This window comes from Mytilus californianus, unplaced genomic scaffold (assembly GCF_021869535.1).
Source record: "Mytilus californianus isolate M0D057914Y unplaced genomic scaffold, xbMytCali1.0.p SCAF_4, whole genome shotgun sequence".
NCBI classification, from domain to species: domain Eukaryota; kingdom Metazoa; phylum Mollusca; class Bivalvia; order Mytilida; family Mytilidae; genus Mytilus; species Mytilus californianus.
This window is the reverse complement of record NW_026262690.1, coordinates 41,888,540-42,176,897: the sequence shown is the minus strand read 5'-3', so window position 1 is coordinate 42,176,897 and position 288,358 is coordinate 41,888,540. Positions and strand designations below refer to the sequence as shown.

The 288,358-nt window shown below is 33.1% G+C and overlaps 2 long non-coding RNA genes across 7 annotated transcripts; both read right to left on the bottom strand.

The window, feature by feature from the left end:
• Positions 1 to 86,318: 86,318 nt before the first annotated feature.
• LOC127698369 (uncharacterized) lies at positions 86,319 to 262,195 on the bottom strand. Of its 6 annotated transcripts, XR_007980805.1 has the most exons (4): positions 178,339 to 178,955; positions 173,653 to 173,813; positions 170,458 to 171,091; positions 103,287 to 103,893 (listed from the first exon to the last, which is right to left on the bottom strand). It is a non-coding gene; the product is annotated as an uncharacterized LOC127698369 (long non-coding RNA). The 6 variants fall into 6 exon arrangements; XR_007980803.1 differs by lacking the exons at positions 103,287 to 103,893; positions 170,458 to 171,091 and adding an exon at positions 86,319 to 86,711 and having other exon boundaries at positions 173,167 to 173,813; XR_007980800.1 differs by lacking the exon at positions 170,458 to 171,091 and having other exon boundaries at positions 103,284 to 103,893; positions 173,167 to 173,813.
• LOC127698368 (uncharacterized) lies at positions 151,174 to 152,212 on the bottom strand. Its single transcript, XR_007980799.1, has 2 exons — positions 152,036 to 152,212; positions 151,174 to 151,314 (listed from the first exon to the last, which is right to left on the bottom strand). It is a non-coding gene; the product is annotated as an uncharacterized LOC127698368 (long non-coding RNA).
• Positions 262,196 to 288,358: the final 26,163 nt, after the last annotated feature.

Here is a 288,358-nt window from a genome sequence, read left to right as displayed (position 1 = left end):
GTACTTATCGCATGAACTACTTTCCTAAGACATACAGGCTTTGTCTATATAGGTTGTATTTTAAACAATTTCAATCACTTTGATGCAATTTACAATAAAAAAAAAATCAGTATTATGGCTGTCAGCTATGTTGATTTGGTTACATGTATTTATATAGACAGACCCCTGTACTAGTCCCTGGTTTTAAAACTTTTTCATATTCAGAGAATGATTGTACTTATTACATGAATTAATTTCCTAAGATATACAGGCTCTGTCTATACAGGTTGAATTTTTCAATATTTCACACGCTTTGATGTAATTAAAAATAAAAAAAGGCAGAATTATAGCTGGCAGCCATGTTATTTTGGTCATACAAATAAACAGAGCCCTGTTCTAATGTGTCTGCTAAAAATTTTTAGTTTCATAGATTTATTCTACTTACATCTATTGAAACATCAGAAAATAATGTTCCTCATGAATTATTGTTCTGACAACATTTCATTGAAAATATTGTTCGCATACAATATTTAATATTGATATTCTGTCACAATATTTCATTAGAAAAAACTCACAATTAGAATTTTCTTTTTTGTCAAAGTTGCAAATCAAAATAATATAAAGGTAAAAACCATAGCCCTCTCTCAGAGTTAAATAGTTGTTCCCTTAAATCAAAATGTCACCATTTTAGGCCAAATAAAAATATATAATTGTATTCTGTCTCCTGGCAGAAAAATATAGGGTACATTGTAGGTTACTTGTAGTTTATATATATTTACATTCAGTATCTGACAGCATTTTTTTCTTTTTGAACAGGATCCTGTTATAAGAAAGACCAAACAGTGCAGCATGCAAGAGATGTAATAACATGTGCTGAATGCAGGACTCCCAATTCTTTCTGTTTGAAAATAAGACTCCCTGGCAGACATGAACTACTATTAGTGATTACTTTTTTCAGAATATGACAACACAGTAATGTAGTGGACCGATTGCTACTCCTATCAGTATGATACTAGCAAACATGTTTTTGTGAGAGAAAAACTAACATGAGCTTATCCTGTGAAAACACCATATTATTGTAGTTCCTTTGCCAAACTGGATGTATGCGCTTTTTGTGCAAGCGATGGTGGCATCATTGAACTAAAGAAATACAAGACTCTGCTTCCAATCTATTGTATTTGAAGCAGAAGTGGTACAGTGGCAGTTGTGCAGAGACCATATGGAAAGAAATACAAATAAATATCTTGTGTTCAACTTCATTTGTCTTCTTTATAAAAAGTTTACAAAGTATACATGCATGTATAACAATATGGTGATGTAGTATGATTGCCAATGAAACAATGATGTACATGTATGACTATCATTGGAACGCCAGATTATAATATATTTGTACATTATGAAAACAGATAATGCTACCTTTGTAGCATAATGTAAATAAAGAAAATGTTATATTAATTCATGCCACGTCATCCATATGAATATGAAACTTGACAGTACTAAAAAGCAAAATATTTCGATTCACAAAGTCCTTCCTCTACATGTATATGGAAAGTTACATATTTAATTGACTTTTACATGAAATGACAAAAGATGTTGAATAAGAAGCAAGAAATGTTCACTCTACTGGTACACTTAGTCTTTACGGGATCATATTGGTCATCATGTATGTTTGTTTCAGTCCTTTTACAATGATGCTTGTTTGTACTTATCTGTTGTGTTGATTCAGTTTTACATGTCTTCATTCTGTGCTCACTAGATCACCTCTCGTGTTTTGAAAAATGTGAATGCAAATATTTTCTGCAATAAATTGAAAAGGTACAGATGCTATGAGTAAAAGGAGATGTGGTGTGTATGTCAATGAGACAACAACCAAACAACAAAATTATTATTAAAACATCTATGTATGTTTAAGAATTCTTGTGTAGTACAATAGCACATAATGTATATTTATATATCAGTGATTTGATACATGTATGTACACATTGATGCAGTTCGTCCTAAAACTTAGTTGTGTGAAGAGCCCAAGCAGTTTATTTGCATATAAAAACTGATATTAAAATGAATTCCTGTATTACAAATTCAGAGAATGAGACACTATCCTATTAAAACAAACCACAAGAGAAATTAGTGGTTAAGGTTTATTTTAATTCTTTAGAATGACCAAAGTAGCTTAAAATAAGCCAACAGGGGCAGAAGATGTCAAGGGGCAATACAAAAATGACATGGTCGTGTAACACAGTGGAAAAAATAACAAAAGAAAAGAAAATAACAGCCCACATAGCACTTCTACTTCTACTTCTACCACTAACTGACCACCGTCATTAGGTTGACTATCCTGTCACTGTTTGGTGTGCGTTTGCACAAGTCCAAAAATAATTTTAACAGAATGAAAAATTTGTGCTATACATAACATTTATACATGGTGCAAATAAAAACATGGGACTTGAAATCTAATGTGCATGCAGTCACGGGTGTCATTCGGTTTATCGAGAGAACTGATCGTGAAAGAATAACTAACGGTGGTCAAGCATTGCGATCAGATCGTCAAAGGTCTGGTATCGGATCGTGAATGCAATTAAGTGTAATTCTACTTTAAAATCTATGAAACAATCTGCTGTTGTTTCAACAGGTGGAACAAAAAAAAAAACTATAGATTAGTGTTAATGTTATAAAGTTTTATTAAATTTTGTTGCTTTTTCGTGTCAAATTGACCATGTTGTCAATTTTGTAAATTTGGGATTTTTCTTGATTTTTTCTTTTAGAATAAAAAGCATATTAATTCAACTTCTTTGTTATAAATGATTGAAAAATACATATCTTATAATTTTGAAAAGAAAATATTGATATGGGATGTACATATTTTTGGTAAAATCATTTCTTTGTACACCTCACCCATTTTCTCAACATTTTGGTTGAAAATTTTATTATTCAAAAACTTTTTTTTTTAACGTGACTTATATATTTTATTGCACACTATTGCTGTTAACAATTTACCTAGTGTACAGCATTGCACTAAGTATCCCTGATATATTATTTAGTTATAAGGTATCCAGGGAAAATATCTAATAAGAGTAAATTGATATTAATTAGTTAATATACAGCGTGTTTGCCATCATCAGCTTTGGTTTTTAATGTTCTGGATAATTTGAATATCTATACGGAATATAATATAGAGACAAATTGTCATTTATTAACAGGTAAGTTAACCATAATCTTCTTGATTTTTGTAGCATAAGCTAAGTTTGCACAGAGACATATATACACAGAGATTGGCAACTTCGACAGTGGTCAGCGAAATCCAAGTAAAATCGCGCGGCCCCGCGTGACTTTAACGAGAAGAGATTATCGCCATTTTGTAACAACTAACAGAGAAAATCGCAACTGACTTACGATTGTTATTTTACCTCAAGCATTTCAAAACAGCATAATGTAAGTTTATATTTCAATTTCTTATATTATTTACTTTCTCTTATTCAGTTTGTAGCAATTCTTAGGTGAAAATATTGTGACGATTAACGTTTTATGCCAGTCATTAATAAGGGGAAAGCTGGGTCAACATAGACGTTACGAAAATTTAGAACACGGTCTTATTTCTAGGTTAAAACTTTTTCACTCTAAAAGAAAGAAAAATATTTGTCATATGAAATAGCTTCTTAAGACATTCAGGCTTTGTCTATATCAGTTGATTTTGAAAATATTCACCCATTTGGATGCAATTTACACAAAAAAAACCAGTATTATGGCTGTCGGCCATGTCTTGTCTTGTGTGAAGATCCTGCCTTTCAAAGGCACACCTCTGGTTTCAGAGTAAAATAAATGGTGTATTTAACACCCACTAAAAGTTTATTACACTTTTAAAATCTAAAACAAAAGATAATTTAGATTTTAAATATTCACGCCTTTGACTGAGTGGTTGCAAGCAACCGTTTCTTTTTATTCACCGGTAATGTTAATAATATCATATTACGTCTAATGTGCAGAGCAAAGCAGAGTTTTCTACTGATGTATTCTACAAGATGAAGAAAGTATGTACATCCACATTTACATTGACAGTTGCAGAGCAAGGCACTAGCATCCAATATTAGTTGTGTACTAATTTCTAATTTTTCTAATATTCTACATTTCGCACAGAGCTCACTGTTATTGATAATTTGTGAAAGTTCAAGCAAGTGATAGTTTCTAGCAGAGGTTAGAGCAGGACATAAATGAATGAAATGGTCTAATGTTTCAAAGTCCTCTTCGCATAAGAGACATGTTGGGTTGAATTCAACTTGGTTGAAAGCTGCCCTATATGTACCAGTAAGGAGTCGAATTTTGATGGGGAGACGCTGGATGTCTTAAGTAGAAGTCTGGACACTTGCCAGAGCATTGTGTAGGTGACCAGTTTTGTAATTAAATGTTGAAATAAATGAAATACTCTTGAAGTAGACAGACATGGTAACAACATGTTCGACCCAGAAGGTGTCAATCGCTTTCCTGATAGAATTTTTTCATTTTAATTTCGAGGGTGGTTCATCTAATATGTTAAAAATTGATGGTAAGCTGTATTTATTTAATAAAGATCTGATTTTTGTGAACCAATTGTCTTTTACGGCTGTTGAAATAAGGATTTGTCTTTCGGCAACTTGTCTTTCTATAGAGTTCTCTTGTCTTGAAATGTTAGCAAAAGTTCCTAAAGCTAATTTATGGATTTTACTGATTACTGGAATTGTACCTGATAGTATATATACGGCCATGTCTGTTGTGTTATTAGGAATAGATAGAATTTGTTTGATGCTTTTTCGATACAATACTTTAATTGGTTCCATTTGTATAGAATTTGGTAATAGTATTTCTAAGCCATAAATGAGGACTGGTAACACATAAACTTGGAATAATTGCAAGCATGCACGGTATTAAGGCCGTTCTTGCCATGCAAGCCTGTCCCCATCAAGCTGTACATTGTTCTCCTTGCTTTATTCATGTTTTCCTGGATATGTATTGGGATGGTTTGTCGAGGGTTTCTGCTGTGAGTAATTCCTTAATGTACAGCGGTTTCAACATTTTGAATAGATGTATCATTTAATGTGAAATTGAAGTTATCCTCTAATTTTGGTTTTCCAGTTTTGATGATTTTACATTTTGTAGGCTGTAAGGAATATTTTTCCTGTCGACTGTAATTCTCCACTGTTGTTAATAGGGTTTGCATATTGGTAGGGTCATTCACAACCAGTGTGACGTCATCTGCGCAAGTTGGTATAGCACAGTGGATGTGTCCAATATAGGATCCAAGTGATTTGGTTATCAATATAAACAGACCCCTGTACTATTGTCTGGTTTTAAAACTTGTTCGTCTTCAGAGAATGGTTGTACTTATCGCATGAACTACTTTCCTAAGACATACAGGCTTTGTCTATATAGGTTGTATTTTAAACAATTTCAATCACTTTGATGCAATTTACAATAAAAAAAAAATCAGTATAATGGCTGTCAGCTATATTGATTTGGTTACATGTATTTATATAGACAGACCCCTGTATTAGTCCCTGGTTTTAAAACTTTTTCATATTCAGAGAATGATTGTACTTATTACATGAATTACTTTCCTAAGATATACAGGCTCTGTCTATACAGGTTGAATTTTTCAATATTTCACACGCTTTGATGTAATTAAAAAAAAAAAGGCAGAATTATAGCTGGCAGCCATGATATTTTGGTCATACAAATAAACAGAGCCCTGTTCTAATGTGTCTGCTAAAAATTTATTTAGTTTCATAGATTTATTCTACTTACATCTATTGAAACATCAGAAAATAATGTTCCTCATGAATTATTGTTCTGACAACATTTCATTGAAAATATTGTTCGCATACAATATTTAATATTGATATACTGTCACAATATTTTATTAGAAAAAACACACAATTAGAATTTTCTTTTTTGTAAAAGTTGCAAATCAAAATAATCTAAAGTTAAAAACCATAACCCTCTCTCAGAGTTAAATAGTTGTTCCCTTAAATCAAAATGTCACCATTTTAGGCCAAATAAAAATATATAATTGTATTCTGTCTCCTGGCAGAAAAATATAGGGTACATTGTAGGTTACTTGTAGTTTATATATATTTACATTCAGTATCTGACAGCATTTTTTTCTTTTTGAACAGGATCCTGTTATAAGAAAGATCAAAAAGTGCAGCATGCAAGAGATGTAATAAAATGTGCTGAATGCAGGACTCCCAATTCTTTCTGTTTGAAAATAAGACTCCCTGGCAGACAGGAACTACTATTAGTGATTACTTTTTTCAGAATATGACAACACAGTAATGTAGTGGACCGATTGCTACTCCTATCAGTATGATACTAGCAAACATTTTTTTGTGAGAGAAAAACTAACATGTGCTTATCCTGTGAAAACACCATATTATTGTAGTTCATATGCCAAACTTGATGTATGCGCTTTTTGTGCAAGTGATGGTGGCATCATTGAACTAAAGAAATACAAGACTCTGCTTCCAATCTATTGTATTTGAAGCAGAAGTGGTACAGTGGCAGTTGTGCAGAGACCATATGGAAAGAAATACAAATAAATATCTTGTGTTCAACTTCATTTGTCTTCTTTACAAAAAGTTTACAAAGTATACATGCATGTATAACAACATGGTGATGTAGTATGATTGCCAATGAAACAATGATGTACATGTGTATGACTATCATTGGAACGCCAGTTTATAATATATTTGTACATTATGAAAACGGATAATGCTACCTTTGTAGCATAATGTAAATAAAGAAAATGTTATATTAATTCATGCCACAACACCCATATGAATATGAAACTTGACAGTACTAAAAAGCAAAATATTTCGATTCACAAAGTCCTTCCTCTACATGTATATGGAAAGTTACATATTTAATTGACTTTACATGAAATGACAAAAGATGTTGAATAAGAAGCAAGAAATGTTCACTCTACTGGTACACTTAGTCTTTACGGGTTCATATTGGTCATCATCTATGTTTGTTTCAGTACTTTTACAATGATGCTTGTTTGTACTTATCTGTTGTGTTGATTCAGTTTTACATGTCCTCATTCTGTGCTCACTAGATCACCTCTCGTGTTTTGAAAAATGTGAATGCAAATATTTTCTGCAATAAATTGAAAAAGTACAGATGCTATGAGTAAAAGGAGATGTGGTGTGTATGTCAATGAGACAACAACCAAACAACAAAATTATTATTAAAACATCTATGTATGTTTAAGAATTCTTGTGTAGTACAATAGCACATAATGTATATTTATATATCAGTGATTTGATACATGTATTTACACATTGATGCAGTTCGTCCTAAAAATTAGTTGTGTGAAGAGCCCAAGCAGTTTATTTGCATATAAAAAACTGATATTAAAATGAATTCCTGTATTACAAATTCAGAGAATGAGACACTAACCTATTAAAACAAACCACAAGAGATATTAGTGGTTAAGGTTTATTCTAATTCTTTAGAATGACCAAAGTAGCTTAAAATAAGCCAACAGGGGCAGAAGATGTCAAGGGGCAATACAAAAATGACATGGTCGTGTAACAGTGGAAAAAATAACAAAAGAAAAGAAAATAACAGCCCACATAGCACTTCTACTTCTACTTCTACCACTAACTGACCACCGTCATTAGGTTGACTATCCTGTCACTGTTTGGTGTGCGTTTGCACAAGTCCAAAAATAATTTTAACAGAATGAAAAATTTGTGCTATACATAACATTTATACATGGTGCAAATAAAAACATGGGACTTGAAATCTAATGTGCATGCAGTCACGGGTGTCATTCGGTTTATCGAGAGAATTGATCGTGAAAGAATAACTAACGGTGGTCAAGCATTGCGATCAGATCGTGAAAGGTCTGGTATCGGATCGTGAATGCAATTAAGTGTAATTCTACTTTAAAATCTATGAAACCATCTGCTGTTGTTTCAAAAGGTGGAACAAATTAGAAAAAAAAATTATGTCTGTCAAAATGATTCAACTTCCTTAATAAAACTGTGCACTTAATAAATGAAAAAATGCAGTACTTTTTAAGAAAACACAAAAGGCGACACACAATCCGACGAAAATCATTAAGAAAAAATCACGTTTTGTAACTATAATAGTCACATTCCAATATATCATGATATATTTAAAACTTAATCTTTCTATGTCAGATAGTCCAGTAAAATATATTTATGTTATTTACTTGAAAAAGTTCATATTATTTTTGAAAAAGTCTATTTTTTTGATTTTATCAAAATTGATCGTGAAAGATCATTCAACGCATTATTTGGATCGTGAAAGACAAGGCGTGACCAGACTTAATGATCAGAAAACAGCATTTGTTTACCAATTGATATACTTGTTATTGGTTGAAGTGTGTAATCACTTTCTAAGACATATTTAGACCTGTTTTCATTTATGAGGCAATGCTACGCGTAACTAGGCATCCAAGATAATAAGACCTACAGCAGCGTAAATGGTCGAAAGGTAAATATTGTGTATACATAATGCGTAATGCATCCACAAACGAGGGAAGCGAGAGGGGGTCTGGTTGTTTTCCCCTGGAAATATCTTAATGTGTGCGTTTTTGTTTTCGAAAGGGTAATGGAGATGTATAAGTCCACTCGGTGTTTTTGTTACTTGTTTTTGCTTTGTATCCATCTGATGAGTTAAGCCCTTTTCAACTGAATTTTATAGTTTGTTCAATTGTTGATCTGTTACACCACTGTCCCAGGTTAGAAAGAGAGTCGCTAACAAGTTTAACCCCGCCACATTATGTAGGTGCCTGTCCCAATTCAGGAGTCTGTAACTCAGTGGTTGTCGTTTGTTGCTGTATAACATATTTGTTTTTCGTTCATTGTACATAAATCAGGCCGTTAGTTTTCTCGTTTGAATTGTTTTACATATGTCATTTCGTGACCTTTTATAGCTGTATGGGTTTTACTCATTGTTGAAGGCCGTACGATGATCTATAGTTGTTAAATTCTGTGTCATTTGGTCTCTTGTGCAGAGTTGTCTTATTGGAAATCATACCACATCTTCTTAATTTTATATTAGATCAAATAAGCTTTATCATCTAATTTTACACACAACAATACGAACTTTTCTCATTTGGTCCCATTAATAGTCATGAACTATATATTATAGACACCACATATACAGCTTCCTCTGCATCATTTTCAATCATATACCCCGAATTTGACTACAGCGGTCATCTTTTAATACCAGAGTCTATGACAAACGAGATGATTTCAATTTTGAAATTATAAAATTTCCTCACCTTAGCAGCGATTTACCAACTTCATCCCCCTATGAAGTATACATTTCTGAACTCATACAAATTTCAAGAGATTGCAGCTGATACTCAGATCTAGTTTGTAAAACGTTATCAGTGCCTGCGCAAACAATTAATGAAACAGGGTTTAAGGTGTTGACTCTGTGTAGCATTTTATCTACTTTACAGTTTTGTCTTTGTACTACTATAGTATTATGTTCCGTTTGATCGTATGCCCTCTTGTGGTGGTTCGGTATATGTGCATCCAGCTTTCAGATTTTTGACTTTTATCGTTCTTTATGTGGGTTGGTCCAGAGATGCGATAAGGACATATGAGGATTTTCATAGCGTAGTTTCATTTTGTATACCCTTGTACTTATATTTTAATTTTTATGAATTTTATCGGGTTAGTGTATATGTCATTATGAGAGGATACCCTTACGGAGCCCCTTAAGTGCCAAGTAAATAGAAATATTTTCGTTTGCCGGACATTTAAGCTGGTACGCACTAGTTTGAAAAGTCGTGCACACGACATCTAAAAACTGTTGCGCATAACTTTCAAAATCTGGTGCGCTCGACTTTTAAACTGGTGCACACGAGTTTGAAAGTCGTGTGAACCAATTTGAAAGTTGTGCGCGACAGTTTGAAAGTCATGTGAACCAGTTTGAAAGTCATGCGGACCAGTTTGAAAGTCATGCACACAAGTTTGAAAGTCATGCACACAAGTTTGAAAGTCATGCGAACAAGTTTGAAAGTCGTGTGCGCCAGTTCTTGAAAGTCTTGCACACCATCTTTGAAAGTCGTGCGCGCAAGTTTGAAAGTCGTGCACACCATTTTGATAGTCATGCGCAACAGTTTAAAAGTCGTGCGCTCCAGTTTGAAAGTCATGCGCACCAGATCTTGAAGGTCGTGAACACTATTTTTGACAGTCGTGAGCACGTGTTTGAAAGTCATGCTCGCCAGTTTGAAAGTCATGCACACAAGTTCGAAAGGAATCATCCAAATGCGGTACCCGATCTTTCACGATCCGTAATATCAATATTTTACAAATATTACCGTTTTTTCAAAGTTTCTGAATAAACTAAATCAAAATAACTTTAAGAACTATTTCAAACAGTAATATTGAACGATATTTCTAGGGGAAAAGTAGTTTATGCATTAAAAATTTGAAAAAAAATCATGTTTGTTTACATTTTTATTTCTCTGAAATTTCGAAGAGCAATCTGCCTTTTTTGTAGTTTTGTAAAAACGGTGTATATTTAAGTCTTGATTTTTTTCGGATACTAATCAGAATGTTGAACCATTTTGACAGACAGTTTTGTTTTTCCAATATTTTTTCCTAATAATTGATTAAATAAGATTATTTACTGACGGAGCATGTGTCTTCTCAATAATATTTTATTCACGATCCTATACCAGATCTTTCACGATCTGATCGCAATGCTTGACCACCGTTAGTTATTCTTTCACGATCATTTCTCTCGATAAACCGAATGACACCCGTGGCAGTAGTCTCTTGAACGAGTCAAGACTTTCTGCAGCGGTCACCGATGCAGGTAAGCGCTACACCGAAAATTACCTTGTTAACACTGAGCAACACGAACCCACAAAAAGATCAGATAGAACTTATGAACAATTTCAAATCTGTCTAATTTTAAACTCGAGGTTCACTCCCCGACAGCAAAGAGTAAAGATAAGAATGTTGTAGTACTCCGGTAGTCTATGAAACAAAAACTTAAAAGTCTACAGTTCAGCAGAGAATTTTGCTATACTTATGATAAAAATTGTTTTCAATCAGAGTCCGTGATATTAAGTCTTAAAAAAACAATGCGAAAAAAACAACAACAAATAATGACAGATTCAGATTCATATTCAATATTTGATGGCCGCAACAAGTGAACCCAACAACACTAATAATGTACGTTCATTCGGGAAATTCGTGCAAAGGTTCCATAAATGATCCTTTAATTCTAGGTAAATAAAAACAAAAATTAAACGTTTTAATTATATTAAAACAGATATAATTACATGGAATAATTTAGATAGAATAAAGATGTGAAGTACACGCCAGTGCAACAGCAACAAGTGTTCAGCCCCATTTTTCATTGCTCTTAATATGAGAAGACCCAACCAATAATGCAATTTTGTCATAATGTTTTCCTTATTTCCATGGAATTTGAATACCGAATCAAATTACTGTGATTGGAGACGTGATAGTTATTAATCTATAATATAAGAGTCCGAACAAATACTTCTTAAATGTGTATCATGCTAAGGCTATTTAGACCGAAAACAAAATGTAAGTGCTTGTTCTTTCCTGCTATTTGAAAATATTTTTAATCAACTCTTTAGCGAAAATGTACTGGATTTTAACGGTGCAAAAAGTCTCGCTGTCGGTTGAAACACCAAGCAAATATTAAAGTTGAAAGTCACGGTAATCAGTTTCCCACGAGACAAAATCGGACATTTGACAAAAATTCCACTAGTAATATTTTTTATTTATGAAAAAGTTGTTTTATTTCTTTTCTAAACATGTTAATTGACTATTTTGTTTTCCTGATTGAATACTATTGCCTAGTGCTTCTGTTTAAATAAAGTTCTGGTCAGCATTTGTGTCTAGGTTAGTCTATGAAAAGGTATATACTATGAAATTTAGAGCGAGGGGCTTGCCCCGAGCACTTAATTTCATAGTATATACCTGTTCATAGACTATCCAATTTAGCACATATTTACAACTCGAGTAATCTTTTAATTGGTCCATTGGCAGATTATTTTGGCTTACTTCTTGTTTCACAGGTGTTTGTAAACCGGAGCTCATTAACGAAGTTTTATGTTTTGTAAATCAACTCACTAGTATCATTGTAAAATATGTGATTTCAAAAGGCCCTTGACTCAAGAATGAAAAGATGGTAGCTGCTGGTGTAAGTATGTATATTGATATAAAGCGGTGTTTTACTATACATGTACTTCTTCACATAGTAAGATGATAAAATAAATTGACCAAAAGCAGGCAATAATTAAATTGCAGTGGAAGCTTACATGTTTTGAAAACATTTTTTTCAATTTCACAGTAAAACTAAAGCTATAATAAATTTGAAACATATAGATAGTTTGTCCTCATAGATAGTCTAGCGGATAGGCCTAAAAAGCAACTACCAACTAAGTTCAAAGATTATTGGTTTCGTGTTTTTTTTTACTTCAAAGTAAAAACTTAAAGATTTATCAGAATATGTGTATATATATATGTTTATATACAAGTCTAAATTGAAAACAACGTTCAAACCTATGATTGCGTTGGATAAAAACCGCAATTTTTATACGTGTGCATGCAAAACAAATTTCTTTGTAGAGGGGTCAAAATACAGCACAAACAACATTTTCCAAGAGACCAAAAAAGTGAAAAAGTATATTTTAACAAAACGCATTTGACTAGCAGGTCGAACAACAGATGTTCTTAAACCCTGCTGACTGCCATGGCGATTGCCAAATAAACGGATCACAGATGTAACACAATGGATCTTAATTATATTAATTTAATACCAAACAGAAAACAATAAACTTGCGAAAAAGACGGTATACCGCAAACATGAGGTGCAAAAATTTGTACACCATATCCGGATTTCGACAATTAATGTCTCTTCAGTGATGTTAGGAATCGAAACGAAATTTGGAAGGCCATATAATTTACCTCAATTTGGGATTGACTCTTGAATTTTGAAGAGTCGAAATAGGATGAACGGATCATATAAACCCGAAGGCAAATATAATACAAGCCCAAACGAAAAAATATAAACAAGTCTAAATTGAAAACAACGTTCAAACCTATGATTGCGTTGGATAAAAACCGCAATTTTTATACGTGTGCATGCAAAACAAATTTCTTTGTAGAGGGGTCTAAATACAGCACAAACAACATTTTCCAAAAGACCACAAAAGTGAAAAAGTATATTTTAACAAAACGCATTTGACTAGCAGGTCGAACAAGTTTATATTTTTTCGTTTGGGCTTGTATTATATTTGCCTTCGGGTTTATATGATCCGTTCATCCTATTTCGACTCTTCAAAATTCAAGAGTCAATCCCAAATTGAGGTAAATTATATGGCCTTCCAAATTTCGTTTCGATTCCTAACATCACTGAAGAGACATTAATTGTCGAAATCCGGATATGGTGTACAAATTTTTGCACTCATGTTTGCGGTATACCATCTTTTCCGCAAGTTTACTGTTTTCTGTTTGGTATTAAATTAATATAATTAAGATCCATTGTGTTGCATCTGTGATCCGTTTATTTGGCAATCGCCATGGCAGTCAGCAGGGTTTAAGAACATCTGTTGTTCGACCTGCTAGTCAAATGCGTTTTGTTAAAATATACTTTTTCACTTTTTTGGTCTTTTGGAAAATGTTGTTTGTGCTGTATATATATATACACAAGTCTAAATTGAAAACAACGTTCAAACCTATGATTGCGTTGGATAAAAACCGCAACTTTTATACGTGTGCATGCAAAACAAATTTCTTGGTAGAGGGGTCTAAATACAGCACAAACAACATTTTCCAAAAGGCCAAAATCAGTGAAAAAGTATATTTTAACAAAACGCATTTGACTAGCAGGTCGAACAACTGATGTTCTTAAACCCTGCTGACTGCCATTGGCGCTTGCCAAAAAACGGATCACAAGATGTAATAAAATAGATCTTATTATTAAATTATTACCAAACAGAAAACAATAAACTTGCGGAAAAGATGGTATACCGCAAACATGAGGTGCAAAAATTTGTACACCATATCCGGATTTCGACAATTAATGTCTCTTCAGTGATGTTAGGAATCGAAACGGTATTTGGAAGGCCATATAATTTACCTCAATTTAGGATAGACTCTTGAATTTTGAAAGAGTCAAAATAGGATGAACGGATCATATTAACCCAAAGGCAAATATAATACAAGCCCAAACGAAAAAATATAAACAAGTCTAAATTGAAAACAACGTTCAAACCCATGATTGCGTTGGATAAAAACCGTAATTTTTATACGTGTGCATGCAAAACAAATTTCTTGGTAGAGGGGTCTAAATACAGCACAAACAACATTTTCCAATAGACCAAAATCAGTGAAAAGGTATATTTTAACAAAACGCATTTGACTAGCAGGTCGAACAACTGATGTTCTTAAATCCTGCTGACTGCCATTGGCGATTGCCAAATAAACGGATCACAAGATGTAATAAAATAGATCTTATTATTAAATTATTACCAAACAGAAAACAATAAACTTGCGGAAAAGATGGTATACCGCAAACATATAGGTGGCACATTCTCTTCAGACATTATCACGGTTTTTCAATTCATGACATCGTCCTGAACATGCATGAAATATTTGCCACTGGACATTAAGCAACCAATAATCAATCAATTAATGACGAAATAGATTAGTTTCCTTAAGAAAGTTTAAAAAATCATCACAAAGTTGCCTTAATTTCCCTTCACAAGGCTTCAAAGTACACACTTTTTTTGTGTACAAAGTAATTGCATGGATGATAAATTATCACAATTTTAAGAACTAAGTAAAAACGGTTTACTCCTGGTTTGCCCACTTTTAATTATACCAATTATCTATTAGTAAAGAAAACAAAAAAGACAAAAGGTTTAATGAGCATACAATTGTATAGTCTGTTCCAACTTAGGTATATAGTTTATTAGTGTTTTCTATATATTCAGGTATTTTTTTTATTTTGTACTTCCATTTTCATTCGTATAGAAAAATAATAATTAAATTAAATATTTTTTCTCAATAATTTAATATCATTTCAATGGATTCATTTAACTGACATGTACAACTATTGACAAAACAATGACATTCAGTAATAAAAGTGTCTTCATAATTCATTAGTTTCTGAATGATTTCCATGATATAAATACACCAATATATATAATATATATGAATCAAGTTTATAAATGCATTGCATATTAAGGAAATAAATAAAGCGCTATGTCAAAATAAGTAATATGGGGCACTATATGTATAATGATGGAAAATACAATCTTTTATATATATATATATCAAAAGTCACAAAACATTAAATTTACAAAGTCACAAATTACAATATTCCACTAAGTTATTTAGTTCAAATGGAGAAGGTGGGATGTTGCGTCAGAGTAGTCTATCACGTTGATGAGTCCTTGTTGGTATCTGTCTTTCAGTAGTTGGAGTCTGGTGTCTATTATTCTGTATCTTCGTCTTTTTGGTGGGTGGGCTCCTCCTGCTGCATACTGGATAATATTACCTTCTGTTAGTGCATGGGTCTTCTTCAGTAACTCAATAATCTCATAGATGTAAGGGTGGGCATGTTGGAGTCTCTTCTTAATTTTGTTGTGCCATCCTTACAGGTCATGGTCCTTCTGTGTAGTAGTGGTTCCATAGAAAGTGGTATCCTTCAACCCAGAACTCTGTCACGTAATCAGTAAATGATGTTGTAGCGGGTATGTTGTCAGCTTCACCTATGTATTCTAAAGTTGTTAGCCAAACATCCATATGTAAAACTTGGCTACTGAACAGTTGCATTTATGTTCTATTTGTTAGAATCTTTTCTTAGTTTCATTATTTAGCAGAATATAATATCTTTCATAAAATTTTACAGGTAAAATAATAGGTAAAAAAAAATTGACCATAATTCAGAAATAAACTATAATTGTTAAAACAACAATCCCCCCTATGTTTACATATGCATGTAATTAAAAGTGGGCAAACCAGGATGACACCAGTAAAAACCAAGCGATAATCCCTTTAAAACTTCACCTCCAGCAAATTTCAGGTGATCGGAGGGCAATAAATTACGTAATCGCACACCTGTGAATCCACAATCACAACTCTAAGGATTTAATTACAGGAGAATCGGACTTAGACATAATTTCACTGTGTAATTAAGGAGAAAATTTTAGCATATATATGTCTCTGGTTTGCACTTATTTGAACTTTGAGGTAAGAATTTGTTTGTGAAGTTCTCACTAAAATTTACAAAATACTCAGGTAGACATGATTATACACAACATCAGAATATACAACACAAAGTTGCAAAAAAAGAAAATAAGTGTATGTGTAATACAATAAAGAATATACAATAATATATCTTTTAAACATGTGTTAGGTGTGGGAAAGTACATATGAAAGTCACCTGACATGCTCGAGTCATGTGACATCATATTGGTTTGGTCAAGGATTGCCGGGTTAGGTAATATACAAATATATTTTAATATGTTTAAAGTTAAAACTTGAATTAATTTCCACCTAAACATTTTAAGTTTATTGTCAGGTAAGTAGTGAAAAATAAAGTTAAAACAATTTTCTAGTCTAAAATATAAGTTTTTGGCAAACAATTTTTCCCAAGTTATAACTCCTATTGGTTTATCTGGTTTGTTGTCATTTATAATAATGTTATAAATTTGTTTTGTACTCATTTTAGAATTGATTTCTGTGTTAAGCATGATTTTTAGACTATTTATAGTTTTATGGATATTAACTTTGGTTTTAATTGAATTATCTTAACTTATTGTGGTAAGCCAATGTTTTGGTATTGCCTTGTTAATGCAAGATATCTGCCTGATCCAATCCTGTTTTTCTTTTAGTTTAGAAAGTATAAATGTTTCTGAAATTCGACCTCTTTCATCTAGGATATCATTTATGAAAAACTAGTTGCTTTTTACCCATTCTTCAAAGAATAAACATTTTCCATTTAGGCTGATAAAATTATTTCCCCATATAAACTGTTTTCTTATTTGCAAAAAGTCTTGTGGATGTGTTGATGCACCCCCTTTAACACAAAGCCAAGTTTTAATTAATTCTGGGTAAAATTCCGGTAGACTTTTGAGAATTGATTTATCTAGATCATTTATATTTTTTAGATTCATTTTAGAAAATATCAAATTATTACCCATTTTATTTAAATAAAATTTTGGGATAACTGTCCAGTTGTCCTTTTCATTATCAAATAATTTTATTATCCAACCTATGTGTATGGATTTGATAAACATATCAATGTCTATCATTTTTAGTCACCCTTTTTTGTAATCTGTTGTAAGTGTTGATCTTTTAATTTTATCTCTTTTATCATTCCATATAAAATTGTATATGAGGGTTTTGAATTTTTGTAGCAAATCTTTTGGTATGACAGTATTTGATACTATGTATGTTAAGTTTGGTAGAATTAAAGATTTAGTGACTACTATTCTTCCTAATTTACTTAGTTTTCTTTTCCTCCAGTTTGCTATTATTTTTTCAAAATTCAGTATTTGTTTTTCAACATTTAGTTTTTAACATTCTGATTTATTATGCCCAAAATAAATTCCCAAACTTTTGATTGGATTATTACACCAGTTAATATTTTCATATTTTTCTTTACAGTGTTTTAATTTGCCGAGCCATATTCCTTCAGTTTTAGTTCTAATGAGTTTAAGACCAGAAAAGTTGCCAAATGTTTCAATTAAATTTAACGCTACTGTGATGTCTTGTAAGAACAGAGTGGTATCATCTGCTAGTTGACATATTTTCAGGGTATTAGTGCTGCTATCTAGCTTTATTTCTAATCCTTTTGTATTTTCATTTTCTCTAATTTTAATTGCCATTATTTCTACAGCAAGAACAAAAAGTAACGAAGATAACGGACAGCCTTGTTTTATTCCACGAAATGCTTTAAAACGACTTGAAACCCAGTCGTTATTAGTTATACATCCTTTAATGTCTGAATACATTAGTTGAATCCATTTTAGAAAACTTTCTTTAAAACCAAATTTTTGAAGTGTTTCAAACATAAAGTTCCACTCAAGAGAGTCAAAAGCTTTGCTAAAATCTAAAAATAAAACAGCTCCATCTATTTTAAAATTTTCTGAGTAGTCAATAGCATCCTGTATCTGTCTAATATTGAAATCAATGTACCTATTTTTTATATATCCTTTTTGATCAGAGTGTACAAGTTTATGAAGTAATGGTTTGAGTCTTTGCGCCAATGCATATGCCAGAAGTTTAACATCATAATTCAAAAGTGTTATAGGTCGATAGTTGTCAAGCGACAAAGGGTCATTTTTTTTATAAATTAAGGATATAACACCTATTTTTTTGGTGTATTTGACAATTGTCCTCTAGTATAGCAATAATTAAATGTAGAAACTATTAAAGTTTTTAATTCCTCCAAAAACTTTCTGTAAAATTCTACATTTAGCCCATCTAATCCTGGGGCACGGTTTAGTTTCATTTTAAAGATAGCTTTTGTGCATTCTTCTTCATTTATTCCTCCTTCGCAAGAGTCACTTTCACTCTCATTTAATTTTTTATGTTTTTTAATATCATTTAAATATTTTTATGTTTCTTCTAGGTTTGGATTTCTTGATGTGTATAAATGTTTATAATATTTTACTTCAAGGTTTAATGTTTTTTCTTGATCTCTAGTTATTTCCCCTTTTTCATCATGTAATTGTGTTATAGTTTTTTTTGCTTTGCCTTGATTTCTCAAGACCTAGAAAATATGCTGATTTTTTTTCACCCTCTTCCATCCATTTTGCTCTAGCTCTAATTTGGTTACCCTTTATTTTTTCAAAGTAAAACTTTCCTAATTCTTCTTCTGTATTTTCTATTGTTTGTAATAATGTTTTTTTTAGTTATATCATTGTTTATAGTGTCAGCTAGAATATTAAGTCTTTGTAAGTCTTTTTCTAAAATGTCTATTTTATCTCTTTTCTCTCTAGCTTTGGATTTGCAATAGTAAATTGAAATATCTCTCACCTCGGTTTTAAAATTGTTTTCACATAGTCCTCATTTTCTAGTATACTACTGTTCAATTTCCAGTACCCCCCTTCCCTTAGAACCTCTATTTATATTTATATTTAATGAAACAAAATTATGGTCAGTATATTGCAGAACTATAGGCCTTATATCGCATGAAGTGGAGTTTTTATAAACTTCAGGTCCTATAAGAAAATAGTCAATTCTTGTTGCTTCAGATCTATCTTTTCTACACCAAGTGAACTGCATTTTATGTTTGTTTTTCTCTCTCCAAACATCTATAACTTTTAATGATTTTATTAATTTGTTAAGGTTGCAAACTGGTTTTTTGATTTTTGTTGTTGTTTAGTTTTATTTTTTGAATCTATTTGAACTAAAATGTCGTTGAAATCACCTCCCATGATCAGTTGGTCAATGCTATGTTTATCGATTAATAATTTAACGTTTTTGAAGAAGTTATTTCTAGTGTGTGGGTTATTAGGCGCATATAAATTTACTATAGTTAATATGCTGTCATTTACTTCAATGTTTACAAGTAAAAATCTACCTTTTTCGTCTTTATAACTGTCAACTTTTCAAAAACTACTTATTGTAAGTACACAATTTTTCACAGTTTGATTATAATATTTTTTGAATTCATTGTTATTTTCAACTTTTATCACATGTTTTGGAAATAATTCCCGAACGAGATTTCAACGAAACTGAAACATCAGAAGAATACATCCTTAAAATAAAGTGGATATAAGCAAGTATAGGCAACCGTACGGCCTTCAACAATGAAAAAATCCACACCATATAGTCGGCTATAAAAGATCCCGACATGAAAAATTTGAAACAATTCAATTGAGAAAACTAACGGCCTAATTTATAACAAAATAATTTACAAAAAACAGATATGACAGAGAAGAACCAACGACAATCACTGAAATACAGGCTCCTGACTTGGGACAGGCACTTAAAGAATTTGGCGGGTTAAACATGTTTAAAGGCGCCACCTCCCCCCCCCCCCCCCACCCCTTTTTAACCTTGGACAGTCTATTCACTATTCCTTATCCTTACAGCATTTGACGGCATTTTAACAATTTCAGCAGATTCCAATAATAAAGTCTCTAGAAATGTTCCATTTTCTCGTCCCCAGTACTCGTGCAATAATTTTATCGGGGTTTGCAGTGATGACTATTTCATTAGTGTATTATATGATCTAAAAACTTTTTCATTTAAAATTCCGGATTCCACTGTTTCAGTAATCTTTGTTGGTTAAAATTCAAACTGATTCTGTTACGTGAAACATTTACCTTATCATCAAGAAATACCGATTTAAAAAAAAAACAAAAAAACAAAGAGTTTAACTATTGATCAGTTACTGTGGATATCAAATCTGTATTATCCCTCAATATTCCAGTAATGGGATACAATAAAATACGATTTTTACACTCCTTAAAGAAATATTTAGCAAAAATATTTTAAGTATGTGGTGAAAGAGAAAATATCAAAGATTGGAAACCTTACTTTACACCGATTACAAAATCACAGCAAAAATGCTTGCTATGAGATTGAAAAAAGTCTTACCAAAAATAATACACCCAGATTAAAAGGTTTTGTCAAAGGAAGAAACATAAGTGATGCTAACAGATTGATTCAGGATATAATTGCCTATATAGACAACGAAGATGGAATAATAGTATTTGTTGAACAACAAAAAGACCCAATAAGGTTGAATGGGATTAGGTGGATTTTGTGTAAGAAAAGTTTAATTTTGGAGAAAAGTTTAGGCAATGGATCAAAATGCTACTTCATGATGCTGTAACATGCATAAATAATTTTGGTTCATTTATATGTTACGGAGTTTAGTGCGGCGTCCATTTCGCTGAACTAGTATACATTATTGTTTAGGGGCCACCTGAAGCCCGCCTCTTGGTGCGGGATTTTCTCGCTGCGTTGAAGGCCCTTTGGCTGCTTTCTGCTCTTTAGTCGGGTTGTTGTCTCTTTGACAACATTCACTGTTTCCATTCTCAATTTTATAAAACGAATGAACATGTTTCAAAACATTTTTCAATAACTAATTCGGCCAGACAGGGCTGTCCAATATCATCCCTTATATACATTCTGCAAGCAGAACCAATGGCATGTGAAAAACGAGATAACAAGGAAATGGTAGGTATTCAGATACCTGGTGAAGGAGTAGAAGTTTTGAAAATGAATTAGACATGTTTGCTGATGACACACAACTTCTTAAAAAAAAAATGAAAAATCCGTTTCTATGAAAAAGCTTTGGGATCAAAAATAAATTGCGATAAAACAACAAAGTTTCCTTATAGGGTCTCTGAAAAGGAAAAGGCTATAATTTAAGAAACTTGAATGAATTACAGGCAATGCAAATACCTTCGAAGTAAATCACGGTTATGAAATAAATGATGATGCTATATGGCAGAGCATTATAGAAAAGATAAAAATATCTTTGTCCACGTGTGTAAAAGCAGGAAACTTTCATACATTGGTAAAACTTTAAAAGTAAAAAATCATATTGCCTATTTGCTCTTATGAGATTGAAATGCGGGGAATTCTTGGAAACATTCAAAAGAAATAAACAATATTATTTGGAATTTAGTATGGGATGGGAAAGTTCATCAAATAGAAAGTATCCGTTTCATGTCCATTCAGCGTCCGTTTTATCCGTCGACGTCCGTTCTGTCTGGTGGAAAATTTTGAGCATGTTCAAAACTTTGAACGGACGTCCAACGGATGAAGTGCCCGTTGAACGTCCGGTAGGCGTCCGTTTTTTACGGTACTCATCCATTCCGTTTCCGTTTTGTATCTGTTACTTGTCCGTTATACATCCGTTGGAGGTCCGGGAGACCAACTCACCAACGGACTTCTACCGGACGTATAACGGATAAAACGAATGATGAACGGATGTGAAAAGGACATGAACGGAAGGATAACGGATAAAACGGATACGTACCGAATTTAAAACGGATAAGTGCCAATTAAAAATTTCGCGTCAGAAATGCCAATTATTGGATGTCTTGAGTGTCATGAATGTTTATTATTCATGATGGATCTTGGAGTAAGAGCACGTCTTCACTATCAAGCAACTCTTATTCAGGCCAGACTGGACTTAAATGTTGCAAATATAAACCTACTAGCTGTCGAAAGGAGAAGAAGGAGAAGACAAAGGAGATGGTGGACAAGATCATGGCTTAGTCCTAAAAGACGACGCAGTTTTGGTCTATATGACCGTTATTTTACGGTACTCGTCCGCCTTTAATTTTCCGCTTATCTTGTTCATCCATTTATCCGGTACGCTTCCGTTAGGTGTCTGTTTTATGCGGTACTCGTCCGTTGGATGTACGTTCGACGTCCGTTATGTCCGGTACGTTTCCGTTTCTCGTACGTTGCATATCCTGTGTGTGTCCGTTAGGCATTCGTTACGCGTCCGTTTTATTTGGTTAGTACACCAACGGACTCCCAACGGAAATCTTTTTTTCATCCGTTCGGCGTCCGTTCGAGCTATCCGGTAAGGTGTGACCACAGCTTAAGAAGATCGCCTAATCACGAAAACTTATCATTAACTAATAAACCATTAAAATGAGGTCAAGGTCAGATTTACCTGCCAAAGAGACATGTACACCTTACCATCATCCCATACACCAAATATAGTTGACCTATTGTTGTAGTATACGGAAAACAATCTAAATCAAGATAACTGAACACTGACTAACAAGCCATGCAAATGAGGTAAAGGTCAAACGAACCTGCCAAAGGAAAATGCACACCTTAGTAGTAATAAAATCATTCAATACACCATATATAGTTGATTAAATACTTATAGTATCTGAGAAACAGACCTTACCACGAAAAACATGTATATCTTGCATAGCTCCTATATACCTGATTAAGTTTTCTTGATTTCATGATAAATTAATAAATCACTTGACAAAACAAGTGTGTACATGCTGAAATGTCTCGCCTGCTTTGCAGATCTTGATTGAATTTATGTTGAAACTCTAATAACATTTGATAAATGATTTTTTAATATTAATAAATAGGGAATAAATTCCACAACGGCTTGCCATAATAGACAGGTTTTCTTCTACCTTCTGATATATGAAGCTCTTTACAACTAGTTTACGCCTTCGTTACCGCTGCTGGATAAGCATCCCTCTGTCTCGTGTTCTAGGTATTTTCTCCCAGATGAGACGAAAAAATATAGATTAAAACAGTTGCTGAACCATGAAAATTAGGTGACGGACAATGGACATATGCCAGATGGAAATTTTGTAACACAAGATATGTGTATACAAGACATGGAGTATCATAGTCTTTAGCCTTCTGAAAGAAAAAAAAAAACTTGATACAAAGACCTAATGCACCCGCAGGTTTAAAATACATGTGTCTTGCTTTCTGCAACAGGAAAGACAAAAAGTCACTGAATCATGATTGATAGGGTGCATACTGATATTCTGCATAATTAAACCATTGTGGTGACGTCAGCCTATTCATTTACCGTGGATTATTTTTCTAGAATCAACGCTTCCTCAAATCTGCCGCTGAAATGGACTCACCAAATTATATTCAATTGTTTCCTTTGTGTGTCTAATTTCATTAAGTTTGAATTGGCTAATTTACTGATTTCTGTTCACTAATGGAATTAATTTAAAAACTTACCTTTAATTTTTGTAATTTGTATATGCCTTCACTGGGAATCGAACCCTTCATTGAAATCTGTTATGAATGACTGACATCAACACATCGACCATACCTCTCGGCTACCAATGGGTTACAACTTAGATGTCTATTTTAAATATATAAATGAAAATCGATCACACAGGGGTTGTACCTTTATATATACACAATGGGCAGTCGTATAGTATAAGTTGGTAGCCGCGAGGTTAGCATGCTTAAAATCAACGAGTTAAAAGATAGGGATTTGTAGGTTTAGGTTCGAATCCCTGTATTATCTCTGTTTTCCCAATTCTGTTTTTTTCTAATTTTGCATGTTATAGTGGACATTTTTTTAATAATAGCGAGTTTACCGTTTATGTTTTGGATTATTATTGGCTATTTCACATGTTTGAAACAAAAATGATTACATTCTATTTGTCAATTTTTGTTGTATGAATATAGTATGATTCCATCTGTTTTACTACATAATTTTATAAATGTTTGTTCGCAATTCCTATGCGAGAAAATCGTGATGTGCCTAGAGTTCTAGAAATTTCGGTAACATACTTATTATATATACTTTATATATGCTCTTTGGTCGGGTTGTTGTCTTTTTGACACATTCCCCATTTCCATTCTCAATTTTAATAGAAATAAGTTCGAATATGTCTTATTTTGTAAAAACAGATAATATTCAGATGCCTGATAATATAAAGATATTTAAAGGTAGAAGTGTTATATTTGTATTTTGTTAACCAATTAATTGTGATCTGAGATTTATCAATGCATCGTTGGACACGATAACATGGTTATTTAAACTCACTTACAATACCTCCTAATTAAAAAAAGGCTTTAATTTTGAAAAGAAATTAACACAATAGTTTAAGTTATAGATACAATGGATAAGCGTAGATTCATGAAAAACAAACCATTCGCCCTCCGGGCTCATGGTTTCTTTTTCAAGAATCCACGCGTATCCATTGTATCTATATGACAGATGAAATACACGGATGTTACTATGTATGTCACAACATACCATTGTTTATATTAAAAAACCTTTGTCAGCACACTTACATATCCCACGCCCCCACATTGTCGCTGGGCAAACAAAATCTCACCAGATTCCTTAGTTCAAAGACTCAAACAAATGTCAACTGATACAAATTTCTTGTGGATATGCACATCTAAATATTATTTCCTCATTAACTACAAAGTTTCATGAAATTCTAATGTGTGGTTTCAGAGGAGTTATAATGACAAACTGTTGCAGAATATTATTTCCAAAATTCTAAATTCAAAGGGGCATAACTCCTTGAAACATTGAATCATAATTTCCTGTTGAATTATACATCTACATAGTATGTCCTTATTATCTACAAAGCTTCATGAAATTCTGTTTTGCGATGACAAACTGTTGCAGTAGTATATTTAGGCCAAAATTCTAAGTTCAAAGGCGCATATAGTATGTCCTTATTATCTACCAAATTTGATGAAATTCTGTCGCGTGGTTTCAGAGGAGATGCGATGACGAGAACAGGACTGACAAACTAACGGAGACGGATGAACAGGTCAAAGACAATATACCCTATGCAACGCAACGAAGGTATTATAGATTAAAGTAACTTTTTGAGCACGCTAGCATACCACACGCCCCCCCCCCCCCCTTGTCACTGGGCAAACAAAATCTCACCAGATTCATAAGTTAAAAGACTAATAACACCTACAAAAGTCAACTGATAAAAATTTCTTGTGGATATGCACATCAACATATTACGTCCTTATAATCTACAAAGTTTCATAAAATTCTGTTATGTGGTTTCAGAGGAGTTGCGATGACAAAAAATCAAACTGTTGCAGTAGTATATTTAAGGCAAAATTCTAAGTTCAAAGTGTCTTAACTCCTAGAAAAATAATTGAATCATAATTTCCTGTCGATATGCACATCTACATAGTATGTCCTTATTATCTACAAAGTTTCATGAAATCAGTTCAATGGTTTCAGAGAAGTTGAGATGAAAACTGTTGAAGTAGTATATTTAGGCCAAAATTCTAAGTTCAAAGGGGCATAACTTCTAGAAAAAACATTGAATCATAATTTCCTATCGAAAGCACATCAACATAGAATGTCCTTATTATCTACAAAGTTTCATGAAATTCTGTCGTTTCGTTTCAGAGGAGTTGCGATGACAAGAACAGGACTGACCGACTGATGGACGGACAGACGGACGAACTTGCCAAAAACATTATATTATTATTTTCTATCATTAGAATTTATCAATAAACAAAATCAGAAAACTTATCAACAGAACATTTAAAAAATGGACCTAGTTGGAGGACTAAATATTCCTTGCATTTTTTGTCATATAGTATCAAAGTTAAAGTTCTTACTGAATCAGACAGCTGAACCCATTGTCATGACCCTGGGGTCAATTTTTTTAATAGCGGGAAATTGAACCCCTCCCCATGGAAAAATAAACCCCCTTTGTATGAAAAATTGACCCCCCCCCCCATTTATTCATTCAAGACACTAATTGGAATATAACATAATGGTATAAGTAGTTTTAAAATGCTGTTATCAATTGAAATCCTGATATCTAATGGGGTGGAGGTGGGGTAAAATTTCCATGGTAGGGGGTTCAATTTTCCATGGCTAAGTAAATATGTTTCAACATCATTTCTAATGATATAAATATCTATAAAAAAAAAATACTCAGCTATGGAAAATTGAACCCCCTACCATGGAAAACTGAACCCCCATATAGACCTCAGATTTTCAAATTGTCATAGCTATTCCAGCTATGTCATATATTAATAATGCATTAATAAGTATTTGGTTGGAATAAAACTTGTTAGAAAACATTTTTACTAAGCAAATGAAAATTGAACCCCCTTTATAGACCTATGATTTTCAAATTGTCATAGCTATTCTAGCTTTGTCCGTCAAATAGTAATAGTGCATTAATAAGTACTTGGTAGGAATAAAACATGTAAAAAAATATTGATTTTTATTTTCTTGGTCATGGATTGAACTCCTACCATGGAAAACAGAATCCTCCTATACACCTCAGATTTTGAAATTGTCATAGCTATTTCAGCTGTGTTATATAGTAATAATGAATTAATAAGTACTTAGTAGGAATAAAACATGTTAGAAAATATTTTTAAACATTTTTGTAATTTTTTTACATTAATAAGTACTTGGTAGGAATAAAGCTTGTTGGAAAATATTTTAAACATTTTTTTGTTCTACAAAGGAATTGTCCATTAGATTGACAAAAATTCTTTCCTCAGTGAAAGAAGGTCTTTAGAAATATTGTGAAACTGTTTACTTGCGTAGTGGTATTAAACATATGTGGATTCTAAAAAAAACTAAAGAACTTCTGGATAATCTTAAATCTCGATGTTTCTCTGAAATTAATTATATCAAAACCTTTGATTTTTCAACCCTTTATACCAACATTCCCCATGCCAAATTAAAAAAATCATCTACAAGTAATAATCCACAATGCTAAAAGTGGTAGCATACGCTATAATTTTATTGCTTTGGGATACCATACAACATTTTTGTTAATAGTGAACAAAAAGGTAAAACATGCTACACTGACGAACAAGTGAGCAGTATGCTGGAGTTCCTTATTGAGAACATATTTGTTGAATTTGGAGGAAGACTTTTTCAACAAATTTTCTGCATTCCTATGGGAACGAACTCTGCGCCTCTCCTTGCCGACCTCTTTATTTTCATATGAGTCGGAGTTCCTTCAGACACTTGTCAAAAACAAGAATATCAAAGAAGCCAGATCATTTAATTTCCCATTCAGAAATATTGATGATGTTCTTTCCATTAACAACCCAAACTTTTCTGATTGGGTTCCATTAATATATCCTCCAGAACTAGAATTTAAAGAAACAGACAGGGATTCCTCCGACTCATTTGTAGACTTATACCTCAAATTTGACATAAGCGATCATCTCAGTACCAGAATCTATGACAAACGAGACGATTTTAAGTTTGAAGATATAATTTTCCCCCACCTTTGCAGCAATTTACCAACTTCACCTGCATATGGGATATACATTTCCCAACTCATTCGGTATTCCAAGAGCTTGCAGCTGCTACTCAGACTTTGTAAAACGTCACCAGTGTCTGAGCAGAAAGTTGATGAACCAGGGTTATGTCAAAGAACGTCTCATCCTTTAAAATAGTTCATCGGAAGATACCAAGTCCTTGTCAGTGATAAATATTCCTTATAAACTTCACAAATAATAAATGATTGTCTTGAAGTATAGATTCTAGGTACTGACGTTGTTTGTCATCTTAATTGCGTGTTATAGTGTTCTTTTTATTTGTCTTTGTATATTTTTAACCGTTACTGTTTAGTCCGTTTTTGGTAATATCTTTTTGGCACGGCTCAGTATTTATACATCCCGCCATTTTGTTATTGTGCTATGCTATGGAAATTTTTTTGTATTCTTGTTTTTCATTTTTGCTTATGTGCTTTGTCTATAGAGTGTCTTCGTTCCATTTTGTTTTTCTTTCTTGATATAGTTGTTTTTATAGTGACTAAGATTATAACACAATGTTGACTGCTGTACCCCAATTTTTGACATTTTTACATATTATGTCGTTTGTTTTGCTCACACATTGTTGTCAATATAACGGAATTTTATGCAACTGTCATACAAGTGAGAGGTTTAGCTAGCTATAAAACCAGGTTTAAAAAAAAACCCACCATTTTCTACATAAAGGTAATGCCTGTACTAAATCAGGAATTCGTTTGATGTGTTTTGAGCTTCTGATTTTGTCATTTGTTAAGGGACTTTCCGTTTTGAATTTTCCTTCGGTATTTTTGTTATTTTACTTTTTACACATCCATGGAGAATTATATAGTAATAATGCTTTAATAAGTATTTGGTAGGAATAAATCATGTTAGAAAACATTTAAAAAAAAAATTACTATGTCATGGAAAATTGAACCCTCTACAATAGAAAACTGAACCCTCCTCCCCTATAGACCTCAGATTTGCAAATTGTCACAGCTATTCCAGCTATGTTATATAGAAATAATGTATTAATAAGTACCACTGTGTCTAAACTACCCCGGCAAAAAATGTTTGGACTCGATGGTATCTAATATCCGGCACGGTGACGGAACATCAATAGACAGAGAAAAGGTAGTTTTCTGTTTATTTATTTGTTATTGTTATGATATCGAAGAATATTTATACATATATAACTGTTTTCTATTGTGAAATGTAATATTTTCTACAACCGTTCTAGATTAACAGAGAAATAAGTAAAAATGCACGTCAAAATGACGAATTGAGTGAACCTTGCCTCGAATTTGTTTAATTTCTCCTTAAATTGTTCACATGGTACGGAAAGAAAGATATTGACATAGAGATTGCAAAACTAGTCAAATTGAGCACCTCAATATTTGTTTTTCTGCGTATGGAACGAAAGAAATGGGTCATGTCAAAATGGAAGCACCCGGTTTTGTCAATGTTTACAACCCGGTTTTGTCCTAGATTTCACAAGGCAGAACCCGGTTTTGTCAAAGAAAAAAAATGCATAATTGCATAATATAATTGAACTTCAGTAATTAAAAGGAGTTTGGTGGCTGGTTGGAAAACGATTTCTTACAGAGGACAACCTGTTATTTATTTGAATCCGTAAACACTTGAATTCCTACTTTATTGGAACAAAAATAATTATAATTTTGCTTTGCATTAAAAAAAAAATACTCTAACTGCGAAATAGATAGAAATGAAGGTTAAACCGCAAATTGAGTTTTAAGCTCTCTATACGTTTTTTTTTATATGAATTATGTAAATTTGAGTGTTTAAACTTAAAATTAGAGTTTATGGTCTTAAAAATTGAAGGACGCACATTTGATATGTGATTTTCTTGCACAACAGGATGGTTATCCTAATAAGTAATCCAATCTACCTAGGGGTGTAATATTTCATATAACCGTTTAAAATAAATCTTCTTATGGGTAAATGTTCATTATAAGGCATGATAATCAAATAAATGTATATATGCTTGCAGAAAATGAATGTTTATGGTGAGAAAAGGATTACAATAATCATGCATTAAAAATCAAATCTATCTATCCCTAAATGTAACTTTAATACTATCAAATTAGTATTATAATAGTCTCAGGCCATCGAGAAAATGCAATAATGATTACTTTATTAATAGTTGTATAAATAAACGGTTCTGTTATCTCTCCATTGTGTTATGATTATCGTACATTGACGTTGGTCAATATATTATTGACAATATATAGGGACGGATTCATGTTTTTTTCAAAGTGGGCGTAATTCAAACAGCTTACATACCGCAGAGCGTAGCGAACCGAACAATGTTTTGGACGAATTATGCTAAAAAAAATCGTAAAAATAATATTTATTTTTTTTGGGCCATCAAAGGTGGGGTGGGGGCGTGTGACCTATACGCCGCCTGGATTCGCCACTGATGTTATATAACTAAATCGTATACCAACTTAAAATTTTATAAGAAATAAGAAAGCAGGGACACCCGCGAAATTGTATGTATGTTAGTAGGATTATCATGTTTATTCTAAAAATTCACATTGATATTTTTGATTTGTCGGAATGCGAGACCAAGGGATGCAAATTCGTGGCGGCTTGAACTATTTGTATGAAGCTTAATATGTCAGACGTTAGAAGGCCTGACTGCAACATACCTCGCACACAGATCTTTTATGTAACGATGTTTCTATCTTTCATATGTCCATTGCCCTTGACCTCATTTTCATGGTTCAGCGATTTCCTAACAAAATGAATAGCTGATAATGGTTGATATCTATGATTAAGGTTAACATTTCGTGTTCAAGTCCGTATCTCTAATACCATAAGTAATAGGTCAACTATATTTGCTCGTATGGCGCACATGACTATTTAAGTGACTTTGAACTTATTTTTTTGATTAATTGGTAATATTAAGTTTTATTTTGGTTGGTTTTAATGATTGTAATGTGTTCATATCCGTCTGGCAGGTTTCATCAGACCTTGAATTTTTTTATGATTCCATGAACAATGTTAATTTTATGAGATACTTTTATTAAATTATTTATCATACAGATCTTCAAAATAATATCGATAACGATCATTCCAGCAGTCGCGACATATCAGTGCGTACAGTCACTCCTGTATAAATAATACGTAGTATTTATTTTTGTTAAAACAAAAACGCAATTGAAGTTGATTTGCCATGTCTGATTAGTTTATCTCGTTCGTGTAAGCCTTAATTATGAAATGTTAGTCTTTTTTTTTAATTCAAGAACGGTGCAATCTTGTTTGGAATTCTTGGTTGGTTTTAGCTCACCTGACCCCAAGGGAAAAGTGAGGTTTTTTCATCACTTGGCCCCCGTCGTCCGTCGTCTTCCGTTAATTTTTTTACATAATCGTCTCCTCTGAAATTACTGGGCTACAATACATTTAACAAACCTTATCCACAATCTTATGTCGGTTTTAAAAGGTCTAACGAACTTATGTTTACCTGTTTTTCATCATCATTGGGGTATCTAGTTTAAAAAGTTTTTGATGACCCCCGCTTGTCAACAAAGATGGCCGACATGGCTTTAAATAGAACATAGCCCCGGGGATGCAAGTTTTGTCTATTATTTGAAAACAGCTATAGATAGAGAAAATTTAACAGAGGCTGATATGTTCATAATGTTGAGCTCTACCTTTTGTCCATACACATCAAAACTCTCACACGAATTCTTATAGAAGTTAATTCTTGAATGACAAATTTCTCCTTTTTTTCCATTTCTGTCTATTATCTTGAAATATATAAAAGTTATATAGCAAAAATGATCAGCAAGACAATATATACAAATAAGTCGACTTGGTCGGTATCCTTGTAAGAATTATTGACCTTTTAATTACGATTTTTACCATTTCTTTGCGTTTTTTCCAATTATCTTACAAAAATCTTCTCCTCTTTAACAATTTAATTTAACTTGGCCACACGCTTTATTGAGGTATCTGGTTTGAAAACCCACATGCTCAGCCATTTGTTAATTTATTATTTTGTTTCAGGGTACCAGTGTTAACGTTGTTTTTTATAAAATAAACAAAACCGGGTTCTATACATAGACAAAACCGGGTCATTGTGTAGTAAACAACATTGACAAAACCGGGTGCTTCCATTTTGACATGACCTATTTCTTTCGTTCCATACGCAGAAATACAAGGATTGAGGTGCTCAAAGTGACTAGTTTTGCAATCTCTATGTCAATATCTTTCTTTCCGTACCTTTCTTTCCATACCATGTGAATAATTTAAGGAGAAATTAAACAAATTCGAGGCAAGGTTCACTCAATTCGTCATTTTGACGTGCATTTTTACTTATTTCTCTGTTAATCTAGAACGGTTGTAGAAAATATTAAACACTGGACACTTTTAATTTGCAAAACACTCATTTGCAAATCCGCCGCCGCCTCTCCTTACAGCTACAGTGTCGTGTATATAACCAAAATGTGCAGAATTACATGGGATTCAATAAATTCATTGCTTTTTTGCTGTTACTATTATATATATTTTGTAATTTGATTTAGAAAAACATGGGATTTTCAATATCCCATGGGATAAGGCAAATCCCATGGGATTGACCATTATCCCATGGGATTTTGGTTAAATCCCATAGGATTTTTTGGGGTCCGATGGGATAATTGTAGTCCCATGGGATATTTGTTGTCCCATGGGACAAACAAAATCCCATGGGACTATAATTATCCCATGGGATTTTTAATATCCCATGGGACAAAATAAAATCCTATGAGATTTAAATTATAAATATACAGTAATGTGTATGTTACAATGAATTCTGTTTGGTAGTAAATTGTTTTAAGATGAATCTTTTTAGTTGTATATCTTTTTTCCTTGGAAATGTTAATGCAATTATATTGTTCTATAACTGTTCAAAACTAAACTTTTAAACAACAAAGCAGATAATGTAAGTATCAATATATGTTTATTTATGAATTCTAGAATACTTTTTTGAAACACATTTTTTTCCCATTTGAAATCAATGAAAACTCTTTTATTAGGCTTAACATACTAGTAGCTTTTTACATAAATCTATTTTTTTTCAGGATATCCCTCCACCCAAAAAATTAATAGTTTCTTATCATCAAGCATCACACACTGATCGTAATGTATAGTCCACTTTTTGGCCATTCAGCACAGAACATTGTCATTATTGTGGTTTTAATATCTTTTGACTTTAGATACTTAATAGAACTTCAATTCATTGACTGAGTGATGAAAATAATAACTGATCTGACTTTTGTCTTTGAATATATTCTGGTCTTGTTTCTGTGTTTTCTCCTTTTATTCTAATTGATGAATTTCAATCCTTCTGAAAAAGAACCAATAAAATCCGAAGTTATGGATAATAAAAAATTGTTTGCATACATGTAGCAATAACATATGATTTTCAATAAAAATAGCTATGCTACTGATTGTTGAAGGTTGTCCAGTGTCATCAGTTGCTAACCTCCTACATCCGTTGGTCTCTGGTGGAGAGTTGTCAAATTAGCAATATACCACATCTTCCTATTTTAATATTATATAACAATCAATTAATGTATTCTTCTTTATAACATTTGGGTATTTTCCCCAGTTATATATATATATATATATATATAGATCAATGTTAAAACTTTAGGCAATTACAATAACATTCCATTTTTCACAAGAATTTGCAATATATTATACAAAACGCCAACAAACGAAACATATTTAAGCTTCTGAAGTTCTGAAAGAGTTCCACTTGTGTTTTATTTCAATGAGAAAATACCTTGAATTCTTTGGACATGTTGGAAATTATAACATTGATACAAAAAATTATATTGGTTTTTTTTTCTTATTTTTGTGTTGTTCGGTTGCTGTCTCATTTTTATATATGGTTATACATATATCCTAAATCTTCTTTTTTTAATACTTAATTATTAATAGTAAAAATGGGATATTTTTTATTTTGATAATCTCAAAACATTATTATTCTATCAAATAACTTATTTTCAAGTTCACAAAACACCAATGTGTCAGATATTAATTTTAAGACATGTATAAACATGATCAACAAGAGTTGACAGGATGTCATGCAAAAATCTCACTAATATTAAACTTTCACAAAAACTCCATACTCAGTGAGTACTATTAAAGTTCTTAGTACAGGACAAATTCCTAGTACAGGACACCATGCCTGGCAAACACTAGCATGTGTCAATGTCTAGTCAATCATGTAATCAGGCTCAAAATCTTAGTTTGGCACTGAATTTAAAAGTTCACCACATAATGAACATGTGTATGAAATTCAACTTCATGGTAAGCTATGTACCTTAACCTAAGAATGTACTATAATTTCACATTATGACATTTCTATGTTCAGTGATCCATAAAATCAGGGTAAAAACAGTAAATGTGGTGTATAATGTATAAACAAGAGTGCACACGCTGAAATGTTGCACCTTCTTTACTAATCATTGATATCATGTTGATAGTCCTAAATATAAAGCTTTACTATAACTATCACATAAACTCAACATGATCCAAGAAAATGAATTCAAGGTCATATAAACCCGACAAGAAATACATGTACACCTTACAACCATTCAATATACTAAATACAGTTGACCTATTGCTTATAGTTTCTAAGAAGCAGACTTAACCAAGAAAACTAAACATTGACCAATGAACCATGGAAATGAGGTGAAGGTCAGATGAACCATGCCAGGCAGACATGTACAGCTTACAATCCTTCCATACAACACATATAGTTGACCTATTGCTTATAGATTAAGAAAAACAGACCAAAACACAAAAACTTAACACTGAGCAATGAACCGTGAAAATGAGGTCAAGGTCAGATGACACCTGCCAGCTAGACATGTACACCTTACAATCATTCCATACACCAAATATAGTAGACCTATTGCATACAGTATAAGAAAAACAGACCAAAACACAAAAACTTTACTATAACCACTGAACCATGAAAATGAGGTCAAGGTCAGATGACACCTGCCAGTTGGTCATGTACACCTTACAGTCCTTCCATACACCGAATATAATAGACCTATTGCTTATAGTATCTAAGATATGGACTTGACCACCAAAACTTAACCTTAAATATAAAAAAGAAGATGTGGTATGATTGCCAATGAGACAACTCTCCACAAGAGACCAAATGAAACAGAAATTAACAACTATAGGTCACCGTAAGGCCTTCAACAATGAGCAAAGCCTATACCGCACAGTCAGCTATAAATTGCCCCGTAATGACAATGTAAAACAATTCAAACGAGAAAACTAACGGCCTAATTTATGTACAAATAAACTGCTTCGCTGAGCGCAGCTGGATACGCCTGCAGAAGTCCAACCCTGAACAGTTGGGGCAAAAATGGACACAATATTCAAGCTTGATACAGGTCTGAATTTGGAATGTAATTAAATATTTGACATATTATAGGTTTCTGAATAAATGTAGTCAAAGAACTTGAAATTGGTTATATGAATTGAATTTATATTCAATTAAAGATTTCTTGCTATTGTGCAATACACTGTGCTGTTGCGCAATAATTAGTAAATCTGTTGTCAGACTATAAACAAATAAAATCTTATAACTTGGAAACGTAAAATCGAAAATTTATAAAAATCAAAAGGGAGCTTACAAAAATAGATATAAACAATTTACCAAAGTTTCATAAAGAAAGCTGAAAGCATTTTTGAGTTATTGTACGAAAACTGGAAAATCACCCTTTTTGTAATGAATAAAACCCCATAAAATCGGAAATGTATAGTCTCAAATTTATAAAAATCAAAAGGGAGCTCATGTCAATAAAAATAAACAATTCACAAAAGTTTCTTGCAAATTGGTGAAAATGTTTTTGAGTTATTGTCCGAAAACTGGAAAATCCCCCCTTTTTTAATGAATAAAACCTCAAAACTCGGTAATGGTAAATCCGAAATTTATAAAAAAACGAAAGGGAGCTCACGTCATATATAAACAATTCACCAAAGTTTCATGCATATTGGTTAAAGCGCTTTTGAATTAATGTCTGACATGTTGACGACGGACGGACGGATGGACAACGGTATACCATAATACGTCCCGTAAATGGGTGTATAAAAATGAACGAAAAACAAATATGTTACACATAAACAAACGACAACCACTGAATTACAGGCTCCTGACTTGGGAGTCGGGACAGGCACATACATACAGAATGTGGCGGGGTTAAACATGTTAGAGGGATCCCAACCCTCCCCCTAACCTGGGACAGTGGTGTAACAGTACAACATAAGAACAAACTATAACAAGAGTGCACACGCTGAAATGTCTCGCCTTCTTTACTAATCATTGATATTATGTTGATAGTCCTAAATATAAAGCTTTATTACAACTGTCACATAAACTTAACATTAACCAAGTAAACTAAACATTGACCAATGAACCATGAAAATGAGGTCAAGGTCAGATGAACCATGCTAGGCAGGCATGTACAGCTAACAATTCTTCCATACAACAAATATAGTTGACCTATTGCTTATAGTTTAAGAAAAACAGACGAAAACACAAAAACTTAACACTGAGCAATGAACCTTGAAAATGAGGTCAAGGTCAAATAAAACCTGCGTGACTGACATTTAGATCATAAAATATTTCCATACACCAAATATAGTTGAACTATTGCATATAGTATTAGAAAAAAAGACCAAAACTCAAAAACTTAACTTTGACCACTGAACCATGAAAATGAGGTCAAGGTAAGATGACACCTGCCAGCTAGACATGTACACCTTACAATCATTCCATACACCGAATATAGCTGACCTATTGCATGCAGTATTAGAAAAAAAGACCAAAACTCAAAAACTTAACTTTGACCACTGAACCATGAAAATGAGGTCAAGGTCAGATGACACCTGCCAGCTAGACATGTACACCTTACAATCATTCCATACACCAAATATAGTAGTCCTATTGCATACAGTATAAGAAAAACAGACCAAAACACAAAAACTTAACTATAACCACTGAACCATGAAAATGAGGTCAAGGTCAGATGACAACTGCCAGTTGGACATGTACACCTTACAGTCCTTCCATACACCGAATATACTAGACCTATTGCTTATAGTATCTGAGATATGGACTTGACCACGAAAACTTAACCTTGTTCACTGATCCATGAAATGAGGTCGAGGTCAAGTGAAAACTGTCTGACGGGCATGAGGACCTTGCAAGGTACGCACATACCAAATATAGTTATCCTATTACTTATAATAAGAGAGAATTTAACATTACAAAAAATCTGAACTTTTTTTTCAAGTAGTCACTGAACCATGAAAATGAGGTCAAGGACATTGGACATGTGACTGACGGAAACTTCGTAACATGAGGCATCCATATACAAAGTATGAAGCATCCAGGTCTTCCATCTTCTAAAATATAAAGCTTTTAAGAAGTTAGCTAACGCCGCCGCCGCCACCGCCGTAGCCGCCGCCGCCGGATCGCTATCCCTATGTCGAGCTTTCTGCGACAAAAGTTGCAGGCTCGACAAAAATCAGTTGAAAGAGGCTTAACACATCAGATGGATAAAAATACAAATACTACAAATACAAGTGGTACTTGTACATCCAAACAACAAAAAGACACTAAGTACAGATCTGAGAGTACTCGCAGTTACTGACAGCTAGTTCAATAAAGTAGTAATAAAAAAAATCATGCATCAAAGACTAAGTTCTTGTTCACTGATCCATGAAATGAGGTCTAGGTCATATGAAAACTCTCTGACAAGCATGAGGACCTTGCAAGGTACGCACACACCAAATATAGTTATCCTATTACTCATAATAAGAGAGAAATTAACATTACAAAAAATCTGAACTTTTTTTTTCAAGTAGTCACTGAACCATGAAAATGAGGTCAAGGATAATGGACATGTGACAGACAGAATTGGTATCATGAGGCATCTATATACAAAGTATGAAGCATCCAGGTCTTCCACCTTCTAAAATATAAAGCTTTTAGGAAGTTAGATAATGCCACCACTATCCCTATGTTGAGCTTTCTGCGACAAAAGTTGCAGGCTCGACAAAAATACATGAACATTTTAAAGTACTAAATTTTGAGTATATACATGTAAAACCACAAGTTACTAACTGAAGTTCATGGTGAACTGTAACCAAAATCTTTTAAGTGAATATAATTTAGAGAAAGACATATGGATGCACAAACAGTATCAAAACAGAGCATAAAACTTACTGAACAAGATGTTTTACATTTATCCTTCAGAAGCAGGAAAATTGAAGTGTTTCTTTTCTTTCTCTGCCCTCCATGATATAAACTTCAAATTCATTCAGGCAAAATATGAAAATCTGCAAAAGTAGGACCTTGTACATCAGCTTATCCACATTTTAACTTTTGAATTGCATTGTTCTTTTCATCTTGCTGGCAACCTAAACATAAAAAAAATGATAAACACATAATTCTGAAATAACTTCGTGTATTTATTTTTGTTGGTACAAACAATTTTTCCAAATTTAAACGAAAACATCATCACTAAAAAGGACGTCATAGTCATACTAACCTCCGAAATATTTAAACAAACCAAAATTAATACTTGATTAAGATCTTGTCATAAATGTATAGCATGGATACCTCTTATTTTTGAAGACCATATGTCTATTGCATACTTATATTCCTTTGTACAAGAGTATTCATATTAATATTTACGATTGATTCTGAGGACTTTAAAATCAAAGAGGTAGTGCCATTATCCACTGAATTCATTACACTATAGTATACAATGCCATAAGGCTACTCCAAGTTGTATGCCAATCTTTAACATATTAAATTAGCATGATTAATTTAAGTTTCATAACTCCATGTGTACACTTTGAGAATCTTACAATACTGTTCATTCTGATTTTCAGAACTTATTGTGAGGTTTTTATTATTTAATGCGACTGAGAGCTGTATTGAATTCTTATATCTGATAATGAGATAATGAACATTTATGAGCTGAAGACCACCTCCGGTGCGGGATTTTCTTGACGTGTTGAAGACCCATTGGTGGCCTTCGGCTGTTGTCTTCGCTTTGGTTGGGTTGTTGTCTCTTTGACATATTCCCCATTTCCATTTTCAATTTTATGTATGCAGGTTTTTCTTAAATCACAATAATCAATCTCACATGTTTGTCCATTATTCAAAATAAGCAACAATAAATGCACACAAAAATTAACATTGTTAAAGCTTTTTTTTAAATTCAAAACAGTTGCCCAAAACCATTAAATTCCTTGTTTGATTTATTTTATATTTATTATTATTATTCAAAGCCTTTTATAGCTAGCTAGATGATATGGCTTTTGCTCATTGTAGCATTCATATCGTTACCGATACCTAACTTGTGCATCGTTTGGTCTCTGGTGGGGATAGGCCTGCTGAAGAAGTTTCAATTTGGAATTTGCCGGATAATTGAGTATTTATCCAAAAATGTAGAAGAAAGATATTTATAACCTAAATCATGTAACTTATGTTGAAATTAAAGATGTAAATTGTCTGTAACATGTTGTTTCATTTTGATTAGTGAGATACTGGTGACCTGACGAAATTTATAAGGGAGGGCTTCAGTGATTCCCTATATAATCAACCAAATTTTTCCCAAGAAAGGAGGGGCCCAGGCCCCAAGCCTCCCCCTCCCTTGGATCAGCCTATGATATATCTCTCTGATATGCCATTTCAAATCAAATGTGTATTTAATAAAACTTTACAGTAGAAAAGTAATGGATTGTTATAGTGGCGGATCCAGAAATTTTCATAAGTGGGGGCCCACTGACTGCCTAAGAGGGGGCCCCGCTCCAGTCATGCTTCAGTGATTCCCTATATAATTAACCAAATTTTTCCCACAAAAGGGGGGGGGGGGCCGGGCCCCATGCCCCAACCCCCTAAATCCGCCTCTGAGTTATTCATTTGGGAATTTTTCAAATTCACAGCATGCCGGTGCCTATGTTCAAAGTGGTGGATTTTCAGATTTTTTTCATCACCCTCGTTGTATTGCGGAATAACGATTTAGGCCAATTGAGAAAAACATCATGTCTGTGGTTGATAATAGTGTGTGTGCATTAATTTTCTATACCTTCTTATTTAATATTTTTCCAATTTTGAGTACTGACGGCAAGAGTTGTAACGTATAGTGTACCAATGTCTTGAGGCCAATGTGCTATTTACAAGTGCGATCGAGGAATGCAGGGGAAAGAAACTTATCAATTATGTTTATTCTTAAGACAAAAATTAGCCGCCGTAAAATGAGCCGAGTCGAGGAGGTTACTGACACGTAATAGGGCACATATGTGTATATATGTCTCTGTAATAGGGTCATCCCTCGAAAACATTATAACTAGTACATTGATAATTTACTATGCAGTCAGTATCCCGAAAAAAAAAACAACGTATGGATGTAAAACGCTTAGTGGTTTCGGCTGACTACTAATACGTGCACTTTGTCTCAAAATATCCCGGATGGTTGTTTCATTACCAATCATACCACATCTCCTTATTTTTATATATACGAAAGCTTTATTCATATTTTTTGGTGTATTGATGAATACATGTGTAAAGATACATTTTAAAATACAGCACAAGCAATGCAGATTATATAAAACTTATAAGTCGAAGACATACTGACAACGCCATGGCAAAAACTTAAAAACGACCAAATGACGTACAACAGTCTATAAAACTTAACTATAGCATACAAAACGCAAACATTTAAAACACATAAGAAGCACCCAGACAGTCAAATAGAAATTAAAAGAATAAATAATTTGTAAACAAGGCCTACAGCTATATTTTCTTATCATCTAACAGTAAACATAGGTTCTGGTATTATGTGATAAGTCATTTTTTTCATGCAGACCCAGTTTCATTGATACTTTGAACTTAAAGTGGTTTTATGCATATCAGCCTTGATTATCATATGTGTGTAATTTTATTAAACAATTCAACAATACACATTCTAAACAGGTTAAATTCAATTTACAAATTCAGATCTACTGGCATTCAACACCCAATTACTTACTTGCTGTATATTGCTAACTTTGATTGTATATTGTCAATCCCTCAACATCGTGAATACGCCATGCGAGGTGTTGGCTATGTTTGATACAAGGTGGCGGCTTCGAAGCGTAGAACAAAATCCAGGTAAATGAAAGTATAAAATTTTGTTGTTGAAAATTTTAAGTACTAAATTCCTAAATTTGTACTTAACTCCGTTCTACGGGTAACATGGTTGTTTGATATGAAAATAATAAAAAGGTTCCGAAAATTATCACATTATAAGTATTCGTAAATGGATATGAAAAAAACTAACAAGGAATAAGTATTGGTAAACGGACAGAAAGTCGCAGTACAAAAGTTTAAATTAATTATTTTACAATTGTTTAAATATATGAGAGAAAGTTCTTGACTTTATTTATAGATAGTTGAGGAAATGATTAATTCGCCTTCAAATAGTTTTTTTTTTATCAAAAACTTATAAAAAGGAGACATTTTTGACAGCATGAAGCCAGTTAATTACCAAACCACTTTGGCAGATTGTTTTCTTAACAATCATTGTTCAATATTAATATTCAAAAATAAATTTTGTTTACAAGTCCGTTTCCTTTTAAAAATATTTCAGAAAAATACTGAAACGTTTTTAAAATTAAGTCTATTCAAAGAAAAAAATATCCCAAAACTGAATCGTGACTTTTGACTTGTTACTTTATGTTGTACGTTCTAAATGTCAATCCTAGCAAACACAAATTTTTAAATAAAATCGATTACAATGTAATTTTATAGAAGGAAAAAGGCGGGTTAGTGAACAAATTATTACTACACACTCATATATTTCTAAAAATATTTAAATGTGTAAGCTGTCTATAGATAATGTTAAATTATTTCAAGAGTTTCAATTAATTTAGGAGAAAAAAATGATTATAAACAGTTTAGTTTTCGACGCCTACAACAATAAAAAAATAGTGATTCTTTTTGTAGATTTGGTACATAACTTCAGTTTCGACTCAAAATTTCCTATTGAAATTGTTAGATGCCAAATATTTAGGAGAAGATTGTATTTGTAATTTATGTAATTGTGGTGATATTGGCGACGCGATTCATTATATTATAGCAAGGATTTGTAGAAATCCTTGATTATAGAATGTTCGGCAATAGATGAAAGTAGACAAACCCTATTTAAACGGGGTTTTGATCTCCAAGGACGCCACATTTTACATCGAAAAAGATCTATATTTTTTAACGTTTTCAAATGAAATAACTTGAATTGAAAATTTCCCGACTATGTGAAGATTTCTTATATTTCTAAATGGCTTCAATTATTACATACAAAACGAAAAATGTATTAAACTTCAATATTCATGTATTTTTATAATTTTTCGAAGGACACGTTTTTTTTTTGTTTGTTTGCAAAGTTTACTCTATGTGTTTATAACCATCACCAATCAGTCCTAATTATTAAAGATCAAACGACCTAATCAAAATGATGATTGGTATTGAATATGATCATCGGTCATGCATGACGTTTCCCAAATAACTTCTTTAATGTTGGGTTGATTTTATCAAAACCAAAATTATAAGATCAAAAATTAAATTATCTTTCGAATGTATACCCTCAACGCTCACTAAAACATATATACATGTCCTGAGTGACTTGTTATGTCTTGTCTGCACTCAGGAGGTCCTGAGCGATTTTTAGACGTACCGTTAATTCATAGGCATATATATTTGAAGCTGTTCTTAAATATGTACATTATCTATAGGTATACATGTATCAGACAAAAAGACTTTCCAATGAACTTAGTTCTAGTTATCTTATGTCCTAGTCACAGGCACTTGTCTCAGAAAAAAAATTTCCTATATACTTTTAATGTTATATTAAGGTATATAGGAATCAAAATTCTGAGAAAAGTGCCAGTGGTCCTTGTGTGAAATAAATCCACTGAGAATTGACCTTTTTAAACACATCTATATATACGTTTTCTCAAGGGTTTGTACATGCATGGAAGTAGTATATAATACTTCCATGGTACATGTAAAGTGAAATTATGTTTACTCAATGCGTAGTTACAATAGACAATAGACAATATTTATAAGCACAAACACATTTACATTTAATGGTTATGGCATACAGTATTGAGACAAGAAACTGACAATAGTTAAATTGTCTATAATTATATTAGAGTGGCAGTGGTATTCACAGGGGAAAAAAAAAAGACTATAAATATGTGTGTATCGACAATTAACACATTATTAATGTTCATGAACAAAAAAAAACAAAAATAAAAATTAGGATACATATTAAAAGAAACATAAGTTATACAGATGTTCTCAATAAAAAACAATCATTAATATACTTTATGGTGATTTTTATAATGACTGGCAGACTGCTATTTAAAAGTGCGGTCATATGCCTCAGTTTTATAGGTGACTGCAATTTAATAAAATTGAAATTAAGATTTTTATTAATATTTTGTATATAGGTATCCCTCAATGATGTATAGCATGGACAGACTGAGAAGAAATGGTATTCATCCTCAATTTCTTGTCTACTGCAGGATAGGCAAATAAAGTTCATTTGCTACTTTTTTTCTTCTTTATTTTATATAAATTATTTTTTTTCTTCAAATTTTAACATTTTTTTCTTCGAAAAATTTGTAGTGTTGCAACAGGGAATGGACACAGATACTTAACTACATTTAACGAAAGAAATTTTGTGTAATGTCATCAATCTGTATTACACATCGACAGGATGTTCTCTAGAAAACTATAGTATTTCTAAAACGTTATACACACCCCAGGGTAAACGCACTGTCGTAATGGAAAATTACTGCATGCTTTAATTAACTGTAATCAGCCATGCAACAAATCAGTTGACTGACCATGTCAATTCAGTTTAAAAAGTTTTTCCTTAGATCAAAACGGAATATTTATTTTAACTTTAAAAAAGTATACTTTGACATAATTATGAAGTAAAAGAATTTAACAATTTAATAATTGGATTTTTCCAAAGATTATGATACAATTATATTTATTATTCTGGGACTGACAGATATATCACAGGCACTTGTCTCAGATTTTTTCCCCCCTATATATATATACCTTAATTAAAGTATATAGATTTTTTTTCTGAGACAAGTGCCTGTGAGATATATACATGCATAAGTCCCAGACATATATACTTGTAAATCAAAATGATTTACATAATTACTGGGAAATAATATAATGTTTCAGTTATATTGATGTCACAAATACACATGCATTATTTGATGATGCATGCTGGAATTTCTTATCTAAATGCATGACGGTGACCACAGACATATATATATATATATATCCATTTACTGATTCTATAATTTCATGAGAAAAAAAAATCAGGAGGGAAGTCAGAGGGAAGTGAAACAAACATTTTAAGCTTTTATTAAACATTGTTGGGAAAACAATAAAATACTACACTGAGTTTTAAAAAAAAAGTTTATGATTGGAAAATTTTTTTGTCCCAAGAAAAAAAAAACAATGCCCCCTTTTTAGCCACACCGACACACGCCGATGAATGGAGAATTCCAAGTAGGGTCACAAGGTCACATTTTAAAACTTTTTCAGTCGCCCAGTCTCAAAAAGCAATTTTGACTGGCATTGTTTTTAGGTAAACGGACAGAAAGTCACAGGACAGAAAGTCACAGGACATAAAGTCACAAATTTGATAGGACGAAAAGTCACAAATAATTTCTCGGCAATTGTTTGAATATATAAGAGAAAGAACTTGAAATATTTTCTTTTTATTACATATATTCATTTTTAAGTTTAGGAAATTGTTCATAAGCCTTGATAAATGAAAATTTATTAAATTTTAATCATGCAAAGGATATATTTCTTGGCACAATGAAGCCATTTAAGTACCAAGCCACTTTGACATTTTGTTTTCATAACAATTATTTGATCATTATTGATATTTATTGAATAAATTTTTATTACAAAGTTGCTTCATATATAATAGTTCAAGAAAAAACAAAAAAAATATTTTTTAAATTAGTGTTTTCTTGTTTAAAGAAAAGTATTCTCAAAACTGAATTGTGACTTTTTGTCCTGTGACTTTTTGTCCGTGACTTTTTGTCTGTGACTTTTTGTCCTGTGACTTTCTGTCCTACATTCTGTTTTTAGTCGAATTATATTTTTGCATGTCAGGTTGCTAAGTGGCAGGTCGGATTTGACCATGTTGACAACGGTCCTAAAAAATATCCGAAAAAGCGTTGAATCAAACGATATGAACCTACACAGTTTTATATTATAAGACTGAAACACACCAGTGTGCTAACTGTGCTGGGAGAGGTGCTGTAACTTGAGATACATGTAGATCATTAAGTTACAGTACTGTTAGGATTTGCCTGCCTGGTGTGTTGGAAAAGTGGAATATTTAAGGCTAAGATTCTGTGTGTAATGTTTACTTACGGCGAGACTTTCGGCTGTGAAAAAATGACAGGGCTTTGCATATACAAGTAATTGGAACTTTATCGACCTTATCATATATTTCTGATAGTTTTCTCCACCTATTCCCATATTTTCAAGCTGGAAAAAGTGACCTATTCCAGCGGCACGTCCTATCACCTTGTATATAGGAAGTGCCCCCCCCCCGATTAATATACGCAAATGTATAAGTTAATACCTTAATTCAGGAGCACAGTCTGTCTTTACCGTAAATAACTTCGAGATTAATATGTAAGTTTACTTTGCTTATCGATGTTCCTGTAATTCAGATTTATATTTATTTGTGAGACCCCCGTCACTATTTATATTCACTCAAGAGTCACTCAAAGAAAGGGGTTCTCCGTTACTGGGAAAATCTTATCTGATTTAGGATCAATTTATTGGTTACACTCCCCTATCACCAGTCATTCTTTGTTGTAAGCTGACATTCTGAAAAAGGTATACTGTTGACTACCAATTTGCATGATTCAGGGGCGGATCCAGGATTTTGGAAAGGGGGGGCGTAGTATTTAAAGTTCAAAAAATTTTTTTTATACCTTATTTGGGGCTAAAAAACATAAAATAAGTGTAAAATGCACATTTTTAACGGTTCCTGACGTGGGCATGTATATTTTATAGTTAAAGTGTAAGCTAGGGTTGGACATTTTTGATGCCGCAGTCTCCCCATTAATTGTCTATTATAAAATGACTGAATGGATCCAAAGCTATGTACAACTAATATATTTGATGTGGGATTTGTCAGTAAAAAATGGACATGGAAAATTCCCGTTTGTCATGTTTGTTGTATGGTTAGTTATAAGTTAGCATAACCTCACAGATTTCTTTTTGTAAACATGTATGATGATATGTGGCTATTCAATGAAGTTTATAATACGACCGACAACGAACAAAGACAAGCATTTTTTATCCAAATGTTTGGTTGAAATGTTTCACCCAACAAGGGAAGTGAGGGGTCCCAAATCAACCAAAGGCTACGAATGAGTCTGAAAATCAAATGACAACGAAGTTGTGAATGACAGTCGACAAATGGAGACAGGCCACACCCAGCAGGCAGGTTGCAGTTGGGCCTTGAAAAAAGTATTCAGTATATCAGTTCGGCGAAACAGACATTTCAGTCTGATATGGGATTTACATGCAAACCCCCAAAAAAATTTACGCCCGTTTTTTTATTCACCATGTTCATTTAATGCTGAATAATTCTGTTGGATTTTTTTTTCTGATAGCAAAAAGGGGACACGAGAATTGTTTTCAATACAGATACGGCCAGAATTTTTGTTTAAGGCAAAAATCAGGGTCAGAATTTTTTCTCTAAAATATCTCAGACTGCCCTATCAAATCAAATGGGCCGTACCTTAGACTTTAAATCTATCTAGAGCTTACTGACTGGGGATCACTATTCAGCAATGTTATTAATTGGCTGGGGCGTCTGGGGTTAAACATATTTTTGTAGGTAAATAATATTGCTGTGGAACTTTTTTTTCATGAGAGTGTAATAGAGTATTACTTTCTGTTGAGTGGAATTGTGAAATAGAAGTCAATACGTGGTTCTTGTTCAATCCTTTGTCGCTTTGAAAGAGTCATGCTTGTCATCCTCCGCCGAAAGCAATGTGTTACTGTAATTTAAATTTCAAAATGACTGAGTGACGTTTTCTTCGACGTACTGATCAACTCCACCGTAGCGAATCACATGACTTTGACATAATCAATAATATATTACAGTAAATACGAGCGAAAAATTTCTTTATAAGTAAAGAATTGTCGCATAAAAATTAAATACACGACCGGGTAATGGCAAAGTTCACGAAGTCTAGTCTGATTAATCATTTTACAAAAAAAAAAAAAAAAAAAGGTCATGCAAAGGGGGGGGCGTACGCCCTCTATGCCCCCCTCTGGATCCGCCACTGTGATTAGTTACAGATGTCGACTGGGGTGGGGGGGGGGGGGGCTAGGATGAAATTTGAAAAAAAAAGGCAGGACAGGAGTTATTAGTAAAAAAAAAGGCAGGATGGGCAACATGGCAAAAAAAAAAGGCAGGATGACATTTTATGTAAATAAAGTCAGGATAAACTAATAAAAAAAAGGCAGGAACGAATAGAGTGAAAAATATAAAGGCAGGACAGAGATTACAACTTAAAAAAAAAGCAGGACAACATTTTTCATCCTAGCCCCCCCCCCACCCATAAAAATCAAATGGTAACTCCCTTACACCTACATGACAAAAACATATACAAATATGGTATCATTGGACATTGCCAATGTGACGGCTCTTCAATAGAAACTAAAGACGTAGAAGTTAACAACTATATAGGTCACCGTACAGATTTCAACAATGGGCTTAAAAGCCAAACTGCGTAATAAGCTACAAAAGGCCAAAATAGATAGACAATATCTGACAAGGGTAGAAATGTTCAGAATGTTGAAAAAAAAATCTACTGTCCATTTAAATGGCATCAAAACTGGCAGCTGACTCATAGGAGTTGTTGCCTTAAATACAGATTTTTACCCTTTTTTTTTTCTTCATATTTCTTGAATTTGCCTTTTTATCTCTAAAACTGTAATATTTAAAGAGAAAGTTAAATCTTATTAATTAGTTATTGCTTTTCAATGATGATTTTGATCCAGTTTTTGCAAAAACTTGGAAACTTTAAATCTTGGGTAAACTCCTTATATTTATACTGCCTGGTCTCGTGGTAGCGTGTTCACCTCAAGTGCAGAAGGTTGTTTATTTTGAACCCAACGGGGTAAAACCAAAGACTTTAAAGTTGGTATTTGCTGCTTCTCCCCTAAGCACGCAGTATTATTAAGGAGTTTGAGCAAATACTGGTTTGTTCAGAGTCAGAATTATGTGTCAAGGTAAGGTGGGGTGCAACACTGAGAACAAGTGTAAGAGATAAATTAGTCCTTGTAAAAATTGTCTGGTCAGACAAATATAACTAGTATAAAAAGTCCATGGATACAGAATTTACTAGTATATTTAGTCCGATGTCAGTAATTTATGTCCCCAGACTAATTTTCCTAGTCCAAGACATCACTATTCCTAGGTAAAAATGTCCAGTTTTCAACGGCTGCAAAAAATTTTTGCGGTCGTATATTGGTATGACATTGGCGTCTTTGTCCGAAGACACATTGGTTTTTCGCAAAATAACTTTAGTTTAAGTGAATGGATCTCTATGAAATTTTACCATAAGGTTCAATACCACAAAAGGAAGGTTTGGAATGATTTTGGGGGTTATGGTACCAACAGTTAAGGAATTAGGGGCCAAAAAGGGGCAAAAAATAAGCATTTTTGTAACTTCCAGACAATAACTTGTGTGTTAGAGTATGGATCTCTCTGACATTGTACCACAAGGTTCCATATCACAAAGGGAATGCTGGGATTGATTTTGGGGGTAATTGCCTCAAAATTTTAGGAATTAGGGGCCAAAAAGGGGGCAAAAAACAAGCCTTTTTCTAGTTTCATGACAATAACGTGTTCAAGTGTATGGATCTTTCTGAAATTGTACTACAAGGTTCCATATCATAAAGGGAAAGCTTGAATTTAGATTGGGGTTAATTGCCCAAAACGTTTAGGAATAAGGGGCCAAAAAAGGGCTAAAAATAAGCATTTTTCTAGTTTCCAGACAATAACTTGTGTTCAAGTGTATGGATCTCTCTGAAATTGTACTACAAGGTTCCATATCACAAAGGGAAAGCTGGGTTTGAGTTTGGGGGTAATTGCCCTAAAGGTTTAGGAATTTGGGGCCAAAAAGGGGCCAAAAAACAAGCATTTTTCTAGTTTCCAGACAATAACTTGTGTTCAAGTGTATGGATCTCTCTGAAATTGTACTGCAAGGTACCATACTACAAAGGGAAGGCTGGGATTGAGTTTGGGGGTGATTAATCATAAGGGGGTTGATTTTGGGGGTAATTGCCTTAAAATATTAGGAATTAGGGGCCAAAAAGGGGCAAAAAACAAGCATTTTTCTAGTTTCAGGACAATAACTTGTGTGTAAGTGTATGAATCTTTATGAAATTGTACTACAAGGTTCCATATCACAAAGGGAAAGCTGGGTTTGAGTTTGGGGGTAATTGCCCTAAACGTTTAGGAATTTGGGGCCAAAAAGGGGCCAATAAACAAGCATTTTTCTAGTTTCCAGACAATAACTTGTGTTCAAGTGTATGGATCTCTCTGAAATTGTACTGCAAGGTACCATACTACAAAGGGAAGGCTGGGATTGAGTTTGGGGGTGATTAATCATAAGGGGGTTAAAAAAATTGGGGGGGGGGGTTTCCTTTTTTTTTTTCTTTAAAATTTTCCATTTTAAGTTGGTTATTTTTTATTTATGTATAAAAGCAAATAATAATGATATGGTTTGATTTCATCAAAAATTGAAATATTTGGGTTCTTTGATATGCTGAATTTAACCGTGTATTTAGATTCTTAATTTTTGGTCCCGTTTTCAAATTGGTCTACATTAAGGTTCAAAGGGTCCAAAATTAAACTTAGTTTGATTTTAACAAAAATTGAATTCTTGGGGTTCTTTGATATGCTGAATCTAACCGTGTATGTATTTAGATTTTGGATATTGGACCATAATAGGTAAATTAAAATTTTTTAAGTTCTTAGACCACATTCATTCTGTGTCAGAAACCTATGCTGTGTCAAATATTTAATCGCAATCCAAATTCAGAGCTGTATCAAGCTTGAATGTTGTGTCCATACTTGCCCCAACTGTTCAGCATGTTCAGGGTTCTAACTCTGCAGTCGTATCAAGCTGCAACCAGCGGAGCATTTTATTCTAATACTGTATGCAACATGTCAAGTATATTTGGTGTATGAAAATTTTTAAGGATGTACATGTTAGTCTGGCATTTTTTATTCGACCTTGACCTCATTTTTATGGTTCATTGCTCAATGTTATTTTTTTGTTTTTTGGTCAGTTTTTCTATTTTCTTATTTTCAAATTAGCAATAGGTCAACTATATTTGGTGTATGGAATGATAGAAAGGTGCATATCATGATATGTTTGACTGAGAAGTTTCGTCTTACCTTGACTTTATTTTCATAGTACATTGGACAATGTTTAGTTTTTGTGGTTTGGTCTATTTTTCAGATACTGTAAGCAATAATGCCCCTATATTTGGTGAATGGAATGATTGTAAGATGCACGTGTCTGTCTGGCATGTTTTATATTACCATGACCTCATTTTCATGGTTCATTGGTCAATGAAAAGTTTGCATTGTTTTGTCAGTTTATCATATGTTTTAAGCAACAGCTAAATTATATTTGGCGGATGTAACGATTGTAAGGTGTGCATGTCTGTCTGGCAGATTCATATAACCATGACCGCATTTTATGGTTCTTTGGTCAATGCTAAGTTTTCTTGGTTTTTTCTTTTTATCAGATATTATAAGCATATGTCTACTTGTAAGTGTATGGAATGACTGCAAGGTGTCATATAAAAATAAGAAGTTGTCTGTCTGCCAAGGTTATTACTGTGACCTCATTTTCATAGAATATTGATAATATTAAACAAAAAAAATGATGAGCATGACAAGATACACAAATGATCCAAAATTGTCAGTTGCCTACTAATTATGTAATAGTAGTTATTGTCATTAAATGATAATGTTTACCCTTTTATGTGTAGGGCAAGAACATTAAAGATAAAGGGAAACTATAAACAAAAGAAATTATCAACAAAAATAGATTTACAGACATCAACAAAGCCTAAATGGTAAGTCCACTTCTATAAAAGTTATTGCACTTGAATAATGATTATTATGAAAATAAGATGTGGTATGATAAATGAGAAAACTATCCACCAGAGTTCAATTAAGTGGATGAAAGCAATGCAATTACTTATTAGAGGCCAATGATGACCTGTAAATAATGAGAAAACCCATAACCTATACATGATATAGTCATCTATAAAAGACACCACAAACAAAATTTGGAACAAAACATCAATTCAAACTTCAAATATACCAGACTTATTCATAAAAAAGAACAAGTTATGAAAAAACAAATATGATGGACGTGAACCAACATCAACCACTGAACTATGTACAGGCTCCTGATTTCGGACAGGCAAAATATGGCAGGGTTATGAAAAAAGAAGCAGTATGATTGTCAATGAGACTTTTCTCAAATAAGGATCAAATGACATGAAATTTAACAAAATTAGTTCACTGTACAGCCTTCGACAATGAGCAAACCCTATACTGCATAGTAATCTATAAAAGGCCATGAAATTCAAAAAACAAATGTAAAACAATTCAAAAAGGGCATGGCGTCATTTAAAAAGGGCATAATGTCTATCCATGCTAAACATGCTTGGGGAAACACCACAAAGGCGAAAGCTAAGTGCCTGATTTTTGCACAAAACAAACAAAAAACAAATAAGATATATAGCAACAATTGACAACCACTGAATAACAGGCCCCTGACTTGGGACAGACACTTACAAAATGTGGTATGGTTTAACATGTTTGCTGTCACCAAATCCTCCTCTAATTAAGGACAGTGGTGTAAGTGTCAGTTCAATAAAAAAACTATAAAATCAGTTGAAAAGGGCTTTTTTCTGCTCTTTGGTCAGGTTATTTTTATACATTCCCGTTTTCATTCTCAATTTTATTAACTCATTAGAATGCAACAAAGCAGAAAAACAGCTACCAAAAACACAGACCGGATGTGGCTGGAAATTTATTCTTTCCCTGTACATAACAAAAAAGACTCAACAGACAGATCTATTTGTACTCACAGTTACTGACAGCTAATTCATTGCAAATATCAACTAATAAAATAAACATTTTGTGAGCATCCAACCCACCCCTAACCTAGGACAGTGGTTTTAATAACAGCACAACCTTTGGACAAACTGTAAACATTTGTTGCAATTGGCTTAACTCAAAAGACTGCAACAAGGCACAAAAACAACTAATATAAAACCATAGACACAAAGCACTGAAATAAGAGTTCTTACAATTTTAAATATTCAAATGAAAGTTTTATCAAAATGTACATAAACATGATAAAGTAGCCATTTTATTGCTGTATTTCTCTTCATTTATAATTTTTGAGTTTTGTGTATTTGTAGGTCAGACATCTTGGTTTTCAGGATCATCATTCAACCGGTCAATACTGAACAGAAAACTTAAAGTTGATATTTTTCTACATAGTGTGACTTTTTTATTAATTTGAAATGGAATGTGTTTTTTTCCTACATAAGAAAGAGGAAATTTCAACATAATGACTATAAACAAAAAGGAGTCATATTATCAGGATCATAGATGCACAAGAACTAAATCATGTAAATGCAACAACGTAATTATCAATTGAAAGAAGGGAGGAATGAAAAAATATATAAGTATTTTGTTGTCCAAATGAACTTGCTTTGTCCACTGAGGCTCCACTCATTTAAATCGCTCCATCAAATAAAGATGTACGGAGGAAGATTTTTGAAGAACAGATTGCAAAAATGTTTTGTCTTAGAATTGTAGGAATATTCTAGTGGATGAAATAATTTATTTACTTGACTCTTATATAGTGGACTGAATAATTGTACATAGCAAGCTGAAACAAGAAAACTAAAACTTAACAGGAAAAGTGTTTATTTTATAAATTTGCAAGTATAAACGTAATATTATGAACACCACAAAGGTATAAGATTCAAATCGTTTGCATATTCATGTATTGCAATGGACCTATAACACAGAAAACTTTACCTCATTAAAAGAGTAAACTATTAACTGTGCTTTGTCAATTTATTCAGTCAGAATATGAAATATTTTTTTCAGTTCTATTTTTCATAATAAAACAAACAAGACAAAGATTTCAAATCAATATTTTTTTCTTTTATTAAGACATGTCATCATTTTATTTCAGTTAAAGGATTTTATTTTTTGACTTTAAATATTATTATACTTTCCAAAATAATAATAATCTTTATTGTCATATAAACAAGTTAAAAACATGTTTGTGACAAAATGAAAAAACCCAAAATACACTCATATTTATATTATAAACTTTTTACTACCAAACAGAATTCATTGTAACATACACATTACTGTATATTTATAACTTGAATTCCATAGGATTTTATTTTGTCCCATGGGATATTAAAAATCCCATGGGATAATTATAGTCCCATGGGATTTTTTTGGTCCCATGGGACAACAAATATCCCATGGGACTACAATTATCCCATGGGACCCTAAAAAATCCTATGGGATTTAACCAAAATCCCATGGGATAATGGTCAATCCCATGGGATTTGCCTTATCCCATGGGATATTGAAAATCCCATGTTTTTCTAAATCAAATTACAAAATATATATAATAATAACAGCAGAAAAGCAATGAAATTATTGAATCCCATGTAATTCCGCACATTTTGGTTATATACACGACACTGTAGGTCTAAGGAGAGGCGGCGGCGGATTTGCAAATGAGTGTTTTGCAAATTAAAAGTGTCCAGTGTTATTACATCTCACAATAGAAAACAGTTATATATGTATAAATATTCTTCGATATCATAACAATAACAAATAAATAAACAGAAAACTACCTTTTCTCTGTCTATTGATGTTCCGTCACCGTGCCGGATATTATATACCATCGAGTCCAAACATTTTTTGCCGGGGTAGTTTAGACACAGTGAATACCAGGTAGGAATAAAACATGTTTGAAAATATTTTCAAAAGTTTTTACTCAGCCATGGAAAACTCCCCTCTGTAGACCTCAGATTTTCAAATTTTCATAGCTATTCAAACTACTTTATATAGTTATAAAATTGAGAATGGAAATGTGGAATGTGTCAAAGAGACAACAACCCGACCAAAGAGCAGAAAACAGCCCAAGGCCACCAATTGGTCTTCAACACAGCGAGAAAATCCCGCACCCGGAGGCGGGCTTCAGCTGGCCTCTAAACACAAATGTGTACTAGATCAGTGAAAATGGACGTCACACTAAAATCTGAAACACATGAACTAAAATTAAAAAAAAAAAACATACAAGACTCACAAAGGCCAGAGGCTCCTGACTTGGGACAGGCGCAAAAATGCGGCGGGGTTAAACATGTTTAGTGAGATCTCAACCCTATACCTAGTGAGATTTAACCCTATACCTCTAGCCAATGTAGAATAAACAAACACAGCAATACGCACAGTAAAACTCAGTTTAAAAGAAGTCAGAGTCCGATGTCAGAATAGGTATAACAGAAGAAACTAAGCAAAATGACAATGATACATAAATTAACAAAGGACTACTAGCAGTTACTGACATGCCAGCTCCAGACATCAATTAAACTGATTGAAAGATTATGTTTAAGAGTATGTTTAACCTAATGTATATTTGACATTAATTTAAAAAGAAATACAGGGGGTACAATTTTCCAGGGGGTTCAATCTCCTGCTATGGAAAATTGACCCCAAGTTCAATTTTCCATATTGGATTTTGACCCTAGATTCAATTTTTCATGACACCGTTCTCAAATTAAAGCTTCATAAAATATTTTAGCCGTCGCCGCCAGATTATCATTCCTAAGGTTGAATGCTGGAACATTTGTCCCAGGCGAAACAAATCAAAGTGCTGGATAGCACTTGTGGAAAGTTTGCACAGTAGATGTGTATTATTTCAAATAGGTTGTAGATGTGTATTATTCCAAATAGGTTGTAGATGTGTATTATTTCAACTATGTATTTAATCACATGTTTTTTCCGAAACCATTGTCTAATCAGCAATTATCAAAAATCACTTTTTTTCATATGTTTGTCATGTAAAATTTTTATAATTTCTATTGCAACCTTAAACTGTAGATTTAAAATAATCAAATATACAGAAAGCTCTGTTAATTTCTTTCTGTGCCCATCCCATGTAAACGGCCTGTGATTTCAGTATTTTTTATTGATTTAGGTCCTTCATATTTGTTTTTAGTAGATTGTATTATTACTAATTAAGCAGTTAGTTTTCTTGTTTGAATTGTTCCACATTTTTTATATCAGGGCCTTTTATAGCTTACTATATGGTATGAGTTTTTCTCATTGTTGACGACCGTATGGTGACCTATAATTGTTTATATATCTTCCTCCTTTGAACTCTTTTGAATAGCTGGTTCATTCGCAAAAATTACCACATCTCTTAATTTAAATAAGACAGCAAACTTAAATCAATACAACTGTAATGAAAGAGAATTTATATGAAAGGGGGTGGGGTGACCACAAGGACTCCCCCAATATTTCATTTGATTTGTTTTATTGTCCCATACAAGAATATATACGGTTTAGGGGTGGGATCTCGACCGTTTACAAGATAAAAGCACATTCTCAAATTGAAGGGGGGTAAGGGTGACCCCCAGGGACTCACCCTATATATTATTTGATTTGTTTTATTGTCCTGTGATCATTAGTGAAGACCGTGTGTGTCTATCACTTACTATTTTCAAGTTATAGTCATTTGAAAATAAAAAAAAATTAAATCCTATAGAGTTCTATAGTAATTATAGTCCGATTTTGTGAGGCCGATTATGTTATAGGCCGAGTTTGTTATGGGCCGAGATATGAGGATACTTTCGATACACTCGGGCTTTGACGTCTTTAATAAACATTTGTAAATATCGTAAATGACGCCGGAAAATGTTCATTCATGAAAAATTTTAAACACGGTATTTATTTTCTCTTCAATCGGAGGACGGGAGGAGACCCCTGACACCGGGATTATTGTACTCCCGTCGGGAGGTTCACATATATGGATTAAACGCATGTCTGGGGAATCCCGTAGGAAAACATAGAGGTAACATAAATATACAAAATGGCGACAGTTCAAAGATACCATTTACAAACGTAAAAATTGAAAAGATTACGATATTCTTAACAATAAGAATTCTTTAATTTCATGAATAAATGTAAAAAAAAAACCCCAACACACACCTCGAAATAAATGTCAGGCCCTCTTAATTTTCAATGAATTAAACGTAGAAACTGCTGCCTCGTGTTGATGTGTATTGATTTTATCTTCCGCGCAGGGCAGATCCGCGAAGTAGTGTTTGTGATACCCATTTTCAAAATGAAGTTGGATTCATTTGAATTGTCGGTGAACATTCAGTTCATTTTTATTCAAGCTGTAAGCTTATCAAAATAGAAGTAACTCAAAATTTCAAAAGCATCTTCCTATAATTAGTATTCAAACACTAGTACTACATTATCTAGGAGTAGAACACAAATCCTATAGTAAGATAGTCTGTCCAACTTCCGGTTTGAGGCCGATGCCATAGGAAACTTTATTGCTATAGCAAACTTTCCAAAAACAAATAAGTCAAAGTTAACAATTTGAGTTTCTTTAATACTAGAAAAAGAAACAATAAAAGGAAAATGCAGATATTTGCACAATAAGCTGATTCTCACAATACTTCAAGCATCAATTGTTTGGTTTTGATCAAAAATATTTAAAGCTGAAAAACGTTGTGTACTTAATAAACCAACAATATTTCAAATAGTTATTATTGAATCAACATGCTATTCTTATCTTGGTAGGTCTTAAATTATATTTACAGATGATGCCTTTACGTATTAAAAAGAGATTCAGATTCATTTCATAAAATAAACATGTAGCACCTCTAAGTAAATGGTAGTGACAATAAAACTAGTTTTATAAAATGTCCTTCAGATCCAAATGTCTCGTCTTTTCTCCAACTTGTTTCCGCCATTTCATTATAATTCTACGGTTTGTGGGGATTTGCCTTACATTTGTGAAAAATATATTCTTCCACACAAATTAACATGTGTTTTAAAATTACGAAAATATTACTTAAACTGCACAATTTTAATTCCTGATCGTTATCAATTTGATTTTAAACATTTTTTTCAAAGTACATTTTGTAAAACAAGAGTGCACACGCTGAAATGTCTCACTTATTTTACTGACCTTTGATTTTATGTTGAAAGTCTTAAAGATAAAGGTTTTACTACAAGTATCACATAAACTTAACATTTTAAAGATCCATGACAATGAGGTCAAGGTCAGATAATACACCTTACAATTATTCCATACACCAATTATAGTTGGCATATTGCTCATGGCAATTGAAAAAAAGAACCAAAACACATAAACTTAACATTAACCAACGAACCATGAAAATTAGGTCAAGGTCAGATTATACCTGCCAAAACAGACATTTTCACCTAACAATCATTCCATGCACCTAATATAGTTGACTTACTGCTGATAGAATTTGAAAAACAGACCAAAATACAATAAACTGCTTCGCCGAGCGCAGCTGGATACGACCACAGAGGTCCAACCCTGAACAGTTGGGACAAAAATGGACACAATATTCAAGCTTGATACAGGTCTGAATTTGGATTGTAATTAAATATTTGACACATTATAGGTTTCTGACACAGAATAAATGTAGTCTAAGAACTTGAAATTGGTTATATGATTTGAATTTATATTCAATTGAAGATTTCTTGCTGTTGTGCAATACACTGTGCTGTTGCGCAATACTTAGTAAATCTGTTTTCAGAATATATACAAAGAATTAGCAAAATTGTGACCCCCAATTTTTCTTTGGAAAATTGACAATTTCTTAAATCTTGAGGGAAAAAAATGACCCCCCCCACAAATTTTTTTTTACCCCACCCCCCCCCCCCCCCCCCCCCTCTAAAAAAAATAATATTTGAAGAAATTTTCTTTTTAATTTCTTAAATCTTGAGGAAAATAAATGGGGAATGTTTCCATGGGACACAGATGATGCCCCCGCTTGCATATAACATTATAAAGGGACAAACTCAAGAAAGGTAAAAGTGACACTACCCAAATTCAAGATTGATCTGTGTTTTGTGGTAATAAGCATTGTGTATACGTTTCATAACATTTAGTTGAGGCAAACTAAAGTTAGAGAACAGAAACGAAAAATTCAGCAATTTTTCCATTTGTAAAGGGGCATAACTCTAGAACGGTAAAAGTGACGCCACCAAAATTCAAATTTGATCTGTTTTTTGTGGTAATAACCATTGTGTATAAGTTTCATACATTTGGTTGAGGCAAACTAAAGTTAGAGAACAGAAACGAAAAATTCAGCAATTTTTCCATTTGTAAAGGGGCATAACTCTAGAACGGTAAAAGTGACGTGACGCCACCAAAATTCAAATTTGATCTGTGTTTTGTGGTAATAACCATTGTGTATAAGTTTCATAACATTTGGTTGAGGCAAACTAAAGTTAGAGAACAGAAACGAAAAATTCAGCAATTTTTCCGTTTGTAAAGGGGCATAACTCTAGAACGGTAAAAGTGACGCCACCAAAATTCAAATTTGATCTGTGTTTTGTGGTAATAACCATTGTGTATAAGTTTCATAACATTTGGTTGAGGCAAACTAAAGTTAGAGAACAGAAACGAAAAATTCAGCAATTTTTCCATTTGTAAAGGGGCATAACTCTAGAACGGTAAAAGTGACGCCACCAAAATTCAAACCTGATCTGTCTTTTGTGGTAATTAGCATTGAGTTTAAGTTTCATACCATTTGGTTGAGGCAAACTAATGTTAGAGAACGGAAACATGTACAGACGGACAAGGGTAAAACTTAATGCCCCCTCCGCTACGGCGGCAGCATAAAATTTTTTTTTTTACCCCCCCCCCCCCAAAAAAAAATAATATTTGAAGAAATTTTCTTTTTGTAAAATGTGGTACAATTTAAGAGACATCCATACACTTAAACACAAGTTATTGTCTGAAAACTAGAAAAATGCTTGTTTTATACCCTTTTTAGCCCCTAATTCCTGAACAGTTAGGGCAATTACCCCCAAATTGAATCCCAACCTTCTAATTGTGGTATTGAACCTTGTGGTACAATTTCAGAGCAATCAAAATACTTATACACAAGTTATTGTCCTGAAACTAGAAAAATGCTTGTTTTGGGCCCCTTTTTGGTCCCTAATTCCTAAACGGTTGGGACCATCACCCCCAAAAACAATCCCAACCTTCCTTTTGTGGTATTGAACCTTTTGTTTAAATTTCATAGAGATCCATACACTTAAACTAAAGTTATTGTCCGGAAACCAGATGTCTTCGGACGACGACGACGCCGCCGACGTGATCGCAATATACGACCGCAAAATTTTTTTGCCGTCGTATAAAAACTTAACATTGACCAATGAACCACGAAAAAGAGGTCAAGGTCAGATGATACCTGACAGACAGACATCCATACCTTACAATCATTTCATACACATAATATAGTTGACCTATTGCTTATAGTACTTGAAAAACAGACCAAAACACAAAAACTTAACGTTGACCAATGAACCAAGAAAATGAGGTTAAGGTCGGATGAAATCTGCCAGACTGACATGTACCCTTTACAATCATTCCATACACTACATATAGTTGACATACTGCTTATAGTATCTGAGAAATAGACCTTAGCATTTAATTTTACCTTGATCACTGATCTATACAATGAGGTCAAGGTCAAGTGAACTCTGTCTAACGGACATGTAGACATTGCAAGGAACCCTTATACCAAATATACTTATCCTATTTCTCATAAGTGAGAAATTTACATGACAGAAAAAAGTATAATTTTTATGCCCCCGCCGTAGCGGAGGGGGCATTAAGTTTTACCCTTGTCCGTCTGTACGTACGTACGTCCCAAATAAAATTGAGAATGGAAATGGGGAATGTGTCAAAGAGACAACAACCCGACCATAGAACAGACAACAGCAGAAGGTCACCAACAGGTCTTCAATGCAGCGAGAAATTCCCGCACCCGGAGGCGTCCTTCAGCTGGCCCCTAAACAAATATATATACTAGTTCAGTGATAATGAACGCCATACTAAACTCCAAATTGTACACAAGAAACTAAAATTAAAAATAATACAAGACTAACAAAGGCTAGAGGCTCCTGACTTGGGACAGGCGCAAAAATGCGGCGGGGTTAAACATGTTTATGAGATCTCAACCCTCCCCCTATACCTCTAGCCAATGTAGAAAAGTAAACGCATAACAATACGCACATTAAAATTCAGTTCAAGAGAAGTCCGAGTCAAAGTTGGTTTCAGTTCTCTAACTTTAGTTTGCCTCAACCAAATGTTATGAAACTTATACACAATGCTTATTATCACAAAACACAGATCAAGTTTGAATTTTGTCGGCATTACTTTAACCGTTCTAGAGTTATGCCCCTTTACAAATAGAAAATTGCTGAATTTTTCGTTTCCGTTCTCTAACTTTAGTTTGCCTCAACCAAATGTTATGAAACTTATACACAATGCTTATTACCACAAAATACAGATCAAGTTTGAATTTTGGTGGCGTCACTTTAACCGTTCTAGAGTTATGCCCGTTTACAAACGGAAAAATTGCTGAATGTTTCGTTTCCGTTCTCTAACTTAAGTTTGCCTAAACCAAATGTTATGAAACTTATACACAATACTTATTACCACAAAACTCAGATCAAGTACAAAATTGGGTAGCGTCACTTTTACCGTTCTTCAGTTATGTCCCTTTATAACTTGATATGATATGCAAGCGGGGGCATCATCTGTGTCCCATGGACACATTCCCCATTTATTTTTCAAGCTGTCACTGAACCATGAAAATAAGGTCAAGGACAATGGACATATGACAGACGGAAACTTCGTAACATAAGGTATCTGTATACAAAGTATGAAACCTCCAGGTCTTCCTTCTGAAATATAAAGCTTTATAAAAATAGTTTACACCGTTGACGCTGCAGGATAGTAATCCCTATGTCTCGCATACTGCAAGGAAAGTCGCAGTTGAGACAGTAAAACTATGGGTATGACTGAAAGGTAACCTAAACTAATTACATCATTGTCGTTAAATCACTGGTGGATAGTTGTCTGGTTTCCAATAATATCACGTCATGTTTCCTTAAAAAAGAGTTGTTTCACTATTTTGTTATATATCGACTTTAATATTGTTACATGAAATATTAATTTTGGTTCATTCCTCTTGAATATTTATCCAGTCGCTTGTTATTTTACATATCTATCAAGTGAACTTTAATTACCTGTTTGTTTAAAATATTTCACAGCTAAGATATTGACATTGAATTATTATTATTTATCATTATTATATAATTATTTTGTAAGGAAGAATAATTCACAATAAATATAATAATCAATATCAAATGAAACTGGAGATAAATAGTTTCAGTTCTGTATAAACTAAGATATTACACAACTACCTTTTACCTTCCTGAAGGAATAATAGAATATCTTACTTAAAACTATATTAATACTTCAGACTAAGTTTTTATGTTGAACTTCATTGGATGTTAAAGGTTTTTTATTTTTTTATTTTATTTTTAAACAAATCTTCAATATCAAACATTCAAAGTCCAATGTGTTCTGAAAAAGGACTTTCTTCCATCAGCTTCAGAATTGATTTCATAGTAAATGCTTTTTTACCCTTTCAAATAAAATGGAGGTAAAACATGAAAATAACAGAAGCATATGGGTGCATAAGCTGACTTGTGATCTCTATGGATATAATGTAGAAGAATGATTTTTACCAGAAGAGAAAAACTAGAGGCTCTCAAGAGCCTGTGTCGCTCACCTGATTCTACTTTGGTTTTGGAAATCATGTAAAAATAGATTAAAATCATAACAGATACCCTAATAATGAGTGAGGCCAAATTTGGTTTAATATTGGTCCTGTAATTTAATAAAAAATCCTGGTGGCCATCTTGAACAGTAAATCGGCAACAAAGTAGCAACACTTAATCAGCACCTCATAAGAAACATTTATGCCATGTTTTGGTTTCATTCCATTCAGTGCACCTCTAGAAGAAGCATTTGTATGTATTTCCCATAGGGTCTTATGTTAAAGGAAGTCCCCCCATTGGTGGCCATCATGGATGAAGGATCAGCTTCAAAGTAACAAAACTTAGTCAGCACCTCATAAGGAACATTCATGCCATGTTTGGTTTCAATCCATTCAGTATGTGGTTCTCTAAAAGAAGACATTTGTATGTATTGTCCATAGGGTCCTTTGTTAAACATTGTCCCCATCTGGCAGCCATCATGGATGAAGGATCAGCTTCAAAGTAACAACACTTGGTCAGCACCTCAAAAGGAACATGCATGCCATGTTTGGTTTCATTACATTCAATGGTTCTCTAAAAGAAAACATTTGTACGTATTTCTCATAGGGTTCTATGTTAAACTAAGTCCTCCGCTGGCGGCCATCTTAGATTATGGATCGGCTTCATAGTAACAACACTTGGTCAGCACCTCATAAGGAACATTCATGCCATGTTTGGTTTCATTGCAATCAGTGGTTCTCTAAAAGAAGACATTTGTATGTATTTCCCATAGGGTCCTATGTTAAACTAAGTCCCCCGCTGGCAGGCATCTTGGATGATGGATCAGCTTCAAAGTAACAACACTTGGTCAGCACCTCATAAGGAACATTCATGCCATGTTTGGTTTCATTGCATTCAGTGGTTCTCTAAAAGAAGACATTTGTATGTATTTCCCATAGGGTCCTATGTTAAACTAAGTCCCTAACTGGCGGCCATCTTTGATGATGGATCGGCTTCAAAGTAACAACACTTAGTCAGGACCTCATAAGGAACATTCATGCCATGTTTGGTTTCATTCCATTCAGTGGTTCTCTAAAAGAAGACATTTGTATGTATTTCCCATAGGGTTCCATGTTAAACTAAGTCCCCCGCTGGCGGGCATCTTGGATTATGGATCGGCTTCTAAGTAACAACACTCAGTCAGCACCTCATAAGGAACATTCATACCATGTTTGGTTTCATTCCATTCAGTGGTTCTCTAAAAGAAGACAATTGTATGTATTTCCCATAGGGTCCTATGTTAAACTAAGTCCCCTGCTGGCGGCCATCTTGGATTATGGATCGGCTTCAAAGTAACAACACTCGGTGAGCACCTCATAAGGAACATTCATACCATGTTTGGTTTCATTCCATTCAGTGGTTCTCTAAAAGAAGACATTTGTATGTATTTCCCATAGGGTCCCATGTTAAACTAAGTCCCCCGCTGGCGGCCATCTTGGATTATGGATCGGCTTCAAAGTAACAACACTCGGTCAGCACCTCATAAGGAACATTCATACCATGTTTGGTTTCATTCCATTCAGTGGTTCTCTAAAAGAAGACATTTGTATGTATTTCCCATAGGGTCCTATGTTAAACTAAGTCCCCCGCTGGCGGCCATCTTGGATTATGGATCGGCTTCAAAGTAACAACACTCGGTCAGCACCTCATAAGAAACATTCATGCCATGTTTGGTTTCATTCCATTCAGTGGTTCTCTAAAAGAAGACATTTGTATGTATTTCATATAGGGTCCTATGTTAAACTAAGTCCCCCGCTGGCGGCCATCTTGGATGATGGATCCGCTACAAAGTAACAACACTTGGTCAGCACCTCATAAGGAACATTCATGCCATGTTTGGTTTCATTCCATTCAGTGGTTCTCTAGAAGAAGTTCAAAATGTAAAAAGTTAACACCGACGACGGACGACGCTGGATGACGCTGGACGACGACAGACGACACCAGACGACGGACGCCAAGTGATGAGAAAAGCTCACTTGGCCCTTCGGGCCAGGTGAGCTAAAAAGGGGGAAGGAGGCAAAACAAAAATCTATGAATGATGCAATTTGTTTACCCTCATCTTCAAATAGGACTCCATATATTTAGATATATACCATTTATCAAAGTATCATTTGTAAATGTTATTTACATTGGTGAAATAATACCAAAAAATAAATAATAAATGATTCTTTTACAATAATGAATAAAGTTTTATATGTTTATCATGATTAGTGTATATCCTTAATATAATATCATTTTAATGCTTTAAATATAAAAAGTTAAGAAATATAAATATATTTTCCAGAAACTTTAAAAAGACTAAAAGACTGCTGACACACACCTGGGATCCTTTATAATATTTAACACATTATATTCTTGTTACAGAGGGTATGTATATAAATAAAACTTAAATATCTAAAAATTCGTAAGGGTTCTGCAGAACCCAGTGTCTCGCCTACTTTTGCTGTTAATCGCAGGCTCAACAAAAATGAGGAAAAAAAATCAATAAAAATATTCCTTTAGATACTATCTTTTGATTGTAAGAAGCTTCTGTCAAAGTTTGGTATAAATCCAGGATAGTTTATGAATCTAATAAATGCTTTAAAAGACTGTATTTAATGTTAACTGGAAGAAAAACTAAGTCCATTTATAAGTAAAATACGGATAAACAGGTACAAATTTTAACAAAATTTACTTCTAGGTACTAGCTTTTGATCATAAATAAGCTTCTGTCCAAATTTGGTACAAATCCAGGATAGTTTAAGAAAGTTATTAAAATTTTAAAAACTTTAACCAGAGTGAAAATATTGTTTCCTGGCAGAAAAACTAGGTCCATTTATAAGTAAAATACGGAAAAAATGAAATTTTTTTTTTAACAAATTTACTTCTGGATACTATCTTATGATCATAAACAAGCTTCTGTCCAAGTTTAGTACAAATCCAGTATAGTTTAAGAAAGTTATTAAAATTTTAAAAACTTTAACCACAGAGTGAATGTATTGTTTCCTGGCAGAAAAACTAAGTCCATTTATAAGTAAAATACAGAAAAAATGAAATTTTTTTTTTAACAAATTTACTTCTGGATACTATCTTATGATCATAAACAAGCTTCTGTCCAAGTTTGGTACAAATCCAGGATAGTTTAAGAAAGTTATTAAAATTTTAAAAACTTTAACCACAGAGTGAATGTAATGTTTCCTGGCAGAAAAACTAAGTCCATTTACAAGTAAAATACGGAAAAACAGGAATTTTATTTTTACAAAATTTACTTCTGGATACTATCTTATGATCATAAACAATCTTCTGTCCAAGTTTGGTAGAAATCCAGGATAGTTTAAGAAAATTATTAAAATTTCAAAAACTTTAACCACAGAGTGAATATTTGTGGACGCCGCCGCCGACGTAGGATCGCTATGTCTCGCTTTTTCGACTAAAGTCGAAGGCTCGACAAAAATCAACATATACTGCCACTTTATAAAAAATATATTGGACTTCAAAAAACAAACCTATTCAACATCTATATGAGCAGATGAGAATTAACAAGCAGCATTTGTGATGTTTGATTCTAATATTAATGAACATGTGTGGATATTGCATAGCTTGATAGATAAATGACAAGATTTACTCAGCTAATTATTCATGTTGTTTGTGGAATAAGCTGAAATGTCTCCTGTTTTACTGATCATGATTGAATTAATGATTGTTTAAAGTGTTAAAAAAAAAGGTCATACAACAAGTATTACATGAAATTAATATTATCAATGATCCATGTTTATGAGGTCAGGTCAGATGAACCCTTTCAGACAGACATGCACACCTTACAATCATTCCTTACACCACATATGGTTAACCAAATGCTTATAGTTTCTGAGAAATGGACCTATTTTGGCATTGCACAAGGTCATGTTTTTCTCTGTTTATGACATCTTTACACTAAATCCATTGGATGTTGGATGTCTACTGATTGATATTTTAGTCTTAGATAAATTATTTTTTTATTAGTTGATATTGGCTTTGAACTAGCTGTCAGTAACTGTGAGTACTCTCAGATCTGTACTTTTGTCTATTTTGTTGTGGTAATGTATAAATACCCTACCACGTCAGGTCTGGGTTTTTGTTACTTATTTTTCTGATTTGTATTGATCTAATGAGTTAATCCCTTTTCAACTAGTTTTTATAGTTTGTTCATATACCGGGTATTGTGCTGTTACACCTCTGTCCCAAGGTTAGGGGAAGGGTTGGGTGCCAGCAAACACGTTTTACCCCGCCACATTCTGTACGTGCCTGTCCCAAGTCAGAAGCCTGTAATTCAGTGGTGGTTGTTTGTTGCTGTATATCATATTTGTTTTTCTTTCATTGTTTAGTGCATAAATCAGGCCGTTAGTTTTCTTGTTTGAATTGTTTTACATTTGTCATTTCAGGGCCTTTTATAGCTGACTATGTCATTTGGTCTCTGGTGGAAAGTTTTCTCATTGGAACTTTTATTGTTTTTATGTTAGGTGTGTTGTGTGCTTCATACTGATCTACTGAGTTAAGCCTTTTGCAACTGATGTGTTCTTATGTTGTGCTGATACATCACTGTCCCAGGTTAAGTTGTGTGCTTACAAACATGTTTAAATCCCAACATTCCTTATGTGCCTGTCTTAATTCAGGTGCCTGTAACTCAGTGGTTGTTTTTGGTTCATGTCTGTCATATTTTTTTATGTTTTTTGTTAATTATATTGTTATAAATTATGCCATTAGTTTTCCGGTTGGAATTGTTTCACATTTGTAAAGTTGGGGACTTTTATAGCCGACTATGCTGTATGGGTTTTTCTCATTGTTGAAGACTGTACGGTGACCTATAATTGCTTATATCCACATCATTTGAACTCTGGTGAATAATTGTCTCATGGGCATTCATACCACATCTCATTTTTTTATTTAGGTCAGATGAACTCTGCTAGACAGCCATGTACACCTTACAATCATTCTATACACCAAACAAAGTTAACCTATTGCTTACAGTATCTGAGAAAGAGAATAAACCATGAAAACATTGCATTGGCCCATGAATAATGAAAATAAGGTCTAGGTCATATGAACCCTGCCAGACAGACATGTACACTTCACAATCATTCCCTACACAAAATAAATTTGACATATTGCTTATAGTATCTGAAAAATGAACTAAATTGCAAAAACATTGCATTGAACAATGAAACATGAAAATGAGGTCAAGATAAGATAAAAGCTTTATACAATTAAGTGCTTTTTATATAACAGAAGGATGGTTGTGTATGTATAAGCACTTTTGCACCTTCTACTAATATGGTAAATGTTCTTTTCTTCCGATTTGAAAGAGTCTTTGTAGCATCCTAATATACACTTTGTCTTCTTGTCCTTTTTGCATTGTCTGTTTAAAGCTGTAATAATTGATTGGGATCAATGATACAAACTCGAAAGGAATACATTGGGGTCCATCTACAGATATGGGAATAACACGGAAAAATTTGTCTGAATCACGTAATGATTTCACTAAAAGGGTCTCATTTTTAAAACGTTCGGAAACTTTTGAACTGGATTTTTCAGTACAAAAAATAAATATATATCTTGCAATATCAAAAAGCTTCTCAGAACTGCTGATTTTACCACCTTTATGTATTATTACACAACTTAATTCAATCTTTAGATCTAACTGCCACTCTTTATCTAACTCATAAATATGCTGCAAAAATTCTTCTGCTTCTTCTTCATCTTCTGTTTCACATACTATAACAGCATCATAAATTTCTTTGTCTACTAAAAATAATATAAAGATCATTTAATTTTAGATGTATTTGTTTTTTATTATTGATTACTGATTTATTTAACAGCATTTTTGTTGATAAACAGCTTTGTCCATCAGATGTGGTTATTAGAAAATATACAATTATTGAAAGGTTAAGATTTTTAGATAATAAATGCATAACAGGACTTGATAATTGGACTGGAAATCTGACAGTGTACAGTTTTTATGAGTGATTTTTACAAAGGAAATAAAACATATGATTGTCTGTCCCTAAGGTTCTTATTGCAAAAAAAAACTCTGTGAGCCACTTAACCTTACAAATGCTAATATATTCATTTATTTAAAGGTACATTTTGTATTTAAATGAGAGACAAAAATTGACTAAATATTAACAAGAGCTTGAGGCTCCTATGAGCCTGAATTGTTTACCTGTCAAAATTACTTGATTTTTTAGGTTTAGTTTCTTCTTATCTGTTATAGTTTTCAAGATAATTTTTTTGTAGGTCTTGTATTGCTGACCATTGTTTGCTGTTAAGGATTTGTATCTATCATAATCTTTAGATAAAAGATGTAAATTTGAAAACCAGTCAAAAATTTCATTAAAGGGCATTTATTCCTATAGTTTGCACTCCAAATGTAAATATGGCTAATTCACAAACCAAGCTCTATTGAGGAGATATCTACTATTCATAGATATTTTGTTTTGTAAACCTACTGGTTCCCAGATATGGTCTCCAAGTTTCATCTCATGGAGACACAACTTTACCAGTATAATCAAAGCCTTAAAGGCTGTTAAAGCAATTGCTGCCAAGTTAATGTTTTTGTGTATTTTTTCATCCACATGTATAAGATTTAAACCTGACAGGAGTCTTGTCTAGTGAGAAGTAAGGATGTTTTAACTTTATATCAATAAAAGACTTATCCAGCAGAAAGTCATTTTTACCATTTTTACATTTCAGAGGGGGAACCACATTTACCAGGCTAACGGTGGAGGCAAATATATTTGCAGAAACATATAACTCACAAAGAAATCATAATAGATTATCCCCTGGTCAAGGATTCACTATACAAATCCTTGCCCTGGTAGAGTGTTTATAACTGGGCAATAATTTCCAGGGTTCATTATCTTTATTGATTTAATTTTAATTATATCATCATTGGTTTAAATTTAACCATTCAGTGGAAGATTTCAACTTTCGTGACGCGAATGTTTTACCGAACTGTAGTTTTTTTTATGATAAGAATCATTCATTCATACATAAGATTAAAGATTTTGAAGATGGGACCAGCTTCTGAAATTTTCATGAAAAGCATGTTAACTGTCGATTAACTTACGAACTGGCTTACGCTTTACCAATTTCATCACCAAGGCCAGAGGTTTTTTTTTGGTTTACGGATTTTTCACATGAAAGAGTCCGCTCGGTCAACAGCAGTTAAAATAGCAGGGCCCTTTATTTCACAGAAGTATTAAAAACATGGTAAGAGTAATTAGAACGCATAAACTATGCTACTTTTAATTAAAAACAAATAATGCGAGATAAGATTACATTACTATAACGTGCGTAGTGATTTTACGATAATTTTATGAATGAACAAGAGCAACTTGACCTCTTTAAAAAATAAACATGAATTAAAACAACATAAAGGTGTATAAGAGATAATTCAGTCAAATTTTCAATATTAAAACAACAACTGAAATGATTCAATATTTTGTTGAAACATCTCAAGAACGAAATCGCAGGTATGAAAATGCACTTTTTTTCACTCGAACTTCTATGTTATTTGATAATCAAACGGTTGTCCTCTTAAATACAAAAATACATCTACAAGAACATATGTTGAAACTTCTCAAACTTACTAATGTTTTTCAACAGTTTCAATCAATGTATTGCATTAGAAAACATACATAGGTGTTTAAGAATAACAGACCAGGAATCTGCTAAAAACAAATTTGGCTTGATCTGGGTAGTCTCTGATCTGGGTCACAAAGATGGCCATACGCCATGGCATGAACGCAATTGCTTTAAAAACTGTTGGATAGTGGACAAATTGAATTATCAGGAAGACTCAATGTAAAGGGAGTGGTAGAACAGAATTTTAGTATAAGTTTAAACTCCTTGAAGGAAGTTCAAGGCATATAAATATTGAAAATATGGCCCACAACCCTATATTTTGACCTTTGAAATATTTGTTCTGTGAAACAGAACATAACAGACCAACAGACAGAAGGACGAACAAGGTGATTGCTCTTAAGTTCCTACTCCTAGAGCTCTGTTAATATAAAATCACTATAAAACTCATGATGTGCTATCCTGTTAGTAATAAGATTTCTATAGATACATCCAATTTTGTAAACAAATTTTTTGAATCTATTTAAACATTTTGTATTGGTTTTAAGTAACTTTGTTAAAGAAATCCCTAAAAATGTTATGGGCAAACCCCATTACTATTTTTTATGTAAAAATGTTGATTTCTTTTAATATTTCAATTTGTAGTTTAATTAACTGCCATTACCTTCACATCTCCGGTACTTGGCTAGTCACAAATAAATAAAGAACGGGTTTACAAAACAAAAATAAAAAACAGAGCTGTAGCTTCTGGGAGGGGAATCCCTTCAAAGTATTAAAAAAAAATATACAAATTATTGTATATTTTGCATTTTTTAACACAACCGAGTTATCACTTACAAATGATTAGTTATTTCTGCAGTTTTAGTCAAGACCATTCCTAAACATTTTACCAGCAAACATAACATGTAGTTGTTATCACAAAAATACACTTCTGTGTTTAAAATTTTTTTTCTAACTTTTTTACCTGTTTTTTTCAATGAAGGGCTTTCTTTCTGACTTGTTCCAATTTTTTCTTCAGAAACAAATGTGTTGATTTTCGCAGTACATGTATTTGTATCTGTGATTTCTGTCTTTTCTGAAATATAGAACTTGTATTTATGTGAGTATGGCTTAACTGTGCAAGATAATGAAATAAAACCAAATCTTCTACACACACTTTTTTAAAATTACCTCTCCTGGAGTCCATTTCTATTCTGCAAAAGATTGAAACATATCATTCCTATAATACTTTATAGTTTTCATCATCCATTGTTATACAATTAATCTATAGCAAATCAGCTGCTTATCATTTACCTCTTTTTATCTCTGTGATGTTGAAATTTAAAGATTTTATCTGAAAGTATAACAGAACCTTCAGATAAGATAAAAGGACTTCATAATTACTTTCATTGTTCTCAACACTTTTAGTGTTCTATTTTGGTCATGGTGGCCAAATTGGTTGATTGGTAGAAATAATAAACTGTTTCGCTGAGCGCAGCTGGATACGCCTGCAGAGGTCCAACCCTGAACAGTTGGGGCAAAAATGGACACAATATTCAAGCTTGATACAGGTCTGAATTTGGATTATAATTAAATATTTGACATATTATAGGTTTCTGCATAAATGTAGTCAAAGAACTCGAAATTGGTTATATGAATTGAATTTATATTCAATTAAAGATTTCTTGCTGTTGTGCAATACACTGTGCTGTTGGGCAATACTTAGTAAATCTGTTGTCAGACTATAAACAAATAAATTTCAATTTCTTCTCAATGTCATATTTGAAATTTATGAAAAACAATAAGGAGATTACATCAATAGCTTTAAAAAATTCACCAAAGTTTCATGCGAACTGCTTAAAGCATTTTTGAGTCATTGTCCAAAAACTGGAAAATCCCCCCTTTTTTAATGAATAAAACCCCATAACTCAGAAATGTAAAATCTAAAATTTATAAAATTCTAAACTGCTTCGCTGAACGCAGCAAGATACGCCCGCAGAGGTCCAACCCTGAACAGTTGGGGCAAAAATGGACACAATATTGATGCTTGATACAGGTCTAAATTTGGATTGTAATTAAATATTTGACATATTATAGGTCCTGAATAAATGTAGTCAAAGAACTTGAAATTGGTTATATGAGTTGAATTTACATTCAATTAAAGATTTCTTGCTGTTGTGCAATACTAAGTAAATCTGTTGTCTGACTATAAACAAATAAAGTTCAATTAATTCTCAATGTCATATTAGAAATTTATGAAAATAAAAAGGGAGCTTACATCAATAGATATAAACAATTCACCAAAGTTTCATGAGAATTGGTGACAGCATTTTTGAGTTATTGTCTGAAAACTGGAAAATCACCCCTTTTTTTAATGAATAAAACCCAATAACTCAGAAATGTACAATGTAACATTTATAAAATTCTAAAGGGAGCTTACATCAATACATACAAACAATTCACCAAAGTTTCATAAGAATTGCTGAAAGCATTTTTGAGTTTTTGTCCGAAAACTGGAAAATCCCCCCTTTTTTTATGAATAAAACCCTGTAACTCGGAAACGTAAAATCTAAATTTGATAAAAAACGATAGATATAAACAATTCACCAAAGTTTCATGCAAATTGGTTGAAACATTTTTGAGTTAATGTCCGACATGTTGACGAAGGACAGACAGACGGACAGAGGTATACCATAATACGTCCTGTAAACTGGCGTAGAAGAAAATTAAGATGTGATGTGACCTGTTATTCACTTATGATGCCCCCTATAAGTATTGGGTTTACAGGAAGTTGATGAGCATGCTATATCAAAATAAGGAGATGTGGTATGATTGCCAATGAGACAACTATCCACCAGAGTTCAAATGACGAGGATTAAAGCAATTATAGGTCACTATACAGCTTTCAACAATGAGAAAAACCCATACCATATAGTCAGCTATAAAAGGTCTCGACATAAAATGTGAAACAATTCAAACCAGAAAGCTAAAGGCCTAATTCATATAATACAATTAAAGAAAAACCAATATGACAGACATGAACCAATAACAACCTCTGAATTACAGGCATTTGACTAGAAACAGGCATATAAAGAATGTGGTGGGGAATAACATGTTTGTGAGCATTCAATCCTTCCCTAACCTGGGACAGTGGTGTTGCAGGACCACATAAGAACAAACTGTAATACACATCTGAGCCAAGAGCACATGAAACACACTTATTATGCATATTGAAATTGTTGGAAGAATAAAATGAGATATTTTGAAGGCATTTAATCATAAGCCAATGAAATGGTTCTGTACAAAAACATACCTGTGGATACTGTCTTTTTTTATAATCAAACAGGTTGCTATGTTCCCCAATTCCAACAATTATGTAAAGTTTCCACTCAATCAATCCAAGCAAACTCAAGTTATGGTACAGTTATATGTGAATAAATTAACTAAAATCTGACAATTAAAGTCCCATAACACTGGAGCAACAAACCAGAAAATCCCAAAAAATCAAAGGGGGAGCTTTCTTTTATCTTGCATAAGTATAACAAGAGGCTGTCAGAGTGACAGCAAACCGGATTTTCCTGCAGAGGTCGAACCCTGAACAGTTGAGCAAGTATGGACACTACATTTAAGCTTAAAACAGCTCTGAATTTGGATTGTGATTGAATATTTGACACAGCATAGGTTTGTGACACAAAATGAATGTGGTTTAAGAACTGAAATACTTGAAATTGGACATTTAAATACCTATTATGGTCCAATATCAAAAATCTAAGTACATATTAGAATCAGCATATCAAAGAACCCCAAGAATTCAACTTTTGATGAAATCAGACAAAAGTTTAATTTAAGACCCTTTGGACCTCAATGTGGACCAATTTGATAAAGGAGCCCACAATCCAAAATCTCTCAATACATGGATAGATTCAGCATTTCAAAGAACCCCATAAATAATTTTTTTGTTGAATCAAACAAAGTTTAATTTTGGACCCTGATTTGGACCAACTTGAAAACTGGGCCCAAAAATCTAATATTTAAATACAGGGTTATATTCAGCATTTGAAAGAACCCTATATATATTTAATTTATGTTGAAATGAAACACAGGTTAATTTTATCCATAATATTTTCTGTGCAAAGGGAAATAACACAAACTGGATAAATAGTTCTCTAAAATAAGATATGATGCAATTTTTCAAATTATAATCAATAATATAATAGCAACAACCAGTGATGACTAAGTTCTCTAAAATTAGATATGATTTAACACTCAAACATTGCTAGAATCAGCATATCAAAGAACCAAAGAATTCCAATTTTGATGAAATTAATCAAAAGTGTAATTAAGGACCCTTTGGACCTCAATGTGGTATTATCTTATTAATAATGAAAAGAAATACAGGTTTAGATTAAGCATTTCAAAGAACCCTATATATATTCAATTTATGTTGAAATCAAACACAGTTTAATTTTGGACCCCAATTTGGACCAACTTAATAGACAAGTTCTCAAACAGAAGGGGGTGGGGTGACCCCAGGGGACTCGCCTTTTATTTCATTTGATTTGTTTTGTTGTCACATACAAGAATATATATGGTTTCAGGATTGGGATCTTGACCGTTTACTAGTTTTCAAAAAGTAGGGGGGTGGGGGTGAACCGGGGGACTCCCCAAATATTTCATTTGATTTGTTTTATTGTCCCATACAAGAATATATATGGTTTAGGGGTGGGGATCTCAACCGTTTACATGATAAAAGCACATTCTCAAATTGAAAGGGGGTGGGGGTAAGAATATATATGGTTTAGGGAGACTTATTTATCTACAAAATGTCTAATAATGAACAGTAAATTTCATTTATACAGTCCTACTAGTAAATTTCAAACTTTATATATACAGTCCTACAGATCTTATCAGGAAACAGAAAATTTTCAAATAAATCTGTCACTCCAATGATATTATATGCTAAGATATAACCCAGATCTAATTAATAATTAATAATGTAATTAACTTCAAAATGTCTAATAATATAGCTTATAATCATTACCACTTAGGAAATAGATAATTTTCAAATAAATCTGTCACTCCAATTTTTATTGTGAGATAAGACATTACGCTTAGTTATAAAAAAGATAACAAGAGTAAAATATTTAAAAATTCCACTTTTGGATATTAAAAATGGCGATAACTCACAAAGGAGATATACTAATATCTTGAAAATTGAACTAGACCTTCATTAAGTCCAAGGAAACAACAAATTTAAATTTGAAAAAAATTTGTTAAAGCGTTTTCATGTTATTGTGCTGACACTGTTTGGCAGCGGCCCGTAGGTCCGCCCAGCTGCCCGCCGTACATCACTATTTTAATAACCGATATTTCCTTCGAAAATCTGGTTAAAACATTTGACTTTTCTACAAAAATTACACATTACACAAGTATTCCTCTTTTCCAAACTAAAAGACAAATTGAGAGAGTAAAAATTGCTTTGTTTCATAACAAAGAATGGCTAACAAAGATGCAAGTATCTTGTCTTAGAGAGGGATAAATCATACTTTGTAAACTAGAGGCTATGTGTCGCTCACCTGCATCTTCAATGGCCACTCTTTTAGTAAAAATCATCATTAAAGGGGATTTCTCTATTAAGAGTTAACTGACAATTTCAGTCAGGTTGACATATTTTTGGATCTAATCCTTTAGTTAATTTTTCCTAAGATAATAATCAAATAAATGGGGAATGTGTCCATGGGACATAGACGATGCCCCAGCTTGCATATCATATAAAGTTATAAAGGAACATAACTGAAGAACGGTATAAGGGACGCTACCCAAATTTGTACTTGATCTGAGTTTTGTGGTAATAAGTATTGCGTATAAGTTTCATAACATTTGGTCGAGGCAAACTTAAGTCAGAGAACAGAAACGCAAAATTCAGCAATTTTTTCATTTGTAAATAGGCATAGCCTAGTCAATTTAGCTCTAAAATCACTCAACCTGCAACTAATTGCAACACAAGCTTTTTTTAGTGCAAATTATAGTATAAACTTGTACTAACAACATATCAAAAATATACATTGATATAATTTGAGAAAAAGGTTATTTTGGGGTGAAATATGTGGTTTTTAGAGAAATAAATTGCTTTGCCGAGCGCAGCTGGATACAACCGCAGAGGTCCAACCCTGAACAGTTGGGACAAAAATGGACACAATATTCGCGCTTGATACAGGTCTGAATTTGGATTGTAATTAAATATTTGACACATAATAGGTTTAACTATAACTGTAGTCAAAGAACTTAGAATTGGTTATATGCCTTTTGTGCAATACACTATGCTGTTGTCCCCCCCCCCCCCCCTCCCCTCCTTTTTTTTGCAAAAAAAAAAAATATTTGAAGAAATTTTCTTTTTAATTTCTGAAATATGAAATGGGTAAAAATTGTCCCCTTCTCACCATTTCTTTTTTTTACCCCCACCCCCCTTTTTCCAAAAAAAAAAAATCTTTCCCTCAAGATATGGTCATAATCTCAATTCAAATTTCCAATGGAGTTTGCAACCATAACTACCCATTTAAATACATCATAAAAGTCTTAAAATAGAAAATGACATACATAATCATGGCTAAAATTAATATTCCTTAATCAGCATTTTTAAATAGTAACTTCAAAAAATAAATTGACAGCTAATCACCTCAAGACAATACAACATTTCTTTATACATAATTTAAAAGCAGTGTAAGGGAGGTAATCCAAAAATAACATTGTACTTTTTTTTTTGTCCATTAACCAGGAAACCCTTGGTTTCCCCCTTTTTTGCCCCTAATTCCTAAAAGGTTTGAGCCATAACCCCCAAAGCCAATCCTATCCATCCCTTTGTGGTATGGAAACTTGTGGTATAATTTCAGAGAGATCCATACACCTTTCCACAAGTTATTGTCTGGAAACTAGAAAAATGCTTATTTGGGCCACTTTTGGCCCCTAATTCCTAAACTGTTAGGACTATAACCCCCACATCAATCCCAACCTTCCTTTTGTGGTTAAACCTTGTGTTTAAATTTCATAGATTTCTATTTACATTTACTAAAGTTATTGTCTGGAAACCAAATGTCTTCGGATGAAGCTGATGACGACAACGTGATACCAATATGCGACCGCAAAATTTTTTGCGGTTGTACAAAAATACTGAAAACTGGAAAAGAAGAAAAATTGTTATTTTTGGTTGCATTTTTTTACTTAAAGCTTGTTGAAGTCAGGAAACCTTATCTTATTAGTGTATTATGTAGTCCTTTAGTTATAAGTATTCAAATCAAAGTAATTTTGAGGTGAAATATGTGATTTTTAGAGAAATGGATATTAATAAAATCTCTTTTATTTATGGTTAAAACTTTTGAAATGTGATCTTTATAGAAATAAACTGTTAACACAGAGATATGTCTCGTCTATTTGTTATTTTGACAATGCAAATGTTGAAATTAAAATAGCAATACTTTAACATGTAAGTACTGGTATGCAAATATTCAAAGTCAATGAACCATGACTGTGGGTACAGGGCTAAACAATCTCCATGGAAATGAGATGTGCCAATGCTAATACAACTGCAAACCAAATACCATTGACTTTTCATAAGTCGTTCCCTTTAAACAAACCTAAACACAAACATTAACTTGTTAACTATGTAAAAGTTTCAAAGTCAATGAACCATAATTAGGGGGTGGGGTTATATAATCTCCACGGAAATAAAACTTGCAAATCCCAATACATTTGCATACCGAATATCATTGACTTAACATTAGTGGTTTATCTTAAACTGACCTAATCACAAACTTATACATGTAAACTAAGCAAAAGTTTCAGTCAATAGACCATGACTGAGGGGTAAGGACCAAATATTCTCCATGGAAATGAGATGTGATAATGCTTATACAACTGCATACCAATTATCATTGACCTACCACTAACAGTTCCCCTTAAACTGACCTAATCACAAACTAATACATGAAAACTAAGCAAAAGTTTCAAAGGCAATAGACCATGAATGAGGGGGCGGGGCCAAATAATCTCCATGAAAATAAGATATACCAATGCTTATACAACTGCATACAAAATATCATTGACCTACCACTAGTGGTTCCCCTTAAACTGACCTAATCACAAACTAATACATGAAAACTAAGCAAAGTTTCAAAGTCAATAGACCTTGACTGAGGGGGCAGGGCCAAATAATCTCCAAGGTAATGAGATGTGCCAATGCTAATACAACTGCATACCAAATATCATTGACCTACCACTAGTGGTTCCCCATAAACTGACCTAATCACAAACTAATACATGTAAATTAAGCAAAGTTTCAAAGTCAATAGACCTTGACTGAGGGGCCGGGGCCAAATAATCTCCATGGTAATGAGATGTGCCAATGCTAATACAACTGCATACCAAATATCATTGACCTACCACTAGTGGTTCACCATGAACTAGACCTAATCACAAACTAATACATTGTTGCTGCCGCCGCCGGAAAAAGCATACCTATGTCTTGATTTTTGACTCCGTTAAGGCGAGACAAAAAGGACATACTTTTTTATGTTTATTTTGTGAAGTCCTATAGTTATTGATATTAATATTTGGGTAATTTTGGTTGAATATATGTTTTTAGAGAGAAAAACTCGGAAAAATGGAAATGAAAAGAGCTTGGTTATTGATGGTTAAAACTTTTGAAGTGGGATTTTAATAGAAAATAGAAAATACTAACTGATGTTTATTTTAAGAAGTCATATAGTTATAAGTATTTAAAAAATGGTAATTCCTGGGTAAAAATGTGATTTTTGAGAAAAATTGTGAAAAACGGAAATAAAATATTTGGGTTAATCATGGTTAAAACTTTAAGAATATGATCTGTATAGGAGATAGATCATATCATCTTATGTTTATATATATATGTATTCCTCTTGTTATCGATATCAATAGACATCTAATGTTTGTGTGAAATATTTGGTTTTAGGAACTAATTACAAAAAAAAATGAAAATTTAAAATCTTGGTTATTTCTAGTTTGATTTTCTAAAAAAGTAAAATGGAGAAAGGAAACAGGGAATGTGTCAAAGAGAAAACAAGGCCACTAATTGGTCTTCAACATAGCGATAAAATCCGGCCCCTTAATAATAATGTATACTAGTTCAGTGAAATTGACACCACCCTTAAGGATGTACTTAGGTGAGGTTTTGGAATTTGTGTTAGATGTTTGGAATTCTTGTTTTTTTTTCCATCAATACAGGGTTAAATATTTTGCCCCATAACCCCATTTTTTTCTTTTCATATAAGACTTCAATAGCTCATAAAAGGTCATTTACCAAAATTTTAGCAGATTCTTGATTTCTTTTCTCTCGATTTGAGACCAAAATAATACCAATGCAAATATAAGGTAAAAGTCCAAGTCAGCCTTTTCCCACCATTTTTTAAAAATCAAATATCTCGAAAAGGAGCTCCATAACCTATCAATATTTTTAGCTTTAAAATTTTGTTCCTTAACTAATGCACTTCTGACTTATAGTATCAATTTTAAATTCTTGATTTTCTTAATTTCATGTAAGTACATCCTTAACTCCAAAACATACAAATGAACAAAATTAAAAAAAAAAAAACGTGAAGGTATAATAAACAAAAATGTTTAATTGTGGTTCAAAAACAACTTTAAATCAGTTTGGTCACTGACATTGACTTTGTCATTTAATTGTCGAAAGATTTATTTTTCTAGTGTCCTTGCATTGTCATTGACTGTAGTCCTCTTTTTTTGTATTTTTTCATTAGCTACTTTTACAACATTTGAATTGCATAAAGTCACAGTTAAACACAGACGACGTGATTGTAGATTTCTCTTAATTTGTTGCTAATTTTATTTAGCAAGCTCTATCAATATCCACGTTTAATTTCAGATATAAGCTTTTCAAATTTGGGAACATATAGTAGATTACGGATTTTACATGAAATGTAGACCTTATATTTGTTCAAAGCAAATTGAAGGGCAGCTTTGTCAATACGATTATAAGTTTACCCCAAGAGCTTGAATTTAATAAGTAATTGTACCAAAGTGGTCTAATTAGGATGTTGAAAATAAGATAAGCAAGGAAAATGTTATGTTACGAAATTTGAATACAAAAATATATGCATTCAGTTGTCAGTTTATAAAAAACATCCACACCATTTTGACTCTGGTTGATAGTTGCCACAATGGAAAGCATACCATACCTTATTTTATAGTGTGGTTTTTTTCTGACAAGAAAACAATAGGCAGTTTTGATGAACCCTTGGTGGAAAATGTCAAAGAGTGGTACAATGAATTTTCTAGATATTTAATGTCAGATGTTTCAGTAGTCTCAGTCTGAATATATCACTTTTAAATGAATTGATGGGGTCACTTCCTAGTGGAAGTGTTTATAGCAACTTACACCGCCTTATGTGTGTACCCTGTAAACCTGTATGTGATGGTCTGAAACATTAACCAAATGATAATGACAAAGACCTAACATGGGGTGTCTGTTCTGTGAAAATATCATGGCCAAAGATATATATGTAGGACTCAGAACAGCGATGGTACTCCGAACCGCAATGGTCACGCTGAAGTGCTATGTTCCACTCTGAAGTGCGATGGTGACATTGTGAAGCTAACTTGTTGATAACTACGATGAAGTGCGATGGTCTGCCTGTGACATTGAGTAAAAAGCATATGTACATAAGCTGTTCAAATGAAATAACATCATTAAGATTTGACCAAAGTAGCAGCTAGCCTCGCATTTGAAAGATCTTTTAATTTCTGTTCAGTTCAAACCAAAGATTTTAAAAGCTTAATTAGAAATTTATAAAAAACTAAAGGGAGGTTATTTTAATAAATATAAACCAGTCAATAAAGTTTCATGAAAACTGCTCAAAGCATTTTTGACTTATTGACCAAAAACTGGAAAATCCCCTTTTTTAATGAATAAAACCCCATAATTCGGAAACGTAAAAATCTAAAATTTATATAAATTGAAAGGGAGCTCACTTCAATAGATATAAATAATTCATCAAAGTTTCATGAAAACAGATGAAAGCATTTTTCAGTTATTGTACGAAAACTGGAAAATCCCCCTTTTTAAATGAATAAAACCCCATAACTCGGAAACATAAAATCTAAAATTTATAAAAATCAAAAGGGAGCTTATGTCAATAGATATAAACAATTCACCAAAGTTTCATGAAAACTGCTAAAAGCATTTTTGAGTTATTGTACGAAAACTGGAAAATCCCCCTTTTTTAATGAATAAAAAACGTAATATCCAAAATTTCTAAAAAATCGAAAGGGAGCTCACGTCAATAGATATAAACAATTCACCAAAGTTTCTTGCAAATTGGTTAAAGCGTTTTTGAGTAAGTGTACGACATGTTGATGACGGATGGACAGACAGACGGACGAACAACAGTATACCTTAATACATTCCGTAAACGGGCGTATAAAAATGGCCTTAAATCTAAGGGTCAAAGTCTGGAATGACAAAACAAAACTTTCTTCTGTCAATGTCAATTCAAATGTTGTGTTAGAGTTGCATGAGAATTGGTTTAAACGAGTTTGAGTTATTGTACGAAGTGTGGACAGACGAACATTGGTATACCATATTACATCCCATCTTTAACAGGCTTACAAAAATGAGTTGCAAATGGCTCAACTCAATAATTCTGTTGAAAGCACAAATAAACCAACTAACATAACAACAAAAGACACAAAGCAATGATAAACGAGTACTCAATTCCTGAAAGCTAGTTCAAAGCCAATTACAAGTAATAAATAAATCATGTTTTCCCTGACAAAAGTATATATCCATACACATCCAAAGGATTTAGTTTAAAGATGTATAAGAGACAATATCTAAAAAAGTCTATTTTTGGGCAATGGGAAAAAAAAAAAATGTCTTTGGAACCTGTATTTTATAGCACAAAACAAAGAACAAACATTGAGGATTCTGGAACAGTTGTCTGTAATTCAAAAAATGTAAATAAACAGCTGCGCCATGAGCGCATGATACGCTCGCCGCTTTTTCAATAGATATAAACCAGTCACCAAAGTTTCTTGAAACTGCTCAAGGCATTTTTGAGTAATTATCCGAAAACTGGAAAATCCCCCTTTTTAATGAATAAAACCCCATAACTCGGAAACATAAAATCTAAAATTTATTGAATTCGAAAGGGAGCTCACATCAATAGACATAAACAATTCACCAAAGTTTCATGAAAACTGCTCAAGGCATTTTTGAGTAATTGTCCGAAAACTGGAAAATCTCCCTTTTTTAATAAATAAAACCCCATAACTCGGAAACGTAAATAAAATTTATGAAAATCGAAAGGGAGCTCACATCAATAGATATAAATAATTCACCAAAGCTTCATGAAAACTGTTCAAAGCATTTTTGAGTCATTGTACGAAAAATGGAAAATCCCCCTTTTTTAATAAATAAAACCCCATAACTTGGAAACGTAAAATCTAAAATTATAAAAATCGAAAGGGAGCTCACATCAATAGATATAAACAATTCACCAAAGTTTCATGCAAATTGGTTAAAGCATTTTTGAGTTATTGTCCGACATGTTGACGACGGACAGACGGACCTACAGACGGACAACGGTATACCATAATATGTCCCGTAAACGGGTGTATAAAATTGGTACCAAAAAATTCCAGTTCTTACTGTTTTGGTACCAAAGTGAATCAATTTTAAAAAGTTTCTAATGTGAATGAGGAATAAATTAAAGATACTATTTGTGGTTTACTAGTACATCCTGCAATATTTTATCAATTGCCAATTAATTCTTTAAGCAATACAACACATAAGGTTAAGAAATATAGTAAATTATAGTCCGATTTGTAGGTAACATGAAAGAATCTTCAGTAACAGGACAGAGTTGGCAACAGGAAAGAACTTTATTTCAAAACAATTCCTTTGTTTTCATAGTTTAAGAAAAATACATCATTATAAATTGGTCAAAATTGGAAGATAACAGCAAACAAAGTCATTTTTCCTTTGAAACATTCATTTGCTAGATGAAAAATCTATCTGTAATGAAAAATTCAAAAATAAATTCCTTTCTGTTACCATCTACTAATACTAGAATTGCACAATGTTCTCTGCTGTTATCAAAAGTCAATAAAATGCTTCGCTGGGCACAGCCTGATACGACCGCAGAGGTCGAACCCTGAACAGTTGGGGCAAGTATGGACACAACATTCAAGCTTGATACAGCTCTGAATTTGGATTGTGATTAAATATTTGACACAGCATAGGTTTCTGACACAGAAAGAATGTGGTCTAAGAACTTGGATTTTTTTTATTTACCTATTATGGTCCAATCACCAAAATCAAAATACATGGTTAGATTCAGCATATCAAAGAACCCCATATATTCAATTTTTGTTGAAATCAAACAAAGTTTAATTTTGGACCCCAACTTGGACAAACTTGAAAACTGGGCCCATAATCAAAAATCTAAACACATGGTCCGAGTACAGTTATCGTCCTTTGATTTTCGTTGTCCACGAATAAAGTCCCTAGTGTGGACAGTGTGTTGCTTGCCAATTTTTTTAGTACCCCTTCCAAATGTATTCCTTCATGTTTTATGCCTCAAATGGCAAGTAGGGGGATGAAATTACACTATAAAAAAATTTGGGTCATGAATTGTAAAGTAAAGTAGTGATTTGGTCCAGCTGAAAAAGGTTAAAAATTAGCACTTCGGAAGCTGTCAAAAGATTTCAAGACCCCCTTAACATAGAATTGTCCATATTTTGAGTTAGAGCCGATGAAGTTTTCTATAATTTTGATATAATTTGTCCCAAAAGTAGTACAACACACTGTAAAAATATTATTGAGAAAGCGCAGGTGGGATTTTTTTTATTTTCATTTATTGTCTAAAAGAAATGCACTACGAAATAACTGTGTACTCGGACCTAAGAGGCGAAATCAGTAAATATAGAATCTGTACTTTGGCAACTTCCCTGAATGATATAATGGTGTCAATTTGTCAGATAGCATGAAACTAAAGGATTTAAACTTTTATTTGATAGAAATTCTGCAAAAATTACCCATTTTGGCATTATATGGTCAAAATAAGCATTTCAAAGCTTTTTCAATTTTGATGCATAAGTGGCATTCTGACTTTCTATGTGACAGGTTTTCCTGTGTCAATATTTGTGTTTCTATGCTTTAACCCAGTTGTATTACTCATTTGTGAACTCTGAATCTACAGAAAATAAGATTATCTCAGACAATATGTGCAAAATGTGTTGTATAAATGACCCTCGTGTAACGGCCTGTTTGGATCAAGTTAAATGTGAGGACCTAGGTAAATAAAAGTTGAAGTCCATAATAAAGATTTCACTAAATTTGTATTAAAAGCACTTCACAATGTCTTTTGTACCTGTTTCATTTCACATAGTATCTTTCTTTTCTTATGTTAAATAGCAAGTGGTTCAAATATAAGCCTGCTGAGGCTAAAATTGCATGCAAGTTTTTCACTAAAAAGTGAAAAATCTTTGTATCAGACCATACTGTCTGCAAAAAAAGTTGAATGCAAGAGTCCTTTTATGCTCAGATTTATTGTATCATGTAACCTGAGTATAGAAATTATAAAAAAGACACAAATTTTTATTTCCTATAGCTTCAGTATGCATTTTTAAATGTAAATATGTGCTACGGCCTAAATTGACCCTAAATTATTTTCAGTCTTACTTGGCTAAAGACCCTTTTATACTAATATGGTATGCTATTTGTAATTTTTCTTTCCATTTAAAGTACATTTAATACATATGTAAGGATTATTTATAACCAAAAAACTCCACAAATTTAAAATTGCTGGAAAATAATACATCTTCATGTAAGGCCCCCCTTCATTGGAAAACTTCCATTTTTTGGCACAGGCTCATATAAATTTGACTTTTAAATAATTGTGATAAGTCTGATAAATCAAATGAGTATTCTATTGCTTTAAATACATAATATGTCATATATTAAGGGACTTTAAAATGTAATTTTTTGCAATATTTTAATTTTTATAGCCCCAAATGTTGATGGTTGAAATTTTTCAATTTAAACGTCATAATTTAACACGCGAAGTTGAATATAGAATTTATCATATTGTCTATAATATATATCCTATTGCCATGAAACTTTGTCAGCAGTCTCATAATTTATTAAGCTTTAGTCATACTAAGTTTTATTAAGATTGGCCAAATTTTTCTATCCTATTAGGTCCGAGTACACAGTTATCGTCCTTTGATTTTCGTTTTCCACGAATAAAGTCCCTAGTGTGGACAGTGTGTTGCTTGCCAATTTTTTTAGTACCCCTTCCAAATGTATTCCTTCATGTTTTATGCCTCAAATAGCAAGTAGGGGGATGAAATTACACTGTAAAAAAATTTGGGTCATGAATTGTAAAGTAAAGTAGTGATTTGGTCCAGCTGAAAAAGGTTAAAAATTAGCACTTCGGAAGCTGTCAAAAGATTTCAAGACCCCCTTAACATAGAATTGTCCATATTTTGAGTTAGAGCCGATGAAGTTTTCTATAATTTTGATATAATTTGTCCCAAAAGTAGTACAACACACTGTAAAAATATTATTGAGAAAGCGCAGGTGGGATTTTTTTTTATTTTCATTTATTGTCTAAAAGAAATGCACTACGAAATAACTGTGTACTCGGACCTAAGGTTTAGATTCAGCATATCAAAGAACCCCAAGAATTCAATTTTTGTTAAAATCAAACTAAGTTTAATTTTGGACCCTTTGGACCTTAATGTAGACCAATTTAAAAAACGGGACCCAAAATTAAAAATCTAAATACATGGTTAAATTTGGAATATCAAAGAACCCCAATAATTCAATTTTTGATGAAATCAAACAAAGTTTAATTTTGGACCCTTTTGACCTCAATACGAACCAATTTGATAGCTGGGCCCACAAATAAAAAATAAAATCTAAATACATGGTTAGATTCAGCATATCAAAGAACCCCATATATTCAATTTTTGTTGAAATCAAACAAAGTTTAATTTTGGACCCCAACTTGGACCAACTTCAAAACTGGGCCCATAATCAAAAATCTAAACACATGTTTAGATTCAGCATGTCAAAGAACCCCAAGAATTCAATTTTTGTTAAAATCAAACTAAGTTTAATTTTGGACCCTTTGGACCTTAATGTAGACCAATTTAAAAAACGGGACCCAAAATTAAAAATCTAAATACACATTTAGATTTGGCATATCAAAGAACCCCAATAATTCAATTTTTGATGAAATCAAACAAAGTTTAATTTTGGACCCTTTGGACCTCAATGTGGACCAATTTAAAAACGGGGCCCAAAATCCAAAAACTAAATACACGGTTAGATTCAGTATATTAAAGAACCCCAAGAATTCAAGAATAAAACCCCATTGAAATTGGTCAAGAAATAAGCAATTTATACGAAGTATCTTCTTTTGCACAATACTGTGCAATTAAATATTTCTTGCTATTGCCCAATACTGTACAATTGACAATTTCTTGCTATTGCGCAATATTGTGCTATTGGATATTTCTTGCTATTGCGCAATACTGTGCAATTGAAGATTTCTTGCTATTGCGCAATACTGTGCAATTGAAGATTTCTTGCTATTGTGCAATACTGTGCAATTGAAAATTTCTTGCTATTGCACAATACTTATTATATAATAATTTACACATCCTGTTTGGTGTGTATCTCCTACCATATCATTATTATTTGCTTTTAAATATAAATCAGAAATAACCAACTTAAAATGGAAAATTTTAAAAGAAAAAAAAAAAGGAAAAAAAGAAAAAAAAGAAAAAAAAGGAAAAAAAAAGAAAATCCCCCCCCAAATTTTTTGAACCCCCTTATGATTCATCACCCCCAAACTCAATCCCAGCCTTCCCTTTGTGGTATGGTACCTTGCAGTACAATTTCAGAGAGATCCATACACTTGAACACAAGTTATTGTCCTGAAACTAGAAAAATGCTTGTTTTTTGCCCCTTTTTGGCCCCTAATTCCTAAAATATTGAGGCAATTACCCCCAAAATCAATCCCAGCCTTCCCTTTGTGATATGGTACCTTGCAGTACAATTTCAGGAGAGATCCATACACTTGAACACAAGTTATTGTCTGGAAACTAGAAAAATGCTTATTTTTGGCCCCTTTTTGGCCCCCAATTCCTAAACGTTTCGGCAATTACCCCCAAACTCAATTCCAGCTTTCCCTTTGTGATATGGAACCTTGTAGTACAATTTCAGAAAGATCCATACACTTACACACAAGTTATTGTCATGAAACTAGAAAAATGCTTGTTTTTTGCCCCTTTTTTGGCCCCTAATTCCTAAAACTTTGAGGCAATTACCCCCAAAATCAATCCCAGCATTCCTTTTGTGATATGGAACCTTGTGGTACAATGTCAGAGAGATCCATACCCTTACACACAAGTTATGTCTGGAAGTTACAAAAATGCTTATTTTTGGCCCCTAATTCCTTTACTGTTGGTACCATAACCCCCAAAATCAATCCCAACCTTCCTATTGTGGTATTGAACCTTATGGTAAAATTTCATAGAGATCCATTCACTTAAACTAAAGTTAGAGTGCGAAAACCAATGTGTCTTCGGACGACGCCGGACGACGACGACGACGACGACGACGACGACGACGACGACGACGCCAACGTCATACCAATATACGTCCACAAAAATTTTTTTGCGGTCGTATAAAAACCTGTCTTGTCATTCAATAGACAGTATATTATGATGATGATTAATACGATGATAATAACTTATAGTACATAAACTGTTTGGCATATAGTAGGTTAACTTTGTGTTTCATCAGTAAAAGTGTCTTTATCATCTTTCCTGTTACAAATTATGGCTATGCTGTTACTTTTTATCAGGTAACATGACAGAATGTAACTGAAAGGAATTACACAGTACTTTTTCTCTCTGAAATTGTACTGCAAGGTACCATACCACAAAGGGAAGGCTGGGATTGAGTTTGGGGGTGATGAATCATAAGGGGGTTCAAAAAATTTGGGGGGGATTTTCTTTTTTTTTCCTTTTTTTTCTTTTTTTCCTTTTTTTTTTTCTTTTAAAATTTTCCATTATAAGTTACATATCAATTTCAGGGGCTTAGCTACCCGGAGGCACAACAGCAAGTGCATCCACGTCATTTTCACAAAAAAAAAAAAAAACAGAGAGAGAGGGACAAAGTTAACATATAGGAATTGGTCTTTCTATGTATGCATTGTTAGAAACTACCCGTACGAAATATTTAGCAGGATTCCTACCAGACTATAGCAGGAATTCACACGGAATTAGCAGGAAATTTTAAATTCCTGTTACTTTTTAGACGTACTAGGAAAAACTTCAGTTTTTCTGACAGGATTTTTCATTTTCCTACAACAACATTCCTGGTTTGGGTAACAGGAATATTTTTTCCTGCCAGAAAATCTTTCTACCAGGAATGTTTTCTTATTTAAGCAGGATTATTATCTTGACTGCTATTGGTTTGTATTCAATTATCTTTAACTGGATTCCGGTTTGCTTATAACATTTATTTTGCTGTGTAATAAGAGACCAGGTTCCAGTTAACAAATTCAAAAGTTGGAGGGTAAAAGATTCAGATTGTGTATAAACAATACTGCAAAGATTGAATAATTACCATGAGGGAAATATTTGAATGTAAGACAGGATTGCTTATGAAGGTATTTAAATTTAAGCTACACTTTTTCATGTGTAAGAGGAAGTTTTTAATTTCTAATTTGCATGATAGTCAAATTAATTCAACTTATCAAAAAATGGAAAACCTAAGTCTTCAATCATATTTTGTCTAATATATATTATAAGTTCATCTGATCTACATTTTTGTTGTAAACATATATACCAATATTTAAAAAAAAAATAATTAGAGAGTGAACAAAAAAACTGATACATCTATTTCCATCATAATTAAATTCAAAAAACACATTACAAACCTGGTTTATAACACAACTTTCATATGTGGTATATAGCTACTTCAAAAATTTAAGTGTCAAATTTTGTAACAAGAATTTTTAACATGTGTTTTCTTTGTTCTTTGTGGCTAAGATTCAAACTAATGAATAACCCAGTTGTGTATATGTGTATACACCTAAGTTTGTAATGTATATTTTTAGATTCCTGCTAGAAAATCAATTTTCCTGGTAGGAATTTATGAAAAAAATCCTACCAGGAATATTCAAATTAGCAGGAAATTTTGTAGGAATTTTACTTTCCTACCAAATTATTCCTGCTAATTTGAATATTCCTGGTAGGAATCACATTATTCCTACTAAGAAAATCCTGCTAATTTAAATTTTTCGGCTGTTTTTCCTGGCGGATTCCTGCTACTATCAAGCAGGAATATGCACACTTTCCTGGTAGAAATTCTTAACAAATTCCTACTAGATTCCTTTTACATTCCTGTAGGACCAGTTCGTACAGGTACACAAAGAATAAAAGCAAGAACAGTGAAATTTTTAATCCTGTAAGACATGCATGTGTACGATAAATACATACAACTGGTGTAAACTTAGAGGAACTTTTTATATTACAGGCATTGTTTAGAAAATACCAGCTACATAGTTGTTGGTACCACCACCATAATGTATACTCGCCTTGAGTGCAAAAAAAAAAACATAATCTCTTTAGGATTAACAAAAAAACTTGAAAATTATTATTTTCCGGTTCGCCCCAAAGCACACAACTTACTAGAACTCGTATCGATCTGGGAATAATGACTGTTACCTTGTGAACTAGTTCAAAATTGACTAAGTATGTAGGTCTGGACAAAACAATAGTTCATTTTCACATCACGTCAACGTATTCTCGTCCTGGTGTGCATGTAATATTTGCTACCGGACATTAATAACCATTCAATCAATGAATAGTTTTCGTATACTAGTAGATGAGAAGTTGGAACTGCTGTTATTATAAAAAGGACACATTTTCCAGTACATGTATTACGTTTTTATTTTATTCCAAAACATCTTATATATAGATTTGATAATTCGAAGTCATTTCTATATGGGCCGGCTATACGAATGGTTGATTGTAAAAGCATTTAAATAAATTGTTAATTCTAACTCCTTTTACTGGACTGTTTGGTCATTCAATTTTATAATGAATTTTCTGTCCGAGTCGCACTAAACTGCTGATTCTTGTTCGAATGATACACCAAACTTTTAATACACATATCTTCACTGTTATCATCTAGATATTGCCATACAACTGGTCGAATGCATATGTAATTGTTAATTAATTAGATATTTAACATACGCAGATCATGAAAAAGATCATTATCAAAGTACCATTCCCTCAGAAAAAGTTCATTAATTTCAACCTCGAGAATTCCTAACTGCGTAAAATTAGAAATTCCTATCTCTCTCTTTCCCCCAAAAAAAATTCTTTCCCTCAAGATATGGTCATAATCTCAATTCAAATTTCCAATGGAGTTTGCAACCATAATTACCAATTTAAATACATCATAAAAGTCTTAAATAAATAATTTAAAAGCAGTGTAAGGGAGGTAATCCAACATTGTACAACATTGTACAATTTTGTTTTTGGATTACCTCCCTTACACTGCTTTTAAATTGTCCATTAACCAGGAAACCCTTTTTTGCCCCTAATTCCTAAACGGTTTGAGCCATAACCCCCCCAAAGCCAATCCTAACCATCCCTTTGTGATATGGAAACTTGTGGTATAATTTCATAGAGATCCATACACTTAAACACAAGCTATTGTCTGGAAGTTACAAAAATGCTTATTTTTGGCCCCTTTTTGCTTAACTGTTGGTACCATAACCCCCAAAATCAATCCCAACCTTCCTTTTGTGGTACTGAACCTTATGGTAAAATTTCATAGAGATCCATTCACTTAAACTAAAGTTATTGTGCGAAAACCAATGTGTCTTCGGACGACAACGACGACGACTACGCCAACGTCATACCAATATACGACTGTAAAAAAATTTTTGCGGTTGTATAAAAAACAGTGGTAACAGCAAGGAAATTACCCCATGGGACAAAGTTTTAAACTATAATAAAGTGCAAATTTTTTAGATATGCTTTAGTTATAAAAAAAACCAGATCAATAGGGGACAACTTTCTTATATAATCTGTCATATTTGTGACAATTGGAAACTTATTTATTTGATTTGGATATTCTTTGAATGATTTGATTATCAGTTATCAGAAAACAGCAGTGGACAACATGATTTTTTTGGGGGGGGGGGGGGGTTGAACATTTAAATTATAATATTTTATTGGAAAAAATATAAGAAGGAGTGTTAAATTGGCAATAGTTGGTGCATTATATACTCTAGTTAATACTGAAAAATAAAATTTTCCAAAAACATAATTGAATTAAAAAATAATTGCCGGTGAACCATGGAACAAGGAAGTTAGACATTTTTAGATATTGTCTCATACACAGTCTGAGAATAGCATGACCTTGTGCAATGCCAAAATATAAGTAAACTGTATCGACAGGATATGGGATCACGAGTACTCATAACTTTACATATATAGGAATATATATTATTCAAAGGATCAATGAGCTTTATACATGGATCATATATAAATTTGTGTACTATTCTATATTGTTTATAGACATAAAATATCTAAATTAAAGAAGTAGGGCAAAATAGTGGCAGGATCTGTATATTTTTTTAAGGAATACTATGGATTCATGTTTATTCATCTGACATAAATTTTAATGGATTTCATGTGTATAGATGAATCACAAATTTAAGTACTCAATGAAATTTTTTAGAGGCTCATATGCAGATTCTGGCAAAACCACAAAAGGCAATATCAAGGACATTACAGTATCAATTTTCTGTAATAACTCTCAAAAGATTGCAATGTGGTAGTAAAAGGTATAATAGCTATTTGCAAGACATTTACTTAAAACTAGCAATGAAAACAGCATTATAATAGATAACCCAAAATACCTTGCCCTTCAGTAAAAACAAGCATTCTGAGAGTATTGCATGGCAATACATAGTCCCCTACCGGGTAAAAATTCATTTTACTGGAACAAAATGCTAACTTGTTCTATAACTTGTCATGGTGTAAACAAAAAGTAAATATCATGTCAATATCTTCAAGCATGACTAAAAACAGTGTGGAAAACTGATTATATGAGTGAAAAAAACATTAGATATGATAAATAGTTCTCTAAAATTAGATATGATGTAATACGGTGTATATCTATTTTCCAATTATAATCAAATATAATTAATAGTTCCAAATATTTTTTCTTTCATTTGTCACAAACTAATATAGATTTGTAACTTATCTATAAAATGTCAACAACTTTTATCTACACAATGTAATGTATTGAAATATATACATTAATAAAAATAGATTATTATCTAATTAAAGGATTTCTCTTCATAATTTTTTTTTATATATATATATAGCATTCAGAAAATTAGTTTATACTAAATTACAAACAAACCTGCCAAAAAATTCTTCAAATAATTTCACAAAGAATGTCTTTTAAAAAATGAGTTATCTCCCTTTGTACAGAAATATGGTTTAACATTGTACTCTAACATTAGATATGGTCCAGAGTTATGGTCCATAACTCTGGACTAAATCATCAGACCGGAACAAAATTCGACCTTGATCTATAGCTTGTCATGAAAAAACTATATATCAAATATCAAATCAATATCTTCAAGAACGAAGAAAAAAAGTGTGGAAAGCTGATTTGCCGGACTGACAGACAGACAGATTGACAGACGGACAGAGTGCAAACCTAAAGTCCCCTTCGACTTTGTCGGTAAGGGACTAATAAATATTTTACCATGTTGCAAAATGACAGAATGTAGCATAGCTGTCTTGCTTTTGCTCACATCCCTCACAACTCTACCACTGGCAAAGGATTACAAGAATTTGATTTATAAATAAAGCATGAGAATAACAGGATCGTGGAACAGTGTGGTATACATGAATGAGGAGCGTTACAAAGTACATTTAAAGTTACCATACTTTAAGATAGTTTTTGCTTAATGTCTTAATTCTAACATATTCATATATAGTTTTTTTAATATGCAAATGAAAAATACTATTAGTATCTACTTCATGCAATGTGCAAATTAGGAAGTGATGTAAATAGAACAACATGCTTGTAAGCTCAGTTTGTATGATTTGATGAGAATATATATGATAGTAGTAATGAGTGAAATTTCTTCACACTGTACAAATAATTTGTGTAATAGGAGTCAACCTTTGACTGGCAGTCAAACCCTAGTGGTACCAAAAACATGACATATCTACTGACTATATATGCTATGTATATTTCCAATTATTCACGTTTACTTTGAACTTTGAGGGATTTCAAGCAGTAGCATTTGAAAAGGCAAACATTTCAATTGGCATGTTATGCCAGTATGAGATTATTATTATGATACAACCATAGACTAAACAGGATTTGACCATATCTACAGGTAATGACTCCAATTATACTGACCAGCTGTACAGCTATTTTAGGTTTCTGATTATGCTGAATAGGATTAAGTTTTATATACCTGATTTCTATCGGTTGAAAACATCCATATATATTTGTGGACTGTATAGATATTTTAAGACTATTAGCTTTTTATTTGATTGTAGCACTGTTTTTCTAAGTATTCACATAACTTCTGTTTTTCTAATTGCATGTAAGATGTTTCACAGTATATTTCACCTTCTGTTAAATTTTTTTTATCTTTGTTATTTGATCTTGATATGCAATTATCTGAACCATTGTTAGAAGCCTCGATAAAGACTGTATTTTCTGAAAAGAAATGTTTTACATGAAAAAATTTCAATTTAATTTTGTTTCAATTACCTTTAGTTAGAATAAATTAATCAACATTGATTATTAGAAATTAAAACATGAATCTAGAGTTGTTAGATTATTCTAAATAGCTAATTGGCTTGTTCTTTCTAATATCTATGTATGAGGTTTTGAGTATTTCTGATGCCAAATCATTTGGTTTCATCTATTTTAAATGTGAGCCATTTTTACCTTAGATTTTTTCGAGTATGTGTGGAAAGAGGTAGTGATTGATAGATCATATACTAATGACTATAATTATTGCCATAAATTTCCAAATAAATTATTCAAAAAAAGTAAAACAGGAGATGTACAATGCCATAACACACAAAAGGTTTTCTGAAAGTATCATTGACATCAACTTCATGAATCATAAGGAGTTACCAAGGCAAGAGGCTACAACGGACCACGTAGGGCTAGACAGAGTATAAAAACTACATGTATTACATTTCTAAATCTAATCAAACTCTATTTAAAAATGAGTCTATTCTTCAAATGAAAAAGAAAATAAATCAAAATATGTGTTAAAGTGTCATTGATAACTATCATTCTTCCTTATATGAATGATCTAATCTTGCAAGAGAAAACGTGCAGTTTCTATAAGGCTATACATACATGCAATTGGCTAATGTTGCAAAAAAAAAACTAGAGGCTCTCAAGAGCCTGTGTCGCTCACCTGACTCTACTTTGGTTTTAGAAATCATGTAAAGATAGATAAAAATCATAACAGATACCCAAATAAAGATTGAGGCCAAATTTGGTTTAATATTGGTCCCATTATTTAATAAAATATCCTGGTGGCCATCTTGAACAGTAAATCGGCAACAAAGTAGCAACACTTGGTCAACACCTCATAAGGAACATTCATGCCATGTTTGGTTTCATTCCATACAGTGGTACTCTAAAAGAAGACATTTGTATGTATTTCCCATAGGGTCCTATGTTAAACTAAGTCCCCCCCCTGGCGGCCATCTTGGATGATGGATCGGCTGCAAAGTAACAACACTTGGTCAGCACCTCATAAGGAACATTCATGCCATGTTTGGTTCCATTCCATTCAGTGGTTTTCTAAAAGAAGGCATTTGTATGTATTTCCCGTAGGGTCCTATGTTAAACTAAGTCCCCCGCTGGTGGCCATCTTGGATGATGGATCAGCTGCAAAGAAACAACACTTAGTCAACACCTCATAAGGAACATTCATGCCGTGTTTGGTTTCATTCCATTCAGTGGTTCTCTAAAAGAAGACATTTGTATGTATTTCCCGTAGGGTCCTATGTTAAACTAAGTCCCCCGCTGGTGGCCATCTTGGATGATGGATCGGCTGCAAAGTAACAACACTTGGTCAGCACCTCATAAGGAACATTCATGCCATGTTTGGTTCCATTCCATTCAGTGGTTTTCTAAAAGAAGGCATTTGTATGTATTTCCCGTAGGGTCCTATGTTAAACTAAGTCCCTCGCTGGTGGCCATCTTGGATGATGGATCAGCTGCAAAGAAACAACACTTAGTCAACACCTCATAAGGAACATTCATGCCGTGTTTGGTTTCATTCCATTCAGTGGTTCTCTAAAAGAAGACATTTGTATGTATTTCTAGTAGGGTCCTATGTTAAACTAAGTCCCCCACTGGGGGACATCTTGGATGATGGATCGGCTACAAAATAACAACACTTGGTCAGCACCTCACCAGGAACATTCATGCCATGTTTTGTTTTATTCCATTCAGTGGTTCTCTAGAAGAAGTTCAAAATGTAAAAAGTTAACGATGACGCCGGACGCCGGACGCCAAGTGATGAGAAAAGCTCACTTGGCCCTTTGGGCCAGGTGAGCTAAAAATAAAGGAAATATCTGACAATAATAATTAGAAAAGGCTGGATGTCTTAATGCAGATTGTAACAGCCAATTAATAACAATGATCATTGTTGCAATAGTAAAATAATTCTCAAGATAAATACATATTCATAGCTGAAAATTACACCCTCACCATGCTGACTTTTAAAAATTCATTGATAACTTTAGACTTCAAAAAATCATTGTTTTTTATGGTGCAGTATATGTTATTGGGTATCATTTTGAATTTTTAGGAAGTTTGTACGTAATATAGACAAATTTCTAACTTTCCTGAACATTTCCTTTTTCACAATGCTTATGTTAGTGTGTCACAGTAAGAACCAATTGTTCAAGGACGTTATTTATGCATATTGGTCTTGGGTCAAAATGTGTAACTGATTCATAAAAAACAACAAGGGATTGGTCTATGCATTTAGGGCATGTTGAACTGCATCTGAATGTAATAAAAATTCTAAAGGGTTTCATGGATTCATTCCTATGTCTGGCCTAGGAATGCTACTGTCAATTCGACTAGAGCTTCTCAAGAGCCTGTCTTGCTCACCTGTATTTACTGACGCTTTGGAAATCATGTAAAATAAGGTTAAAATCATAATTAATAGTATTAGATATTAGATATTATAATGATATCTAAGATAATAACAAAAAACTCCAAAATTTCTGTAAAATTACAAACTCAGGGGCAGCAACCCAACAACGGGTTGTCCGATTCGTTGAAAAATTTCAGGGCAGATAAATCTAAATCTGATGAACATTTTTGCCACCTGTCAGATTTGCTCTAAATGCTTTAGTTTCAGAGATATAAACCAAAAACTGCATTTTACCCCTATGTTCTATTTTTAACCATGTCCGCCATGATGGTTGGAAGGCGGGGTCATTGGACACATTTTTTAAACTAGATACCCTAATAATGATTATGGCCAAGTATGGTTAAATTTGTCTCAGTAGTTTCAGAGAAGAAGATTTTTGTAAAAGATTACAATAAAAATTTACAAAAAATTGTTATAAATTAACTATAAAGGGCAATAACTCCTAAAGGGGTCGACTGACAATTTTGGTCGTGACGACTTATTTGTAGATCTTACTTTGCTGAACATTATTGCTATTTACAGTTTATCTCTATCTATAATAATATTCAAGATAATAACCAAAAACTGCAAAATTTCCTTAAAATTACCAATTCAGGGGCAGCAACCCAACAACAGGTTGTCAGATTTGTCTGAATATTTCAGGGCAGATAGATCTTGACCTGATAATCAGTTTTACACAGTGTCAGATTTACTCTAAATGCTTTGGTTTCAGAGATATAAGCCAAAATCTACATTTTATCCCTATGTTCTATTTTTGGCCATGACCGCCATCTTGGTTGGTTGGAGGGGTCATCGGACACATTTTTAAATTAGATACCCTAATGATGATTGTGGCCAAGTTTGGTTAAATTTGGCCCAGTGGTTTCAGAGGAGAAGATTTTTGTAAAAGCTAACAAAGACGGACGACGACAATGGATGCCAAGTGATGAGAAAAGCTCACATGGCCCTTCGGGCCAGGTGAGCTAAAAATGTAATGTTGACTGCCAAGACCCCTTTTAAAACCCCATCAATAAAAACAACAAACAAATAAATGTAGAATGGGTAAACATCAATTTCATGAGGGATCAATGTGAAAATGCATCACATGGTAAATCGTGCAAATATGAAGCTCAATTCTAAGTTCCTGAAAAAAACTAACAAAATTTCACACACTGTAAAACCAGTAACAACATATAAGGTATTAAGTTAACAGGAAGCTGATGAGCCGAGCATGTGAAAAATCATCACACCATGTAGCAAGGGTCACAAGAAACTTGCTACCAGATTTGCAGTGTCTGAGAAAAAGGCAATAAAGATTTTCATGGAATAGATGGAATAAAGTTCTAAGATCTAAACCAGGATTCTCCCCTCCTTTCAAGCAGGACTATGAAATAAAATTTATGACTGTATGTAAATGTAAATACAAATAAACAACTGCACCATGAGCGCATGATACGCCCGTCGCTTTTTCAAACAATAAAGTTCAATAACTTCTCAATGTCATATCAGAAATTTATGAAAAACTAAAGGGAGGTTATCTTAATAGATATAAACCAGTCACCAAAGTTTCATGAAAACTGCTCAAAGCCCTTTAAAGATATTGTCAGAAAACTGGAAAATCACCCCTTTTTTATGAATAAAACCCCATAACTTGGAAACTCAAAATCTAAAATTTATAAAAATCATGTCAATAGATATAAACAATTCACCAAAGTTTCTTGCAAATTGGTGAAAGTGTTTTTGAGTTATTGTCCGAAAACTGGAAGATCCCCCTTTTTTTTAATGAATAAAACCCCATAACTCGGAAACTCAAAATCTTAAATTTATAAAAAGCGAAAGGGAGCTCATGTCAATAGATACAAACAATTCACCAAAGTTTCATGCAAATTTGTTAAAGCGTTTTTGAGTAATTGTTTGACATGTTGACGACGGAAAGACAAAGGTATACCATAATACGTCCCGTAAACGGGTGTATAAACACTAAGTCCGCCAATCTGCAAAATATGAAAATATGAAATATATTTTCAAAAATTTGCTTCACGTTTTCTCATGAATATAAAAGTTTGACAACAGTTACCTATCTCTCCTGGGATTGCAGCTGTCAGTGTCAAAATGTTATGACGCCGACGACATGATACCAATATACGACCGTTTGCGTCGTATAAAAACCCTTCAGGTGCCTTCCACATTACACAAGGTTGTCAATTTCATTCACACCTGTTAGCACATTTTGAGTCATTCTGTGAGCTGATAAAGGTTATGACCCGTAAACTCATCCAATCATCTTCTAAGATCATCGGCAACCACACATTGATTAAATTTTTTTATACAATGGGTCCGGAAAGAGTTAGATTGTCACAGAATAAGAGAAAGAGATTTTATCCAATTTGAAAACTCTGATGAGGTTTAACAAATTTATTGATGTCTTAAAATTATCCACCCCACAATGTTCCTTAATGTGAAATGCAAAAATAAAACTAAGTGGATATATCAGTAAAATACAGAACAAGAGGCTGTCAAAATGAAGGCAAACCAGGTTTTTATTTTATTTATTAGTGTAATTGTTAAAGCAATTTAGAGCCATAACTCATGAACAACAGGGCTTCCAAAACGGTCATATATTCCGGACATTTCTATAACGTCCGGTAAAAGTCCGGCTGGGAAAAGCATTAAACGGTCATCTACTTTTTAGTTTTCAAGGCTTTCTTAAGAGACGGTCATTTTAATATAATTCGCGATCTTTTTGACCCAACCTTTTGCCTTTAACAGCCACACATTTCCGGTCATAAAAGTGACATGATCATTAAGTACTATCAAAACAACCCCTACTTTAATACCTTCTCATTTTAATCAAGGCTAATTAGTTGTCGAACAGCTGAAATTTACCTGTTCAGGTGACAGGTAAACTATTTTGAACCGGACATTGATCGGTCTATTCAAAGTTATTTTCTTACATTTCAGCGGTTTGCATCTAATTAATTTAGTCAAAAAGATTTAAATTATCAGAAATACGTTTACAAATATGATTTGATGAAAAAATTAAAAAGGTGAAAATGAAAAATCGACATAACCACGTTGTTTGAACCAGAGACATGTCTCTGTTTGAACTAGTACACGTGTGCGCAGGTGTGAAATTTAATTATGCATCCTAATTTCTTAAAAAAAAAAAATTAAATTGTCATTGATACCTTTATCTCACGTTTATTTTGAATATTTTCTTGAAGAAATCATGTAGAAAGAGCTACTTGCTCCACTCACGCATGCTTTGCAAACGTACACGGAATTTACGTATCCGTCTCTGGTCCATGTTTTACCATTGTCAAGATAACATCCGGTTAGATTTAAAAACGAAAGTAAAGTTTTTGACAACGTTATTTTGCACAAATAAAGAGTCTAAGGCAGGTATAAGTACGCTGATGTTGCACACTTTGAATGATGCACTGCCAATTTAACAGTTTACGTCAGAACTTCGAATTTGAATCAAAGAAAGTTTAATATCGTTTTTTTTTTAATGTCAATCATTGGGATGGCCAACTGGGCAACTGATTACCATAATTGCCTTTTGTTTACTTAGTCTTAAGGGATTAAAATCGGGATAATATATAAAATGTCCGGCTGGCTAAAAATAATTTTGGAAGCCCTGCTGAACAGAAGTGAAATTTGTCAATATCAAACGTCATCAGAAACATGTTAAAATTTGAAAAGCATGGATTGAAGGGTTTTTAAGTTATTCCATGGAAATTGCATGAAAATGTGATTTTTCAATCAATCAAGGACCACACCCTGAACAGCACATAGGGTGAAAATCATCAATATCCAACTTGACCTGAATTTTGTAATCAATAATAACATAATTATAAAAATTGAAAAATTCAGCAATTTTTATGTTTATAAAGGGACACAACTCAAGAATGGTAAAAGTGTCGCCACCAAATTTCGTACTTAATCTGTATTATGTAGTAATAAGCATTGTGTAACATTTGGTTGAGGCAAACTAAAGTTAGAAAACGGAAACAAAAAATTTGTACTTAATCTTAGTTTTGTGGTAATGAATATTGTGTATAGGTTTCATAATGTTTGGTCGGGGCAAACTTAAGTTACAGAATGAAAACTAAAAATTTTGCAATCTTTCGATTTATAATGGGGCATAACTCAATAATGGTTAAAGTGACACTACCCAAATTCAACTTGATCTGTGTTTTATCAGTGGAAGTCAAAATTAAACATTGCATTGTATAAAGCATAGATTGTAGTTGATTCAACTAGACAAAGGAAAATAACTCCAATTTAAAAATAAAATGCTCCGCTGGGCGCAGCTTGATACGACCGCAGAGGTCGAACCCTGAACAGTTGGGGCAAGTATGGACACAACATTCAAGCTTGATACAGCACTGAATCTGGATTGTAATTAAATATTTGACACAGCATAGGTTTCTGACACAGAATGAATGTGGTCTAAGACCTTAAAAATTTTTTTAATTTACCTATTCAAACCATATCATTATTATTTGCTTTTATATATAAATCAGAAATAACCAATTTAAAATGGAAAATTTTAAAGAAAAAAAAGGAAAAAAAAATCCCCCCCCCCAAATTTTTTGAACCCCCTTATGATTCATCACCCCCAAACTCAATCCCAGCCTTCCCTTTGTGGTATGGTACCTTGCAGTACAATTTCAGAGAGATCCATACACTTGAACACAAGTTATTGCCTGGAAACTAGAAAAATGCTTGTTTTTTGGCCCCTTTTTTGGCTCCTAATTCTAAAAATTTGGAGGCAATTACCCCCAAAATCAATCCCAGCATTCCCTTTGTGATATGGAACCTTGTGGTACAATGTCAGAGAGATCCATACACTTACACACAAGTTATGTCTGGAAGTTACAAAAATGCTTATTTTTGGCCCCTTTTTCCTTAACTGTTGGTACCATAACCCCCAAAATCAATCCCAACCTTCCTTTTGTGGTAATGAACCTTATGGTAAAATTTTATAGAGATCCATTCACTTAAACTAAAGTTAGAGTGCGAAAACCAATTTGTCTTCAGACGACGCCAACGTCATACCAATATACGACCGCAAAATTTTTTGCGGTCGTATAATTACTTGATATTTAGAAGAAAATAAAAATTTGGAAATTTTTCCATTTATAAAGGGGCATAACTCTAGAACGGTCAAAGTGACGCCACCAAAATTCAAACTTGATCTGTGTTTTGTGGTAATGAGCATTGTGTATAAGTTTCATAACATTTGGTTGAAGCAAACTAAAGTTAGAGAATGGAAACCAATTTTGGGACGTACGTACAGACGGACAAGGGTTAAACTTAATGCCCCCTCTGCTACTTAGGGGGGGTGGCGGGGAGAGGGCATAAAAAACATTAAACTAGAGACAGAAAATGACAATCTGATTGATAGCAACATTGCTTAATCAATTTAAAGTTGCTGGACCATGATCTAGGTGGCATGGCCTCGAAATGGTAGACAAACTGAGATGCATTGATAGTAACGCAACTTTATAGAAAATATCATTGATCTTCCACAAGTAGTTCCTACCAAACTATTTTCAGCAGAAAACTTAACATTGAAAATTGCTTATTAATTGAAAGTGTCAGGACCATGACCTAGGGCAGGGATCTATCACCAGTAAATCCTATCAAACTGACATAAGCAGAAAACTTAACATTGAAAATTGCTAATTAATTCAGAGTAACTGGACTATGACCTAAGGGGCAGGGCCTCAAAATAGTCGTCAAACTGATATGTACTGATAGTAATGCAACTTTATAGAAAATGTCATTGATCTATCACAAGTAGTGCCTTTCAAATTAACTACCTACCAATTTTGATGCCAGCGACAAAACACTGATGTTGTCATCATAACAGCAACATTGATATTTGCCTTATGCATATATTTCGTGGCAGGCGAGACAAAAAATAGGAAAAATTGTCACTAAAGGGCAATAACATCAATAAGGTGTTGACTGATGATTTTGGTCATGTTGCCTTATTTGTAGTTCTTGTCTTGCTGATAATTTTCAAAGCTTCTGTCTATCTATTATAATTTTTCAGACAAAAGGCAGAAATAAAATAAATTGGTTAAATTCGTTGTTTAACATGTTTAAGGGCAATAAGTCCTATAAGAAGTTGTCTGACAGTTTAAATTTCAATAGACAGAAGGTAGATCTATTAGATTTTCTCTATCTATAGCAATTTTCAAGATAATAGACAAAAATTGCTCTTTACCCAAGATCTATTTTAAGCCATGTTAGCCATGTTTGTCTCATGCGGGGTCTTCAAACATATTTTTATAAAATGCTCCGCAGGGCGCAGCTTGATACGACCGCAGAGGTCGAACCCTGAACAGTTGGGGCAAGTATGGACACAACATTCAAGCTTGATACAGCTCTGAATTTGGATTGTGATTAAATATTTGACACAGCATAGGTTTCTGACACAGAATGAATGTGGTCTAAGAACTTAAAAATTTTAAATTGGACATTCACCTATTATGGTCCAATATCCAAAATCTAAATACATGGTTAGATTCAGCATATCAAAGAACCCCAAGAATTCAATTTTTGATGAAATCAAACAAAGTTTAATTTTGGACCCTTTTGACCTCAATGTGGACAAAGTTGATAACGGGGCCCAAAAATCAAAAATCTAAATACATGGTTAAATTCAGCATATCAAAGAACCCCATATATTCAATTTTTGTTGAAATCAAACAAAGTTTAATTTTGGACCCCGATTTGGACCAACTTGAAAACTGGGCCCATAATCAAAAATCTAAATACATTTTTAGATTCAGCATATCAAAGAACCCTAAGAATTCAATTTTTGTTAAAATCAAACTTAGTTTAATTTTGGACCCTTTGGACCTTAATGTAGACCAATTTGAAAACGGAACCAAAAATTTAAAATCTAAATACACGGTAAGATTCGGCATATCAAAGAACCCCAATAATTCAATTTTTGATGAAATCAAAAAAAGTTTAATTTTGGACCCCAACTTGGACCAACTTCAAAACTGGGCCCATAATCAAAAATCTAAACACATGTTTTGGACCTCAATGTGGACCAATTTAAAAACGGGGCCCAAAATCCAAAAACTTAATACACGGTTAGATTCAGCATATTAAAGAACCCCAAGAATTCAAGAATAAAACCCCATTGAAATTGGTCAAGAAATAAGCAATTTATACGAAGTATCTTCTTTTACACAATACTGTGCAATTAAATATTTCTTGCTATTGCGCAATACTGCACAATTGACAATTTCTTGCTATTGCGCAATATTGTGCTATTGGATATTTCTTGCTATTGCGCAATACTGTGCAATTGAAGATTTCTTGCTATTGCGCAATACTGTGCAATTGAAGATTTCTTGCTATTGTGCAATGCTGTGCAATTGAAAATTTCTTGCTATTGCACAATACTTATTATATAATAATTTACACATCCTGTTTGGTGTGTATCTCCTGCCATATCATTATTATTTGCTTTTAAATTTAAATCAGAAAAAACCAACTTAAAATGATAAATTTTAAAAGAAAAAAAAAGGAAAAAAAGAAAAAAAAGGAAAAAAAAAAAAAAAATCCCCCCCCCCCCAAATTTTTTGAACCCCCTTATGATTCATCACCCCCAAACTCAATCCCAGCCTTCCCTTTGTGGTATGGTACCTTGCAGTACAATTTCAGAGAGATCCATATACTTGAACACAAGTTATTGTCTGGAAACTAGAAAAATGTGTTTTTTGGCCCCTTTTTGGCCCCCAATTCCTAAACGTTTCGGGCAATTACCCCCAAACTCAATTCCAGCTTTCCCTTTGTGATATGGAACCTTGTAGTACAATTTCAGAAATATCCAAACACTAACACACAAGTTATTGTCATGAAACTAGAAAAATGCTTGTTTTTTGCCCTTTTTTGGCCCCTAATTCCTAAATTTTTGAGGCAATTACCCCCAAAATCAATCCCAGCATTCCCTGTGTGATATGGTACATTGTGGTACAATTTCAGAGAGATCCATACACTTGAACACAAGTTATTGTCTGGAAACTAGAAAAATGCTTATTTTTGGCCCCTTATTCCTAAATGTTTCAGGCAATTACCCCCAAACTCAATTCCAGCTTCCCCTTTGTGATATGGAACCTTGTAGTACAATTTCAGAAAGATCCATACACTTTCACACAAGTTATTGTCATGAAACTAGAAAAATGCCTGTTTTTTGCCCCTTTTTTGGCCCCTAATTCCTAATGTTTTGAGGCAATTACCCCCAAAATCAATCCCAGCATTCCCTTTGTGATATGGAACCTTGTGGTACAATGTCAGAGAGATCCATACACTAACACACAAGTTATGTCTGGAAGTTACAAAAATGCTTATTTTTGGCCCCTTTTTGGCCCCTAATTCCTTAACTGTTGGTACCATAACCCCCAAAATCAATCCCAACCTTCCTTTTGTGGTATTGAACCTTATGGTAAAATTTCATAGAGATCCATTCACTTAAACTAAAGTTAGAGTGCGAAAACCAATGTGTCTTCGGACGACGACGACAACGACAACAACGACGACGCCAACGTCATACCAATATACAACCGCAAAAATTTTTGCGGTCGTATAAAAACTAGATACCCAATTGATGATTTGTTCTAGTAGTTTCAGATGCAATGGTCTTTGTAAAACTTTTATGGACAGATCTGGGTTGAAAAACACAGTTAATTTCACATAATAGGCTACAACTTTATTTGTCCACCCACGCAACATCTCAGAAGGTTTGCACTTTGTGGAACTCTGCAAAAATTATCAGAAAAGGGCAATTTTACTTTACTTTGCTTAACTTCACAAAGACATTTTAAATGAAATTTCAAAAGTTCTGTATGGGGCCTCAAGGACACAACACCCTTCTTGATAAGGCTAACAAAATAACTTGTTTATGCATGGTTTCTTTATTTTTGACCTTAACATTTGCTTAATATATAATTTATTTGCTTGACAAGGAATTAAGGAATTTTGAAATATTGTTACTTCAGTGATTACCTTCTTGTTCATTTGGTAAAGGCTTGGTATTTCCCATTGTAACTTTAACAGTAGACAAATGTTCAACATCATCTGAAAAAGTCTAAACTATTAAATTATTATAAAGTAAAGTGATATTTGCATCAGCTGTAATTCCATTTCATAAAGGGTAAACTTTGATTTGATTTGTTAAATTTTAGCTGTGTACTAGACTACTACCTAATCACCAAAGAGGACAGAGGAACAGGAGTGACAGACATTTAAGGTGATTGCAGTATACCACTCACTCCTATGGTATATCAAAATATTTTCTTCAGTACCATATGTATAACCATGCACTTTTATATAAATGATATATAAATAAACTGTTGACACAGAGATATGTCTCGCCTGTCTGCATAAAATTCAGAAAAAGCCAATCTGATGGACAGCAACATTGCTTATTAATTCAAAGTCACTGCACCATGACCTAGGGGACAGGGCCTCAAAATAGTCATCAAACTGATATGTACTGTTAGTAATGCAACTTTATATTAAATATCATTTATTTATTGCAAGTAGTCCCCATCAAACTAACTTAAGCAGAGAACTTAACATTGAAAATTGCTAGTTAATTCAGTCACTGGACCATGACATAGAGGGCAGGGCCTCAAAATAGTCTTCAAACTGATATATACTGATAGTAACGAAACTTCATACTAATATCAATGCTCTATCACAAGTAGTTCCTATCAATCTAACTTAAGCTGAAAACTTTTAACATTTTACTTCTTAATTCAACTTCATTGGACCATGACTCAGGGCGCAAGGCCTTGATGTAGTCGTCAAACTGATATGTACTGATAGTAGTGCAACTTCATAGTAAATATCAATGATTTATCACAAATAGTTCCTATCAAACGAACTTAAGCAGAAAACTTAACAATTGTTGACGCTGAAGCCAGAGCTGAAGCTGTTGTCACCGTAAAAGCAATCCCTATGACTTTCTTCGCAGGCAGACAAAAAATCATTATAAAACTTTTTCATCAATTTAGCTGTTTACAGATTCTCTCTTTATTTTTTTAAGATAATATTCAAAAGATCAAAAGTTCATTATAGATCATCATTGAATGACAATTTTCTGTCTTATTTTGACCTATTTTATACATCCTGTTAATCATTTATGCTGTTTACAGTTTCTGTCTATCTTTTTAAGCCTTCAACATAATCATTTGAAACTAGAACTCATGTAAAGAAGTTGACTTATGGGTTCAATCAAATAACAATGTCATGGGTCTTTAATACATTGCTGATCTTTTGTTTAAGGATACTGGTCTATCAATTCCATAAATTATCATTGCCATGGCGTTGTCAGTTTATTTTCAACTTATGAGTTTGAATGTTCCTTTGGAATCTCTTGCCTCCCTTTTTTTCTCTCTCTTTTACAGGTTTCAAGATCATAGGCAAAAATACAAAATATTCAATTGTTTGTACCAATGTGTGACACTTTCCTTTGCACATCAACAATCTCACCACCATCTTCATTTTTATTTTCCATAGATGGGACTGATTCTGGTTGAGACGATTCTTCTGAAAACATAAGAAACAAGTTAAAAGGCTGCACTACCAACTCATGCCCTAAACCTGAACATTTCTTTTGAGAAAAACATTTTTATATCAAGGGTTCAAAATCCAATTATGCTTAGAGGGATAAATAAACATGTTAGTTTTCTCGCTTGAACTGTTTTACATTTGTCATTTCTGGGCCTTTTATAGCTGACTATGCGGTATAGGTTTTGATCATTTTTTAAGGCAGTACGGTGACCTATAGTTGTTAACCTCTATGTCATTTGATCTCTGGTGAATAGTTGTCTCATTGGCAATCGTACCACATCTTCTTATTTTTATATGAATTGTATTGCTTATTTTTAACCTTCATACATGTGTAACAATTATAGTGGGATACCATACTGAAAACCAAATCAGAATTTTGTTTTTTTGGTTAACAGTGACATTGACCTTTGACCCCAAGATCAATAGGATTCTTCCCCTTTCTATATTTCCACTCAATATATATGCTGCATTCAAATAAAGCAAGGAAAACTGAAGCTTCTATCGTGAAACCAAACAAAAATCTATTTATGAGTAACAGACTTAGAGACACTGTCTATTCATCTATTGAACTTCGACTAATTGTATTGATTCCAAAATCAATAGGCGTCTTTCCCTTCCCTATATCTTACATCTGTTATAGTTTCATTTCAACCATGCAGGAAACAATCCCACCGCTCCTTCCACCCCCCCCCCCCCCCCCCCCCCCCACACAAAAAAAAATTAATTTTGGTACAAGCAACCTTGACTTTTGATCTTTAGACCCCAAAATTAAGTCTTCTTCCCTTTACATTAATCTTCCACTTTTGATCCTTAAACCCCAAAATTAAGTCTTCTTCCATTATCAATAAGAAACCTTTTGATTTTGATACAAATGAACAGATGGCCAGACAAAAGGACTGACAAAGCAATCATTTAATGCTCTTAATATTTCTTCAGGGAGCACAACAAGAATACCGGTATGTGTCCATAAGACCATATTTTTTTAGATCATGTATTGATGATCATTCTAATATGACGTGCTTCATTTGTTTTGTAAACAACAGCATGATTAAATTCTCGTTATATCTATACTTAGCGCAGACTCAGAGATGTACATATAAATGGCTGTTACTATTTCCCTCCCACGTAAATCCATATTCATCATAACCGATGTGCAAATTGAAATTGAAAAATAAGAAACTACAGAACCGTTGTTCCTATTCTAAAGCATAACAAAAGAATTAAAGGATAAGATCTTAAAATATGTATAAAATCAAAATAAAACAAGTGAAACTGTGAGCTACTGCTCACTGATGATACTCCCGCCCAAATATTTCGGTAAACAGGAAGTTGTTGAGTGATGAATCTGAAACAATCACACGGTATAGCTGACTTATATAAACCCTGAAACCAAATTTCAGAAATCCTTGTATTGTAGTTCCTGAAAAAAATGTGACGAAATTTTCAACTTGGCTATCATGTGTAAAATGATACAAGTGTTCAGTAAACAAGAAGTTGTTGAGTGATGAATCTGAAAACACATCACACGGTATAGCTGACTTATATAAACCCTGAAACCAAATTTCAGAAATCCTTGTATTGTAGTTCCTGAGAAAGATGCGACTAAGAATATTCATGGGACGGAAGGACGGACTGACGGATGGATGGACTGACGAATGGACAATAAATTCCACGAAATTTCATGAATGATCTTGTAATAACGTCATGTCATAACAAGACATCGTATGAATGAAAACTCTCAAACTGAAGATTATTCTGTTAAGTGTATGCCCAAAATTTGGATAATATCGCATTAAAATGGAGTTTTGAGATAGGTGTTGATTAATTTTCTATTCTATTGCATCATTCACACCTTCATGGATTTCAAAAACACTTTTTTCCCCATATCTAAACCTAAGAAATAATTTGGAATAGCATAGTATAACTGTAGATCAAATTTTGTTGAAATCCTAGCATGAAAAGATTTTTCTCAAAATTTGCGATTATTTTTTAACAAAAATAAGTTTAAAGAAGTTTTCCTTTTTAATTTGGCACCTTTGATCACTTTGAAATAGCTAGTGTTGGCTATATATCATTTTTTGTTCAAGTCCTAGTATATGAAGACATTTTTCAAAATTTGAGATTTTAAAAAACAAATTTTCACTTCTATATCCCCATTCTTAATAATAATAAAAAACTACAGGCTCTAAAGAGCCTGTGTCGCTCACCTTGGTCTTTGTGCATATTAAACAAAGGACACAGATGGATTCATGACAAAATTGTGTTTTGGTGATGGTGATGTGTTTGTAGATCTTACTTTACTGAACATTCTTGCTGCTTACAATTATCTCTATCTATAATGAACTTGGCCCAGTAGTTACAGTGGAAAATATTTTGTAAAAATTTACAAAAATTTACAAAATTTATGAAAATTGTAAAACATTGACTATAAAGGGCAATAACTCCTTAAGGGGTCAATTGACAATTTTAGTCGTGTTGACTTATTTGTAGGTCTTACTTTGCTGTACATTATTGCTGTTTACAGTTTATCTCTATCTATAATAATATTCAAGATAATAACCAAAAGCTGCAAAATTTTCTTAAAATTACCAATTCAGGGACAGCAACCCAACAACGTGTAGCCTGATTGGTCTGAAAATTTCAGGGCAGATAGATCTTGACCTAATGAACATTTTTATCCTGTCAGATTTTCTCTAAATGCTTTGGTTTCAGTGATATGAGCCAAAAACTGCATTTTACCCTATGTACTATTTTTTAGCCATGTCGGCCATCTTGGTTCGCGGGCGGGGTCATAGGACACATTTTTTACACAAGATACCCTAATGATGATTGTGGACAAGTTTGGTTAAATTTGTCTTAGTAGTTTCAGAGGAGAAGGTTTTTGTAAAAGATTGCAAAAATCTACGAAAAATGGTTAAAAATTGACTATAAAGGGCAATTACTCCTTAAGGGGTCAACTGACATTTTGGTCAAGTCGACTTATTTGTAGATCTTACTTTGCTGAACATTATTGCTGTTTACAGTTTATCTTTATCTATAATAATATTCAAGATAATAACAAACTAGAGGCTCTAAAGAGCCTGTGTCGCTCACCTTGGTCTATGTGCATATTAAACAAAGGACACAGATGGATTCATGACAAAATTGTGTTTTGGTGATGGTGATGTGTTTTGGTGATGGTGATGTGTTTGTTGATCTTACTTTACTGAACATTCTTGCTCCTTACTATTATCTCTATCTATAATGAACTTGGCCCGGTAGTTACAGTGGAAAATACTTTGTAAAAATTTACAAAAATTTACAAAATTTATGAAAATTGTAAAAAATTGACTATAAAGGGCAATAACTCCTTAAGGGGTCAATTGACAATTTTGGTCATGTTGCCTTATTTGTAGATCTAACTTTGCTGTACATTATTGCTGTTTACAGTTTATCTCTATCTATAATAATATTCAAGATAATAACCAAAAGCTGCAAAATTTTCTTAAAATTACCAATTCAGGGGCAGCAACCCAACAATGTGTTGCCTGATTGGTCTGAAAATTTCCGGGCAGATAGATCTTGACCTAATGAACAATTTTACCCCCATGTCAGATTTGCTCTAAATGCTTTGGTTTCAGAGATATGAGCCAAAAACTGCATTTTACCCTATGTACTATTTTTTAGCCATGTTGGCCATCTTGGTTCACGGGCGGGGTCATCGGACACATTTTTTAAACAAGATACCCTAATGATGATTGTGGACAAGTTTGGTTAAATTTGTCTTAGTAGTTTCAGAGGAGAAGATTTTTGTAAAAGATTACAAAAATTTACGAAAAATGGTTAAAAATTGACTATAAAGGGCAATAACTCCTTAAGGGGTCAACTGACCATTTTGGTCAAGTTGACTTATTTGTAGATCTTACTTTGCTGAACATTATTGCTGTTTACAGTTTATCTCTATCTATAATAATATTCAAGATAATAACCAAAAACTGCAAAATTTCCTTAAAGTTACCAATTCAGGGGCAGCAACCCAACAACACGTCTGATTCGTCTGACAATTTCAGGGCTGATAGATCCTAACCTGATGAACATTTTTACCCATTGTCAGATTTGCTCTAAATGCTTTAGTTTCAGAGATATAAGCCAATAAAATGCTCCGCTGGGCGCAGCTTGATACGACCGCAGAGGTCGAACCCTGAACAGTTGGGGCAAGTATGGACACAACATTCAAGCTTAATACAGCACTGAATTTGGATTGTGATTAAATATTTGAGAGCATAGGTTTCTGACACAGAATGAATGTGGTCTAAGAACTTAGAAATTTTTAATTTACCTATTCAAACCATATCGTTATTATTTGCTTTTATATATAAATCAGAAATAACCAATTAAAAATGGAAAATTTTAAAGAAAAAAAAGGAAAAAAAAATCCCCCCCCCCAATTTTTTGAACCCCCTTATGATTCATCACCCCCAAACTCAATCCCAGCCTTCCCTTTGTGGTATGGTACCTTGCAGTACAATTTCAGAGAGATCCATACACTTGAACACAAGTTATTGTCTGGAAACTAGAAAAATGCTTGGTTTTTGGCCCCAAATTCCTAAAAGTTTCAGGCAATTACCCCCAAACTCAATTCCAGCTTTCCCTTTGTGATATGGAACCTTGTAGTACAATTTCATAAAGATCCATACACTTACACACAAGTTATTGTCCTGAAACTAGAAAAATGCATGGTTTTTGCCCCTTTTTTGCCCCTAATTCCTAAAAGTTTGAGGCAATTACCCCCAAAATCAATCCCAGCCTTCCCTTTGTAGTATGGTGCCTTGCAGTACAATTTCAGAGAGATCCATACACTTGAACACAAGTTATTGTCTGGAAACTAGAAAAATGCTTATTTTTGGCCCCTTTTTGGCCCCTTATTCCTAATTGTTTTGGGCAATTACCCCCAAACTCAATTCCAGCTTTCCCTTTTTGATATGGAACCTTGTAGTATAATTTCATAAATATCCATACACTTACACACAAGTTATTGTCATTAAACTAGAACAAGAGTGCACATGCTGAAATGTCTCGCCTTCTTTACTAACCATTGATTTTATGTTGATAGTCCTAAATATAAAGCTTTACTACAAGTAACACATAAACTTAACATGATCCAAGAAAATGAAGTCAAGGTCAGATAAACCAAACGATAATACATGTACACCTTACAATCATTCAATAAACCAAACATAGTTGACTTATTGCTTATAGTTTCTAAGAAACAAACGTAACCATGAAAACTTAACATTGACCAATAAACCATGAAAATGAGGTCAAGGTCAGATGATACCTGCCAGACAGACATATACACCTTACAATCCTTCCATACAACAAATATAGTTGATCTATTGCTTATAGTTGAAGAAAAACAGACCAAAACACAAAAACTTAACTGAGAAATGAACCGTGAAAATGAGGTCAAGGTCAAATAAAACCTGTGAGACTGACATGTACATCATAAAATATTTCCATACACCAAATATAGTTGACCTATTGCATATAGTATTAGAAAAAAAGACCAAAACTCACAAGAGTGCACACGCTGAAATGTCTCGCCTTCTTTACTAATCATTGATATTATGTTGATAGTCCTAAATATAAAGCTTTATTACTGCTGTCACATAAACTTAACATTAACCAAGTAAACTAAACATTGACCAATGAACCATGAAAATGAGGTCAAGGTCAGATGAACCATGCTAGGCAGGCATTTACAGCTAACAATTCTTCCATACAACAAATATAGTTGACCTATTGCTAATAGTTTAAGAAAAACAGACCAAAACACAATAAAATGCTCCGCAGGGCGCAGCTTGATACGACCGCAGAGGTCGAACCCTGAACAGTTGGGGCAAGTATGGACACAACATTCAAGCTTGATACAGCTCTGAATTTGGATTGTGATAAAATATTTGACACAGCATAGGTTTCTGACACAGAATGAATGTGATCTAAGAACTTAAAAATTTTAAATTGGACATTCACCTATTATGGTCCAATATCCAAAATCTAAATACATGGTTAGATTCAGCATATCAAAGAACCCCAAGAATTCAATTTTTGATGAAATCAAACAAAGTTTAATTTTGGACCCTTTTGACCTCAATGTGGACAAAGTTGATAACGGGGCCCAAAAATCAAAAATCTAAATACATGGTTAAATTCAGCATATCAAAGAACCCCATATATTCAATTTTTGTTGAAATCAAACAAAGTTTAATTTTGGACCCCGATTTGGACCAACTTGAAAACTGGGCCCATAATCAAAAATCTAAATACATGTTTAGATTCAGCATATCAAAGAACCCTAAAAATTCAATTTTTGTTAAAATCAAACTAAGTTTAATTTTGGACCCCGATTTGGACCAACTTGAAAACTGGGCCCATAATCAAAAATCTAAATACATGTTTAGATTCGGCATATCAAAGAACCTCAATAATTCAATTTTTGATGAAATCAAACAAAGTTAAATTTTGGACCCCAAAATCCAAAAACTTAATACACGGTTAGATTCAGCATATTAAAGAACCCCAAGAATTCAAGAATAAAACCCCATTGAAATTGATCAAGAAATAAGCAATTTATACGAAGTATCTTCTTTTGCACAATACTGTGCAATTGAATATTTCTTGCTAATTGCGCAATACTGTACAATTGACAATTTCTTGCTATTGTGCAATATTGTGCTATTGGATATTTCTTGCTATTGCGCAATACTGTGCAATTGAAGATTTCTTGCTATTGCGCAATACTGTGCAATTGAAGATTTCTTGCTATTGTGCAATACTGTGCAATTGAAAATTTCTTGCTATTGCACAATACTTATTATATAATAATTTACACATCCTGTTTGGTGTGTATCTCCTACCATATCATTATTATTTGCTTTTAAATATTAATCAGAAATAACCAACTTAAAATGGAAAATTTTAAAAGAAAAAAAAAGGAAAAAAAGAGAAAAAAAGTTAAAAAAAATCCCCCCCCCAAATTTTTTGAACCCCCTTATGATTCATCACCCCCAAACTCAATCCCAGCCTTCCCTTTGTGGTATGGTACCTTGCAGTACAATTTCAGAGAGATCCATACACTTGAACACAAGTTATTGTCTGGAAACTAGAAAAATGCTTATTTTTGGCCCCTTTTTGGCCCCCAATTCCTAAACGTTTCGAGCAATTACCCCCAAACTCAATTCCAGCCTTCCCTTTGTGATATGGAACCTTGTAGTACAATTTCAGAAATATCCATACACTTACACACAAGTTATTGTCATGAAACAAGAAAAATGCTTGTTTTTTGCCCCTTTTTTGGCCCCTAATTCCTAAAATTTTGAGGCAATTACCCCCAAAATCAATTACAGCATTCCTGTTGTGATATGGAACCTTGTGGTACATTGTCAGAGATATCCATACACTAACACACAAGTAATGTCTGGAAGTTACAAAAATGCTTATTTTTGGCACCTTTTTGGCCCCTAATTCCTTTACTGTTGGTACCATAACCCCCAAAATCAATCCCAACCTTCCTTTTGTGGTATTGAACCTTATGGTAAAATTTCATGGAGATCCATTCACTTAAACTAAAGTTAGAGTGCGAAAAACAATGTGTCTTCGGACGACGCCGGACGACGCCAGACGACGACGACGACGACAACGTCATACCAATATACGACCAAAAAATTTTTCATTTTTGCGGTCGTATAAAAACTAAGCACTGAGCAATGAACCTTGAAAATGAGGTCAAGGTCAAATAAAACCTGTGTGACTGACATATAGATCATAAAATATTTCCATACACCAAATATAGTGAAAAAGAAGGAGGGTGGGGTGGTCCTGGGGACTCCCCCAATATTTCATTTGATTTGTTTTATTGTCCCATACAAGAATATATATGGTTTAGGGGTGGGTATCTCGACCGTTTACAAGATAAAAGCACATTCTCAAATTGAAGGGGGTGGGGGTAAGAATATATATGGTTTAGGGAGACTTAATTATCTACAAAATGTCTAATAATGAACAGTAAATTTCAAACTTCATTTATACAGTCCTACTAGTAAATTTCAAACTTTATATATACAGTCCTACAGATCTTATCAGGAAACAGAAATTTTCAAATAAATCTGTCACTCCAATGATTATCATATGCTAAGATATAACCCAGATCTAATTAATAATTAATAATGTAATAATCTTCAAAATGTCTAATAATATAGCTTATAATCATCACCACTTAGGAAATAGATAATTTTCAAATAAATCTGTCACTCCAATTTTTATTGTGAGATAAGACAAGTCATAAAATAATAACAAGAGATAAATATTTTAAAATTCCACTTTTGGATATTAAAAATGAATTTGATTTGTTTTATTGTAACATACAAGAACATAGGTATATGGTTTCAGGGTGGTGATCTTGACCGCTTACAAGTTATCAAAAAGAAGGGGGGTGGTAGTTACCCCAATGGACTTCCCCTATATTTCATTTGATTTGTTTTATTGTCCCATAGAAAACGAAAACCAATTTTGGGACATACAGCATACGTACTTACAGACAGACAAGGGTAAAACTTAATGCCCCCTCAACTACAGGCATAAAAGTGTGGCAAACTGATTTGCCAAACTGAAGGACAAACAGACAGAAAGACAGACAGACAGACACAGCCTACCAAAAAAGTTTCAAACAATTTACCAATGATATTTCGCCAATAACTCAAATTTATTTCCATGAACCAGTAACAAAACACCAAAATAATTCTCTAAAATTAGATATGACTTAACCACTCATAAATCTATAAAATTAGATATGATTTTATATCTATCAATTAAACACATCACTTTTCAAAACAAATAGTTCAAACTTATTTCCATAAACCAGTAAAAAACCAGCAAAATACTTCTCTAAAATCAGATATGATGTTATATCTATTTCCATATTATAATCAAATTTAATTAATAGTTGCTAATATTGTTTCTTTCATGTGTCAAAAAATAATACAGATCTGCAATTTATCTATCAATGTCAAAAACTTCATCTCATAATAAAAATAGATTATTATCTAATTAAAAACAAGTTCAGATTTAGTACTTGAAAGAACTCTATATATATTTTATTTATGTTCAAATATAACACACACAAACTGATAAATTTTCCAAGGGAACCTGCCCTTTATTTCATATGATTTGTTTTTTTTGTCCCATACAAGGATATATATGGTTTAGGAGCGGGGATCTCGACCATTTACAAGTTCTTAAACAGGAAGAAGGTGGTAATGACCACAAGGAACTCACCTTTTATTTCATTTCATTTGCTTTATTGTAACATACAAGAATATATATGGTTTCACGGTGGGGATCTTGACCGTTTACAAGTTTTCAAAAAAAAGGAAAATAGGGGTTACCCCAGGGGACTTCCCCTAAATTTAATTTGCTTTATTTTATTGTCCCATACAAGAATATATATGGTTTAGGGGTGGGGATCTCAACCGTTTACAAGTTTTCAAAAAGAAGGGGGTAGTGTTTACCCCCGTGGACATCCCCCTATTTCATTTGATTTGATATATTGTTCCATACAAGAATATATATGGTTTCTGGGTGGGAATCTTGACCGTTTACAAGTTATCAAAAAAAAGGGGGGAAGGGGTTACCCCAATGGACTTCCCCTATATTTCATTTGATTAGTTTTATTGTCCCATACAACAATATATATGGTTTAGGGGTGGGGATCTCGACCTTTTACAAGTTCTTAAACAGAAAGAAGGTGGGGATGACCCCAGGGGACTTGACTTTTATTTCATTTGATTTGTTTTATTGTAACATACAAGAATATATATGGTTTCAGGGTGGGGATCTTGACTGTTTACAAGTTTTCAAAAAAAAAAGGGGTGGGGGTTACCCCAGGGGACTTCCCCTAAACTTCAATTGATTTGTTTTATTGTCCCATACAAGAATATATATGGTTTAGGGGTGGGGATCTCAACCGTTTACAAGTTTTCAAAAAGAAGGGTGTGGGGTTTACCACCGTGGACTTCCGTTAAATTTCATTTGATTTGTTTTATTGTCCCATACAAGAATATATATGGTTTAGGGGTGGGGATCTCAACCATTTACAAGTTTTAAAAAAGAAGGGGTTGGGATTTACCCCCGTTGACTTCATTTATATTTCATTTGATTTGATATATTGTACCATACAAGAATATATGGTTTCTGGGTGGGAATCTTGAACGTTTACAAGCTATCAAAAAGAAAGGGGTGGGGGTTACCCCAATGGACTTCCCCTATATTACATTTGATTTGTTTTATTGTCCCATACAAGAATATATATGGTTTAGGGGTGAGGGATCTTAACATTTTTACAAGTTCTTAAACAGGAAAAAGGTGGGGGTGACCCCAGGGGACTCGACTTTTATTTCATTTGATTTGTTTTATTGTAATATACAAGAAGAAAAATGGTTTCAGGGTGGGGATCTTGACTGTTTACAAATTTAAAAAAAAAGGGGGTGGGGGTTACCCCAGGGGACATCCCCTAAATTTCATTTTATTTGTTTTATTGTCCCAAAAAAGATTATATATGGTTTAGGGGTGGGGATCTTAACCATTTACAATTTCTCAAAGAGAAGGGCGTGGGGGGTTTCCACAATGGACTTCCCCTATATTTCATTTGATTTGTTTTAATGTCCCATACAAGAATATATATGGTTTAGAAGTGGGGATCTTGACCATTTACAAGTTTTCAAAATGAAGGGGGGGGGGGGGGTGACTCCCCTGGACTTCCCCAATATTTCATTTGATTAGTGTTATTGTCCCATACAAGAATATATATGGTTTAGGGGTGGGGAACTCGACCGTTTACAAGTTCTCAAACAGGATGGGGTGGGGGTGACCCCAGGGGACTCGCCTTATATTTCATTTGATTTGTTTTATTGTCCCATACAAGAATATATATGGTTTCAGAGTGGGGATCTTGACCGTTTACAAGTTTTCAAAAAGAAGGAGGGTGGGGGTGGTCCTGGGGACTCCCCCAATATTTCATTTGATTTGTTTTATTGTCCCATACAAGAATATATAGGGGTGGGTATCTCGACCGTTTACAAGATAAAAGCACATTCTCAAATTGAAGGGGGTGGGGGTAAGAATATATATGGTTTAGGGAGACTTAATTATCTACAAAATGTCTAATAATGAACAGTAAATTTCAAACTTCATTTATACAGTCCTACTAGTAAATTTGAAACTTTATATATACAGTCGTACAGATCTTGTCAGGAAACAGAAATTTTCAAATAAATCTGTCACTCCAATGATTATCATATGCTAAGATATAACCCAGATCTAATTAATAATTAATAATGTAATAATCTTCAAAATGTCTAATAATATAGCTTATAATCATCACCACTTAGGAAATAGATAATTTTCAAATAAATCTGTCACTCCAATTTTTATTGTGAGATAAGACAAGTCATAAAATAATAACAAGAGATAAATATTTTAAAATTCCACTTTTGGATATTAAAAATGAATTTGATTTGTTTTATTGTAACATACAAGAACATAGGTATATGGTTTCAGGGTGGTGATCTTGACCGCTTACAAGTTATCAAAAAGAAGGGGGGTGGTAGTTACCCCAATGGACTTCCCCTATATTTCATTTGATTTGTTTTATTGTCCCATAGAAAACGAAAACCAATTTTGGGACATACAGCATACGTACTTACAGACAGACAAGGGTAAAACTTAATGCCCCCTCAACTACAGGCATAAAAGTGTGGTAAACTGATTTGCCAAACTGAAGGACAAACAGACAGAAAGACAGACAGACAGACACAGCCTACCAAAAAAGTTTCAAACAATTTACCAATGATATTTCGCCAATAACTCAAATTTATTTCCATGAACCAGTAACAAAACACCAAAATAATTTTCTAAAATTAGATATGACTTAACCACTCATAAATCTCTAAAGTTAGATATGTTTTTATATCTATCAATTAAACACATCACTTTTCAAAACAAATAGATCAAACTTATTTCCATAAACCAGTAAAAAACCAGCAAAATACTTCTCTAAAATCAGATATGATGTTATATCTATTTCCATATTATAATCAAATTTAATTAATAGTTGCTAATATTGTTTCTTTCATGTGTCAAAAAATAATACAGATCTGCAATTTATCTATCAATGTCAAAAACTTCATCTCATAATAAAAATAGATTATTATCTAATTAAAAACAAGTTCAGATTTAGCACTTGAAAGAACCCTATATATATTTTATTTATGTTCAAATATAACACACACAAACTGATAAATTTTCCAAGGGAACCTGCCCTTTATTTCATATGATTTGTTTTTTTTGTCCCATACAAGGATATATATGGTTTAGGAGCGGGGATCTCGACCATTTACAAGTTCTTAAACAGGAAGAAGGTTGGAATGACCCCAAGGAACTCACCTTTTATTTCATTTCATTTGCTTTATTGTAACATACAAGAATATATATGGTTTCGCGGTGGGGATCTTGACCGTTTACAAGTTTTCAAAAAAAAGGAAAATAGGGGTTACCCCAGGGGACTTCCCCTAAATTTAATTTGCTTTATTTTATTGTCCAAAACAAGAATATATATGGTTTAGGGGTGGGGATCTCAACCGTTTACAAGTTTTCAAAAAGAAGGGGGTAGTGTTTACCCCCGTGGACATCCCCCTATTTCATTTGATTTGATATATTGTTCCATACAAGAATATATATGGTTTCTGGGTGGGAATCTTGACCGTTTACAAGTTTTCAAAAAGAAGGAGGGTGGGGGTGGTCCTGGGGACTCCCCCAATATTTCATTTGATTTGTTTTATTGTCCCATACAAGAATATATATGGTTTAGGGGTGGGTATCTCGACCGTTTACAAGATAAAAGCACATTCTCAAATTGAAGGGGGGTGGGGGTAAGAATATATATGGTTTAGGGAGACTGAATTATCTACAAAATGTCTAATAATGAACAGTAAATTTCAAACTTCATTTATACAGTCCTACTAGTAAATTTCAAACTTTATATATACAGTCCTACAGATCTTATCAGGAAACAGAAATTTTCAAATAAATCTGTCACTCCAATGATTATCATATGCTAAGATATAACCCAGATCTAATTAATAATTAATAATGTAATAATCTTCAAAATGTCTAATAATATAGCTTATAATCATCACCACTTAGGAAATAGATAATTTTCAAATAAATCTGTCACTCCAATTTTTATTGTGAGATAAGACAAGTCATAAAATAATAACAAGAGATAAATATTTTAAAATTCCACTTTTGGATATTAAAAATGAATTTGATTTGTTTTATTGTAACATACAAGAACATAGGTATATGGTTTCAGGGTGGTGATCTTGACCGCTTACAAGTTATCAAAAAGAAGGGGGGTGGTAGTTACCCCAATGGACTTCCCCTATATTTCATTTGATTTGTTTTATTGTCCCATAGAAAACGAAAACCAATTTTGGGACATACAGCATACGTACTTACAGACAGACAAGGGTAAAACTTAATGCCCCCTCAACTACAGGCATAAAAGTGTGGCAAACTGATTTGCCAAACTGAAGGACAAACAGACAGAAAGACAGACAGACAGACACAGCCTACCAAAAAAGTTTCAAACAATTTACCAATGATATTTCGCCAATAACTCAAATTTATTTCCATGAACCAGTAACAAAACACCAAAATAATTCTCTAAAATTAGATATGACTTAACCACTCATAAATCTCTAAAATTAGATATGATTTTATATCTATCAATTAAACACATCACTTTTCAAAACAAATAGTTCAAACTTATTTCCATAAACCAGTAAAAAACCAGCAAAATACTTCTCTAAAATCAGATATGATGTTATATCTATTTCCATATTATAATCAAATTTAATTAATAGTTGCTAATATTGTTTCTTTCATGTGTCAAAAAATAATACAGATCTGCAATTTATCTATCAATGTCAAAAACTTCATCTCATAATAAAAATAGATTATTATCTAATTAAAAACAAGTTCAGATTTAGCACTTGAAAGAACCCTATATATATTTTATTTATGTTCAAATATAACACACACAAACTGATAAATTTTCCAAGGGAACCTGCCCTTTATTTCATATGATTTGTTTTTTTTGTCCCATACAAGGATATATATGGTTTAGGAGCGGGGATCTCGACCATTTACAAGTTCTTAAACAGGAAGAAGGTGGTAATGACCACAAGGAACTCACCTTTTATTTCATTTCATTTGCTTTATTGTAACATACAAGAATATATATGGTTTCACGGTGGGGATCTTGACCGTTTACAAGTTTTCAAAAAAAAGGAAAATAGGGGTTACCCCAGGGGACTTCCCCTAAATTTAATTTGCTTTATTTTATTGTCCCATACAAGAATATATATGGTTTAGGGGTGGGGATCTCAACCGTTTACAAGTTTTCAAAAAGAAGGGGGTAGTGTTTACCCCCGTGGACATCCCCCTATTTCATTTGATTTGATATATTGTTCCATACAAGAATATATATGGTTTCTGGGTGGGAATCTTGACCGTTTACAAGTTATCAAAAAAAAAGGGGGGTAGGGGTTACCCCAATGGACTTCCCCTATATTTCATTTGATTAGTTTTATTGTCCCATACAACAATATATATGGTTTAGGGGTGGGGATCTCGACCTTTTACAAGTTCTTAAACAGAAAGAAGGTGGGGATGACCCCAGGGGACTTGACTTTTATTTCATTTGATTTGTTTTATTGTAACATACAAGAATATATATGGTTTCAGGGTGGGGATCTTGACTGTTTACAAGTTTTCAAAAAAAAAAGGGGTGGGGGTTACCCCAGGGGACTTCCCCTAAACTTCAATTGATTTGTTTTATTGTCCCATACAAGAATATATATGGTTTAGGGGTGGGGATCTCAACCGTTTACAAGTTTTCAAAAAGAAGGGTGTGGGGTTTACCACCGTGGACTTCCGTTAAATTTCATTTGATTTGTTTTATTGTCCCATACAAGAATATATATGGTATAGGGGTGGGGATCTCAACCATTTACAAGTTTTAAAAAAGAAGGGGTTGGGATTTACCCCCGTTGACTTCATTTATATTTCATTTGATTTGATATATTGTACCATACAAGAATATATGGTTTCTGGGTGGGAATCTTGAACGTTTACAAGCTATCAAAAAGAAAGGGGGTGGGGGTTACCCCAATGGACTTCCCCTATATTACATTTGATTTGTTTTATTGTCCCATACAAGAATATATATGGTTTAGGGGTGAGGGATCTTAACATTTTTACAAGTTCTTAAACAGGAAAAAGGTGGGGGTGACCCCAGGGGACTCGACTTTTATTTCATTTGATTTGTTTTATTGTAATATACAAGAAGAAAAATGGTTTCTAGGTGGGGATCTTGACTGTTTACAAATTTCAAAAAAAAGGGGGTGGGGGTTACCCCAGGGGACATCCCCTAAATTTCATTTTATTTGTTTTATTGTCCCAAAAAAGATTATATATGGTTTAGGGGTGGGGATCTTAACCATTTACAATTTCTCAAAGAGAAGGGCGTGGGGGGTTTCCACAATGGACTTCCCCTATATTTCATTTGATTTGTTTTAATGTCCCATACAAGAATATATATGGTTTAGAAGTGGGGATCTTGACCATTTACAAGTTTTCAAAATGAAGGGGGGGAGGGGGGGGGGTGACTCCCCTGGACTTCCCCAATATTTCATTTGGTTAGTGTTATTGTCCCATACAAGAATATATATGGTTTAGGGGTGGGGAACTCGACCGTTTACAAGTTCTCAAACAGGATGGGGTGGGGGTGACCCCAGGGGACTCGCCTTATATTTCATTTGATTTGTTTTATTGTCCCATACAAGAATATATATGGTTTCAGGGTGGGGATCTTGACCGTTTACAAGTTTTCAAAAAGAAGGAGGGTGGGGGTGGTCCTGGGGACTCCCCCAATATTTCATTTGATTTGTTTTATTGTCCCATACAAGAATATATATGGTTTAGGGATGGGTATCTCGACCGTTTACAAGATAAAAGCACATTCTCAAATTGAAGGGGGTGGGGGTAAGAATATATATGGTTTAGGGAGACTTAATTATCTACAAAATGTCTAATAATGAACAGTAAATTTCAAACTTCATTTATACAGTCCTACTAGTAAATTTGAAACTTTATATATACAGTCCTACAGATCTTATCAGGAAACAGAAATTTTCAAATAAATCTGTCACTCCAATGATTATCATATGCTAAGATATAACCCAGATCTAATTAATAATTAATAATGTAATAATCTTCAAAATGTCTAATAATATAGCTTATAATCATCACCACTTAGGAAATAGATAATTTTCAAATAAATCTGTCACTCCAATTTTTATTGTGAGATAAGACAAGTCATAAAATAATAACAAGAGATAAATATTTTAAAATTCCACTTTTGGATATTAAAAATGAATTTGATTTGTTTTATTGTAACATACAAGAACATAGGTATATGGTTTCAGGGTGGTGATCTTGACCGCTTACAAGTTATCAAAAAGAAGGGGGGTGGTAGTTACCCCAATGGACTTCCCCTATATTTCATTTGATTTGTTTTATTGTCCCATAGAAAACGAAAACCAATTTTGGGACATACAGCATACGTACTTACAGACAGACAAGGGTAAAACTTAATGCCCCCTCAACTACAGGCATAAAAGTGTGGTAAACTGATTTGCCAAACTGAAGGACAAACAGACAGAAAGACAGACAGACAGACACAGCCTACCAAAAAAGTTTCAAACAATTTACCAATGATATTTCGCCAATAACTCAAATTTATTTCCATGAACCAGTAACAAAACACCAAAATAATTTTCTAAAATTAGATATGACTTAACCACTCATAAATCTCTAAAGTTAGATATGTTTTTATATCTATCAATTAAACACATCACTTTTCAAAACAAATAGATCAAACTTATTTCCATAAACCAGTAAAAAACCAGCAAAATACTTCTCTAAAATCAGATATGATGTTATATCTATTTCCATATTATAATCAAATTTAATTAATAGTTGCTAATATTGTTTCTTTCATGTGTCAAAAAATAATACAGATCTGCAATTTATCTATCAATGTCAAAAACTTCATCTCATAATAAAAATAGATTATTATCTAATTAAAAACAAGTTCAGATTTAGCACTTGAAAGAACCCTATATATATTTTATTTATGTTCAAATATAACACACACAAACTGATAAATTTTCCAAGGGAACCTGCCCTTTATTTCATATGATTTGTTTTTTTTGTCCCATACAAGGATATATATGGTTTAGGAGTGGGGATCTCGACCATTTACAAGTTCTTAAACAGGAAGAAGGTGGGAATGACCCCAAGGAACTCACCTTTTATTTCATTTCATTTGCTTTATTGTAACATACAAGAATATATATGGTTTCGCGGTGGGATTCTTGACCATTTACAAGTTTTCAAAAAAAAGGAAAATAGGGGTTACCCCAGGGGACTTCCCCTAAATTTAATTTGCTTTATTTTATTGTCCCATACAAGAATATATATGGTTTAGGGGTGGGGATCTCAACCGTTTACAAGTTTTCAAAAAGAAGGGGGTAGTGTTTACCCCCGTGGACATCCCCCTATTTCATTTGATTTGATATATTGTTCCATACAAGAATATATATGGTTTCTGGGTGGGAATCTTGACCGTTTACAAGTTATCAAAAAAAAGGGGGGTAGGGGTTACCCCAATGGACTTCCCCTATATTTCATTTGATTAGTTTTATTGTCCCATACAACAATATATATGGTTTAGGGGTGGGGATCTCGACCTTTTACAAGTTCTTAAACAGAAAGAAGGTGGGGATGACCCCAGGGGACTTGACTTTTATTTCATTTGATTTGTTTTATTGTAACATACAAGAATATATATGGTTTCAGGGTGGGGATCTTGACTGTTTACAAGTTTTCAAAAAAAAAAGGGGTGGGGGTTACCCCAGGGGACTTCCCCTAAACTTCAATTGATTTGTTTTATTGTCCCATACAAGAATATATATGGTTTAGATCTCAACCGTTTGAAGTTTTCAAAAAGAAGGGTGTGGGGTTTACCACCGTGGACTTCCGTTAAATTTCATTTTATTTGTTTTATTGTCCCATACAAGAATATATATGGTTTAGGGGTGGGGATCTCAACCATTTACAAGTTTTAAAAAAGAAGGGGTTGGGATTTACCCCCGTGGACTTCATCTATATTTCATTTGATTTGATATATTGTACCATACAAGAATATATGGTTTCTGGGTGGGAATCTTGACCCTTTACAAGCTATCAAAAAGAAAGGGGGTGGGGGTTACCCCAATGGACTTCCCCTATATTACATTTGATTTGTTTTATTGTCCCATACAAGAATATATATGGTTTAGGGGTGAGGGATCTTAACATTTTTACAAGTTCTTAAACAGGAAAAAGGTGGGGGTGACCCCAGGGGACTCGACTTTTATTTCATTTGATTTGTTTTATTGTAATATACAAGCAGAAAAATGGTTTCAGGGTGGGGATCTTGACTGTTTCCAAATTTAAAAAAGAAGGGGGTGGGGGTTACCCCAGGGGACATCCCCTAAATTTCATTTTATTTGTTTCATTGTCCCAAAAAAGATTATATATGGTTTAGGGGTGGGGATCTTAACCGTTTACAATTTCTCAAAGAGAAGGGGGTGGGGGGTTACCACAATGGACTTCCCCTATATTTCATTTGATTTCTTTTATTGTCCCATACAAAAATATATATGGTTTAGGGGTGGGGATCTCGACCGTTTACAAGTTCTCAAACAGACATGTGGGGGTGACCGCAGGGGACTCACCTTTTATTTCATTTGATTTGTAACATACAAGAATATATATGGTTTCAGGGTGGGGAGCTTGCAAATTTACAAGTTTTCAAAAAAAAGAAGGGTAGCTGTGAACCTGAGGACTATCCCAATATTTCATTTGATTTGTTTTATTGTCCCATACAAGAATAAATATGGTTTAGGAGTAGGGATCTCAACCGTTTACAAGATAAAAGCACATTATCAAATTGAAGGGGGGTAGGGGTAAGAATATACATGATTAACGGACACTTAATTATCTACAAAATGTCTAATAATGAACAGTAAATTCTAAACTTCATTTAGAGAGTAATACTAGTAAGTTTCAAACAGATCTTATCAGAAAACAGAAAATTTTCAAATAAATCTGTCACTCCAATGATTATCATATGCTAAAATATTTCCAAGATCTAATTAATAATGAAAATAAATCATTATCATATGCTGAAATATTTATAATATCTAATTGAACAGAACTATGGTTGTTTAACATAGTACTCTAACATAATTAATAATGTAATAATCTTCAAAATGTCTTATGATATAGCTTATAATCATTACCACTTAGGAAATAGATAATTTTCAAATAAATCTGTCACTCCAATTTTTATTCTGAGATAAGACAAATCATAACATGATAACAACAGTAAAATATTTAAAAATTCTACTTTTGGATATTAAAAATGGCGATAACTCACAAAAGAGATATACTAAAGTGCCTCCCCGTGCTTCAGGTTTATGCTCTTATAATATACTAGATTAAGGAGTGTGTGTACGAGCGAGAACTTCTCTATGTTCATTACTTTAGGAATATTTATCAAAAAGTAGTATTTCAACATTCAGCCCCATTCTTCTATTTAGTCAGACGTCAGTCGCTACCCTGATATACCCTATCTTTTGTTTTATTTTTCGGGTAATTTATGACGGATAGCATTTGACGTCTTTAGCCGAACAGTTTTATCATATTCACATAATTCAGTTTATTGTGTGCTGGTTCATATTCTGGACGCCAGTCTTTGCTCCTTTCTAATAAAATCCACATAACAAAAAACAAATATGAAGCTTAGAAATGGAAAAATTTTAAATACTAAACTCGTTCAAAGGGTATCTACACGTCTCGATCTTCAAAATCGCTTATCTAAAAATACTACCATCGCTAACATTTTTAACAATAAAAATCGTGGTTACCCTTCTATCAATAAGTGTCATGCCAAAAAATGACTAACATGTCCCCGTCTTTCCACCAACAATACTGTAAGGTCTACGTTTAATGGTCGCACATTTTCTTTAAATTTTGAAACTGATATAACTTGAAAAACAAACAGTATTATTTATTTACTCACATGAAACAAACCGGGATGCGGTATTCAGTACGTAGGTGAAACTGGACGATATTTATCGAAACGCACGCAAGAACACCTGTATCGTTTTAAAAGACCCAATAAATTCAAAAGTATCATTTATCAACATCTTAAAAAGCACAATCATCCTATTAAATATTTAACAGTTCAACCTTTAGTAGTAGTAAATAAGCAGCCTGGTGAATCTCATTCAAAGTTTGTACGATCACGGAAAATAATTGAATTATATTGGATTAAAAAATTACAGACAGTCTAACCTCTCGGTCTTAATGATAATATCATGGGAATTGGTAATATATCCAGAACCGATTCTGTTAACATTTTGGATATAGTTTCTAAAACTGTTTGTAAAAACCGTTCTCCTGGGCGTAGAAAAAATCGCAATCAAAGAAAATTTCGGACCAACCATACAAATATTTCGGACTTAATTTCTATTTCAAAAAACAACGGCAGACATTATCTATTAACCAAGCTCTGTTCTTTACCTATAAATAAATTAATTAAATTTTAGAGGATTGCAACACAATTTCATATTGCAGTCCAAGTATGAAATCGTTCAAATTATAATGGCATATTGTTATTCTAAACTGTTTCCCAAAATTGATCGCCCTGAAGATCATAAAAAACATTTTATTAAAATAAAGTATGTCAATAAAGGTTTTGATTTTGTAAATATTGCCAGTATTTTTAACGACCATTCTGTTAAAGAACAAATTCCTGGATATTTTGATAATACTGAACTCACTCTTATTTGTTATATTTACAAGAAATCTACCCGGAAATTTGTGTTTAATTATAGCCAAGTCTGTAAAGATGTAAATATCAGTGAAAATACACCTACGTCATGTAATTGTAGTAATTCCAAATACACTTATGGCCCCATTTCCCATGTTATAACAGGAGACCTTAACATTGTTCGCGACCGAGAGTTAAAATTATTCCTCAGTAAAGGACCTAAATATCGCCCCCCCATCAATTATTAATTGGAATGAGTGTCGTAATATCATCCACGACTCACTTCGTGCTTACTGTTTGAAATGGATAAAACGGGAAAAAGCTGACAAAAAATCTTTGGACTCTTTTTTTAATTCAGTAATGAAGATAGTTGATATATGTATACAACATTTTAAAGAACATTTTACTCTTAACAACAACCATAAAAATCCTATTTCTCATATCAAACATAAACTAAAAGAACTAGCCAAGGAATTTGTTTTTGTCCCGGCTGATAAAGCTGCTAATAATATCATTATAGTTTGACGTAAATTTTACATTGAGGTTCTGCAAAAGGAAATCACAAATTCACCAACATTCCAACTGACTTCATTTTCAGAAAACGATATCTGTAACAAACATAAACTATTAGCTACTTCTTTACAAGCAGAACCAAATACAATGAAAGTCCCAACTATGTACTGGCTTCCGAAGCTACACAAATCACCTTTCAAATATAGATTTATTTCGTCTTCAAGTCATTGTTCCACTACTAAATTGTCTATTCTACTTACTAGTACACTTGGTACAATCAAAAACCTGATAATAAATTGTTCAAATAAGGCCTTTGAAAATAGTGGAATTCATTACTTTTGGAGTGTCAAAAACTCGTTGGAAGTACTTGATAAATTGCATGCATATATTGGTGATTTTGAATCTGTTCAAAGTTTTGACTTTTCTACCCTATATACCACTTTGCCTCATATTCTTATTAGGAAAAAATTCACACACTTAATTAAATGGGCATTTAAAAAGTCGGAATGTGAATACATATGTTCAAACTCTTTTAGGTCATTTTTTAGTAGCAACAAACAAAAGAACTATGTCAATTGGACATGCTTTGATACTATATCTGCCCTTGAATTTTTACTTGATAACATTTTTGTTTGCTTTGGAGATTCCGTATATCGTCAAGTTATCGGAATTCCAATGGGGACTAACTGTGCACCACTTATTGCGGACCTGTTTTTGTATTGTTATGAGTTACAATTTATGACTAAAATCAGCAAAGACCCATCGAAACAACATCTGATACAAAAATTTAACAATACTTTTAGATATTTGGATGATATATTGGCTCTCAATAATGACGACTTCAGTATGTATACTAAAGAAATTTTTCCTGTTGAACTTACTTTAAATAAAGCTAATACTAACAATGACCACTGTCCTTTCCTCGATCTTGATATCTATATCATTAACGGGAAGCTTAATACAAATATTTATGATAAAAGAGATGATTTTTCATTTCCTATCATTAATTATCCATTTTTAGATGGTGACGTTCCCTTGTCACCATCTTATGGTGTTTATATATCTCAACTTGTACGATTCCCTCGTGTATGTAACAACGTATTAGATTTTAGCGAGAGAAATTTATGTATTACTGAAAAATTATTACACCAGGGTTTTCGATATCATAAACTAGTCAAAACATTTACTAAATTTTATCATCGGTATAAGGACATCATTCGTAAATATAACTCAACATGCAGACATCTTATACGTTCGGGTATTTCACATCCAAAATTTTATGGTAATATTCTTTACAAAGCACAAAAATGTCAGTATTCACCTCAAAAGCTAACAAAACCTTTAAACAGACTTATTAAGAAGGGATATAGTTACGATACTGTTGTCAGGTCATTAAAGATTGCATATTTTGGCTTTAATATTGATTCACTTATAGGGTCTTTGCATCGGAATTAAACACATTTATTCTAAAACCAGTTGTTGGCATGACACGGGTTATGTTCTTCTCATATATTTTATGACGGTATAATACTAAACCCCTAACAGGAGGGATTGTGCCTGATATTCATATGATGAAGACATAATCTTTCAATCAGTTTAATTGAGGTCTGGAGCTGGCATGTCAGTAACTGCTAGTAGTCTGTTGTTATTTATGTATTATTGTCATTTTGTTTATTTTCTTTTGTTTCCTATTCTGACATCGGACTCAGACTTCTCTTATACTGAGTTTTACTGTGCGTACTGTTGTGCGTTTGTTTTTTCTACATTGGCTAGAGGTATAGGGGGAGGGTTGAGATCTCAAAAAACATGTTTAACCCCACCGCATTTTTGCGCCTGTCTCAAGTCAGGAGCCTCTGGCCTTTGTTAGTCTTGTATCATTTTTAATTTTAGTTTCCTGTGTATAATTTGGAGTTTAGTATGACGTCCATTATCACTGAACTAGTATACATATTTGTTTCGGGGCTAGCTGAAGGACGCCTCAGGGTGCGGGAGTTTCTCATTGGTGGCCTTCGGCTGTTGTCTGCTCTATGGTCGGGTTGTTGTCTCTTTGACACATTCCCATTTCCATTCTCAATTTTAAAATCTTGAAATTAATAGAGACCTTCATTAAGTCCCAGGAAACAACATATTCAAATTTGAAAAAAATATGTTAAAGCGTTTTCATGTTATTGTGCTGACACTGTTTGGCAGCCCCCCGAACCGCCCAGCCGCCCGCCGTATATCACCATTTTAATAACCGATATTTCCTTCGAAAATCCGGTTAAAAACAGATTTTTACATCCTTACATGATTCTCTTAGATTTATCAAATCGAGATAGTTAAATTATCTAATTTTAAAGTCTGAGTCTTGTTAAATAAAAAGACTTTTTTTTACCTGAAAACCACACCTATACTGAGGGTAATAAAACCTTATGAAGGTTCTTTTTGTTAGTCATGTGTCGTTCTTTTTTAAACAAAACCTGATTTTCCTAAATTCCTAAATAAAAACTACTTAGGTTTCATGGTTACATACAATAATGAGGTAACAACAGCCAACAAAATCACTGACATTGTTTAACCTTATATCAGAAATATATCTATTCCTATATATAATTTGGGATATATATATATATTTTAAAAATTCATAAGGGTTCTGCGGAACCCAGTGTCTCGCCTACTTTTGCTGTTAGTCGCAGGCTCAACAAAAATGGGGAAAAAATTGTTAAAAATTTTCCCCTAGATACTATCTTTTGATTGTAAGAAGCTTCTGTCCAAGTTTGGTAAAAATCCAGGATGGTTTATGAATCTAATAAATGTTTTAAAAACTTTAACTGCATACTGTATGTAATGTTAACTGGAAGAAAAACTAAGTCCATTTATAAGTAATATACGGAAAAACAGGAAATAAATTTTTACAAAATTTACTTCTAGATACTAGCTTTCGACCATAAACAAGCGTCTGTCCAAGTTTGGTACAAATCTAGGATAGTTTAAGAAAGTTAAGAAAGTTATTAAAATTTTTAAAACTTGAACCACAGAGTGAATGTAATGTTAACTGACAGAAAAACTAAGTCCATTTATAAGTAAAATATGGATAAACAGGATTTCTTTTTTTTTACAAAATTTACTTCTGGATACTATCTTATGATCATAAACAAGCTTCTGTCCAAGTTTGGTAGAAATCCAGGATAGTTTCAGAAAGTTATTAAAATTTCAAAAACTTTAACCACAGAGTGAGACGCAATGTAGGATAGCTATGTCTTGCTTTTGCGACAGGCTCCACAAAAAGGAATAAAAAATTAAAGAAATGATTAGGGGAAAACTTTAAAGTAATACATCCTGCTTGGGGCACACTGATTAAAAAGATCACACCTGGTTAGAGAATAATAAATTTTAAATAACATCCTTTGAAAATTACAACATCCTGTAAAACTTAAATTACAAGGCCTTTTGAATTCACTAGATAAGTAATACACAAGTTTGAGAAAAATAGGGTTTTCTTTTTACCTGTAAAACAGGTAATTAAACCTTATTAAAGTGCTTCTTGTATGCCATGTCTTTAATTTTGACAAAACATATTCAAATTTAATTAAAATAAATTTCTACTGCAACTTTGGAATGCATTTCCTTTTTTTTAAAAGGTTATTAAGAATTGCTATGAAAGTTTTATTATTTCTATTATATTAAATTCTTGGTTTTACAAAACAAAGGTGTCAATTTTAACATTTATTACTATTTTACATATATTTTGATAAATAAAAATTTGAATAACATTTAAGATATTTGAATAATGGTTGAAAGTTCTAGTATTTTTGATGTACATAAAGCAATGTGAAAATGGGTAAACAGACAGAAAGTCACAGGACAAAAAGTCACAGGACATAAAGTCACAAATTTGATAAGACAAAAAGTCACAAATAATTTGTTGACAATTGTTTGAATATATAAGAGAAAGATATTGAAATATTTTCTTTTTATTTCATATATTCATTTTTAAGTTTAGGAAATTGTTCATAATTAAGCCTTGATAAATGAAAATTTATTAAATTTTAATCATGCAAAGGACATATTTCTTGGCACAATGAAGCCATTTAAGTACTAAGCTACTTTGACATTTTGTTTTCATAACAATTATTTGTTCCTTATTTATATTAATTGAATAAATTTTAATTACAAAGTTGCTTCATATATAATAGTTCAAGAAAAAAACAAAATAATTATTTTTAAAATTAGTGTTTTCTTGTTTAAAGAAAAATAATCTCAAAACTGAATTGTGACTTTTTGTCCTATGACTTTTTGTCTGTGACTTTTTGTCCTGTGACTTTCTGTCCTACATTCGTGAAAATGATATCATATAGATATAAGAAGATGTGGTATGAGTGCCAATGAGACAACTCTACATCCAAGTCAAAATTTATAAAATTAAACCATTATAGGTGAAAGTACGGTCTTCAACACGGAGCCTTGGCTCACACCGAACAGTAAGCTATAAAGGGCCCCAAAAATTACTAGTGTAAAACCATTCAAACGGGAAAACCAATGGTCTAATCTATATAAAAAACGAGAAACGAGAAACACTTATGAACCACATCAACAAACGACAATTACTGAACATCAGATTCCTGACTTAGGACAGATGCAAACAAATGCAGTGGGTTTTAACATTTTAATGGTACCAAACCTTCACTTTTTCTGAAAAAATAGTGTAACATCACAACATAGAAAGACACACTATAAAATATCAACTGAAATAGCTTAACTCAATCAAAGGACATATTAACACGAGTGAACATACACTGAACAAATAAATTTGACCTATGATACAATGCAAATACAAAATAAATAAACTAAGGGAAGAATAATAAAAGTAACATGTTATATCGGTATGAAATGTTAAACAATTTAAGAAAAACAATATGCTTGAACAAAAATATCAGCCATTTGCAATAACTTTAAACACAGGTAAATGAAAATAATTTTGTTGTTAGGTATACGTGTACAGTTCCAATAGAGAAAGGAAATATTTTACAAAATAAATAATTTTGATATTCATAGTACGAAGTGAAAATTTATAGTAGTACCAAACACTAATCAAAGCTGGTATATAGACCAGATATAACCCTGAATAACATTAAATAACAATCAAAGAGCGGATTGCTCTGAGGTGGAAGAAGATGCATAAAAGGTAACTTGAATTACCATAAGAGCAGCCCCACCAAACCAGTCTGCTTTGTCCCATTATTGCTTTTGACGTTTTTTTTTCTTCAAAAATTAGTTAGACTCATAACTCAACAAAAACTCACTATACTTAACATTAAAATCTGCAAATACTGTTGATTCAAATTAATTTTTCTATAACTAGATTCAATACATTCGTCTCGGAAATGTCAACTTGATGCAATGCAAATTCGCCAAGCAATTATAACATTAATTGATTTGGTTTCACTTAAAAGTTTTCTGTCAAAGGTAGATAGTTGACCTTAAAAAAACTGGCTACCAAGATTTGAGTCAAGTTTGTTTAAACTAGGGTTTTCAATATAAACAGATATTGAAAAATTCTAAATACCGGTATATCCAATGCAGATATGTGTCAGGCCAAGAATTGGGTTTTGAGCACTTATCAGCATTTCAAACTGGTTCCGTACTCAAGCCTCGATAATGGGTGAACCTAAATGACGAATAACGGTAAAGAGCTGGACTATTTAGTTGTTAAGATCACGTTTTTGGTCACTTATAAAACTTTGAATCGTAAGGGAATAAAGACAATTATTGGGGACATTTCGACAATGACCGACGGTGCATCGTTTGATGTGTAACACACCAGCAGATTCACGTGTGCGCTTGACTCTTTATCATCGCCATAACATCATGACTAAAATATTCTAACTTTCGTATTCAAAAAACACATGTTGTCTAAAACTGGAATATGACTTGATTGCATTAAAGATCTAAACGTAGACGGAACAACCCAATCCGTGTATTTTTTCAAGGATCATTGATTTGAAGTCGTACTCTCCACGAAGATACTTGACTTCAACACAAGATGGATTGTATGAATATATGCAATTCTGTTTATCAATATTTTGAAACTTTCGTACACACAAATTGTCTATTAAAAAGTAAAATCACAAAAATACTGAACTCCGAGGAAAATTCAAAAAGGAAAGTCCCCAATCAAATGGCAAAATAAAAAAAAAAAACACGTCAAACGAATGGATAACAACTGTCATATTCCTGACTTGGTACAGTCATTTTCTTATGTAGAAAATGGTGGATTGAACCTGGTTTTATAGCTAGCTAAACCTCTCACTTGTATGACAGTCGCATCAAATTCCATTATATTGACAACGATGCGTGAACAAAACAAACAGACACAAGGAAATTTGTGCACATGCGCAGATATGTAACCAACATGGTTTAGATTAACCCGAATAATCCAGTTGTTTCATTCCGATAATTCCAATAATTAATCTACTAAAGACAATTATTACACCAATCAGAGAATTATTATCATGACCTATTAATGCTCCAAGACAAGCCATCAACATTTAATTATTTTTTTTCATGTGTTTTCATGAATTTCGAGTTATACCATATAAATAACTGAATAATAAGTTTATTAAAATTGAATACCCTTAATATTAATATTTTAAATAAATGAAAGGACGTATAAAACGTCATTGATAAAAGTAAGTAGAAGGAACTTAGGGCGAACGTACTCTATGGGCGGAAAACATAGGACAAACAGACCAAGGGCGAACTTTTAAAAAGGGCGAACCAACCCAATACCAAATTCACGCATGCGTACTACAATAATCTACATTAAAAACATCCGGTTACAAGTAAACAAATAACATTCATGTAAGATGAGATGAAATCTAATAATTTACATAAATAAAAGGGTATATATTTTTTTACATTAAAACATGAGAAACTATAACACTTACGATAGTGATTGTTTTTCAAGCCTAACTTATAAATTAAATGATGCAGATACTTAATCATGTGTAAAAATCGGTGTCATGAAATGGCACGGAAGTTGTAATGAAATTGTAATACACAGAAAGGGATACGGCATACAACCTGGTAATGTTTCAATGATTTTACAGCTGGCAGTAAAGGCTTTCAGAAGACTTGAAGTCTTCTCCCACCAAAAAAGCATTACAATTAGTATCAACAGGTCAAATAAACAAGAAAGTACGATTTGAGAGTACTCGCAGTTACTGACAGCTAGTTAAAAGCCAAAACAATTAATAATAAAAAATCATGCATCAGAGACTAAAATCAACTAAAACACATCCCAGGGATTTAGTATTTTAACGTCATGGACAGTCAAAGAAGACATGACTTGTGCAATGCCAAAAATAAATGTATCGACAGACAGTAGGATAGTTAGGAGTTTAACCTCTTTATAGATCAAAATTCGTAAGGGTTCCGCGGAACCCAGTGTCTCACCTACTTTTGGTGTTAATCGCAGGCTCAACAAAAATGAGGAAAAAAATTAATAAAAATATTCCTCTCTATACTATCTTTTGATTGTAAGTAGCTTCTGTCCATGTTTGGTAAAAATCCAGGATAATTTATGAATCTAATAAATGTTTTAAAAACTTAAACTGCAGAATGTATGTAATGTTGACTGGAAGAAAAACTAAGTCCATTTATAAGTAAAATACGGAAAAAATGGAACAAAATTTTATCAAAATTTCCTTCTAGATACTAGCTTTTGATCATAAACAAGCTTCTATCCAAGTGTGGTACAAATCCAGGATAGTTTAAGAAAGTTGTTAAAATTTTAAAAACTTTAACCACAGAGTGAATGTAATGTTAACTGGCAGAAAAACTAAGTCCATTTATAAGTAAAATACGGAAAAAATGGAATTTTTTTTTTACAAAATTTACTTCTGGATACTATCTTATGATCATAAACAAGCTTCTTTCCAAGTTTGGTAGAAATCCAGGATAGTTTAAGAAAGTTGTTAAAATTTTAAAAACTTTAACCACAGAGTGAATGTAATGTTTCCTGGCAGAAAAACTAAGTCCACTTATAAGTAAAATACGGAAAAAATGGATTTTTTTTTTACAAAATTTACTTTTGAATATAATCTTATGATCATAAACAAGCTTCTGTCCAAGTTTGGTAGAAATCCAGGATAGTTTAAGAAAGTTATTAAAATTTCAAAAACTTTAACCACAGAGTGAATATTTGTGGACGCCGCCGCCGACGACGACGACAACGCCGACGGAATGTAGGATCGCTATGTCTCGCTTTTTCGACAAAAGTCGAAGGCTCGACAAAAATGAACGTGGGTGTGTCTTTATACATCTCGTTTGAAAAGAATACAAACTTAGTTGTGTTTTAATTTGCTGATGACAAAATCGATATTAGTGCCAATGTAAACTATATTCAAAGATCTAATTACAACATTGGTAAGATAACCTTTACTAATAAGTTTATTTAAAGGTTTGATGAGTTTACACGGATCACATAGTGATTTCCGCGCTTTAAGTACAATATTATCGTAAAATTTAGGATGTGAAATACCGTTTTTAATCAAGTTTTCTACAGGTACAGCCAAATTTACTAATCAAATCTTTGTATCTATGAAAGAACTTAGCAAAAGTTTTATGTAATTTATGGTAACGAAATCCCTGAGTTAATAATTTACCAGTGATGCATTGATTACGTTCGTTAAAATCTATGACATCACTACACACACACGGGCATAACGAACGAGTTGGGATATATAAACACTGTATGATGGAGCCAAAGGAACATCGCCGTCTAAAAAAGGAAAATTAACAATAGGGAATGAAAAATCGTCTCTTTTGTCGTAAATTTTTGTATGGAGTTTTCCTTTAGAGATTGAAATGTCCAAATCCAGAAATGGACAACTACTGCTGTTTATGTTAGATTTAGTTAAAGTAAGTTCTATTGGGTAAATGTCGGTAGTATATTTAGAGAACTCTGGATTATTTAACGAAAAAATGTCATCTAGATAACGGAAGGTATTGTTGAATGTATCAACCAAATGTTACAATGACGTGTCTTTACTGAGTTTGGTCATAAACTGAGATTCATAGCAATACAGGAATAAATCTGCTATTAAGGTTCCACTAAAGTCAAAATATAGGACACTTCATAAACATGTAAACTTTGCCTGTATTTTTCAACCTATAATGAGTAAAGTCCTAAACTATGAGAACAAATGTTCATTTAAACATACTTAACATATACACACTGTGTAAATTGTAAATAAACTTGAAATTGTTATGCTGTGGCCAAACTGGTTCTTGGGGTGAACACTAAATTTTCAAAAAAAACTGAAGGCCTGCGAGACGACTTAATTTGCCTAAAATTGGTATGGACGAATACTGTAACATGTAATGCAGGGCAAGCTCATATTGATTTGTCACATACATATGTTTTAATGGCATATTTGTCCAATTTCTGTATTGTACCTTCGATATTTGTTCACCTAGATACAAGAAATTAACTGAAACTCGAAAATCAATACATTTTCTGAAAAATCAACATGAGCTTGCCCTGCATTAGATATAACACTATACGTCCATACCAATTTTAAACAAATTAAGTCGTCTAGCAGGCCTCCAGATTTTTTTGAAAATTTAGTGTTCACCCAAAGAACCGGTTTGGCCACAACATAACAATTTCAAGTTTATTTACAATTTACAGTGTGTATATGTTAAGTATGTTTAAATGAACATATGTTCTCATAGTTTAGGACTTTACTCATTATAGGTTGAAAAATACAGGCAAAGTTTAGATGTTTATGAAGAGTCCTATATTTTGACTTTAGTGGAACCTTAAAGGGGCGCAGTTAGTGCCCATAGGAATACCAACTACTTGTCGATACACTTTATCACCGAAACGTACATATATATTGTCCAGGAGAAAATTTAAAGCTTCAATCATATCTTCACATTTCCAGTAAGTGTATCTAGTATACTTTCCTTTTTCGTTACAGAAAAAGGCTTTAAACGAGTTACAGCAAATAAATTATTAATGAGATTTTTCAAAAGACCATTTAATTAAATATGAAAACTTTTTCTTGATAAGATTGTGTGGAAGTGTAGTATAGAGAGGAGAAAAATCATAACTGTCAACAGAATTAAAAGGACCATCAAAAGCATGTATTTTATCTAAAACCTCTAAAGAATTTTTAACACTCCAAAAATAATTATGTATATAATAAACTGCTTCGCTGATAGCAGCTGGATACTCCTGCAGAGGTCCAACCCTGAACAGTTGGGGCAAAAATGGACACAATATTCAAGCTTGATCAGGACTGAATTTGGATTGTAATTAAATATTTGACATATTATAGGTTTCTGAATAAATGTAGTCAAAGAAATTGGTTATATGAATTGAATTTATATTCAATTAAAGATTTCTTGCTGTTGTGCAATACACTGTGCTGTTGCGCAATACTTAGTAAATCTGTTGTCAGACTATAAACAAATAAAGTTCAATTTCTTCTTAATATCATATTTGAAATTTATGAATCAATAGGGAAATTACATCAATAGCTATAAATAATTCACCAAAGTTTCATGCGAACTGCTTGAAGCATTTTTGAGTTATTGTCCAAAAACTGGAAAATCCCCCCTTTTTTAATGAATAAAACACCGTAACTCAGAAATGTAAAATCTAAAATTTATAAAATTCTAAAGGGAGCTTACATCAACAAATATAAACATTTCACCAAAGTTTCATGAGAACTGCTGAAAGCATTTTTTAGTTATTGTCCGAAAACTGGAAAATCACCCTTTTTTATGAACAAATTCCTTTAACTCATAAACGTAAAATCTAAAATTTATAAAAATCAAAAAGGAGCTCATGTCAATAGATATAAACAATTCAACAAAATTTCTTGCAAGTTGGTGAAAGCATTCTTGAGTTATTGTTGGAAAATTGGAAAATCCCCCCTTTTTTAATGATTAAAACCCCAAAACTTAGAAATCGTAAATCTGAAATTTATAAAAAACGAAAGGGGGCTCACATTAATAGATATAAACAATTCACCAAAGTTTCATGCATATTATTTAAAGCGTTTTTGAGTTATTGTCTGACATGTTGACGACGGACGGACAGACGGACAAAGGTATACCATAATACGTACTGTAAACAGGCGTATAAAAATTCATTTAACAAAAACTTAATTTATTACATGATATTTTGTTAATCCAACTAGTAATTTGATTACCTTGTTTTATTTTAATTTTAAATGTGATATACGTTGTATATATATATATGTATAATAGTTCCTAAATTGATGAAATACAATAGATAGATACAAAAAATTGGTCTAGGTTGGTTAAGACTTGGTCGAGTATGGTTCAGACTAGGTAGAGCATGGTTCAGACTTGGTCAAGAATGATTACGACTATGTCGAGTATGGTTCAGACTCGTATAAAATGGTTAAGTACTGGTCGAGTAAAGGTTGAGTACAAGTTAAGACTGTTAAGTATGGTTCAGACTACAGTCAAGTAATATCAAGTAAATTTCAGACCAATTCAGACTGGTTGAGTAAAAATTAGTACAGTCCAGTACAGATATAGGCCATTTCAAACTTTTACTGGTTTGTAGTGTTAATTAATTACATACGTATTGTCCATTGTTCAGTTTCTAATACCATTTCATGGGAGATAGTAATGATGTTCTTATGACATCAAGTCATCTTTCCACACTTTTTTTGTCCAGATTATTTCAACCTGTTTATTATTCAATAAAAGTAACCTTATTTTGAAAGGCTTAAATAATTTTACTATTTTTGAACTGCAGGGGCCCTTATCATACCTCTTACATGAAATACACTTAATTGTATGGCCAATTTATATTTTAACACGCAAAGTTGTGCATTATACAAATATTTGTTTTCTATTTCCTTTGAAAAATGCAGTTTGGTCCAGTATGGAACAATTTTGTAACATTATCTTTCATTCATATCCAGATCTGTTTCTGGTATCAACTTAAAGCAGTTATATCATATAACAGTTATCTTATATCAGCTCATTGGCAGTAATTACAATTAATCAAGAGTATATATTTGACACTTACCCCTTTATTCTTTATTTTATTCTGTTTTGCTTTATATGATTTTATTATTTATAAAGCAAAAAGTTTCAGAACTGTCCTTTAAATCTGTATGTTTGGGGTGATTATAATAGTTATTCAAAAGTATGTTGGATCTTTAAACAAGCACATTTGTTAACATATCTCACCTTTCCCAAACTTTCATCATTTAAATATTAATTCCATACAAAAATTTACCTTCTTTAGAAAGCATTGCACAGCTCAACTTATCCTCAATGATAACTGTATATGTTCCAATATCTTGTAGGTTTGCCTTCTCAATTTTAAGGGAATGAATATTCTCTTCTGATTGACAAATATATCTTCTAAATGACATGTCTGAAGTCTGAATCTCTTTGCCATCTTTCAGCCATTTTGCGCGACATTTTTTCTTAGACACTGTACATTCAAACAATACTGAATTTGATTCTTTAAATTGGATGTTCTTTAACTCCTCAGTGATCTTCAGTTCTGCAAAATAACAATACAAAAAAGATTGCTATGCTGTAGCAAAATGTCACCCACCACTATGTAAATAGGGAACTAGAGGCTCTCAAGAGCCTGTGTCTCTCACCTGTATCTACTGTGGTTTTGGAAATCATGTAAAATAAGGTTAAAATCATAATAAATAGTATTAGATAACCCATGGAAGTAATATTTAAATATTACTTCCATGGATAACCTAATAATAATTGAGACCAAGTTTGGTTTAATTTGGCCCAGTAGTTAAATTAAAAGTAGGTCATCCCATTGTAGTCTTACAATAGTTACTGAAGATTCCTTATCATTATTTGAATTAGTTTTCAAGTGGTGACCATTTGAAATTGTTTTTTTTTTCAATTTTCCCATAGACTTCTATAGTAAACCCCTATGTTCTATTTTCAGCCATGACGGCCATGAAGGTTGGATGACAGAGTCATCGGATACATTTTTCAATCAAGATACCCTATTGAAAATTGTGGCTAAGTTTAATTCTATTTGGCCCAGTAGATTAAGTGGAGAAGATTTTTGTAAAAGATAACGAAAATTTACCAAAAATTGTTAAAAACTGACTATAAAGGGCAATAACTCCTTAAGGGGTCAATTGACAATTTTGGTAATATTGACTTATTTGTAGATTGTACTTTGCTGAACATTATTGCTGTTTACAGTTTATCTCTATCTATAATAATATTTAAGATAGTAACCAAAAACTGCAAAATTTCCTTATAATTACCAATTCAGGGACAGCAACCCAACAACGGGTTGTTTGATTTGTCTGAAAATTTCAGGGCAGATAGATCTTAACCCGATGAACATTTTAACCCAGTCAGATTTGCTCTAAATGCTTAAGTTTCATAGTTATAAGCCAAAAACTGCATTTTACCCCTATGTTCTTTTTTTAGCCATGTCAGCCATGTTGGTTGGCAGGAGGGGTCATCAGACACATTTTTTTAAACTAGATACACTAATGATGATTGTGGCCAAGTTCGGTTAAATTTGTCACAGTAGTTTCAGAGGAGAAGATTTTTGTAAAAGATTACAAAAATTTACGAAAAATTGTTAAAAATTGACTATAAAGGGCACTAACTCCTTCAGGGGTAAATTGACAATTTTGGTAATGTTTGACTTATTTGTAGATCTTACTTTGCTGAACATTATTGCTGTCAACAGTTTTTCTCTATCTATAACAATATTCAAGATAATAACCAAAAACTGCAAAATTTTCTTAAAATGACCAATTCAGGGGCAGCAACCCAACAACGGGTTGTCTGATTCGTCTGAAAATTTAAGGGCAGATAGATTTTGACCTGATGAACAATTTTATTCCTATGTCAGATTTGCTCCAAATGCTTTAGTTTCAGAGATATAAGCCAAAACCTACATTTTACCCCTATGTTCTATTTTTAGCCATTGTGGCCATGTTGGTTGGTAGGCAGGGTCATTGGACATATTTTTAAAACTAAATACCCTAATGATGATTGTGGCCAAGTTTGGTTAAATTTGGCCCAGTAGTTTCAGAGGAGAAGATTTTTGTAAAAGTTAAAAGACGACGACGACAGACGCCAAGTGATGAGAAAAGCTCACTTGGCCCATTGGGCCAGGTGAGCTAAAAAAATATAGAATTGTGTGCACAGTATACATTCTTAAGTGTATATCAAGCTTTTGTATTTTTTTCTGTTATTCAAAAAACAAAACAATGTGTATGTGGTATAATAGTCTCATAAATCTAGTAGACTTGAAAAGATTGTACATGGTCATCTAACATAATGGCAAACAACTCTACCAAGCTATCTGCCATACAGCTTCAAAGGCATTGTGGCTTTTTGCAAAGTTTTCCTTAATTTACTGGCCTTGAATGTAGTATGAAAAAACGAAGGTTTAATGCGTTAAAATATCATACAACTATCGGTAATAAAAAGCTGTAGACAATTTTTTTTAACAATACAAATGCAAATATGAAAAATTCTGTCTTTGATTTTTTCTTGCAATTTTGATATAAAATTCTATAAGTAGTACATAGTCAATTGCAAAAGAGAAAAATGGGGTCAATGTGTTCATTTTTTAGCTAGAAAAAGGAACCCCTTTCTTTTTTAAATGCAACATCCTCGTTAAGATTTGATTTTGATTTTTGGTGTTTTAACGCCACTTTTAAGCACCGCATTTGGGCTATTTCGTGGTGGCCAGTTTTTATTGGTGGAGGAAGCCGGAGTGCCCGGAGAAAACCACTGACCTTCAATAGGAAAATATCCTCGTTAAGTATTTCCTGCCATAGAAAAGTAAACAGTTCTCATTTGCCTCAAATTTTATCCCCAAGCAGTACATTTGATTAGCAATTTCCATTGCAAATACTTTCCAATTCATGTAACCGATTTGATGCCATGAGAGAACTTTTCGCAAGTTTTGTATGCTTTTCATTAGCAACACTGCGAAAAACAACTTGTTAAATTTGGATGCATTAATATCTGCCCTTGGTATTGTATCCTATGCCCTTAACAACTTGTAATTACATGTGTATGTAATCCAGCCAATTTTTTAGGTAGGCAGACACTTTTTCTAACCTTTTTTTTTTTTTTTTTTTCCCAAACCAACTCGGGTTAAACATTTCATGACAGCCATCAAAACTTGGAATAAGTGATTTTGGCCAAAAATGTAAATCTATGTTTTGACACAAATTTATATTTAAACTAAAGATCACAGATTCACATGTACACCGTCAGCAGAAACTGAGAAATCATTACTTTGTTTCTGTAGCAGCATACTAAGAAATTTTATAAGATATTGTTATATATTTGCCATAGCTCCATTAGTTTGAGAAATCATATGATTGCTTTCTAATATTACATAACTTACAAAACATTTACATAAGATATGATGAGAAAACAACGTGATTTGAATTTTTCCATCGATCAAGTACCATACAACTCTGGAATGATGAAAGTGAAAACAAGAAAATGCACACATTATCATGCAAAGCATATCATCCCTACTTGTAATTCAATGTGTCATAAAACAGGAAGTAGGTATAACATGGTCAACTTCAGTTGGGTGCAGACCAAGCCATACATGTAGACAGGCGGAAAACATTGATGCGCGTTTACTTCATGTAAAAGCCGCATTAACTCCGAGTTCACTCCAAAATTTCAGTAGACATTAAAAGTAAATGGCCAATTACTTTCACCTTTACCTTCTCGTTAACACTAAAAAAGCTTGTCTTTCAATTTTGTAAAGAGTGAGCAGGGGCTTACTTCCACTTTAAGGGCATATGATACAGGTACAGGGGAGGTAATGACATTGATAAAGTAAAATGTTATTTTTCACGACGTTAAACTGTGACATATATATCAGGAAAAGTTGCATTTTCGATTGATTTTTATCATTCAGACTGAATTAACATGAAAACAAGACCCCTCTTTTTGAGAAAGATATTTGGCTTGATTATGTATGAAGACTATTTGTGCCAATTTTTATGAACAAATCACTGATGAAATTTTTTGGGTTCAAAAACTAAATTTTCTGATTCATGATGGTTCTTGAAGCCTGACCAAGATAAATTTGCCGTAAAGAATGTTGTCAAGAGTTGACCACTTACTCCTAGAGCAATCTTAATTATTATCTTTTACATCTATATACAGTTTTGTATTACATGTATTTAATTCTGGCATATTTTTTTCAAAACTTTGTGTGAAGCATATCCATTTATTTATTATTTGAAACATAACTAGAGGCTCTCAAGAGCCTGTGTCGCTCACCTGACTCTACTTTGGTTTTAGAAATGATGTAAAGATAGATAAAAATCATAACAGATACCCAAATAATGATTGAGGCCAAATTTGGTTTAATATTGGTCCCGTTATTTAATAAAATATCGTGGTGGCCATCTTGAACAGTAAATCGGCAACAAAGTAGCAACATTTGGTCAGCACCTCATAAGGAACATTCATGCCATGTTTGGTTTCATTCTATTCAGTGGTACTATAAAAGAAGACATTTGTATGTATTTCCCATAGAGTCCTATGTTAAACTAAGTCCCCCGCTGGCGGCCATCTTGGATGATGGACCGACTGCAAGGTAATAACACTTGGTCAGCACCTCATAAGGAACATTCATGCCATGTTTGGTTTCATTCCATTCAGTGGTTCTCTAAAAGAAGACATTTGTATGTACTTCCAGGCATAGGGTCCTATGTTAAACTAAGTCCCCCGCTGGCGGCCATCTTGGATGATAGATCTGCTGCAAAGTAACAACACTTGGTCAGCACCTCATAAGAAACATTCATGCCATGTTTGGTTTCATTCCATTCAATGGTTCTCTAAAAGAAGACATTTGTATGTATTTCCCATAGGGTCCTATGTTAAACTAAGTCCCCCGCTGTCGGCCATCTTGGATGTTGGACCGACTGCAAAGTAACAACACTTGGTCAACACCTCATAAGGAACATTCATGCCATGTTTTGTTTCATTCCATTCAGTGGTTCTCTAAAAGAAGACTTTTGTATGTATTTCCCATAGGGTCCTATGTTAAACTAAGTCCCCCGCTGGCGGCCATCCTGGATGATGGACAAACTGCAAAGTAACAACACTTGGTCAGCACCTCATAAGGAACATTCATGCCATGTGTGGTTTCATTCCATTCAGTGGTTCTCTAAAAAGACATTTTTATGTATTTCCCATAGGGTTCTATGTTAAACTAAGTCACCCACTGGCAGCCATCTTGGATGATAGATCCGCTGCAAAGTAACAACACTTGGTCAGCACCTCATAAGGAACATTCATGCCATGTTTGGTTTCATTCCATTCAATGGTTCTCTAAAAGAAGACATTTGTATGTATTTCCCATAGAGTCCTATGTTAAAGTAAGTCCCCCGCTGTCGTCCATCTTGGATGATGGACCGACTGCAAAGTAACAACACTTGGTCAACACCTCATAAGGAACATTCGAGCCATGTTTTGTTTCATTCCATTCGGTGTTTCTCTAAAAGAAGACATTTGTATGTATATCCCATAGGGTCCTATGTTAAACTAAGTCCCCTGCTGCCGGCCATCTTGGATGATGGACCGACTGCAAAGTAACAACACTTGGTCAGCACCTCATAAGGAACATTCATGCCATGTTTGGTTTCATTCCATTCAGTGGTTCTCTAAAAGAAGACATTTGTATGTATTTCCCATAGGGTCCTATGTTAAACTAAGTCCCCCGCTGGCGGCCATCTTGGATATTGGACCGACTGCAAAGTAACAACACTTGGTCAGCACCTCATAATGAACATTCATGCCATGTTTGGTTTCATTCCATTCAGTAGTTCTCTAAAAGAAGACATTTGTATGTATTTCCCATAGGGTCCTATGTTACACTAAGTCCCCAGCTGGCGGCCATCTTGGATGATGGACCGACTGCAAAGTAACAACACTTGGTCAGCACCTCATAAGGAACATTCATGCCATGTTTGGTTCCATTCCATTCAGTGGTTCTCTAAAAGAAGACATTTGTATGTATTTCCCGTAGGGTCCCATGTTAAACTAAGTCCCCCACTGGCGGCCATCTTGGATGATGGATTGGCTACAAAGTAACAACACTTGGTCAGCACCTCATAAGGAACGTTCATGCCATGTTTGGTTTCATTCCATTCAGTGGTTCTCTAGAAGAAAGTCAAAATGTAAAAAGTTAACAACGACGACAACGACGACGGACGCCAAGTGATGAGAAAAGCTCACTTGGCCCTTTGGGCCAGGTCAGCTAAAAATTTGCAATTGAAGATAAAACTTTTCTTTTAATATTCTTGTACTGGCCTCATTACTGATTACTTGTTATACCTACAAATGGATAGTTTGTCAGCATCAACAAAAGGTGCCAATATTTTCCATTTTGTTTGAATATTATACAAGGGTATTACATTTCAGTTCTTTTGGTCCCTAAACATGAATACTTTTACACAAATTGAGAGATCTATAAGTCTACAGTTACTAATATTTATGTTCATAACAAACACAAGAGACAATATTTCTTTTTCTATTAATATTCTTGTACTTTTTATACCTCAGGATGGATTGTTAGATATAAAGTGAAGAAATTTAAGTTGAAAATTGCTAAATTTATTGTCACATCAACAAAAGGTGCCAATATTTTCCATTTTGTTAGAATATTATACAACTACATTCATACATGTGACAGATAGAGTTGTCTTGTCACAACTGGAGATTTGAAAATTTTAAGCTGGAGTTTGGGCCTCAAAACTGGAGATTTTTGTACTCCCCTCAATATAAAATTTATTCTACAGAGTTAAAATAACCATGACTAGTAAGTTTTTATTGAAGGCATTACATTATGGAAGATGAAAAATTCAATATTTTCCATTTTCTTCGAATATTATACAAGGGCATTACATTTCTGTTCTAATGGTCCCTAAGTCTACAGTTACTAACATTTATGTCCATAACAAACACAAGTGACAATATTTCTTTTTTTTATCAATATTCTAGTACTGGCCTGATAATTGAGTGTTTTTTATATCTCAGGATGGATTGTTGAACATAAACATGATAAAAGTGAAGAAATTTAAGTTGAAAATTGCTAAATTTGTTGTCCCATCAACAAAAGGTGCCAATATTTTCCATTTTGTTAGACTATTATACAACTGCATTAAAATTCTGTACTTTTGGTACCTCAGGATAAATGTTTTACACAAATTGAGAGCTTTATAAGTCTACAATAACTAATATTTATTTCCATAACAATAATAAACAACTGCGCCATGAGCCCATGATACGCCCGTTGCTTTTTCAAAGAATAAAGTTCAATAACTTCTCAATGTCATATCAGAAATTTATAAAAAACTAAAGGGAGGTTATTTTAATAGATATAAATCAGTCACCATAGTTTCATGAAAACTGCTCAAAGCACTTTAGAGTTATTGTCGAAAACTGGAAAATCACCCCCTGTTTTATGAAAAAAATCCTATAACTTAGAAACGTAAAATCTAAAATTTATAAAAATAAAAGGGACCTTACATTAATAGATATAAACAATTCCCCAAAGTTTCATGAAAACTGCTCAAAGCATTTTTGAGTTATTGTCCAAAAATCATTTTTTAATGCAGGAAACCATGAACTACAGCAAATATTTTGAAATTTGTCTGAAAACAAAATTTCAAAGATCACTTTATGTCGCCTGTTCTATTTCAAGTCTTGAAGCATTGCCGTATTGAATATTGTTGGTAACATATAAAACTTTCTTTTTCTAAAGTTTTCCAGTATTAAATTATCAAATAATTTCTGAAAATGTTTTTTTTTTAACGATACTATTTATTTGTCCTTTGCAACATATGAATAAGCCATTGAATATAATGTAAATTCCAGATTAACATAGTTCAATAGAATCTGATAGACCATACTTATAAACTAGTTGCTCTCAAGAGCCTGTTTCACTCACCTGATTCTACTTTGGTTTTGGAAATCATGTAACTAGAGGCTCTAAAGAGCCTGTGTCGCTCACCTTGGTCTATGTGCATATCAAACAAAGGACACTCTCCAACATTGTAGACTAGAATAAACTTCATGACAAAAATCTCTATTTTGTTGTATTACTGATCTTTTAGTCTGTTTAGTTTCTCTCTGTCTTCTTTAGTTTTTGCTCCAAACACAAAAGAGGGTAAAAAAAATCCTTGTTTAAGGGCAATCACTAATACAAAGAGTGAGAGTCTACTAACTATATCAGCAAAATTTGACTTTTTAATAGATCTTGCCTTGCTGATCATTTTTGTGATTTAAAGTGTTTATTTATCTATTATAATTTAAATCATATAAGGCATAACGGAAAAAAATGTTTTTCCCTAAATATCATAGTTTTCATGATAAAAGGCAAAAATGAAAAAAATGGTAAAATTTGTCATTTATGGGCAATAACTCCTATAAGAATTTGTCTAACAGTTTTGATGTATATGGACAATTGGTAGAGCTCAAGATTCTAAACATTTTTGCTCCTTTCAGATTTTCTCTATTTATAACAGTTCAAAAAATAATAGACAAAACTTTCATTTTACCCCTATGTTCTATTTTTAGCCATGGGGGCCATCTTGGTTAGCAGGCCGGGTCATCAGACACATTTTTAAACTAGATACCCCAATGATGATTGTGGCCAAGTTTGGTTCAATTTGGCCCAGTAGTTTCAGAGGAGAAGATTTTTGTAAAAGATTACAAAAATTTACGAAAAATTGTTCAAATTTACTATAAAGGCCAATAACTCCTTAAGGGGTCAATTGACCATTTTGGTCATGTTGACCTGAGACTACTATAACACAGAGATTGGTCACTATAGATTTATCGGATTATCTGAGTCTCCGGTAATTAGCTACGTTATTTTAACGTAGTTTCGTATTCGACCGTAGCAGACGACATATATCACCTATCACTGAGAATACTATAACAGTATCGGATATTATTATTTTTCTTTTAAAAATAATTTAAAAACAAAATTGAATTAATCAAAAAAAAAAGAATATAGTTTTTATCTTTCAAATGCAGTTATCTCTATTCATATTTAAATTTTTGTTTTTAATCATTAATAATTTGTTAATAGTTTGTTATTATGCGGCCACTCTTGAAAATGTGAATGTGATTAATCTTATCAATCTTACAGTTACATTGTTTTGCTACATGTCCGTTAATTGTATCTAATATACAATTATTTTACCTGTAAAGACAGGTAGTCTCAAAAGCATGGGAGATGAATTTTGTTTCACAGCTGGGTGCCCAAGGTACACGAGGCTCCGTTTATTGCAGTAAACTTTTATTCTATACTTGTAAGGTATTTCACTGCTGAGTGCCCAATATACATGTTTATTGTAGTAAACCTTGTCAAATATCGTCGGTGCACTTGTGGTAGGATTCAGGAGGGTGTGGATGGGGTTTTATAGAATGGAGAAATAGGGGCAAAAAAAGTATAGAATGGAGAAATAGGGGCAAAAAAAGTATAGAATGGAGAAAAATGGACCGACAAATAAAGAATAGAGAAGAGAAAATAATAAGTTATTAAGATTTAAGAATAGAGAAAAATGGCATAGAAATTATAGGAAATAAAGAACCCCCATCCAGACCCTCATTCAGATTATCCAACGTAAATTTTTTTTTTCAAACAAGTTTCAACCCCCCCCCCCCCCCCCCCCCCACTTTTTTTAAATTTCCGTCTGATAATTAGGTCAAGTTTTTGCAAAAAATGTAATAAGCGGCGATCACAGAAGAGAGAAAAAATTTCATTAAAGGTAAATGAGTAATTTCCTTACGTAACAGATCAGCAAAGAGGTTATAACTGCAATGGATACATAAAGCAAACATAAGCCCTACAAATTATATATATGTTCCCAAAATATCGCCGGCATTTTCATTTTTCAATTCACAATGTCCAGTAACATTGATTTTTTATCTTGGGATGATAGTGATCTCAATCTTGATCTTTTACGTGGTGAATATACTGCATCAGATATTGAATCTGAGGATGACTATATGTCTCTGCTGCAAAGACTGCAAAAACTCCAAAAGAAGCATCAACCGCAAGTACATGTAAATCAGAACGAAGAAGCTTCAAAATTACGTGACTGAATAATCAAATTATCTCTATGTTAACATAAATAGAACCACATTAGTCTAAATTACGATGAAATATGTGCCCTCTTTCAAAATCCCAGACAAGAAATTTTGTGCTTCAATACAGAGCCGTAAAGTTTTTGAAAATTTGAATATTGTCTATTGTTAAAGTGTCGTATGTTTTAGTTATATCGCTATGCTTTTTGTAACCCTAATAATTGAGCAACTCAGATGAAAAGAGTTGTGATTTGCTTTAGTTTTTTTAGCCACAGCAAATATAAATGTGCTTGTTCAATGTTTGGTGACAAACCATGTTAATTGTTGTCGGCATGATGCTTTGTAAATAGGTTCCCTATAACATTTTTTTGTTGGGTAACTGCTGACAGTTTACCATGTGAAAATTCTGAGAAGCCAAAAATAATGCGGATTGTATAAATACGTAGCAATGTCAGATCTAAACAAGAATGTTAAATATGATAGCATATATTGATGTCACCTTTCTGTAAATTCAACTTCGATTCACAACTGCTTGTCAATGGCAAATATTTCATGTACAGTCAGCCTGATTAAACCGAAATGAACTATTTTCAAATTATGTTTAAAGTTTGTTTTTATGTTATGTCGTTACACCAATGTCCCATGCTAGTGGTGGTGATGAGCGCCTAAAAATATTTAACATTGTCACATTCTTTATGTGCCCGTCTCAAGTCAGGAGCCTGTAATTCAGTGGTTGCTGTTGGTTCATGTCCGTCATATTTGAATTTTCGTAAATTGCTTTGTTATTGTAGACACTTCGTTTTCTCTAGTGAATTGTTATATATTTTCCATGTCGGGGACTTTTGAAGCTGACTGCACGTTATAGGTTTTCTCATTGTTGAAGGTAATTACGGTGCATTCCAATAACTTACATCCACTTCATTGAACTTCATTTGGACTAAAGGAGTTTTCTGATGATCATTAGCAAAAATATATAAAAATCTCCTTAAAGTTTGCTTCAAGTGGCTATTCCTTTGATATATAAAGATGTGTGGTTACTTGTTTTTTTTCTTTCATTGAACTGTTATCCAAACTGAGCGTGTTAGTGAATTTCTGCATTCCTGTCTTAGTTTTAATGTATATAATAATAAAAATGTATATTCAAAGACTTAAATATTTATTTCTCCATGTAAGAGAAGCATGACAAATTCAATGAAATTAAAAAAAATACTAAAAAAAGTCATTTTCTCCTGTAGTACTTCTCCCTTCTTCTAATGCGTGATTTCTTTCTGGGGGTATTCCTAGAATAAAGAATATATTATAAATAAAAAGAAATAATCTTTGTCAAGTTTATAGCATAGGCAATTCATTAATTTTTAAGACAGTAATCTGAGACTTGAGACTCAGCAGTAATTGACCAATCATGTCAATATGGATCAAAATAGTTAAACTGATAAAGGATGCAGACCAAAGGTGCATGTACTTTTTACATCATGTTTGGGTCAATTATTTTAAAAAAAATACGTCTATTTAGGAACTCATGATGTACTGGTATTTAACATGGTGACACATTTTCATTGCATAATATTATTATACTAGCATGTATAGACTGCATATATATTATCAAGGGAACCAAATATAAATCTAAATTTCTTTCACTAACAATACAAATTCACCTATCAGACCTCATGTTGTGTGTGTGCAACTTGCCTCGTGTGTTTCTCAGTTCTGCAGCGGGAACTTACTGATACAGAAAAATTGGAATTTCATATAATTACAAATTTTACATCATTACATCGGTTAATTACTAAGGCTTGCACATACATTATCCGGAAAACAGATTGTTCATCTGAATGTAAGTTATGGGTGAGTTGCTCATTGACCCTGTCCCACGGATTGGTAATAACTGGAGGTTACTTTCCGGTTTGGTCGGTAAATTCAAGTCTATGACTGCACTTATTTTATTTAAAGTGCTTATAAACCAACATTTATGAACATGTCAAATCTTATATTCACACTTACCGGAACATAACACTCTTTATAAATCCACATTTGTTAATTATTATTTTCTCTTTCGCTGTCAAAAATGGCGGTCGAATCCTTCTTGTCAATCATTGCGAGTCACGTGATCGAAGACTTACAATTAATTACTATTTGACTGGTCAGTACGGGAAGTGACCAATCTCTGTGTTATAGTAGTCTCAGTGTTGACTTACTTGTAGATCTTACTTTGTTGTACATTATTGATGTTTACAGTTTATCTCTATCTATAATAACATCAAGATAATAACCAATAAACTGCTTCTCTGAGCGCAGCTGGATACGACCGCAGAGGTCCAACCCTGAACAGTGGGGGCAAAAATGGACACAATATTCAAGCTTGATACAGGTCTGAATTTGGATTGTAATTAAATATTTGACACAGCATAGGTTTATGACACAGAATAAATGTAGTCAAAGAACTTGAAATTGGTTGTATGATTTGAATTTATATTCAATTGAAGATTTCTTGCTGTTGTGCAATACACTGTGCTGTTGCGCAATACTTAGTAAATGTGTTTTCAGACTATTTACAAACAAATTAGCAAAATAAATTGTGACTCCAAATTTTTTTCTTTGGAAAATTGACAATTTCTTAAATCTTGAGGAAAAAAAAAATTGACCCTTCCAAAAAAAAAATTTTTGAAGAAATTTTCTTTTTGTAAAATGTGGTACAAATTAAGAGACATCCATACACTTAAACACAAATTAGTCTGAAAACTAGAAAAATGCTTGTTTTAGACCCTTTTTGGCCCCTAATTCCTGAACAGTTTGGGCAATTAGCCCCAAAATGAATCCCAACCTTCTACTTGTAATATTGAACCTTGTGGTACAATTTCAGAGCAATCAAAATACTTATACACAAGTTATTGTCCTGAAACTAGAAAAATGCTTGTTTTGGCCCCTAATTCCTAAACGGTTGGGACCATCACCCCCAAAAAACAATCGCAACCTTCCTTTTATTGGTTAAATTTCATAGAGATCTGTACACTTAAACTAAAGTTATTGTCTGGAATCCATAAGTATGATTTGAATTTATATTCAATTGAAGATTTCTTGCTGTTGTGCAATACACTGTGCTGTTGTGCAATACTTAGTAAATCTGTTTTCAGACTATATACAAAGAATTAGCAAAATAAATTGTGACCCCTAATTTTTTTCTTTGGAAAATTGACAATTTCTTAAATCTTGAGGAAAAAAATTTGACGCCCCAATAAAAAACCAATTATTTTACCCCCCCCTCCCCAAATTTTTTTTTACCCCACCTCCAAAAAAAACTTATATTTGAAGAGAATTTTGTTTTGAGGAAAAAAAAATTTGTTTAACCCCCTTCCAAAAAAATTAATTTTGAAGAAATTTTCTTTTTGTAAATTGTTGTACAAATTAAGAGAGAGACGGCACTCATACCACATCTTCTTATATCTACTGAAACACAAGTTACTGTCTGAAAACTAGAAAAATGCTTGTTTTAGACCCTTTTTGGCCCCTAATTCCTGAACAGTTTGGGCAATTAGCCCCAAAATGAATCCCAACCTTCTACTTGTGGTATTGAACCTTGTGGTACAATTTCAGAGCAATCAAAATACTTATACACAAGTTATTGAACTGAAACTAGAAAAATGCTTGTTTTGGCCCCTAATTCCTAAACGGTTGGGACCATCACCCCCAAAAACAATCGCAACCTTCCTTTTGTACTATTGAACCTTTTGATTAAATTTCATAGAGATCCGTACACTTAAACTAAAGTTATTGTCTGGAATCCATTAGTATGATTTGAATTTATATTCAATTGAAGATTTCTTGCTGTTGTGCAATACACTGTGCTGTTGTGCAATACTTAGTAAATCTGTTCTCAGACTATATACAAAGAATTAGCAAAATAAATTGTGACCCCCAATTTTTTTCTTTGGAAAATTGACAATTTCTTTAATCTTGAGGTAAAAAATTTGACGCCCCAATAAATCAAAGCGCGAAAGCGCTGTAAAGGCAGTTAATTACAGGTTGTGTGTAATTTTAGTCCAGTTATATCATTATCTTGCATAGTACAGTGTACTTATCAGAGGTGGCTTTCAGTATTTAAGATTTAGAGTTCTCTAATGATATTGAACAAGTTTTATGAATGTCATATTCTGAGCACTATATGAAGGCGATTGTTCTCACTTGTTTATGAACTACTGTATTATGTCCAGTTCATACCTTTTTTATCTATGTTTATAGTCAAATACTGTTTAAAATAGTTAGGCATTTTCTTTTTAGTAATAAGTAAATGTTATCAACTGTATGTTATTCAACTTTGCAAATGTGGTTTGTTACTGGTAAGTATGGATGATAGTTGTTTCATTGGCAATCATAACACATCTCCTTATTTATATAATGATCTATATTCAATGACCTCAGGTACAAAAAAAATGTATGTAACTAAACTATGATGGGAAACCATTGACTTCTTTCTTTTATATAAACTTTTGATTTGGTACCATAGAACTATGTAGAATAAATGTACATTGCAACATGTCAACTCTTTCAATGACAATACTTTTTTTAGAAACTATAAAGTAATTTATGAATGAAAAAAGGAGTTCTTAATTAAGAAATAAACTGATTCACTGAGCGCAGCTGGATACACCCGCAGAGGTCCAACCCTGAACAGTTGGGGCAAAAATGGACACAATATTCAAGCTTGATACAGGTTTGAATTTGGATTGTAATTAAATATTTGACATATTATAGTTTCTGAATAAATGTAGTCAAAGAACTTGAAATAGGTTGTATGAATTGAATTTATGTTCAATTAAAGATTTCTTGCTGTTGTGCAATACACTGTGCTGTTGCGCAATACTTAATAAATCTGTTGCCAGACTATAAACAAATAAAGTTCAATTTCTTCTCAATGTCATATTTGAAATTTATGAAAATCAATAGGGAGATTACATCAATAGCTATAAATAATTCACCAAAGTTTCATGCGAACTGCTTAAAGCATTTTTGAGTTGTTGTCCAAAAACTGGAAAATCCCCCCTTTTTTAATGAATAAAACCCCATAACTCAGAAATGTAAAATCTAAAATTTATAAAATTCTAAAGGGAGCTTATGGATTGATAATTTAGTCTTAGATGCAAGATTTTTTTATCAGTTGTTAGTGGCTTTGAACTAGTGTCAGTAACTGCGAGTACTCTCAGATCTGTACTTAGTGTCTTTTTGTTGTTTGGATGTACATCTACCCGGCCACGTCCACTTGTATTTGTATTTATCCATCTGATGAGTTAAGCCTCTTTCAACTGATTTTTATAGTTCGTTCTTATATTGTACTGTTACACCACTGTCCCAGGTTAGGGGAGGGTTCGGATCCCGCTAACATGTTTAACCCCGCCACATTCCGTCTGTACATGTATGTGCCTGTCCCAAGTCATGTATATCAGGAGCCTGTAATTCAGTGGTTGTCATTTGTTTGTGTTGCATATTTGTTATTCGTTCATCTTTTGTACATAAATTAGGCTGTTAGTTTTCTTGTTTGAATTGTTTTACATTGTCATTTCGGGGCCTTTTATGGCTGACTGTGCGGTATGGGCTTTGCTCTTTGTTGAAGGCCGTACTGTAACCTATAGCTGTTAATTTCTGTGTCATTTGGTCTCTTGTGGAAAGTTGTCTCATTGGCAATCATACCACATCTTCTTTTTTATATTTACATCAACAGATATAAACAATTCACCAAAGTCTAGGTGAGACAACAAAACTTAGTTGTAAGATCTCTGAAATTTTTTAAACGGTACAAGTTTTTCTCATTGTTGGAGATTGTACGGTGACAGTAACACCTGTAACTGCCTAAACCCATTTCTTATGCACTTTGGTTCGATAAACTCACTGAATATCATACCACATCTCCTTATTTTTATATGCATTACAATTTATATGCGCATGTAATTGTAAATATATATATATCAGAACAAAATTCATTGCGTCACTTTTATTTATGCATCCTTTCGACACAATACAAGTTCTAAAAGTACACAACATAAAACAACTAAATGCTATATCAGATGAAAGTTTTGTTTCAGTTCCATTCATAGGATTTATTAGAATTTTGAATGTTTTGCCAAGTCCAATAATTCGCTCTATGTGCACGTGTTAATTGGAGACTTTTCTATCCTGTATAAGAGTTTTGGAACTAATTCTGTTTCTTTTTTTGAAAAAAGTTAGCAAACAAATCTTGCACATTTAAACCTTTGTCTGCCATCACACTGTCACTTGGATCACTTAATTGAACTATTCTACATCTTTCAACTATTTCACAGTCACTGGTACAACCGACATATGCATTAGAGACATAGTTGACTAAACCACCAGGTGTCGAACATACAAGTATTTTCAGTGTTTCTGATTTTATATGATGAAAAGGTTGCCTGAGCTCTAGGAGCTTTAGGTTTTATCACGGGATATTCTGTGCTATCAATAAAAATACAAGTTGTAGGAAACTTTAATTTGAAGTTGGATGGCGAAAAATACCAGACTAAACCACTAGATGGCCAAGTGTTAGCCTCACGCCACTGTTTAGACATAAAAACAATCCATGTATACACAATATTCTTAACACTAGATTCAATCTAGAATCTAGACAGTTCAAAGTTGGTTGTATAATGCCTCAATTTCATCAAAGTCATAAAAAAACTGACACCCTATCAATTCGAAAATATATGTATCTCAAACAATGTGCTGCTGGACCAAGTGTGGTCAAAACAAATAAAAATTTAGTATACAACTCTAAACCGGTATGGCTGTGTCACGTGTCTTCATTTCAAAATTCTCTGCTGAAAACATAGGCATTGATGGTGTTTGCGTAATTCCATCTGTGAAGCTCAACATTAGCTCGGCAGTTGGTGGTGGACAGTCATAAATCCTTTCTGCAGTATGAATGACTTCTTCAGGAAAACCAACTTTACAATCAAAACTTTCCTCTAGATTTCTACTACAATATTCATCAAGTTTGTTCTTTTGTTTTCACAGGCAACTGCCCTGATTTTTCTTTTTGCGGACGATTCAGTCTCTTGCTTGGTCCAGGAAAATAGGCTGGGAATGGCAGTAAGACTTAAGTCTCTGTATGGTGGGTTTGCGCCCTGAAAAAGGTCATAAAACATTAGTTTTTTTATTATTAAATGAACTTCCATTAGCAATGTATACTTTGTACTACATTTGTACCTGGCAAAATATTAACTAGATTTATTCATTACAATCTGGATAAAACTATGTTTGCCTGATTCAATGTATGTTATGTAAATCCAAAGGACAAACAATGAGAGACATATGCAACAAACGTACATTGTTTGTACCTAAATAAACTATATTATAGATGAGAGAATGTCATTGTTTTGTTCCTGTTAACATTGTCATTGATATTTTTCAAGTAAGTCTATGAGGCATAGCTTATGCATTCCTGTCATTACTACATTAGCATAATTACTGCTAAAATAATTCTCAGTATGATATACCTCTTGTAAGAAATCATTAAAATTGTAGCAATCACCAAAAAATCTCAAACAGATCACATTGAATCGTAATCCAAAAAATTATGACGTCTTGAATTAACCACCCCCTTTTATTCTAAAACGATAATTGCGGTTGTAAACAGACTTTGGTTTATTCGCATGGCGATTACATATACAACTATGAATTTTAAAAAGAAAATAGAGTTTTACCATGAATCTGCACATAGTCTTTTTCGGTAAAATGTGCCTTGCAAACAACAGCTGATTGAGATGGACTCCATGATTTCATTGTGTTCTCGTCCAATCTGCGTATGGGCCATGGCGTTGATCCAACTTTTCCTTCTTTTTAAGTCATTTGGAAATGCATGTCCTCCTCTTAAATGACATCCAGGTACACAACAACAAGTACTTGGCATCGTTAATTAAAAATGTAACTGTAATTGTTGCACAGTGCAGAAAACGGAAGTTGAGGAACAGGATCGGTTTCAACGGCGCCACCTATTCAGGAACGATAATTTGCTACTTTATTATAACTGCGAAATAACAATAACGTTAGACGGGTTCATGTGCATAAACAGAAATGCGCTTTAAATTGTATAATATAATTCATGTTCAGTCGACCTTTAATTATTATATCAACGACTGAAATGATTTATTAACATCTAGATTGCAGATAACACTCGAAAATTAACCTGACCTCTTTCCACATGGAATTCAAATAATTCTAGTTTGTCAATCGGTTGACTGCTTATAATGCAAAATACAAATATATCAAAAGTTTTTAAAACTAACAAAACACAATGTCGTTTCTCTATTTCCCAATGTAAATGAAATGAAACAAAAAACATTTTATATCACAATAAGAAGAGGAGAAAATTTAACATTTCCTGATCTACTTGGAGCCTAATGACCCCCCACGTAGATAAGTTGGATATCGCGGAAGGAAAGATTAACCCGGCAACCAGAAAGTCATTAAAGCACTGCCTTTAAAAACCAATTATTTTTACCTCCCCCTCCCCAAATTTTTTTTTACTCCACCTCCATAAAAAAAATTATATTTGAAGAGAATTTTCTTTTGAGGAAAAAAAAATTGCCCCCCCCAAAAAAAAATTTGTTTAACCCCCTTCCAAAAAAATTAATTTTGAAGAAATTTTCTTTTTGTAAATTGTTGTACAAATTAAGAGACATCCATACACTTAAACACAAGTTATTGTCTGAAAACTAAAAAAATTCGTTAGGGTTCCGCGGAACCCAGTGTCTCGCCTACTTTTGCTGTTAATTGCAGGCTCAACAAAAAAGAGGAAAAAAATTAATAAAAATATTCCTCTTTATACTATCTTTTGATTGTAAGTAGCTTCTGTCCAAGTTTGGTAAAAATCCAGGATAGTTTATGAATCTAATAAATGTTTTAAAAACTTTAACTGCAGACTGTATGTAATGTTAACTGGAAGAAAAACTAAGTCCATTTATAAGTAAAATACGGAAAAAATGGAATAAAATTTTAACAAAATTTCCTTCTAGATACTAGCTTTATATCATAAACAAGCTTCTGTCCAAGTTTGGTACAAATCCAGGATAGCTTAAGAAAGTTGTTAAAATTTTAAAAACTTTAACCACAGAGTGAATGTAATGTTAACTGGCAGAAAAACTAAGTCCATTTATAAGTAAAACACGGAAAAAATGGAATTTTTTTTTTACAAAATTTTCTTCTGGATACTATCTTATGATCATAAACAAGCTTCTTTCCTAGTTTGGTAGAAATCCAGGATAGTTTAAGAAAGTTATTAAAATTTCAAAAACTTTAACCACAGAGTGAATGTAATGTTAACTGGCAGAAAAACTAAGTCCATTTATAAGTAAAATATGGAAAAAATGGAATTTTTTTTTTACAAAATTTACTTTTGAATATTATCTTATGATCATAAACAAGCTTCTGTCCAAGTTTGGTAGAAATCCAGGATAGTTTAAGAAAGTTATTAAAATTTCAAAAACTCTAACCACAGAGTGAATATTTGTGGACGCCGCCGCCGACGACAACGACGACGACGACGATGACGGAATGTAGGATCGCTATGTCTCGCTTTTTCGACAGAAGTCGAAGGCTCAACAAAAATGCTTGTTTTAGACCCTTTTTGGCCCCTAATTCCTGAACGGTTTGGGCATTTACCCCCAAAATGAATCCCAACCTTCTACTTGTGGTATTGAACCTTGTGGTACAATTTCAGAGCAATTGAAAATATTTATACACAAGTTATTGTCCTGAAACTAGAAAAATGCTTGTTTTGGCCCCTAATTCCTAAAGAGTTCGGACCATCACCCCCAAAAACAATCCCAACCTTCCTTTTGTGGTATTGAACCTTTTGGTTAAATTTCATTTCATAGAAATCCATACCTTTAAACTAAAGCTATTGTCCGGAAACCAAATGTCTTCAGACGACGCATTTTGCGGTTGTATAAAAACTGCAGAATTTTCTTAAAATTACCAATTAAGGGGCAGCAACCCAACAACAACAGAGCAGATAGATCTTGACCTGATGAACAATTTTACCCCATGTCAGATTTGCTCTTAATGCTTTGGTTTCAGAGATATAAGCCAAAATCTACATTTTACCCCTATGTTCTATTTTTAGCCATGGTGGCCATCTTGGTTGGCGGGCCGGGTCATCGGACACATTTTCTAAACTAGATACCCTTATGATGATGGTGGCCAAGTTTGGTTAAATTTGGCCCATTAGCAGTCAGGGATATAACTCTATAGGGTTATTACAGAAAATAACTTGCATGTGTTATTACAGATACTTTTATGAGTTGTCTACTCTTTAATCCTTAAATTTACTAAATCTGTAATAACATATGTTTGTTATTTGTAAAATAAATCATAAATATTTTTATTTTTAGTGGGCTCTAGGGAACTCTTGAAACTTTGCACAGAAACTAAATGCATAGCCTTGATAACTAACTATAAATTTAGATTAATACATTTTTCATTAACCATGGTAAATCAATGAGACAAGGCTTTTAAGTGATTAACTTAGCTGTAATAACAAGGCTTAGTTGTTAAAGGCATGTAACTTATTAAATGAGACACTTGGGAATTACTGGGAAGCTTGCGCAGAACCTCATTACATGCTCTGATCATTATTTCTTACAATAAATTAAAATACATCGTAATTGAGCATGATCTATGTCTGAGCAAATGCTTTGAAGTGATGTAGAGAAGCTATAATAATGCCCTTTAGTTATTACAGGCATATTTTTTCTGTAATAACATAGGTGTGATATGCATGATTGGCAAACTATGAACTGTTATATCTTTCTATAGTTAAGTATATAGCAATATCAATAGAACTTGTATACCTTTTAACAAAACTAATGATGTATATTGTCCCTTTGAAACATGTAACATACATATGTTATCACAGTTCTTTAATATTTTTGTCCACAATAACAAGCATATGTTATTTTTCTCTAATAACCCTATAGAGTTATATCCTTGACTAATTAGTTTCAGAGAAGATTTTTGTAAAAGTTAAGACGATGACGGACTCCAAGTGATGAGAAAAGCTCACTTGGACCAGTTGAGCTAAAAATAGATTAAAATCATAACAGATACCCTAGTAATGATTGAGGCCAAATTTGGTTTCAATATTGGCCCGTAATTTAATCAAAAGCAGAAGACATTTGTAAAGTTTACAGAAATTACTAATAAATTCATTGAAATTGTAGAAAATGACTTTATTAGGACAATAACTGCAACAAGATGTCAATTGACAATTTTGCTTATGTTGACTTATGTGTAGATCTTGTTTTCTTGATATTTTGCAGTTTATACAGTATATCTCATTCTATAAAGATACATGTATAAAGGTAGTTTCCTTAAAATGAGAAATAATTGCAAAATTTGTTCCACCCAGGGCCTGCATTATGCTGGAAATCTTTTCTTTTTTGGGACACCCTTCAATAAAAAAATTGGGCAGGGGTCTGGAGGGCATTCATCCAATATAAGTATGCTGAAAGCTAAGTGGCTAAGTTTAATTCCATTCAGTGCTCCCCTAGAAGAAGCATTTGTATTTATTTCCTATAGGGTCTTATGTTAAACTAAGTCCCCTGCTGGCTGCCATCTTGGATGATGGTTCGGCTACAAAGTAACAACACTTGGTCAGCACCTCGTTAGGAACATTCATGCCATATAAAAAAGAAGATATGGTGTGATTGCCAATGAGACAACTCTTCACAATAGACCAAATGACACAGAAATTAACAACTATAGGTCACCGTACGGCCTTCAACAATGAGCAAAGCCCATACCGCATAGTCAGCTATAAAAGGCCCCGAAATGACAAATGTAAAACCATTCAAACGAGAAAACTAACGGCCTAATTTATGTACAAAAAAATGAACAAAAAACAAATATGTAACACAGCAACAAAAACAACCACTGAATTACAGGCTCCTGACTTAGGACAGGCACAAACATACAAAATGTGGCGGGGTTAAACATGTAAGCGGTATCCCAACCATCCCCCTAACCTGGGACAGTGTTTGGTTTTATTCTATTCAGTGGTTCTCTAGAAGAAAACATTTGTATGTATATCCCATAAGGTCCTATGTTAAACTTACTCCCCCTGCTGGCAGCCATCTTGGATGACAAATCAGCTACAAAGTAGTGTTCATCAATTGGTCAGCACCTCAAAAGAAACATTCATACCATGTTTGGTTTCAATACATGAAGCGGTTTTCTAGAAGAAGACATTTGTATATATTTCCCATAGGGTCCTTTGTTAAACTAAGTCCCACGTTGGCAGCCGTCTTGGTTGATGGATTTGCTTCAAAGTAACAACACTTGGTCAGCACCTCAAAATGAATATTCAAGCCATGTTTGGTTTCATTCCATTCAGTGGTTCTTCAAAAGAAGACTGTTGTATATATTTCACATAGGGTCCTTTGTTAAACTAAGTTCCACACTGGCAGCCATCTTGGATGATTGATTGGCTACAAAGTTACAACACTTGGTCAGCACCTCATAAGGAACATTCATACCATGTTTTATTTCATTCCATTTATTGGTTCTCTAAAAGAAGACATTTGTATGTATTTCCCATAGGGTCCTATGTTAAACTAAGTCCCTCTCTGGCGGCCATCTTGATGATGGATCGGCTTCAAAGTAACAACTCTTGGTCAGCACCTCATAAGGAATATTCATGCAATGTTTGGTTTCATTCCATTCAGTGGTTCTCTAGAAGAAGTTCAAAATGTAAAAAGCTAATGACGACAGACGGACGCCAAGTGATGAGAAAAACTCACTTGGCCTTTTAAGCCAGGTGAGCTAAAAAATTATGGTTTTATTTTCAAACTCTAAAAATAAAAATTATAGTAACATGAAAAACAATAGGCTGTCAGTGACAGCAAACCGGATTTTCCTGCAGAGGTCAAACTCTGAACAGTTGAGCAAGTATGGACACAACATTTAAGCTTAAAACAGCTATGAATTTGGATTGTGATTGAATATTTGACACAGCATAGGTTTGTGACACATAAAGAATGTGGTCAAAGAACTGAAAAATTTGAAATTTGACATTTCCCTATTTATGGTCCAATATCCAATATTTAAGTACATTGTTAGAATCAGCATATCAAAGAACCCCAAGAATTCAATTTTTGATGAAATCAAACAAAAGGTTAATTTAGGATCCTTTGGACCTCAATGTGGACCAATTTGATAAAGAAGCCTAAAATACCAACTCTAAATACATGGTTAGATTCAGCATTTCAAAGAACCCTATATATATACAATTTATGTTGAAATCAAACACAGTTTAATTTTGGACCCTGATTTGGACCAACCTGAAAACTGGGCACAAAATCAAAAATAAATCTGTCACGCCAATTATAATTAGCAAAATAAATTGTGACCCCCAATTTTTTTCTTTGGAAAATTGACAATTTCTTAAATCTTGAGGAAAAAAGAAATTGCCCCCCTAAAAAAATTTTTTTTCTTTACCCCCCCCCCCCCCTCCGAAAAAATAATATTTAAGAGAATCTTCTTTTGAGGGAAAAAAATGGCCCCCCCCCCCTTCAAAAAAAAAAAAATTTTGAAGAAATTTTCTTTTTGTAAAATGTGGTACAAATTAAGAGACATCCATACACTTAAACACAAGTTAGTCTGAAAACTAGAAAAATGCTTGTTTTTTACCCTTTTTGGCCCCTAATTCCTGAACGGTTTGGACAATTACCCCCAAAATGAATCCCAACCTTCTACTTGTAATATTGAACCTTGTGGTACAATTTCAGAGCAATCAAAATTCTTATACTCAAGTTATTGTCCTGAAACTAGAAAAATGCTTGTTTTGGCCCCTAATTCCTAAACGGTTGGGACCATCAACCCCAAAAACAATCGCAACCTTCCTTTTGTGGTATTGAACCTTTTGGTTAAATTTCATAGAGATCCATTCACTTAAACTAAAGTTAGAGTGCGAAAACCAATGTGTCTTCGGACGACGACGACGCCAACGTCATACCAATATACGACCACAAAAATTTTTTTGCGGTCGTATAAAAATGCTTGTTTTTTACCCTTTTTTGGCCCCTAATTCCTAAAATTTTGAGGCAATTACCCCCAAAATCAATCCCAGCATTCCCTTTGTGATATGGAACCTTGTGGTACAATGTCAGAGAGATCCATACACTAACACACAAGTTATTGTCTGGAAGTTACAAAAATGCTTATTTTTGGCCCCTTTTTCCTTAACTGTGGGTACCATAACCCCCAAAATCAATCCCAACCTTCCTTTTGTGGTTTTGAACCTTATGGTAAAATTTCATAGAGATCCATTCACGTAAACTAAAGTTATTGTGCGAAAACCAATGTGTCTTTGGACGACGATGCCAACGTCATACCAATATACGACCGCAAAAATTTTATTTTGGGGTCGTATAAAAATAGTTATAAAGAAACTCTTGACTAAAATCAATTGAACAGATACAATCATTGATAGACTTATAATTTACACCATTTCTGTTCAAATGGGAAATAGGTAAAAAACTAGAGGCTCTAAAGAGCCTGTGTCGCTCACCTTGGTCTATGTGCATATCAAACAAAGGACACCCTCCAACATAGTAGACAACATAGACTTTATGACAAAAATCTCTATTTTGTTGATCTTGTATTACTGATCTTTTAGTTTGTTTATCTGTAGTTTCTCTCTATCTTCTTTAGTTTTTGCACAAAACAAAACAGCAAAATTTTCTTAAAATTACCAATTCAGGGGCAACAACCCAAAAACAGGTTGTCTGATTTCTCTGAAAATTTCAGGGCAGATAGATCTTAACCTGATGAACAATTTTACCCATGTCAGGTTTGCTCTAAATGCTTTGGTTTTAGAGATATAAGCCAAAATCTACATTTGACCCCTATGTTCTATTTTTAGCCATAGCGGCCATTTTGGTTGGTGGGCTGGGTCATCGGACACATTTTTTTAAACTAGATACCCCAATGATGATTGTGGCCAAGTTTGGTTAAATTTGGTCCAGTAGTTTCAGAGGAGAAGATTTTTGTAAAAGTTAACGACGACGACGGGCACCAAGTGATGAGAAAAGCTCACTTGGCCTTTTAGGCCAGGTGAGCTAATAAAAACAAGAGACCAAATGACATAGAAATTACTTATTAATTTCACCATTTCTGTTCAAAGGGAAATAACACAAAATCATCTAATAAGAATTACTTTTGCTACTGAAAGGTCTTCAATTCAACAACGAGAACAGTTTAAATCATGAAAATTGAAATTGACCTTCAATTAATCACAGGAAACAATATATCTTAATTTGAAAAGATTTCGTCAAAGTGTTTTCATATTAATGAATGGACACTGTTTGGCAGCCGCCTGCCCGCCGTACATTCCCAAATCAATATCCGATTTTTCTTTCATATATCCAGTTAAAAAAGTATATTCATAATTTCCACAAATAGTTAAAGGGAAGAGTAAACTTGTGTTTTCTAAGTGCACGTACAGGAAAAGATGTAAAATCTGTAGTATAGTTATAGATAATGCACATTTTAAGGTTTTTTTTGTCGTATAACACACTGAGGGGTGTCAGAATTGGTCAAATGAAAGACTGACCGTATGGAGGTCTTTCTTTGGCCATCCTGACACCCGAGGTGTGTTATACAACAAGAAAACCTTAAAATATGCATTATCTCACTTATATACCGTCAAAAAATTATATTTTCTGCAAAGATTTGCAGGATTTTCATCCTATTTTACCAATAATACTAAAGTGGTATATTCTTTTCTTGCACATTCAGGTATAAATAAGCCCTACAGATCATTTATAACATGAAATAAAATTCACATATTAATCTAGATATAAAAACTTTAGACATCATTATCAAGTTACAATAAAATACTGTAACTGCATGAAGCAAGACACAAATGAATTGTGATGAAGTCTGAAAAATACAAGTCAATTTGTAAGTAATTTATTGTATCAAATTAGTTCTTGAAAGGGGGATGCTATGGGTTTTTGGGGTTCTTTTTCATGACATTTTTATCTCGGAAAAGCATCTCCTTTTTTCAAAAATTCTAAAGAACTATTCAGAATAATTGTTTTCTTGAATTTTGCAGGCTCGTCCTGAACATGCATGAAATATTTGTCACTGGACGTTAAGCAACCAACAATCAATCAATCTTTTGTTGAAAATAAAAGTATATATAAATGTAAAAGTGAAGAACTTGCACAAAGAGAGCACTAAATCGTGATGTACATGCATGTTACACAAAAACGAAAATCCCCATAGGTCAAAATATGATTTTGAATACAGTGCGAATCAATCAACTTTAAAAATCCTACACTCAAATGTGTTATATTTGGCTTGTTTTAAAAGTTTTATAAAAATTCTTGCTTTATTAATTGCATCTCACATAATGTACCTTTATTGATAAATCAACAAAACTTCACATTATTTGTTTTGAAAGTAAAAATATGGGTCGATTAATGTGTATTTCAGTCTAATAATCAGAGGAAAGGATTGTTTCTGTCTTCATCTTAGTAAAACACCAATTGGCAACAGCACACGATAACTTTGAAATGCATTGAATGTTTAAGTAAATTATAGTTTGCATCTTAATCAGAGAAAATAATGACCTTACACAGGTCATTATTTTATGCCTTGAAGCAAATTTCATTGAAACTTGGTATCGCCACGGGTTGATTCTTAAAAAGAAAGACCTATCGTTCTGAAAGAAAATAACTCCATATAGGTATATAAACGTCTGTTAACTACTGAATAAACAGATACAGTGTAAATGCGTGTTTACTCGAGAAGACATTAGAAATTTCCATTTTGATCGTGTTAGCATAATTGTAGTAAACGCAAAAAAAATGCATTGTACTTGAACAAAATGCTTACTTGATCTATACCTTGTCATGGTGTAAATTTAAAAAAAAAAATCAAATCATTATCCTCAAGCATGACAAAAAATAGTGAGGAAAACTGATTATGTGAGGGAATTTTCTAAGTCCAAGGACCATAACTCTGCACAAAATCATCGGACCAGAACAAAATTCGTACTTGATCTGTAACTTGTCATGATAAAACTATATACCACTTATCAAATCAATATCTTCAAGCATGACGAAAAATAGTGAGGAAAACTGATTATGTGAGGGAATTTTCTAAGTCCAAGGACCATAACTCTGCACAAAATCATCGGACTGGAACAAAATTCAAACTTGATCTGTAACTTGTCATGATCAAACTATATACCAATTATCAAATCAATATTTTATAGCATGACGAATAAAAGTGCGGAAAATTGATTATTTGAGTGAATTTTCTAAGTCCAAGGACCATAACTCTGCACAAAATCATCAGACCCGAACAAAATTCAAACTTGATCTGTAACTTGTCGTGATAAAACAATACACCAAATATCAAATCAATATGTTCAAGCACGGAGAAAAAAAGTGTGGAAAACTGATTTGCCGGACTGATGGATGGACAGACAGACGGAAGGAATGCAAACCTAAAGTCCCCTTCGACTTCGTCTGTATTGGAATAATTAATGCCAAGACAGATTTTACTTTTGTTGTATATTTATAAATAATATTAGAACTAGTTTGGTTTCAATATGACATTTAATTTTGTTTAAGTCTCAGTATATGGAGTGTTTAAATATACATGGAAATCAGCAAGCTTTTAAGGAAATGTACCACGAAATGTCTGATTACCTGAAGAAATATGTCCAATGAAATGTCCAAATACTATATGTGCAGATGATGCTATGGAAAATGCAGAAAACATCAGAAAGATCTTAGATGGGATTTAAAAGTAAAACATCACATGGATTTTAACATAGCTATTTAGAAAATATATACATTTGCAAAAGGAACTATTATGCCATAAACTTACCACTATATTGCTGGTTTATATAACCTGAAAAAGCAAGCATACATAAATTTTAATTTAAACATATCTTAGTTCAAGTCAATTCTGTATTTTAACATAAATGTTTTGTTCGTTTGTTTAAACTTACAGTTTTAATGAATATTCCCAAGTTATGCTAGTATCTGTTAATGAAGTTAAATATTTTGGACAGAAATATCGTTTTGTTCAATTATAATTCTATTTTCTGATCAATGTGTTTCTGACCTAAGATAAATATTTTGAACAGAAATATCGTTCTGTTAATTTTCTTTTTGCTTTCCGACATTTGCTAAGGCTATGGTGGAAATACAAAATATCACATGGTTAACGTTCAGAATTATTCAGTTTATTCTTGAACATAATATATTGTCATGAACAGTATACTTTTCCCAGGTTTATTGACCCAATGCACAATAGCATGTTGTATTTTACACTACCCACACAACGCGTACAGGGACCGTCTCAAAACATGAATTATATAATTGTGTTATCTTAATACTTGATACTTATTACTTAATAAACATTTACACCAAAAGTAATATGTTCTGTTAAATAGCAAATAGATTGGAATATGTAAAAGATTCTAGTCTTTACTACTTTGATCGTTGAAATATACAATGTCAGGTGGTAGCCTATTTATGGAGGGCCTATATATGAAAGACATAGATCACTACCTGTATAAATGATTGAAAATTTCAAGACGTTCAGAGAATCTTGATTCCGAGGATATCTGAATGGCCCATAGAAGCTACCAAAACACACCAATATTTAAGGGTTCACGCAAAAACATATACAAATACTTACAATTGAAAATGGTTGACCACAGGATAAACAGAAAAAAAGCTATCATGAACATAAAACTCACTAATTTGGCAACTTTCCTTCCATTATTATCTAAAATAAATTAAAATTTATTGGTTTTATCAGCTCTTCAAACTTTTGTATTAGGTTTTTGATTTTCAATTATTTTGGCCTCCATCATCACTGAAGACACAATAAAATGCTCCGCTGGGGCGCAGCTTGATACGACCGCAGAGGTCGAACCCTGAACAGTTGGGGCAAGTATGGACACAACATTAAAGCTTGATACAGCACTGAATTTGGATTGTAATTAAATATTTGACACAGCATAGGTTTCTGACAGAGAATGAATGTGGTCTAAGAACTTAAAATTTTTTAATTTATCTATTCAAACCATATCATTATTATTTGCTTTTATATATAAATCAGAAATAACCAATTTAAAATGGAAAATTTTAAAGAAAAAAAAGGAAAAAAAAAAAAACCCCAAATTTTTTGAACCCCCTTATGATTCATCACCCCAAACTCAATCCCAGCCTTCCCTTTGTGGTATGGTACCTTGTAGTACACATACATGTGATGGACTGTGAAACTCAGATCAGGAGTTTGGGAAATTTTGGTCAGGAGATTAGGACTCAGATCAGGAGGTTTTTAATCGACATAAATTCTGTCGTAAATGTAACCGTGTGCTGTAGAAATTGTCTGTTAAAGTGTGTTTTCTTCAACTTTCCATCCGAATGTATTATGTTTATAGTACCCTTGTACTTATAAATTTTCTCTATCTTTTTAAACTTTGAACTTGTTCAATCTAACATTCTTCTTTATTTGTATGTTCTTTAAATTTTTAGGTCATATCTTTTTTACAGTTATTCATTGCAATCAGAACATTTGCTTATCTATCTGCAAGTAGACCTTTTTTTTATATCTATATGCAAGTAGATTTTTTTTTTTATCTTTATTATGCAAGTAGATTTTTAATGCATGATAAGTAACACCTTCAAACTATGATCATGGGTCATAGTCATTATATAAATTTCAATTTAAACCTTGAAAGGAAGTATAGACCCCTCAAATAATTTTCAAATTATTATTTTTTTATTTGTCCTAAGACATTTAAAATCATTTAATTACCATCCTTTTATGATTATTTGTTCAATTTATATTTTATTTATATTCTTTTAAAAATTTACATTATTTAAAGGAAAATAACTTAAAACTGGATAAATCAAGGGAAGTAACCCAACATTCATTTTAAATACACAAAGTTTTATTACACAACGGCAGTTAGCCTGAGGTAAAAATCGTTGATTACCAGTATGTTTGACACCCAAGGTGACAAGTGAAGCCATATAATTATGCATGTTAATTGATTTACAGGTAAAATATAACTTCAGGTAATGTCAGTTACACCAGATATGTTGGACTGAAATTTTTCATTCATGAAATATTTCATACACGGGATTTTTTTGTCTTCAACGGGAGGTCGGGAGGAGACCCCTGAAAACAGGATTATTGTACTCCCGTTGGGAGGTTCATATGTATGAGTACAATTTCAGAGAGATCCATACACTTGAACACAAGTTATTGTCTGGAAACTAGAAAAATGCTTGTTTTTTGGCCCCTTTATGGCCCCAAATTCCTAAACATTTAGGGCAATTACCCCAAAACTCAAACCCAGCTTTCCCTTTGTGATATGGAACCTTGCAGTACAATTTCATAAAGATCCATACACTTACACACAAGTTATTGTCCTGAAACTAGAAAAATGCTTGTTTTTTTTGCCCCTTTATGGCCCCTAATTCCTCAAATTTCCAGGGAATAACCCCCAAAATCAATCCCAGCCTTCCCTTTGTGGTATGGTACCTTGCAGTACAATTTCAGAGAGATCCATACACTTGAACACAAGTTATTGTCTGGAAACTTAAGAAAAATGCTTATTTTTGGCCCCTTTTTCCTAAACGTTGTGGGCAATTACCCCCAAAATCAATTCCAGCTTTCCCTTTGTGATATGGAACCTTGTAGTACAATTTCATAAAGACCCATACACTTACACACAAGTTATTGTCATGAAACTAGAAAAATGCTTGTTTGTGCCCCTTTTTGGCCCCTAATTCCTAAAATTTGGAGGCAATTACCCCCAAAATCAATCCCAGCATTCCCTTTGTGATATGGAACCTTGTGGTACAATGTCAGAGAGATCCATACACTTACACACAAGTTATTGTCATGAAACTAGAAAAATGCGTTTTTTGCCCCTTTTTGGCCCCTAATTCCTAAAATTTGGAGGCAATTACCCCCAAAATCAATTCCAGCATTCCCTTTGTGATATGGAACCTTGTGGTACAATGTCAGAGAGATCCATACACTAACACACAAGTTATGTCTGGAAGTTACAAAAATGCTTATTTTTGGCCCCTTTTTGGCCCCTAATTCCTTAACTGTTGGTACCATAACCCCCAAAATCAATCCCCACCTTCCTTTTGTGGTATTGAACCCTATGGTATTCATAGAGATCCATTCACTTAAACTAAAGTTAGAGTACGAAAACCAATGTGTCTTCGGACGACGACAACGACGCCAACGTCATACCAATATACGACCACAAAATTTTTTTGCGGTCGTATAATAATTGTCAAAATTAGCATCTGGTGAAAAAAAAATTGGTACTGTTAATTGTATGGCAGGCATAAAGTTAATTTGTAAGTCTCTCTAGCATATATATATACATTATATATTGAAACAGATACAAGTATTTTGCTGTAGGGAAATGTTCCTGCACTGTATAATACTGATTTTCCATATTGTAAAATATTTGCAAATAACAAAGGGACATATCAAAACATGAGGATTTTTGAGACGAAACTTAAGGGATAGTTGTTTCAATTTAATCTGCTTGCTTGTTTTACTCTTTCAAACAAACCAATCTGAAGAATCTGAGTTGTTCTTACTGTAAAGCACAACACAGATGACATGAGAGTCTTAGAAAGTAGAAATAAATGTCCATTCAATGGTAACCGTCTTCATATGTTTGACAGAACAGCAATCTTATATAGTTGACCTTTTGCTTATAGTATCTGAGATATGGACTTGGCCAAGAAAACTTAACTTTAATCACTGATCCATGAAATGAGGTTGATGTCAGGTGACCCCTGTCTCATGGACATGTAAACCTTACAAGGATCCTATATACCAAATATAGTTAGCTTTCACTGTTATTTTTTTTCAAGCAGTCATTAAACCATTAAAATGAAGTTGAGGACAATGGACATTTAAGACTCTCCAACATTATGGACTAGACTAGAATTCACAACAAAAATATTTTTTTGTTGATCTTGTATTGTTGATACTTTTTTTTGGTTTCCAATTTCTCTCTATCTGCTTTAGTTTTTGCCCCAAAACATAGAAAAGGGTAAAAAATTGCCAAAACTTCAACTTTCCATCCGAATGTATTATGTTTATAGTACCCTTGTACTTATAAATTTTCTCTATCTTTTTAAACTTTGAACTTGTTCAATCTAACATTCTTCTTTATTTGTATGTTCTTTAAATTTTTTAGGTCATATCTTTTTTACCATTATTCATTGCAATCAGAACATTTGCTTATCTATCTGCAAGTAGATCTTTTTTTTATATCTATATGCAAGTAGATTTTTTTTTTTTATCTTTATTATGCAAGTAGATTTTTAATGCATGATAAGTAACACCTTCAAACTATGTTCATGGGTCATAGTCATTATATAAATTTCAATTTAAACCTTGAAAGGAAGTATAGACCCCTCAAATAATTTTCAAATTATTATTTTTTTATTTGTCCTAAGACATTTAAAATCATTTAATTACCATCCTTTTATGATTATTTGTTCAATTTATATTTTATTTATATTCTTTTAAAAATTTACATTATTTAAAGGAAAATAACTTAAAACTGGATAAATCAAGGGAAGTAACCCAACATTCATTTTAAATACACAAAGTTTTATTACACAACGGCAGTTAGCCTGAGGTAAAAATCGTTGATTACCAGTATGTTTGACACCCAAGGTGACAAGTGAAGCCATATAATTATGCATGTTAATTGATTTACAGGTAAAATATAACTTCAGGTAATGTCAGTTACACCAGATATGTTGGACTGAAATTTTTCATTCATGAAATATTTCATACACGGGATTTTTTTGTCTTCAACGGGAGGTCGGGAGGAGACCCCTGAAAACAGGATTATTGTACACCGGTTGGGAGGTTCATATGTATGAGTACAATTTCAGAGAGATCCATACACTTGAACACAAGTTATTGTCTGGAAACTAGAAAAATGCTTGTTTTTTGGCCCCTTTATGGCCCCAAATTCCTAAACATTTAGGACAATTACCCCAAAACTCAAACCCAGCTTTCCCTTTGTGATATGGAACCTTGCAGTACAATTTCATAAAGATCCATACACTTACACACAAGTTATTGTCCTGAAACTAGAAAAATGCTTGTTTTTTTTGCCCCTTTATGGCCCCTAATTCCTCAAATTTCTAGGGAATTACCCCCAAAATCAATCCCAGCCTTCCCTTTGTGGTATGGTACCTTGCAGTACAATTTCAGAGAGATCCATACACTTGAACACAAGTTATTGTCTGGAAACTTAAGAAAAATGCTTATTTTTGGCCCCTTTTTGGCCCCTTATTCCTAAACGTTGTGGGCAATTACCCCCAAAATCAATTCCAGCTTTCCCTTTGTGATATGGAACCTTGTAGTACAATTTCATAAAGACCCATACACTTACACACAAGTTATTGTCATGAAACTAGAAAAATGCTTGTTTGTGCCCCTTTTTGGCCCCTAATTCCTAAAATTTGGAGGCAATTACCCCCAAAATCAATCCCAGCATTCCCTTTGTGATATGGAACCTTGTGGTACAATGTCAGAGAGATCCATACACTTACACACAAGTTATTGTCATGAAACTAGAAAAATGCTTGTTTTTTGCCCCTTTTTGGCCCCTAATTCCTAAAATTTGGAGGCAATTACCCCCAAAATCAATCCCAGCATTCCCTTTGTGATATGGAACCTTGTGGTACAATGTCAGAGAGATCCATACACTAACACACAAGTTATGTCTGGAAGTAACAAAAATGCTTATTTTTGGCCCCTTTTTGGCCCCTAATTCCTTAACTGTTGGTACCATAACCCCCAAAATCAATCCCCACCTTCCTTTTGTGGTCTTGAACCCTATGGTAAAATTTCATAGAGATCCATTCACTTAATCTAAAGTTAGAGTGCGAAAACCAATGTGTCTTCGGACGACGACGACGACGCCAACGTCATACCAATATACGACCACAAAATTTTTTTGCGGTCGTATAATAATTGTCAAAATTAGCATCTGGTGAAAAAAAAATTGGTACTGTTAATTGTATGGCAGGCATAAAGTTAATTTGTAAGTCTCTCTAGCATATATATATACATTATATATTGAAACAGATACAAGTATTTTGCTGTAGGGAAATGTTCCTGCACTGTATAATACTGATTTTCCATATTGTAAAATATTTGCAAATAACAAAGGGACATATCAAAACATGAGGATTTTTGAGACGAAACTTAAGGGATAGTTGTTTCAATTTAATCTGCTTGCTTGTTTTACTCTTTCAAACAAACCAATCTGAAGAATCTGAGTTGTTCTTACTGTAAAGCACAACACAGATGACATGAGAGTCTTAGAAAGTAGAAATAAATGTCCATTCAATGCACTACAAACCAGTAAAAGTCTGAAATGGCCTATATCTGTACTCGACTGTACTGATTTTTACTCGACCAGTCTGAATTGGTCTGAATTTTACTCGACAATACTCGACCCTAGTCTTAACCATACTCGACCGTACTGATTTGTACTTGACCCTTATCTTTGCCATTGAAAATAGTCTGAACTATTACTCGACCAGTCTGAAACAGTCTTAACCCATTCTCTACCAATTTTTTCAGTCTTAACCATACTCGACCAAAGGTCTGAACAATACTCGACCAGTCTGAACCATACTTGACCAAAAAACCTATACTTTTTTTTAATTTTAGCTGTTAAAATTAATTTCTTTTTTTCTGACATGACAACAGCCACAATAAAATAAAGATATATATAAAAACATATTTTTACATCCTTACATGATTCTCTGATTTATCAAATAGAGATAGTTAAATTAAATTATTTTATTTAATAATTTAATTATATTAATTTTAAATTTTTAGAGTGTTGCTAAAAAAAAGATTTTCTTTTAACTAAAAACCACACCTTTACTGAGGGTAATAAAACCTTATTAAGGTGCTTCTTGTTTGGCATGTGTTTTTTTTTTTTTTTTTAAACTTAATTTTCCTAAGTTCCTAAAGAAAAACTATATAGGTTTCATGGTTACATACAATAGTTATATAATTATCTTTTTAATGAGGTAACAACAGCCAAAAAATCACTGAAATTGTTTAACCTTATATTAGAAATATATTTGTTCTTATTATAATTTGGGATATATTATATATAATACATATCAAAAAAGGATAAAAAAAATTAAAGAAATAGATAAAATTTTTCTTCTGATTAGTGGTAAAGTATAAAGTAATACCTCCTGCTTGGGGCAAACTCATTAAAAAGATCACACCTGGCCAGAGAGTATTAATTTCTAATTAGCATTCATTAAAAATTGCAACATCCTGTAAAACTTAAATCGCAAGGCCTTTTGAATTCACTAGATAAGTAATACACGAGTTTAAGAAAAAAAGGGCTTTCTTTTTACCTGTAAAACACACATGTACTGAGGTAATTAAACCTTATTAAAGTGCTTCTTGTATGCCATGTCTTTAATTTTGACAAAAGGTATTTAAATTTAATTGAAATAAAGTTTTTCTGCAACTTTGGAACACATTTCCTTTTTTAAATGGTTATCAAGGAATGCTATGGAAGTTCTATCATGATTACATTAAATTCTTGGTTTTACAAAACAAAGGTGTGATTTTTAAAATTTATTAAGTTGCTTTATATACTATTTTAAATATATTTTAATAAAAAAGATGTTCACTGCATTATTAACTAAACTCAACTGACACCATAAATCTATACAAGGCTTAAGTAAGTGGTGAAAATTGTCCAGTTACCATAAAATATATCTGAAACATTCAAAAAAATTTGAATAACATTGAAAATATTAGCCACAATTCAGTTTTGAGATTATTTGATCAGCTTGTTTTATTTTTATTTTAAAGGTGATATATATATGTAAGTGTTGATAAATATGGTGTTGAATTTATATTATGTTTATTGTGAAATTTTGGTTTCAATGCCATATTGAATACATTTTAAATTTCAAATTGTTGTTCAAATTTCTAACCAGGGGAAATAGCTGTTAAAAACAGTTCCTAAATTGATGAAATACAATAGATAGATACAAAAATTAGGTCTAGGTTGGTTAAGACTTAGTCGAGTATGGTTCAGACTAGGTCGAGTATGGTTCAGACTAGGTCGAGCATGGTTCAGACTAGGTCGAGCATGGTTCAGACGAAAATAAAACGGTTAAGTACTGGTCGAGTACAAGTTCAGACTGTTAAGTATGGTTCAGACTACAGTCGAGTATTATCAAGTAAATTTCAGACCAATTCAGACTGGTCGAGTAAAAATCAGTACAGTCGAGTACAAATATAGGCCATTTCAGACTTTTACTGGTTTGTAGTGATGGTAACCGTCTTCATATGTTTGACAGAACAGCAATCTTATATAGTTGACCTTTTGCTTATAGTATCTGAGATATGGACTTGGCCAAGAAAACTTAACTTTAATCACTGATCCATGAAATGAGGTTGATGTCAGGTGACCCCTGTCTCATGGACATGTAAACCTTACAAGGATCCTATATACCAAATATAGTTAGCTTTCACTGTTATTTTTTTTCAAGCAGTCATTAAACCATTAAAATGAAGTTGAGGACAATGGACATTTAAGACTCTCCAACATTATGGACTAGACTAGAATTCACAACAAAAATATTTTTTTGTTGATCTTGTATTGTTGATACTTTTTTTTGGTTTCCAATTTCTCTCTATCTGCTTTATTTTTTGCCCCAAAACATAGAAAAGGGTAAAAAATTGCCAAAACTTCAACTTTCCATCCGAATGTATTATATTTATAGTACCCTTGTACTTATAAATTTTCTCTATCTTTTTAAACTTTGAACTTGTTCAATCTAACATTCTTCTTTATTTGTATGTTCTTTAAATTTTTTAGGTCATATCTTTTTTACCATTATTCATTGCAATCAGAACATTTGCTTATCTATCTGCAAGTAGATCTTTTTTTTATATCTATATGCAAGTAGATTTTTTTTTTTTTATCTTTATTATGCAAGTAGATTTTTAATGCATGATAAGTAACACCTTCAAACTATGTTCATGGGTCATAGTCATTATATAAATTTCAATTTAAACCTTGAAAGGAAGTATAGACCCCTCAAATAATTTTCAAATTATTATTTTTTTATTTGTCCTAAGACATTTAAAATCATTTAATTACCATCCTTTTATGATTATTTGTTCAATTTATATTTTATTTATATTCTTTTAAAAATTTACATTATTTAAAGGAAAATAACTTAAAACTGGATAAATCAAGGGAAGTAACCCAACATTCATTTTAAATACACAAAGTTTTATTACACAACGGCAGTTAGCCTGAGGTAAAAATCGTTGATTACCAGTATGTTTGACACCCAAGGTGACAAGTGAAGCCATATAATTATGCATGTTAATTGATTTACAGGTAAAATATAACTTCAGGTAATGTCAGTTACACCAGATATGTTGGACTGAAATTTTTCATTCATGAAATATTTCATACACGGGATTTTTTTTGTCTTCAACGGGAGGTCGGGAGGAGACCCCTGAAAACAGGATTATTGTACTCCCGTTGGGAGGTTCATATGTATGAGTACAATTTCAGAGAGATCCATACACTTGAACACAAGTTATTGTCTGGAAACTAGAAAAATGCTTGTTTTTTGGCCCCTTTATGGCCCCAAATTCCTAAACATTTAGGGCAATTACCCCAAAACTCAAACCCAGCTTTCCCTTTGTGATATGAAACCTTGCAGTACAATTTCATAAAGATCCATACACTTACACACAAGTTATTGTCCTTAAACTAGAAAAATGCTTGTTTTTTTTCCCCCTTTATGGCCCCTAATTCCTCAAATTTCTAGGGAATTACCCCCAAAATCAATCCCAGCCTTCCCTTTGTGGTATGGTACCTTGCAGTACAATTTCAGAGAGATCCATACACTTGAACACAAGTTATTGTCTGGAAACTTAAGAAAAATGCTTATTTTTGGCCCCTTATTCCTAAACGTTGTGGGCAATTACCCCCAAAATCAATTCCAGCTTTCCCTTTGTGATATGGAACCTTGTAGTACAATTTCATAAAGACCCATACACTTACACACAAGTTATTGTCATGAAACTAGAAAAATGCTTGTTTGTGCCCCTTTTTGGCCTCTAATTCCTAAAATTTGGAGGCAATTACCCCCAAAATCAATCCCAGCATTCCCTTTGTGATATGGAACCTTGTGGTACAATGTCAGAGAGATCCATACACTTACACACAAGTTATTGTCATGAAACTAGAAAAATGCTTGTTTTTTGCCCCTTTTTGGCCCCTAATTCCTAAAATTTGGAGGCAATTACCCCCAAAATCAATCCCAGCATTCCCTTTGTGATATGGAACCTTGTGGTACAATGTCAGAGAGATCCATACACTTACACACAAGTTATTGTCATGAAACTAGAAAAATGCTTGTTTTTTGCCCCTTTTTGGCCCCTAATTCCTAAAATTTGGAGGCAATTACCCCCAAAATCAATCCCAGCATTCCCTTTGTGAAATGGAACCTTGTGGTACAATGTCAGAGACATCCATACACTAACACACAAGTTATGTCTGGAAGTTACAAAAATGCTTATTTTTGGCCCCTTTTTTGGCCCCTAATTCCTTAACTGTTGGTACCATAACCCCCAAAATCAATCCCCACCTTCCTTCTGTGGTATTGAACCCTATGGTAAAATTTCATAGAGATCCATTCACTTAAACTAAAGTTAGAGTGCGAAAACCAATGTGTCTTCGGACGACGACGACGACGCCAACGTCATACCAATATACGACCACAAAATTTTTTTGCGGTCGTATAATAATTGTCAAAATTAGCATCTGGTGGAAAAAAGTTGGTACTGTTAATTGTATGGCAGGCATAAAGTTAATTTGTAAGTCTCTCTAGCATATATATATACAGGAGCTGGCATGTCAGTTAACTGCTAGTAAGTCTGTTGTTATTTATGTATTATTGTCATTTTGTTTATTTTCTTTGGTTACATCTTCTGACATCAGACTCAGACTTCTCTTGAACTGAATTTTAATGTGCGTATTGTTATGCGTTTACTTTTCTACATTGGCTAGAGGTATAGGGGGAGGGTTGAGATCTCATAAACATGTTTAACCCCGCCGCATTTTTGCGCCTGTCCCAAGTCAGGAGCCTCTAGCCTTTGTTAGTCTTGTATTATTTTTAATTTTAGTTTCTTGTGTACAATTTGGAGTTTAGTATGGTGTTCATTATCACTGAACTAGTATATATATTTGTATAGGGGCCAGCTGAAGGACGCCTCCGGGTGCGGGAATTTCTCGCTGTATTGAAGACCTGTTGGTGGCCTTCTGCTGTTGTCTGTTCTGTGGTCGGGTTGTTGTCTCTTTGACACATTCCCCATTTCCATTCTCAATTTTATTATATATTGAAACAGATACAAGTATTTTGCTGTAGGGAAATGTTCCTGCACTGTATAATACTGTTTTTCCATATTGTAAAATATTTGCAAATAACAAAGGGACATATCAAAACATGAGGATTTTTGAGACGAAACTTAAGGGATAGTTGTTTCAATTTAATCTGCTTGTTTGTTTTACTCTTTCAAACAAACCAATCTGAAGAATCTGAGTTGTTCTTACTGTAAAGCACAACACAGATGACATGAGAGTCTTAGAAAGTAGAAATAAATGTCCATTCAATAGTAACCGTCTTCATATGTTTGACAGCACAGCAATCTTATATAGTTGACCTTTTGCTTATAGTATCTGAGATATGGACTTGGCCAAGAAAACTTAACTTTAATCACTGATCCATGAAATGAGGTTGATGTCAGGTGACCCCTGTCTCATGGACATGTAAACCTTACAAGGATCCTATATACCAAATATAGTTAGCTTTCACTGTTATTTTTTTTCAAGCAGTCATTAAACCATTAAAATGAAGTTGAGGACAATGGACATTTAAGACTCTCCAACATTATGGACTAGACTAGAATTCACAACAAAAATATGTTTTTGTTGATCTTGTATTGTTGATACTTTTTTTTGGTTTCCAATTTCTCTCTATCTGCTTTAGTTTTTGCCCCAAAACATAGAAAAGGGTCAAAAATTGTCATTTAATGGCAAGGGTCAAGAGTCAACTAACAATTTCGGCAAATATTTATTTGTACATGTAGATCTGGTCTTGTTCATAATTTTTGCTATTCAAGGTGTCTACCTTAATAGTTTTCAAGATAATTAGCAAAAACGCAAAAAAATTGCTATAAATTGTCATTAAAAAGCAAGTATTTCAATAAGGAGTCGACTGAAGATTTAGGCTATATTGACTTATTTGTAGATCTAATCTTGCTGATCATTTTTGCTAATTCATCAAATGTTAGGAAATCATTGTGTCTTTTAAATAGTTCACTTGTAAAATATTACTATATTTAGTATTATACAATCAAGTGTTTTATCTTGTGCATGCTAAAATAGAGAGAGTTTCACACAGGATATTGCAGAGTAAATATACATGTTAGACTTGTGAAGAATTTATATTTTCTGTGAAAGTGCATAAAAGCTTTAATTTTTAAATATGAAATGTTGATGGACTTTGCAAAAAAGTTATAAAATAAATGGGGAATGTGTCCATGGGACACAGAGATTGCCCTATTTGGTTGAGGCAAACTTAAGTTAGAGAAAAGAAACGTAAAATTCAGCAATTTTTCCATTTGTAAAGGTGCATAACTCTAGAACGGTAAAAGTGACGCCACCAAAATTCAAACTTGATCTGTGTTTTGTGATAATAAGCATTGTGTATAAGTTTCAGAACATTCCATACACCACATACAGTTATCCTACTGCTTATAGTATTTGAGAAACGGACCTAATCATGTCACGTTAACCTTGATCACTGATCCATGAAATGAGGTTGAGGTCAGGTGAATCCTGCCAAACGGACATGTAGACGTTGCAAGGAACCCATATACCAAATATATTTATCCTATTACTCATAATAAGAGAGAAATTCTCATTACAAAAAAAGACAGACAGAGTGCAATTTTTTTTTCAATCAGTCACTGAACCATGAAAATGAGGTCAAGGACATTGGACATATGACAGACGGAAACTTCGTCACATAAGGTATCTGCATACAAGATATGAAGCATCCAGGTCTTCTACCTTCTGAAATATAAAAGCTTTAAACAAATAGTTTACGCCGACGCCGGTCAAGGTCAAATAAAACCTGCGAGACTGACATGTACATCATAAAATATTTCCATACACCAAATATAGTTGACCTATTGCATATAGTATTAGAAAAAAAGACCAAAACTCAAAAACTTAACTTTGACCACTGAACCATGAAAATGAGGTCAAGGTCAGATGATGTAACACAATGTGTATCAAGGTGTATGAAAAACAATAATTATCAAGATGTATTTAAATATTACGTAACTGAAACAAATGCATTTATCCTGCAGACAGTTAATAACGTTGTGCACTAATATTATAGTACATATACCCTGCAGACAATTAATGACAATGTCCACGGCTTAATCAACATGTATCCTGCAGAGGTTTATTGCATTTCCAACAATTAACCTCATACAAGTATTACTCAATAGCAAGACTACTCTGCAAACTGCCAACAGTTATGGGCCATTGTTTAAAGAGGATTAATGGCCCACTGGACTATATAAGGTCCCGCTTCGGACTAGAAGGACACAATTCGATAACACCAGAATTCGTCAGATCTCGGCCAGTGTCACAGTGAAATTGAACTTTCGAACTATCTTTGGAAACTTTGTAATTACGTAATAAATTATAATTGCTTAGTTTCGTCTTTGACTTCATTACATAAGTCAAATTTGGTGCCGTTTAGACCACGATCAACCGGGAATTCCAACCACTACAACGATAAAAAGGAACCACGTAAGTTGCAATTACCTTAGCTTTTATTCTTTCTGATGGATAATCAAGATGCTTCTATGTCAGCACAAAAAGTAGAAATAGCTTTCAATGGTGTCGCAAACGAATTACATGGGTTAAGGGAAATAGTTAATTTTCAAGGCGATATAGCCGCCGAACTAAAGGGTTAAAATCAGCCATTTGTTCTCAAAACGTAGTTCAAGGAATTACCCCTTTTGAAGGTAATACCAAAGATTTCAAAGCCTGGATTAAGTCAATTGAAAAATATGCTTTACTTTTTAATGATTTGGAACGGATTAAAGAAATAGCTTTTCAAACATGTAAAGGGGCTTGTTCAGATTACATACAAAGGTATTTAAGAGATCATCGGGATACAACTTGGGAACAATTAAAAAAAGAATTAACTTCACGGTTTGGAGAAATCACGGATCCTCAACATGTGTCCACTCTTTTGAGGCAATTAAAATAAAAAGGGGACGAGTCTGTTCAAATTTTTGCAGAAAATTTATTTAATTTGGCAAATAAAGCATACTCAGATTTAGACGGAAATAATGAAGCTATAAAAAGGGAACTAGTAGGTATTTTTATAGATGGTTTGGCTCACTCTTATTTAAAAATGAAATTAATGAAGGAAAACCCAGCTACTTTTGCTTTGGCAATTAAAAGTGCCATGACTGAACAAAATTTACGAAAAAGATTTACTTTAAGGACGGAAAGGGTAAGCGAACCAAGGCATAAAACGCCAAGACCAATGACTTTAACTAGACTGCGACGGACTGAACCTTTGAACTCTCATGAACCAATGGAAATTGATCATTATCGTGATGCAAAATGTTGCTATTCTTGTGGCAGAGTAGGTCATATATCACGTGATTGTCGTGTGGGGGGAAATTTGAGACAAATTAATGCCGTAGAAATGCAAACATATCACGGGAATTCGGGAAGGAACAATGAGATTAATTGTTATTCTTGTGGTAGGATAGGACATATAGCAAGAGATTGTCGTTCTAGGGGAAAATATAGACAAGTTAATGCAGTTGAAATGAAAACATATCAGGGGAATTCGGGAGGAAATAATGAGATTATTTGTTATCAGTGTAATCAACGAGGACATATTAGGCCAAATTGCCCAAATAGAAAACCTAGGACTGTTAACATGATAGAAAACTGGGGTGTATATCAGGAAAACTAAAGCGCTCTTGTCACGTTGAAGCCGGTGATAAGAGTAAAATTGAAAATAAATGACCTACTTATTCTATAAATGTTGCAGGAGCGCCAATTTCAACTTAATTAAAATTCAAAATCAAAGATATAGAGCTCTTGTAGATTCAGGCGCTAGTGTTTCTTTGATACATAAAAGAATTTTTGCAACTTTAAGGGATAAACCTAAATTATGAAAGAAAACGGCTAATTTACAGTCCGTAAATGGGAGGTTTTTACATGTAGAAGGTTGTGCAAACCTCTCTTTTAAAATAGGAAGTACAAAAGTTACTCAATTATTTTACGTTGTTAAAGACAATCACATGAATAGAAATGTTATTTTAGGAAAAGATTGGTTAGTACAAAATGGAGTAAGATTATATTTTGATTTAGGTTGTTTAAGAATTCAAAAAAATTATGTTCCTTTAGAAGAAGTCTAGAAGATATTCATGTAGCTTCAATTGTAAGATTAACTGCAAATGCTGTGTTAAAACCACAAACAAATTAATGTTTGTCCCGTGGGCCTTAAGAACAATCCAAGTTTTGGACATACTAATTTGTTGGAGATCTCCCCTGTGGCTTCAGGGTATGTTAGTACAGAACCGGGATTGATAATAAGTAATACGGTGGTTAATTTTAATAAAAATAGAAAGTTCCCTTTGATGATTGTCAATAACACAAATAAAACAGTTAAATTAAGAAGAGGTTGTGTAGTAGGTAAGGCTTCTCATTTAGAAGAAATAAATTAAGTCAATGTTAATCAATCACAAGGAACTTCAGGATTCGAAAAATTAGATGAGTACCGCAAGAATTTAAAAAGGATATACTATGAATGATTAGGGATAATGAAGATATTTTTGCAACTTCCGACAAAGATTTAGGGTGCACTGATACAGTACAAATGACTATTGATACCAGAGATCATCCACCAATCAGATTAAAGCCTTATAGGGCCCCCTTAATCAGAGAAAAATAATAGATAAGGCTATTGAGGAATTATTAGAGGCTAATATTATTAGGAAATCTAGGTCGGCTTGGGCTGCGCCTATTATTATCATTTCTAAAAAGGATAAAACATCAAGGATGTGCGTGGACTATCGACGTCTGAACGCAGCAAGCACAATTTATTCCTTTCCGTTACCCCTGATTGATGACTTACTTGCTTCAGTAGGCAAAGCCAAGGTAATGACTAGTCTTGATTTAAAGTCAGGTTATTATCAGGTGAAGGTCCAGGAGTCAGATAAGGAAAAGGCTGCTTTCGTATGTCACAAGGGATTATTAAAATTCAATGTCTTACCGTTTGGTCTCGCCTCAGGTCCCAGTTTATTTAGTGAATTAGTTACAGAAGTACTACAAGGGTTAGAACATTTTTCAACTGCTTACATAGATGACATTTTGATATTTTAAGAACATTCAGGCCACATACAACAAGTTTTTGATAGATTAATCAACACAAACTAAAATTAAAATTGAAAAAATGTAATTTTTTGCAAGATGAAACAAATTACCTCGGCTTTATAATAAGTAAAGATGGATTAAAACCAGATCATGAAAAGGTTAAGGCCATTCAAAGCATGAAAGCTCCCTCAACTGTCAGGGAAGTTAGAGGATTAATAGGTTGTTTGAGTTATTACCGCAGATTTGTACCTTCATTTTCAAAAATTGCGGAGCCTATAGTTGCCTTAACTAGGAAAAACAAGGTTTTTGATTGGACCAACACTTGTCAAGTTGCTTTTGAAAAATTAAGAGGTGAATTAGCGAAAGTACCATTATTGGCATACCCAGATTTGAATAAACCAGGCTTTTATGTGCTTTACACGGACGCTAGTGATAGATGTGTATGTGCTTGTTTAACGCAGTTACAAAAAAGTTCAATAGAGGGCGAAAAAGAAGTCGAAAGACCAATTTACTTCCTATCTCATAAATTGAGTGATACGCAAACACGTTGGGCAACCATTGAAAAAGAAGCCTTTGCGATTCATTATGCGTTACAAAAATTGAATCATTATTTGTATAATGCTGAATTTGTGATCAAAACAGATCATAAACCTTTGAAATATATCTTAGAATTACCAATGCAAAATAAGAAAATTCAACTGTGGGCTTTAAACATAACGGGTTATAACTGTACTATTCAACATATCCCAGGGCCCCAAAATGTGTGTGCAGATTTTATGTCCAGATTACCATCAGATGTAAAACGAAACGAAAATCCGGATCCGTATCCAGATATAAGTGAAAACACTTACGAAATTAATGTTATTAATTCAAACAGATTTCATTTTAGTGATTATGCAAATAACGATAAATTAGTTGAGGATATTCCCGAAAAAGAAAATTTTCAATTTGAAGAATTTGATATGTCCATCGAACAGGTAAAAGACAATACATTACGTGATTTAAAGGAACAACTTGTAAGTGATAAGGTACCCGAGGCAGTACAAAACATGTACATAATAATAGATGACATACTTCATTACATCTCCAATGTAGAAAATGATCCAATTATGAGGTTATACATACCTTTTCATATCAAACAAGCAGTTGTAGAACAATATCATGATAAAAATGGGCACATGGGCATTGATAAATCATTTGATTCCATTCGGCAAAAATATTTTTTGCCAAACATGTTTAAGGAATTGTATAATTATGTCACAACTTCTGTACCTTGTCAATCACGCAATTTACAAAAGGTTAGAGCGCCAATTCAAGAAACCAAGATCCCACCTTATCCTTTTTGTCATGTAGGGGTGAATTTAAGTGGATCGTATCCAACCACCATGTCAGGGAACAGGTACATTATAGGATTTATCCATTTGTACTCGGGGTGGCCAGAAGCTTTTAGTGTCGCAATAAAAAGCACTGACAATGTAGCACATCTTTTAATTGAAGAAATTACTTCAAGGCATTCTGGGATTCAAATTCTAACAAGTGATAACGGAGGGGAAAACTGTTATAAGGCAATGGAAAAAGTTTGTAAGGAACTAAATATTAAGCACATTAAAACTTCCTTCTATCATCCTCAGGGTAATGCTAAAATAGAAAGATTTCATAGGACATTACATGACGTTTTGTCAAAATTAATAGAAGACCATTCCACAACTTGGGATTTATACTTGAACCAAGCTTTAGCAGCAATTAGATTCAATATCAATGAGTCAACGCAACTTTCAACTTTTTATGCATTATATATATAACAGGGATCCAGTTTTACCTTTAGATAACATTTTACAGCCTAGGCGAAAATACAATGGGGAGGAATATCATAAAATTGCCTTACAACAACAACTTATATCATTTATGTTGGTTCATAAAACTATGAAAAAGTCTAAACAAAGACAAGCTAAGTACGCAAACAAATAAAGCAAAGATATAAAGTTTGAGGTAGGAAACCCAGTGTTTTATAAAAATCATAGAAGGGCAAGCAAACTTTCAAGAAAATGGACTCCGTACTATAGGATTATCGAACAAACTTCACCTGTTAGTTTTATTTTAAAAAATCAGTTAGATGGGACAACCACAAAGGCTCATGCAGAACAAATTCGCTTAGCTAAATTAGATTGGGAAATTCCTAATAACAATCAAGGTAAAGCATTACGCAAAGCTGCGTATGTAGTTCCCATCGAGTCACAATCAGAGGACTCCTCTGAAGATGATAGTATAGATTCAGACACTCCGTTAAATCAAATTGCAAAAAGATTTAAAAAGGAAAGGGAAAATTCTGATGAAGAAGATGATATATCATTAATGGAACTATCTAAAAAATTAAGGGGGAAGAAAATTTTCGCAGAACAAGATAATGTCAATAATAGTGAAATAGAAAGTGATGATCAAATCATAAAGGAAGAATTAGAAAATTCATCTACTGATTCTGAAGTTTCTGAAATTGAGGATAAAATGTCTAGCAGTCAATCTTCATCTGTTAAATCTGAAATTTCCGACATGGAAGATAACATGTCTGTTAATAGGGTTAAAATAAAACAAAAACCAACTGATATTGGGGCTAACGAAACAAAACTAGTGACAAAAGAACATGTACAAAATTTAGTAAGGGCTTTGATAGGTATTATGTAGGTATTAATTGGCTTGTTAGGTAGTAGGTAGGATTCAAATCACTTAAAATTTCTAAAACTATTAAATGTGTGTTGATTTATTATTTATTCTCATATTACAGAATGGCAGACAATGAAGAGAACTACACGGAGCTCATCGCGCTCCCTATGTGGAAACGGTTACCTCACGAATTATGGTGGAACATCTATTGTAGTTTTATGTTCAACCATTTTCAGGAGGTACAAGAGCGCAGAGATATAAGGTTGAAAAAGGCCAATCAAAAGAAACCATTAAATGAAGAATTTCATGCAATACAGAAGTTGATTAATCAATCGTGAGCAATAGTAATTGACCATTATTGTGGGTTACCCTCTACGTTTAAGGTAGGTAATAATAGAAACAAGGACCATTTTTGCGGAAAATCATAGTATACCCTATCTGGAACATTTAAGAAAGTGGTTGGTTGCAAATTTCAAGGCAATTGGATGGCTCCGCCGATCCAATCGCTTTGGTGTTTATTACCAAAAGGTCATCTTGGATGTAGCCAGACGCATGCACAGGATTAGAATTTTTAAACTTTTAATAAAATTTGAAGTGGCAAGGAACAACAAAAAAATCTTTGATTCAGGACTATCCTTTGAACTTTTGAACTAATGAAGATAATAAAATATATTATAATAAACTATATTTGTATCCTTATTTGTAGGAAGAATCTGTGATGAAGTGGGTGTGGTTATCACTTTTTCCTTTTTGGCTTAACCAGCCAATTCATTGTCAAAGAGAATGTCATGTTTCAGAAAATTAAGGAAATTTCAACAACCAGGTAAAATTGGCTCATTACTTTTGTCATAGACTTGGATCCTTTTGAATCGTTTCTAAATAAAATAGAACAAGACTTACACGAGGCTTTTGCCGCTGCACAAAAGGTTCACACAATTTCTATGTTCTACACTCCAGAGAAAAAACACATTTTAGCTACTTTTTTAAGTCTACAAAGGGAGGTTGAAGGTTTAAATCGGACTAAAGATTATCTCCGATCACAATTTAATGATTATAAATCTTTATATTATGACGAGACAGCAGAATTTAGGTCTAAGCGCAGTTTACTTCCGGTACTGTCTCGGACAGCAATAAAAAATTTCGCAGAAATATTAAAACATTGGCACAAAATCAAGACGCAATTCGTCATATAGTTCAAGATGGGTTAACTATTTTAAACACTACACAAACACATATTTCAGAAAATAGACACAAGGTTAATCATCTTCCCTAGCCAAGGGTTACGATCCACTTCCCTCCTCTCCACCCTTGGAAGATTAAGCCAACATTTGTGATAACAATGTTGGGCCATCTATCGGTAGATTAAAGTCACGCCCATTCCGAATACATTATTCTTGACCAATGGTAGCACTTGAACTCTTCAATTTGGAGATAAAAACACGGTAGCGCCTAGATTCTACACACTTGGTAAAGCAGGAAACGAAAATATACGTTGACATTCATGCATTTGTGCAAGAAACATACACAGGAACTTCTATTAGTTGATTAAAAACATTAAAATTGTCACTAAATATAGTCGTATGTTTAGGGATGTAAAGACTTGTTGCACAATAAGCACGTGGCAATTGTTTACATACACTTTCTACATTTACACGTGATCATGTTATAGGCGCTTTTTGATTGGATGCAGCGAGTTTCGACTGCAACCAATGAAAATCATTACCTTGTGTCTCCGAAATTCTATCTCAATCTGCCAAGGGTGGAGAGGAGGGAAGTGGATCATAACCCTTGGCTAGCGAAGATGAAGGTTAATGAGTTGATCGAAAGTGTTCAAGACCTTTGAAATAGATTGAAAACCTTTGCTACTGACTAAAAAACAAATTGAAGTTATGGGAAGTTATTTGCAAGCTTATTTACATATGGACATGATAATAGGTGAAATAAAAGACCTCATGAACATAGCAGGGGATTATTTTAACCACTTACAATTACAATTAAACATGTTGTCCTTAGGCCACATGTCACCTAGTCTTATCACATCCCGTAATTTAAGAGTACTATTGACTGACATAAAACGACGACTACCTGCGACATTAAAAATACCTGGTGACGAAATTAAAGATATTTGGAATTTTTACAAATTTTTGACCTGTAGTACAGTTTTGGACAAAAATCAGATAATCATTATCATTATATTGCCATTACTAGACATAAGAGACAGTTATGATATCTACAAGATTCATAACTTACCTGTTCCTACTAAGGTTACTGATAAAAAATCTGACTCGAGCGACATGGTTGCTCAGTATGAATTAGAAGCCGCAGTTATTGTTGCAAACCAGGAAAAAACTAAATATATGTTGCTAAGTACCCAAGAAATTGATAAGTGTTCAAATCCATTTGTTAATTTTTATGAAATCAAAAGTCCAGTTTATCCAGTGAATTTAAGTAAACTTTGTATTATAGCTTTATTTGCCAATAAAGAAAATTGGAAAACAAGGTGTACAGTGAAGGTTCGACCAAACACAGTTTTGCCTATGGCAACCTATTTGACCAATAGTATGTGGGCAGTTACAACTATTAATGAATTTAGAATCACAATTAGATGTGATGACAATACAAACATGTTGACGGATCAGATAATTAATCCACCTACTACTATAATTAATTTAAAGCGTACTTGTACTGCTACGAGTGATCATTTAACCTTATTACCTACTTATCAAATGGAAAGTACATTTTTAACTGAAAAAACCTATGATCAGTTTTTGAATAACTTTTAAGTATTGAATACGAGTTTGTGGGAACCCTTTCATGCTGCTTTACCAAATTTTACTAAGCTTGAACTACCAAAAGAACTAAAGGCGATTAAGCAAATCCCTATGGATGCTCTAATTGAAAAACTAAGGAATTTAAGGGGAATTGAAAACGACATTGAATTTCCAAATTGAGGAGTGGGTTTATCCATAGGCTTGGGTGCGATATTCATTGGAATAGCTATATTTTTGTACTGTAAGTTTTTTAGAAGCAAATCTTGGTTAGCCAAAAAGAAAGGTGTAAGTTTGGGTTCTAATGCAACGAACGATGGGTACCAAATGGTGTCAACGCAAATGGTTGGGACAGAAGTACCTGATTCCAGAGAGAAGGTTCCCTCTGCACCATTATTTAAAGACGATGCAAAACCAAAGACCGATGCGACCAGTCTCTTGAGGAAGATGTACCCAGAGCTAGATACGTCAACTACTTCGTAATGGACTACATTGTAAACCTTACAACGTTGATGACCGAATTCACAAGCAGATGACGAACTGTGTAAATAAATTAAAGCGACCCTATGAACTGTGTAAATAAAATTGTATAAAGAATTGCGCTCTTAACCAGTATTGATGAACAGTATACTATAAAGGTGATGGAAAAATTATGAACTATATATACTCAAATATTGAACTTTATGAATCATATGAACTATATATGTGAATATATCCAGATATCGAACTAAATGAACTTTATGAACTATATATATGTGGTGATGGTTACCGAAAACTTAACAAGGAACTACAGAATTTATACTAAAGAAGGACTATCGTAATTTACCGAACTTTCGTTCTTATTGCGATTGGAGGCATTAATGTAACACAATGTGTATCAAGGCGTATGAAAAACAATAATTATCAAGGTGTATTTAAATATAACGTAACTGAAACAAATGCATTTATCCTGCAGACAGTTAATAACGTTGTGCACTAATATTATAGTACATATACCCTGCAGACAATTAATGACAATGTCCACGGCTTAATCAACATATATCCTGCAGAGGTTAATTGCATTGTCCGACAATTAACCTCATACAAGTATAACTCAATAGCAAGACTACTCTGCAAACTGCCAATAGTTATGAGCCATTGTTTAAAGATGATTAATGGCCCACTGGACTATATAAGGTCCCGCTTCGGACTAGAAGGACACAATTCGATTACCCCAGAATTTGTCAGATCTCGGCCAGTGTCACAGTGAAATTGAACTTTCGAACTATCTTTGGAAACTTTGTAATTACTTAATAAATTCTAATTGACTTCTTAACAATGACACCTACCAGTTGGACATGTACACCTTACAATCATTCCATATACCAAATATAGAAGACCTACTGCTTATAGTATCTGATATATGGACTTGACCACGAAAACTTAACCTTGTTCACTGATCCATGAAATGAGGTCAAGGTCAAATGAAAATTGTCTGACGGGCACGAGGACCTTGCAAGGTACAAACATACTAAATATAGTTATCCTATTACTCATAATAAGAAAGAAATTAACATTACAAAAAATGTTGACTTGTTTTTCAAGTAGTCACTGAACCATGAAAATGAGGTCAAGGACAATAGACATATGACAGACAGAAAATTCCTAACATAAGGCATCTATATACAAAGTATGAAGCATCCAAGTCTTCTAGCTTCTAAAATATAATGCTTTTTAGAAGTTGGCTAACGCAGCCGCCCCCGTCGTAGCCGCCGCCGGATCACTATCCCTATGTCGAGCTTTCTGCGACAAAAGTTGCAGGCTCAACAAAAATGATAAGTTATTTGCTCTAAGTATATGATAACAATGTATATTCTATATTGTTTAGTATGATAAAATAATTTGTAAGATCACAAATTATCAGTATTTTATTATATAAACCCATTCCATTTCACTAGTAAATGAATTTGTGTCCTTATTTCCTTAAATAAGAGTGTCTAGAATATATTGAAATGAATTTCATTTTGATATATATATACAAGTATAAGACAGTATACAGCTTTGAATTAAAAATACATACTTAACAAAACTATATTTATATCTGTAGTGTTGATTTTCTTCTCAGGGATATCTGGATACTCTGTGCTGCAAACAGATAATATACTAATGTTTCACATTTTTCAAAATACTATAAAAAGCTGTTTCATGAAACCATACTTGGGAACCAGGGAAGAAAGTTTATGAAAATTGCCCAAGTCATAAACGGAGGAAGACATAACATCAACACTCAAAAGTTTTATGTATGAATGGGAGAAGTAATTCTCTTTTCGAAACTGATAGGAGGAAGTGGTGAGTTTTAAAAAGAGAAATGCTTGTTAGCACAATAATGGTTTTTTTTTTTATCTAGCCATTTTCATTTTATCCTTTAATTATTTTTTTTTCGTATTGTTAAAATCCATTTTTTTTTCATGTCTAAGAATACCATTGCAGTAACAGTTGTATCTATTTAAGCTGGGAATAGTATACCAACAATTTATTATGTCCCATTGTCAGAAACGACTAATTAAATATCTAGCACTTTTGCATATTTAAAGAAAACAAATTAATAAGGAAAACAAATTATCATTTACCAATTAAAGTTAAATGAGGTAAACTATTCTATCTATGATATTCATTGATTTTAAATTGCAATGCAAACATTTAACAAATTTAAGCAACTTAAATAAAATGCTCTGCTGAAGGCAGCTTGATACAATCGCAGAGGTCAAACCCTGAACAGTTGGGGCAAGTATGGACACAACATTTAAGCTTAAAACAGCTATGAATTTGAATTGTGATTGAATATTTGACACAGCATAGGTTTGTGACACGAAATGAATGTGGTCAAAGAACTGAAAGTTTTGAAATTTGACATTAACCTGTTATGGTCCAATATCCAAAATATAAGTGCATGGTTAGAATCAGCATTTCAAAAAAGCCCAAGAATTCAATTTTTGATGAAATCAAACAAAAGTTTAATTTAGGACCCTTTGGACCTCAATGTGGACCAATTTGATTACAGAGCCCAAAATCCAAAACTCTAAATTCATGGTTAGATTCAGCATTTCAATGAACCCCATAAATTCAATTTTTTGTTGAAATCAAACAAAGTTTACTTTGGGCCCTGATTTGGACCAACTTGAAAACTGGGCCCAAAAAACAAAAATTTAAATACAGGTTTAGATTCAGCATTTCAAAGAACCCTATATATATTCAATTTATGTTGAAATCAAACACAGTTTAATTTTGGACCCCAATTTGGACCAACTTGAAAACTGGGCCTAAAATCAAAAATCTTAATACATGTTTATTAATAGACAATATTAGCATAGTTTTTAAAGGAGTTCGCTTCATCAAAAACAAACATTCTGTGAGTATTGCCTTGCGATATATAGTCCCCTACAGGTTAAAAATTCATTGTACTGGAACAAAATGCTAACTTGATCTATAACTTGTTATGGTGTAAACTATATACCAATTATCAAATCAATATCTTCAAGCATGACGAAAAAAAGTGAGGAAAACTGATTATTTGAGTGAATTTTCTAAGTCCAAGGACCATAATTCTGCGCAAAATCATTAGACCAGACCAAATTTCTAACTTGATCTGTAACTTGTCATGATAAAAGTATTTACCAATCATCAAATCAATATCTTTAAGCACATAAAAAAAAAGTGTGGAAAAATGATTTACCAGACTGTCGGATGGACAGACAGACAGAATGCAAACCTAAAGTCCCCTTCGACTTCGTAGGTAGGGGACTAAAAAAAATATATATAGCATTTAGAAAATTAGTTTATACATAACAAGAATTGATTGTAACAGGATGCTGTTACGAAGTCTCCCAAACGAAGCTCCCATAATTTGTCATTCCCAGGTTCGCCTAACATTGGGCTAAGTCCAGTAAAGTTATATGCATTAGTAATGCCTGGGGACTGACCCTGTATATCATTCAAATCATCTTGGCATGACAAACCAGAATATATATGGTTTACGGGTGGGGATCTCGACCATTTACAAGATATTAGATCATTGGGGGTGGGGGGGGACCCCTGGGGACTGACCCTATATATCTTTCGAATCTTTGTGACATGACGAACAGGAATATATATGGTTTAGGGGTGGGATCTCAACCATTTGTAAGATATTAGAACTTTATCAAATGGCAGGGGGTGGGGGTAACCCCTAGGGACTGACCCTATATATCATTCAAATCTTCTTGACATCACGAATAAGAATATATATGGTTTACGGGTGGGGATCTCGACCATTTAAAAGATATTAGATCATTGGGGGTGGGGGACCCCTCGGGACTGACCCTATATATCATTCGAATCTTTGTGACATGACGAACAGGAATATATATGGTTTAGGGGATGGGGATCTCAACCATTTACAAGATATTAGAACTTTCTCAAATGGCAGGGGGTGGGGGTGACCCCTGGGGACTTACCCTTTATTTCATTTGATGTGCTTTATCATGACAAACCAGACTATATATGGTTTAGGGGAGGGGATCTCAACCATTTACAAAGATATTAGAACTTTCTCAAATGGCAGGGGGTGGAGGTGACCCCTGGGGACTTACCCTTTATTTCATTTGATGTGCTTTATCATGACAAACCAGAATATATATGGTTTAGGGGTGGGGATCTCAACCATTTAAAAGATATTACAACTTTCTCAAATGGCAGGGGGTTGGGGTGACCCCTTGGGACTAATCCTTTTTTTCATTTGATGGACTGTATCATGACAAACAAGAATATATATGGTTTAGGGGTGGGGATCTCAACAACTTACAAGATATTAGAACTTTGTCAAATGGCAGGGGGTAGGGGTGACCCCTGGGGACAAACCCTTTATTTCATTTGATGTGCTTTATCATGTAGAACATTTTCAATTATAAAGATTGTGTCTATCACTAATGGTTTCAAGTTAAAATCATTTGAAAAAAAAAAAAAAATCCCATAGGATTCTATAGTTAACCCCTCCCTTCTTTTGGCCCCTCAAAGTATCCCTTTTTAGACCTCAATGCACAAACCAAACCCTGATTGCACCACTAGACATGTTAACCTAACATATTGTGAAACCTTAAGTAAATCTGATAAGCGGTTTTGGAGAAATGGTGCGGACAAGTTCATTAAAACTAGAGGCTCTCAAGAGCCTGTGTCGCTCACCTGTATTTACTGATGCTTTGGAAATCATGTAAAATAAGGTTAAAATCATAATTCATAGTATTAGATATTAGATATTATAATGATATCTAAGATAATAACAAAAAACTGCAAAATTTCTGTAAAATTACTAACTCAGGGCAGCAACCCAACAACGGGTTGTCGGATTCGTCTGAAAATTTCAAGGCAGATAAATCTCAATCTGATGAACATGTTTGTCACCTGTAAGATTTGCTCTAAATGCTTTAGTTTCAGAGATATAAACCAAAAACTGCATTTTACCCTATGTTCTATTTTTAACCAAGTCGGCTATGATGGTTGGAAGGCGGGGTCAACAGACAAATTTTTTAAACTAGATACCCTAATAATGATTATGGCCAAGTATGGTTAAATATGTCTCAGTTGTTTCAGAGAAGAAGATTTTTGTAAAAGATAACAAAAATTTACAAAAAATTGTTAAAAATTGACTATGAAGGGCAATAACTCCTAAAGGGGTTGACTGACAATTTTGGTCATAACGACTTATTTGTAGATCTTACTTTGCTGAACATTATTGCTGTTTACAGTTTATCTCTATCTATAATAATATTCAAGATAATAACCAAAAACTGCAAAATTTCCTTAAAACTACCAATTCAGGGGCAGCAACCCAACAACAGGTTGTCAGATTTGTCTGAAAATTTCAGGGCAGATAGATCTTGACCTGATAATCAGTTTTACCCTATGTCAGATTTACTCTAAATGCTTTGGTTTCAGAGATATAAGCAAAAATCTACATTTTACCCCTATGTTCTATTTTTAGCCATGGTGGCCATCTTGGTAGGTTGGAGGGGTCATCAGACACATTTTTTAAACTAGATACCCTAATGATGATTGTGGCCAAGTTTGGTTAAATTTGGCCCAGTGGTTTCAGAGGAGAAGATTTTTGTAAAAAGCTTACGACGACGACGGACGACGGACGCCAAGTGATCAGAAAAGCTCACTTGGCCCTTCGGGCCAGGTGAGCTAAAAAGTGGCGGAAGAGCAAGAATAATAATAATAATAACTGAGACTTAATAACAAACAAACCTACCATAAAATTCTTCAAACAAAATATCATTTTATCATTAGTACAATGTCTTTAAAAAATCTATAAAACTTATCCATAATTATCTTCAAAATAATTAATAATGAACAGTAAATTTCAAACTATATTTATACTGTCCTACAGAGCTTATCATCAACAACACTTAGGAAACACAAAATTTACAAATAAATCTGTCACTCCAATTATAATTGTGTTATTGATAATTACCACATGGTGTGTTATCTTGATAATAGTTGAAAATTATTTTAAAATACTTAGTGTAATCAAACTTATTATATATAATTAATAGTTCTCAACATTTTTTCCTTCATTTGTCACAAACTAATATCTGCAACTTATTTATCAATGTCAACAACTTTATCTACACAATGTATTGTAATGAAATATATCCTTTAATAAAAATAGATTATCTAAAAGTAACATTTTTTTATTAAGATGTAACATAACATAATGTATGGTACAATTGTATTTAAAAACTTCAATTACCTTCCACTTCAACAGATGGACAAAGGTCTGTTTTAATTTCCAAGGGAATTTTCAACCATAAGAAAATATTTAAACATGTTAAAAATCTTTAAATAGAAAACAATGCATACACAAGTATCACCACAATAAATATATCTGAATCAGCAAATCTATTTTAAACTATGACTCAATTAAATATCCCAAACCTATTGTGTTATGGAACATTGTGCTAAAATTTCTTACACATCCATACACTTATACTAAAGTGAATGTCTGTGAACCATTTATTTTCCATGAACCAGTGATGTAAACCACAATCTAGTTCTCTAAAATTAGATATGATGTTATATCTATGGTCAACTATGACTCAACTTAAAATTTCTGTTAATTGTGCAATAACATCTCTGAATTTAGATTCTGAAAAAATATGTTATAATAGCATAGTTTCTGACACAGAATGAATGTGGTATAAGTTCTTAAATAATTCTAAAATTAATCAAATTATGGTCCAATATTCAAATTCTAAATATGTGGTTGCATTCAGCATATCAAATAACCACATTGTTTCATTTTTTTTTGTTAAAATCAAAATAAGTTTTATTTTGGATACTGTGGACCTTTATGAGGTCCAGTTTGAAAAAGAGGCCCAAAATTACAAATTTAAAACACTGTTAGATAGCACACATTAAAGAACACCAGTGATTTAATTTTTGAAGAAATCAAACAAAGTTTAATTTTGGACCCAAATTTGGACCAACTTTGAAAACTAAGCACAAAATCAAAAAACTAAAACACTGAACATTGGATTGACCATATCAAATGACACAAACAATTTAATTCTTGATGAAATCAAACAATGTTTAATTAGACCCCAATTTGGACCATCTTGAATACTGTGCCCAAAATCAAAAATCTAAATACACCCTTAGATTCAGCATATCAAAGAACCCCAACCATTCTTTTTTTTTTTTTAATAAAAGAAAAGTTGTGTTTTGGACACTTTGGACCTTAATATGGACCAATTTGAAGACAGGCCTCAAAATTAAACTAGAGGCTCTCAAGAGCCTGTGTCGCTCACCTGTATTTACTGATGCTTTGGAAATCATGTAAAATAAGGTTAAAATCATAATTAATAGTATTAGATATTAGATATTATAATGATAACTAAGATAATAACAAACTAAAGGCTCTCAAGAGCCTGTGTCGCTCACCTGGATTTACTGATGCTTTGGGAATCATGCAAAATCATAATTAGTAGTATTAGATATTAGATATTATAATAATATCTAAGATAATAACAAAAAACTGCAAAATTTTTGTAAAATTACTAACTCAGGGGCAGCAACCCAACAACGGGTTGTCGGATTCGTCTGAAAATTTCAGGGCAGATAAATCTAAATCTGATGAACATTTTTGCCACCTGTCAGATTTGCTCTAAATGCTTTAGTTTCAGAGATATAAACCAAAAACTGCATTTTACCCCTATGTTCTATTTTTAACCAAGTCCGCCATGATGGTTGGAAGGTGGGGTCATCGGACAAATTTTTTAAACTAGATATCCTAATAATGATTATGGCCAAGTATGGTTAAATTTGTCTCAGTAGTTTCAGAGAAGAAGATTTTTGTAAAAGATTACAAAAATTTACAAAAAATTGTTAAAAATTGACTATTAAGGGCAATAATTCCTAAAGGGGTCGACTCATAATTTTGGTCATGACAACTTATTTGTAGATCTTACTTTGCTGAACATTATTGCTGTTTACAGTTTATCTCTATCTATAATAATATTCAAGATAATAACCAAAAACTGCAAAATTTCCTTAAAATTACCAATTCAGGGGCAGCAACCCAACAACAGGTTGTCAGATTTGTCTGAAAATTTCAGGGCAGATAGATCTTGACTTGATAATCAGTTTTACCCTGTGTCAGATTAACTCTAAATGCTTTGGTTTCAGAGATATAAGCCAAAATCTACATTTTACCCCTATGTTCTATTTTTAGCCATGGCGGCCATCTTGGTTGGTTGGCGGGGCCATCGGACACATTTTTTAAACTACATACCCTAATGATGATTGTGGCCAAGTTTGGTTAAATTTGGCCCAGTGGTTTCAGAGGAGAAGATTTTTGTAAAAAGCTAACGACGACGGACGACGGACGCCAAGTGATGAGAAAAGCTCACTTGGCCCTTCGGGCCAGGTGAGCTAAAAACTGCAAAATTTTTGTAAAATTACTAACTCAGGGGCAGCAACCCAACAACGGGTCGTCAGATTTGTCTGAAAATTTCAGGGCAGATCGATAAATCTAAATCTGATGAACATTTTTGCCACCTGTCAGATTTGCTCTAAATGCTTTAGTTTCAGAGATATAAACCAAAAACTGCATTTTACCCCTATGTTCTATTTTTAACAAAGTTGGCCATGATGGTTGGAAGGCGGGGTTATAGGACAAATTTTTTAAACTAGATACCTAATAATGATTATGGCCAAGTATGGTTAAATTTGTCTCAGTAGTTTCAGAGAAGAAGATTTTTGTAAAAGATTACAAAAATTTACGAAAAATTGTTAAAAATTGACTATAAAGGGCAATAACTCCTAAAAGGGTCGACTGACAATGTTGGTCATGACAACTTATTTGTAGATCTTACTTTGCTGAACATTATTGCTGTTTACAGTTTATCTCTATCTATAATAATATTCAAGATAATAACCAAAAACTGCAAAATTTCCTTAAAATTACCAATTCAGGGGCAGCAACCCAACAACAGGTTGTCAGATTTGTCTGAAAATTTCAGGGCAGATAGATCTTGACCTGATAATCAGTTTTACACATGTCAGATTTACTCTAAATGCTTTGGTTTCAGAGATATAAGCCAAAATCTACATTTTACCCCTATGTTCTATTTTTAGCCATGGCGGCCATCTTGGTTGGTTGGCGGGGTCATCAGACACATTTTTTAAACTAGATACCCTAATGATGATTGTGGCCAAGTTTGGTTAAATTTGGTCTAGTGGTTTCAGAGGAGAAGATTTTTGTAAAAAGCTAACGACGACGACGACGACGACGGACGACGGAAGCCAAGTGATGAGAAAAGCTCACTTGACCCTCCGGGTCAGGTGAGCTAAAAAAAACAAATACACTATTAGATTCAGCATATCAAGGAACACCAATAATTTAATTTTTAAAGAAATCAAACAAAGTTTAATTTTGGACCCTCTGGACCTAAATATGGATCATTTCAAAATACCTAAATAGATTCAGCATATTAAAGACTCCCAAGAATTCAAGACTTTTGAATTAAAACCCATTGAAATTGCTAAAGAAATAAGCAATTTATACAAAGTATTGGTTTTGGCCTCTTTTAACTAAACTAATAGGGTCATAACCCACTAAAATCAATCCCAAACTTTATTTTATGGTATAAAACCTTGTGGCACAATTAAATAGCAATAAATATACTCAAGTTATTGTCCACAAATCAGGAAATCCTAGTTCTTTGGCCTCTTTTCAGCCCCTTATTATTAAATGGTTTGGACCATGACCCTTAAAATCAATTCCAACTTTTGAAGTATGGATCCTTGTAGACATCCATACTTTAATACACAAATTAGTGTCCTAGAACATGAAAAATGCTTGTTTTTGGCCCTTAATTACTAAACAGCTACAACAAAAAACCTCAAAATAAATCACCTATTGTGGTATGGAACCTTGTGCTTAAATTTAATAGAGATCTATATATACAGTTATACTCAAGTTATTGTCTGTGAACCAGACAGATAATTGCTTTTGTTAGGCCCTTTTTTGCCCCTAATTCCTAAACAGCTACTATAATAACCCCCAAAATAAACCCCAACCTTCCTATTGTGGTATGGAACCTTGTGCTAAAATTGAATAGAGATCCATACACTTATACTCAAGTTATTAGATATAAGAAGATATATGAGTGCCAATGAGACAACTCTCCATCCATGTCACAATGTGTAAAAAGTAACCCATTATAGGTCAAAGTACGGCCTTCAACACGGAGCCTTGGCTAACACCGAACAGCATGCTATAAAGGGCCCCAAAATGACTAGTGTAAAACAATTAAAAACAGGAAAACCAACGGTCTAATCTATAAAAAAAAACGAGGAACGAGAAACACTTATGAACCATATCATGCATATCAACAAACGACAACCACTGAACAACAGGTTCCTGACAGTTGCAAACAAATGCCAGCATACCAGAACTAGAGGCTCTTAAGAGCCTGTGTTGCTCGCCTTGGTCTATGTGCATATTCAAAAAAGGACACTCTCGAACATTGTAGACGAGAATAGAATTCATGACAAAAATCTCTGTTTTGTTGATCTTGTATTGCTGGTCATTTAGTCTGTTTACTTTCTATCTTCTTTAGTTTTTGCTCAAAACACAAAAGAGGGTAAAAAAAAATCCTCATTTAAGGACAATCACTCCTATAAAGAGTGACAATCTACTTACTATATCAGCAAAATGTGACTTGTTAGTAGATCTTGCCTTGCCTTGCTGATAATGTTTGTGATTTAAAGTGTCTATAATAATTTTTATCATGTAAGGAGAAGCCCCCAAAACATGTTAAATATGGTCATTAAAGGGCAATAATTCCAAGTAGACGTCAGACGATTTCCTCTATATTGTCTTAATTGTAGATCTTGTCTTGGTGATCATTTTTGCTTATTTGTGTTTCTATCTATCTATTATAATTTTTAAGATATAAGACATAAACACAAAACTAGAGGCTCTCAAGAGCCTGTGTCGCTCACCTGTATTTACTGATGCTTTGGAAATCATGTAAAATAAGATTAAAATCATAATTAATAGTATTAGATATTAGATATTATAATGATATCTAAGATAATAACAAAAAAACTGCAAAATTTCTGTAAAATTACTAACTCAGGGGCAGCAACCCAACAACGGGTTGTCGGATTCGTCTGAAAATTTCAGGGCAGATAAATCTAAATCTGATGAACATTTTTACCACCCGTCAGATTTGCTCTAAATGCTTTAGTTTCAGAGATATAACCCAATAAACTGCTTCGCTGAGCACAGCTGGATACCACCGCGGAGGTCCAACCTTGAACATTTGGGGCAAAAATGGACACAATATTCAAGCTTGATACAGGTCTTAATTTGGATTGTAATTAAATATTTGATATATTATAGGTTCCTAAATAAATGTAGTCAAAGAACTTGAAATTGGTTATATGAAAGATTTCTTGCTGTTGTGCAATACACTGTGCTGTTGCACAATACTTGGTAAATCTGTTGTCAGACTATAAACAAATCTAATCTTACAACTCGGAAACGTAAAATCGAAAATTTATAAAAATCATCAGGGGGCTTACAAAAATAGATATAAACAATTAACCAAAGTTTCATAAAAAAATGCTGAAAGCATTTTTGAGTTATTGTCTGAAAACTGGAAAATCCCCCTTTTTGTAATGAATAAAACCCCATAAATCAGAAACGTATAGTCTGAAATTTATAACTAGAGGCTCTAAAGAGCCTGTGTCGCTCACCTTGGTCTATGTGCATATTAAACAAAGGACACAGATGGATTCATGACAAAATTGTGTTTTGGTGATGGTGATGTGTTTGTAGATCTTACTTTACTGAACATTCTTGCTCCTTACTATTATCTCTATCTATAATGAACTTGGCCCGGTAGTTACAGTGGAAAATATTTTGTAAAAATTTACAAAAATTTACAAAATTTATGAAAATTGTAAAAAATTGACTATAAAGGGCAATAACTCCTTAAGGGGTCAATTGACAATTTTGGTCATGTTGACTTATTTGTAGATCTAACTTTGCTGTACATTATTGCTGTTTACAGTTTATCTCTATCTATAATAATATTCAAGATAATAACCAAAAGCTGCAAAATTTTCTTAAAATTACCAATTCAGGGGCAGCAACCACACAACATGTTGCCTGATTGGACTGAAAATTTCAGGGCAGATAGATCTTGACCTAATGAACAATTTTATCCTATCAGATTTGCCCTTTATGCTTTGGTTTCAGAGATATAAGCCAAAAACTGCATTTTACCCTATGTACTATTTTTTAGCCATGTCCGCCATCTTGGTTCGCGGGCGGGGTCATCAGACACATTTTTTAAAACAAGATACCCTAATTATGATTGTGGACAGGTTTGGTTAAATTTGTCTTAGTAGTTTCAGAGGAGAAGATTTTTGTAAAAGATTACAAAAATTTACAAAAAATTGTTAAAAATTGACTATAAAGGGCAATAACTCCTTAAGGGGTCAACTGACCATTTTGGTCAAGTTGATTTATTTGTAGATCTTACTTTGCTGAACATTATTGCTGTTTACAGTTTATCTCTATCTATAATAATATTCAAGATAATAACCAAAAAACGGCAAAATTTCCTTAAAATTACCAATTCAGGGGGAGCAACCCAACAACGGGTTGTCCGATTCATCTGAAAATTTCAGGGCAGATAGATCTTGACCTGATAAACAATTTTACCCTATGGCAGATTTGCTCTAAATGCTTTGGTTTCAGAGATATAAGCCAAAATCTACATTTTACCCCTATGTTCTACTTTTAGCCATGGCGGCCATCTTGGTTGGTTGGCCGGGTCACCGGACACATTTTAAAAACTAGATACCCCAATGATGATTGTGGCCAAGTTTGGTCAAATTTGGCCCAGTAGTTTCAGAGGAGAAGATTTTTGTAAAAGATAACGGACGACGACGACGGACGAAGGACGCCAAGTGATGAGAAAAGCTCACCTGGCCCTTTGGGCCACGTGAGCTAAAAATCAAAAGCAAGCTCATGTCAATAGAAATAAACAATTCACCAAAGTTTCTTGCAAATTGGTGAAATTATTTTTGAGTTATTGTCTGAAAACTGGAAAATCCCCCTTTTTTAATGAATAAAACCTCAAAACTCGGGAACAGTAAATCTGAAATTTATAAAAAAAACGAAAGGGAGCTCACGTCAATAGATATGAACAATTCACAAAGTTTCATGCAAATTGGTGAAATGTTTTTTGAGTTATTGTCTGAAAACTGGAAAATCCCCCCTTTTTTAATGAATAAAACCCCAAAACTCGGAAACAGTAAATCCGAAATTTATAAAAAACGAAAGGGAGCTCACGTCAATAGATATGAACAATTCACGAAAGTTTCATGCAAATTGGTGAAATTGTTTTTGAGTTATTGTCCGAAAACTGGAAAAAAAAACCTTTTTTAATGGGCAGGTGAGCTAAAAATGTTAAAAATCATCATCAAAGGGCAATAACTCTTATAAGGAGTTGGCTGACGATTTCGACAATTATGAACTTAATTGTAGAACTTGTCTTGCTGATCATTTTTGCATTTCAATGTTTCTCTATTATAGTTTTCAAGATAATAGGCAAAATTGGTAAAATTTGTCATTTAAGGGCAATAACTCCTATAAGAAGTGGTCTGACAATTTTGACATATATGGACAATTGGTAGAGCTCAACATTCTGAACATTTTTGCTCCTGTCAGATTTTCTCTGTTCATAACGGTTTTCAAATAATAGACAAAACTTGCATTTTTACCATATGTTCTATTTTTAGCCATGGCAGCCATGTTGGTTGGCAGGCCAGGTCATCAGATACATTTTTAAAACTAAATACCCCAATTATGACAAGTGATGAGAAAAGCCCACTTGGCCCATTGGGCCAAATGAGCTAAAACTAGTTGTTTTCGGCCCCTTTTTGATTAAATGGTATGGACCATGACCCTCCAAAAATCATTCAGAACTTTCCTTTTGAAGTATGGAACCTTGGGGTAAATTTTCATAGAAATCTATACTCTTATACACCAATTATTGTCCTGTAACATGAAAAATACTTGTTTTTTGCCCCTAATTCCTAAACAGCTAAGACAATAACCCCAAAAATAAATCCCAACCTTCCTATTGTGGTATGGAACCTTGTGCTAAAATTTAATAGAGATCCATACACTTATACACAAGTTATTGTCTGTGAACCTGAAAAAAATGTTTTTGTAAGACCCTTTTTGGCCCCTAATTCCTGAACAGCTATGACAATAACCCACAAAATTAATCCCAACCCTCCTATTGCAATGTGGAACCTTGTGCTAAAATTTTGACCAAAGAAATATCTCTTATACTCAAGTTCTTGTCTTAAAACCAGACAAATAATTGCTTTTGGCCTCTTTCTAGCCCCTAATTACAAAACTGCTAAGATAATAACACTTAAAATCAAACCCAACCCTCCTATAGTAGTACGGAACCTTGTACTAAAATTTCTTAGACATCCATACGCTTACACTAAAGTTATTGTCTGCGAACCAATTTATTTTCCATGAACCAGTAAAATTGACCTTTTTGGCCCCTAATTACAAAACCGCAAGGACAATAGCCCCCCAAAACAATCCCAACCATCCATTAGTGGTTTGGAACCTTGTGCTAAAATTTCATAGAGATCAATGAACTTATACTCAAGTTATTGTCTGTGAACCAAAATGTCTTCAAATGCAGACGCAGACAACACCATAACATAATACTACTGTATAAAAAATTGAAACAATGCAGTTGAATAAAATATATACTTGTAACTAAGGGGATCTTAACTTATGTGGGTGCTGAATGTGCATGTTTTATTATTCTCCAGTCATCCGAGTCGTGCATTTGTCTGTAGTTATTATTGTAAAAATACAGATTTCAGTCATAGTTGGTCCCCCTCCATCTCCCATCCATGGTTTGTTTCAATTTTAAATGGCTGACTCAAGGACATTATAATCACCTTTTAATAAAGTGAAAATTATGAGATGAAAATCAGAATCATTTGATGTACGCTTCAGTTATGAGTGCCGGAAGTGAAAAAAATTCGTAAGGGTTCTGCGGAACCCAGTGTCTCGCCTACTTTTTCTGTTAATCGCAGGCTCAACAAAAATGAGGAAGTAAATCAATAAAAATATTCCTCTTGATACTATCTTTTGATTGTAAGAAGCTTCTGTCCAAGTTTGGTAAAAATCCAGGATAGTTTATGAATCTAATAAATGTTTAAAAACTTTAACTGCAGACTGAATGTAATGTTAACTGGAAGAAAACAAAATTTCCTTCTAGATACTAGCATTTGATCATTAACAAGCTTCTGTCCAAGTTTGGTACAAATCCAAAATAGTATAAGAAAGTTATTAAAATTTTAAAAACTTTAACCACAGAGTGAATGTGTTGTTTCCTGGCAGAAAATCTAAGTCCATTTAAAAGTAAAAAATGGAAAAAATGGATTTATTTTTTTTACAAAATTTCCTTCTAGATACTAGCTTTTGATCATAAACAAGCTTCTGTCCAAGTTTGGTACAAATCCAAAATAGTATAAGAAAGTTATTAAAATTTTAAAAACTTTAACCACAGAGTGAATGTGTTGTTTCCTGGCAGAAAATCTTAGTCCATTTAAAAGTAAAATAAGGAAAAAATGGATTTATTTTTTACAAAATTTACTTCTGGATACTATCTTATGATCATAAACAAGCTTCTGTCCAAGTTTGGTACAAATCCAGGATAGTTTAAGAAAGTTATTAAAATTTAAAAAACTTTAACCACAGAGTGAATGTAATATTTCCCGGCAGAAAAACTAAGTCCATTTATAAGTAAAATATGGAAAAAATGGAATTTTATTTTTACAAAATTTACTTCTGGATACTATCTTATGATCATAAACAAGCTTCTGTCTAAGTTTGGTAGAAATCAAGGATAGTTTAAGAAAGTTATTAAAATTTCAAAAACTTTAACCACAGAGTGAATATTTGTGGCCGCCGCCGCCGACGCTGACGGAATGTAGGATCGCTATGTCTCGCTTTTTCGACTAAAGTCGAAGGCTTGACAAAAATACCTCGATTAGTTGGCATAAAAGTTGTTCTTTTTAAATACCACACACCCAGTCTACAAATTCAATTGTCTTAGTTCTGAGCTATCAATTTTATATCACAATGATGAAAAATCTAAACTAGAGGCTCTAAAGAGCCTGTGTCGCTCACCTTGGTCCATGAGCATATTCAAAAAAGGACACTTTCCAACATTAAAGACGAGAATAAAATTCATGACAAAAATCTGTTTTGCTGATTTTGTAAAGGTGGTCATTTAGTCTGTTTAGTTTCTCTCTATTAGTAACTTCTTTAGTTTTTACTCAAAAAATAAAAGAGGGTAAAAAAAATCCTAATCTAAGGGCAATCACTCCTATAAAGAATGACAGTCTACTATGTTTATCGTCAAAAGTTTACTTGTAAGTTGATCATTTTTGTGATTTAAAGTGTCTATTTATCTATTATAATTTTCAACATATAAGGCATAACGCATAAAAAATGATAAAAATCGTCATTAAAGGGCAATAATTCCAATATTGAGTCATCGAAAGATTTCCTCCAAATTGTCTTAACTGTAGATCTTGACTTCCTGATCAATTTTGCTAATTTAAGTTTCTATCTACCTATTATAATTTTAAAGATATAAGGCAAAAACGCAAAAAAATGGTAAAAATCATCATCAAAAAGCTATAACTCTAATAAGGAGTCATTTGACAATTTCTACCATGCAGACTTATTTGTATAACTTGTCTTGCTGATCATTTTTGCATTTTAAAGTTTCTCTCTATCTATTATAGTTTTTAAGATGATAGGCAAACATTTTTAAAATGGTAAAATTTGTCATTTAAGGGCAATAACACCTATAAGATGTTGTCTGACAGTTTTGACGTATGTGAACAATTGGTAGAGCTCATCATTCTGCACATTTCTGCCCCAGTCAGATTTTCTCTATTAATATTGGTTTTCAAAATAATAAACAAAACTTGCATTTTACCCCTATGTTCTATTTTTAGCCATGTCGGCCATCTTGGTTGGCAAGCAGGGTAATCAGACATATTTTTTAAACTATATACCCCAATGATGATTGCAGCCAAGTTTGGTTATATTTGACTTAGTAGTTTCAGAGGAGATGATTTTTAAAAAAGTTAATGACCAACGACAACGGACGCCAAGTGATGAGAAAAGCTCACTTGGCCCTTTGAGCCAGGTGAGCTAAAAAACAAAACAAATGGCAATGAAAAAAATGCACTTTTTTACTCACATATCCACTTAATTCATCTAAGTCAATAGGCAAACATGAAAAATGTAAAATACATCAATATCTATAAATTAATGTTCCGAAACTTAACCAGTTCACCATTGTCTTTATAATAATGGAACTTGATCTACATTGTAAAAATATTAAACTTAAAAACATAGGATATTTGTCATAACAGAAGATAAATCTACTTTGAACAAGTTGAATCGAATGAATCTAGGTCACAAATATGACAGTTCAACAATATCATAAAGGCAAACAACACTTGCATTAAAATCAACTGATTTAAAGGGTAGTCAGAAATAATAATTAGTTATTAGTATAGAGAAAAATAATTGTACAAACAGTTTTTCATATATATAAATGATATATGTACATGTAAAGACACTAAATAATGACTCTTTATCTTGTGACCGCTCTTTTTTCGTGGGATAATTTCCTTATTAGACTATTCTCACCAACTTGTGGTTTGTATATTAATTCCAATCACTATGTATTCAGACCCATATTTAGATATCTTTTTTTTTTCAACAACAATATTGCACATGCTGTTAACAGATTTCTTCACTGGTATAGCTGTTTCAGTACTAGTGAAGTTCAAAGGTACCAGGATTATAATTTAATAGGCCAGATGCGCGTTTCGTCTACATAAGACTCATCAGTGACGCTCAGATCAAAATAGTTATAAAGCCAAACAAGTACAAAGTTGAAGAGCATTGAGGACCCAAAATTCCAAAGTTGTGCCAAATACGGCTAAGGTAATCTATTCCTTGGATAAGAAAATCCTTAGTTTTTCGAAAAAATTCAAAGTTTTGTAACAGGAAATTTATAAAAATGACCATATAATTGATATTCAAATACTGTAGTTAGGCATTTTCTTTTTAGTAATAAGTAAATGTTATCAACTGTATTTTATTCAACTCTGCAAATGTGGTTTGTTACTGGTAAGTATGGATGATAGTTGTTTCATTGGCAATCATAACACATCTCCTTATTTATATACATGTAATGATCTATATTCAACGACCTCAGGTACAAAAAAAATGTATGTAACTAAACTATGATGGGAAACCTTTGACTTCTTTCTTTTATATAAACTTTTGATTTGGTACCATAGAACTATGTAGAATAAATGTACATTGCAACATGTCAACTCTTTCAATGACAATACTTTTTATTAGAAACTATAACTCCAAGCAAAATTATATTTCCAAGTATAAAGTAATTTATGAATGAAAAATGGAGTTCTTAATTAAGAAATAAACTGATTCGCTGAGCGCAGCCGGATACACCCACAGAGGTCCAACCCTGAACAGTTCGGTCGAAAATAGACACAATATTCAAGCTTGATACAGGTCTGAATTTGGATTGTAATTAAATATTTGACATATTATAGTTTCTGAATAAATGTAGTCAAAGAACTTGAAATCGGTTATATGAATTGAATATATATTCAATTAAAGATTTCTTGCTGTTGTGCAATACACTGTGCTGTTGCGCAATACTTAATAAATCTGTTGCCAGACTATAAACAAATAAAATTCAATTTCTTCTCAATGTCATATTTGAAATTTATGAAAATCAATAGGGAGATTACATCAATAGCTATAAATAATTCACCAAAGTTTCATGTGAACTGCTTAAAGCATTTTTTGAGTTGTTGTCCAAAAACTGGAAAATCCCCCCCTTTTTAATAAAAAAAAACCCCACAACTCAGAAATGTAAAATCTAAAATTTATAAAATTCTAAAGGGAGCTTACGGATTGATAATTTAGTCTTAGATGCAAGATTTTTTTTTATCAGTTGTTAGTGGCTTTGAACTAGCTGTCAGTAACTGTGAGTACTCTCAGATCTGTACTTAGTGTCTTTTGTTATTTGGATGTACAACTACCCCACCACGTCCACTTGTATTTGTGTTTATCCATCTGATGAGTTTAAGCCTCTTTCAACTGATTTTTATACGATCGCAAAAAAATTTTGCGGTTGTATATTGGTATGACGTTGGCGTCGTCGTCCGAAGACACATTTGTTTTCGCACTCTAAGTTTAGTTTAAGTGAATGGATCTCCATGAAATTTTACCATAAGGTTCAATACCACAATAGGAAGGTGGGGATTGATTTTGGGGGTTATGGTACCAACAGTTCAGGAATAAGGGGCCAAAAAATAAGCATTTTTGTAACTTCCAGACATAACTTGTGTGTTAGTGTATGGATCTCTCTGACATTGTACCACAAGGTTCCATATCACAAAGGGAATGCTGGGATTGATTTTGGGGGTAATTGCCTCCAAATTTTAGGATTTAGGGGCCAAAAAGGGGCAAAAAACAAGCATTTTTCTAGTTTCATGACAATAACTTGTGTGTAAGTGTATGGATCTCTGACATTGTACAAGGTTCCATATCACAAAGGGAATGCTGGGATTGATTTTGGGGGTAATTGCCTCCAAATTTTAGGAATTAGGGGCCAAAAAGGGGCAAAAAACAAGCATTTTTCTAGTTTCATGACAATAACTTGTGTGCAAGTGTATGGATCTTTATGAAATTGTACTACAAGGTTCCATATCACAAAGGGAAAGCTGGAATTTAATTTATGGGGTAATTGCCCAAAACGTTTAGGAATAAGGAGCCAAAAATAAGCATTTTCCTAGTTTACAGACAATAACTTGTGTTCAAGTGTATGGATCTCTCTGAAATTGTACTGCAAGGTACCATACCACAAAGGGAATGCTGGGATTGATTTTGGGGGTAATTGCCTCAAAATTATAGGAATTAGGGGCCATAAAGGGGCAAAAAAACAAGCATTTTTCTAGTTTCAGGACAATAACTTGTGTGTAAGTGTATTGATCTTTATGAAATTGTACTACAAGGTTCCATATCACAAAGGGAAAGCTGGGTTTGAGTTTGGGGGTAATTGCCCTAAACGTTTAGGAATTTGGGGCCAAAAAACAAGCATGTTTCTAGTTTCCAGACAATAACTTGTGTTCAAGTGTATGGATCTCTCTGAAATTGTACTGCAAGGTACCATACCACAAAGGGAAGTCTGGGATTGAGTTTAAGGGTGATGAATCATAAGGGGGTTCAAAATTTTTTCCCTTTTTTTTCTTTAAAATTTTCCATTTTAAATTGGTTATTTCTGATTTATATATAAAAGCAAATAATAATGATATGGTTTGAATAGGTAAATTAAAATTTTTAGACCACATTCATTCTGTGTCAGAAACCTATGCTGTGTCAAATATTTAATTACAATCCAAATTCAGTGCTGTATCAAGCTTGAATGTTGTGTCCATACTTGCCCCAACTGTTCAGGGTTCGACCTCTGCGGTTGTATCAAGCTGCGCCCCAGCGGAGCATTTTATTATAGTTCGTTCTTATATTGTACTGTTACACCACTGTCCCAGGTTAGGGGGAGGGTTGGGATACCGCTAACATGTTTAACCCTGCCTTATTCTGTATGTACATGTATGTGCCTGTCCCAAGCCAGGAGCCTGTAATTCAGTGGTTGTCGTTTGTTTATGTGTTGCATATTTGTTATATTCGTTCATTTTTTGTACATAAATTAGGCTGTTAGTTTTCTTGTTTGAATTGTTTTACATTGTCATTTTGGGGCCTTTTATAGCTGACTGTGCGGTATGGGCTTTGCTCATTGTTGAATGCCGTACTGTGACCTATAGCTGTTAATTTCTGTGTCATTTGGTCTCTTGTGGAGAGTTGTCTCATTGGCAATCATACCACATCTTCTTTTTTATATTTACATCAACAGATATAAACAATTCACCAAAGTCAAGGTGAGACAACATAACTTAGTTGTAAGATCTCTGAAATTTTTTACACGGTACGAGTTTTTCTCATTGTTGGAGATTGTACGGTGACAGTAACACCTGTAACTGTTAAAACCCATTTCTTATGCACTTTAGTTCGATAAACTCACTGAATTTCATACCACATCTCCTTATTTTTATATGCATTACAATTTACATGTGCATGTAATTGTAAATATATATATATCAGAACAAAATTCATTGCGTCACTTTTATTTATGCATCCTTTGGCACAATACAAATTCTAAAATTACACAACATAAAACAACTAAATGTTATTTCAGATGAAACTTTTGTTTCAGTTCCATTCATAGGATTTCTTAGAATTTTGTATGTTTTGCCAAGTCCAATAATTCGCTCTATGTGCACGTGTTAATTGGAGACTTTTCTATCCCGTATAAGAGTTTTGGAACTAATTCTGTTTCTTTTTTTGAAAAAAGTTAGCAAACAAATCTTGCACATTTAAACCTTTGTCTGCCATCACACTGTCACCTGGATCACATAATTGAACTATTCTACATCTTTCAACTATTTCATAGTCACTGGTACAACCAACATATGCATTAGAGACATAGTTGACTAAACCACCAGGTGTCGAACATACAAGTATTTTCAGTGTTTCTGTTTTTATATGATGAAAAGGTTGTCTGAGCTCTAGGAGCTTTAGGTTTTATCACAGGATATTCTGTGCTGTCAATAATAATCCAAGTCGTAGGAAACTTTAATTTGAAGTTGGATGGCGAAAAATACCTGACTAAACCACTAGATGGCCAAGTGTTAGCCTCACACCACTGTTTAGACATAAAAACAATCCATGTTTACACAATATTCTTAACACTAGATTCAATCTAGAATCTAGACAGTTCAAAGTTGGTTTTATAATGCCTCAATTTCATCAAAGTCATAAAAAAAATGATTTTCAACTGACACCCTATCAATTTGAAAATATATGTATCTCAAACAATGTGCTGCTGGACCAAGTGTGGTCAAAACAAATAAAAATTTAGTATACAACTCTAAACCGGTATAAAAATGCATGGCTGTGTCACATGTCTTCATTTCAAAATTCTCTGCTGAAAACATAGGCATTGATGGTGTTTGCGTAATTCCATCTGTGAAGCTCAACATTAGCTCGGCAGTTGGTGGTGGACAGTCATAAATCCTTTCTGCAGTATGAATGACTTCTTCAGGAAAACCAACTTTACAATCAAAACTTTCCTCTAGATTTCTACTACAATATTCATCAAGTTTAGTTCTTTTGTTTTCACAGGAAACTGCCCTAATTTTCTTTTTGCAGATGATTCAGTCTCTTGCTTGGTCCAGGAAAATAGGCTGGGAATGGCAGTAGACTTGAGTCTCTGTATGGTGGGTTTGCGCCTTGAAAAAAGGTTATAAAACATTAGTTTTTTGATAATTAAATGAACTTCCATTAGCAATGTATACTTTGTACTACCTGGCGAAATATTAACTAGATTTATCCATTACAATCTGGATAAAACTATGTTTGCCTGATTCAATGTATGATATGTAAATCCAAAGGACAAACAATGAGAGACTTATGCAACAAACGTACATTGATTGTACCTAAATAACTATAATATAGATGAGAGCATGTCATTGTTTTGTTCCTGTTAACACTGTCATTGATATTATTCAAGAAAGTCTATGAGGCATAGCTTGTAAATGCATTCCTGTCATTACTACATTAGCATAATTACTGCTAAAATAATTCTCAGCATGATATACCTCTTGTAAGAAATCATTATAATTGTAGCAATCACCAAAAAATCTCAAACAGATCACATTGAATCGTAATCCAAAAAATGATGACGTCTTGAATTAACCACCCCCTTTTATTCTAAAACGATAATTGCGGTTGTAAACAAACTTTGGTTTATTCGCATAGCGATTACATATATAACTATATATTTCAAAAAGAAAATAGAGTTTTACCATGAATAGTTTCCTGCACATAGTCTTTTCAGTAAAACGTGCCTTGCAAACAGCTGATTGAGATGGACTCCACGATGAAATCGTGTTCTCGTCCAATCTGCGTATGGGCCATGGCGTTGATCCAACTTTTCCTTCTTAAATGACATCCAGGTACACAACAACAAGTACTTGGCATCGTTAATTAAAAATGTACTGAAATAGTTGCAGTGCAGAAACCGGAAGTTGAGGAACAGGATCGGCAAGTCTCACTAATTAGCAACAAGAAGAATTTTAGCGACAAGAATCGACAAGAAGCGTCAAGAAGCGACAAGAAGAATAAATTTAGCGACAAGAAGCGACAAGAAGACTATTTAGCGACAAGAAAACTTAATAAAAATATTATTAAAATAAATATATTAAAAAAATATGCATTGACATTTTTATTTTGATATACGGAAAGTAAAGTGATTTTCATTTTTTTTTTAAATATATTGATAGATATTGATAAATATAGAAATTTCCCTGTCATAGTATGATATTAATTTTTACATGTTCTTGTGTTTTAGAACAATAATATATTAATTTTATAAATTTTTTAACACTCTCTTTGTCTAAAATATAATAAACTGACTGCATGCAAAATGCATATTATACGTGAATCAGTGTCCAGAAAAGATAATGTCACTAAAACGTGAATATTTTATTTGGGTATTGACTTATCAAACGATATGTATGATGTTTATGCATAGTTTAAAGTTGATTTAAGATGAAAGGTAATTAAAGACAATGTTGTGTGTTCAACAGTTGCTCACTATTTACAATTATTGTATCATTCTGGCGCGTGTAGTTGTATAGTCTGACGCGTGTATAAAGTTATAGGTGTTAATTGAATGTTATTGTAGCAATACAATAAGGGACACACATCCTTTACTCTAACCATGATTCTAATTTGTTCATCCGTAAGCGTCATTATGCTTCTATGAAAAGAAGTAATTCTTACAAGAAAATAATCAGCTGGTTCGAAAAAAATGCCTGGCCATTCTCTTGAAACCATGAAGAAAGCAATAGCAGAATACATAGGTACCTATCCTATTAAACAAACAAAATATTGCTGATGATATATGAAAGCTGTCATCAATATTAATTCTTTGAAAGAAATTGTTCAGATCACAGGCAAACCTCCAAATGTTATCTTGACTCATTAATTTCTTCATCTATCAATATAATAAAAGAAATGAAAATCTCTTTATTGCTGTCAATGCATATTTTTTTAATATATTTATTCTAATAATATTTTTTTTAAGTTTTCTTGTCGCTAAATAGTCTTCTTGTCGCTAAATTTATTCTTCTTGTCGCTTCTTGACGCTTCTTGTCGGTAATTAGTGAGACCCGGATCGGCTACCACGGCGCCACCTATTCAGGAACGATAATTTGTTATTTTATATAACTGCGAAATAACAATAACGTTAGACGGGTTTACGTGTATAAACAGAAATGCGCTTTAAATTGTATAATATAATTCATGTTCAGTCGACCTTTAATTATTATATCAACGACTGAAATGATTTATAAACATCTAGATTGCAGATAACACTCGAAATTAACCCGAGCTCATTCCACACGGAATTCAAATAATTCTAGTTTGTCAATCGGTTGACTGCTTATAATGCAAAATACAAATATATCAAGTTTTTAAAACTAACAAAACACAATGATCGTTTCTCTATTTCCCAATGTAAATGAAATGAATCAAAAAACATTTTATATCACAATAAGAAGAGGAGAGAATTCAACATTTCCGGATCTACTTGGAGCCTAATGACCCCCCCCCCCCCACGTAGATAAGTTGGATATCGCGGAAGGAATGATTAACCTGGCAACCAGAAAGGCATTAAAGCACTGCCTTTAAAAACAGTAGCTCTTAATATATCATTGTTAACTATCTGATAGATGTTGAGAGTAAAAAAAATAACAGGTGAAAGCAGCATTTTCAGAATCTAGTTTGTCATTGTTTGTGGTTTAATCTGTTTCTCTATCGTCCATATAACAGTATTTTCAGTTTTTTTTGCACTTTATATATAACTTCATGACATTTCCATTTCGTATTTATGTTTATATATATATGAATTCATTATGTATTATGTATATACATTCTACCACTGCATCGAGTGTGATACGATATTTATCCACTAGCTAGCATGACTAGAGACAGTTAAATTTTCAAATTGAAAACACGAGGCTCCCCGAGCGTTTGAAATATTTAAAATTTAACTGTAGAGAGCGAATAAATATCGTAACGCACGCGATTTGGTGGTGGAATCTGTTTCTCTAATGATAAATTTCAGACAAATTCAATCCTTCTTTTCGAATAATCTGCAAAAAGATGGGATTTTTTTATATGAAGTCATCAGGCATCGTTGCCTTTTTTCATGACGTCACAATAGAAATTTCAGAAGAAAGCAAGAAAATTTTACTTTATAATCGAGTTTTGACCAATGACAAACTGAGATCAAACGAACCACACATTTATTAAATAAAAATAATCATCAGGTCAGGAAAAGGATATTTCAAGTAAGAATTAGAGAAATGTAAATATAAGTATGTAAATTAGATTATAAAATCAAAGCATCGTTGATGTTGTGATCCAGCCATATTCATTGCTAGTCTCATATTCTTTCTGACCATACTTTTTTCTAAATTTTTTTCTTTTCATTTCCAATCTTACTGTAAAATTTCTATGTTTAAATGGTCCAAAGGTAGGAAATTTCGCAATATTGATGCAACTATAATTATAATACTGATCTTTCAATTTAAAGGCTCTGTCAGATTTTATTTTTGACAAGAATGGAAAGGAAAATCGTCAAACAAGTAATATATTTTTTATATGCCATTAATAATGACAGGTTTAATAATTTCCAGAAAGAGGCCTTATAAATGCACTTTCTCAACAACAAAAATTAAAAAAAATAATTACTATTTTTTATCTAAATTGGTGTTCATTTTTCAGTAAGAAAAAAATACATTTCCTGTATTTAAATCTGAATACACAAATACCTAATGCTGAGATATTTCCAATTACTGTTAAATAGCAATATAATGGGAGATAAATGGAAAACAAACAAATAAATTTTATTGCAGAAAATTCTTGAATAAGAGTTATGCAATTTTGTTTAATATTTCAACCAAATTTCTGATAATTGTAACAAATTAATTAGAACTTGATTACTGACTTATGTCAGAGGATAATGGCACTGATTTTACAAGTAAAATAAAATTTGCTTGCATTTTTTTATACATATTTTTTTCATTTAAAGTATTTTCTTTGAAAAAAAAAACACATCAGATTAATCATTCAGCTAGCTAGCAAAATTAACAGAATATTTTAATGTAGTGTAGATCAAAATAAATAATACATTTGTAGGTTTACTATTGAGGTCAAGAATGTGTGTATTCAGTTAGGTGTGTAATAAATTGTGTCTGTTTAATTATGTAACAGGTCATGAGATATTAACTGTTTTGAATTAAGCCTGGGGTTGTTTCTAATTAATACTTATTTGAAAATCATGACAGTTAATAATCATTCTGACTCATACTTGCCTATGGAAAGAATTGGAGGAATACCATTTTAAAAAAGTGTGGGAATCAACTTAGAGATATTAATACACATGTTGACCTACATTAATTTCATTGAACATAATTTAAACAAGCACAAGATACTAATATAATACTTTCAACATTCATATCAACTGATTCAACTGATGTACAAATACTTTTTCCAATTAATTCATAAATAGTAAATCATCATAAATTTTGATTTAGAAAGGAACTATATGCAAGTGTATATCTAAAATAAAGTCACTATTCGACCAATCTTTTCTTAATTTAACGGCAAATAACATGTCAAAAGTTTGCAGTTGATGATTAAAATGGTGTAGAAAGTTTCTGCAAGTCATAACAAGTTGCTTTAAAAAAAAAAAGACAATAACCTGAACCTTAGAACTTTTTTATTTCTAATTATTAATTCAACTGAATAAGAAATTATATATCAGTGTTATCTTGGCCATGTGTGTGGAGGATAATATTTTCTTTTTATTATAAATCATTACAATTTTGGCATGTTGAGAGAAGTGTTTAATTTAAAGCAAGGAGAGAAAAAAAAAGATTCCCAGACGTATAATTTCTTAAAGAATAATAATAATTCAAAACATGGAAGACACATGTACCCCCGCGAGAGATACTTACTTGATCTAATTATAAATATAAAAAAGAAGATGTGGTATGATTGCCAATGAGACAACTCTCCACAAGAGACCAAATGACACAGAAATTAACAACTATAGGTCACCGTACGGCCTTCAACAATGAGCAAAGCCCATACCACATAGTCAGCTATAAAAGGCCCCGAAATGACAAATGTAAAACAATTCAAACGAGAAAACTAACGGCCTAATTTATGTACAAAAAATGAACGAAAAACAAATATGTAACACATCAACAAACGACAACCACTGAATTAAAGGCTCCTGACTTGGGACAGGCACATATATACAGAATGTGGTGGGGTTAAACATGTTAGCGGGATCTCAACCCTCCCCCTAACCTGGGACAGTGGTGTAACAGTACAACATAAGAACGAACTATAAAAATCAGTTGAAAAAAAGGCTTAACTCATCAGATGGATACAAACAGAAATACTACAGAGTGGACGTGGCCGGGTACTTGTATATCCCAACAACAAATAGACACGAAGCACAGATCTGAGAGTACTCGCAGTTACTGACAGCTAGTTCAAAGCCACTAACAACTAATTAAAATAAAATGCTCTGCAGGGCGCAGCTTGATACGACCGTAGAGGTCGAAACCCTGAACAGTTGGGGCAAGTATGGATACAACATTCAAGCCTGATACAGCTTTGCATTTGGATTGTGATTAAATATTTGACACAGCATAGGTTTCTGACACAGAATGAATGTGGTCTAAGAACTTAAAAATTTTAAATTGGACATTCACCTATTATGGTCCAATATCCAAAATCTAAATACATGGTTAGATTCAGCATATCAAAGATCCCCAAGAATTCAATTTTTGTTGAAATCAAACAAAGTTTAATTTTGGACCCCGATTTGGACCAACTTGAAAACTGGGCCCATAATCAAAAATCTAAATACATGTTTAGATTCAGCATATCAAAGAACCCTAAGAATTCAATTTTTGTTAAAATCAAACTAAGTTTAATTTTGGACCCTTTGGACCTTAATGTAGACCAATTTGAAAACGGAACCAAAAATTAAGAATCTAAATACACGGTTAGATTCGGCATATCAAAGAACCCCAATAATTCAATTTTTGATGAAATCAAAAAAAAGTTTTATTTTGGACCCTTTGGACCTCAATGTGGACTAATTTAAAAACGGAGCCCAAAATCCAAAAACTAAATACACGGTTAGATTCAGCATATTAAAGAACCCCAAGAATTCAAGAATAAAACCCCATTGAAATTGGTCAAGAAATAAGCAATTTATACGAAGTATCTTCTTTTGCACAATACTGTGCAATTAAATATTTCTTGCTATTGCGCAATACTGTACAATTGACAATTTCTTGCTATTGCGCAATATTGTGCTATTGGATATTTCTTGCTATTGCGCAATACTGTGCAATTGAAGATTTCTTGCTATTGCGCAATACTGTGCAATTGAAGATTTCTTGCTATTGTGCAATACTGTGCAATTGAACATTTCTTGCTATTGCACAATACTTATTATATAATAATTTACACATCCTGTTTGGTGTGTATCTCCTACCATATCATAATTATTTGCTTTTAAATATAAATCAGAAATAACCAACTTAAAATGGAAAATTTTAAAAGAAAAAAAAAATGAAAAAAGAGAAAAAAAAGGAAAAAAAAGAGAAAAAAAAGGAAAAAAAAAAAATCCCCCCCCCAAATTTTTTGAACCCCCCTTATGATTCATCACCCCCAAACTCAATCCCAGCCTTCCCTTTGTGGTGTGGTACCTTGCAGTACAATTTCAGAGAGATCCATACACTTGAACACAAGTTATTGTCTGGAAACTAGAAAAATGTGTTTTTTGGCCCCTTTTTGGCCCCAAATTCCTAAATGTTTAGGGCAATTAAAGTTTTCCTCAATCCACGAAAATTGGTACCCACGAAAATAAATGAATCCACAGTACCCCCAAACTCAAACCCAGCTTTCCCTTTGTGATATGGAACCTTGTAGTACAATTTCAGAAAGATTCATACACTTACACACAAGTTATTGTCCTGAAACTAGAAAAATGCTTGTTTTTTGCCCCTTTTTGGCCCCTAATTCCTAAAATATTGAGGCAATTACCACAAAAATCAATCCCAGCCTTCCCTTTGTGGTATGGTACCTTGCAGTACAATTTCAGAGAGATCCATACACTTGAACACAAGTTCTTATCTGGAAACTAGAAAAATGCTTATTTTTGGCCCCTTTTTGGCCCCAATTCCTAAACGTTTCGGCAATTACCCCCAAACTCAATTCCAGCTTTCCCTTTGTGATATGGAACCTTGTAGTACAATTTCAGAAAGATACATACACTTACACACAAGTTATTGTCATGAAACTAGAAAAATGCTTGTTTTTTGCCCCTTTTTTGGCCCCTAATTCCTAAAATTTGGAGGCAATTACCCCCAAAATCAATCCCAGCATTCCTTTTGTGATATGGAACCTTGTGGTACAATGTCAGAGAGATCCATACACTAACACACAAGTTATGGCTGGAAGTTACAAAAATGCTTATTTTTGGCCCCTAATTCCTTTACTGTTGGTACCATAACCCCCAAAATCAATCCCAACCTTCCTTTTGTGGTATTGAACCTTGTGGTAAAATTTCATAGAGATCCATTCACTTAAACTAAAGTTAGAGTGCGAAAACCAATGTGTCTTCGGACGACGCCGGACGACGACGACGACACCAACGTCATACCAATATACAACCACAAAAATTTTTTTGCGGTCGTATAAAAATCATGCATCTAAGACTAAATTATCAATTAGTACACATCCAACATCCAATTATTGAAGAGGCATAACTTTTACATTCAAGAGTCACACGAGGTAAAAAAAAAGTATGCATTCTTATTGCCTATGATGTACGTCAATGTAGACAAATATGATCATTGACAATTTAGAAGAAATTGTTATCAATGCATTAGAATTTATTGACACACAGGAGAATATACTTTAAAGATTCTCAACAAAATAGATTTAACTGCATTTTTTAAATTAATTCTTAGAAACAATGAATTTGAGTTTAATGGACTGTTATACAAACACATTATAGGAGCGTACCAACCAGGCTTATTAATTTGTACTCATTAAAATCTTAGATAAGTTCCAATGGAGAGAAAACATCAAATTACACTATTAATGGGAATGACAGTTTTATGGTCTTCACAGGCAAATTAGAGCAAGTTGAAGATTTCTTTAACCTTGCAAACGAAATTGGCCATCTACTTAAGTTCTAATATGAGGTGTCGACATCTAGTATGGCCTATTTAGAGGGTGGTAAAGGGTTATTTTCGTGCAACGTTTTCGGCCTTTTTATTTCACGTGTTTCCATGTTTCGACGTTTTATTTCTCGTTTTCTCGTGTTTGGTTCGATGTTCGTGCTTTGTGTTTTCCCTTAATTATTTTCTGTGTTTCGTGTTGGTACTCTTATTTTCTCGTGCTTGTCCCGCATTTGATTAAAAAGTAAACCGGGACATATAAATTCAAAGTCAGCCCAAATATTGTTTTAAATTATAAACTAATTAACTGGTCAAAGATATTTATTAATAGCCTATTATATTACTATGATAAATCGAATGCAACTAACGGACGCTAAAAGGTGACCACATGCAGGGTCGCCATGTCCATTTATAATGACTGCATGATCTCCAAGAACGGCTGAGTAATAACTGTTGGTACTTTTTTCCTTAATATTTAAGATTTTATTCCTTGGCTTCGTTTTTCCAGAGTGTTTTTTTTCTCCATGCAACGTTTTTGCGATTTGTTATTTCACGTGTTTCCGTATTCAGACCCTCCCTTTTACCACCCTCTTTTTAGATACCGAAGTGTACAAAAGTGAACAATTCCATGATAATGGAATTCTTGATGTTAAGTCACATATATTAAAAACACAGAAACGTATCAATATTTACCAATCACTAGTGCACATCCAAAATACACATAAATTTATGAGCATTACAGTGTGTGAATAATATAAGAAATTTCTACTTCTACCACTAAGTGACCACCGTCATTTGGTTGACTATCCTGTCACTGTTTGGTGTGCGCTTGCATACTTAACAAGTCCAAAAATGATTTTAACAGAAAGGAAATAATTTGTGCTGTACATAACATTTATACATGGTGCAAATAAAAACATGGGACTTGAAATTTAATGTGCATGCAGTAGTCTCTTGAACGAGTCAAGACTTTCTGCAGCAGTCACTGAAATAATAGTGAAATCAATGAATTAAATAAACATTTAATTAACTTACAAGATAACTTAATTGATAGAGAATACTGTAAAAGGTGTAATACCACCATTGATTTTCCCCTATTAGTCTTTGTTAAATTTGCACTTTTCAAAAAATTGTGCAGAATTTATCTTTGTTTCAAATAAAGAAATACTTGGCATGAGTAAAGTTTGATCCTGTCCAGTACTATAGAAAAAATTTCACATAACATTTCATTGCATATAAGAAAATAACCATCACTGGAAGTTAACCAATCAAATTTTCCCCCTTTTTTAACCTGTGTACAAGCTTTAGTAACCATGTAACCTCAAGTTTCCAAAATATTCTATAAAAACCCCAAATAAAAAAATAATGGTGCTTTGAAATACCCAAGATATATGTTTATGACCCAGAAATGTTTTACTGCAATGAAATGTAGGATCAATTACCTACAACTGTCAAATTCAAGGGAATATTTTTTTTCGACCTATTTTCGTATGCAACCGGATGTGACGTACTATGATTTGGTGGTATTACACCTAAAGAAGACTTTTTTGTTAAATAAACTGAATGTGACTTTTTTCCTTTGTAATACTGGTTATTTCAAGCATTCCTGTCAAGTTTTGTCATAATCAGTTCAATAGTTTGAGAAAAATCTAGTATAATGTAAGACGACATCTACATCGATTCAAGCTAAATTTCTTCGGAAATCCAAACCAAGCCGCATCATGATAGAATATAGTGTGGACCAATAAATGATCAAATATTTATCTCATCTGCCTACAAACAGTTGAATATGATACAAAAGATGACTTTAGGATGATAAATACTACTAATGGACCTCTTTGTCTTCTTTATAAGGTCTCTTTTGGTCCATTTATACCTCTCATTTCCTCAAAATTTCTACTTTATAGGCCAATAAATAAAAATTTTGGGGTAACTTTCACTCATTTATGATAGAAATGTTATAATAAATGATTAATTGAAGTATTCAAGCTGAATGAACTATCCGTATAAAAGTTTACTGTCTCCAAGGAGGTTTCCATAAGTCCTAACGTAAAACTTAAATTTACGCCGCGTTCCAGAGAGGGACATAAAAAGCTTCTCTTTTGGTGAATAATTTGTTGTTACTGCTTTAAAAATAATTTCATTTACTTAAAACTATATATTTATTAAAGTATTTCTTAGGAAAAATTTTCTAGTATAGCAGAATATAAGAAAAAAGGAGAAAAGGCTCCCCAAAACTCTAAGTATGGCTTATTCTGTCAACTAATATTCATGGTAAAGTCCTATTTCAAGGAAATTTTCTCATAAAATGTGTTTTGGAGACTCAATCCACTCAGAATATTTCATTATTAGTAATATTTCACTTAAATAGCAAGAAATTTTAACACATGAGAGTACTCACAAGGTCAAAGGTGCATGTACAGCTTCCCATATTAAATAGGTGTAATACCACCATTGATTTTCCCCTATTAGTCTTTGTTAAATTTGCACTTTTCAAAAAATTGTGCAGAATTTATCTTTGTTTCAAATAAAGAAATACTTGGCATGAGTAAAGTTTGATCCTGTCCAGTACTATAGAAAAAATTTCACATAACATTTCATTGCATATAAGAAAATAACCATCACTGGAAGTTAACCAATCAAATTTTCCCCCTTTTTTAACCTGTGTACAAGCTTTAGTAACCATGTAACCTCAAGTTTCCAAAATATTCTATAAAAACCCCAAATAAAAAAATAATGGTGCTTTGAAATACCCAAGATATATGTTTATGACCCAGAAATGTTTTACTGCAATGAAATGTAGGATCAATTACCTACAACTGTCAAATTCAAGGGAATATTTTTTTTCGACCTATTTTCGTATGCAACCGGATGTGACGTACTATGATTTGGTGGTATTACACCTAAAGAAGACTTTTTTGTTAAATAAACTGAATGTGACTTTTTTCCTTTGTAATACTGGTTATTTCAAGCATTCCTGTCAAGTTTTGTCATAATCAGTTCAATAGTTTGAGAAAAATCTAGTATAATGTAAGACGACATCTACATCGATTCAAGCTAAATTTCTTCGGAAATCCAAACCAAGCCGCATCATGATAGAATATAGTGTGGACCAATAAATGATCAAATATTTATCTCATCTGCCTACAAACAGTTGAATATGATACAAAAGATGACTTTAGGATGATAAATACTACTAATGGACCTCTTTGTCTTCTTTATAAGGTCTCTTTTGGTCCATTTATACCTCTCATTTCCTCAAAATTTCTACTTTATAGGCCAATAAATAAAAATTTTGGGGTAACTTTCACTCATTTATGATAGAAATGTTATAATAAATGATTAATTGAAGTATTCAAGCTGAATGAACTATCCGTATAAAAGTTTACTGTCTCCAAGGAGGTTTCCATAAGTCCTAACGTAAAACTTAAATTTACGCCGCGTTCCAGAGAGGGACATAAAAAGCTTCTCTTTTGGTGAATAATTTGTTGTTACTGCTTTAAAAATAATTTCATTTACTTAAAACTATATATTTATTAAAGTATTTCTTAGGAAAAATTTTCTAGTATAGCAGAATATAAGAAAAAAGGAGAAAAGGCTCCCCAAAACTCTAAGTATGGCTTATTCTGTCAACTAATATTCATGGTAAAGTCCTATTTCAAGGAAATTTTCTCATAAAATGTGTTTTGGAGACTCAATCCACTCAGAATATTTCATTATTAGTAATATTTCACTTAAATAGCAAGAAATTTTAACACATGAGAGTACTCACAAGGTCAAAGGTGCATGTACAGCTTCCCATATTAGGTGTAATACCACCATTGATTTTCCCCTATTAGTCTTTGTTAAATTTGCACTTTTCAAAAAATTGTGCAGAATTTATCTTTGTTTCAAATAAAGAAATACTTGGCAGTAGTAAAGTTTGATCCTGTCCAGTACTATAGAAAAAATTTCACATAACATTTCATTGCATATAAGAAAATAACCATCACTGGAAGTTAACCAATCAAATTTTCCCCCTTTTTTAACCTGTGTACAAGCTTTAGTAACCATGTAACCTCAAGTTTCCAAAATATTCTATAAAAACCCCAAATAAAAAAATGATGGTGCTTTGAAATACCCAAGATATATGTTTATGACCCAGAAATGTTTTACTGCAATGAAATGTAGGATCAATTACCTACAACTGTCAAATTCAAGGGGAATATTTTTTTTCGACCTATTTTCGTATGCAACCGGATGTGACGTACTATGATTTGGTGGTATTACACCTAAAAAGGAAACAGTAAAAGTTGTAAAAATGTATATTAACGAACAGTCTTTATTTTACTTGTTTTATTTTCATTTGAAACAGATTTTTTTTTATCTGATTTGTCAAAATGACAAGTGTGCATCATGATTTTATTGTTACAAATCAAATCCCAAAAGCCGACTATAGCTATAACTCATTATGTAGAAACCACAGCACTATTTTAAAATAACTCTCTGTGAATATCTAGACACAGATGTTTGATACCATAGGTCGTTATAATTAAATCTTGACCATTTAACTTTCACTTGTTTATCAAAGGGTACAACTGTGAACTTTGCCCAAGTCAGTAAACCCTTGCAATGCATAAAATGTAGCTTTACAATAAATATACATGTTTGAAAAGGATCTATAGATTGTTTATTATCATATATCAGATAAGTGAATTAGCAATCTGTGAAAATTCTTTATTGCCATGTTTAAATATCTTAGATACACCGTATGGAGGTGCTCTTAATTGCAGGAAGTTAATACAGATAAGATGAATAGGTGTTCCAAATGAACAATAATCTAGCTTCTGAATATTCCTCCATAGACTATATTTCTAACTAATAAATATGCGAAAACAAAAACATATAATTAGTTTCATGATATGTCTTCAACTTAGTATTCTGCACCATCTCCAAAACCAGAGTTATAGATCCAGCATGGCTGAATCAAAAATATGTGTCCCTCTAGACTTGTTGGGTCGACAGCATTTGTAAAATTTGTTTAAAGATAATTTTGCCTTATATTAATATAGTGTATACAAGAAAAAGAGAGAAATGAGAAAATGACAACATCATATCCCCTATTAATATTTAATAAATGCTTAAAACTGAAATAATATCTTAAAACAGAATAAACCATTTGGTATCAAAATATAATAAATTTACCATCTTTCAACAATCCTTTGAAAGAAGATTCTTCTGAGACTTTAAATTATGGGAAGAAAATGCTGCTGTAACTGGAAATCAAAGAAGGTGGCCCAAGAATTTTAAAAGCATATTTCAACTAATATTGTGTGAAATACATTTGTATGTATTTACTAAAATACCTCATGTCAGATTTGATTTAAAGGTTAAAGGTTGTTTCCCTGAGTTGAATAACCCTTAGCAGGGTTGACAATTTTGGATATATCCTGACTATTATATGGTGAATGATAGGGTTATTCACCAGACAGTACAATTGGTCAAGGTTATTAACCGACCCTGCTGATTTGGACAAAAAATAATACAACAAAGCAACCCAACCTGAAAGTTGCATGAGCAGATAGTAAGATATTTTGATACAAACCTGATAATAACTGGGCAAGTTTCGTTATCTTTGACTGTAGAACACATATAATCTGAAAAGAAATAAATGTGGATAGTATCCACATGTGGACACAGATGATGCCCCCACTTGCATATCATATAGTTATAAAGGGACATAACTGAAGAACAGTAAAAGTGACGCTTCCCAAATTTGAACTTGATCTGAGTTTTGTGGTAATAAGCATTGTGTGTAAGTCTCATAACATTTGGTTGAGGCTAACTTAAGTAGAGAACAGAACCTAAAAATTCAGCAATTTTTCTATTTGTAAACACACATAACTCTAGAACGGTTGTGTATAAGTTTTATAACATTTGGTTGAGGCAAACTAAAGTTAGAAAACGGAAACAAAAAATTTGTACTTGATCTTAGTTTTGTGGTAATAAGCATTGTGTGTAAGTCTCATAACATTTGGTTGAGGCTAACTTAAGTAGAGAACAGAACCTGAAAATTCAGCAATTTTTCTATTTGTAAACACACATAACTCTAGAACGGTTGATTCAACTATAATCATGGACAAAGGAAGATAACTCCAATTTTAAAAATTACTTGATATTTAGAAGAAAATAAAAATTTTGAAATTTTTCCATTTATAAAGGGGCATAACTCTAGAACGGTTAAAGTGATGCCACCAAAATTCAAACTTGATCTGTGTTTTGTGGTAATAAGCATTGTGTATAAGTTTCATAACATTTGTTTGAGGCAAACTTAAGTTAGAGAACGGAAACTAAAAATTTTGCAATTTTTCCATTTATAAAGGGCCATAACTCTAGAACGGTTAAAGTGACGCCACCAAAATTCAACTTGATCTATGTTTTGTGGTAATAAGCATTGTGTATAAGTTTCATAACATTTGTTTGAGGCAAACTTAAGTTAGAGAACAGAAACTAAAAATTTTGCAATTTTTCCATTTATAAAGGGCCATAACTCTAGAACGGTCAAAGTGACGCCACCAAAATTCAAACTTGATCTGTGTTTTGTGGTAATTAGCATTGTGTATAAGTTTCATAACATTTGGTTGAGGCAAACTTAAGTTAGAGAACAGAAACTAAAAAAATTTGCAATTTTTCCATTTATAAAGGGGCATAACTCTAGAACGGTTAAAGTGACGCCACCAAAATTCAAACTTGATCTGTTTTTTGTGGTAATAAGCATTGTGTATAAGATTCATAACATTTGGTTGAGGCAAACTCAAGTAAGTGAACGGAAACCAATTTTGGGAAGTACGGACGGACGTACATACGTACAGACGGACAAGGGTAAAACTTAATGCCCCCACCGCTAGGGCGGGGGCATAAATATCCTGGTGGCCATCTTTAACAGTAAATGGGCAACAAAGTAGCAACACTTGGTCAGCACCTCATAAGGAACATTCATGCATTGTTTGATTTCATTCCACTTCATTCCATTCAGTGGTACTCTAAAAGAAGACATTTGTATGTATTTCCCATAGGAACCTATGTTAAACTAAGTCCCCCCTGGCGGCCATCTTGGATGATGGATGGGCTGCAAAGTAACAACACTTGGTCAGCACCTCATAAGGAACATTCATGCCATGTTTGGTTCCATTCCATTCAGTGGTTTTCTAAAAGAAGACATTTGTATGTATTTCTCATAAGGTCCTCTGTTCAACTAAGTCCCCTGCTGTCGGCCATCTTGGATGATGGACCGACTGCAAAGTAACAACACTTGGTCAGCACCTCATAAGGAACATTCATGCCATGTTTGGTTTCATGCCATTCAGTGGTTCTCTAAAAGAAGACATTCGTATGTATTTCCCGTAAGGTCCTATGTTAAACTAAGTCCCCTGCTGGCGGCCATCTTGGATAATGGATCAGCTGCAAAGTAACAACGCTTGGTCAACACCTCATAAGGAACATTCATGCCATATTTGGTTCCATTCCATTCAGTGGTTCTCTAAAAGAAGACATTTGTATGCATTTCCCGTAGGGTCCTATGTTAAACTAAGTCCCCTGCTGGCGGCCATCTTGGATGATGGATCAGCTGCAAAGTAACAACACTTGGTCAACACCTCATAAGGAACATTCATGCCATATTTGGTTCCATTCCATTCAGTGGTTCTCTAAAAGAAGACATTTGTATGTATTTCCCATAGGGTCCTATGTTAAACTAAGTCCCCGCTGGCGGCCATCTTGGATGATGGATTGACTGCAAAGTAACAACTCTTGGTCAACACCTCATAAGGAACATTCATGCCATGTTTGGTTTCATTCCATTCAGTGGTTCTCTAAAAGAAGACATTTGTATGTATTTCCCATAGGGTCCTATGTTAAATTAAGTCCCCCGCTGGCAGCCATCTTGGATGATTGATCAGCTGCAAAGAAACAACATTTGGTCAACACCTCATAAGGAACATTCATGCCATGTTTGGTTTCATTCCATTCAGTGGTTCTCTAAAAGAAGACATTTGTATGTATTTCCCATAGGGTCTTATGTTAAACTAAGTCCCCTGTTGGCTACCATCTTGGATGATGGACCAACTGCAAAGTAACAACACTTGGTCAGCACCTGGTATGGAACATTCATGCCATGTTTAGTTTCATTCCATTTACTGGTTCTCAAAAAGAAGACATTTGTATGTATTTCCCATAGGGTCCTATGTTAAACTAAGTCCCCCGCTGGCGGCCATCTTGGATGATGGATCGACTACAAAGTAACAACACTTAGTCAGCACCTCATAAGGAACATTCATGCCATGTTTGGTTTCATTCCATTTAGTGGTTCTCTATAAGAAGTTCAAAATGTAAAAAGTTAACGAAAACGACGACAATGACGGACGCCAAGTGATGAGAAAAGCTCACTTGGCCCTTTGGGCCAGGTGAGCTAATAAAAGTTAATGAGTGATTTATACATTTCTCCAATTCCTAACTGTTAAAATTCTCAACCTGACCACTTGATTTTATTTAATCAACATGTGGTTTGTTTTATCTCAGTTCTTTATTGATCAAATTCAATTATGATGTCAAAGTTTAATAGAGCCAGTTACCCCAATAAACGGCCCTGTATAGGTGCATTTTTTTAAAGTAAAACTTATGAGTATGTAGTGCTTAATGTATTATTTCTGAAAGTAAAATATGAATTACTAAAATTAAGAAAGGATGTGTTAAAGAAACAACAACCCGACCGAAGAGTAGAAAACAGCCGAAGGACACCAATGGGTCTTCAACACAGCGAGAACATCTCGCACCCAGAGCCGGGCTTTGAACAGCTGGCCCCAAAACATTTATGTATACTAGTTCAGTGAAAATGGACGTCACACTAAACTCCAAACATATAAATGAACCAAAATTTAAAAAACAACAGACTAACAAAGACCAGAGATTCTTGACTTGGGACAGGCGCAAAAATGCCATGACCATGACATAGAGTGGGGCCTCGAAACAGTTGTCAAACTGATATGTACTGATTATAATGCAACTTTATAGGAAATATCATTGATCTATCACAAGTACAAGTAGATCCTATCAATCTTACCTAAGAAGAAAACAACATTGGAAATTGTAATCAATTTAATCACTGGAACATAATCTAGGGGGCAGAGCCCAAATAGTCGTCAAACTAATATGTACTGATAGTAATGCAACTTTATAGAACTTATCATTGATCTATCAAAAGTAGTTCCTATCAAACTTGCTTGAACAGAAAACTTTAAAATTGTTGACGCCAACAACATCGCCACCACTGGAAAAGCAACACCTGTGCCTGGCCATCCACCACTTTCATAGGCAAGACAATTATTGGAAAAAAAGAGTCATTAAGGGCAATAACTTCTACAAGCAGTATTCTGGCTTTTTTGGTAGGAACAGATAATATCTAGATCTTGAAACTCTGAACAGTTTTGCTTACTCAGTTTTCCCTTACGACACTTTAGACCACAGAAAAACTATCTTATTTTTGTAACACTCAGAGACCTTCCCTTCCCCTCAAATGTGCCCTCTACTCCAAAACATGTTCTTAGACTTCATTGTATGCCCAAAGATGCCTAACTTGTGTAAGACACCTGAATGTGTCCTTTCACAAAGGCCCTTGGAATCATATTTACACTTCAAAAACACACAAACATGTCTACCTTTATGAAAAATGTCTGTTATCATATCCATCATATTTTTGAAAACATGTCTAGAAAAGAATATTTTTTTGGAAATATTTTAAAACGTAGTTTTAAAAATGTTTTCATTAACTATTCACATTGCAGTTTACCTCAAATTCTCAATTCTAAAGAACCAGTGTCTCTCACCTGAATCAATGTGCATCTTCAACAATAGCCACCAGGGGCGGATCCTGCCATTTCTAAAAGAGGGTTCCAACCATATGTCCCCATTCAAAAGCACTGATCATCAAAAACTAGAGGCTCTAAACAGCCTGTGTTGCCCACCTTGGTCTATGTGAATATTCAACAAAAGACACTCTCCAACATTAGACGAGAATATAATTCATGACAAAAATCTCTGTTTTTTTTATTTCGTATTGCTGATCATTTAGTCTGTTTAGCTTCTCTCTATGTTCTTTAATTTTAGCTCAAAACACAAGAGAGGGTTAAAAAAAAATCCTCATTTAAGGGCATTCACTCCTATATCTAAAGAGTGACAGTCTACTATTTAAACTATATCAGCAAAATTTAATCATTAGCAGATATTGACTTGCTGATCATTTTTGTATTTTAAAGTTTCTCTCTATCTATTATAGTTTTTAAGATAATGAGCAAAAATGAAACTAGAGGCTCTCATGAGCCTGTGTCGCTCACCTGATTCTTCTTTGGTTTTGGAAATCATGTAAAAATAGATTAACATCATAACAGATACCCTAATAATGATTGAGGCCAAATTTGATTTAATATTGGCCCCGTAATTTAATCAAAAGCAGAAGACTTTTGTAAACTTTACAGAAATTACCAATAAATTCATTGAAATTGTAGAAAATGACTTTATAAGGACAATTACTCCAACAAGATGTCACTTGACAATATTGCTCATGTTGACTTATGTGTAGATCTTCTTTTCTTGATATTTTTGCAGTTTACAGTAGATCTCAATCTATAAAGATACATGTATTAAGGTCTTCATCAGCACCTCATAAGGAACATTTATGCCATGTTTAGTTTCATTCCATTTAGTGCTCCTCTAGAAAAAAGCATTTGTATGTATTTCACATAGGGTCTTATGTTAAACTAAGTCCCCTGCTGGCGGCCATCTTGGATGATGTTTCGGCTACAAAGTAACAACACCTGGTCAGCACCTCATAAGGAACATTCATGCCATGTTTGGTTTCATTCCATTCAGTGGTTCTCTATAAGAAGATATTTGTATGTATTGTCAATAGGGTCATATGTTAAACGAAGTCCCCCGCTGACGGCCATCTTGGATAATGGATCAGCTACAAAATTACAACACTTAGTCAGCACCTCATAAGGAACATTCTTGCCATGTTTTATTTCATTCCATTTAGTGGTTCTCTAAAAGAAGACATTTGTATGTATTTCCCGTAGGGTCCTATGTTAAACTAAGCCCCTCTCTGGCGGCCATCTTGGATGATGGATCGGCTTCAAATTAACAACACTTGGTCAGCACCTTATAAGGAACATTCATGCCATGTTTGGTTTCATTCCATTCAGTGGTTATCTAAAAGAAGACATCTGTAAGTGTTGTCCATAGGGTCATTTGTTAAACTAAGTCCCCCTCTAGCTGCAATCTTGGATGATGGATTGGCTTCAAAGTAACAACACTTGGTCAGCACCTCATAAGAAACATTCATGCCATGTTTGGTTTCATTCCATTCAGTGGTTCTCTAAAAGAATACGTTTGTATGTATTGTCCATAGGGTCCATTGTTAAACGAAGTCCCCCGCTGGCGGCCATCTTGGATGATAGAACGGCTTCAAAGTGACACACTTGGTCAGCACCTCATAAGGAACATTCATGCCATGTTTGGTTTCTTTCCATTCAGTGGTTCTCTAAAAGACGACATTTGTATGTATTGTCCATAGGGTCCTATGTTAAACAAAGTCCCCCACTGGCTGCCATCTTGGATGATGGATCAGCTACAAAGTAACAACACTTTGTCAGCACCTCATGAGGAACATTCATGCCATGTTTGGTTTCATTCAAATAAGTGGTTCTCTAGAAGAAGTTCAAAATGTAAATAGTTAACGACGACGAGGACGGACTACGAAGAGTCAGACGACAGACGTCAAGTGATGAGAAAAGCTCACTTGGCCCTTTAGCCCAGGTGAGCTAAAACTAGAGGCTCTCAATAGCCTGTGTCGCTCACCTGACTCTACTTTGGTTTTGGAAATCATGTAAAAATAGATAAAAATCATAACAGATACCCAAATAATGATTGAGGCTAAATTTGGTTTAATATTGGCCCCGTAATCTAATAAAAAATCCTGGTCCTCATTTTGAACAGTAAATCGGCAAAAAAAGTAGCAACACTTCATCAGCACCTCATAAGGAACATTCATGCCATGTTTGGTTTCATTCCATTCAGTGGTTCTCTAAGAGAAGATATTTGAATGTATTTCCCTTAGGGTCCTATGTTAAACTAAGTCCCCCGCTGGTGGCCATCTTGGATGATGGAGCTGCTTCAGAGTAACAACACTTGGTCAGCACCTCATAAGGAACATTCATGTCATGTTTGGTTCCATTCCATTCAGTGGTTTTCTAAAAGAGAAGACATTTGAATGTATTGTCAATAGGGTCCTATGTTAAACGAAGTCCCCGCTGATGGCCATCTTGGATGATGGATCGGCTTCAAAGTTACAACACTTGGTCAGCACCTCATAAGGAACATTCATGCCATGTTTGGTTCCATTCCAATCTGTGGTTCTTTAAAAGAAGACATTTGAATGTATTTCACTTAGGGTCCTATGTTAAACTAAGTCCCCCCCTGGTGGCCATCTTGGATGATGGATCGGCTTCAAAGTAACAACACTTGGTCAACACCTAATAAGGAACATTCATGCCATGTTTGGTTTCATTCCATTTAGTGGTTCTCTAAAAGAAGACATTGGTATGTATTTCCCATAGGGCCCAATGTTAAACTAAGTTCCCCGCTGACAGCCATCTTGGATGATGGATCGGCTTCAAAGTAACAACACTTGGTCAGCACCTCAAAAGGAACATTCATGCCATGTTTGGTTTCATTCCATTCAGTGGTTCTCTAAAAGAAGACATTTGTATGTATTTCCCTTAGGGTCATATGTTAAACTAAGTTCCCTGCTGGTAGCCATCTTGGATGATGGATCGGCTTCAAAGTAACAACATTTGGTCAGCACCTCATAAGGAACATTCATGCCATGTTTGGTTTCATTCCATTCAGTGGTTCTCTAACAGAAGACATTTGTATGTATTTCCGGTAGGGTTCAATGTTAAACTAAGTTCCCCGCTGGCAGCCATCTTGGATCATGGATCGGCTTCAAAGTATCAACACTTGGTCAGCACCTCATAAGGAACATTCATGCCATGTTTGGTTTCATTCCATTCAGTGGTTCTCTAAAAGAAGACATTTGTATGTATTTCCAATAGGATCCTATGTAAAACTAAGTCCCCCGCTGACTGCCATCTTGGATGATGGATAGGCTTAAAAGTAACAACACTTGGTCAGCATCTCATAAGGAACATTCATGCCATGTTTGGTTTCATTCCATTCAGTGGTTCTCTAAAAGAAGACATTTGTATGTATTTCCAATAGGATCCTATGTTAAACTAAGTCCCCCGCTGGCGGCCATCTTGGATAATGGATCAACTTCAAAGTAACAACACTTGGTCAGCACCTCATAATGAACATTCATGCCATGTTTGGTTTCATTCCATTCAGTGGTTCTCTCAAAGAAGACATTTGTATGTATTTCCCATAGGGTCCTATGTTAAACTAAGTCCCCCGCTGGCGGCCATCTTGGATGATAGAACGACTTCAAAGTAACAACACTTGGTCAGCACCTCATAAGGAACATTCATGCCATGTTTGGTTTCTTTCCATTCAGTGGTTCTCTAAAAGAAGACATTTGTATGTATGGTCCTTAGGGTCCTGTGTTAAACTAAGTTCCCTGCTGGCAGCCATCTTGGATGATGGATCAGCTACAAAGTAACAACACTTTGTCAGCACCTCATGAGGAACATTCATGCCATGTTTGGTTTCATTCAAATAAGTGGTTCTCTAGAAGAAGTTCAAAATGTAAATAGTTAACGACGACGAGGACGGACTACGAAGAGTCAGACGACAGACGCCAAGTGATGAGAAAAGCTCACTTGGCCCTTTAGCCCAGGTGAGCTAAAACTAGAGGCTCTCAATAGCCTGTGTCGCTCACCTGACTCTACTTTGGTTTTGGAAATCATGTAAAAATAGATAAAAATCATAACAGATACCCAAATAATGATTGAGGCTAAATTTGGTTTAATATTGGCCCCGTAATCTAATAAAAAATCCTGGTCCTCATTTTGAACAGTAAATCGGCAAAAAAAGTAGCAACACTTCATCAGCACCTCATAAGGAACATTCATGCCATGTTTGGTTTCATTCCATTCAGTGGTTCTCTAAGAGAAGATATTTGAATGTATTTCCCTTAGGGTCCTATGTTAAACTAAGTCCCCCGCTGGTGGCCATCTTGGATGATGGAGCTGCTTCAGAGTAACAACACTTGGTCAGCACCTCATAAGGAACATTCATGTCATGTTTGGTTCCATTCCATTCAGTGGTTTTCTAAAAGAGAAGACATTTGAATGTATTGTCAATAGGGTCCTATGTTAAACGAAGTCCCCGCTGATGGCCATCTTGGATGATGGATCGGCTTCAAAGTTACAACACTTGGTCAGCACCTCATAAGGAACATTCATGCCATGTTTGGTTCCATTCCAATCTGTGGTTCTTTAAAAGAAGACATTTGAATGTATTTCACTTAGGGTCCTATGTTAAACTAAGTCCCCCCCTGGTGGCCATCTTGGATGATGGATCGGCTTCAAAGTAACAACACTTGGTCAACACCTAATAAGGAACATTCATGCCATGTTTGGTTTCATTCCATTTAGTGGTTCTCTAAAAGAAGACATTGGTATGTATTTCCCATAGGGCCCAATGTTAAACTAAGTTCCCCGCTGACAGCCATCTTGGATGATGGATCGGCTTCAAAGTAACAACACTTGGTCAGCACCTCATAAGGAACATTCATGCCATGTTTGGTTTCATTCCATTCAGTGGTTCTCTAAAAGAAGACATTTGTATGTATTTCCCTTAGGGTCATATGTTAAACTAAGTTCCCTGCTGGCAGCCATCTTGGATGATGGATCGGCTTCAAAGTAACAACATTTGGTCAGCACCTCATAAGGAACATTCATGCCATGTTTGGTTTCATTCCATTCAGTGGTTCTCTAACAGAAGACATTTGTATGTATTTCCGGTAGGGTCCAATGTTAAACTAAGTTCCCCGCTGGCAGCCATCTTGGATCATGGATCGGCTTCAAAGTATCAACACTTGGTCAGCACCTCATAAGGAACATTCATGCCATGTTTGGTTTCATTCCATTCAGTGGTTCTCTAAAAGAAGACATTTGTATGTATTTCCAATAGGATCCTATGTAAAACTAAGTCCCCCGCTGACTGCCATCTTGGATGATGGATAGGCTTAAAAGTAACAACACTTGGTCAGCACCTCATAAGGAACATTCATGCCATGTTTGGTTTCATTCCATTCAGTGGTTCTCTAAAAGAAGACATTTGTATGTATTTCCAATAGGATCCTATGTTAAACTAAGTCCCCCGCTGGCGGCCATCTTGGATAATGGATCAACTTCAAAGTAACAACACTTGGTCAGCACCTCATAATGAACATTCATGCCATGTTTGGTTTCATTCCATTCAGTGGTTCTCTCAAAGAAGACATTTGTATGTATTTCCCATAGGGTCCTATGTTAAACTAAGTCCCCCGCTGGCGGCCATCTTGGATGATAGAACGACTTCAAGGTAACAACACTTGGTCAGCACCTCATAAGGAACATTCATGCCATGTTTGGTTTCTTTCCATTCAGTGGTTCTCTAAAAGAAGACATTTGTATGTATGGTCCTTAGGGTCCTGTGTTAAACAAAGTCCCCCGCTGGCGGCCATCTTGGATGATGGATTGGCTACAAAGTAACAACACTTGGTCAGCACCTCATAAGGAACATTCATGCCATGTTTGGTTTCATTCCATTCAGTGGTACTCTAAAAGAAGACATTTGTATGTATTTCCCAAAGGGTCCTATGTTAAACTAAGTCCCCTCTGGCGGCCATCTTGGATGATGGATCGGCTTCAAAGTAACAACACTTGGTCAACACCTCATAAGGAACATTCATGCCATGTTTGGTTTCATTCCATTCAGTGGTTCTCTAGAAGAAGTTAAAAATATAAAAAGTTAACGACGATAACGACGGATGACGACGATGACGGACGCCAAGTGATGGAGTAGCTCACTTGGCCCTGTGGGCCAGGTGAGCTAAAAAAGGTAAAATTTGTCATTTAAGGGCAATAACTTCTAAAAGAAATCGTATGACAGTTTTAAAGTATATGGAGAATTGGTAGAGCTCAACATTCTAAACATTTCTGCCCCTGTCAGATTTTCTCTATTTATAACTGTTTTCAAAATAGTAGACAAAACTTGCATTTTACTCCTATGTTCAATTTTTAGCCATGGTGGCTATGTTGATTGGCAGGCAGGGTCATGGAACACATTTTTTAAACTAGATACCTTAGTTATGATTGTGGCCAAGTTTGGTAAAATTTGGCCCAGCAGTTTCAGAGGTGAAGATTTTTGTAAAAGTTAACGGATGACGACGACAACAACAGACAACAGAAGCCTAGTGATAAGAAAAGCTTACTCGGCCCATTGGGCCAGGTGAGCTAAAAAAGGGGGTTCCAACCCCCAGAACTCCACCCCATGGGTGAAAAGGTCAGGTAATGGCTATTAACATAAATCTGATAGGAGATGGATTATCAATTTCAGAAATATTGTCATATTTTCTAGATCATTTTTGCTTTTACAGTTTCTCTTTATCTTCCAAAATTTTTGCCCATAACAAAAATTAAAGGTTTGTGTCTATCTACTAGCATTATAGTTTTCAAGATAAGGGTCAAAAACCAAAAATAAACACTAGGTGGAACTTGACATTCTATGAACAATTTTCAAAATAATTGACAATACTTATATATATTTTATCCTATGCCATATTTTCAGCCTAACAGCAATATTAGTTGACAAACAGGACCATCAGACACTAATGTCAAATTAGATTCCCCTAAAATGATTGTGGCTTAGTTTGGTTCCAATTGGCCTAGTTGTTTCCAAGGAGAAGATTTTTGAAAAATTTAACATTCTACTACATGTACAACCAAATACAGACATAAGTGATGAGGAAAGTTCACCTGCCCTAGTGGGCTTGTTAAGCTAAAAAATGTCATTCCAGGGATTTCATTCGTCAATAGGTTAATGATTATATTGTCGATGAAAGTACTCAAATTTAGCTTTTTTGTAGCTTATATAAAACAACAAAATTAAAGAGCCTTTGTGAGCCCGCTCACAAACTCCATGCCCCCACATTGTCAGAGGGCAAACAAAATCTCACTAGATTCCCAAAGACTCATAACTCCTCCAAAAGTCAACTGATAATAATTTCTTGTGGATATAATGTCCTTCTTATCTACAAAGATTAAGGAAATTCTGTTGTGTGGTTTCAGAGGAGTTGAGATGACAAACTATTGCAGTAGTATATTTAAGCCGAAATTTTAAGTTCAATTTTAGGGGCATTATTCCTAGAAAAATCAACTGATTATTATTTTTTGGTGGATATGCACATCTACATATCAAGTCCTTATTACCTACGAAGTTTCAGGAAATTCCATTGTGTGGTTTCAGAGGAGTCACGATGACAAACTGTTACATCTGTATATTTAGGCCAAAATTCTAAGTTCGTAAGGGCATAACTCCTAGAAAAAAAATAGAATCATAATTTCTGTTGATATGCACATCTACATTGTATGTCCTTATTATCTACAAAGTTTAAGCAAATTCTTTTGTGTGGTTTCAGAGGAGTTGCAATGATAAGAAGAGGACTGATGGACAGACTGACGGACAGTAAATTGTTCATCAGGTCAAGACCTATCTGCCCTGAAATTTTCAGACAAAGCAGACAACCCGTTGTTGGTTTGCTGCCCCTGAATTGGTTATTTTAAGAAAATTTTGCAGTTTTTGGTTATTATCTTCAATATAATTATAGATAGAGATAAACTGTAAACAGCAATTATGTACAGCAAAGAAAGATCTACAAATAATTCAAACATGACCAAAATGGTCAATTGACCCCTTAAGGAGTTATTGCCTATTTAGTCAATTTTTAACAATTTTTCGTAAATTTTTGTAATCTTTTACAAAAATCTTCTCCACTGAAACTACTGAGACAAATTAAACCAAACTTGGCCACAATCATCATTAAAATTTCAGGGCAGATAGATATTAACCTGATGAACATTTATACCCATGTCAGATTTGCTCTTAATGCTTTTATTTCAGAGATATAAACCCAAATCTGCATTTTACCCCTATGTTATATGTTTAGCCATGTTGGCCATCTTGGTTGGCGGCTGGGTCATCAGACACATTTTTTAAACTAGAGACCTTATATATATATATAATAATGATTGTGGCCAAGTTTGGTTAAACAGGTTGTCTGATTTGTCTGAAAATTTCAGGGCAGATAGGTCTTGACCTAATGAACAATTTACCCCATGTCAGATTTGCTCTAAATGCTTTGGTTTCAGAGACAAAAGTCAAAATCATTTGCTCTAAATGCTTTGGTTTCAAAGATAAAAGCCAAAATGTTTTGCTCTAAATGCTTTGGTTTTAGAGATATAAGCCAAAATCTAAATTTTACCCCTATGTTCTATTTTTAGCCATGGTAGCCATCTTGGTTGGCGGGCCAGGTCATCAGACACATTTTTAAAACTAGATACCCAAATGATGATTGTGCCAAAGTTTGGTTTAATTTGGCCCAGTAGTTTCAGAGGAGAAGATTTTTGTAAAAGTTAACGGACGACAGACTACAAGTGATGAGAAAAGCTCACTTGGCCTTTTAGGCCAGGTTAGCTAAAAAGGTAATTGTTTACACATTCATCAGTTATTTGTTTTTAAGGTGTTAAGAAATGTTTGGCAATCCAGTACGTTTAAATGTCAATTGTAAAAACAACCTATTAAGTGGGCGTAACAGACGAACATTTTCCTGATCTGACCCTGTCAATTAATTACCTGACCGTGCCTAGTGATGGCCTCGTCAATACTGTTATAAATTGGATAATATAATGTTTATTTCCTTAATTCTTAGTCACAACATCAATGTCTGGTGAAAGTATATTTATGGGTTGTTTTTTTTTGCCACAAAGAGTGCTTTTTTTTTTTTAACATGTGAAGAAAATATTTATTTTCTTTGTTATGACAGTGTTGCATAGAATATTCATGGATCTTGCTGTGAGTAAAAACTATAACTCCTTGAGCCAGTTGAGGTATTCCTATCAATTAAGGTTGTAAGTTCAACCCTACTTCTGGCAAAGAGTGTTCAACTCAGATCTTAATTGACCAAGAGTACCAAATAAAAAATAGGTTTTGGTTCTCTGTGAGTACTTAGGCTTCCTCCGCCAATTGATCTGGCCATGATATCACAAAGGTTGCTAAAGTAGTCTTAAACACTACACACAAACAATCCTTCAAAAAATATCTGGAACTATATAATTCAGTGAAATCATCATGCAGAATTTTAGAACAACAACACATCTGACAACAGGAATATTTATCAACAGTTGTCCAAATAATTATATTTTTAAAATAATCTATCATGTTCAATACTTTAAGCCTAATTAATTTAGGGTAAGGGTTGCTGTTATATATGCTCTAAGGTCAAGATGTACAAGCTAACCCATCCAGATGAGTTCATACTAGCAGAAATGAATCTACTTTAAACTTAACTTTATATAGATGCACGCTGAAATTTTTGTCAAATTGTCAGAAAAATAAATTCACATTATTCCTGTGAATGAATATGATAAAAGAAGGATGTTGAATAAGAAAATGTTAAAAGCGAAAGTGCCATGATATCAAGCATCACAATGTATCAGTTTAGTCAAATAAGTCAATTTTTTAAGAAGTTTATATTAACCTGGGTGCAAAAAAGGGTTCTTGTATCAAATATCTATTTATTATTTCGATTCATATAACTAGTTATAACTAAAGCTAAATCTAAAATACCTGCATTTAAAACTTCTTTTTTTTTCAAGCATTTTTTCTTGTAGCAGGAACAATCTTCTTTTGATGGAACACAATAACATTTGCTAACGGGTGTGGAAATAAATGCATAGCCTTTAGTATAATCACAACGACAAGTTCTGTCATCTGTAGCAGATCCATTTCTAGAAATAATCTGTCCTTCCTCAGTACAAGATGACTTTTCATACCAACATTCATTTCTTTCATAAGTAAACATAGGCCTTGGTTGGTATCTGCTTGACATACATGTCTTTGGAAATATATATTTTGCTCTACTGTCTTGAAACACAGGATATTTTCCTGTACAAAAATTAAATATAAATAATTTTATTTAGTACAATGTACAAGTTTCACTATAGCAAAATGACCCAAGCCACTTATACTACAGATTTATTGTTACAGTAGTAAGCTGTTGAGAAACAGCTTCACAGTACAATTGAACCAAACTGCATGTTAATAATATAAGCATGCAGTTTGGTTCATAATGAAATATCATATCAAAATCCTGATGTTGTTAATATTTTTGCATGTTTTGACACAAAACAATAATTTTTAAATTTTTGTCTAAGTTCTAGCTAGTGCCCCTTTGAACTTGAACATAAAAGACAAGAAAATGTGGAAATCTATCTGGCAAATACCTTTTTATTTTAACATATTGTTTTAAGAAATTTTTGGCACTGTGTATAGAGAAAAAAGTTTTAAAGGATAATTTTGAACAATATTTAGCCTGTAATTAAGTGGTTGTCCTTTGTTGTTGTGTATCATATTTGTTTATCATTCATTATTTTGTACATAAATTTATGAGGCCATAAGTTTCTCGTTAAGGTCTTTTCACCTTCAATTTGAGGTCAATGTCAGGTCATGATGAAATTTTACCTTGACCTTCAAAGTGTACTATGACCTTTACCTTGTTACATTTCAAAGGTCAAGTGGTCCTGAGTTGAATGGTGGTAGTCCCATGTCTCTATGACTTTCAGTTCTCAAGTTTGGTATTGCATCATATATTTGATTATTCATTGTGACCTTGATGAACCTTGGAAGTGTCCCAATTTTTTTTTTACAATGGTGTCCTTCGACTGCAAATCATTTATCACTTAGCAGATTCGAGATATCTGCTGCCGTTTTAGAGATAATGCAGTTTGAAATTTTGCGAGCGGAGGCATGTATTTCTGAATCAACAACAGCTTACCACCTGAAATTTTCAGAAAATGAAGAGTTTAACATGGTTATATGTTTGACTAATTACCAAAAAATTTCAATGAAAAACTTTTAAAAAAAATTCAACTTGATCTGTGTTTTATCAGTGGAAGTCAAAATTAAACATTGCATTGTATAAAGCATTGATTGTAGTTGATTCAACTATAATCATGGACAAAGGAAGATAACTCCAATTTTAAAAATTACTTGATATTTAGAAGAAAATAAAAATTTTGCAATTTTTCCATTTATAAAGGGGCATAACTCTAGAACTGTTAAAGTGACGCCACCAAAATTCAAACTTGATCTGTGTTTTGTGGTAATAAGCATTGTGTATAAGTTTCATTACATTTGGTTGAGGCAAACTTAAGTTAGAGAACGGAAACAAAAAATTTTGCAATTTTTCAATTTATAAAGAGCATAACTCTAGAACAGTTAAAGTGACGCCACCAAAATTTAAACTTGATCTGTGTTTTGTGGTAATTAGCATTATGTATAAGTTTCATAACATTTGGTTGAGGCAAACTCAAGTTAGAGAACGGAAACAAATTTTGGGACGTACGTACGTACAGACGGACAAGGGACAAGGGACAAGGGTAAAAGGCTACGGCGGGGGCATAAAAATCAATTTGAAATTTTCATGTTTTACATTGACTTTTTAAGTTTCATAAGTTCTATTTATACAATTGATAGTGCATCATTTTTGGCACTTTGCCAAATGGGGTCATTTAGTATATCAAATTGAATGTCTAAATGAGCTCTACTCAAAAATGAAAATTTTAAACCCCCTTTTCATCCCAGTGGGAAGGGTGGGGACATTTAGTACAAAAAAATCAACCTTCTCAGATGGTTAGGTTGTCGCATATCAAATGAAAGTCCATAAAGCGTACATTTCAAATATCAAATTGATGTCCCCCGAAAATGGATTGGGTGGGGTCATTGAGTGCAAAAAATACAATGTCTCATAAGGTAAGGTTGTTATATATCAAATGAAAGGTCATAATGTGTACATTTCAAATATCAAATTCCTCTCCTCCAAAAATGAGTAAGATGGGGTTATTAAGTGCAAAAATCAAACTTTCTAGAAAATGGTGTTGTCGCACAGCAAATGTAAGGTCATTTGGTCTACATTACAAATATCATACTTCCAATCGCGAAAATTTAGGCGGAATGGGTCATTAAGTGTAAATAAAATGCTCCGCAGGGCGCAGCTTGATACGACCGCAGAGGTCGAACCCTGAACAGTTGGGGCAAGTATGGACACAACATTCAAGCTTGATACAGCTTTGCATTTGGATTGTGATTAAAAATTTGACACAGCATAGGTTTCTGACACAGAATGAATGTGGTCTAAGAACTTAAAAATTTTAAATTGGACATTCACCTATTATGGTCCAATATCCAAAATCTAAATACATGGTTAGATTCAGCATATCAAAGAACCCCAAGAATTCAATTATTTGATGAAATCAAACAAAGTTTAATTTTGGACCCTTTTGACCTCAATGTGGACAAAGTTGATAACAAGGCCTAAAAATCAAAAATCTAAATACATGGTTAGATTCAGCATATCAAAGAACCCCATTCAATTTTTGTTGAAATCAAACAAAGTTTAATTTTGGACCCCGATTTGGACCAACTTGAAAACTGGGCCCATAATCAAAAATCTAAATACATGTTTAGATTCAGCATTTCAAAGAACCCTAAGAATTCAATTTTTGTTAAAATCAAAATAAGTTTAATTTTGGACCCTTTGGACCTTAATATAGACCAATTTGAAAACGGAACCAAAAATTAAGATTCTAAATACACGGTTAGATTCGGCATATCAAAGAATCCCAATAATTCAATATTGATGAAATCAAACAAAGTTTTATTTTGGACTCTTTGGACCTCAATGTGGACCAATTTAAAAACGGGGCCCAAAATCCAAAAACTAAATACACGGTTAGATTCAGCATATTAAAGAACCCCAAGAATTCAAGAATAAAACCCCATTGAAATTGGTCAAGAAATAAGCAATTTACACGAAGTATCTTCTTTTGCACAATACTGTGCAATTAAATATTTCTTGCTATTGCGCAATACTGTACAATTGACAATTTCTTGCTATTGCGCAATATTGTGCTATTGGATATTTCTTGCTATTGCGCAATACTGTGCAATTGAAGATTTCTTGCTATTGCGCAATACTGTGCAATTGAAGATTTCTTGCTATTGTGCAATACTGTGCAAATGAACATTTCTTGCTATTGCACAATACTTATTATATACTAATTCACACATCCTGTTTAGTGTGTATCTCCTACCATATCATTATTATTTGCTTTTAAATATAAATCAGAAATAACCAACTTAAAATGGAAAATTTTAAAAGAAAAAAAAAGGCAAAAAAGAAAAAAAAAGGAAAAAAAAAAATCCCCCCCCCCCCCCCAAATTTTTTGAACCCCCTTATGATTCATCACCCCCAAACTCAATCCCAGCCTTCCCTTTGTGGTATGGTACCTTGCAGTACAATTTCAGAGAGATCCATACACTTGAACACAAGTTATTGTCTGGAAACTAGAAAAATGTGTTTTTTGGCCCCTTTTTGGCCCCAAATTCCTAAACATTTAGGGCAATTACCCCCAAACTCAAACCCAGCTTTCCCTTTGTGATATGGAACCTTGTAGTACAATTTCAGAAATATCCATACACTTACACACAAGTTATTGTCATGAAACTAGAAAAATGCTTGTTTTTTGCCCCTTTTTTGGCCCCTAATTCCTAAAATTTTGAGGCAATTACCCCCAAAATCAATCCCAGCATTCTTTTTGTGATATGAAACCTTGTGGTACAATGTCAGAGAGATCCATACACTAACACACAAGTTATGTTTGGAAGTTACAAAAATGCTTATTTTTGGCCCCTTTTTGGCCCCTAATTCCTTTACTGTTGGTACCATAACCCCCAAAATCAATCCCTACCTTCCTTTTGTGGTATTGAACCTTGTGGTAAAATTTCAAAGAGATCCATTCACTTAAACTAAAGTTAGAGTGCGAAAACCAATGTGTCTTTGGACGACGACAACGACGATGACAACGACGCCAACGTCATACGAATATACGACCACAAAAATTTTTCAGCGGTCGTATAAAAAGTGAAATGGTTCAAAAGGTATGCTTGTCACATATCAAATGAAAGGTCGAAAAGAGTACATTACAAAAACATCACTTTTACAGGAAAGACCTTTCAATTGTTTTACAAACAATTGAGATACTAGTTTGAATTGTTTTTCGTTTGACATTTCAGGGCCATTGCTCATTGTTGAAGGTCGTATGGGGACTAATAGTTGTTAATTTCTGTGTCATTTGGTCCCTTGTGGAGAGTTGTCTCATTGGCAATCATACCACATCTTCTTATTTTCAAATTAGATAGATTTTATAATTTGATACCAGCATGACCTGAAATATTTCAGGAGCTCCACAAATAATCGTTTATACATGCTTAAATTTTGGGACCTACACAATCCAATTTTAGGATATACTTAAATATTCATGTGGAGCTCCACAAATTCTGGATATTATGAAACAATTATTGACCTTCATAAATACAACTATAAGCTAAGTATATAATACATAAATACAATGTATGGCCTTCCTGAACTATTTAAGACCTCCATAATTCCATTTCAGAATATCCTGCTTATTTCAGGACCTCCATAATTCCATTTCAGGATATCTTGAAATATTTCAGAACATACATAATTCTAACTGCAGGATTATATCCTGAAGCAATTCATACTATTGGTTTTTTTGTAGATATTGTATTGCTGATCATTTTTGCCTTTAACAGTTTCTACCTATCCATTATAATTTTATATTTGGCATTTTTGCTCCTGTCAAATTGTCTCTATAGGTCTTCTAAGGTTTTCAAGATATACGACAATTATTGCACTTTACTGTTATGTTCTATTTTTAGCCATGGCTTACATGTGTTGTTTTTGCACTGATGTCATCAATTCAGATGCGTAAATTTAAAAGTCTTGACAGTAAACAGATATGCTGTTACACAAATTAAAGTCATACAATTGTTGCAGTAAGGTTTCATTGTTAACTATTAAATAAAAGTACCTATTAGCCACTTTGGATTTTGACTTGCAGTTCATGAAATATGGAAATGGGGTTGTGAGAGCAGGGCAAGGTGTCCTATTCCTATATATTATATATAGAAACAAAATAAGTAAATCCTTTTTTATCAATTATCTTAAAGGCATACAATAGAGTCACAGGGGAGGAAAATAATTCATGCTAGTTTTATGTGTAGTTTTAGCGATGTTGCTAATAATAAGCATCCAAATTTTACAGAAAACACATCATCAATGGTAATCAAATCAGTTGTGTGAATTTGAAAACATTCTCAATGATATCCTATTATTGATCATCTAAAATGGATTGTGGGGACATCTTAAAACTAGACTTAAATAAACAACTTGTTTTTTTTTTGTCACCAAAAATATTTTGAAACTTCGCCATGGCTGAAAATAGAACATAGGGATAAAAAGGCATTAATTGTGTTAAAACCATAATAGATAGACAAAATGAATAAAAATCTAACAGGGACAAAAATGCTCAGAATTTCAAGATCTACCTACTTCCTATTTTAACCAAAATGGTCCTTAATATGACTCCTTTCAGACTTCTTGCAATATTAAATTACTTTTTTTGTCATATTTTCATGTTTTTGCCCTCAAAAACTATATGACATAGGTAGAAACTGCTCAAGGCAAAAATGATCAGCAGTTCAAAATTACATAACCAACGAAAACAATTCATGACTATAAGGAGTAATTGCCCTTAAATGACAATTTTTGACTAATTTTAGTGTATATACTTTTTTCAAAATGCCTATTATATAAAAAACTATTATTGACAAATAGAAACTGTTAACAATAAATATAGTCAGAAATACAAGATCTACAAAATTGCCAGAACAACCAAAACAATTGGCCTAAAACAACAATTTTTTCTTATTTTTGTGTCTGTCGTATACTTTTTCATACAAAAAAATGCAACTACTGAACCAATTTCAACAAAATGTGGGTTGAATGATCCTTAGGGTATCTTGTATAAAGTTTGTGGTTTTTTTCCCAGTCAGTGAACAAACATGAGACATTTTTTACCCCTCCTACAGAATGGTATGCCCTTAAATGATAGACAAAAAGAGCTGTTGTCAGCGGGTCATAAAAGATGGCATTTTTTGGAATTAATATTGATTCACACATAGGGTCTTTGCATCAAAATAAACACATTTATTTTAAAACCAGTTGTTGGCATGAACAAGTTATGTTCTTCTCATATATTTTATGATGGTATGATACTAAACCCCTAACAGGTGGGATTGTGCTTGATTTTCATATGATGCAGACATAATCTTTCAATCAGTTTAATTGAGGTCTGGAGCTGGCATGTCAGTAACTGCTAGTAGTCCATTGTCAATTCATGTATCCAGTGTTCTCCCCCACAGATTTCATATATATATATATATAGCATCCTGGTAAACAAGGAATTTTAAAATACCATCTTATTTCAAGAAATAATAGCAATGATTACATCCATAACACAATCTATAATATAATAATCTAAGATAGCATCACACTACCATGATGGTAAAACGCCATGGGGAGAACACTGTAGTATCATTGTCATTTTTCTTAGTTTCTTCTGTTACCTATTCTGACATCAGTCTCAGACTTCTTTTCAACTGAGTTTTACTGTGGGTATTGCTATGTTTTGACTAGAGGTATAGGGGGAGTGTTGAGATCTCACAAAACATGTTTAACCCAGTCTGTGCCAAACTGATTGAGAGTTTGTCTGACCGAAAGAGAAATTTGGCATTTGTCGGTCAGACAGAGTTTGGGACACAGTGTTAACCCTGCCGTATTTTTGCGCCTGTCCCAAGTCAAGAGCCTCTGTACTTTATTAGTTTTGTATAATAGAAAGAAAAGGATATGGGGTATCTATCCATGACACAAAATCAGTACATTGCACCAAAAAAAAAATGCACAAAAAGTAAAGGAACAGCGCTTGTATTGTTGTTCTTCATCTCAAAGTCACAGTGAGGCCTTCAACACAGAGCAAAAAAACTCTCACCTCACTGCAAGTTTAAGACGGCCCCTAGCACCGGCTTGAGCGGAATTCTTTACAAAAATAATTTGGATAGACTTTGTAAGATGTAACACCACCTAATTGGGCCTGGTCAAAAAAGAACATACAGGAAAGTAGTACATATTTAAAACAAAATACTTCCTATGCACAGGTGTAAATCTTAAACTATGTAGCATATATTTTAATAATTAAAGTATCAGATGAAAGGTGAAGGACTGGTGATCCTTGTAGAACACACAATTTACTCATAATTTTGAATAATACAAAAATTAATGAATGAATCCTAAAATTGAGGGCATATTTAGCCTGTTTCTCAGATATGAATTGCCTGGTTTGGTGTATCCAAACTTCTGGTAACCAGTGCAGTACAGTCTGATGTATAAATACAGGTATATTGATCCCGCTTCTATAAAATGTTTTGAAGTATAAAAATTAACGTGGATAGGAATGAGGGCCAAGATAAGTGGTGTGCATCTTATTAAAATTTTAGTATACAAACTGTCCTGTATGTTTCTTTTAAATTTTGGTTCTTTTATATGTTTCGGAGTTTAGTTTGACGTCCATTTTCACTGAACTAGTACACATTTTTGTTAAGGGGCCAGGTGACGCCTGCCTACAGTTGCGGGATTTTCTCGCTGTGTTGGAGACCTATTGGTGGCCTTGGGCTCTTTTCTGCTTTTTAGTAAGGTTGTTGTCTCTTTGACACATTCCCTGTTTCCATTCTCAATTTTATTTGCTTTTATATATATTGTTAATATGAATAAAACAAATGGAGAATGTGTCTATGGGACACAGATGATGCCTCGCTTGCATATAATGTTATAAAGGGACATCAAACCAGAACGGTAAACGTGAGGCTACCCAAATCCGTACTTGATCTGAGTTTTGTGGTAATAAGCATTTTGTATAAGTTTCATTACATTTGGTTTAGGCAAACTTAAGTTTCTAGAACGGTAAAGGTGACACCACCTAACTTCAAACTTGATTTGTGTTTTGTGTTTATAAGCATTGTGTATTAGATTCATAACATGAGGTTGAGGCAAACTTAAGTTAGAGAATAGAAACCAATTTTAGAGCATACGGACAGATGTACAGCCAGACAAGGGAAAAACTTCATTATCCCTCCTCTATGGCAGGGGCATTAAAAACAAGAATATATGTTAATAAAATGCTCCGCTGGGCGCAGCTTGATACGACCGCAGAGGTCGAACCCTGAACAGTTGGGGCAAGTATGGACACAACATTCAAGCTTGATACAGCAATGAACTTGGATTGTGATTAAATATTTGACACAGCACAGGTTTCTGACACAGAATGAATGTGGTCTAAGAACTTAAAATTTTTTAATTTACCTATTCAAACCATATCATTATTATTTGCTTTTATATATAAATCAGAAATAACCAATTTAAAATGGAAAATTTTAAAGAAAATAAAATCCCCCCCCCCCCCCCCGAATTTTTTGACCCCCCTTATGATTCATCACCCCCAAACTCAATCCCAGCCTTCCCTTTGTGGTATGGTACCTGCAGTACAATTTCAGAGAGATCCATACACTTGAACACAAGTTATAGTCTGGAAACTAGAAAAATGCTTGTTTTTTGGCCCCTTTTTGGCCCCAAATTCCTAAATGTTTAGAGCAATTACCCCCAAACTCAAACCCAGCTTTCCCTTTGTGATATGGAACCTTGTAGTACAATTTCATAAAGATCCATACACTTACACACAAGTTATTGTCCTGAAACTAGAAAAATTTGTAAGGGTTCCACGGAACCCAGTGTCTCGCCTACTTTTTCTGTTAATCGCAGGCTCAACAAAAATGAGGAAGTAAATCAATAAAAATATTCCTCTTGATACTATCTTTTGATTGTAAGAAGCTTCTGTCCAAGTTTGGTAAAAATCAAGGATAGTTTATGAATCTAATAAATGTTTAAAAACTTTAACTGCAGACTGAATGTAATGTTAACTGGAAGAAAACAAAATGTCCTTCTAGATACTACCATTTGATCATAAACAAGCTTCTGTCCAAGTTTGGTACAAATCTAAAATAGTATAAGAAAGTTATTAAAATTTTAAGAACTTTAACCACAGAGTGAATATGTTGTTTCCTGGCAGAAAATCTAAGTCCATTTAAAAGTAAAATACGGAAAAAATCGATTTATTTTTTTACAAAATTTACTTCTGGATACTATCTTATGATCATAAACAAGCTTCTGTCCAAGTTTGGTAGAAATCCAGGATAGTTTAAGAAAGTTATTAAAATTTCAAAAACTTTAACCACAGAGTGAATATTTGTGGACGCCAACGACAACGCCGACAGAATGAAGGATCGCTATGTCTCGCTTTTTCGACTAAAGTTGAAGGCTCGACAAAAATGCTTGTTTTTTGCCCCTTTTTTGGCCCCTAATTCCTAAAATTTTGAAGCAATTACCCCCAAAATTATTCCCAGCCTTCCCTTTGTGGTATGGTACCTTGCAATACAATGTCAGAGAGATCCATACACTAACACACAAGTTATGTCTGGAAGTTACAAAAATGCTTATTTTTGACCCTTTTTTGGCCCCTAATTCCTTAACCGTTGGTACCATAACCCCCAAAATCAATCCCAACCTTCCTTTTGTGGTATTGAACCTTATGGTAAAATTTCATAGAGATCCATTCACTTAAACTAAAGTTAGAGTGCGAAAACCAATGTGTCTTCGGACGATGACGACGACGCCAACGTCATACCAATATACGACCGCAAAGTATTTTGCATTCGTATAAAAACTTATTGAATGTATCAATAGGATACCATGTCCTGCTCTCACAATCACATTTGCATGTTCAGTGAACTGAGAAATCTTCGTAAAAACTTTGGCAGTATAATTTCATATTTCACAGTACTGAATCCTTACTGCCACAATTTTACGACTTTTGCTTCATCAAATTTCTCTATCTATCTTAATATGATTCAAGATATTAGACAATTATTGCCATTTTAAACCTTGTGTTTTATATTTAGCCATGGCAGCAATGATGTTTGATTTGCAGGAACAAAGAAACATCAAAGCTATACTAGATAAGTCCTAAGTATCATTCAGCCCAATTTTGGTCATTGATCCAGTGGTTTCAGAGGAGAAGACTTTTTTAAAGTTTATGACGAGAAAGGACATCAAGTGATGGCAATTATAGCATAAAATAATGTTCCCCCTGTAATATTGACCGCCATACAAAATTTCATAGAAAACATTGTCTGCAGACAATATTTAATAATGAAACACTGTCCAGGACAATGACAATATTTCATTCTGAAAGTGTCTTCCTCTAAAAAACTTTTTGAGGTTCTTTGGGACAATAGTTTACATGAAATACTATCCCTAACCAAGCTAACAATATTTCCTAATCAAAGGACCCTGAAGAATTATATGAAATGGTGAATATGTTTATGAAATCTTTGGAATATTGTTCTTAAAAGGTATGTGTATAACAGTGAAATGCTGCATCAAATATTTCTCATCTATTCCCGTAGCAGTAGCTATATAGATTCCAAGCTGAGGTCGGAATTCCGAGCTATGAGAGATGCTTCGGAGAATTGTACTTAGTTTATTTTTAGCTTGGAAAAAGTTCGGAAAATTGTACTTCGTCAATTTTTGGCTCTGAAAAAGCTCGGAGCTTTTAACTTTGCCATTTTTATAGGTCGGCGATTGTTTGGAGTTTGGGACTTTGTAATTTTGTAGTTCGGAGATGATCTGGACCTTTGGGCTTTGTCATTTTTTTAGGTCGGAGATGGTTTGGAGGTTTGGACTTTGTCATTTTTATAGGTCGGAGATGGTTTGGAGCTTTGGACCTTGTCATTTTTATAGGTCAGAGATAGTTATAATTTATTTTTTTTTCAATTTGGAACATAATTTTTCAACTCTAAAATAGTTCAGTCAATATGATGTGTTTTTTTCATTGATGGTCCAACTTTTTTTTTGCTTTAAACCTTTTCCATATACTCTCTAACTTGAACTCTGTGATGAGTATTCAAGATCTACAACAATAAAATAATTAAAGAAGAAACCTTGTCAATGCATACCTTTTAAACATTCAAAATATTTTTGTTGCATTTTATCTTGTATTTGTAACATTGGTTATGTATGGTTAACAAATAAGGGACAATCAATTTTTCAAATACAAACAAGAACTATTGCACTTGTAAAACAAGCTTTAAGATTATTTGTTTAAAATTGTTTTGTAGAAACTTTCTTGATAAATTTTTAAAAGTCATACATCCCATGAAAAGATTTTTTTTCATGATAAGAAGTGTGTGTTGTATTGTCCTCCTGGTATTTCTTGCGATTTTTCAATAAACATTAAACATAAAACATTTCAATGAAAAAAATTTAATTTCATATTAAATCATTCAGTTTATACAATTACCATGTTGATTGAAACCTTTCAACACACAAATTAATTCATATATGTATACAATATAGATGTACCATAATCTTGATACTTTTGCCAATTACCTCTTCTCTACAACATACATTCTGTCAAATACACACACAAACACACACAATCACACAGTTTTACATAAAAATTGCATGCAACTAGTTTTTTCCCTTTCTAAGCCAGTATATCTTAACTACAATATATATAAACACTTTATAATATATATTTTAACTACATAACTCTTAAAATAAATTTGCATTGTGGTGGTTATTCACAAGTTCAGATTTTGAGGAACTTTTGCCTATGTTAGAAATCATTATCAATTGAAAAATCCTTTTAACAAAAATTTATAATCATAAACCAATTAAAGAACATGTTTAAGTTCAAACTAAATATAAAAATATTCCAACTGGGCAGTTTAAAGGCCAAAATTAAATGGATCAATAATAAAAAAAAAATTCACAATGGCTGACCATTTTCAACAGTGTTCTCTCTACTCAAATTGATCATTCCTTACAAAAAATCAACAACATGAATATTAGCAATAGAATAGAAATTATAACATCTAAATTTCTAAGGCACTAAGTTTTGAAATTTAAATTTCTACATTTATAGTAACAGGAATTAAGAAGTTCAGTCTCGCTCCACATTGTTTGGGATAACTCCACAGCAAATCTTTGATTCAGTCTTTACAACAACAACTGGTTCTTGTAGTAGTTCAGCTCTTACAACAGTATTTTCAACACTGAAAAAAAGAGTATTATTAAATCATAATGAACGCAATAAGGAAAAAAAAATCATAAGATCATGTATAAATTTCTTCAGCAATATTTGCTTTTTACCTATATTTAGCCATGAAAAATTTAGGTTGCATAAATATAATAAAATCAATTGAAGTGCCAATATTTCTAAATAGTCCTTTTTGTGTCAAGTTGTATTTTACATTTCTAGCTGTGATTTGTTTCTGTATTAACTTGTAATTGTTTAAATTTTTGCCCTTTAACTAACAGTTGTCTCATTGGCAATCTTACTAAATATATCGAAACTAAGATTTTCTTATAGCCCTACTAGTTATTTCCTGCATCTTCAAAGTCAGTTATTTCCCTAAATAAACAGTTTAAAAACCAGAAAATATATAACTGGTGCTAGGGGCCATATTAAACTTCCAGTGATGTGGGAGTTTGCTCAATGTTGAAAGCCTTAATTGAACTGTGATGAAGAGCAGCAATAAAAGCACTGTTCCTCTGCTTTTTGTGAATTTTTCTCTGTGTTTACAGTTTTTGAGTCACTTTGTTTCAATTAAATTATAGTAGGCTTCTTAATAGTTTTAAAAATATTTACCTCTGTAATTGGAAAGTCTGAAGATGCTGCAAACAGTTTCTAATCAGTGGTCCCAATGGCTGAAACTTCTGGCAAACAGCCACCACTTTCCTTGAAGACTTGTGCAATAGATAATGTCCAACTTCAACAATTGAATTATTCACCATCTTGATTGTGTAGGAGTTTCTTTTAACAACACGTGTGCACTGTTTTGAAAACATCAAAAATCCATTTCTAGAAATCTTTTTAACCATCATCCAGTTGCTGGCTTCACATGTACCGCAGAGTCGCACCAATTCTTCCTTCACATCATTCGAGAAATGAAAGGTTTTCTGAATCTTGGCAGGAGTGAAGACAACACACTGGTAAGCATCTTCTCCTCCTTTCTGTCGTGCGTTACTGCCTTCTGTCATACACTGGTAGAAGTCTCTTAGTTGGTCTTCTTGGCATTGAACTGCCATTGCCTCTACCTTTTTCTGGCACTGAAGGGACCAAAATATTTGTCTGCAAGCGTTCCCAGTACCATGTAAAGACTTCTTTATCTCTCCATTAAAGGACTCTAAAACAAAGCAAGACCATGCCCAAAGTGGCCCCCACATCCTTACACATCTTGTCAGGTGAATTAAGTTGTGTGCATTGAGGCCGACAATACTTTCTCTGTACAGCATGTTCAAATTTCTTACAAATGTTCTGAGAAGGAGATCTGCTCTTCTTAAGTCTGCCTCTGAAATGCCTTCACCAAGGAGGATGAATGTACCTTCCACCAGCAAGCTATAATGGGTTAAATAAATATCTGGTAAAATGTTCTGTAATGCTGGTAGGGAGAAATACAGCAACCAGGATCTAAATTCAGATGCTTTCCAGTGGTTGTAGTTTCCAGCAATCTTTCTAGGTAATCTCCTCAAGAAGTATGGAGGCTGTATGTTCTTTAAGATTTTGTCAACTTCGTCCACCCTCTTCCCAATGTAGTATGGTTCTTTGCTGTTCTTTGCATCAAACCACAAACTCATTAGTTTCTTTAAGATGCCCAAAAGGATACCATGCATATAGTCAATAACAACATTTGTGGTGACATTGAAGTATAGAAGGCAAGACAGGACTGACTCAGAGTTAATTCCACGAATCCTTTTTCCACTGGCAATTGCTTCCTGGGCATCTGCTCTGATGTTTTCTTTGGTTCTTGGCTCCGGATCAACATCTCTGAATGGGTAGCTTCTACAGTTTCCTTTACCACTCTTTACTACTTTTCCTGGCTCGAGACAATATAAGCAGCTATGCTCTCTGTTATGCTGGGTCATTTGCAGCACATAAGCCCTTGCCTGCAGGTCCATTGTAGCAACAATCATCATTGCTCTAGTTTTTATCACAGTTTGCTTGATGTTGACTTCAATACCTCTTTGGAATAGTTGAATCAAGTCTTCCACCAATGGACGCAGGAACATGTTCATTTGTGGTTTACCGCAACCTTGTCATATTCCCCATAACACCATGTTCTTCCTAGTGAAGCATTGTTTTGGTGGCAGTTCATTCAAAATCATGTACAAAGGCCAGAGTGATACTTTTGAACTTTGAAAAAGTGGTATACCATCTGTGGACAGTGAGAAGGTGATGTCGTTCTTGTCAGCCAGAAATCCACCCGGTTCCTTCAACTTTCTGTACTCCTCACCATCCAGAATGTCAGAAATTGTTGTGTGGTCGGAAGATCTATTGCTTACATAGTCCTGAACTGCTGTCCATATACCATCCCTTTCCAAGATCTCTTTTAGCTGGGCTCGCATACTTTAAGTCACAAAATAGTTGGCAGTTTTCTTCTCCTTTTTTCCTAGGCAGCCTGGTGTCTTACAGTTTTCTACGTCACCAGTGAAGAGTTTTTTACATGCAGGACAATAGAGATGATGTATTAAGCAGTCTGTGTTAAAACCACATACTTGTTTAAGTGTGTCGATGTTGGTTTCCATGAGGTTTTCTGTGGTTATATGGAGTCCCATTAACTGGATAAGATGACGAAAGCCTCTGTCTGATAGACTGTAGTAAGTTTCAAAAGCACACATGGTCATGTAATGATACTGCGGAATTGGAGCATTGTATACCTGCTGACTAGGTGGCAAGACATATAGTGGTGGTCCAAAACTTTCAACAAAATTTTCAACTAGCTCTTCTTCATCTTCAATATCCATGTCTGCTTGAGTATCAAGTATAATGTTTGAAGAATTATCATCATTATCACCTATGCATTCCATAGTTTCCTGAACTGGCATTGCTTGTTGTGGCTTTGCTGCAACAGGTGTCTCAGACAGTTCTCTTTCTTCTTGGCTTTTCCTGGAAAAAGGGATAAAAACAACAATTCAAACATGGTTCAGAAGATTAAAGAACTATATTTTAAGTTAGCAAATTTGAGCTAGCATAACACTGAGACACATAAGTTGATTTTTTAAAATATGTTATTTCAATAACTAAGATATAAATAAAGAAAGAATTACTGAAAATTTGTTTTTGATTCGATTTACACATTAGTTCACTATACACAGGTTTCAAAGCTCAGGTTTTTTGTAGGTTTTATTCATTTAAGGACATTTCATCACTATAAACACTCTTATTATATCCAGTCATGGTATTCAAATTGACAAATTGTCAACTAATAATCATTTTAATATTGGATCAGTAGAAACAAAAATATGTGTCTATAGGACTCACTCATTCTATATAACTATGTTCATTAACTTTGACCTGTAATTAAAAAAGCTCACATCAAAAAGAACATTTGTACTATTAAAGTTTCAAGTTGGTGGCTAAATGCCTGATACAAAAGGTACAAACATGGAACACAGACATAAAAATATAGTATATGCCAATACACATAATTAACAGCCCATGGTGATGTTTCATAGCCTAACAGGTTTTGGTCCAAAAAGGACCTACAGAGGCAGAATCTTATGTCGGTACACCTTTCCTATATTGCCTATGGAACACAGACATATTTCAGGGCCTTTTAATGCTGACTTTGTGTGGTATGGGTTTTGCTCATTGTTGAAGGCCGTACTGTGACCTATAGCTGTTAATTTCTGTGTCATGTGGTCTCTTATGGAGAGTTGTCTCATTGGTAATCATACCACATCTCCTTTTTTTTTGCCTACCCATTAAGTCTTTTAATGCAATTCTAATTTATTTATCTTAAAGGAGGAAAAATGCATATATTGAAAACATACTGATGGTAAAAGGTACTCTTTGGCAATGGAACATCTTCACTGACTTCACAATATTTTTTTTAAATGGCAAGTCTAATAAAAATATGCAACAGAATGCTTGGTACATTTGACAGGTTTTTTAATAAGAGAACTAATTACCGGTACATTATGCAAAATACAGAATACCCTTTTCTAGCTTTTATCATATTAAATTTATATTTTGTAATAAGCAAATGTTTAAACTTGTCTTGTCAAAGTATGAAAATGACTTTTCTAATAGTTATCCAATGAGGAAAATTTATTTGAAAAAATAGCTTGGTTATAGTATTTTATATATCTGGTACATGTATTTTAGCTTTAGAAGAGAGGAAACAGCTAGAAGACAGTCTTAGAGGTGACCAGTTCCATGAGCTTGTCAAGAAGTATGTCAAAAAAGATAAAGAGAAAAGAACAGAAAAGATCCCTGACAAGGCTTTTATCTTTAATATTGCATGGAAAGTCAAGTGTAAAGTTTAATTTTTTCAGGGTTCACTTTCAATATAATCATTAACATCAGTTACAATATTAAGGGCTTAAGTAAACATCATATGCAGATAAAATTATCAATATTTTAATCATAGTATACAGCTCTCACAAGCTTCTATTACCAACAGAATTATGAACAAAAGGTACAACTACTTCATTGTACTTAAAAGAAGATTTTTTGGGATTGTTGACCATTTGATTTTCTAATCTCAAAATTAAAAAAGATGCATTCTATATAACATTGTATAAGTAAATGAGACATAGATATAAGAAGATGTGGTATGAGTGCCATTGAGACAACTCTCCAAGTCCCAATTTGTAAAAGTACCCAATAATAGGATAAAGTACGGTCTACAACACGGAGCCTTGGCTAACACCGAACAACAAGCTATAAAGGGCCGCCAACGCTTATGAACCACATCAACAAACAACAACTACTGAACATCAGATTCCTGACTTAGGACAGGTGCAAACAAATGCAGCGGGTTTAAATGTTTTAATAGGTACCAACCTTCACCCTTGTATATATTATATATTAAAGCTACATCATATAAAACATTATTTTTTGTATCTTTTTTAGACATCTTCCAAAACTTCTGTAGTTGAGAAACCTGCAGTTCCTGCAAAAAAGCACAAGATACAACAAGAAAAACCAACACCAAAACCAGTACAGGTATGTTTTTTTTCGTATGTATGTTGAATCAACAGAATGTTTTTTTCCTTATGGTATGATTATTTTTGTTGTTGTAAACAACACAAGTCACAACTTACCCAAGTAATTGGGTGTTAAGACATATATGACGGTTTCATAAATTTATCTATTTTTTTTCTATTCTGGCACTATTTTAATGGTAGTATTGCATAAATGATTATAGTCTTTTTAAAAATAAGAAAATGTGCTATGAATGCCAATGCTCTATCCAAGACACAATATGAATAAGAAGATGTGGTATGAGTGCCAATGAGACAACTCTTCATCCAAGAAACAATGTATATTATGTAGTCAAAGTAAGAATTATAGCTTTCAGTGCAGCCTTTAATGCAGAGCCTTCGCTCACACCAAACTGCAAGCTAGAAAGGACCCAAAAGAGACAATTCAAACAAGAAAACACACTGTCTTATGTACAACAAAAAGATAAACAAAAAAAACCACTGACCTATATCTTAAATTTTCAGAAAAATTTTGAGACAGTTGCCAGAGAACTTGAAGTAACAGAGCTTCACCAGCAGCTCGAGGAAAACTGGTAAGTACATTATTTGTAGATATGTCCAACCCACAACAGTAGGATATAAATTGATTTCTTGTATGTATGGGTAGCTCCACACCGACATAAATCAACTGAATTTTATTTGAATAAATAAAAAATAAATAAAAAGGAAGACATTAATTACTGTATGGTTAGACTTAAGGATCTTTACTGAAAATAACTGCATGCTTAAAACAAAAACAGTATGCATCATCTCAACTACAAATGTATATAAAATGCTTCACTGAGCGCAGCTGGATACGACCGCAGAGGTCCAACCCTGAACAGTCGGAGCGAAAATGGACACGATATTTGTGCTTGATACAGGTCTGAATTTGGATTGTAATTAAATATTTGACACATAATAGGTTTCTGACACCGAATAACTGTAGTCAAAAAACTTAGAATTGGTTATATGATTTGAATTTATATTCAATTTTTTTTTTTGTGCAATACACTATGCTGTTGTGAATTGACCCCCCCCCCCACCAACAAAAAAAAACAAATTTACCCCCCCCCTTTTTTTTTGCTGTTGTGAAATACACTATGCTGTTGCATATTGACCCCCCCCCCCCCCCCAAAAAAAAAAAAAAAACCAGGTTTGAGCCATAACCCCTCAAAGCCAATCCTAACCATCCCTTTGTGGTATGGAAACTTGTGGTATAATTTCAGAGAGATCCATACACTTAAACACAAGTTGTTGTCTGGAAGTTATAAAAATGCTTATTTCTGGCCCCTAATTCCTTAACTGTTGGTACCATAACCCCCAAAATCAATCCCAACCTTCCTTTTGTGGTATTGAACCTTATAGTAAAATTTCATAGAGATCCATTCACCTAAACTAAAGTTATTGTGTGAAAACCAATATGTCTTCCGATGACGACAACGCCAACGTTATACCAATATACGACTGCAAAATTTTTTTGCGTTCGTATAAAAACCATATAAACCTGTCAGATCTTTAATATCATCAAATGTCAATGAAAATCAATAAATTAATTTAATATATATAAACATATGTAACATAACACATATATAAAAGTTTTTATCTATTTAAATAATATTTTATTTTATATCCAAATCAGCAAAAAATGCTGTTGATTTATGTTTTTGTCCCAACATAACAATTTTAAAATTTTGTAGGTACTTACCAATCAGCCAAGTTGTAAGAGAGTCTATGGATATCTTGGTATCGGATTGTAGGCCTGGAACACCGGAGCGTGACATTTGTATTGACTGTACAGTTCTGCAGGAACAGGTACAGTCCAACACCAACCAGATATGTGGTCTACAAAACCAGCTACAGTCCTTTAATAGCCAGCTCCTTTCAACAAAGAGCCAACTGCAGTCTTCACAAAACCTCAACCAGAGCTTACAACATCAACTTAGTAATCTCCAATATTATGTGCAGATAATGTGGAGTAAGAATCAGGTTATTTTTATCATGTATCTTAATACCAATATTCTCTTCCTCAGATATATACTTATAGAAATAAACAGTTCCTCCATAGTACCCATTTAGGTGAAAATAACATTATTAGAATATTTGACAAATGGTTTCATGTTAAAAAGAGACCAAATATTTGTCAAAAAATTAGTGTGTCTAATAGAAACATAAATATTCAATTAAATATTTTCAAAGCTAAAGCTTGAAAATGCGTCATAAAAACCATTGCAACAACTTTATAGAGATATCAAAATACTTATCAAATGTACCAGGCTTGTAATTTTTGTGCATGTCAGACACTTGTTTCGTCTATACAAGACTCACTAGTGACTCTCAAATCAAAATAATTGAAAAATATACTACAAATCAAAATAATTGAAAAATATACTATAAGTCATATAATTGGTCAAGTCAAATTTTATGTTGAATATCTAAATATTGATGATAAAGGCTATTTCAGGATCACTGTATATAATTGAATATCATTATTTTATTATTTATTTTAGTTAGATGTGCCAGAGTTGTACATATTGTTGAAATAAGCAAGTGGCAAGTATTATGGTTATGAATTGTTTTTGATATTTTTCTATATTTCAGGGTTGGCATCATTCCTCATGCAATGACCCTGGTACAAGCAATAGAGGTGAGAGTAGCTATCAACAAAACAGTAACAACAACCAACAGATATCAACAACTCGGTCATCAACTACTCAGTCATCAACAAATCAGTCAACTTCTCAGTCATCAACTACTCGGTTATCATCAACTCAGTCAACTGACCATCAAGTATCTTCATTCTCAAACCAGCAGACATCTTCAAACAGTATTGCATTGGTCACATCACATGATGAAACTCTTAACATCAGTATTCCAGACGGTACAACACCTATAAAATCTGCCAATTCGTCATTCATTCAGGTATCATATCACTTACAATTTTTGAAAACCTTGAAACAATTTGTCATCCTTTTAAAAGGTTAAAATTTTCTTATAAATCAAGAATAATTATAATGGAAACTGGTAAAAATTATTAATGAAAATGATCATTTCTTTTTTAATACAACATTATTTACACTGAAATAATTAAGTGCTTCGCTGAGCGCAGCTGGATACGATACGTATAAACCTTGAATAGTTGGGGCAAAAATGGACACAATATTCGCGCTTGATACAGGTCTGAATTTCGATTGTAATTAAGTATTTGACATATATAATAGGTTTCTGACACAGAATAACTGTAGTCAAAGAACTTAGAATTGGTAATATGATTTGATTTGATATATTCAATTTTTTACTTTTGTGCAATACACCATGCTGTTGCGTATTGACCCCCCCCCCCCTTTATTTTGCAAAAAAAAAAATATTTGAAGAAATTTTCTTTTTAATTTCTGAAATGAGAGATTCATACACCGTTCCACAAGTTATTGTCTGGAAACTAGAAAAATGCTTATTTGGGCCCTTTTTTGGCCCCTAATTCCTTAACTGTTGGTACCATAACCCCCAAAATCAATCCCAACCTTCCTTTTGTGGTATTAAACCTTATGGTAAAATTTCATAGAGATTCATTCACTTAAACTAAAGTTAGAGTGCGAAAACCAATGTGTCTTCGGACGACTACGACAACGACGCCAACGTCATACCAATATATGACAGCAAAATTTTTTTTCGGTCGCATAAAAAGGAGGATTTGGTATGATTGCCAAAAGAAACAACTCTTCACAAGAGACCAAATGACACAGAAATTAACAACTATAGGTCACCGTACGGCCCTCAATAATGAGCAAAGCCCATATCTCTTTGTCAGCTATCATGGCTATAAAAGGCTTCAAAATGCTTGGAATAAGAAATCTGCTGGTATCACTTGTGATGCTTATTTTTAGCAACAACAAAAGAAACAACAGTACTTAATTTGAAAGAAACAAATTTTGTGTGGAAGTTGAATGTTCATAATTTTGAATTCCTTGACTTAAAAATGCAATCTTTCTGATTTTTTAACGGTTTATTTTAATTTATAGGATACAGCAGCCTCTTCCACAGTTGCCTTTTACAACAACTACACACAGGTATTATATTTTTTATGCCCCACCTCGGGACAACATGTTTTTGGGTCTGTGAGTCTGTTTGTTTGTCTGTCTGTCCCGCTTTAGGATGAAGTTTTTGATGAAGTTGAAGTTCAATCAACTTGAAACTAAGTACACATGTTCCCTATGATATGATCTTTCTAATTTTAATGCCAAATTAGAGTTTTGAACCCAATTTCATGGTCCACTGTACATAGAAATGATATTGCAGGTGGGGCATCCGTGTACTAAGGACACATTCTTGTTTATAAAGATATTGGTAGAAATCAATGAGACAGCAACCAACTTAACATTAAATAAATAAAGAGATTTGTTGATGTATCCATAAAGAATATTCCATATAAAAATATTGCTTGTGTCTGATTTAATAGCATTCATTAATACTAATGAAACTATACATTTGAAACAAAATGCATTTTGACATATTTAGTAATAGCTTCTCATTGTATTATACTTAAGCTTTAAGTAAGTCACTTCAAAAATGATTTATATATAAATCAATGTAATGTCGTTGATAGTTAAATTATGATTTAACACGATTATGTATTAATAAGCATATGACTACAATATTTTTTTTTAACTTCAGGAAATCTTAGAAGCCAAGGTTTCGAAATTAAAAAACTATAGTAAATTTGCAAAGGTATTACTAAGGCTGCTATACAGTGACCAGGAGCGCCAGGGGAGAAGTTATAATATCTGGTGTTGCTGCTAATTCGAAGTATGAGGCCAAACCAGCACTACAACACCCTAACCGAATTCAGGTTATTTATGGTATGTCTGAAGTTTTTATCAACAAGAATGTATTTATTTAAGATTATTACTGCTGTGAAGTCTTTAAACAAAGTACACAACCAAAACCTATTGGTTTCACATTAAAACTGCTTTCAACAGCTACACTGTTTTTGTGTTATGGTGTGTTTTGTACAAACTTTAAAAATACAATAAAGGACCTTGAACTTATTCAACTTTCTTGCCTCTATACAGATAATAAATTATCCTGCAAAAAAATTCTGCAGTGTTATATTACAATTTAAAACCAATTGACTGGAATTGACTTTAAATCCATACAAAGGGAGACATGATAAATAATTCTCATCCTAGTACATTGTACAAGACAGAATAAAAGGCAATATGCAATATTTCTGACATTTGCAGTATGATTAGCTATGCAGATTTTTTTCTTGCAATGAATTCATAAATTGCTTTTTATATGGTTACAACATCTTATAAACTTGATTTATATTAATTTTTAATTTTTTCAGATATCATATTCAAGAAGTGGCCCAATGTGTCCAAAAAGGAAATCAACGGCAAGCTAGCCGAATGCCTAAAACCAAGTGCCAGCATTGCCAAGTAATCCAGTTTGTACTGAAAAAAAGAATTTTGTTTCCATGATTGATGATTAAACTGTCTTTTTCAAATAGTGCATTTTTTGTAAGACATATATTTATATTTATTCATAGTACTTGATATGTATAAGTCATTTTCAAATGTATGGTAAAATAGAGCTTCCCTTTTAGTAATTTCTTATGTGACAATTGCTTGTATTTATTTTTCTTGTATGTGATATTGTTATCAAATGTTGAAGTTTAATAAATTTTATTTTTCATAGAATTGTTTCTCAATAATATTGAATTATGGGATAGATATATTTAACTTCATATTGATATCTTCAAAAATCATGACAGAAATAACAAACTGGAATATTCTTTCAAATGATTAGTAGTTTTTCCACAAAAAAAATCATGTTTTCTGTGAACCATCTCATTTCATTCAGAACTTTTTCATGAATTATTCAGAAAAATTGTTAAATAATTTGGGGTTGGTTCAGAAATTCTCTACAATGTTGGAAAAGTTTTTCCGAATGTTTGGGAGAAATTTTCCGATCGATTTGGAGAATATTTCCAAATGATTCAGAGAAATTTTCCTAATGATTTGGAGAATATTTCCGAATGATTTGGAGAATATTTCCGAATGATTCAGAGAAATTTTCCAAATGATTCGGAGAAATTTTCCAAATAATTCAGAGAAATTTTTCAGAATGATTTGGAGAAATTTTCCAAATGATTTGGAGAATACTTCCGAATGATTCAGAGAAAATTTCCGAATGTTTCAGTGAACTTCCAAACTAATAATAATTTTCCGACCTCACTTCGGAGTATTTGGACAACTCTGACAGCTTTTCCGAGGTCAATTCGGAGTATTTGGACAACTCCTACCTTTTTTCTGAGGTCAATTCGGAGATTTCTCACAACTCCGAATTATTTTACGAATAGAATGCGGAATTTTAAATAAATCTCCGAATAAAAGTTTGGAATTCCGAATAAATGCGGAGAAAAGCTTGGAATTTTTTTTAAAAACCTCTTATTTAGCATGAAAATATTTTTTTGTAGCTCGGAAAAGTCTGAATACTCCAAACTTAAATTTCCGAACTAACATTCGGAATTTCCTCCTAGAGGAATTTTTATTATACTACACAAACATGAAGCATGTACATTTTTCTATTTATAATCGAATACATTTTGTAAGGCAAGTAAGTACTATAAATTCAGAAATTATTGCTTGCATTTATTATTGCGATTTTTTAAAGAGGGATATAAGTGTGAGATCAATTATTGCGATTTCAGGAAAATCTGCATACATAATTATCAGATACATGTATATATTGTAAAAATACCAGTTCTTATCATTGCAATACTTAACCAGTCGCATAATTCGCATTAATAAAAACATCACAATAATTGCTAAATTTACAGTATTTTATTTAACAAACAAATATTTTATCATTAGCTCAAATTAGCAAGTACATGTATATCTATAAAGATTTTTGATAATGATTGAGGCACAATTTGTTTTAATATTGGCCCCGTAATTTAATCAAAAGCAGAAGACTTTTGTAAAGTTTACAGAAATTACCAATAAATTCATTGAAATTGTAGAAAATGACTTTCTAAGGACAATAACTCCAACAAGATATCATGTTGACTTATGTGTAGATCTTCTTTTCTTGATATTTTTGCAGTTTACAGTATATTTCAATCTATAAAGATACATGTATTAAAGGGGCCCTAGCTACGAGATTATGAAAAATCTAAAATATGATTTTTTTTTTTTTCAATCATTAACGAAAGTGAAATAGTGAAATAATTATTCGCTTTTAGCAGCCACTATGGTTCAACTTTGTCAAAATAAGCGAAGAAACATTGATGATGAATTATTCACTTGCAAGTGAATAATTCGACCTCATTGAATCCATATTCATGTGAACTTCAATTTAAACCCTTAGCTAGAGATGGATAACACATGAATTGTGCATGTAAAGTTATTTAAAGGAAAAGAATGTCAACATTGAAAGTGAAACAAAGGTAAATCATTTGATTGACTGATTCGATCCATAAAAAATCATTTTTATACAGGTTAAAACGATGATAAACATATATTTCTAATCTATAATATGAAATTAAACAGACCTAGAAAAATCCAATTGCACGAGTTCGCTTAATCTATTTATACCTATATTTATGTTTACATCGCTTATATGGTCATCGGAGGTCTTCGGAGGTCAACTTAATAGTTAATTAGATGGTGTGTAGACTAATATACACACGAAACGAAGCTACATATTATCGAGCCCATGCCTGGTAAATTGTTTATTTTAGACTTTTAATAGTTTGGATAAATATTTTACATTGTTATAAATCAAATATGAGAATGTGAGTCAAATCGGTGAACATGAATTTGACAGCTAGTGCCCCTTTAAGGTCATCATCAGCACCTCATAAGGAACACTTATGCCATGTTTGGTTTCGTTCCATTCAGTGCTCCTCTAGAAGAAGCATTTGTATGTATTTCCCATAGGGTCTTATGTTAAACTAAGTCCCTGCTGGGACCCATCTTGGATGATGGTTTGACTACAAAGTAACAACACTTGGTCAGCACCTCATTAGGAACATTCATGCCATGTTTGGTTTCATTCTATTCAGTGGTTCTCTAGAAGAAAACATTTAAAATTGAGAATGGAAATGGGGATTGTGGCAAAGAGACAACAACCCGACCAAAGAGCAGAAAACAGCCGAAGGCCACCAATGGGTCTTCAATAAAGCGAGAAAATCCCACACCCAGAGGTGTGCTTCAGCTGGCCCTAAACAAAAATATGTACTAGTTCAGTGATAATGGACGCCATTCTAAACTCCAAAATATATAAAAGAAACTAAAATTAAAAATCATACAAGACTAACAAAGGCCAGAGGCTCCTGACTTGGGACAGGTGCAAAAATGCAGTGGGGTTAAACATGTTTTTTGAGATGTCAACCCTCCCCCTATACCTCTAGCCAATGTAGAAAAAACAAACACACAGCAACACGCACAGTAAAACTCAGTCTAAAAGAAGTCCGAGTCCGATGTAAGAATAGGTAACAAAAGAAACTAAACAAAATGACAATGATACATAACTTAACAAAGGACCACTAGCAGTTACTGACATGCCAGCTCCAGACCTCAATTAAACTGATTTGTATGTATTTCCCATAGGATCATATGTTAAACTTACTCCCCCTTCTGGCAGCCATTTTGGATAACAACACTTGGTCAGCACCTCAAAAGAAATATTTATACCATGTTTGGTTTCAATCCATTAAGCGGTTTTCTAGAAGAAGACATTTGTATATATATATATATTTCCCATAGGGTCCTTTGTTAAACTAAGTCCCCCATTGGCAGCCATCTTGGTTGATGGATTTGCTACAAAGTAACAACACTTAATCAGCACCTCATAAGGAACCTTCATGCCATGTTTGGTTTCATTCCATTCAGTGGTTCTTTGAAAGAAGACTTTTGTATGTATTTCACATAGGGTCCTTTGTTAAACTAAGTTCCCCACTGACACCACCTTGGATGATTGATTGGCTACAAAGTTACAGCACTTGGTCAGCACCTCATAAGGAACATTCATGCCATGTTTGATTTCAATCCATTAAGCGGTTTTCTAGAAGAAGACATTTGTATATATTTCCCGTAGGGTCCTTTGTTAAACTAAGTACACTGTTGGCAGCCATCTTGGTTGATGGATTTGCTATAAAGTAACAACACTTGGTCAGCACCTCATAAGGAACATTCATGCCATGTTTGGTTTCATTCCATTCAGTGGTTCTTCAAAAGAAGACTTTTGTATGTATCTCACATAGGGTCCTTTGTTAAACTAAGTTCCCCACTGGCAGCCATCTTGGATGATTGATTGGCTACAAAGTTACAACACTTGGTCAGCACCCCATAAGGAACATTCATACCATGTTTGATTTCAATCCTTTAAGCGGTTTTCTACAAGACATTTGTATATATTTCCCAAAGGGTCCTTTGTAAAACTAAGTTCCCCGCTGGCAGGCATCTTTGATGAATGATTGGCTACAAAGTAACAACACTTGGTCAGCTTCTCATCAGGAACATTCATGCCATGTTTGGTTTCAATCCATTAAGCGGTTTTCTAGAAGAAGACATTTGTATATATTTCCTATAGGGTCCTTTGTTAAACTAAGCCCCCGTTGGCAGCCATCTTGGATGATTGATTGGCTACAAAGTAACAACACTTGGTCAGCACCTCATAAGGAACATTCTTGCCATGTTTTATTCATTCCTTTCAGTGGTTCTCTAAAAGAAGACATTTGTATGTATTGTCCATAAGGTCCTATGTTAAACAAAGTCCCCCGCTGGCATCCATCTTGGATGATGGATCGCCTACAAAGTTACAAAAATTGGTCAGCACCTCATAAGGAACATTCTTGCCATGTTTTATTCATTCCTTTCAGTGGTTCTCTAAAAGAAGACATTTTTATGTATTTCACATAGGGTCCTTTATTAAACTAAGTCCCTCTCTGGTGGCCATCTTGGATGATAGATAGGCTTCAAAGTAACAACACTTGGTCAGCACCTCATAAGGAACATTCATGCCATGTTTGGTTTCATTCCATTCAGTGGTTCTTCAAAAGAAGGCTTTTGTATGTATTTCACATAGGGTCCTTTGTTAAACATGTTAAACTAAGTTCCCCACTGCGGCCATCTTCGATGATTGATCGCCTACAAAGTTACAACACTTGGTCAGCACCTCATAAGGAACATTCATGCCATGTTTTATTTCATTCCATTTAGTGGTTCTCTAAAAGAAGACAATTGTATGTATTGTCCATAGGGTCCTATGTTAAACAAAGTCCCCCGCTGGTGGCCATCTTGGATGATGGATCAGCTACAAAGTAACAACACTTTGTCAGCACCTCATAAGGAACATTCATGCCATGTTTGGTTTCATTCCATTCAGTGGTTCTATAGAAGAAGTTCAAAATGTAAAAAGTTAACAATAACAACGACGATGGCGGACCCCAAGTGATGAGAAAAGCTCAATTGGCCCTTTGGGCAGACACCCTTCTCAACTGAGCTTAAAAGAAATTAATTTCTCTATACAAATCTGCGAGAATTAATCTTGCAAACAATCCTGATCATTTCTTTTCAAATTTCAAGTTTTCTATATATGTTCTGTTTTCTACTATACCTTCTTCAATCCGTTCTGGTCCTATGCATATTTGCAGGAAGTCTTTAGATTGTACAGTCTCAAGACAGTGATAATGCTTAGGAGCTTGAGGGCAAGTCTCATTTGCTATTAATCCTCTCAAAGCAGCTGACGGACAGCTACTGAATTTCTTTATTGCCACAGCAAAGTGAATTACGAACTGCAATTGGAAAAAATAGCTCTTAATAACATTTTTGCCACATCAGATTTCTCTTCCATACAATTCAAGATATATAAGAAAATTGCTTGTATTTTAAACCTTAGTATATTTAGTCATGGCAGCCATGATATTTGAATTGCAGGAACAAAGAAACATTAAATCTATACTAGATACCCTAAGTATCATTCAGCCCAATTATGGTTGAAATTGATCCAGGACTACTAGTGGTTTCAGAGAAGATTTTTTACAAGTTTTGGACGAGGAAGGACATCGAGTTATGGCAATTGTAACACAAAATAATGTCCCCCATGAAATATTGTCTACCATACAATACATGCAATATATTCATACATTAAACAATTGCTGTGAAGTCAGCCTATTCATTAACCGTGGTTTCTTTTTCTAGAATCAATGCTTCCTAAATCTGTTGCTGAAATGGACTCACCAAAATTCCTTTTGTGTGCTTAAAAAATTTAATAAGTACAATTTTTTTTATAAATATAGGGTGATTTTGTCTATTTAAATACACTAAAATTTAGGTAACAAACGTATCATATATACATTTTAGCAAGTCTAAAAGGGTACAACATCACCAAAAAAAAAGTAAAATCATGAACAAATATGAAATATTTCAGATAACTTATATCCTTCATCAGTAAGATGTCAAATGATTCTTTTCTTGACATGTGGTAGTCGAACTGAAATAAATAATCTTGATCGTCACATGCGTCATACAAATTATCACGAATCAATACGTAAGTAAATTTTTTCAATATTGATGTTTGGGAGGAGGATTAAATTCCCTAAAAACTGTGAGAGTCCTGTACTGAAGCCTGAGTTACAGGAAACAAGTGATGGTAGGGACTCATTTTATGTTTATTTAATACAATGGTTTGATTATGCCTTATTTTGTAAATACCAGATAATATTCAGATTAATAATAATTATATGGAAATTTCAGTACAGTATACTGATAGTGCATACGATTTTATAATCAAATATCAGTTCATGATTTAAATCCACTACGTACATGACGTATATACTTGTAATTATTTGTAGTTTCTTGTGAATCATTCAAGATATTATTAGAAGGTTATATGAACTCTGATAATAGGGTCAAATTAATGAAAGAACTTTTATTTAGAAAAGACAATAGTATAAATAATAGACACAATGGATAAGGGTTGAATTGTTAAAAAATTTAACACATCAACGCTTATATATTGTTTATATATTATAAATTTTAAAATGAAATAAATGTTCTGCCCAGGACAATGACAATATTTCAAAGTGTTGTGTCCTTCACCATGAAACTTTGTCAGGTTCTTTGGGACAATATTTCACTGTAAAATTTTGTCCTTGACAATATTTCCATATCAAAGTATGTCTTCTCTGAGGAATGGTATGCCATGAAACTGTAAATATGTTTATGAAATCTTTGGAATATTGTTTTTGAAAGCTATGTGTATAACAGTGAAATTCTGCATCAAATATTTCTCATCTATTATACTACACAAACATGAAGCATGTACATTTTTCTTTTTATAATTGAATATATTTTGTAAGGCAATTATTTTATATAACCAACCAACGTATATTTTATTATATATATATATGATATGTTTGTTATTATCAAGAAAATAACATTTTAATGATATCATTGTCCCAAATATTAATTGAATATATTTTGTAAGGAAATTATTTTATATAACCAACCAACATATATTTTATTATATATATATATGATATGTTTGTTATTATCAAGAAAATAACATTTTAATGATATCATTGTCCCAAATATTAATTGAATATATTTTGTAAGGAAATTATTTTATATAACCAACCAACATATATTTTATTATATATATATATGATATGTTTGTTATTATCAAGAAAATAACACTTTAATGATATCATTGTCCAAAATATTAATTTTTATAGGTTGCACTTCTATTTATATAGACAATGCAAATCCCCATAGGAACTCCTTTTACGGCTAAAACTGCAAATTTTAAATAATTTACCATGAATTTTGTAAAAATTATATCCTAGCATGGAAATTTCACATGCACTAGACTAGTTACCTTTTTTGCAAAGTTAATCATAAGGTTGTGCTGCATATTTTCAACATTTATACGACTACAATGTATAAACTTATATAAACTTCTAAGAGCTTTAACTTATACTGAAATACTCTATTACTCCCTCCCTGTACTTATGTCGTCCTGAGAATTTATTTTGACTGCTATCCAAATCCCTGCATAACAGATTTATTTTCAAAACTTTCTGCAAGTTTCAGGCATTTTATATATTGACTGATTTCTTTTCAGTCGTTTTACAAAATGTTTACAACTGCACACGCCTTGTATGGTGAAACTGATGCTCATGATAAATGGGAACCAGTTTGGCTGTGCAGGATGTAAAAATTGCATTTTTTTTATGAATGGGGACATTAAATCTGATGCCTCATGTAAGGAGAGTGTTGAGCTCTGCACTTTAAGAACTGTTTGATCTTTCCGTGGAAGGCTAATTTAGACATCAATAACTCCCAGACCTACATGGAATTTTATGAAATTCTGCATCAAATATTTCTCATCTATTATACTACACAAACATGAAGCATGTACATTTTTCTATTTATAATTGAATATATTTTGTAAGGCAATTATTTTATATAACCAACCAACGTATATTTTATTATATATATATATGATATGTTTGTTATTATCAAGAAAATAACATTTTAATGATATCATTGTCCCAAATATTAATTGAATATATTTTGTAAGGAAATTATTTTATATAACCAACCAACATATATTTTATTATATATATATATATGATATGTTTGTTATTATCAAGAAAATAACATTTTAATGATATCATTGTCCCAAATATTAATTGAATATATTTTGTAAGGAAATTATTTTATATAACCAACCAACATATATTTTATTATATATATATATATGATATGTTTGTTATTATCAAGAAAATAACACTTTAATGATATCATTGTCCAAAATATTAATTTTTATAGGTTGCACTTCTATTTATATAGACAATGCAAATCCCCATAGGAACTCCTTTTATGGCTAAAACTGCAAATTTTAAATAATTTACCATGAATTTTGTAAAAATTATATCCTAGCATGGAAATTTCACATGCACTAGACTAGTTACCTTTTTTGCAAAGTTAATCATAAGGTTGTGCTGCATATTTTCAACATTTATATGACTACAATGTATAAACTTATATAAACTTCTAAGAGCTTTAACTTATACTGAAATACTCTACTACTCCCTCCCTGTACTTATGTCGTCCTGAGAATTTATTTTGACTGCTATCCAAATCCCTGCATAACAGATTTATTTTCAAAACTTTCTGCAAGTTTCAGGCATTTTATATATTGACTGATTTCTTTTCAGTCGTTTTACAAAATGTTTACAACTGCACACGCCTTGTATGGTGAAACTGATGCTCATGATAAATGGGAACCAGTTTGGCTGTGCAGGATGTAAAAATTGCATTTTTTTTATGAATGGGGACATTAAATCTGATGCCTCATGTAAGGAGAGTGTTGAGCTCTGCACTTTAAGAACTGTTTGATCTTTCCGTGGAAGGCTAATTTAGACATCAATAACTCCCAGACCTACATGGAATTTTATGAAATTTGGTTAAGTTTTTTTTTCATCGTAAGATGCTTTTTTTATGATTAAGAGATAATGAAAGAAGCAAACTTTTGAAAATTTTATTTTCATTTTCAGTTTGTTTTTTTTAATAGATGGATTTAGCTTTTATATATACACTTAACTTTCAGATTCAGTCTAAAGTTAAAGTTTTATCAGTCATTAGTAACTGTGTCAAATTTTCAGGGAATTTTATGAAATTTCCAGTATCCAGATTAAAATTTTGAAAATGATTATTTTCTTTTTTCCGTAATTTACTCATAAAAGGACTTCAATTACTTTGTCAAACCTCCATCGAAACATTGGAAAAACCTTTTTAATAAATAAGAGATAATGTCTGAAGCAAACTTTCAAAAATATTTTTTTTCTTTCATTTTACGTATTTATCTGTTAGTTGGACTTAGTTTCTTATATTTAACATTTATAGACAGTCTGGGATTAACCTTTTTTTTGACATAATAAATTTGTATACCATCATAGATTATGAAACTTGGACAGAAGATAATCTTCAAAATAAAAAAATAGGATCTAAAGAAATAGTTTGATTCTTTTTTAATTTTGTATTTTACTGATAAATGGACTTACTTTTTACAGTCAACATTACACTTTCACACTGACAACAGCAATCGTAGGCAAGACACAGGGTTCCATAGAACCTTTACAAATTTTTCTACAAATTACCTGAAACTAAACTGAATTAAGACAATGCCTGTAAACATATACATTCTTACATGTACCAGTATTTCAATAAACAAAATTATATGTCACAAGAATCTGAGAATTTCCAGCTGGAACATCAATCATTATGGATATATTATCAAAGGTTTAAACGAATTTCATGAAACTTATTTTTAAAATTATCTGGTTGATCAAGATATTTTTGGCATTCAAGAAACCCATTGTGATAAAAACAGTTGTTTAATACAGGTACCAGGATTTACTAGATCATTTCATCGATCTCATTCGTCCAAAGATTAAGAAACAAAAAAAACACTTTGGAAGGTTATCTATTTTTAATTTAATTTGACCAGGTATTTAATTTTTAAAACATTCCACTGATGATTATATCTGGTTACATCTGATTAAAATTTTCTTTCAAATAAACTAAGATATATATTGCTTATTAATTCAGTCACTGGAGCATGATCTAGTGGGAAGGGCTTGAAAATGGTCGACAAACTGAGATGTACAGACAGTAATGTAAGTGTAACTTTATAGAAGATATCGTTGTTTATTGTAAGTAGTTCCTATCAAACTCACTTAAGCAGAAAACTTAACATTGAAAATTGCTAATTGAATCAAAGTCACTGGACCCTGTCCTAGGGGGCAGGGCCTCTAAATAGTTGTCAAACTGATATGTAATGACAGTAATGCCATTTCATACAAAATATCATTGATCTATCACAAGTAGATCCTATCAAACTAACTTAAGCAGAAAACTTAACATTGAAAAATGCTAATTAATTCAAAGTCACTGGACCATGACCTAGGGGGCAGGCATCAAAATAGTCCTCAAACTGATATGTACTGATAGTAATGCAACTTCATCTAAATATGATTGATCTATCACAAGTAGTTCCTATCAAACATACTTAAGCAGAAAACTTAACAATTGTTGACGCAGGAGCTGTTACCGGAAAAGCAATCCCAATGTCTCCCTTTGACAAGTTTTCAAGTTACTGCACGAACAATGCTTTACGTATCATTTTTTCGCTACTTAAAGGTCTACAACTCAACAATGATTAAAACTTAACTCGTGAAAATCAAACTAGACCTTCATTTAGTTACAGAAAACAACATATATGTGAAAAGATTTCGTCAAAGCATTTTCAAGTTAATACACCTAAACACTGTTTGGCAGCTACCCGCCCAGCTGCCTACTTGCTCACCCAGCCACCTGCCTGTTGTACATCATCAAATTAATAAACCATATCTCCATCTGAAATCCAGTTAAAATGGGAAATAATTTCTTCGCAAAGAGAAAATAGAGTACACCTTTTTATGTTCAGGAGTGTCCGAGTTGACTATTTTGTCTTGAAACATATAAAGCAAATAAATGGGAAATGTGTCAATGGAACACAGATGATGCCCCCGCTTGCATATCATATAAAGTTATAAAGGGACATAACTGAAGAACAGTAAAAGTGACGCTACCTAATTTTGTACTTCATCAGAGTTTTGTGGTAAAAAGTACTATGTATAAGTTTCATAACATTTGGTTGAGGCAAACTTAAGTTAAAGAACAGAAATGAAAAATTCAGCAATTTTTCCATTTGTAAAGGGCCATAACTCTAGAACAGAAAAGTGACACCACCAAAATTCAAAATTGATTTTTATTTTGTGGTAATTAGCATTGTATATAAGTTTCACAAGAGTGCACACGCTGAAATGTCTCGCCTTCTTTACTAATCATTGATATTATGTTGATAGTCCTAAATATAAAGCTTTATTACAACTGTCACATAAACTTAACATTAACCAAGAAAACTAAACACTGACCAATGAACCATGAAAATGAGGTCAAGGTCAGATGAACCATGCCAGGCAGACATGTAGTTAACAATTCTTCCATATAACAAATATAGTTGACCTATTGCTTATAGTTTAAGAAAAACAGACCAAAACACAAAAACTTAACACTGAGCAATGAACCGTGAAAATGAGGTCAAGGTCATATAAAACCTGCGCGACTGACATATAGATCATAAAATATTTCCATACACCAAATATAGTTGACCTATTGCATATAGTATTAGAAAAAAAGACCAAAACTCAAAAACTTAACTTTGACCACTGAACCATGAAAACGAGGTCAAGGTCAGATGACACCTGCCAGCTAGACATGTACACCTTACAATCATTCCATACACCAAATATAGCAGACCTATTGCATACAGTATAAGAAAAACAGACCAAAACACAAAAACTTAACTATAACCACTGAACCATGAAAATGAGGTCAAGGTCAGATGACACCTGCCAGTTGGACATGTACACCTTACAGTCCTTCCATACACCGAATATACTAGACCTATTGCTTATAGTATCTGAGATATGGACTTGACCACCAAAACTTAACCTTGTTCACTGATCCATGAAATGAGGTCGAGGTCAAGTGAAAACTGTCTGACGGGCATGAGGACCTTGCAAGGTACGCACATACCAAATATAGTTATCCTACTACTTATAATAAGAGAGAATTTAACATTACAAAAAATGTTAACTTTTTTTTCAAGTAGTCACTGAACCATGAAAATGAGGTCAAGGACATTGGACATGTGACTGAAGGAAACTTCGTAACATGAGGCATCCATATACAAAGTATGAAGCATCCAGGTCTTCTACCTTCTAAAATATAAAGCTTTTAAGAAGTTAGCTAACGCCACCGCCGCCGGATCACTATCCCTATGTCGAGCTTTCTGCGACAAAAGTCGCAGGCTCGACAATAACATTTGGTTGAGGCTAACTTAATTAGTTAGAGAATGGAAACGAAAAATTCAGAAATTTTTCCATTTGTAAACAGGCATAACTCTAGAACAGTTAAAGTGATGCCACCAAAATTCAAACTGATCTGTGTTTTCTAGTAAAAAGCATTGTGTATAAGTTTCATAACATTTAGTTGAGGCAAACTAAAGTTAGAGAACGGAAACCAACTTGGGGATGTACGGACAGACTGACGGACGGACGTATAGATGGAGAAGGGCAAAACTTAATGCCCCCTCCACTACGGCGGGGGCACAAAAATTTGATACATTATCTTGCTTCTGATTCTATTATTTTTAATGTATTTAGGCTACAGGTTGATATAACATTAAATTAAACAGTGTTACAAAATGAATAATATGGGTCAAGTGAAATACCTTTCTAATGAGTCATAACAACAGAGTATGTGTGTTTGAATAGCAAATTCTTACTAAAAGTACTTGATGACAGTCTTTACTTGTGGATCTTTTTGTGTGTGTTTTCTAGGGTTATTAGTCTTTGACCTCTGAAAATTTTTAGTCTGTCCTTGGACAAAATATCCAATAAGAATTTGTATGCCCCTGCATATCTCCTCCTACATGTACAGTTTGAATGCTAGGAAGTTGTCACTTTGCTGCCTGTTTGTACATATATTCAAGGTGTGCATGTGGTCAGGGTTTTATTAATATTTGCTCTTTTGGGATATAGGACTCGAACATGTCATTTTTTGGAGTATTTACTTGCATAAGCGGTGCATAGCATTTCCGGATAACTCCTCCTACAGTTTAAATGCTTTGTGTATTTTAAAATAACACTTTGCATCTGCGGGTTTAGATTTTTATTAATATTTACTCTTTTGGGAGATAGTTGAACTTTGTGCAGGGGCATCTTTTTGTCTAGTTTTTAATGATTTTGAATTTTCAAAAATTCCCCAGACAACCAATCAGACAATATTTTTAAGTTGAATAAAGGCTAATTTAGGTTTACAAGTGCATAACTGCCAGTGTGTCATCCCTACAATGGCTTCCTTAATTTACAATTGAAAAAATTGGGTGCCATAATGGGGAGATAATTTTGACGAAGTAAAACCCTGACTGATTGAATACTATAGTAAGAGATTTAAATTCTATATTTTTGAAAACAGCAGATATTTAGTTGAAAATAAAAAGAAATATTAATGTCAAGAAACCCATAATTAATAAAGAAAAACAATAAACCATGGTTTGACAATAACTTTAAGACAAGAGGCTGTCAGAGTGACAGCATACCGGATTTTCCTGCAGAGGTCGAACCCTGAACAGTTGAGCAAGTATGGACCCAACATTTAAGCTTAAAACAGCTCTGAATTTGGATTGTGATTGAATATTTGACACAGCATATGTTTTGCGACACAAAATGAATGTGGTCAAAGAACTGAAAATTTTGGAAATTGGAAATTTACCTATTATGGTCCAATATCCAAAATCTAAGTATCTTGTTAGAATTAGCATATCAAAGAACCCCAATAATTCAATTTTTGCTGAAATATTTATTAATTTCACCATTTCTGTTCAAAGGGAAATAACTCAAATTCATATAATAACAACAACCAGTGATGAATAAACACCAAAAATAACTATGATTTAACCACTAAAACATTGTTAGAATCAGCATATCAATTTGATGAAATTAAAAAAAATTATAATTTAGGACCCTTTGGACCTCAATGTGGTATTATCTAATTAATAATGAAAATAAATACAGGTTTAGATTCAGCATTTCAAAGAACCCTATATCATGTATATATATTCAATTTATGTTGAAATCAAACACAGTTTAAATTTGGACCCTGATTTGGACCAACTTGAAAACTGGGCCCAAAATCAGAAATCTAAATATATGTTTGTTAATAGACAATATAAGCTTAGTTTTTAAAGGAGTCCATTTCATCAAAAAAAAATATATATATAGCATTCAGAAAATTAGTTTATACAGAATAACAAACAAACCAGTACCACAAAATTCTTCAAACAATTTATCAAAGAAAAGAAAAAAAAACCCAAAATTTTATTTATCATTAATACAATGTCTTTTAAAAATCTATAAAACGTATCTGTAATTATCTTCAAAATGTCTAATAATGAACAGTAAATTTCTAACTATATTTATACAGTCCTACATGTACATAGCTTATAATCATCAACACTTAGGAAACAGAAAATTTTCAAATAAATCTGTCACTCCAATTATAATTGTGTGATAAGATATTTACCATATGCTTTGTAATCTGATAACAGGTGAAAATTATTTTTTAAAAACACTAAGTGTAATCAAACTTTATATATATATAATTAACCATTTCTGTTCAAAGGGAAATAACTCAATCACATAATAAGTACCACTTTTGGCTACTAAAAAGGGTGACAACTCAACAACGAGAAAAGCTAAAATCGTGAAAATTGAACTTGACCTTCATTTAGTCACAGGAAACAACATGTCTAAATTTGAAAAAATTTAGTCAAAGCTTTTTCATGTTAATGAACGGACACTGTTTGGCAACCGCCCACCCGCCCACCCTAAATCCACAAATCAATAACCGATTTTTCCTTCGAAAATACGGTTAAAATGAAAAAGGAATTGGATAGCAAAAGCAAATATTTCCAGAAAAATTCTTCAGATCCATCTATAAGAGGGTCATTTTTCAGATTGCTGAAAATATACAGAAAAACTCATGAAAAAAATTTGAATATAATCTATAAAAGAGAACTATTAGAAAATAACCCCTAAGGATTATTAGAAGTAAGTTGGTTGATAAATATATAAATAAAATAGATTCAATACCAAAATGATAAAATTTTGACATGTCAAAATGGAAAAAAAACATTTTGTAAGTTTAAACAATTTGAAAAAAGCAAGGTCTCAAGAAATCATTTCTTAAAACAAAAAGTAAATGATCTAGAGAAAGAAAAAAAAGTTATTAACACTCTGTGTTTTTGATAGATGTATTTCTATTTGTATCCATCTGATGAGTTAAGCCTTTTTCAACTGATTTTTATAGTTCTTTCTTATGTTGTACTGTTACACCACTGTCCCAGGTTAGGGGGGAGGGTTGGGATCCCGCTAACATATTAAACCCTGTCACATTCTGTATGTATGTGCCTGTCCCAAGTCAGGAGCCTGTAATTCAGTGGTTGTCGTTTGTTGCTGTGTTACATATTTGTTTTTTGTTCATTTTTTTGTACATTAATTAGGCCGTTAGTTTTCTCATTTGAATTGTTTTACATTTGTCATTTCAGGGCCTTTTATAGCTGGCTATGCAGTATAGGCTTCGCTCATTGTTGAAGGCCGTACAGTGACCTATAGTTGTTAATTTCTGTGTCATTTGGTCTCTTGTGGAGAGTTGTCTCATTGGCAATCATACCACATCTTCTTTTTTATATTGATAAAATTACAAAAAAGGAAATTATTGCAGCTATTAATACTGTTAGCAATGGTAAAGCTTGTGGTTTTTGAATAATAATTAATGAAATGATAAAATGAAGTTACACCCTTCTTTTTAAATGTTTATTAAAAGTGTTTAACCAGATTTTTTCTCAGGGTATTCTAAATTCTGGATGTCAAGATATATAGCACAATACTCAAAATGATTTTTTTTTTCAAATTGGCATTCATTCCTCATGAAGAAAAAAAATACATTTCCTGTATTCAAATATACATATAGTTTGTTCATATGTTGAAATTCAGTGGTTGTCATTTGTTGCTGTATATCATATTTGTTTTTCATTCATTGCCTTGTACATAAATCAGGCTGTTCGTTTTCTCGTTTGAATTGTTTTACATTTGTTAAATCGAGGCCTTTTATAGCTGACTATGCCATATGGGTTTTGCCCATTGTTGAAGGCAGTACAGTGACATATAGTTGATAACTTCTATGTCATTTTATCTCTGGTGGAATGTTGTCTTATTGGCAATCATACCATATCTTCTTATTTTTATATGTACAAAAACCATATACTGTTAAGTAGCAATACAATAGGGAACAAGCATTCTGAGAGTATTGCATGGCAATACATAGTCCCCTACCGGTTAAAAATTAATTGTACTGGAACAAAATGCTAACTTGGTCTATAACTTGTCATGGTGTAAATTATATAACAAATATCAAGTCAATATCTTCCAGCATGACGAAAAAAAGTGCGGAAAACTGATAATTTAAGTGAATTTTCTAAGTCCAAGGACCATAACTCTGCAAAAAATTATCAAACCGAAACAAAATTCAAACTTGGTCTGTAACTTGTCATGATAAAACTATATACCAATTATCAAATCAATGTCTTCAAGCATGATGAAAAAAAGTGTGGAAAACTGATTATTTGTGTGATTTTTTTCTAAGTCCAAGGACCATAACTCTGCACAAAATCATCAAAATTCAAACATGATCTGTAACTTGTCATGATAAAACAATGTACCAATTATTAAATCAAATCTTCAAGAATGACGAAAAAAAGTGCGGTAAACTGAATATTTGAGTGAATTTACCAAGTCCAAGGACCATAACTCGGCACAAAATTATCAGACCGGAACAAAATTGGAACTTGATCTGTAACTTGTCATGATAAAACAATATACCAAATATCAAATCAATATCTTTAAGCATGAATGAAGAAAGTGTGGAAAACTGATTTGCCGGACTGACAGAAGGACCAGTGATATTGTTGTCTTTTTTCAAAAATACCTCTACCGTTTTTTATTGGGAAAAATGCATATTTTTATTGAAATTGGGAAATTTGTATATTTTATTCTAAACACATCTCCGATTTTTTGCTGACCTTTGCTGTCTTTTTTGCACTGTTGTTTTCATGTATATTTTGGTTGTCAGACATTTTCAACCTGGAAGGTACTTTTCGGAGAGGGGAAATAAACAGAAGCAATGATGGTACTTAATGCATTGAAAACCACATGTGTTACAAACACCATGATGATTCTGATCAGAAAACTGGATCTCAAAAGTGCTTTCTAATATCAAAATAATAACATGAATACGATATTTACAAACATTACTACCAATGCCATCACTGTTTGGGGAAAATGTAAAACTTTTTGGGAGGAATTTTAAGCCATTTTTTTTAGTAATTGGGAATTTTCTCTAGGGGAAAAAGCCGAATTTCGGCTGTAATTTGAGGCAAACAATATCACTGAGGACAGACAGACAGACAGACGGACGGAGTGCAAACCTAAAGTCCCCTTTGACTTCGTCGGTAGGGGACTAATAAACAAATAAATTTTATTGCAGAAAATGCTCAGGTTAGGGTTTTGGGGTTGTTTTTTTTTTATTTTCAAGGAAATAACTAAAAAAAATTGTAACTTAAATTAACAAAATAGAATCTGCTTGCAATTTTTTATACATATTGGAATTTTTGTCTTTTCTTTGAAAAAAAAAAAACATCTTTAATCATTCCACTACAAACTGCTCTGAGTCTGAAAAGACCAGTTTTTGTGCCTGACCAGTAAAGTCAAGCACACATTTTACTCGACTAGTCTCGACATTGTCTTGATAGTACTTAACTGTACTTAATTGTACTTGACTAGGTCTCGACTTTACTTAATTAGTCTGATTCAGTACTTGATAATCTTGGTGTAGTCTGAAATGACCAGTCTCAACCAGTCTCGACTAGTCTCGACTCAGTCTCAACCAGTCTCGACCTGTCTCGACTAGTCTGGACCTTCAAATTTAGTCTTCACTGGTGTAAATCAGCTCATCTAACTAAATTATATATAGATCTTACAAAATAACAGTCTATTTGGTAGTTTGATTCATTGCTGTGAAATGAAAGAATTTAATTAATAGGTAAAAAAAAGATTAAATTCAGATAGGCATCTTTAATTTTTTTTATAACTTTTTCAAATCAACTTGGATTTTCATCAAACTATAAAGCTATCTTAGTAATATATTGATCTTACTGAATCCCAGGTCATTATGTAGTTTGATGTATTGCTGTCAAATTTAAGATTTAAATTAATCTAGGTAAAAAAAGCTAGGATTTGCAGTTCGGACAAAATTCAGACAGTACACTTTAATTTTTTTTATAACTTTTTCAAATCAACTTGGATTTTCATCAAACTATACAGCTACCTTAGTAATATATTGATCTTACTGAATCACAGGTCATTATGTAGTTTGGTGTATTGCTGTCAAATTTAAGAATTAAATTAATCTAGGTAAAAAAGCTAGAATTTGCAGTTAGGACTATATTCAGATAGTACACTTTAATTCTTTTAATAACTTTTTCAAATCAACTTGGATTTTCATCAAACTATACAACTATCTTAGTAATATATTGATCTTACTGAATCCCAGGTTGTTATGTAGTTTAGTGTATTGCTGTTAAATTTAAGATTCAAATTAACCTAGGTAAAAAAAGCTAGGATTTGCAATTTCGGACAAAATTCAGATAGTACACTTTAATTTTTTTTATAACTTTTTCAAATCAACTAGGATTTTCATCAAACTATACAGCTATCTTAGTAATATATTGATCTTATTGAATCATAGGTCATTATGTAGTTTAGTGTATTGCTGTCAAATTTAAGGATTAAATTAATTTAGGTCAAATAAAATGCTCCGCTGGGGCGCAGCTTGATACGACCGCAGAGGTCGAACCCTGAACAGTTGGGGCAAGTATGGACACAACATTCAAGCTTGATACAGCACTGAATTTGGATTGTAATTAAATATTTGACACAGCATAGGTTTCTGACACAAAATGAATGTGGTCTAAGAACTTAAAAAAATTTAATTTACCTATTCAAACCATATCATTATTATTTGCTTTTATATATAAATCAGAAATAACCAATTTAAAATGGAAAATTTTAAAGAAAAAAAAGAACCCCCTGATGATTCATCACCCCCAAACTCAATCCCAGCCTTCCCTTTGTGGTATGGTACCTTGCAGTACAATTTCAGAGAGATCCATACACTTGAACACAAGTTATTGTCAGGAAACTAGAAAAAGGCTTGTTTTTTGGCCCCAAATTCCTAAACGTTTAGGGCAATTACCCCCAAACTCAAACCCAGCTTTCCCTTTGTGATATGGAACCTTGTAGTACAATTTCATAAAGATCCATACACTTACACACAAGTTATTGTCATGAAACTAGAAAAATGCTTGTTTTTTTGCCCTTTTATGGCCCTTAATTCCTAAAATTTTGAGGGAATTACCCCCTAAATCAATCCCAGCCTTCCCTTTGTAGTATGGTACCTTGCATTACAATTTCAGAGAGATCCATACATTTGAACACAAGTTATTGTCTGGAAACTAGAAAAATGCTTATTTTTGGCCCCAAATTCCTAAACGTTTTGGGCAATTACCCCCAAACTCAATTCTAGCTTTCCCTTTGTGATATGGAACCTTGTAGTACAATTTCATAAAGATCCATACACTTACACACAAGTTATTGTCATGAAACTAGAAAAATGCTTGTTTTTTGCCCCTTTTTGGCCCCTTTTTCCTAAAATTTGGAAGCAATTACCACCAAAATCAATCCCAGCATTCCCTTTGTGATATGGAAACTTGTGGTACAATGTCAGAGAGATCTATACACTTACACACAAGTAATTGTAATGAAACTAGAAAAATGTTTGTTTTTTGCCCCTTTTTGGCCCCTAATTCCTAAAATTTGGAGGTAATTACCCCCAAAATCAATCCCAGCATTCCCTTTGTGATATGGAACCATGTGGTACAATGTCAGAGAGATCCATACACTAACACACAAGTTATGTCTGGAAGTTACAAAAATGCTTATTTTTGGCCCCTAATTCCTTAACTGTTGGTATCATAACCTCCAAAATCAATCCCCACCTTCCTTTTGTGGTATTGAACCTTATGGTAAAATTTCATAGAGATCCATTCACTTAAACTAAAGTTAGAGTGTGAAAACCAATGTGTCTTTGGACGATGACGACGACAAGGACGAAGACAACGCCAACGTCATACCAATATACGACCGCAAAATATAAAAAGCTTGAATTTGCAGTATATTTAGGTCAAAAACATTGTACACTACTGAACTTTGTTCCTTGTTCCGTGGGATATAATATATAAATCATGAATTATAAAGGACCTATTCAAGTGTATATTTAAAATTAAGTACCTGTTCCACCTATCTTTCTTTAAACAAGCATTCTGAGAGTATTGCATGGCAATACATAGTCCCCTACCGGGTAAAAATTCATTATACTGGAACAAAATGCTAAGTTGTTAAATAACTTGCCATGGTGTAAACAAAAAGTAAATATCATGTCAATATCTTCAAGCATGACTAAAAACAGTGTGGAAAACTGATTATATGAGTGAATTTTTCAAGTCCAAGGACCATAACTCTGCACAAAATTATTAGACCGAAACAAAAATTTGAACTTGATCTGTAACTTGTCATGATAAAACTATAACCAATTATCAATCAATATCGTATAAGCATGATGAAAAAAACATTAGATATGATTAATAGTTCTCTAAAATTAGATATGATGTAATACAGTGTATATCTATTTTCAAATTATAATCAAATATAAGTAATAGTTCCAAATATTTTTTCTTTCATTTGTCACAAACTAATATAAATTTGTAACTTATCTATAAAATGTCAACAACTTTTATCTACACAATGTAATGTATTGAAATATATACATAATAAATAGATTATTATCTAATTAAAGGATTTCTCTTCATAATTTTTTTTTATATATATAGCATTCAGAAAATTAGTTTATACTAAATAACTAACAAACCTGCCAAAAAATTCTTCAAATAATTGAACAAAAAATTCTTCAAATAATTGAACAAAAAATGTCTTTTAAAAAATTAGTTATCTCCCTTTGTACAGAAATATGGTTCAACAAAGTACTCTAACATTAGATATGGTCCAGAGTTATGGTCCATAACTCTGGATTAAATCATCAGACCGGAACAAAATTTGAACTTGATCTATAACTTGTCATGATAAAACTATATACCAAATCAATATCTTCAAGAACGAAGAAAACAAGTGTGGAAAGCTGATTTGCAGGACTGACAGAAGGACAGACAGACAGACAGACAAACAGGACAGACAGACAGACGGACGGAGTGCACCTAAAGTCCCCTTCGACTTCGTCTGTAGGGGACTAATTAAGGGCACCCTTTAAGTCAAAAGTTGGTATCAGATAATTAAAATGGTATTACATATTCTGCAAGTCATAATAATCTACGATTCAGAATTTTGCACCATCTTCAAATCTTGAGTGATCACAGAAACCCAGCTATGCCTTGAACAAAATTAAGATTGTATTTCCACAGATGGTTCAAGATGTACAATTCATTTCAGGTAGGCAATCATGGCAGCCTTTTCTTCCATTCCTCTGTCAATATAGTAAACTTGGATATGTATGCTGGCTCATTTTGAAGCCAAGGCATTTTCACAGATGTGGTTAAATTTTTCAAGGTATGAAATGAGATTAAATTTTTACACAAATTTGGAAACCCCATAAGGCCCCATGTGATACCGCTTCAGTAAGTGAAAAATCCCTATTTTCACACAGTTAAATTCTTTGGAAATTCAGTTCTTTTCCAAAAAAATAATTTAATAACTCCAAAGTTTTAACATCTTTATTGTCTTCCACTCTTCTAAAAAGCACAAATCATTAAAATCAGTGAATAACTATTTTATAGTATCATGTTCCAGAATTCCAAATTATTCCAGATTCAAATAATTCCTTCTTTTATGTCAAATATCATTGCATACAGGTTTTTTTATTCCTTTTTTAGCCTCAATTTGAAGCCATTAGGAATATTGACCCAGAAAAAAAGATAAATAGACAGGTAAGTTAATTTATTATGTCATTAAATGTCATGTGTAAACCTTTAAATCTCAAGTTTATATATATATTGAATATATCTTGTGATCTAAAGATGTACAATGTAAATGTTTAACATGATCAAGTATGTGTATTTGCTATATCTTTGCTTACAATTAAATAAATTCCTATTCATGTTAAATTTTGAATCAATAATATCAATTCTCAATGCTACCTAGCGTCTCAAACAAAAACTTGCTTTTCACACATTCTTTGCAGTAAAACATTCATATAATTGAAACAAAAGTAAGAAAAAGGCATGTTTATACATGCACAACTGAAGGTTATTATCATTTGCTCCACATAATATAACAAAATGGTAGACAAAAAAATAGTTTCTTCATGCATGACACTTTTGAAGACTAAACATGGATTCTAAAGAATACAACAAGATATGCACATATCTTAATAATGGAACTTACACAAATAAAGGTAAGAAGCTATTTTACCTTTAAAAGCATTTAGGGCATATGATTCTAAAATGTTTAGTTTTTTAAAATTAACATTTCAAAATTCATTCCTATAATCTCTTCCAAGAGCACCTTTATGGTAAAGGAAATCCGGCCTGAAAACATCACTTGTGATATCATTTAAATTACTTTCTTTTTTTTTCAAATCTCATATCAAAGCCACTGTCACTCCCATATAAGTAAACAATTGTCTGATTAATTGTTTTTACTTTGTTTTATGAAATATGTTAACACAATCAATGTTTATTTTAAATAAGGTTTCATAAGGGAAATCAATCCAGCAGGAAGCATTACTATTGTTGGCAACCAAAAATCATTTGTTTTCTTAATTCTTTATTGCAGTGGAATTTTTACTTTCACTTTCATTTTAGAAAAACAAGTTGATGAATCAGACTTCTTTAAAAACTTGGAATTTAATAAAGATTTAGTTTATAAAAGAGATTTTAAAGGAAAACTAAAAAATTGAACAATATTGATGGTTGTGAAGCACAGAACAGCTATGTTGACAAATTGGGATATGGAGTAATGAATGTAAACTGGCCAAGGGAGGTGCAAAAAAAGGGAAAGAGCACACAGACTGGCATTTATGATTAAGCAAAGAAAAGCCACAATGATATGACAAGATTTGATAAAAACAGCAATCACAATGTAGAGACTTGTGTAAATTTAGAGCATATCATACTCGAGTCCCATGCTTCTAACCAGGAATGTCTTCATTGTAAGGGGCAAAATTTATGCACAAAATGCAGTGAACCACATTGTATTGTATGACAGTAGGCTTTATTAACAAATCAACGCTTTTTTTGTCACTATATCTGACGTTTTTTGCCTTCTGATGGTCCTCAACTTGAGTTTTCGTACTTTTTTCTGGCAGCAAAAGCTTTTTCTTCTCATAACACCTTTCCTCCTGGTGTTTTTTCTAAATTTTATACAAATGTTTTCTAGTCATTGCTAGTATCAGACCTTCCTTTTTTTTATACTCCATTTGTTTTTTATAAGCTTTCTGTTATGACTCAAATTCTTTTTCAGCAGCTGATCTAGGATTGATTTCTGCCCCGAGTTGTTTACAGATTACCAGGAGAGACTCACCAATGCCAAGAATGACACTGTGAATGGCTGAATGGACACAACCTTCAAAGTTTTTTTAATAGGTAACATTTTTTGGTCGTGATTTGTGCAGTGATCTATTAGATCCCTCAACTTTTTGAGTATTTAGGATCAATCTTGTCTTCTTTAAAGGCACTTGGACTTAGTTGATACATCACACACTTTCTGTTTTCAAGTTTTCATCGAAGCTTCTTTATTCTTATGATAAACTTGTCTGATAAGAAAGACCTGTAAGACAACCAGAATTTCTTCCCATCCTTGCACACAAAAGAATGTCTATGGCATAGGTAATGATTGCCAGTGTAACATGCAGGAATGGCAAAAAGGGTACAAGATATTTTATTCTGAACCATGCCATAGTCCCCACCATATATTTCCATGGTCTGGGTAAACTTGGAGTTGACATCTCTCAGTT